This window comes from Rhinopithecus roxellana, chromosome 13 (genome assembly GCF_007565055.1).
Source record: "Rhinopithecus roxellana isolate Shanxi Qingling chromosome 13, ASM756505v1, whole genome shotgun sequence".
Lineage (NCBI taxonomy): Eukaryota > Metazoa > Chordata > Mammalia > Primates > Cercopithecidae > Rhinopithecus > Rhinopithecus roxellana.
Genome location: NC_044561.1, coordinates 24,796,474 through 25,077,613, shown reverse-complemented (window position 1 = coordinate 25,077,613; position 281,140 = coordinate 24,796,474). Strand labels below are relative to the sequence as shown.

General features: G+C 47.3%; 3 protein-coding genes and 1 non-coding gene across 4 annotated transcripts in view; 2 read left to right on the top strand and 2 right to left on the bottom strand.

Annotated features, from left to right (window-relative positions):
- Positions 1-33,860, bottom strand: part of KIAA1671 (KIAA1671 ortholog) — a 264,890-nt gene extending 231,030 nt beyond the window's left edge. The window contains 1 exon segment of the mRNA XM_010373298.2: positions 33,759-33,860. The gene's annotated coding sequence lies outside the window, so the exon portion shown is untranslated.
- Positions 33,861-39,862: 6,002 nt separating this feature from the next.
- TMEM211 (transmembrane protein 211) lies at positions 39,863-51,030 on the top strand. Its single transcript, XM_010373297.2, has 4 exons — positions 39,863-39,986; positions 46,610-46,726; positions 47,693-47,831; positions 50,399-51,030. Exons 3-4 carry the CDS (start codon positions 47,705-47,707, stop codon positions 50,659-50,661), a joined length of 390 nt encoding a protein of 129 aa, XP_010371599.1. The 5' UTR covers positions 39,863-39,986; positions 46,610-46,726; positions 47,693-47,704; the 3' UTR covers positions 50,662-51,030.
- Positions 51,031-60,815: 9,785 nt separating this feature from the next.
- On the bottom strand, positions 60,816-179,994 carry SGSM1 (small G protein signaling modulator 1). The gene is given in 27 exon segments (XM_030914273.1): positions 60,816-61,968; positions 66,147-66,314; positions 68,969-69,065; positions 73,627-73,736; positions 82,130-82,212; positions 85,904-86,028; positions 90,896-91,483; positions 94,155-94,223; positions 95,830-96,012; positions 101,671-101,799; positions 104,225-104,370; positions 107,872-107,936; positions 110,673-110,811; positions 113,016-113,180; positions 118,065-118,197; positions 118,381-118,544; positions 119,413-119,449; positions 119,451-119,481; positions 126,393-126,517; positions 130,743-130,874; positions 130,993-131,138; positions 131,356-131,423; positions 137,053-137,205; positions 140,238-140,400; positions 143,136-143,211; positions 179,731-179,774; positions 179,871-179,994. Coding segments are annotated over 27 exon segments (3,447 nt in total). The 5' UTR covers positions 179,890-179,994; the 3' UTR covers positions 60,816-61,879.
- On the top strand, positions 86,646-86,716 carry LOC115893045. The gene has a single exon (XR_004053001.1). It is a non-coding gene; the product is annotated as a small nucleolar RNA SNORD56 (small nucleolar RNA).
- Positions 179,995-281,140: the final 101,146 nt, after the last annotated feature.

The following is a 281,140-nucleotide window of genomic DNA, read 5'->3' as shown; positions in this document are numbered from 1 at the left end:
GTGTGGCAATTCCTCAAGGATCTAGAACTAGAAATACCATTTGACCCAGCCATCCCATTACTGGGTATATGCCCAAAGGATTATAAATCATGCTGCTATAAAGGCACATGCACACGTATGTTTATTGCGGCACTATTCACAATAGCAAAGTCTTGGAACCAACTCAAATGTCCATCAATGATAGACTGGATTAAGAAAATGTGGCACATATACACCATGGAATACTATGCAGCCATAAAAAAAGATGAGTTCATGTCCTTTGTAGGGACATGGATGAAGCTGGAAACCATCATTCTCAGCAAACTATTGCAGGGACAAAAAACCAAACATGGCATGTTCTCACTCATAGGTGGGAATTGAACAATGAGAACGCTTGGACACAGGAAAGGGAACATCACACACTGGGGCCTGTTGTGGGGTCGGGGAAGTGGGGAGGGATAGCATTAGGAGATATACCTCATATAAATGACGAGTTGATGGGTGCAGCACACCAACATGGCACATGAATACATATGTAAAAAACCTGCACGTTGTGCACATGTACCCTAGAACTTACAGTATAATAATAATAAAAAAAGAAGAAGGTGAATTTGTAGTACAGAATCTGCAAATACAGAACCTGTGAATACTGAGGATGGACTGTATAAATGGACCCCGAAATTCCCCTGCCTAAGCATTCAGTGCCTTGCCATTGCACCCAGGAAGATGGGCTATGATTTGCCCCACTTTGATCATAGGACTAATTATGCATATTTAACTTGTGAGGTTACATGCTGGTCTCCTTTGTATGTTTTTTTTTTTTTTTTTGAGACGGAGTCTCGCTCTGTCGCCCAGGCTGGAGTACAGTGGCGCGATCTCGGCTCACTGCAAGCTCCTGCCTCCCGGGTTTACGCCATTCTCCTGCCTCAGCCTCCTTTGTATCTTAAGGAGAGGAACTGTTGGTTGGTTTGTATCTCTACCACATAGCACAGTGGCTGGCACATAGTAGATGTTTAATAAATAATAAATTAAAAATTAAAAAAAAAAAAGACCACTTCTGGTTCAAAAACCTGCAGTGAAAGCGGCATTTGTTTAGTGGGAACTAGATGACACTGTTTGGTTTCCTTTGTCTGTACTTCTTTTTTTTTTTTGAGACGGAGTCTCGCTCTGTCGCCCAGGCTGGAGTGCAGTGGCCGGATCTCAGCTCACAGCAAGCTCTGCCTCCCGGGTTTATGCCATTCTCCTGCCTCAGCCTCCCGAGTAGCTGGGACTAAAGGCACCCTGCCACCTCGCCTGGCTAGTTTTTTGTATTTTTTAGTAGAGACTGGGGTTTCACCGTGTTAGCCAGGATGCTCTCAATCTCCTGACCTCGTGATCCGCCCGTCTCGGCCTCCCAAAGTGCTGGGATTACAGGCTTGAGCCACTGCGCCCTGGCTTGTCTGTATTTCTTAAGTAATCTTCTATTTAGGGCCAGCATCACTGGTGTTATTAATTGACAGTAATAATACATAGAATTATTTGAGTACAATGAGGTGGGGTGGTTTTAAATAATCAGAGGAATAATAACATGGGAAGTAAAAAGATATGGAAAAATCACTCAAGTGGTGTGTGGATGACAGAGCTTGGGGGACTCTACACCCATTCATTCGTTCATTTCGCTTACTTTATCCATGATGTACACATATACGCAAGTCTCTCCTCAGCTAATTCAGGCAGAGTCCAGTAATATACAGTTATACCTCCCAGGCCAGGTGCCATAAGAATCACCTGGGGAGTTTTCCTTTTATGTTAGACAGGGTTTTGCTCTGTCACCCACACTGGAGCACAGTGGTGCAATCACAGCTCGCTGCAGCTTCAACCTCGCAGGCTCAAGCAGTCCTCCACCTTGGTCTCCCAAGTAGCTGGAACTAGAGGCGCATGCCACCACACCCAGTTAATTTTCCTATTTTTTGTAGAGATGGGGGTCTCGTCATGTTGCCCAGGCTGATCTTGAACTCCTGGCTCAAGCAATCCTCCCGCCCTGGCCTCCCAAAGTGTTAGGATTACAGGTGTGAGCCAGTGCACCTGGCCTAGTTTTCCTTTTGAATACAAATACCCAGGTCCTGCCCCAGACCAGCTGAGCCTGAGTCTCTAGATGGTGGCCCAGCATCTGTATTTTTATGAAGCTCCCCAGGGAGTTTCTCCTGAGCATCCAGGGCTAAGCGTCATGTCTCAGGCACTCAGGGGCTTCTTCTTCCCTAGTAAGTGTAGAGCACCCTAGAAGAATGAGACACAGGGCTCCAGCCTTTCTCCCACCAAAGACACACAATAGGGTGTGCTCTGGGTCAGTGAGAAGTGGGTTCTTAAGTATTTCTTCAGCATCTCACCCAGGCCAGCTCTCCGTGGGGGCACCAAGGTACATCCCCGGAAAGTTCACAGTCCAGTGAAGGAGAACAAAGTATTTCCAGAAAACACAGCATGATGTGACTGACATTCTAACAGGAACCAGCCCCCGCCCGGCACCTCACCTCACAGAGACACAGAGGCCCAACAAATACAGAGCCTACGAATCCCCCACAAATTAAATCACGTCCCAGCCACACACGTAAGAATGGCCACAGTAAAAAAAAACACATACAAAAATAATGAGTGTTGGCCGGGCGCAGTGGCTCACGCCTGTAATCTCAGCACTTTGGGAGGCCGAGGCGGGCAGATTACCTGAGGTCAGGAGTTCGAGACCAGCATGGCCAACATGGTGAAACCCTGTCTCTACTAAAAATACAAAAATCAGCCATGTATGGTGGCGCATGCCTGTAATCACAGCTACTCAGGAGGCTGAGGCGGGAGAATCACATGAACTCCGGAGGCAGAGGTTGCAGTGAGCTGAGATCACACCACTACACTCCAGCCTAGGTGACAAGAGCAAGACTCCATCTCAAAAAAAAAAAAAAGAAAGAAAATAACAAGTGTTGGCAAGAATGTGAAGAAATTGGAACCCCTGTGCACAGCTGGTGGGAATGTAAAATGGTGCAGCCGCTGTGGAAGACGATATGGTTGCTTCTTAAAACGCTAAAAACAGGATTAGCATATCATCCAGCAATTCCACTTCTGGGTATAAAATCAAAGAGTCTGGGCTGGGTGCGGTGGCTCACGCCTGTAATCCTAGCACTTTGGGAGGCCAAGGCGGGTGGATCACGAGGTTTGGAGTTCGAGACCAGCCTGGCCAAGATGGAGAAACCCCGTCTCTACTAAAACTACAAAAATTAGCCAAACGTGGTGGCGGATGCCTGTAATCCCAGTTACCCAGGAGGCTAAGGCAAGAGAACTGCTTGAACCCGGAAGGTGGAGGTTCCAGTGAGCCAAGATAGCGCCATTGTACTCTAGCCTCGGTGACAGAGCTAGATGCCATCTCACACACACACACAAAAAAAAATCAAAGAAACTGAACGTAGGGACTTGAACTGATATTTGTACACTTACGTTTGTAGCAGCATTTTATTCATACTAGCTAAAGCGTGGAAACAAGCCAAGCATCCGCTGATGAATGAATTAATAAACAATGTGGCCTAGCCATACAATGGAGCATTATCCAGCCTTTAAAAAGGGAATTCTGGCAGGGCGCGGTGGCTCACGTCTGTAATCCCAGCACTTTGGGAGGCCAAGGCGAGCGGATCATGAGGTTAGGAGATCAAGACCACCCTGGCTAACACAGTGAAAACCTGTCTCTACTAAAAATACAAAAACAAAATTAGCCGGGCGTGGTGGCGGGTGCCTGTAGTCCCAGCTACTCAGGAGGCTGAGGCGGGAGAATGGCGTGAACCAGGGAGACGGGACTTGCAGTGAGCCAAGACTGCGCCACTGCACTCCAGCCTGGGCGACAGAGCAAGACTCCGTCTCATAAATAAATAAATAATAAATAAATAAATAAATAAGGAATTCTTCAGCTACTCAGGAGGCTGAGGCAGGAGAATCGCTTGAACCCGGGAGGCAGAGCTTGCAGTGAGCCGAGACCACACTATTGCACTCCAGCCTGGTGACAGAGCAAGACTCAGTCTCAAGAAAAAAAAAAAAAAAAAGAAGAAGGGAATTCTTACATGGTACAACACAGGTGAAATTTGAAGACATTTTGCTAAGCAAAATATGCCAATCACAAAAGGCCAAATACTATATGGTTCACTTATATCAGATGCCTAAAGTAGTCAAATTTGTGGAGAAAGAAAATAGAACAGTGGTTGCTAGGGGTTGTGGGGAGGGGGTATAGGATGGGGCATTGCTCATGGGTAGAAGAGTTTCAGTCTGGGAAGACAAAGAGAGTTCTGGAGATGGATGTTGGTAACGGTTGCACAACAATGTGAATGTACTTATGCCACCAAACGGTAAACTTAAAAATTATTAAGATGGTTGGCCGGGTGTAGTGGCTCATACCTGTAATCCCAGCACTTTGGGAGACTGAGGCGGGCAGATCACCTGAAGTCAGGAGTTCAAGACCAGCCTGGCCAAACATGGTGAAACCCCATCTCTACTAAAAAAAAAAAAAAAATTAGCCAGGTGCAGTGACATGCGCCTGTAATCCCAGCTACTCGGGAGGCTGAGGAAGGAGAATCACTTGAACCTGGGAGGCAGAGGTTGCAGTGAGGCAAGATTGCACCACTTCACTCAAGCCTGGGCAACAGAGCAAGACTCTGTCTCAAAAAATAAATAAATAAATAAATAAATAAATAAATAAATAAATAAATAAATGATTAAGATGGTTGGCTGGGTGTGGTGGCTCATGCCTATAATCCCAGCACTGTGGGAGGCCAAGGCAGGAGCATCACCTGAGGTCAGGAGTTCGAGACCAGCCTAGCCAACATGGTGAAAAACCCATCTCTACTAAAACTACAAAAATTAGCTGGGCATGGTGGCACATGCCTATAGTCACAGCTATTCGGGAGGCTGAAGCAGGAGAATCGCTTGAACCCAGGAGGCGGAGGTTATAGTGAGTCAAGATTGCACCACTGCACTCCAGGCTGGATGACAGAGTGAGACTCTCAAAAAAAAAAAAAAAAAATTAAGATGGTAAACTGGGGCTGGGCGCGGTGGCTCACGCCTGTAATCCCAGCACTTTGGGAGGCTAAGGTGGGTGGATCACAAGGTCAGGAGATCAAGACCATGGTGAAACCCCATCTCGACTAAAAATACAAAAAAAAAAAAAAAAAGCACCAGGCGCGGTGGCAGGCACCTGTAGTCCCAGCTACTCAGGAGGCTGAGGCAGGAGAATGGAGCTTGCAGTGAGCTGAGATAGCGCCACTGCACTCCAGCCTGGGGGACAGAGCGAGACTTCGTCTGAAAAAAAAAAAAAAAAAGATGGTAAACTGGATCCATATTTCACAATTTTTAAAAGTGGGATTTTTTAAACAAGTCAGGCACCAGGGCACAGGCATGGCATCCAGCTGCCTGGGTTCAAAACCTAGTTCTATGACATGCTAGATAGGTAGCCCTGAAGTTACTTTGCTTCTGTGCCTCAGTTTCCTCATCTGTAAAATGGGTATAAAAGTAATAATGCCTGCTGTACTAGTCCATTTTCATGCTGCTGGAAAAAACATACCTGAGACTGGGAAGAAAAAGAGGTTTAATTGGACTTACATTTCCATATGGCTGGGGAGGCCTCAGAATCATGGCAGGAGGCAAAAGGCATTTCTTACATTGTGGCGGCAAGAGAAAATGAGGAAGAGCTAAAAGCAGAAACCCCTGATAAAACCATCAGATCTCGTGAGACTTAATCACTACCACAAGAACAGCATGGGGGGAAACAGCCCCCATGATTCCAATTATCTCCCACCTGGTCCCTCTCACAACACATGGGAATTATGGGAGTACAGTTCAAGATGAGATTTGGGTGGGGACACAGAGTCAAACCATATCACCTGCCTCCTGGGGCTGTTGAGGGGATGAAAGGAGTTAATCAGTACAAAGCGACAAGCAGAGTGCCCAGTTCGCAGCATGTGTTCAGTAGGTTAACTGCTATGATTACGGTGGTGGTGGCCATGATCACTTCCTGCTCCACACCCTGCTGGAGCCCTAAGGTTCTGAAAGACACTCACAAGAAGTGATGCAGGTCCAGGGAGATTTTTGGCCTTTTGGTTTGGTTTGTTTAGGACAAGAAGCCACTTATAAGTATGGAATAAGGACTACGGTGCCGAATGTGGGGAAGCTGAGAAATTAAACTCTGTGAGGACAGAGGCCAACTCAGCAATAAATAAAATGTCCCTGCCCAGAGCCCAGAGCCAAGAATCCTCTGTCTCCACTTGCAGGGTGATGCAGGCCAAGGCCCTGCCCTTTCTAGGCTTCAGCAGGCCCCGCCCCTCAAACCCCCACCCTGGGAATCTAAGGGCGAGAAGCCAGTCCAAGGTCCTGGCGTGTCAGCACATCGGAACCTTGGGGCCCTCCGGAGCCCCAGGGTGCGCCAGGGGAGGTGGATTCCCCAGGAGATCAGAGTTAGAGGGTCTCAGACACATTCAGGCCTTTCTGTTTAGACTCACAGGCTCTATGAGGCCAGACCTGGCCGCTGCTCCCAGGAGGCAGCTGGGAGGTAAGAGGCCTCCTACCATCCCCGCTGAGCCTCACCCAGGCCTCCAGCCCTGTTTATCAAGGCTCTGGCAGGGCAGACAACAGCGCATGGTCCCAGGTGTGGACCAAACATTTTATCCAAAAGTCTTGGACACAAAGGGTCTTTAAAGGGTCACATTATCCATCTCCTGCCTCCATTGAGCTGTCAGTTTCCCTTTTCTCAAAGACACACAATTCCGATGTTACAAGGTCACCAGGAAACACCATAGATATGTTTGATGCTGATTATGGAAACGTGAGTATAATTAGCCCATTAACAGTAATAGTAATAACAGCTGCCAACAACATGCCCGGCACTGGGCGCAGAACTTCACAGGCAGCCTCTCAGTCAATCCTCATGACAGTTCGCTGAGGTGGTTCTACGATTAATATCATTCCCATTGTACAGACAGGGAAACTGAGGCCAGGGATTGAACTTTCCCAGAGTCTCATAGGCAGCAAGTGGTGAAGCAGAGGACTTGAACCCAGGCTTATGGGGCAGGGGAGCCTACCTGCTTTGCTGTATCCTCCCCTAACCAATAAGGGAGCCTACCTGCTTTGCTGTATCCTCCCTGACCAATAACATGGTCCGAATCCTGACTGGCAGGTCCCACTCATGACTGGCAGGTCCCTGGGAAGCCAGAGTCTCCATCCTTGCATTTCCCACCCCAGGTACCCCAGCCTGGCAGTGTGTCTCTTGTGCGAGGCCCCTGCAGTCTCAGGCCCAGCCAGAGGCAGGTCCCCCATGGGCTGACCTAGGGGTGAGCCCCAGCATGTGGGGAGCAGGCGGGCAAAGGGCCCAAACCTGTTCCTCCACCCACTGGGGTGCTGGGTGCTGAAAGCATCTTCATGTCGCGACCAGCCCGGTGGGCTCTCTGCGTCACAGGTGGGAGCGTCCAAGACTGGCAGGCGGCCAGTGGGTGTTCGAACCTCACCCAGACGGCTCCTGGGCGTCCGCACCCCTGAGCAGTTCATACCCACTGGAGTGTTGGGGGCAGCATGGACAGACCCCCACACACAACAGGGGGGCCCAGGAAGGGTTGGGGGAGGCAGAGACGGATGTGGGATGGAAAGAAACAGGAACTGGGAAGCAAAATCCTAGCATCTTGTCCCTGCTCAGCTCCTGGCTGGCTGAATGACCTTGAGCAAAATACTCATCCTCTCTAAGCCTTTTGTTCCCTCTCTAAGAAGGAAAGCTTCCAAAAGAAAGGCACGAAAATCCAGACAGCCTTGTCAGGGCTGCGTTCCAATGCCCACCCCTGGGGGTTCTGCTGTCTTTGCTCCATAAACAGGGAACTGCCGAATGTGGAGCAGTCCTTCCCAGGGGGATGTGCCCGGCTCAGTGTTCCCAGCTGCCGCAGGGCCAAGAGTCTGCAGTCGCTGGCTCCGGGTGGGGAGTGGGAGGACCAGGCTGTCTGAGGCCCTCGAGACCAGAAATCCACAAACTCACTCAGTTCCCAGTCCCATCCCAATGCCCGCCTCTTCCCACAAGGCATACAGTAGCCACACAGGAAGCCCACGCTGAATAGTGGCGGGGAGTATGGATGGTGCAGGGAAACCCATCCCTGCTGCTGGACAAATTAACCAAGGCTCTCATCCCTTGCTGGTGAGTCAGCAGCAGCATCCCCAAGTGCCAAGGGAGGCCAGGGGTACAGAATGCAATCGGCAGGGAATTTGGATCCCAGCTCTGCACCATCCTTGGCTGTGTTTCCTTGGTGGAGTCAATTCCCTCTCTGAGCCTCAGTTTTCTCATCTGGAAAAAGAGATCGATACTGCCTAGCTGATGGGGTCATCCTGAGGTTGAAGCCTATGAAATTTTGATATCTGCCATTCTTGAGCTACGAAAATGGCAGTTTCATATATTTCAATATGTGCAAGGGTACAGCACATATGTGAGAGCAATAAGCACTGGTCACAGTTGGTGCAGTGGCTCACAGCTGTAATCCCAGCACTTGCACTCAGAAGTTCAAGACAACACAGCAACAGAGAGAAACTCCATCTCTACTGAAAATCAAAAAAAAATTAGCCAGGCATGGTGGCACACACCTGTATCCCAGCTACTTAGGAGGCTGAAGCTGGAGGATTGTTTGAGCACAGGAGGTCGAAGGTACAGTGAGCTATGATTGCACCACTGCACTCAAGCCTGGGTGACACAGTGGGATCCTGTCTCAAAAAGGTATTTTTAAAAAAATGAATCACTGGCCGGAAGCAGGTGGCTCACGCCTGTAATCCCAGCACTTGGGGAGGCCAAGGCGGGCGGATTACGAGGTCAGGAGATCAAGACCATCCTGGCTAACAGGGTGAAACCCCATCTCTACTAAAAATACAAAAAATTAGCCGGGCGAGGTGGCGGGTGCCTGTAGTCCCAGCTACTCGGGAGGCTGAAGCAGGAGAACGGCGTGAACCCGGGAGGCGGAGCTTGCAGTGAGCCAAGATCGCGCCACCGCACTCCAGCCTGGGAGATACAGCAAGACTCCGTCTCAAAAAAAAAAAAAAAAAAGAATCACTGATACTTGTTATGACATGAATGAACTCAAAAACATTCTGCTAAGTTAAATACATCAGTCACAAAAGGTCACATATTATATGATCCCATCTATATGAAATATCCAGAATGGGCAAATCCATACAGAAAGTAGATTAGTGGCTGTGTAAGGCCGGGGAGGAAACTGGTGAAGGGGCACCACTAATGGGTATGGGGTTTCCTTTTGCAGGTGATGAAAATGTTCCATAATCAGGCCGGGCGCGGTGGCTCAAGCCTGTAATCCCAGCACTTTGGGAGGCCGAGGCGGGCGGATCACGAGGTCAGGAGATCCAGACCATCCTGGCTAACACGGTGAAACCGCGTCTCTACTAAAAATACAAAAACTAGCCGGGCGAGGTGGCGGGCGCCTGCAGTCCCAGCTACTCAGGAGGCTGAGGCAGGAGAATGGCGTAAACCCGGGAGGCGGAGCTTGCAGTGAGCTGAGATCCGGCCACTGCACTCCAGTCCGGGCGACAGAGCCAGACTCCGCCTCAAAAAAAAAAAAAAAAAAAAAAATGTTCCATAATCAGTCATGGTGAGAACTGCACATATCTATGAATATACTAAAAACCACTGAACTGTGCACTTTAAAGAGGTAGGCTGGGCTGGGCTGGGCTGGATGTGGTGGCTCATGCCTGTAATCCTAGCACTTTGGGAGGCCGAGGTGGGTAGATCACCTTAAGTCAGGAGTTCGAGACCAGCCCGACCAGTATGGTGAAACTCCATCTCTACTAAAAATAGAAAACTTAGCCAGGCAAGGATGGAGTGCCTTTTAGTCCCAGCTACTCGGGAGGCTGAGACAGGAGAACTGCTTGAACCTGGAAAGTGGAGGATGCAGTGAGCTGAGATCACGCCATTACACTCCAGCCTGGGAGACAGAGCAAGACACCCATCTCAAAAAAAAAAAAAAAAGATGAGTTGGATGTTAAGTGAATTATATCTCAATAAGGCTATACTGGAAAAGAGACAAGTTCAAGAAAAATGTTAACTGGAAAACAGCCCGGGTGGTATACACATATCCAGAAAATCCCGAAGTGATACAAGAATGACTGGAGTTTGGAGTTCAAACACGGAGCTCATGCATTAGCTTTACCTGGGTTTAAATCCCAGCTCCACCACCTTCTAGCCGACTGACCATGGGCTAATGACTTAAGCTCTCTCCACCTCACTTTCCTCATCTGGAAAATGGGAATAAGAATAGTTCCTGCCTCATGGTGTCACCATGAGAACTAAAAGACCTAACACAGTACCCAGCACATCCTAGGGGGTTAACAAATGGTAGCACTGGTACCTGTCACCATCTATCACATCACACACTAAAGCTCATGGACGGGGTGGGAGCTGCCCAAGGTCACAAGGCCGGGAAAAGCCAGCCTGGAAAGCTGAACTTCAGTCCTCAGCTTACGCAGAAGTTCTACCTCCCACACAGCTGAGAGGCCTCACCCAACCTGCCCCACCCAGACCCAAGTCCGGCTGATAAATCCTTTCCTGAAAGGGAGCACAGCATGCAAATAAGCCAGTCATTTGCTGAGGGCCTGCCAGGTGATAGGGCCTCCCAGAGCTGGTGAAAGTCCCATCGTGCAAACCACCAAAAGAGGTGCAGCTGGGTAGAGGATGGGCAGGGCCAGGCCCAGGTCTACACAGCACATTCAGCACCGGCTTGCTACCATCATTATTAATATATAGTCATCACTATTATTCAGTATCATTATTATTTTCACCCAGATTTTTGGGAGGACCTCACTAGTCATTCAGTTGACAAATATTTATTAAGTGTCCCTACCATGTGACAGAAACTGTACTTGGGACATGGCAGGGAGCAAAGTCCCTGCCCTCCTGGACCTTCATAGTTCCATAGGAGAGACAGACATTATTAGAGAAACAAATATATAAATAATCATATGCAATAGCCAGGCATGGTGGCTCATGCCTGTAATTCTAGCACTTTGGGAGGCCGAGGCAGGCAGGTTACTTGAGGTCAGGACTTAGAGACCACCCTGGCCATCATGGTGAAATCCCATCTCTACTAAAAATACAAAAAAAAAAAAAATTAGCCGGGCATGGTGGCGCACATCTATAATCCCAGCTACTTGGAAGGCCAAGGCAGGAGAATTGTTTGAACCGGGAGGTGGAGGTTGCAGTGAGCCGAGATCACGCCACTGCACTCCAGGTTGGGCGACAGGGTGAGACTCCGTCTCAAAAAAAAAAAAAAAAAAAAAACACCTCATATGCAGTTTGGGGTCTGTACTGAGAGGGGCAAGAACAGGGAATGGGAGGGTCATGAGAAGGACAGTCCTTTCCTGTATGCCACCATCCTCCCCACCTGCACAGATGCAGCCTCCTCACTGCCCTCCGGGACTCCACTTCTGCCCCTGAGCACAAGTCCATTCCCTTTCCAGCAGTCAGGGTTTTTAAAAAGCCCAAACCAAGTCCTGTCATGAAGGGCAACTGCAGTTACAATGAACCCCAAATTGCCCTGCACTAGCCCGGCCTCCTGAACCTCTCCCCCTTGCTCCCTGTGCCTTCCGGTCTTCCAGCAGGATGCCCAGCTTGCTCCTGGCGGGGGCCTTTGCACTTGCCAGTCCTGCTACCTACAACACTTTCCCCCCGGGCTCTTCAGATGGCCCCTTTGTCTCCTTCAGGTCTCAGCACATAGGTCATTTCCTCCCAGAGCCCTTCCCTAGCCACCCCATTGAAAGCAGAAACCGTCTTCCACATTACCTTCTTTTATTTTCACCATCGCTCTTAAGAGTATTGGTTTATGCACGGACTTTTGTACCTGCTTCTCCCCACCAGAATGTCAGGACTACAAAGGCACTGAACCCTGCTGCATCCTTGGTGCCCAGAACAGTGCCTGGCACAGGGTAGGTGCTTAATATTGTTAGATGAGATGGATGGATGAAAGAAAGAGAAGGAAGGAAGGAAGAAAGGAAGGAAGGGAGGGAGGGAGGGAGGGAGGGAGGAGAGGGAAAGAGAGAAATAAAGAATAAGTGGATGGGCCGGGCGCGGTGGCTCAAGCCTGTAATCCCAGCACTTTGGGAGGCCGAGACGGGCGGATCACGAGGTCAGGAGATCGAGACCATCCTGGCTAACATGGTGAAACCCCGTCTCTACTAAAAACTACAGAAAACTAGCCGGGCGACGTGGCGGCGCCTGTAGTCCCAGCTACCCGGGAGGCTGAGACAGGAGAATGGCGTGAACCCGGGAGGCGGAGCTTGCAGTGAGCTGAGATCCGGCCACAGCACTCCAGCCTGGGTGACAGAGCGAGACTCCGTCTCAAAAAAAAAAAAAAAAAAAAAAAAAAAAAAAAAAAGAATAAGTGGATGGAATGGAAGGTAGGTAGGTATATAGATAGATGGAAAGAAGGAAGGACAGGTAAGTAGATAGAAGGAAAGATGAATGAAATGATAGATGAATACACACATGGATGCATGGATTGTATATGGATGGATGGGTGGATGGATGGATGGATAGATGGATGGATGGATGCATGAGTGGATGAATGGGTAGGTGGATGGATGAATGCAAAATGGAGGAATGGATGGAAGAATGCATGGAAAGCAGCTAGATGGTAGAAGACTGAATGGGTGGTTCTGACCATATGCTTATGAGCACAGGTTCCTGAATGCAGATCTCTCATGAGCACTGTTTTCTGAGCAGTGAAATAAGGTAAACCATATAGAACATGTAGCAACTCTTCAATAATCATTAACCATGTTTATGATCATTATTTTAGTTGTTGTTAACCACTGTAATATCTGCTGGGTGGTAACATTTTGCATGTTTGTCTGCCTGCCTACTACCTATTTTTCCGCCACGTTCTGCAATGATCCTATATTGTTTTTAGGAATAAACACCGCAGAAAGAGTTACATTTACAGGTTCCCATCTCTCTCAAGCATGATCTTGGACTTCAAAGCCCTGACCAGCTAGAAGGGAAACTGAGTCACCAGCTGGGACCCTAGCCTGTTCCAGGCACCTACTCTCCCTCAGTCCCCTCCCACTAGACACACCCTGGAATATGAAATCCCCCAGGTTCATGCTTCCTTTGGAAGCACTGCTAAAGAAACCTCTCTGGAAACAGTGGCACGTTAAGAATTCCAGCCTTTTTGAGAGGGCACTCAGGCCACAACCCAGGCCAGCAGCACAGGGGAAGCCCAGGTGCCCCCCCAACCCTCTACCTAAAAGCCACCAAACTCTTTCCTTCATGATCCACAAAAAAAAAACCAATACCTCTCCAAAAAAATACCAATTTCTGGGTGCAAATTCAGGACCACATCCCACAGCAGCCAGATGGATCACCCCAAATTTGAGAGACACTGGGAATGTACCATGTTGTGGGTACAACATTCACACTGGGGGACCCAGGCGATAACCCCAAGATTCAGCAGCCATCCTTCAGGGAAACGAAAACAGACAAACCGGGCTCAGAGGATCACAAACTAAAGGCATCCTGGCATGGCACTGAAGCGTCATGAACAAGAAAAACAAGGAGTTTTTCTCAAGAACAGCCCCAGTAGAAGACTCCCTTCCACAGAAGGGGTAGATGCCCCAATTTGTGGATATTGGGTTGGCAAGGCAGCTACGTCTCACACAGACAGCTCTGGGTGGCACCAGCAGAAACAGGAATAGCCACTATGGCTGTCCTTCATTGATTACTTCCCCATGGGGAATCTGACAGCTAGATAGTAGTAGTAATGACAGCGGCTGGCTGGGCGTGGTGGCTCACGCCAGCACTAAGGGAGGCCAAGGCGGGTGGATCACATGAGGTCAGGAGTTCGAGACCAGCCTGACCAACATGGTGAAACCCCATCTCTACTAAAAATACAAAATTAGCCGAGCGTGGTGGCACATGCCTGTAGTCCCAGCTACTCAGGAGGCTGAAGCAGGAGAATCGCTTGAATCCGGGAGGCAGAGGATGCAGTGAGCCAAGATCCCACCATTGCACTCCAGCCTGGGCAACAAGAGTGAGACTCCGTCTCAAGATAAATAAATAAATAAATAAATAAATAAATAAATAAATAACAAATAAATAACAGTGGCTACAGTTGATTACGATGATTGAGTGAGATAGTGCATAGCAAATGGTTAGCACAGGGTCTGGCTCAGTCTGTATGGTTGGTGTTGTAATAAATATACTAGATCAAGTTTGTCTAAACCATGGCCCTCGGGCTGCAGGACGGCTTTAAATGCAGCCCAACACAAATTCATAAACTTTCTTAAAATGTTAGGAGATTTTTTTAATTTTTTTTTTTTAGTTTATCATCAACTATTGATAGTGTTAGTGTACTTTATGTGTGGCCCAAGACAATTTTTCTTCTTCCAATGTGGCCCAGGGAAGCCAAAAGATTAGCCTCCTATACTAGATGATGAGGAGGAGGAGGAGGAAGAGGCACCAACCCTGTGCCTGGCTGTGCTAGGAGCCTTTACATGATAAAGGCACATCTACCCTATTAGGTAAGCCCTACCATTAGCCTCATTTTATAGAGATGGAAACCAAGGATGGACCAGGTTGTATAATGTATTGATTCAAATTCACAAAGCTAGTACAGTGCAGCTTCACTTCCCTACAGATGTCTCCAACCCCAAACTCCCCTCTGAAAACCAGGCTCCATGACCTGCCCTGCCCTATGGCTCCCCCAGCCCTTTCCTCTCTGTGGCCTTCTGGGATCCTGCAGTGTCCAGGTGACATCACGGCTTTCAGACCTTCTTGGAAGTAGCACTCCAACCTTATCCTTCTCCCCTGGTGTCTCGAGCCTGTCCTCCAGAAGCCACTGCTGGAGTCAGCGGGGGAGGCGGAAGGGTTCTCAGTGAGCTCATTTTACAGGGGCCACCTCCCAGCCTGCTGGGACCGTCCAGTAGCTTTAACTTGGACAATGCCCAGGCCTCAGCAGGGACAGGAAGCATCCCGGAGTGATAAAGATCAGGACTGGTTTGAGAGTTTGCCGAGAGTGCTTTGTGTGAGTCAAACTCCCTGGCCCAAGCCCCGTTCTGAGCAGCTCCCACCTCGGGAGCTAAAGAAAGCACCCCTGGGCCGTGCCTGGGGGAGGGGGTCTTCTCTGAAGCCTGTTCTCTAAATCCACTAGTTATCAATTACAGCATCCATAGAAGGGGCCCCTCTCTGAAGAGTGCACAGACCTTAACTCATTTAATCCTCACAGCAACCGAGTTTTACAGAGCAGAAACCGAAGTTCATATTGGGTAGTGATCTCCCTTCTGTCACACAGCCAAGCGGTTACAGAGCCAGGGCTGGAATATAAGCCACCTCAGTATAAAGCCCACATTCTACATGTGCCCCAAGACACGGAGCTGAAATCTCAATCAATATGTATGTATGCAGGGTATGATGAACGAGTCTAAATCAAGAGCCCAGAATATTAGCACCAGTTATCTTTAGAATGTGGGATTATGAGTTTTATCTCCTTTTTGTTTATCTGTACAGCCAGCCCTCGGTATCTCTGCGTTTCACATCCATGGATTCAACCAAGCTTGGATGAAAAATATTGTTTTTAAAATATAGATGGCTGTGTCTGTAATGAACACGTACAGAGGTTTTTATTGTCATTATTCCATAAATAATACAGTATAATATTTCTTTTTTTTTTTTTTTTTTTTTTTTTTTTTTTTTTTTTTTTTCAGAGACGGAGTCTCGCTCTGCCGCCCAGGCTGGAGTGCAGTGGCCGGATCTCAGCTCACTGCAAGCTCCGCCTCCTGGGTTTACGCCATTCTCCTGCCTCAGCCTCCCGAGTAGCTGGGACTACAGGCGCCCGCCACGTCGCCCGGCTAGTTTTTTGTATTTTTTAGTAGAGACGGGGTTTCACCGTGTTAGCCAGGATGGTCTCGATCTCCTGACCTTGTGATCCGCCCGTCTCGGCCTCCCAAAGTGCTGGGATTACAGGCTTGAGCCACCGCGCCCGGCCAGTATAATATTTCTTACATTGGATTAGGTATCATAAGTAATCTAGAGATGATTTAAAGTATTCAGGAAGATATGTGTAGGTTACATGCAAATACTACACCATTTTATAGAAAGGACTTGAGCATGCTCAGATCTGGGTATCCGAGGGAGATCTGGAACCAATCCCCTGAGTATACCAAGGGACAACTACATTTTGAAATGTTCGACAATAAAAATGAGGCCGGGCACGGTGGCTCACACTTGTAGTGCCAGCACTTTGGGAGGCTGAAGTGGGCAGATCTCTTGAGTCCAGGAGTTCATGACCAACCTGGGCAACAATGGGAGAGTCTGTCTCTGCAAAAAAAAGTTTAAAAATTAGCCGGCATGGTGGCATACACCTGTAGTCCCAGCTACTCGGGAGGCTGAGGTGGGAGAATCGCCTGAGTCTGGGAGCTCAAGGCTGCAGTGAGCCATGATTGCACCACTGCACTCCTGCCTGGGTGACAGGGCAAGGCCCTGTCTCAACAAAACAAAACAAAACAACACAAAGCAAAACAATAAAACAATAAAAAGGTATTGCTGCATAATAAGGATAAAAAGAGCATAAAAATTATCAATTTGGAAAATAAGAAGAGAGTCATCTCATGCTAATACATGCATGGTGTGGAGGGGAGGCCAAGTAAACAGACGGGTCCCCTAAATGGTAAGACTATGTAATCAGTAAAAGTCTGGGAATGTATCAGTACTCCAGACAGCTCCATGCACACAGTAGGGGCTTTACTTAACATCACCACCTACCCAAATAGAATCGCATGGACACTCCATTTGTCCCACTGTTCACCATGTGACCCTGCTAAGAGCTCCCAGCCAGGCTGAAAGACAGACATCAGCAGCCCCATTCCATGGGTGCGGATGCTGGGGTGGACACGGGAAACCATTCCCATGGCTGGGGAGAAAACAGAGCCAGGACATGACTGCAGGCTGCATGGCTCCGGACCCAGGCGGCATCTTCTACTACAGGCTGCAGCTGGAGTCACAGGAGAGCCACCTTCCCCGGGTGACTCGGGCCTCAAGGACAGGAACTGGATGGCACCCAGAGAGCCTCCAGGCATGCCCAACAGACTCCAACCAAAGCCAGGGGAGATGGCTCACACCTGCTCTGCTAGGTCAGCCAGCATTCTGGGCATTCCAAAAATTCCTCCATGCTTTTTGCTGCCTTCTCCCCTGCCCCGCCACCCCCTTTCCCTACCTTTTAATGAATCAAAGGAAAGGAAGCCAGAGGGGCTGAGATTAAGACATCTGCATCAAGACAGGACTTGGAAGCATTGCCACTGCCTTTTTCAAGTTAAATCTGACAGTAACCAGGCACCTCGCCTCTCCAAGAAGAAGGTGGTCTGCTGGTTGCCAAAGCGACCTGTCTCATCCAAGTCTTAAGCGTGTCAAGGAAAACGGTTTTGCTTCAAGCCTGGAGGACAATGGGGCCGAGGCTGGGATCACAGCCCTAGGCCTGCTGCTCTCTGCCTCATCTTCTCTGTCCTCCTTGAGGGAGGAGGCCAGGCCCCAGGCAGCTCTGAGGCCCAAGGCCCAGCCCAGGCCTTGGTAAACAGTAGGTGCTCAACAAATAACAAAGAAGAAAATGATCAACTATCCCAAGAGAAGAAAGGACACCTGGCACTGGAACTTCTGATGGGAGAAAAGGTGTTTCTGATGGAGTCAGAGCTTTGCAGGAGGAAGACCTGAGTTCTAACACAGGCTCTGCCGCCTCTTACCCCAAGCTTATGACATTGAGGAGGCCTTTACCTCTCTGAGCCTCCTTTTCCTCAACAGGAAAGGGGGCTGGTGATACCAACTGCCTGAGTCATTCCAAGGATTTGACAAGAAGGCATCTAACATAGTACCTCCCTAACAAGGGACTTGGCACACAGTAGGCCCTGTCAGCAAATTGTGGTTTTTCTAGGTCCTGTCTTTGAAAAGGCTGATTTTAATTCTTCCCAGAATGTATGGCAGAAATAAGAGGCTCTAGAATCTACCTATCCAGTTCCTTGTCCTCCAGAGAGGGGAAGGGGTATACCCAGGAACACACAGCAGAGAAGCTGGACTAAAACTCAGGAGGCCTGACTTCAGGCCTAGAACCCATTCATTCATTCATTCATTCATTCATTTGCAATAGGCTTTTGCTCTGTCATCCAGGCTGAAGTGCAGTGGCACTGTCACAGCACACTGCAGCCTCAACCTCCCTGGCTCAAGCTATCCTCATGCCTCAGCCTCCTGAGCAGTTGAGACTACAGGTGTGCACCACCACACCTGGTTAATTAATTTTTTGTAGAGTCAGGGTCTCACTCTGTTGCCCAGGCTGGTCTCAAACTCCTGGGCTCAAGCAATCCTCCCACCTTGGCCTCCCAAAACACTAAGATTACAGGCATGAGCCACCATACCCAGTCTAGGACTCATTTTAATACATTCTATACTCTCTCTCATGGCCTAGAACCTCTTCACGTGGTAAGCACAGTCCCAGGTATGCAGGTAAGCAATCATTCGAAAAAAAAAAGACAAGCGCTTTCCAGTGCTGGGGCCTAAAATGAAAGGGAAAGACAAACTTGGGCAGCTTCCCAGGCCAAAGGGCACTGGGAGTTCCCTAACCAAGTTACTCCTCAGCCCTGCCCAGAGCACTGGGCAAGGCTGAGCAGGCAGTGCCCGCCAAGACCCAGGCTTCAAGTCCAGACAGGCCAGGCGGTGTGAGTGCACAGTGACCTCGGTGCACCCAATGCACCCGCTGGGCTCCCCTTCTGCAGGGAGGCCCTGCAGACCCAAAGTTTCCTTCCCTCGGCAGTGCTCGCTAAGCCATCAGTAAACAGAACTCCCCAGAAAAGGTTTCCCCCGCTGAGGAAGCAAAACAAAAAGAAAAGAAATATCAACACAAAGTCAGCTGGGAGCCTCAGCCCTGACCTGGTGCCTATGAAAATACAGCTGTTTCTCCAACAGGAAGGGGTATTGCACTGGAATGAGATTCTCATGTATTAATAACAAGGCTCTAGTCCTCCCTGCCTGCCACTAGCTGGAAAGCAAGGCATTTCACTTCTTGGAGCCTCAGTTTCCTCATCTGTAAAATGGGAATAACACTACTATCTTTCTTCACAGGTTATTATGAAAATCCTATAAAATAACACACAGAGTCTATGTCAGAGGAACTGGCTTATAAGAAGCAATGAATCAAAGTTAGTTTTTACTTTTATTACTACCATTGTTGCTACTTCTGCTACTACAACAAACAAGGAAGATTTACATTATGATTTATAAAATAATTCTTTGGGACAACTTACACACATTTTTTAAAACCTTAAGCTCATCCTTTTTTTTTTCTGAGATGGAGTTTCACTCTTGTTGCCCAAGTCAGAGAGCAATGGCATGATCTTGGCTCACTGCAACCTCCACCTCGCGGATTCAAGCAATTCTCCTGCCTCAGCCTCCCGAGTAGCTGGGATTACAGGCACCTGCCACCACGCCCGGCTAATTTTTTGTATTTTTAGCAGAGATAGGGTTTCACCATGTTGGCCATGCTGGTCTCAAACTCCTGATCTCGTGATCCGCCTGCCTTGGCCTCCCAAAGTGCTGGGATTACAAGTGTGAGCTAATGTGCCTGGCCTAAGCTCATCTTTTTATGGGGGAGGTCTCCCTTTTTTTTTTTTTTGAAAAGGAGTTTCACTCTTGTCACCCAGGCTGGTGTGCATTGGCGTGATCTCAACGACCTCCCGGATTCAAGCAATTCTTCCGCTTCAACCTCCCAAGTAGCTGGTATTACAAGTGTGTGCCACCATGCCTGGCTAATTTTTGTATTTTTAGTAGATACAGGGTTTCACCACATTGGCCAGGCTAGTCTCAAACTCCTGACCTTAGGTGATCTGTCTGCCTCAGCTTCCCAAAGTGCTGGGATTACAGGTGTGAGCCACCGTGCCCAGCTGAGGTCTCCCATTTTTTTTTTTAGAGCCTACTATGTGCCAGAGACTTTATAAATGGTTGCTGTATCTAATCTTACAATGATCTCACGGAAGAAATTTTGTCATCTTCTTTCTGCAGAAGAACTGAGGCTCAGGGAGGTGAAATCACAAGTGCAAAGCCACATAGCATCAACATGTGGGAACAGGATCTAACACTAGGATTTTTTGGCTCTGCCCATCCTGCTTCACCACCAGAGGGGCACCAGCAGGAGGGATTCAGAGCATGGTGGCTGGCCAGTAGTATGGCCCTGGGCAAATGACTCCTTCTCCGAGCCTCAGTTTCCTCACCTGTAAAATGGAGTCACAAGAATCAAATACAACAATGTATAGGGGTAGGGCATGGTGGCTCACACCTGTAATCTCAGCACTTTGGGAGGCTGAGGTGGAAGAATCACTTGAGACTAAGAGTTCAAGACTAGCCCGGGCAATATAGCAAGATCCTGTCTCTACAAAAAAAAATTTTAATTAGTTTAACATGGTGGCACATTCCTGTGGTCCCAGCTACTCAGAAGGCTGAGGAGAGAGAATCACTTGAGCCTGGGAAATGGAAGCTGCAGTGAGCTGTGATAGCGCCACTGGACTCCAGCCTGGGTGACAGAATACCCTGTTTCAAGAATAATAAATTAAAAAAAAGAAAAGTACATAGGAAAATGATGAGCACAGAGCCTAGGACAGACTTATTATTCACTTGTCATTTTTGGGTTTTGCGGGAGGTTTTTTTTTTGCTGTTTTTTGTTTTTTGTCGAGACAGAGTCTCCCTCTGTCTCCCAGGCTGGAGTGCAGTGGCACTATCTCGGTTCACTGCAATCTCTGTCTCCCAGGTTCAAGCAATTCTCCTGCTTCAGCCTCCCAAGTAGCTAGGACTATAGGCATGCACCACCATGCCTAGCTAATTTTTGTATTTTTAGTAGAGACAGAGTTTTACCATGTTGGCCAGGCTGGTCTCAAAATCCTGACCTCAAGTGATCCGCCTGCCTAGGCCTCCCAAAGTGCTGGGATTACAGGTGTGAGCCACCGTGTCCAGTCCTATTTTTGTTTTACTACAGATAACATTATTATTCTCAAAAGCAAGATCTGCATAAAGATGAGAGACAGCCTCAGTTATCTCCTGCAAACTTCTTTTTTCTTTTCTTTTTGAGACGGAGTCTCGCTCTGTCACCCAGGCTGAAGTGCAGTGGCAAGATCTCGGCTCACGCAAGCTCCGCCTCCCGGGTTCACGCCATTCTCCTGCCTCAGCCTCCGGAGTAGCTGGGACCACAGGCGCCCGCCGGTCTAATTTTTTGTATTTTTAGTAGAGACAGGGTTTCACCGTGTTAGCCAGGATGGTCTCGATTTCCTGACCTCGTGATCCACCCGCCTCGGCCTCCCAAAGTGCGGGGATTACAGGTGTGAGCCACTGCGCCCGCTCCTTTTTTTTTTTTTAATTTAATTTAATTTTTTTATTTTTGAGATGGAGTTTCACTCCTGTTGCCCAGGAGTTGGGCACTCCTGTTGCCCAACTCCTGTTGGAGTGCAGTGGCACGATCTCGGCTCACGGCAAGCTTCGCCTCCCAGGTTCAAGTGATTCTCCTACGACCTCAGCTTTCCAAGTAGCTGGGATTACAGGTGGCCGCCACCAAGCCCGGCTAATTTTTTGTATGTTTAATAGAGATCAGGTTTCGCTATGTTGGGCAGGCTGGTCTCAAACTCCTGACCTCAGGTGATCCGCCCGCCTTGGCCTCCCAATACATGATACATTTTTATGGAGTGAACAACTGAAGGAGAGAGTGAGTGGCCTGTAACCCTGCAGCTATCTCAGTGAGCCCTGCAGATACTCATAAACCTGGGCTCCCGGAAGCCTGCTGTGTGCATCCATAGTGGTGCCATGTGAGTAGTTCTTAGATCAGAGCGCCCCATGACTCTTCCCTGGCTGGGTCAGGGCTGCTTCAGGACTCAGGAGGGCTGCGTGGTTGGTAAAGGCACTTTGACCAACCTCAAGAGGTGACCCATATTAGCTACAGTAGAAGGGGAAAAGCCCACCGCCTCAGAAGCAGGGCCCCAAAACGCATCCACTTCTCATCACTCCTTTCCCCAAGGCCCTGGTGGCTCCCAGGAAGGGAGGCAACCTCTCTGGGCCTCCACAGACTAATAATAATACTAGTAATCCTAACAATACTAGCTAAGGTGCATGTGAATTCATTAGCAGGTGGTATGTGTTAACACATTTAATGCTTGTCAACCTCATGAGGCAGGTTCTATTATTACTCCCAGCTTACAGATGAGAAAACTGAGGCCCAGAGTGGTTAACTGCCTTGCATAAAGCCACACAGCTGGTAAGTGGTGGGGCTAGAATTTGAATCCAAGCAGTCTGGCTCCAGGTTCCCTGCAATATTTCCAAGGGAATGGGTGGCAGAATTCCTCATTCTGCCCCTATCAGGACCCCCTCAGCTCCATGCCAATGCTCACAGCCACCATCTGGTTATCATCTACCTCATGCCAAGCATTTCACAGTCCTTATTAATGGGTACAAGCACACTGTGTCCCTTTTACAGACAGGCAAACTGAGGCTGAGGGATGTGAGAAGGCTGATCAAAGGTCACGTGCCCATAATGGGCAGAGCTGGGATTCAAACCCAGACCTATCCCTCCCAGTCTCACCTTGGTGTTGCTGTATTCTCTCACTCTACCGGCTACAGGTATCACAGCTCAGGGAATTGTAAGCCAGCTCCAGCACAAAAATCATCATCAAGACAATCATCCCTGATTTCTCACCTCCCCACCTCACCTCATAGGTATAAAGCACCTCCTTATGCAGTAATATCTCTGAGCTTCCCAGCAGCTCGCCAGAGAAGACAATATTCCCATTTTCCAGATAAGGAATCTGAGACTCAGTTGGTGAACTGCCTGTCTCTAGTTATAAACTCAAACCAGGTCTCCTTACCCAGAGCCTCTGCTGTGTGACCGCTTGTCCACAAATCATGAGCCATGATTCTTACCCATGTCCTCCAGGCAGACCCTCTACTCCTGCAAGGACTGGTCCTACCCCATCAGAAAATAATTGTGGCAGGTTCTATTATTGTTCAGCAAATACTCATTCAGCATCCATGAGAGGAGTAGACTTCAACTCATTGATGTCAGGCTTGCCATGTGACTTGCTTCAGCCTATAGCATGAGAGCAGAAGTGACAGCTTCTCAATTCAGAATGGAGGCTTCTGTTGTCTACCACAGAAGAGCAAGCCCTGGCTGGCTGCCACCCTTAAGATTCACAAGGCAGACCTGAACCCAATCCAAAGCCTAGGGCCAGCCTTGCTGGCGAAGCCTAGCTAACGTCAGCCAAGCTACCTGCAGACTTGTGAGCATGAAACAAATGTTTGCTGTTAAAGGCCACTGTGATGTAGGAGACGTTTGTCACACAGTATGATCACAGAAAACCCTGACTAATACAGGGACCATGTATGTCCAGAATGACTTGTGCATACGTGGGCAAATATCTTCCGAGACACAGTCACCAGCAGTTTGTATTAAAACCCAAGGGCCAGGCTGGGTGTGGTGGCTCCCATCTGTAATCCTAGCACTTTGGGAGGCTGAGGTGGGAGGATCGCTTGAGGAGTTTGAAACCAGCCTGGGTAACATGGCAAAATCTCGTCTCTACAAAAATACAAAAAATTAGCCAGGCATGGTGGTGCATGCCTGTAATCCCAGCTACTTGGGAGGCTGCGGTGGGAGGACCATCTGAGCCCAGGAGGTCAAGGCTGCAGTGAACTGAGATCGCACCGCTGCATTCCAGCCTGGATGAAAGAGCGTCTTGCTAAAGACCCTGTCTCAAAACAAAAACAGTAACAACAAAAAGAACCCCAAGGGCCACAAAATATTGTGTCACTTATAAGAACTCTCACCTTCCCTCAGGCCAGAGGCCATGTCCTATGGCCACAGACAAGAGAGAGCCAAACACTGTTCCTTCTCTCTGAAATATACAAACAGGCTCTCTCTCACACAGCTGTGGTAAGAGTGTGAAAGGTATAACCACTCTGCTGGGAAAATGGGCAGGGCAGGTCAATGTTCTAAACACCCTCCATCCCCAAAACTTCACATCCTGGAATCTGTCCTCCAGCCTACTGCAACAAGTACACAAAGACACGTCAACAGGGATGTTTACTGCGGCACTGTGTCATAACAAAAAAAAAAAAGAAGAACCTGAAAAACAACTCCATGTCCATCAAGGGGGGATCGGTTAAATAAGTTCATAGCACCTTCATGCACTGGAAATTATTCGGCTATTTTTTACTTTTTTTTTTTTTTTGGAGACGGAGTCTTGCCCTGTCACCCAGGCTGGAGTACAGTCGTGTGATCTCAGCTCACTGCAACATCCGCCTCCCAGGTTCAAGCAATTCTCCTGCCTCGCGCCTCCCAAGTAGCTGGGATTAGAGGTGCGTGCCACCATGCCCGGCTAATTTTTGTATTTTTAGTAGACATGGGGTTTCACCATGTTGACCAGGCTGGTCTTGAAACCCTGACCTCAAGTGATCCGCCTGGCCTCCCAACGTGGTGGGATTACAGGCATGAGCCACCACAGCTGGCCTTATTCAGCTTTTAAAAAGAACGAGGTAAATCAACACATTCTGAAATGGGAAAGTACCCAAATATATTTTTAATTCACGTGTGAAATTATTTGTTTTATTTATTTATGTATTTTTTTTTTGAGACGGAGTCTCACTCTTGTCGCCAGGCTGGAATGCAGTGGTGTGATCTTGGCTCACTTAAACCTCTGCCTCCCGGGTTCAAGTGATCCTCCCGCCTCAGCCCCCGTGAGTAGCTGGGACTACATGCGCGCACCACCACACCCAGCTAATTTTTGTATTTTTAGTAGAGACGGGGTTTCACCATGTTGGGCAGGATGGTCTCGATCTCTTGACCTTGTGATCCGCCCATCTTGGCCTCCCAAAGTGCTGGGATTACAGGCGTGAGCAACTGCACCCGGCCTCTTTATTATTGTTACTGTTGTTGCTGCTGTTGTTCAAAGAATATGTTTACATATATGGATTCATTAGTTTACTCCAAGGCTATGTCCTGAGCACCAACTCTGTGTCTGGCAGTACCAGTTAGGAACACTACAGACAGCAATGAAGGTTAAGTAGGGTTTCTGCCTTCTAGGAGCTGAGAGTAGAGGGGAAAGTCATTAATAATACCAACTCCACAATGACCACTACTAGTAATAATGAGGATAATAATAACAGCATCTACACATATTGAGCACATACCATCTGCCTCCCCACTTACTGACAAGAAAATGGGCTCAGAGAAGTTAAGTCACCTGCCCAAGGTCATACAGCCAGTAAGTGGCAGAGCTAGGATTCAACTCCTTCCATCTGGCTCCAAAGTGGATGTAAAGATAACTTTGATCATTTGCACAGTGTGATAGGAGTGTGGAAGGAAGTAAACAGAGCATGTGTGTGTGCAAAGTTTGTAGATTGTCAGGAGAAGCTGCTGGCTCTCTCAGAAGTAGGATTGGGAATCTGGCATAGGAGACTCACTTTTTACTTTCTAGAATATTATTTTGCCATCTCGGAAGTGTTTGGTGTATTATACATTATTTTCATAATAAAAAATTTTGATGTGTTTATCATTTCTGACTCAGTGATGTAAACATCCAAAGATCATGCTTTCGAAATGTATTTCATATTCTTTTTTTTATTTTGAGACAGGGTCGCACTCTGTCACCCGGATTGTAGTGCAGTGGCACAATCTTGGCTCACTGCAACCTCCCCCTCCCAGGTTCAAGTGATTCTCCTGCCCCAGCCTCCTGAGTAGATGGGATTATGGACGCCCACCACCACACCCAGCTAATTTTTGTATTTTTAGTAGAGACAGGTTTCACCATGTTGGTCAGGCTGGTTTCGAACTCCTGACCTCAAATGATCCACCTGCCTCGGGGCCCCATAGTGCTGGGATTACAGGCGTCAGCCACCGCGCCCGGCTGTATTTCATGTTCTTAATGGAGACAAGGCTATAGAACATTTCAAAGGTCACTTAACTAAGCAATTAACAAATGTAGCTGTGATAGCTTCTGCTCAGAAGTCAAGTCCATAATTATTTGCTTGTTTGTCTCATCTTGCCTTGCCCCCTTCCTTCTTCTCGTACAGCTGACCAGAGTATTCCTAAGGGCAGGTGATCTTTTGAATTTTTCACAAGTAGAGTGCCTTGCCCACATAAGATGGTCATTAAATATTCATTGCATTGAAGGAAAAAAAATATGGGTATGTGTGTGTATGTGTGTGTATGTGTGTGTGTGTGTGTGTATATATATATGTATATATATGCCTCGATTGTTTGTTAGCTTCCTTTTATTTTTACTTTTTGAGACACAGTCTCACTCTGTCGTCCAGGCTGGAGTGCGGTGTCACGATCTAGCTCACTGCAACCTCCACTTCCCAGGTTCAAGGGATTCTCATGCCTCAGCCTCCCAAATAGCTGGGATTACAGGCACCCGCCATTACGCCTGGCTGATTTTTATTTCTTTTAATTTTTTATTTTATTTTATTTTTCCAGTAGAGATGGGGTTTCACCATGTTGGCCATGCTGGTCTCAAACTCGTGACCTCAAGTGATCCTCCCACCTCAGCCTCCCAAAGTGCTGAGATTACAGGTGTGAGTCACTGCACTTGACCAGTTTCCTTTGATTTTTAATTTCTATTTTTTAAATTTTTTTATGTATTTATGTATTTATTTATTTGAGACAAGATCTCACTCTGTCTCAGGCTAAAGTGCAGTGGCGCAATCAAAGCTCACTGCAGCATCGAAGTCCCGAGAGCTCAAGCAACCCTCCTGTCTCAGCCTCTGAATGAGCTGGGCCAGGCTAATTTGTTTTTCTTTTCTTTTCTTTTTTTTTTTTTTTTTTTGAGACAGAGTCTCGCTCTCTCGCCCAGGCTGGAGTGCAGTGGCGCAATCTTGGCTCACTGCAAGCTCCGCTTCCCGGGTTCACGCCATTCTCCTGCCTCAGCCTCCCAAGTAGCTGGAACTACAGGTGCCTGCCACCACGCCTGGCTAATTTTTTTTTTTTTTTTTTTTTGTATTTTTAGTAGAGATGGGGTTTCACCGTGGTCTCGATCTCCTGACTTCGTGATCCACCCAGCTAGGCCTCCCAAAGATTTTCGTTGTTTTTGTTTTTGTTTTTTTTTTTGAGATGAAGTTTTGTTCTATTGCCCTGGCTGGAGTGCAGTGGCACAATCTCGGCTCACTGCAACCTCTGCCTCCCAGGTTTAAGTGATTCTGCTGCCTCAGCCTCCCAAGTAGCTGGGATTACAGTCGTGTGCTACCATACCTGGCTTTTTTTTTTTTTTTTTTTTTTTGTATTTTTAGTAGAGACAGGGTTTTTCTTTTTTTTTTTTTTTTTTTTTTTTTTTTTGTTGAGACGGAGTCTCGCTCTGTCGCCCAGGCTGGAGTGCAGTGACCTGATCTCAGCTCACTGCAAGCTCCGCCTCCCGGGTTTACGCCATTCTCCTGCCTCAGCCTCCCGAGTAGCTGGGACTACAGGCGCCCGCCACCTCGCCCGGCTAGTTTTTTCTTTGTATTTTTAGTAGAGACGGGGGTTTCACCATGTTAGCCAGGATGGTCTCGATCTCCTGACCTCGTGATCCGCCCGTCTCGGCCTCCCAAAGTGCTGGGATTACAGGCTTGAGCCACCGCGCCCGGCCGAGACAGGGTTTTTCCATGTTGATCAGGCTAGTCTTGAACTCCTGACCTCAGGTGGTTCGCCTGCCTCTGCCTCTCAAAGTGCTGGGATTACAGGCATGAGCCACTGCACCTGACCGCCAGGCTAATTTTTTTTTTTTTTTTTTTTTTTTGTATTTTTTAGTAGAGACGGGGTTTCACCGTGTTAGCCAGGATGGTCTTGATCTCCTGACCTCGTGATCCGCCCGTCTCGGCCTCCCAAAGCGCTGGGATTACAGGCTTGAGCCACCGCGCCCGGCCCAGGCTAATTTTTAAAGTTTGGTTTTTTTTTTTTTGAGACAGAGTCTTTCTCTGTCACCCAGGCTGGATTGCAATGGCATGATCTCAGGTCACCACAACCTCCAACTCCCAGGTTCAAGCGATTCTCCTGCCTCAGGCTTCCGAGTAGCTGGGATTACAGGTGCCTGCCACCACGCCTGGCTGGTTTTTGCATTTTTAGTAGAGACGGGGTTTCACCATGTTGGCCAGGCTGGTCTCGAACTCCTGACCTCAGGTGATCCGCCCACCCCGGCCTCCCAAAGTGCTGAGATTACAGGCATAAGCCACCGCACCCGGCCTTAAATTGTTTTTTCAGAGACAGAGTCTCGCTATGTTGCCCAGGCTGGTCTCAAACTCCTGGGCTCAAGTAATCCTCCCATCTCAGCCTCCCAAAGCGCTGGGCTTACAGACGGAAGCCATTGCACTTGGCCTTAGCTTCTTTTTAAACGGCAGCAGTTTGAGTAGTGAGAATAGGCAGAAGCACCCCTCCTTGTGTTGGGAGCCACGGAAGTGGGAAGGGCATGGCTTTGAGGCAGACAGCTTTGGGTTCAAATCCCAGCTCTTCCACTTTCCAGCTGCGTGACCTCGCAGCAAATCAATAACCTCTTGAAGCCTCAGTTTCATGAACTGCAAAGTCGAGGGTCTCGAAAACAAGCACCACCTGGGTTTGTTGTACAATATATATATTAAAAAAAAAAAAAAAGGGCCGGGTGCCTGTAATCCCAGCACTTTGGGAGGCCGAGTTGGGTGGATCACATTAGGTCGGGAGTTGAGACCAGCCTGACCAACATGGAGAAACCCCATCTCTACTAAAAATAACAAAATTAGCCGGGCATGGTGGTACATGCCTGTAATCCTAGCTACTTGGGAGGCTGAGACAGGAGAATCACTTGAACCCGGGAGGCGGAGGCTGCAGTGAGCGGAGATCGTGCCATTGCACTTCAGCCTGGGCAGTAAGAGCAAAATTCCGTCTCAAAAAAAAAAAAAGTGGGGGGGAACAAAAGAGCTTAGCCCAGATTCTGGCTTAACGGCGCTGCTCTGATGCACCATGTGCTTTACCTACATTCTCCCCAGTACTCCCATTTTACAGAGGAAGAAAATGAGGTCCCAGGGGGACACGGCTTGTGTAGGTTCACACTCCTATAATCTGGATAGGTGAGTGGAAGAAGGAGTGTGAACTCCTGGACAGGGATGCTCCTGCCCTCCTCTCTGCCCCAAACCTGCCAAAGCCTTCAGGTTTAGAAATCCAGGGACTGTCTGGGGTAAAAAAGGAATTTTTGCTGCCTATAGTCTAACTTTTATTCATTCAGCACACCCTGAATTCTAGGTATATCAATTAGCTTGCAGTTCTCCAGGCGATCTATGCCTTTGCCAGTGCTGTTGCTTCTGCCTGGAATGTCCCCAGCCCTCCCTCCTACTCATCCTTTAAGACTCAAGTGTCACCTGTGGGTCACTCCCTCTCTCCCCCTAACACACACATGCACACACCAGGTTAAGCAAAGCACCACACACCTGGAACTTATCCTGGTGACAGGCTATAGTGATAATAATCACACCACCCCTTACAGAGCATAGACACTGGGCATAGCCCTGTCCATGCACTGCTTCGTCAAACTCACATAACAGCCCTTTGAGAATGGGAATACCCTATCATGAGCCCTTTTTACAGATAGGGAAGTCGAGTCTCAAAACCACAACCATGCCCAAGGCCACAGCCAGGAGACAGCAGGGCCAGGGTTTGCCTGGAGTATCTCTGGATGACTCACTCCCTCCCTTCTTTTTTTATTTTTATTTATTTATTTATTTATTTATTTATTTATTTATTTATTTATTTATTTTTGAGATGGAGCCTCGCTCTGTCACCCAGGCTGGAGTGCGGTGGCGCGATCTTGGCTCACTGCAAGCTCCGCCTCCCGGGTTCACGCCATTCTCCTGCCTCAGCCTCCCAAATAGCTGGGACTAGAGGTGCCCAACACCACACCCAGCTAATTTTTTGTTTTCATATTTTTAGTAGAGACAGGGTTTCACCTTGTTAGCCAGGATGGTCTCTATTTCTTGATCTTGTGATCCGCCCGCCTCAGCCTCCCAAAGTGCTGGAATTACGGGCATGAGCCACTGCGCCTGGCTGGCTGGCTCCCTCCCTTCCATCCCTGCCTCCTCCTGGAAGGCTCCTTCGATTTACCCCTTCTACACCCAACTCAAACCCACCTTCCTCTGTTGCTTCCCTACTGCTTAACCTGAACCCAAATATCCACTAGTTGCAAGTTGGAAGTGAGTTCAAATTCCTGCTTTGCCACTGCAGCCTGGCAAAGACCTCACTATGCGACAGAGGCCTGCATCAGTGAAATGGGAATAATATGCCCCACGTCTCCCCACAGGAAGTCCTTGAGGACTGGCATGGTTTATGGCTACCCCTGAACAGGCAGACAGAGGGTTCTAAAGAAGGTTTGCTAAACTGAATTCAGTACTGAGGGGTTTCCTTCCCCCAGGTAGATTGTTACACTCACCTTGAGGAAAGGATCTTCAAAGTGAGTGGCTCTCTAAATGTAACACTGATCAGTGTCAAAGTTGTCAGTGAGCACCCTTGCACACCATTGGTCTTTACGTCCAGTCCACCATAGTCTCTCACCTGGATTTTTTTTTTTTTTTTTTTGAGACAGAGTTTCGCTCTTGTGGCCCAGGCTGGAGTGCAGTGGCGTGATCTCAGCTCACTGCAAGCTCCGCCTCCCGGGTTCACGCCATTCTCCTGCCTCAGTCTCCCAAGTAACTGGAACTACAGGCACCCGCCACCATGCCTGGCTAATTTTTTGTTTCTGTATTTTTAGTGGAGATGGGGTTTCACTATGTTAGCCAGGATGGTCTTGATCTTCTGACCTCGTGATCTGCCCACCTTGGCCTCCCAAGGTGTTGGGATTACAGGCGTGAGCCACCGTGCCTGGCCTCTCACCTGGATTTTTTTTGCAGCCTGCTTACTGGCCCCCAGCCTCCTGGCATGATCCTCCAATCATCCAGCCTCCCCACACCAGCCAGGGCAAGCTTCCCAAAACACACATCTGACCCTGCCTCTCACCTGCAGAGACCCTTTCACTGTGATCCACAGCACTCCACACCCCAGGAATAAAGTCCAAACCACTAAGCATGGCTGGCCTGGCCCCAGTCAACACCCTAGGCACTCCCCTACCTCCAGGCTTCTGCACAAGCTATTCCACTTCTGCAGTCCATAACACCAACCTCTTCCCACTGACTGTAGAGAAAACTAAACTCTCTGACCCCCATCCCTCCTCACAGCCAAAGGCATCAGCCCCTCCTCCTATGATCATGGTTCTCCCCTTCCAGACAAGTGCCTATGTTCACAAAGACTTTCAGGGCATAAAGTATCCCCTTAAGGATGTGGCTGCTAGCCTCATCTTTGATACAGTGTCTTGAAATATTTGTTGAAGGAACAAATGATAAATAAATGAATGAATGCACATATAAAACATCCCTGTGAGGCTGGGTGCGGTGGCTCACGCCTGTAATCCCAGCACTTTGGGAGGCTGAGGCGGGAGGATCACCTGAGGTCAGGAGTTTGAGACCAGCCTGGCCAACATGGTGAAACCATGTCTCTACTAAAAATACAAAAATTAGCCAGGCAGAATGGCAGGCCTCTGTAATCCCAGCTGCTCCAGAGGCTGAGGCAGGAGAATCGCTTGAACCCGGGAGGCGGAGGTTACAGTGAGCCGAGATCACGCCATTGCACTCTAGCCTGGGCTACAGAGCGAGACTCCATCTCAAAAAAAAAAAAAACAAAACAAAACAAACAAACAAACAAACAAAACAGCCCGTAGGACCTCCATGGGGGTAGGGGCAGCTTCCAGCCTCTGAACCTAGGGTGAGAACTGTATCCCCAACATCAAGAATCAGTACTAGACTGCAGGGCAAGCTGACTGCTCTATAGCTGGAAAAGAACTCTAACAGGACAGATCCTGAGTTGCCCTAGGCCACACCATTTCTACAGTGCTCCTGACATAGGTGCTCAATACATGCTGGTTAATGGAGCCAGCCAGTTCATATGCCCAGCTGAAATATATGCCCAGACACTGCATTGAAACTCTGCACTTCTCTTGGTTAATTGCACCCTTGACAAGCATGCAAATCCTTTAAAAGGATCCCCCTGGCAGAACCACCAAGATCTGGGCTTGTGTCTGTACAAATTCCTCGGGAACTGTCCCTGGCTGCAACAGGAAGGAAGGGAGGCGCCAGAGTCTGGGGGTACACACACATGTTTGTCCAGAAACCTTGATGGATTCGCAGAGGGAAAGCCAGGCCAAGGGAGAAGCCTTGTCCAAATGTCCTGGTTACTCATTAGCCAAACCTCAGAGCTTCTCTCTGCAAGGGGGGATCAGAGGGGCAATTAACCCATTTGGAAGAAAGGTCAAGCTAAATAGCTCTCTAATCCTGCAGTTTCAAAGACAGCAAGTAGGGTTTCTGGAATCTTTAGATACTGTTAAGGCAAGCACAGGGGATGGGGCATGGGAAAGGAGAGGCCATAGACTGAGGGAGGCACTGATACTTATAGAGCCCCTACCTGTTTCATACCCTTCATTCCGATCCATCCTGCCAGCCTCCTAGAAGAGGGAGGATGCAGACCCTCCTAGGCCAAGCTCATTTTGCCCAGAAGGTCCCTATCTGGACTCAGATAAGTGTTTTGCCCAAGGTCACAAAGAAGGTGCAAAGAAAGTGTTTTTCTTTGTGCAACAGGTACAGTCTTTTCCCTTCCAAAAAATAATGGCTGCTCCTGGCTACAGAAAGTTCAGTCCCGGTAGGCAGGAAGCCCTGGCCACCTAGGCATCGCGCGGCGGAGGTTACACGCCTGCTCCGGGACTGGACGAAGATCAGGGTATTAAGGCGCGGCGCCCCCACTCCCAGGCAAGTGTGTGCCAGGAGGGCGTGAAAAGCTCTGGCTCTGGTGGGGGTCAACGAGCCGCTTCCCATCCCGGGGGCCCCACCCGTGAGACCGGGTGGGCCTCGCACCCATCGGGGTGGGGATCACGCGGGCCTGCCTGGGAACAGGGGGACTGAGGCTTAATCTCATCAGGGCGCCTCCGCCCTGGAAAGACGAGCGGAGCGGGGCGCAGGCCAGGCCGGGAGGACGCGTCCAGAGCCTCCGCGTCCGAGGGGCCCCGCGCGCCGCCCTTCTCACGCCCCCCGAACCACCCCGGGGTCCTCCGGGCTCCCCTCGACCCGGACTCCGGCTCCCTCGCCGCCCTAGCTTCCCACTGTCCACCTCCGGGGCCTCCAACCCGCACAGATGTCCAGACCCTAGCAGCTTCAGGCTGAGTAACCCAGATCTCCAGCGATCCCTCAGCTCCCGGCCACCGGATCTCTCTGAATCCATTCCCAAGGCTCAGGCTGGCGTGGGAGGAGATTGATCCTCTCGCTCCCAGTTCTGAATCACCCTCCGCCGTCACCCCTGACTGGGGATCCGGTGGGACCCCAGGCCTCCAGCGCCCGATCCCCTGCAGGGATCGACTCCCAAGTCGCCAACCGGGTGGCACGTGATCCATTGGTTGCCCTGTGCGGGATCTTCCCGCGGGATCCACTCTCAAGTCTCGGGAGACGGATTCCCCGTCTCCCAAACCGGGATCCTCCCTCCCCGCAGACCCGGAGTCTGGGGAAATCCTCCCGGTCCCCGCCTCTTCCCCAGTCAACTTTGCCAACTTTTCTCTCGGGGACTCGGCCGGGCAGAAACTTGGCGGCCCTCGCCCGCCGCCGTCACCCCCAGCTACCTCGCCGGCCGGGTACAGGAGGCGACCAGCCGGCCCCCACTCCCCACAGCCGCTGCGCAACCTACCGTGGAGCTACTGCCAGCCCGCGCCGCGCCGCCACCTGCCCGCAGCCCGCGGCACCTGCCCGCTGAGCCCGCAGACCCGCGCAGCCTAGCCTGCTGGGGGCGGGGCCTCGGGCGGGGACGCGCCCCCGTCACCATGGGAACTGCGGCCGGCCGCGCCTGCGCGGAGGGGAGCAGAGCCAGCAGGACCCGAGTCGGCAGTGGCGCCTGGGCCTGGGACCTCTCCGGCGGGTCAGAGGTCACGACTCGCTTGGACACCTCTGCCGGAAGCGCTCCCGCCCCTCGAGGCCCGACCCCGCTCTGTCCAACTGGGAACTTTGCTCCCGGTCCCCTCCCGCGTCCTCTGGATGTTCCCCAGTCACCAGCCAGGATTCCCCGCCACCGGCACCGACCCGCTGCCCAGCCGGCGACCGCGAGAGCCTAATGCAACCCAGAAATTCAGGAGGTGCTCCATAAATGTGGGCGCATTGACTTGCCTGGGCTGCTGATGCCGGCCCGGGGGCGGGCAAGGTCTGTGTGCGGTGCTGGCGGCTCCTCGCGCCAAGCAAGGGGACTGCACCCGAGAATTCGCTGGGGCGCCTACTGTGTGCGAATCCTCCTGCCATTGTGTTGTGGGGTAACGGGTATAGGAACTTGTGGACAAGTTGAGAGAATCGTAGGAAGTCGCCTCTGAAAGAAAACACCTGTTCTGTTATCCTTTACTCATTTCATTCAGCAGATCTTTATTAAGCACCTATTGCATGCCAGGTGCTGGAGACCCAGTGGTGGGCAGCTGGCAAAATCCAGGCTGTTGTGCAGCTTACAGATGTTGAAACAAATAATTTCACGAGTATATCAAGTTGAATCTGTGACATGTGCTTCTATGGGAAATGTACAGAGCATAAATAACTGGAGGACCTAAAATCAATGTGCCTTTATTATAAGCAAGATAGACCTCAATAAAGCTGAGAAAGAAAAGGATATCACAGGCTGTGCGCGGTGGCTTGTAATCCCAGCATTTTGGGAGACCGAGGCGGGTGGATCACCTGAGGTCATGAGTTTGAGACCAGCATGGCCAAAATGGTGAAACCCCGTCACTACTAAAAATTACAAACATTAGCTGGGCGTGGTGGCGGATGCCTGTGATCCCAGCTACTCGGGAGGCTGAGGCAGGAGAATGGCTTGAACCCGGGAGGTGGAGATTGCAGTGAGCCAAGATCGCGCCACTGCACTCCAGCCTGGGCGGCAGAGCAAGACTCCGTCTCAAAATAAAAAAAGAGAAAGAAAGAAAAAGAGAAAAGAAAGGGACATCACGTTGTGTGGCTTCAGGAGGATTGGTGGGGAGACTTCTTGCCTCATTTTGCTCTTAAGTTGTTGGGTGTGTGTAAAAAACAAGGGCAGCTCCTGTTCCACACCATTTGCACTACAACCCTTTTGAAGGTCTGATCATCACCCTCAGACCCAGACAGGGTAAACCCTGTTTACCAAACAGCAGCCTGAGAACCCCCAACTGACTTGTGTACAGTGCTGGAACCCAGGAATTGGGGGGCAGAGGTCCCATGAGGTCTCATGTCTCAGGACATTCTCCTTATCATCTGTGTATCTTGAGTACAGTCATCAAAATGATCAAACCCAGTCGCTTTTACAGATGACTACCACTTCCAGAGAGAAGTCTGTGAGTAGGAGACCAGGAACGGCTGGATTGAAACTTAAAATCCTTCAAAATCCACTTAAGTCAGGCTTTTACATGACGTGTATGTTACACCAGCAAAGGCAAATCATTGTTGATTGTCTGCTCTTCTCTCTAGACCTCCTGGGGGAAGGGACTTCTGTCTCTCTGGGCACCTCCGATTGCCAGTGCCTAGAACAGGGCTTGGCACACAGCAGGTGCTCAAAGAATATATGCTAAGTGCGTGAATGACCAACAGCTAATGACATGCATCTGCTGCCCCTCCTCCCTAACCTTATGGGAACTTCCTGTCTCTCCTGGGCAAATCTCCATGAACAGAATGTGTAGGCTGGGGGTTCTGATTAACAGAATGTTCCATGTTTCTCAGCTCCTCAGCCAATGCAGGCTTCCACCTTGGCATCTCCTCTCCATTCCAGAACATAAGGATGGGAGGGGACAAGACAGTCATCCTCCTGCCACCCCCCATGGAGACTCAGACCCAGACACGTCCCCAGCCCTGACGATCAACCCTACTCTCCGCCTCAAGAGATGCCCAGCCCAGGCCTGGTGTCAGCTCTTCCACCCCTGTCAAGCTTTAAGGGGATTGCAGAAGTGCTGAACTACAACTCCCAGAGTCCTCCTGAACCTGGACCCAGAAGGGGCAGGACTTCCTGGTTCAGCCCCCGCCTTAGCTGGTTCCCCTTGCATTCCTTTGTCTTCCCGCCTAGGTGAGAGATGCCAGCTCGCACATACCCAGAGGTGGACCCTGACCAAAGAGGTGTCAGGTTGTACACTGTTTCCAGAAGCAACACTTCTCCCTCCCCCGACGTCACCACTCCCAGCCCTGGCTTTTCTTTTTCTAAGAATAGAGCACAGTGCTTCCCAGGGATTTTCCCAGAACCCTTTCTTTGCAGTCTTCTGTCCCCTCCTCCAGGAAGTCTGTCCTGATTAGTCTCTGTCAGCCCTGCCAGTAGAACTTGCTGCAACGGTGGAGATGTTCTATATCTGCACTGTCCAACATTAGCCACAGATGACTACTGAGTACTTAAAATGAGGTCAGGGAGACTGAGGAACTAAATTTTACATTTTATTTAATTTTAATTAGTATAAATTTTAAAATTGGCCGGGCGCGGTGGCTCAAGCCTGTAATCCCAGCACTTTGGGAGGCCGAGACGGGTGGATCACGAGGTCAGGAGATCGAGACCATCCTGGCTAACATGGTGAAACCCCGTCTCTACTAAAAATACAAAAAACTAGCCGGGCGAGGTGGCGGGCGCCTGTAGTCCCAGCTACTTGGGAGGCTGAGGCAGGAGAATGGCGTGAACCCGGGAGGCGGAGCTTGAAGTGAGCTGAGATCCGGCCACTGTACTCCAGCCTGGGCGGCAGAGCGAGACTCCGTCTCAAAAAAAAAAAAAAAAAAAAAAAAAAAAAAATTTTAAAATCTACATGTGTCCCTGGCTACCATATTGAACAGTATAGCCCTACACACCACACACTCCTTGCAAAGACCATGTTCGTGCATTTTCGTTGGTGCATATTTATCCATTTTGTTTTTCCTAAAATTTATCTGCATCTTCAGTGTAAGAGCCAATATGTTCTTTGAAATGTTTTCCCTCAACACTAGTCCTATGCCCATGCCATTACCCCCACCAGGAAGTCTTTGCCTTCTGCCTCCCCATCATCTGGTTAACAACTAAATGTCCCTGAGATCTTAGCTTCCACATCAGTTCCTCCAAGAAGCCATCCCTAACCACCAAAACTGATTAGATGTTGCAGAATCTGGGGCTGGTGCCCTCACCCATTAAAGTTCTGATCACACTGTAGTATCATTGCCCAATTACTTTCCACTCACTTTCTAGACTGTGAGGTCCTTGTGGAAAGAGACTAGCGTAGTACCTGAAACAGAGCTGACACCCAATAAATATTCATGAAGTTCAACGTTGCATAAATGTTTTCACATGCTGGAATCCAGCGTTTGGTTCATGGTAATGATACTAATGAAGGTTATCATTTATTCAGCCAAATATTTTGCCTGTGCTATCTCGTTAAACCTCACAACAACCTATAAGATGTGCTCTATTATTATTATTATTACTTAATTTTTTTCAAGACAGAGTCCCGCTCTGTCGTCCAGGCTGGAGTGCAATAGCACAATCTTGGCTCACTACACAGCCTCGCCCTCCTGGGCTCAAGCCATACCCCCGCCTCAGGCTCCCGAGCAGCTGGGACTACAGGTGTGCACTACCATGCTTGGCTAATTTTTGTATTTTTGTAGAGATGGGATTTTGCTGTGTTGCCCAGGCTGGTTTTGAACTCCTGGTTCAAGCTATTCACCCGCCTCAATCCCCCAAAGTATTGGGGTTATAAGTATGAGCCACTGTGCCCTGCTGAGATGCTCTATTATTATCTACCTTTTACAGATGAAGGATCTGAAGCTCAGAGAAGTTAAGTAAGTTGCCCAAGGTCACACAGCTAGTATTTCAGCCTGGCTCCCTGGAAAACAGAGCCCAAGGCAAATTTTATGCGCTAATACTTTATTAGGGATAAAATCCAACTCAGTAAGGGTGAAGGGAAGGGGATTTCAAGGCAGGGGAAGAGGAAGAGCAAATATAAGAGATGCCTTACTAGGCTGGCTACAGAAGCCGCATGAAACAGACCATGGAAAGGATGAAGGAAGGGCAAAGACTTTGTTGGCTGGCACCTCCCATCCCCTGTCCATGATTAGTCACCGTTGGCCCAACTGTGTTATCTGTGCCTGCAGACAGCCCCAAGGGAAGCTAATTCCATACACAGGGCTTCACCTGAGCCTAGAAGAGGAGGGTCCAGGGCTCCCTCCCTTAAAGTGGGTCAAGTCTGCTTGAATGAGAGCGGGAGATGCCGGCCTAGGTGGCCCAGTAGCTGCAGCAACTGACCCAAGCCACCTGCAGGCGGAAGTGAGAGGAGGCTTGATCTTGTCCAGAGCTGCTGGCTGGCCGGGAAGGACGCAGCTGAGCACACCTGAGAAGGTGCATCAGTCGAGCCTGATACAGCAAGTGAACACCAGAACTGAAATCCAAATCCAGTTTAGGCTAATTCCAGTGCCCTTCAACACATACTGATTGAAAGGGGAAAAATGAATACATGAATAATTGAATGAGTGACTGGGGGTTTGAAAACCCTGGCAACCACCACTCCAGACGCCCTCATTTTACAGGTAGAGAAACTGAGACCAAGGAGGCAGAGATGCCCCAACTCAGGTCACACTGACTGAGGTGGCAGAGCTGGGACTTGAGTAAAGCCTGAGACACAGGCCTCACTGAGATTTTCTGCCTCTAACTGGCTGGGAACCTCCTGCTTCCGACAGTACCAACTGCCATGTGCTCATTTGTTAAGCTACAGGGAAAAGCTAGCATTTCCTGCATACTGAGGCGATGTCTCGTGTTCTCACCTTCCTAGCAGCCATCTCCCCTCTGCCAGCAGCATCTCCGTTTTCCTCCAGAGAAGAACCCCATCCTCTACACTCAATCCATGGAGTTTCAAGGGGGGTGAGGCCTTGCAACACCCTTACTTGATCCTCACTTTCCAAACCTCAACCCCCAACCCTAGGACACAGGGTGTAGGTCTGGCCAATCAGAGCATCCCATTTGCCTGGCCACAATGATTGACTGGTGGTGGGAATGGGATTCATGTTTGTCCGTTGAGTGTTAAGCACAACACTAGCTGCAATAGTGTGCAAAGAGAAGCTTTCTTTTCTCTGGGGTTGCTGAGTCTGGGAATGTCAGCCTGGAGCCACCAAAGGACAATATTGTTAGAGAGAATCCGCCTAGAGAGTGAAGCCAACTGAGCAGAAAACAGAACTGAGAGATGGAGAGAGAGAGAGGTTCTGAAGACATTGCTTATTTACCTGGATCCCGCTGTGCCTGAAGCCCATCCCAGAGAATTTTCAGTTATGTGAACCAATACATTTCTCACGTCTATTTGAGTGGTGCTTCTATCACTTATAGCAAAAGAATACCAGCACCTACTCTGTGCTAAGGATAAAGATATTTAAGACACAGTGCCTGACATTGAGAAGTTCACAGCTCACAGGGAAGGTCCTATGAGAAATACAGAGAAATATGCATATCAGTTGCCTGGGCTAGAATTATGAGGGCAGAAAGGTAGAGAACACAGTGGCAGCCACTTCTAAACTCCCAATCCCATTTCTCCTCCTGAGATTCTATCTGTGGTTTCCTACACCTGGCGTTTAATCATAGATCAGTTAATCCCTGTTGGTGCCTTGTCCTACCCAGAAAACACTATACCCTCCCCTTGTGCCCCACTTGGGGCTGGCTTTCCCCTCTTTGCTCAGCCTACCCAGCAGCTTGGAGTGAAAACTATTGATTTAAGGAAGTGGGAAGGAAAAACCACACACACACACACACACACACACACACACACACACACACACCCTCAGACCAGTTTATCAGGCGTGCCCGGGCATTGTTCTACAAGCTAAATTCTTGCTCCAAAGGAAAGGAGAATTTTACAAGGTCACAGACGTGGATCCAAAGCCGGAGCCTGAGCAGAGCTGGCCACGTTGGAGGGTCTTGACCTAAAGTGTGGTGAGTCTGGAGGGAAAAGTGACCTGAGGTGAGTAGTGGGGAGGCAAGGAAACTGGGATAGCATGAAGCACTGCTCAGGGGCAGTTAGGGGCTTCGGGGAGACCATGAGCCTCTGAAACGACATACAACTGTGTGTGCGTGTTTGTGTGTGTGTAAGCGCATGCATGCTATTGTGCATGCTTGCTCGTGTGAGAGTGCATGTGGAAACATCCATAGTTTTGTTTTTTTGTGGTTTTGGGGTTTTTTTTTTTTGAGTTTTTTTTGAGACAATCTTGCTCTGTCGCCCAGGCTGGAGTGCAATGGTGTGATCTTGGCTCACTACAAACTCCGCCTCCCAGGTTCAAGTGATTCTCTTGCCTCAGCCTCCTGAATAGCTGAGATTACAGGCGCCCACCACCATGCCCAGCTAATTTTTGTATTTTTAGTAGAGACAGGGTTTTGCCATATTGACCAAGCTGGTCTCGAACTCCTGACCTCAGGTGACCTGCCTGCCTTGGCCTCCCAAAGTGCTGGGATTATAGGCGTGAGCCACCGCACTGGGGCAACATCCACAGTTTTAAATCATAATCTTCAAAGGAATGCATCACCCTCCAAAGGGTTAAGTCCCACTGCCTTCCTTTTGTAGATGGGGAACCTGAGGCTCAGAGCCAGTACGTAATTCGTCCTAGGTTTGCTTACACAACCTCACACTCAGACACCACCTCCACCTGCCCTAGTAAACCTGTTCCTTCTGCAAGTTCTCTGTTCGAGGTCAAAAGCCCTAGAGGCATTCTTGCCTCTTCACTTTGCCTCACACCCCAGACCTTCTCTATTAGCAAATCTGATCAGCTTGACCTTTGCCCTTCAAAATCGATCCAGAATCTGCCCACTCTTTGTCCTCCTCCCCTGCCCCTACCTTAACGTCCATCCACATCCACCTTTGTCTCTTGTCTGACTGATGAGTCACATTCTGAAGGCTTCTCCCTCTGCTTCCCTTCTGCCTGTTCTCCACCCAGGAGCCAGAGTGGTCTTTTGAAAACCTAGGATGGTTCGGCCAGGCGCGGTGGCTCATGCCTGTAATCCCAGCACTTTGGGAGGCCGAGGAGGGCAGATCAGGAGGTCAGGAGATCGAAACCATCCTGGCTAACACAGTGAAACCCCGTCTCTACTAAAAATACAAAAAATTAGCCGGGCGTGGTGGTGGGCGCCTGTAGTCCCAGCTACTCGGGAGACTGAGGCAGGAGAATGACGTGAACCTGGGAGGCGGTGCTTGCAGTGAGCCAAGATTGTGCCACTGCACTCCAGCCTGGGCGACAGAGCGAGACTCTGTCTCAAAAAAAAAAAAAAAAAGAGATCGACACCAGCCTGGCCAACATGGAGAAACCCGTCTCTACTAAAAATACAAAATTAGCCGGGTATGGTGGCACATAGGTTACTCGGGAGGCTGAGGCAGGAGAATCGCTTGAACCCAAGAGGCAGAGGTTGGAGTGAGCCAAGATGGCGCCACTGTACTCCAGCCTGGCGATAGATCTCTAAAAAAAAAAAAAAAAAAAAAAATTAGCCAGGCGTGGTGGTGCATACCTGCTGTAGCCCCAGCTACTTGGGAGGCTGAGGTGGGAGGATTGCTTGAGCCCCAGGAGGTTGAGACTGCAGTGAGCTGTGACTGCGCCACTGCACTCCAGCCTGGGCAACAGAATAAGACCTTATCTCTACTGCAAGTTCCACCGCTCTTTCCTATCCTCATTTCTTCTAGTCACATGGGCCTCTTTGCATCCTCAAATGTGCCAAGAGCACACTCACCTCAGGGCCTTTGCACCTGCTCCCCACTCTGCTTGGAATATTCCTCTGACACCTCTCCATGTGGCTCCCTCCATCACCTTCTTCAGGCCCAGCTCAAAGGTCACCTTCTCATGGGGCTTTCCATGACCATCCCCCAATTACCCAATCACTTGCTATCTCCCTCCAACGCTTCATTTTTCTTTAGGGCACTTATTGACATCTAGCATATTACATATTGACTTGCTTATTTCCTCCCTGTCTCTCTCCCTCCAGAGTCTATGTTCCATAAGGAGGGGCTTTGTCTGTTTTCCTCACTGCTGAATCCCCAGGACCCAGAACAGTTCCTGCAACATTGTAGACACGCAATAAATACTTGTTGAATGGATGAGCACATGGACATATTGCTGTATCTTGTGGGTCTGTCTTGCCCACAAAACTCTAAGCTCCTTGAAGGTGGGGACTACTTTCTGTTCAACGCTGTATCCTGGGGGTAGGGGGTTAAGGAGTCACACTGAGCTGGGCACATTAAAGTTGAATGAATGATTGATCAACCCCTCCAGTTTATAGAGAAAGACACAGAAGCCAGAAGAAGGAAACTTGGCTTGACATATCAAGTCCCTAGCAACCACTGCTAAACTCCCAATCCCATTGCTCCTCCTGAGATTCTGCCTTCGTGTGGCTTCTCTGGAATCATCCGTGCCCCTTGGGCAGGGCTGTCAGGAGAGTTGACCATGCCCTAACTCTGGGCAGCTCTAGTAAGCCACTGGGTTCGTTGGCCTTTAAATTAAATCCTTAATATCGCTTTGGGCTTAGGGCCCAGAACCCGAGCTTGATTCCCTAAGTATGAGTCTCAGTTCTATGGCTTGCTTCCTGAGCCTCAGTTTTGCCATCTGTAAAATGGGAACAGTGATAATAGTATCTACCTCATCAGGTGGCCACAAGGCTTATAGGTAATGAGTGCTTACCTATGCAATTGCTTAGACTGAAGCCTAGTGAGCGCCCAGAAACTGTTGACTGCTATTAAAAGTTAAGCACTGAACCAGAGGAGAAAATATTCAGTCCCTTTCAAACTTCCCTTAGGTGGATTCCAGCTAATTGCAGCCTGGTCGGATGTGGTTTCGGGTTATAATGCCTCATTTAGGTTTCTGGGCACCTGGACGGTTGGCATGATTTTCCCAGGTGACATTGAGCATTATCTGGAGAACAAAACTCCTTTCAAGGTGAGAAACGCCTGGACAGCCACTAGCGCAGCCAGAGAGAGGCACAATCATAGGCCTCAGTGGATTCAGCTCTCCCAGGCTTCCTGGCTGGAATTACACCCCTCAGGATCTTGCCAACCCAAAGGAGAGGCTGATTTTGGTGTAGGGAAAACAGCAACAACACACACACCAAAAAAAAAAACCAAAAAAAAAACAAAAAAAACAAAAAAATACCATCTCCTCTCACTCAAGGGAGCACGTTTCACTTGCTGGCGAGCAGCCACGAGGTTTTTCTCATCTCAGGGTAAAAAACCCATGCAACTTGACCCAGACGCACTTGCCCAGGTTTATCTCTGCCTCTCCCCCTGCAACACACACACACACACACACACGCACACACACACATGCACACACACTGTATCCCCTTGAAGCTTCACAACAACCCTCACTCCCATTTTCCAGAGAGGTGAGGCCATCTGCCCAAACTCCTATAGATGGGAAGGGGAGGATCTGGGCTTCTCTGCCTTTTTCCATCATATCACCCTGTCCACTGACTGATCCCAACACTACCCCTAGTCCAGATTAAGGGATTCATAATCTTGTACAGATGCAGAAACTGAGGCCCAGAGCAATGGAGCCACTTGCCCCAGGTACCGCACCAGGGATATGGTGGAGTGGTTGGTTGGCCTCCAACCCCAGAATTCCCGCCATGTTTAGTGGGTGGCTGGGCTTAGTTGGCCAAGGTGAAACCCAAGGTTGTACGGCAGGGGCCTGGCAAAGCTGCCCAGGTGCCCTTGGCCTGGTTGGCAGCTCAGCTGCTTTTGACCCTGAGTGCTCTTGGGCAGGCTCACCCTTTCAGGCTTCCTTTCTGGCCATCAAGGGCGGGATTGGCTGTTTGTTAGCAAATCACCTTCCAGCCTCAACCATGCCATGAAACCATGTCTATTATTATTTAAGTAAGACTTGACTTTACACTGACTTGCTTTTTTGTTAAAATACATTTGAATTTTGGCCAGGCATGGTGGCTCACGCCTGTAATCCCAGCACTTTGGGAGGCCGAGGCAGGCAGATCGCGAGGTCGGGAGATTGAGACCATCCTGGCCAACATGGTGAAACCCCATCTCTGCTGAAAATACAAAAATTAGCTGGGCGTGGTGGCTTGTGCCTGTAATCCCAGCTACTCGGGAGGCTGAGGCAGGAGAATCCCTTGAACCAGGGAGTCGGAGGTTGCAGTGAGCCGAGATCGTGCCACTGCACTCCAGCCTGGAGACAGAGCAAGACTCCATCTCAAAACAAAACAAACAGAAAACCAACATTTGAATTTCCATTGGAAAAGCAGTATCATGCCAAAAAAAAAAAAAAAAGAACAAATATATGCAAAATCAAACCACATTCACAGATTCTCACTAGAGTCTTGCTATGGACTGAATATTTGTGTCCGCTCAGAATTTATATTTTGAAACCCTAACCTCCAAGGTTGATATTAGGAGGTGAGGCCCTTAGGATCTGCTTCAAGGGAACCCAAAAAAAGATAAGCAGAACAGGTGTACACATGACAACATGAATGCATCCTAAACCCATGTTGTTTCAGTCCAAAAGTAAAAGGCAGAATGCAAAACATGAGATAATATCACCTGGCAGCCTGGCCAACATGGTGAAACCCCGTCTCTACTAAAAATACAAAAATTAGCCAGGTGTGGTGGCATGTGCCTTTAGTCCCAGCTACTCGGGAGGCTGAGGCAGGAGAATCGCTTGAAACTGGGAGGCAGAGATTGCAATGAGCTGACGTGGCACCACTGCATTTCAGCCTGGGTGATAGAGCAAGAATCTGTCTCAAAAAAAAAAAAAAAAAAAAGATAGGCCGGGCGCAGTGGCTCACCCCTGTAATCCCAGCACTTTGGGAGGCCGAGGCGGGCGAATCACGAGGTCAGGAGATCGAGACCATCCTGGCTAACACGGTGAAACCCCGTCTCTACTAAAAATGCAAAAAATTAGCCGGGCGTGGCGGCAGGCGCCTGTACTCCCAGCTACTTGGGAGGCTGAGGCAGGAGAATGGTGGGAACCCGGGACGCGGAGCTTGCAGTGAGCCGAGATCGCGCCACTGCACTCCAGACTGGGCGACTGAGCAAGACTCTGTCTCAAAAAAAAAAAAAAAAAAAAAAAGTAGCCGGGCCTGATGGCGGGCTCCTGTAGTCCCAGCTACTCGGGAGGCTGAGGCAGGAGAATGGCGTGACCCTGGGAGGCAGAGCTTGCAGTGAGCCGAGAGCGCGCCACTGCACTCCAGCCTGGGCGACAGAGCGAGACTCCGTCTCAAAAAAAAAAAAAAAGATAATACCATCTACAGCAATGAGAAATGCATGCATACAGCACCACACCAATTTTGCAAACCTAACTCCACACAAAATGACACACATTAAATGATTAAAATAAAAAAACAAGGTGGCTGCTATAAACAGCATCTGTGCTGCTTGAAACCAGCTTGACCAATATAAGGAGACCCTGTTTCCACAAAAAAAGAAAAAAAGGTTTCTAATTAGCCACATGTGACGGAATGTCTCTGCAAAAAATTAAAATAAATAAAAATTAGCTGGACATGGTGGTGTGCCCCAGTACTCCCAGCTATTTAACAGACTGTGGTGGGAGGATCGCTTCAGCTCAGGAGTTTGAGGTGGTGGTGAGCTATGATCATGCCACTGCACTCCAGCTTTTTTTCTCTGAAAGAAAGAGAAAGAAAAGAAAGAAGAGAGGGGGTGGGGAGGGAGGGAGAGAGAGAGGACAGAGAGAGAGAGCAAGCAAGCAAGCATATGCGTGTGAATTTTTTTTTTTTTTTTTTTGAGATGGAGTCTCGCTCTGTTGCCCAGGCTGGAGTACAGTGGCACAATCTCGGCTCCCTGCAGGCTCCGCCTCCTGGGTTCATGCCAGTCTCCTGCCTCAGCCTCCTGAGTAGTTGGGACTACAGATAACCGCTACCTCGCCTGGCTAATTTTTTGTATTTTTAGTAGAGATGGGGTTTCACCGTGTTAGCCAGGATGGTCTCGATCTCCTGACCTCGTGATCCGCCCGCCTCGGCCTCCCAAAGTGCTGGGATTACAGGCTTGAGCCACCGCGCCCGGCCTATATCTGTGTGAATTTTTAAAAAGTGCCCTGTCTGGGTAGAAGCAGCCCTTTTGAACAGGGGAGGCTTGATGGGCTGAAAGAATGGATAAATGAATGAATGAACAAACACATGAATAAATGAAAGTATGGACAGAATATGAGAAGATCCTTGCATGGACCACTGAAGATGATGCACCATGCAGAAGGTGGAGGGGCAAATGTTCAAAGGTCTTTAAGGGCTAACATCTATTCTAGGACTTGGGGGTTGTACTTCTAGAATTTGTTAGGACAAAGTAACCCCTACTCCCAGACCACAGTTATTAGCACCTCCCATTTACATCTCCAGGCTCAAGGGGGGGCTGATGATCTGATCACAACACCAGGTCCTTGGCTAGGGAGCACCTCTGCCAGCCCGTTTCTCTCCTTGTCCCTGCAGTCTCCATCAGTCATCTTCCCTGTTGACCCCTAGGTCAGCGATACTTCCTAATGTTCAGCAGCATGTGGGTAGCTCTGGGGCTCTCTCTGACCTGCACCTCAGCCCTCAGCCTCATCTCCCCTGCCTGGTTCCAGACCCCAACCTTCTCCTTTGGCATCCTCACCTACTGCTCCTGGCCTCAGGGCAACAGCTGGAACCAGAGCTGCACGACCTTCAGTTCCCTGGAGGATATTCCTGACTTTGCCTGGAAGGTGAGAGCTGGTTCACCAAGTCACTGGTCTTCAGGGGCTCGGTTAAACTCATCAGGGTAGGAAAGCTGGCTGAGCGGAATTCGAGGAGGCTTTCCTCGCTGCCTGGGTGTCCCAGTGGCTATGAATTTGCCATTACTCTCCTTAGAACTGAGCACAGAGGTTCTTCAACCTGACAGCCCTTCAGAAACACCTGTGCAACTTTGCAAAAACGTCAAGTTCTGTACTCCACCCGGAGCCCATCTCTGTAGGCGTGGAGTGGGGTCTGGCTATTGATAATTTAGCAAACTTGCAGGATGATTCCAAAGGCAGCTGCCAGCCAATATAGCACCTTCGCGCAAATTAGGAAAAGGTGTCCCTTCTTTAGGATACTCTACTGCCATCTGCTGGAACGTCACTGTAATCAGTTTGCAAATCTATGATGGCCCGCAATGCGCCTCTGAGAGTTGTGCAGTGTACAGCCTGCACACTCCTACCTGGCCACCCTCTAAACACTGTTAGGTTTAAAAGTGAAAGCTAAAGTGTTAAAGTCCCTGTTATGATGCACGTTGCCAAAATCAACAATGGGGAGAATGGGAAAGGACTCCTAGTCCAGCACGTCTAAGGAAGAATATACAGTCTTCAAAATTGATCATTACAAGGGTGACGTAATGGCAGCTACCAGGTGCCTCTCCTGATGATCCTGACATGTAGCAAGTGCTTAATAAAGGTACTATATGCTGGTCAGTCAATGTGGATCTTAATTCTGGCTCTACCACTTAATTACCCATGTATTCTGAGGCAAATGACTTCAATTTCTTGGACTTATTGGACAGTTTATTTACTTGGACAGTTTCTTTCTATGTAAAATGGAAATCGTAATAGCACAGACCACATGCTGCGAGGGCTCAGAAGCTGGTCAATGAGCAGAGGGAGCATCCACCTGCCCCTGTCCCAGCCAACACCCTTCCTTCTGTCTCTTCCCTGCAGGTCTCAGCTGTGATGCTCCTCGGAGGCTGGCTCCTGCTGGCCTTCAATGCAATTTTCCTCCTGTCCTGGGCTGTGGCCCCCAAAGGGCTGTGCCCAAGAAGAAACAGTGTTCCAATGCCGAGGGTGCAGGCAGTGGCAGGTAAATCCAATGCACAGGCACATAGTCAGTGCTCTAGACATATTTATGGAATGAATGAATGAATGAATGAATGAATGAATGAATGAATGAGTCTGTGAGCAGAGCCTGGCCTCTTGGGTCAGATCTCAGAGATAAACCCTAAGATTGTTGACTATTCCTGGTCCTTTGGCAAGCCAGAAATCAGGGGGAGGGAGAGATGGCATCCTTAGTGTCACCCATTCCCGCTGTTAGCTGACCCAGTCTTAACAATCTATCCCCCTTTGTTTCTCTCTCATCCATCCACTTCGTGTCATCCTTACCAGGACCACCATACACAGTTGGGGATGTTGTGCACTGTGCAAGCATGCCCAGCTGAGAACTGAGGAGATGCTGAAATCTAGCCCATACTTCACTTGCTAAACTGTGAACCTGCAAGACTGCATCTCTCGAGAAGAGTCACTTTTCTGTAATTTATACATAGCTTTTGAATGTACTAGCCAGGTCTTCATTGCAATCCTCATTCAATTAATGCTCCACCATCTCTTGCCTGGATTATAGCAATAAGCACCTCACAGGTCTCACTGCTCTCACTCCTCCCCCTTAGGTCTATTTGGCCACACACTGGACAAACGAGTCCTGTTCAGTTGACATCAGATCGTGCCACTCAGACTGGCTTATCCACCCTCCAATCACTTCCCATCATACTCCGATTAAAATCCGAACTTCTTACTATAGCCTATGAGGCTCCACCTAACCCAGTCCCCAGTCTTTCACCAACCTCATCTCTTCCTTCCTCCGCCAGCCTCAGTGTGCTCTGGCTATTCTGATTTGCCATCTGTTGCTCATATATACCATGCTTGCACCCTCTGCTGGACTCCTCTTTCCCCAGATTTTTGCAGGTCTTGCTACTCACTTCATTACGGGCTCTGCTCAGATATCACTGCCTCCATGAGGTCTTCCATGACTTCTAGCTAAGGGAGCTTCCCTCTCCTTAGATTCTCCATCTTCTTACTTTGCTTTGTACTTTTCATAGTATATACTTACCTGAAATATCGAATCTGCCTACTTGATTATTGTCCCTCTTTCTCCAAAGAACATCAGTTCCATGAGGACAAGGACATGTCTGTCTGCCTTGTTATCACCAGCCCCTAGCACAGTGCTTCATACATAATAGGTGCCCAATAAACATTTGCTGAGTCAATTGATGGAGACATGACCCTTGTCCTAGGCTTGCTTGCAGTGTCTAGTTGGTTGGGGGGTTGGAGGGCATCAGTCAATGGATATTTCACATGATGGGGATGAGCAACGGATGCTAGAAAAAACTCTAGGAAGCACCTGACCCAGTGTATGGATGGGCCCAGTGTATGGATGGGTTAAGGCAAGCTTCTTGGAGGAGGTCCCACCTGAGCCAAGTCTGGAAGGATGAGTAGAAGTTAGCCAAGAGTACAAGCAAGGGCATTTCTGGTAATGGGAACACGAAGAACAAAGGCATGGAGACAAGGGAGCAAGGCATGTTCAGGGAACTGAAAGTAGACAAGGGTGGCTGGAGAGCAGCAAGGGAGGCCAGGGATCTTCTGATTTCTGTTATGAGTGCCTTGGAAGCAAGAAGGTGTCCAGTCATTTCATTAGTATCATTAATGTCCACTGCAACACCTCCAACAGTTTTGATGAATGAACATGTGGTTGGATGGGTAAGCTGGTGAATGAATGAATGAGTGTGTTGACAAGTGGATGGATGAACTGATGGACGGATAGATGGATACATTAGTGGATGGATGGATGGATGGATGGATGGACTGGTGGATGGATGGATTGGTGGATGGATGAATGGACAGATGGAAGGATAGGAAAAATGGATAGAATGGAATATAGTTGGATGGATGTAGGATGAGGGATGGGTGGATGGGTGGATGGATGGATGAGTGGGAGGAAGGTGTCTAAGCAGGCAGATGGACAGATGAATGGATGAGTGAATAAATAGATGGATAGAGGGATGGAGAGAATAAGTGGAGTTGAACATGGTTGAGTGGATGGATGAGCAGATGGACAGAAGGGTGGGAGTGTAGTTGAGAGAGTGGGTAGATAAAAGGAGAGATGAGCCAATAAATAAGTGAATAGATGGATGGGTGGGGTAGGGAATTGCATACATGAGTGGGTTGATAAGTGGATGGATGAACAATGAATGAATGGGCGGATATCTTAGTAGATAAGGAAAATGGGCAGACTGGATGGATGAATGGAAGATGAGGGTGGATGATGGGTGGGCAGATGGATGGGTGGGAGGCAGGTGGTTAAGTAGGAATATGGATAGAAGGATGGATGTGTGAATGGATATGTAGATAGAAGGACAGAGAAAATAAGTGGGTAAGAGTATGTTTGAATGGATGGGTTAGTGAATGGACAGATAGTTGGAAACATGGTTGAATGAGTGGGTGGATAAAAGGAGAGATGAGCCAATAAATAAGCAAATGAATGAATGGGTGGGTGGATAGATGGATGGGTGGATATAGGGTGGATGAGTCGTGGGATGGAAAGTTAGTGAGGTTTCCCTTGGCCAACACATTGGCTTTCCTTCCTGCTATCTCCAGCTACCGCCATGATTATGGGTCTGCTGGTTTTCCCAATCGGCCTTGCCTCCCCATTCGTCAAGGAAGTCTGCGAAGCCTCCTCCATGTATCATGGTGGGAAGTGCCGTCTGGGTTGGGGTTACACGACCGCTATCCTCAATGCAGTCCTGGCCAGCCTCCTGCCCATCATCAGCTGGCCCCACAGGACCAAGGTCCAAGGGAGGACCATCATCTTCTCCAGGGCCACCGAGAGAATCATCCTTGTGCCAGAAATGAACAAATAAAAATCTCCTGGGAGGAGCACAAAGAGCACACTCCAGAGTTTTATGAAATCATCATTCAAATCCCACCTCTGCTCCTTCTTGCTGTGTGACTTCAGGCAAGCCACTTTACCTCTCTGGAACGGTTTTTTCTTCTGGAAAATGAAAGTTGAAATCATACCTACCTCATAAGGTTGTTCTGAGAATTCACTGGAGATACTCTATGTAAATAAAGCACTTTGCACCATGTCTGGCACATAGTGTTTAATAAACATTGGCTACTGTTATTATAATCCTTACCTCAAGGACTGTGCTGAGAATTCAACATCTTTATGAAAACTGCCCAGGCTAATTCTGAGCTCATGGCTATCACTCAAAAACTAAATTGTTCAATTGGCATGCGCATATTCTCTGTCCCTTCTGTTTTTATAATTCTTCCTTGTTTTAGAGAATTTGAAAATTATTTATTTTCTCATCAAATATTTAGTGAGTGTCTCTTATGTACAAGATTTTGAGCCAATGGGCTGGGTGTGGTGGCTCACACCTGTAATCCCAGCACTTTGGGAGGCTGAGGTGGGTGGATCACGAGGTCAGGAGTTCAAGACCAGTCTGGCCAATGCGGTGAAACCCCATCTCTACTAAAAATACAAATATTAGCTGAGTGTAGTGGTGCATGCCTGTAGTCCCAGCTACTCAGGAGGCTCAGGCAGGAGAATTGCTTGAACCCAGGAGGCGGAGGTTGCAGTGAGCTGAGATTACACCACTGCTCTCCAACCTGGGCGACACAGCGAGAGTCCATCTCAAAAAAAAAAAAATTTTTTTTTCAAGCCAATGTTGGGTTGGGGAGAAGGAGTTAAGGACCTGACTCACCCCTTATGCAAACAATCCCATTGATGTGGAAACTACACTGTTACTTGGGGGCCTTCAGAATCAATTTCCAACCTCTCTCTTCAGGCTCTTTCTTGTCACCCACCCAACACCTGTGCCTCTCCTTCTGGCCACAGTGAACTTCTAAGCCCACAGAAGTCCTCTTCCTGTGGCAGGCCAGGTCTCACCAAATACAGGCCTCCATAACAACTATTTCAGTACTGACTGAGTGGTTAAGTTTAATATTAAAAGCCAGTGCCCTTATACAAAGGCTGGAATAGAACAAAAGCCCACCAAGAGTTTTGCCTAGACCTTTCCTGGGCCTCAAAGCATGACAAAATAACAAAGGAATTCTTAACAGCACCCATTTTAGGATTAAACAAGTTTTACTGGGGGTCTGAAGAAACTCCCCAGGCCTACACAAGCAAGTGTACTGGAGGTCTGAAGGAACTCCCCAAATCCCCGTGATTTAGCAGGAGACAAGATAAGGGTAATTGCCCCATTACTTGGACCCATTTAGATTAAGTAAATTTACTGAGGCTCCAGAGGAAGGTCTTCAAGACTCAGACCTTAGTTATAGATTAAAAGAAATTATTTATTTATTTATTTATTTATTTATTTATTTATTTATTTTTGAGATGGAGTTTTGCTCTTGTTGCCCAGGCTGGAGTCCAATGGCATGATCTCAGCTCACTGCAACCTCTGTCTCCTGGGATCAAGCGATTCTCCTCCCTCAACCTCCCGATTAGCTGAGGTTACAGGCATGCGCCACTGCAGCCAGCTAACTTTTTTGTATTTTTAGTAGAGATGGGGTTCCACCGTGTTGGCCAGGCTGGTCTTGAGCCTCTGACCTCAGGTGATCTGCTCACCACAGGCTCCCAAAATGCTGGGATTACAGGCATGAGCCACTGCGCCTGGCCCACTTATGTCTTCAGATGAATGCACACTTACACGTAGACGTATAACTTAGAAGGTATATAAGCTCTAGAAAACTTTGTAATTTTGAGTTGGTCTGGCAATAATTTCCAGGCCTTCTCCCTGTAAAGGTTACAGAAGTAGAAACTCTCTTTCTCCCCAGTTCATCTGCATCTCATTATTGGGCCATGAGAAATAGCAGCCTGACCCTCAGTTTGGTCCAGGAACATTCCCACCTCTACAGCTTGGCATGTGCTGCTTTCTCTGCCAGGAGTCAATCTGTTGATTTCTCCTGTGTTGACGCATTGCTCTTCTTTGGGAGCAGTACCCTAATCTTCCTATAAAAAATGACCCACAGTTGGCAAGGCACCGTGGCTCATGCCTGTAATCCCAGCACTTTGGGAGGCCAAGGCTGGTGGATCATGAGGTCAGGAGATCGAGACCATCCTGACCAACATGGTGAAACCCCGTCTCTACTAAAAATACAAAAATTAGCTGGGCATGGTGGCGTACACCTGTAGTTGCAGCTACTTGGGAGGCTGAGGCAGGAGAATCACTTGAACCTTGGAGGCAGAGGTTGTAGTGAGCCGAGATCGTGCCGCTGTACTCCAGCCTGGCGACAGAGTGAGCCACTGTCTCAAAAAAAAAAAAAAAAAAAAAAAAAAAAAAAAAAAAGAAGACCCACAGCCACTCTGTGGCCACCTTGGGCTTTAAGATGGATAAATGAGCCCTTCTGGCAAATCCAGCCTGGTCAGAATGATTGATACGGAGTTGGGCATGGGCTCTGTGGAAGCCAGCATGGAGGAGAACAGAAGCACGAGATGGAGAGAGGTGGAGCTCTAAGAACTTCATTTGAACATCTGGACCCAGCCATACCTGACTCCTATCTGCAGGAGACAAGGTCATAGGCAGCTCTAGGCTGGCATCCCCTAGTACAGTTGCTCCAGAGGAAACAGTGAACTTCTCTTTCCTCTCTTGGTATATATAAATCCCAGGGAAGGAGTCTGATCAGCCTGCAGTGGGTCATGTGCTTACCCCCTGGGCAGGGAGGGCCATGTCAGGAGTCTCATTAGAAGGTCACTGTCACAGTTCCCCAAAGTTGAGGGGGTGCTGGTACCAGAAGGAGGGAAGGATGCTGAGTAGGCAGAAACATTCAATGGTCAGTTCTCTCTTTAACGGAGTCTTTCTTATTCCAGTTTCACAGAAGTGAAAATCGAGGCTCAGAGAGGTGAAATTACTTGCCCAAGGCTACACAGCTGATCAGCAGCAGAGCTGGGATTTGAATCCAGGTCTGTCGGACTCTGTAGTAGATGCAAAATAACACTTGGATTTGTTCCCTCTGCTCCCCCATCCATCCAGCTCATCATAATCAAACTCTTCTGGCTTCAAACACCCACCCAAGAATATACACGAACAACCCCCAGGAGTGATACCATTGTTCTGAAGACACATAGATCACAGAGAACGCAGCTTGTTATTTATCTTGCAGTACGAACAATAAGAAGAACTTGACAGCTTTTTAAAACAGAATAGAACAATAGAAAAAAATTAATAGAAAATCTAGGAAGATACCACAAGGGGTTCAAATGGACTGAAGGACAGTGATTCATTTCAAGTGGTTCATTTCAAGCACTTCAATGCAAATCAGTCTCATGTGGGAAGATTCCTTAAGCCTCAGGCAGATCTCAGTATAAGGAGGGGCAAGTGGAAGCCAGCAAGTAGAAACTCAAACTCAGTCTGCACATCACCTACTGGTGCTTGGAACATGCTGCCTCTTCTCTGTAATAACCTCACTATGGCCCCCAAGTTTCTTAATTTTCTCTTTGAACTGTTTCAGCAATGCCAAAGGTAACGATTCTCCAGCCGGTAAAGCGAAATCAGTTATCGAGAGAGACTGTCTTTATTTGGCAATAGAGGGAGTGCTGTAATTTTCTCTTCATCAAAACAAGAGGCATCCATTGTTTGCAAGGAGCCCTGCACCTACAAAGCCTGGAAATGACTGTGCCCACAAATCTGAAAAAAGAAAGCCAGGAAGACACTGGAGGGTCCCTGTACCACATCCTCATGTAATGGAAAGTCTCCACAATCCCGTTGGTTATTTGAATTCTGCTGGAGTTGACCTAGAAATGGATTGGCAAGCTGGCACTTCAAAAAGTGTCAAATTGTGCTCCTCTAGAGTTTATACCTGTCCTGGGCTCAAGCTCTCAATATGCACAGTAACTTGGAAGCCAAGAAGATGGGAAGCTGGGAGCCCTTTCCTGACAGCAGAATCAGATGCAGACTGCAGTGTCAGTGTAGACGCTGCTCCTGCTAAGAACCGATGGCTTCATCATACCTAATTTTGGGGTTTCTCCAAGACACAGTCCAGGAGGGTACCAGGCTCACCCTTTCTAGAGTTCTCCTCCTACGGCCGCATTCTCTTAAGTTTCAAAGTCGCACGTGAGAACCTAAGAAAGGTAGATGATGGGAACTCAAGACAAATGGGTTCCCAGCCCCATCCTCAGTGATGCTGAGGGGCAGAGAGTTCCAGTAAATGAGGGTGGAGGGGCCAAGACTGAGTCCAGAACCAAAGGAGGCATTATTATCTCCATTTTGCAGAAGTGGAAACTGAGGCTAAGAGGTGTGAAAGGAAACTACCCCAAATCACTAAGGAAAACTCAAGCTGGAAACTGCTTAGGGCAAACATGCTTCTCATTCCATTCAAAGTTAGCCCTCTGATCACTGAGATAGATGTATATCTGATTGTCACCTTTGGAAAGACTAATTAGAAACTAAAAAGAATGCAACCGTTTGTGTCTCACCCATCTGTGACCTGCAAGCTCCTTCCCCACTTCAAGTCTTCCTGTCTTTGCTTCAAGTTGTTCCACCTTTCCAGACTGAACCAATGTACTTCTTAAATATATTGATAGATGTCTCATTTCTCCTTAAGATGTATAAAACCAAGCTGTGTCCCAACCACCTTGGGCACATGTTGTCAGGATTTCCTGAGTCTGTGTCACATGCATGTCCTCAACCTTGACAAAACAAACTTTCTAAATTAACTGAGACCTGCCTCAGATATTCTGGGTTCACAGAGGTAAAGGCACTTGCCCAAAGCCACATGGCCATAGTACCAGATCTGGGATCCTACATTATTGTTCCCTGAATATGTGGACAGAGCTATATGACATGATTTTAGTTGGTATGGTGAGAAAATCTTTTTTTTTTTTTCTAGACAGAGTCTCGCTCTGTCACCAGGCTGGGGTGCAGTTGTATGATCTCTGCTGACTGCAACCTCCGCCCAAGCGATTCTCCTGCCTCAGCCTCCTGAGTAGCTGGGACTACAGGCGGGCGCCACTGAGCCCAGCTAATTTTTTGTATTTTTAGTAGAGACGGGGTTTCACCATGTTAGCCAGGATGGTCTGGATCTCCTGACCTCGTGATCCGCCCGCCTCGGCCTCCCAAAGTGCTGGGATTACAGGCGTGAGCCACCGCACCCGGCTTTTTTCTTTTTCTTTTTTTTTTTTGATGGAGTTTCACTCTTGTCACTCAGGCTGGAGTGCAGATCTTGGCTCACTGCAACCTCCACCTCCTGGGTTCAAGTGACTCTCCTGACTCAGCTTCACAAGTAACTGGGATTACAGGCGCTTGCCACCATGCCTAGCTAATTTTTGTATTTTTAGTAGAGACAGGGTTTCACCATGTTGGCCAGGATGGTCTCAAACTCCTGACCTCAGGTGATCCACTTGCTTTGGTATCCCAAAGTGGTGGGATTACAGGCGTGAGCCACCACGGCCACCCAAGACAGCAAAATTCTATTCTAAGAGCATCTGATGAAAAGAAAAAAAATGAGAGAGAGAGAAATCTTAATCATGTCCCATCACAGTCCCTGAATACACCCTTACCTCCCTTCCCCCTGGGCTACTGAGATCTCAGGCCTTGGAGGGAAGGACAGAGGGGAAGAAGGAATATAAAATAAAATGGCGTAACATGGCTGCCAGCTGTTCTGAAATGGGAAGACGAGGGTCTCCCAAATTCTTGGCATGAAAGGTGCTTCTCAACTGCCCCAAGTTCTCTCCTGTAAGCCAAAAGGAAATTCTAGGAGAAAAGGAAATGGCAGATGGTTTAAGAAGAAATTGGAGCATCCAGAAAGGCCTTCACACTGCAGTCTTGCTCTGTGTAAGACCAACATCATTCAGGTAGAAAATGTGAGCACAGATACTATCCAAGCGCTCTTTGATGTAAGGAGAGGAGGCAAAAGAAGGGGAGAGAGAAGGGGGAGGAGGAGAGAAATATGATGAAGGGGAAGGAAAAGAGAAAGAGGTGGAGGAAAGGGGGATGAAGAGGAGAAGAGCGGGGGCCACAATGCCAACTATAGGTGCCCATGGAAACCAAGACCACTTCTTCAGCCCCACCGAGTCGTGAAAATGTGCCTTATGATCCAAGACCCATCTTTTCGTGTCTATGCAAAGTTCAAGTGCATTTATTTATTTATCTATTTATTTATTGAGATGGAGTTTCACTCGTTGTCCAGGCTGAGTGCAGTGGCGCGATCTCCGCTCACTGCAACCTCTGCCTCCCAGGTTCAAGTGGTTCTCCTGCCTCAGCCCCCTGAGCAGCTGGGATTATAGGCGCCCGCCACCACGCCCAGCTAATTTTTTTGCATTTTTAGTAGAGATGGGGTTTCACTATATTAGCCAGGATGGTCTTGAACTCCTGACCTTCCTTGGGTGATCTGCCCACCTTGGCCTCCTAAAGTGCTGGGATTACAGGTGTTAGCCACTGTGCATGGGTCAAGTGCATGTGTTTAGAAAAGCCTTTACAAAAGCAAAAATGTCATCTTAGGATTTTTTTCCCTGTGAAATATATTGCCAATGATCAAAGGCCTATAGTGCATACGACCAGGCATCTGTGCACACACAACAGGTGCCCAGCACTCCCCAGGTCTGGCCATGCCAGGCAGCTGCAAATGAGTGGCACCCTCCAGGAGGAGAGCCCATGGACAGAGTTCAGGTTGAAGTCAGAGAAAGGAGACTGGAGGCTTCAAGGGACAGTGGCAACATCAGGACCATTATTTGCTCTGAGACGTTTCCCCCAGGAGGAAGCATATGTTCCAACTAAAAGAGCCCCCACCTGCCGGCTGCTGTGGGTTTCATTCTTGCCTCTGCTGGGAGTATTCCAAGGAAGTGATGATGTGGCACACCCAGGCAGCCAATGCCACCTGCAAACTCCTCCTCTACTTTGCTGGCTTAGTTGGAAATCTTTTTCTATTTAAAACCTGAAGTTTTGGCCAGGTGTGGTGGCTCACGCCTGTAATCCCAGCACTTTGGGAGGCTGAGGCAGGTGGATCACGAGGTCAGGAGATCGAGACCATCCTGGCTAACACGGTGAAACCTTGTCTCTACTAAAAATGCAAAAAATTAGCCGGGCGTGGTGGCAGGCGCCTGTAGTCCTAGCTACACGGGAGGCTGAGGCAGGAGAATGGCGTGAACTCGGGAGGCGGAGCTTGCAGTGAGCCGAGATTGCACCACTACACTCCAGCCTGGGCGACAGTGAGACTCTGTCTCAAAAAAAAAAAAAAAAAAAAAAAAAAACCCTGAAGTTCTGATGGTGCTCATTATATTAAATCAGGCTGTGCTTCCGTAGCTGAAAACTAGTTTTCCTCCGTCCATGTTTAGAGACTGATGGAGGTGGAGATCTGTGCACGGTGCTCACTGCCTGATGACTATTGTTCTGAATGGCAGCCATGAGTGAGAACCAGCGATGTTGGGGGAATGAACTCATTGTCTTTGGGAGCACTGGAGGTGAGAAATGAGCTAGCTCGGCAGTCAGGATTCAGGGTAGTGTGAATTTAGAGCTATGCTCTCAGGTCAAATGGCTGACTGGGAACCCCTCTTGTGCACTGGGCCTTTGGGAATGTGGCAGACTCTTTGCAAAAATGGCCTCAATTATCTCTCAGCCTGGATCCATGCTCCTTTTCTTTTTTCAAGACAGAATTTTGCATTGTCACCCAGGCTGAGGCACAGTGGCATGACCATGTCTCACTGCAGCCTCTATCTCCTGGGCTCAAGTGATCCTCCCACTTCAGCCTCCTGAGTAGCTGGGACCAGAGACACACGCTACCACATCCAGCTAATTTTAATTTTTTATTTTTGGAGAGATGGAGTCTCATTACGTTGCTCAGGCTGATCTTGAACTTTTGGCTTCAAGTGATCCTCCTGCGTTGGCCTCCCAAGTGCTGGGATTACATGGGTGAGCCACTGTGCCTGGCCCATGCTCCTTTTCAGTATCACTTTCCAAAGACTCTCATCAGGAAGTACAATCTATTTGCCTACCCTTTGAAGCTGGGCTTAGTCATATGACTTACTCTGACCAACAGAATGTGGCAGAAATGACTATGCCAGGGAAGTTGAGACCAAGAGGCAGTGCATGTTTCTGCTTATCTTCTAGGATCTGCCATCATAGCCATGTAAACAAGCCTAAGTTAGCCTGTTGAAGGATAGGAGATGGAGAACCTAGTTTCCCCCACTGCCCTAGTCAACAGCCAGACAACCATGAGAAGCAGAGTTGCCTATCTGGACATTAGCTGACCACAGACACATGAAGAAGTCTGTCTGAGAACAGAAGAACCTCCCAGCTGAACCTAGCCTGGACTGCTGATCCACAGAATTATGAGCTAAATACATGGCTGTTTTAAACCACCACATTTTGGGTCATTTGTAATGCAGCATTAATTGTGGTAAAAGCCAACTCATACAAGAGGTCAGAAGTGATTCACCTTTTCTGGGAAAAGTCCAGGTAGATATTACAAAAATCTGACCCCGTATAGGGTTACTGGGGTGTGAGTGGGAAGACACAGTATTCAGAAGCAAGCATTTCTTTCTTTTAAAGTAAAAAAAAAAAAGAAAAAAAAACCCAGATTCACATATTTCTCTGTTTATATATATTTTCTCTATATATAGACACAACTCTTCAGCAAACATTTACAAGATATGTGATTCACATTGAAAAAAAAGAGTGCACTCCGTGGACAGAACGACTCCCACGCATCCAATTCCAGGACACAGAAACACACACGACATACAGAGATCTGAATAGGCACAGTAAACCAAATAAATATGACTTATTCCAAATCACAACCACAGATGCTCTCTGGAACATCATGAGAGAAGGCAGAGAAGAGATTTTGTGCTGTACTTTGAGACTAGTCTTAAAAAAATAAATAGGAATCAGAAGGTCTGGGACCTGGGTCTCACCAAAATAACACCCTCTGTAAAGAACAGCTGAATGGCAAAATACAGTTTTCTCTGGAGGAGCCTTTTGCACATTTCTTCCTGTCTTGGAAGCTGGGGTACATAGGGCAGGGAGACGCAAGTCTAATGGCAGCCAGAACGTTGCCGTCTCCCGTTTCTGCTTTGGTGGGGTGGGGTAGGAGCTGGGAGCCATGAAGGCTACCGTAGTCTCAAGTCTCCCACAGAGCTCTCTTCAGAAAGTAAGGGTTGACTAGACCTCTATCTACCCTGCACCAGAGGCTGGGCAGAGGTTGGAGGTTCAGGTCAGTTGAAGTTGCTGTACCGAGGGAAAGAAGCCTTCACAAGCACACAAGGCAAGGATGCATCCCAATCCCGATGTGCTCAGGATGGGAGGACTAATACGCCCCTTTGCAAATGCTTCAATACGCTGCTTCACCTATCCTCTCCCCTCTCCAAAATCCCAGCTGCCATTCTTTGACCACCCTAGAGGTGGCAGGTCTCCCGGGAAGAGACTTTCTCTCTGATGCTTGCTGGGTTTCCCCCATTCTGGGTACATTCTCAGAACAGAAGAGCGGGCAAGACGGCTCTATCAAAAGGACAGGTAGGCAGAGTACACTAGCTCAGTTCGGGTCTGTTTGTGGATTGGTGACACTGTGTGTGAAGACCTCGGGGGGGACTGTTCCCAGACCTAGCATGGTCCTGGACCCAGTTCATCAGCTGATCTTCCCCAAGGAAAACACACACCACGCTCTATCCTGGCCGACCTCTGCCTTCCTTTTCCTCCTTTGTCCTGAGTAACTGCGCTTAGAGAAAAGCTGCATGCCACCACCATTAAGTAGCTTTCACCAAACACACACATTTCCAAGACCCAATACTTGGAAGGAAAGGCAGTTTTCCCTTGCAAGATGGCAGCAGGATACAGACTCTGCCCTGCCTGGGGGGCTCTGAGCAGGACCCCAAAGAGCTCTGACCGTCTCACGCCTACAGACACTTTTTGGGTCCACTCCCTATGTGGGGAGATGCTTTTCTTGAAAAGAAGAAAACGAGTATCTTCTGGCATCACACAGAGGAGAAAAAAAGGAGAAAATACAACAGATGGAATCCCAGACTCCAAGAGAAATGTGTGAGGGACTCCTGTGTGCCTTTCCTTTTTTTATTTTTTTTGAGACAGAGTCTCGCACTGTCGCCCGGACTGGAGTGCAGTGGCGCAATCTCAGCTCACTGCAACCTCCACTTCCCAGGTTCAAGCGATTCTCCTGCCTCAGCCTCCCAAGTAGCTGGGATTACAGGCGCCCGCCACCACGCTCAGCTAATTTTTTGTATTTTTAGTAGAGACAGGGTTTCACTGTGTTGGCCAGGCTGGTCTCAGAACTCCTGACCTTGTGATCCACCTGCCTCGGCCTCCCAAAGCGCTGGGATTACAGGCGTGAGCCACCGCGCCGGGCCTCCTGTGTGCCTTTTCTAAGTCGGGGGAGGCCTTAGGACCAGGACGGTTTAGCATCAAAAGAATGGGGGAGGAAGTCATTTGTAGTCCCTCCTCCAAGCCAAGTGGTTCTCAAATGGGGGCAATTTTGCCCTGCAGGGAACATTTGGCAATGTCTAGAGACATTTTTGGGGGTTGTCACAACTGGGGTGTGAGTGGGGGATGGTGCTACTGGCATCTGGTGAGGCCAGGGATGCTGCTCAGCATCCTACAATGCAGAAGACAGTCCCCTCAAAAAGAATCACCTGGCTGCAAATGTCAGTAATGTCGACGTGGAGGGTCAATCTCTAGCCATGTCCAGAATATCATCAAAGGCCCCTTGCAGAGGAGCACAGAGGTAGCCCCACACACCTCTTCTACACCAATTTCCAAAAAGAAATTCCCTTCTCAGGTCTCATCTTACAAGACAGGTTGGAGTGATAGGGAAAGAAGAGGAGACCATTCTGGACACCAGCAAACAACGATGGCTCCTCATCCACCAACAACCCCTACCTCCTGCAAGGGAGGAACGCCAGACTTGGGCAATCTTTGGTCAAACAGGAAAACGTAAGGCTAAATTGAAGGGGTACTCCCTCCACCCCATCTGCCCAGAAGTGAAAGTCAGGGTAGTTTCTTTTTGCACTGAACTCCATGCTTGTGAACAGATACCAGGACCCGCTCCTGGGGTGACCGTCCAGCCAGGAGGAAAAATAAGCAGAGGAACAGGTGGGGCAGCTTGGCTGAGGCTGCCTGGGTGAGGTGCCCCTCACTTGTTCTCAATCAGAGTCTGCACCTTGTACACGAGGTCCCGCGCCAGCTTCAGGACTTGCTTGGTGTTGTGTCGCTCAGCCATTTCTGAAAGAGCAGAAAAAAATCTCATGAGCCTCCTTCTGTGTCCAGTTTTAGGGCACACTTCCAGCCCCTGGAGGCTTCTCTGGGGGTGTCTCCATCACAGATTGGTTCAGGAAGCAGAGGCCCTGGAGAAGCCCTCTAACTCTGGACCTCAGTTTCCTCATCTGTAAAATGGGGATTGGAACAGCAGCTGCCTCACCAAGTTACTGTGGGGTTTGAATGGGATAATGCTGGTTCACAGGATGTGCTATAAAAAGGTGAGGTCAGTCGGGTGCGGTGGCTCACACCCGTAATCCCAGCATTTTGGGAGGCTGAGGCGGGCAGATCACCTGAAGTCGGGAGTTTGAGACCAGCCTGACCAACATGGAGAAACCCTGTCTCTACTAAAAATACAAATTAGTCGGGCGTGGTGGCGCATGCCTATAATCCCAGCTGCTCAGGAGGCTGAGGCAGAAGAATTGCTTGAACCTGAGAGGCAGAGCTTGTGATGAGCCAAGATTGCACCACTGCACTCCAGCCTGGGCCACAAGAGCGAAACTCCATCTCAAAAAATAATAATAATAAAAATGAAAAGTTGAAGTCCTTCCACTCCTCTCCTATACACAGAATGACTGAAAGCAGTGCTGGGCACACAGTAGATGCTGAAAGATATGAGAAGGAGGAAGCAACAGAGGGAGGAAAGATGGAGAGGGAAGAGGAGAAAGGGACAAAAAAAAGCAAAGAAAAAATAATTTTATCAAGAGCCATACAATGTGGTCAGACTTCCAAACCAAATAATCCTAAACTTAGACATTTATCATAAATAAACCATTTAGTAGAAAGAAAAGAAGAAACAAAACAACACTAAAACTAAGACATGGTTCCCAAACTGGGTACCAAGTTGCCCCAGCATGTTACAGTGAACTTACAGGGACACTGCGGAGTATTTGGATATTTCGAGGGAAGCGTGGCAATATTTCATCTAAGTTGAGCGCCACGTCAACTGTTAGCTGGAGTGAGTTCATGAATTTCACTACACTCTCATCAATAACTTCCTTTTTTTCTTTTGAGACAAGGTCTCACTCTGTCGCCCAGGGTAGAGTGCAGTGTGGTGTGATCTCAGCTCACTAGAACCTCTGCCTCCCAACCTCAAGTGATTCTCATGCCTCCTGTAATCCCAGCCTCCTGAGTAGCTGGGATTACAGGTGTGCACCACCATGCTGGGCTAATTTTTGTATTTTTATTAGAGACAGAGTTTTGCCACATTGGCCAGGCTGGTCTGGAACTCCTAGCCTCAAGTAATCCACCCACCTTGGCCTCCCAAAGTGCTTACAGGCATAAGCCACCATACCCAGCGTCCCATCAATGACTGTCTTTGCAAAACTAGGTTTTCAGCAGCTGCTGAAATAGAAAGTAAGTGCCATGGGCCGGGCGCAGTGACTCACGCCTGTATCCCAGCACTTTGGGAGGCCGAGGAGGGCAGATGACGAGGCCAGGAGATCGAGACCGTCCTGGCTAACACGGTGAAACCCCGTCTCTACTAAAAATACAAAAAATTAGCCAGGCGTGATGGCGGGCGCCTGTAGTCCCAGCTACTCGGGAGGCTGAGGCAGGAGAATGGCGTGAACCCGGGAGGTGGAGCTTGCAGTGAGCCGAGATCGCACTACAGCCTGGGTGACAGAGCGAGACTCCATCTCAAAAAAAGAAAAAAAAAGAAAGTAAGTGCCATGTGAAAATCAATATGGAACAGAAAATGAAAGAGGTGGTGTCCAATCTGATTCCAAGGCTTGAGAAGGTGTGCAAAGCCCAACAGGTGCACACACCCCATTAGCAATTGTGCTTATTTAGGAATGAAGTAAAAATGTTATTTTCTTTAGATATGTATGTATTATTGGCTGGGCACGGTTGTTCACACCTATAATCCCGGCACTTTGGGAGGCTGAGGTGGGCGGATCACCTGAGGTTGGGAGTCTGAGATCAGCCTGACCAACATGGAGAAACCCCGTCTCTACTAAAAAAAAATATAAAATTTGCTGGCTGTGGTTGTGCATGCCTGTAATCCCAGCTACTCAGGAGGCTGAGGCAGGAGAATCACTTGAACCCGGGAGGTGGAGGTTGCAGTGAGCCAAGATTGTGCCATTCCAGCCTGGGCAACAAGAGCGAAACTCTGTCTCAAAAAAAAAAAAAAAAAAAAAAAGGCTGTAATCCCAGCACTTTGGGAGGCCGAGGCGGGCGGATCACGAGGTCAGGAGATTGAGACCATCCTGGCTAACACGGTGAAACCCTGTCTCTACTAAAAAATACAAAAAACTAGCCGGGCAAGGTGGCGGGCGCCTGTAGTCCCAGCTACTCGGGAGGCTGAGGCGAGAGAATGGCTTAAACCCAGGAGGCAGAGCTTGCAGTGAGCTGAGCTCTGGCCACTGCACTCCAGCCTGGGTGACAGAGCGAGACTTCGTCTCAAAAAAAAAAAAAAAAAAAAAGATATAATGTATGTGTTATTTTTTTAACGGCTTCTAAGTTGTTAGGATATAAATATTTATGAAGTGGTTTGGACCTAACTACTTACTAAATGAAACTTTTGGCCTGAGGTGCTGTTATAATTTTACAGAGACACTAGCAGTGCATGAATTGAGAAAATTGAGGAATCTGTATGCTAACAGATGAATTGCTTTGGACTCTCAATCACACCTTCAAACTGAAAATAAACCTACATGCTAATGATAAGAAATGGTTCAGTAAGTTATGGAACAGTCACTTGAGATATATTTTGTAGTTTAAAAAAATGACTGTCTGGGCACAGTGGCTCACACCTGTAATCCCAGCACTTTGGGAGGCCAAGACAGGCGGATCGCCTGAGGTCAGGAGTTCTAGACCACCCTGGCCAACATGGCAAAACCCTGTCTCTACTAAAAATACAAAAATTAGCCGGGTGTGGTGGCACACATCTGTAGTCCCAGGTACTCAGGAGGCTGAGGTGGGAGAATCGCTTGAACCTGGGAGGCAGAGGTTGCAGTGAGCTGAGGTTGTACCACTTCACTCCAGTGTTGGTAACAGAGCAAGACTCCATCTCAAAAAAAAAAAATAATAAAAAAAAAAAAAAAAAAAGAATATATGAAAGACAATGTTTGAAATATTAAGTGAAAAAAGATATATACAACTGGATTCTGAAATTGTAAAAACATAAAAATAAACATGACTGTGGTTTCCTGGATTAGACCCTAGAAGAGAAAAAGGATACTGGTGAAAAAACAGGTGAAATCCAAATAAAGCCTGTAGTTTAGTAGATGGTAATGTGCCAATGATAATTTCTTAGTTTTGGCAAATGTACCAGGGTCATGTAAATGCTAACAGTAGGCAAAGCTAGGCCAAGGTATCATGCATTTTCTGTGCATCTAAATCTAAAACAGTTCTCAATCTACAATTTTAGTAGACAACTAAAATGCAAAAGTATTCCCCCCAAAAGTTTACTTAAATTAAGAACCCTAATAATGTTTTAAAAGTGAGGTCACAGTTGGCTTTTTTCTTCGTTTTTTCCAGAACTTTTTCATTAAAAAAATTTTTTAATAGTGATAACAGTGGCAATAGCTTTCATTTATTGGGTTCCCTCCAGGTACCACGTGCTGGGATTTAACCATGTTTTCTCCTGTAATCCTCTGGACCTCCCTGTGAGGGAGGGAGTGTTAGTACCAATTTACCCCTGAAGAATCCGAGGCCTAGAGACGTGAAGTCACTTGGACAAGGTCACACAGCTCCCAGGAGCCGGGATCAGAATTCACACCTGTCTGATTTCAAAGGCTGTGTCTTTTTCGTGTTACTTAAATTGCTGCCCTGGGCCTGCTTTTGCTACACACATCAACCAAAGCAGACCACTGCTAGCCCATTTCACAGATGAGGAAGTAGATGTTTAGAGAGAGGGGAAGTGACTTGACCATGGGCACAGCTGGTCAGTGGTAGAACCAGGCTTTGCCCCTGAGCTGATTTCAACACCCGTAGTCCCTTTGCCAGATCCCTGAGAAAAATGCACCCTCAGCATTACAAGATGTGAACTTGTCCTTTTGGAAATAGCCATAAGAAGTGTGCAGAGCCCTCTTTATCCCCTTCACCATGCATCCATCTCAGTCCATCTTCATTCCTCCTGAGATCCCCAGAAGCGGCCTCCAGAAGCCTGCACCCCTCTCATGAGGCCCCAATCATATGGGTACCATTGAAGAATTTGATGATGTCTGTGAAATCCATGTTGTTCTCCAAAATGATGTCGCGGTAGACTTCCACCAGAGCCAGCGCAATGAACAAGACGTAGTGCGCCGAGGAGACATGTTTGGCTGCCCAGATGGTCTCCCAGACCAAGAAGACGTCATCATAGACGAGTTCTGCCAAGACACCAACACACATGGGGAGAGAATTGGTGACAGGGGTCACAATGTTGCCTTCCCTTGGGAAATCCCCAAAGCTGGGAAAATCCCGGGCAAGTTTTGCCTTATGCCTCTGCCCTGGTGCAGTGGATAGAACTCAGAAGACAGGAGAGGACTCTGTCATTTGACCACCAGAAACCTCAGTTTCCCCATCTGTAGGATGGGCTGTGTAAACCAGGTAAGTTCTAAGTTCCTTCCAGCTCTGACATCCTGTAAGTGGAGGAACCAGGCATGTGCGGGTTTGAATTACACGGATCTGTCCTTGCCCTGCCCCTCGACCAGCAACACCTGCTATCCCTGCACCCACATCTTCATCAGCACCCATGGAGGCCTCTCTCCTTTCCCCCCACACACAAGCAGAGCCGGCTGTGGCCTCTGAGTCTAGTGAAGAGGTAGAATAGAGCAATGGTTAAAAGTAAGCCTTTGGCTGGGCACGGTGGCTCATGACTGCAGTTCCAGCACTTTGGGAGGCTGAGGCGGGTAGATCACGAGGTAAGGAGTTTAAGACCAGCCTGGCCAACGTGGTGAAACCCCTATCTCTACAAAAAATACAAAAAAAAACTAGCCAGGCGTGGTGGCGGGCGCCTGTAATCCCAGTTACTCAGGAGGCTGAGGCAGAGAATTGCTTGAACCCAGGAGGTGGAGATTGCAGTAAACTGAGATCGCGCCACTGCACTCCAGCCTGGGCGATAGAACCAGACTTCGTCTAAAAAAAAAAAAAAAAAAAAAGGCCGGGTGTGGTGGCTCACACCTATAATCCCAACATCATTTTGGGAGACTGAGGCGGGTGGATCACCTGAGGTCAGGAGTTTGAGACCAGCCTGGCCAAATATGGTGAAATCCTGCCTCTACTACAAATACTAAAAAATTAGCTAGGTGTGGAAGCAGGTGCCTGTAATCCCAGCTACTCAGAAGGATGAGGCAGAAGAATCGCTTGAAGCTGGGAGGCGGAGGTTTCAGTGAGCAGAGATCATGCCATTGCACTCCAGCCTGGGCAAAAAGAATTAAGACTCCATCTCAAAAAAAAAAAAAAAGCAAGCCTTCCTATGTCTGATAAACTTGGTGTGAATCCTTCCTCCATCATTTGCTGGCAAGGGGAGCCTGGGATAGTTACTTCTCCATGAGCCTGTCTCTTTCCTCATCTGAAGGGGGGTGAAGCTGATAATAGAAAAAGGCTAAAGAGATAATACACATAAATGACTCAGCACAGTGCGTGGCACTGAAACACTCCATACATGTCCGATTTTTTTTTTTTTGAGATGGAGTCTTGCTCTGTCACCCAGGCTAGAGTGCAGTGGTGTGATCTCAGCTCACTGCAACCTCCGCCTCCCAGGATCAAGCAATTCTCCTGCCTCAGCCTCCTGAGTAGCTGGGCCTATAGGCGTGTACCACCACGCCCAGCTAATTTTTTGTATTTTTAGTAGAGACAAGGTTTCACCATGTTAGGTCTCGATCTCCTGACCTCGTGATCTGACCTCCTCGGCCTCCTAAAGTACTGGGATTACAGGCGTGAGCCACTGCACCCGGCCCATGTCAGATATTATTATAATTATTAACATCATCCCATATCTATACAATAGCAACAAAGTACTGTGTTATACGACACTTTTATGTCATGTTGGAATATGCATGAAATAGCCCCTGCCTCATGGGCTTTAGAGTTCTTGGGCTCTGAAAAGCAGCACAGCAGAATGAAAGAGGTGGGTTCAAATCCTGGCTGTACTCACCCCAGCCCTGAAGTTCTCTCTCCCTAGCTCTGAATTTAATCCTTCTCAGCCTTGGTTTCCTCATTGATTGGTAAGATGAAGATCTTTTTTTTTTTTTTTTTTTTGACACGGAGTCTCACTGTGTCGCCCAGGCTGGAGTGCGGTGGCGCGATCTCCGCTCACTGCTAGCTCCGCCTTTCCGGTTCACGCCATTCTCCCGCCTCAGCCTCCCAAGTAGCTGGGACTACAGGCGCCCGCCACCGCGCCCGGCTAGTTTTTTTTTTTTTTTTTTTTTGACGGAGTCTCGCTCTGTCGCCCAGGTTGGAGTGCAGTGGTGCGATCTCGGCTCACTGCAAGCTCCGCCTCCTGGGTTCACGCCATTCTCCTGCCTCAGCCTCCCGAGTAGCTGGGACTACAGGCGCCCGCCACCGCGCCCGGCTAATTTTTTGTATTTTTAGTAGAGACAGGGTTTCACTGTGGTCTCGATCTCCTGACCTTGTGATCCGCCCGCCTCGGCCTCCCAAAGTTCTGGGATTACAGGCGTGAGCCACCGCGCCCGGCGTTTTTTTTTTTGTATTTTTTTAGTAGAGACGGGGTTTCACCATGTTAGCCAGGATTGTTTCGATCTCCTGACCTCGTGATCCACCCGCCTCGGCCTCCCAAAGTGCTGGGATTACAGGCTTGAGCCACCGCGCCCGGCCAAGATGAAGATCTTAACAGCGCCTACTGCGGACTGTCAATGCAAGATAAGGCAGGTAAAACGATAGTCCCAACTCCATAAACGTGTGCTTCTCTCCCCTGCTGCCTCTGCTGCCAAGCCTTCAACCTCACCTCCACAGGATCGTTTCCCCTGAAATTTCTGTTACAAAGAGTTCTGGACACAGGTCCCCCGTTTAAAGTCTGTACCTCGCTTGAAATCCAGCAGGAACCAGCGGTAGCAGAAGTAGAAGTGAGTATAGTCCCCATTCTGATGCATCAGCTCAAACAGTTCCGAGTCCAGGATCTGTCAAGGAAGGAAAGGCAGCATCAGCTCCTTGGGAAAAGGCTGGAGCAGAGGAGACAGCTGAATAAATGGTGGTATATCCACACACCAGACACCATATAGCCCTTAACAGCCAGGTTTAGTTTAAAAAATGGGAAAGGGGCCAGGCCGCGGTGGCTCAAGCCTGTAATCCCAGCACTCTGGGAGGCCGAGACAGGCGGATCATGAGGTCAGGAGATCGAGACCATCCTGGCTAACATGGTGAAACCCCGTCTCCACTAAAAAATACAAAAAACTAGCTGGGCGAGGTGGCGGGCGCCTGTAGTCCCAGCTACTCGGGAGGCTGAGGCAGCACAATGGCATAAACCCGGGAGGTGGAGCTTGCAGTGAGCTAGGATCTGGCCACTGCACTCCAGCCTGGGCGACAGAGCGAGATTCCATCTCAAAAAAAAAAAAAAAAAAAAAAAAAAGGAAAGGATCTGAATAGACGTTTCTCCAAAGGAAATTCACAAATAGTCAAGAGGCATATGAAAGATGCTCAGCATCCTTAATCCTTAGGAAAATGCAATTCAAAACCACAAGATACCAATTCACATTCACTAGGATAGTGAAAAATGACAGACAATAACAAGTGTTGGCAAGGATGCAGAGAAACTGGAACCCCCTCTACACTGCTCCTGAGAATGTAAAATGGTGTGTCTGCTGTGGAAAACAGTTTGGTAGTTCCTCAAAAACCTAAACACAGAATTTCCATATGATGCAGCAATTCCACTCTTAGGTTTATCCCCAAGAAGAATGAAAACATCGATCGGTCAGGTGTGGTGGCTCAGCACTTTGGGAGGCCAAGGCAAGAGAATCACTTGAAGCCAGGAGTTTGACACCAGCCTGGGCAACATAGCAAGACCCTGTCTCTAAAAAAAAAAAAAAAAGGAAAGAAAGAAAAGAATTTATTATTAGCCTGGCATGGTGTCCTGGGCATGTAGTCCCAGCTACTCAGGATGCTAAAGTGGGAGGATCACTTGAGCCCAGTTCAAGGCTGCAATGAACTATGATTACACCACTGGACTCCAGCCTGGGTAACAGAGTGAGACCCCGTCTAAAAAAACAAAATGAAAACAAAAACATATCCACATAAAAATCTGTACATGAATGAATGTGTGTAATAGTGTTATTCACAATAGCCAACAACTGGGAAACAACTCAAATGTCCATCAAGACATGAATGGATAAATATAAGTAGCATATCCATACCATCTATTTTAATATTATCTGGTAATAAAAACAAACTAAGTTTTGTTTCTATTTTTTTGAGACTGAGTCTTGCTCTATTGCCCAGGCTGGAGTGCAGTGGCATGATTTCAGCTCACTGCAACCTCCACCTCCCAGGTTCAAGTGATTCTCATGCCTCAGCCTCCCAAGTAGCTGGGATTACAGGCACCTACCACCATGCCTGGCTAATTTCTGTTATTTTTAGTAGAGATGGGAGTTTCACCATGTTGGTCAGGCTGGTCTTGAACTCCTGACCTCAGGTGATTCCACCTGCCTTGGCCTCCCAAAGTCCTGGGATTACAGGCATGAGCCACTACACCTGGCCTCGAACTAAGTTTTGATACATGCTACAATGCATCATACATACACAAACCTCGACATCATTATGCTAGGTAAAAGAAGCCAGTCACAAAAGGCCACATATTATATGATTCCATTTATATGAAATGTTTAGAAAAGGCAAATCCATGGAAACAGAAAGCAGCTCCTTGGTTTTCAGGGGCTGGGGAGACGGAGGGGATGGGGAGTGGCTGTTAATGAAGAGTTTCTTTCTAGGGTAATGAAAATGTTCTGAAACTGGTGATGATCGCATAACTCTGTGAATAAATGAAAAGCCACTGACTGAATCGTACACTTCAAAAGGGTAAATTTTACGTATCTAAATTATATTTTAACAAAATGTTATAAAAAAAACAGGTGGTGGAAGAATACCTCCAGCTATTGGATACGCTAGTCAGTGGGGAAAAAAAAACCTTGTTTGAAAAATAATGTACAGAAAGAAAAGTATGTACAAAATGACTCTATGGAAAAAATGTACATAGAAAATGGGCAAAGTTGGCCAGGTGTGGTGGTTCACGCCTGTAATCCCAGCACTTTGGGAGGCCGAGGTGGGTGGATCACGAGGTCAGGAGATTGAGACCATCCTGGCCAACACGGTGAAACACTGTCTCTACTAAAAAGAAAAAAGTACAAAAAATTAGCCAGGCATGGTGGCAGGAGCCTGTAGTCCCAGCTACTCAGGAAGCTGAGACAGGAGAATGGCGTGAGCCTGGGAGGCGGAGCTTGCAGTAAGCCAAGACCACTGCCCTCCAGCCTGGACCACAGAGAGAGACTCTGTCTCAAAAAAAAAAAAAAAAAGAAAAGAAAAAGAAAATAGGCAAAGCATATGAACAGGCACTTCACAATCCAAATGAACCAAAAATAAAAAATAAAAAAAAGAGAAGATATTCAATTTCACTGTCAATCAAGACAACGCAAATAAAATAAAATCACAATGAAAAAAACTGAATGAAGAAGACATACTATTTGAGCACAGCAGGGTAACTATGGTCAACAATAACTTCACTGTACATTTAAAAATAACCAAAAGCATATAATTGGATTATTTGGAACACAAAGGATATCAATGCTTGAGGGACCGGATACTCTATTTTCCATGATGTGCTTATTTCACATTGCATTCCTGTCTCAAAACAACTCATGTACTCCACATATATATATATGCCTATTACGTACCCACAAAAATTAAAAATAAAAAAAATTAAAAAACACAATGGGATGCTCGAATCATATCCAAGAGATTGACAAAAATATGTAAGTGTGACAATATCACGTGAGGATGGTGTGTTGAAACCCTTACCATACTGCCCTGGAGCATTAAGAAACTGGTACAATCACTTTGAGAGTGATTCGGTCATGCCTGATAAAACTGAGGACGTGCATTCTCTCTGCCCCAGCAATTCCATTCTGAGAAGATGCCCAAGCAAAGCTGTTGCATGCATGCAGCAGGGATGCACACAAGAATTTCAATGCAGCATTGTTTATGAAGGCCAAAAGCAAAACCCCAAGTTCCCCAAGCAAAAGCAAAACCAAACCAAATAAAAACAACCTAAATGACCACCAACAGGAAAATGGATCCAAATCAAATGTGATAGAATGCGCTGTGCTCCTAACGCAGAAGACTGTACTTCCGGGAAAGAGTAATCAACTGCCCCCTTGTTGATGAGCCTCTCAAACTTGTTGCTGAGTATAAAAACAAACTGCACAAGAGTTCATACCATTTAAAACTATTTATGTAAAGTAGGGAGTAAAGAAACAGAGTTATATGATGTTTAGGAATATATGCATATATTGTAATAGAATTTTAAAAAGTACATTATAATGGTGAACACAGGAATCTGCAAAGTGCTTACCACTGGGAGGACAGGAGTGGTGGGGAAATGCCATCAAGAAGGGGTACACGAATAATGAAAAATCTATGGTTAACTTTTTTTTGGGACAGAGTCTTGCTCTGTCACCCAGGCTGGAGTACAATGGTGCGATCTCAGCCCACTGCAATCGCCACCTACCGGGTTTAAGAGATTCTCCTGCCTCAGCCTCCTGAGTAGCTGGGATTACAGGTGTGTGCCACCACGCCTGGCTAATTTTTGTATTTTTAGTTAGAGATGGGGTTTCACCATGTTGGCCAGGCTGGTTTCAAACTCCTGGCCTCAAGTGATCCGCCTGCCTTGGCCTCCCAAAGTGCTGGGATTACAGGCGTGAGCTACCACGCCCAGCCTATGGTTAATATTTTATTTCTTGGGGAGGTGGGAGTGGAAACATGGGTGTTCGTTATATTACTCTTTTACCTTCCTTATGTCCAAAATATTTTCTAGTATTTTAAAGTTCCACTAAAGAAGAAATCAGAGCTAACTGTAGCTCCACTGCCAGTGTGTAGATAACAAAGCATCCCTACCATTTACTCAAGTTAAAACATTTGCATTCCTTCTACTCAAAGGGTTGAGTGTCTTAACTCCTCTGGGGAGTAGATATACTAATCGCTATGAATGCTGAAGAGCTAGCATTTATTACAATACTTCTCAAACTTGAGCTTGCACCAGAATTACCTGGAGAACTTCATATGGCACAGACTCCTGGGCCCAACTCAGAGAGTTTTATTTGGTGGAGGAAAGGTGCCCACTTCTAACAAGTTGCCCACTTTTGCACTTCTAACAAGTTGCCAGTGAGGCTGATGTTGCCAGCCCATGGACTATGCTCTGAGAGGCACTCAGGCACTGTGCTGAGCACTATAACATCATTAGTTTATTTCATTTCCATGATAATTCTAATAACTTATTGGGACTCATAAAAATGAGAAAACCTATTTCACAGATGAGAAAACTGAGGCCCAGAGAGATAAGAGCATATGCCGAGTTTGTACAGCAGAAATAGGATTCCAATCCAGGTGGGCTCTAAATAGCTCAGTCTGGAGCCACTAAGCTTTACTTACTGTTTCCCAAAAAAGTCCAAAGCAGGACTGGACGCGGAGTCATACCTGGATCAACGACCTCATGTTTGCAAAGTGCGTGTCCATGGCGCCTCCGTGGGGGAAGTTCTGGTTCATCCTCTTCATGAGCTCTGTGAAGCAGCTGAAGGCAAGCGCCTCTGAGAAAGCAGCACAGAACAGTCAGCTGCCCCGTTGCCCAAGTGATATGGTTTGGATGTTTGTCCTCTCCAAATCTCATGTTGAAATATGACCTTCAATGTTGGGGGTGGACCTTTTGTGTATTTTTAGTAGAGATGGGGTTTCACATGTTATTCAGGGGGGTTTCACCATGGTCTCGATCTCCTGACCTCGTGATCCGCCCACCTCAGCCTCCCAAAGTGCTGGGATTACAGGCGTGAGTCAACGTGTCCGGCCTAAAAGGCTTTATTTTTATTTTATTTTATTTTTGAGACAGTGTCTCACTCTGTCACCCAGGCTGGAGTACAGTGGCGCCATCTCGGCTCACTTCAAGCTCCGTCTCCCGGGTTCACGCCATTTTCCTGCCTCAGCCTCCCAAGTAGCTGGGACAACAGGCGCCCCCCACCATGCCTGGCTAGTTTTTTGTATTTTTTAGTAGAGATGCGGTTTCACCATGTTAGCAAGGATGGTCTCGATCTCCTGATCTCGTGATCCGCCTGCCTTGGCCTCCCAAAGTGCTGGGATTACAGGTGTGAGCCACCGCGCCCGGACAAAAGGCTTCATATTTTAGAAAAGTTTACATTTACAGAAAAACTGCAAAGGCAGTAAAGACTTCTCATATACCCCACACACGGTTTCCTCTATTATTAGTATCTGGACATCAGCATGATACATTTGTTGAACCAATACGGACACATTATGAACTAAAGTCCATACTGTATTCAGATTTTCTTAGTGTGTACTGAATGTCATTTTTCTGTTCCAAGCTGTCATCCAGAACAGCAGATTACATCGATTGGTCATGTTCCCTTAAGCTCCTCTTAGTTGTGACAGTTTCTCAGGCTTTTCTTGTTTTTGATGACCTTGATAGTTTTTTTTTTTTTTTTTGAAATGGAGTCTTGCTCTGTCGCCCAGGCTGGAGTGCAGTGGCACAATCTTGGCTCACTGCAAGCTCCACCTTCTGGGTTCACTCCATTTCCCTGCCTCAGCCTCCTAGGACTATAGGTGCCCACCACCACACTCGGCTAATTTTTTTTGTATTTTTAGTAGAGACGGGGTTTCACCGAGTTAGCCAGGATGGTCTCAATCTCCTGACCTCGTGATCCACCCGCCTTGGCCTCCCGAAGTGCTGGGATTACAGGCATGAGCCACTGTGCCCAGCGACCTTGATAGTTTTGAGGTGTAGTGGTCGGTATTTTTGTAGGATGCTGCACTACTAGCAATGGAATTTATCTGATGCCTTTCTCATGGTAAGACTGGGTTATGGGTTATCGAGAGGAAAACCACAGAGGTAAAGGGCCATTTTAATCACATCATAAGGGCATATACTATCAGCATGATTTATGACTGCTGATGTTGGCCATGGTCACCTGGCTGAGGTCGTGTTTGTCAGGTTTCTCTGCTGTAGTTTCTTTCTCATCCCGTCACTGCCTTCCATACTGCACTTTTTGGAAACAAGTCACTATGTGCAGTCCGTGTCTAAAGAGTAGGTAGTTGGCTGGGTGTGGTGGCTCACGTCTGTAATCCCAGCACTTTGGGAGGCCAAGGCAGGTGGATCACCTAAAGTCAGGAGTTCAAGACCAGCCTGAACAACATGGTGTAACCCTGTCTCTACTAAAATTACAAAAATTAGCCAGGCATGATGGCGGGTGCCTGTAATCCCAGCTACTCGGGAGGCTGAGGCAGGAGAATTGCCTTAACCTTGGAGGCGGAGGTTGCCGTGAGCTGAGATCGCACTATTGCACTCCAGCCTGGGCAACAAGAGTGAAATGTGTCAAAAAAAAAAAAAAAAAAAAAAAAAGAGTGTAGAATTATGCTCCCCATTTATTATGTATGTATGTATGTATGTATGTATGTATGTATGTATGCATGTATTTTTTTTGAGACGGAGTCTCGCTCTGTCGCCCAGGCTGGAGTGCAGTGGCCGGATCTCAGCTCACTACAAGCTCTGCCTCCCGGGTTCACGCCATTCTCCTGCCTCAGCCTCCCGAGTAGCTGGGACTATAGGCGCCCGCCACCTCGGCCGGCTAGTTTTTTGTATTTTTTAGTAGAGATGGGGTTTCACCGTGTTAGCCAGGATGGTCTCCATCTCCTGACCTCGTGATCTGCCCGTCTTGGCCTCCCAAAGTGCTGGGATTATAGGCTTGAGCCACCACGCCCGGCTGTATTTATTTATTTTTGAGATAAGGTCTCATTCTGTCACCCAGGTTGGAGAGCAGTGGCACAGTCACGGCTCACTGCATCTCGACCTTGGCAGCCTCAAGTGATCCTCCTGCCTCAGGCTCCCAAGTAGCTGGGAACACAGGTGTGTGCCAACACACCTGGCTAATTTTTCTATTTTTTGTAGAGACAAGGTTTCACCATGTTGCCCAGGCTAGTCACAATCTGCCCACCTCGGCCTCCCAAAGTGCTGAGGTTACAGGCATGAGCTACTATGCCTGGCCTGTTTTATTTTATTTTATTTATTTTGAGATGGAGTCTCGCTCTGTCACCAAGGCTGGAGTGCAGTGGCACGATCTTGGCTCACCGCAACCTGTGTCTCCCAAGTTCAAGTGCTTCTTCTGCCACAGCCTCCCGTGTAGCTGGAATTACAAGTGCCCACCACAGTGCCAGGCTAAATTTTGTATTTTTAGTAGAAATTTTTCACCATGTTGGCCAGGCTGGTTTTGAACTCCTGACTTCAAGTGATCCACCTGCCTCAGTCTCCCAAAGTGTATGCAATTACAGGCTTCAGCCACTGGGCCTGGACCTAGTTGTTGTATTTTAGACATAAATGTTTATATATTTAGCCCAGGGGCTTGGAATTCAGTAGCATGATCACAGCTCACCACAACCTCCGACTTCTTGGCTCAAGCAATCCTCTTGTCTTAGCCTTCTGAGTAGCTGGGACTACAGGTATGCATGACCATGCCCGGCAAATTTTTAAATTTTTGGCCGGGCGCGGTGGCTCAAGCCTGTAATCCCAGCACTTTGGGAGGCCGAGACGGGCGGATCACGAGGTCAGGAGATCGAGACCATCCTGGCTAACACAGTGAAACCCCGTCTCTACTAAAAAAATACAAAAACTAGCCGGGCGAGGTGGCGGGCGCCTGTAGTCCCAGCTACTCGGGAGGCTGAGGCGGGAGAATGGCGCAAACCCGGGAGGCGGAGCTTGCAGTGAGCTGAGATCGGGCCACTGCACTCCAGTCCGGGCGACAGAGCGAGACTCCGCCTCAAAAAAAAAAAAAAAAAAAAAAAAAAAAAAAAAAAAAAAAAAATTTTTAAATTTTTGTGTAGAGATGGAGTCTCACTATGTTGCTCAGGCTGGTCTCAAACTCCTGATCTCAAGCAATCCTCCTGCCTTAGCCTCCTGAGTAGCTGGGACTACAGGTGTGCACCACCATGCCCGGCTAATTTTTAATTATTGTTGTAGAGATGGAGTCTCACTATGTTGCTCAGGCTTGTCTTGAACTCCTGATCTCAAGCAATCCTCCTGCCTCGGCCTCCCAAAGTGCTAGGATTACAGGTGTGAGCCATTGCACCCAATCCCATTTTTTAACAGGCTTATTGAGATTCTCATATAAAATTCACCCTTTAAATGTACCATTTAGTGGTTTTAGTACATTCACAATGTTGTGCAATCACCACTATTAGTTCCAGAACATTTCTTCACCCCCGCAACCCCAAAATCCCTGTATCAATGAAGCAGCAACTTCACATTTCTCTCTCCCCCAAGTCCCTGTCAATGACTAGTCTTTCTGTCTCTATGGATTTGTCTACTCTGGACATTTTATATAAATGGAATCATACCATTTATGATATTTTGTGTCTGGCTTCTTTCACTTAGCATGTTTTCAAGGTTCATCCACATTGTAGTTTGGATCAGAACATCATTCTTTTTTTTGCCAAATAATATTCCATTGTATGGATATACCACATTTTGTTTATGCATTCATCATTTGATGGACATTGGGACTATTTCCACTTTTTTGAGTATTATGAATAATGCTATCATGAACATATATGTACAGGTATTTGCATGAACATATATTTTCAATTCTCTTAGGCATATATCTATGGATGAAATTGCTGGGTCATATGATAACTCTATGTTCATTACTATGAGAAACTGCCAGACTGTTTTTTAAAGTGGCCAAACCGGCCAGGCATGCTGGCTCATGCCTGTAATCCCAGCACTTTGGGAGGCCAAGATGGGCGGATCACCTGAGGTCTGGAGTTCGAGACCTGCATAGCCAGCATGGTGAAACCCCATCTTTACTAAAAATACAAAAATTAGCTAGATGTGGTGGTGGGTGCCTGTAATCTCAGCTACTTGGGAGGCTGAGGCAGGAGAATCACTTGAACCCAGGAGGCAGAGGTTGCAGTGAGCTGAGATTGCGCCACTGCACTCCAGCCTGGGCGACAGGATGAGACTCCATCTCAAAATAATAAATAAATAAATAAATAAATAAATAAATAAATAAATAAATAAAGTGGCCAAACCATTTTGCAATTCCACCAGCAATGTATGAAGCTTCCAATTTCTTCATATTCTTATCAACACATGATTTTCTATTGTTGTGATTCCAGCCATCCCAGTGTATATGAAGTGGTATCTCACTGTGGTTTTTATTTCCATTTTCCTAATGACTAATGATGTAGAACAGCAGTGCTCAACCTTTTTGTCACCAGACACCAGTTTCCTGGAAGACAATTTTTCCATGGACATGGAGTGGAGTGGGGGGTATAGTTTCTGGATGAAACTGTTCCACCTCAGATCATCAGGCATTAGATTCTCAGAAGGAGTGCACAACCTAGACCCCTCATATGCACAATTCACAATAGGGTTCGCACTCCTAGGAGAATCTAATGCCACTGCTGATCTGACAGGAGGTGGGAGGTGGAGCTCAGGTTGTAATGCTCACTAGCCTACTGCTCACCTCCTGCTGTGTGGCAAGGTTCCTGTCTGTGGCATAGGGCTTGGGGACCCTTGATGTAGAGCATCCTTTAACTTGCTTATTGGCCATTTGCATATCTTCAATTCTATTGAGAAATGTCTATTCAAATCCTTCAGCCACTTTAATCAGGTTGTCTTTTTATTGTTGAATTGTAAGAGTTTTTTATATATTTTAGCTACAAGTCCCTTATCACACATACGACTTGCAAATATTTTCTTCTAGTCTTTGGGTTCTTTTCACTTTCTTGATGGTGTTCTTTGAAGTACAAAAGTTTTTAATTTCGATGAAGTCTAATTTGCCTACTTTTTCTTTATGTTTTTGGTGTCATATCTAAAAAAACATTCCCTAGCCTAAGGTGACAAAGATTTACTCCTGTTTTTAAGTTTTATAGTTTTAGTTCTTGTATTTAGGTCTATGATCCATTTTGAGTTAGTTTGTTGTATGTGGTGTGAGATAAGGGTTCAACTTCAATTTTTTGCATATGCATGTCCAGTAGTTCTTGCACTATATGTTGAGAAGACTGTTTTTCCTCACTGAGTTGAATTTTCTTAGTACCTCTGTCAAAATCAATTGACCATCAATGTAAGGGCTTACTTCTGGACTCTCAATTCTATTCCATTGATCTACATGTTGATCCTTATAGAAATACCACTATTTTAAGACCTTTGTGGTAGGTTTTGAAATCAGGTACTATGAGTCCTGCAACATCTCCTTTTAAAAATTGTTTTGGCTGCCGGGCGCAGTGGCTCACGCCTGTAATCCCAGCACTTTGGGAGGCCGAGGTGGGTGGATCACAAGGTCAGGAGATCGAGACCATCCTGGCTAACACGGTGAAACCCTGTCTCTACTAAAAATGCAAATTAGCTGGGCGTGGCGGCAGGCGCCTATAGTCCCAGCTACTTGGGAGGCTGAGGCAGGAGAATGGCGTGAATCCAGAAGGCGGAGCTTGCAGTGAGCCGAGATCGTGCCACTGCACTCCAGCCTGGGTGACTAAGCAAGACTCCGTCTCAAAAAAAAAAACAAACAACAAAAAACAAACAAACAAAAAATTGTTTTGGCTATTCTAAATCCCTTGAATTTCCAATTTTAGGGTCAGCTTGTCAATTTTTGAAAAAACAAAAAACAAAAAACAAAAAAACAAAGGCAGCTGGGATTTTTGACAGAAATTGCACTGACTTTACAGATCATTGGAGAACACTGCTACCTGAACAACACTAAGTCTTCCAGTCCATGAACATGAGATATCTTTCCATTTATTTTGGTTTTTAAAATTTACTTCAACAATGCCTTGTAGTTTTCAATATACAAATCTTGCATTTCTGTTAAGTTTATTCATAAGTATTGTATTTTATTTATGCATTTATTTATTTGACATGGAGTTTCGCTCTTGTCACCCAGGCTGGAGTATAATGGCACAATCTCAGTTCACTGCAACCTCCGCCTCCTGGGTTCAAGTGATTCTCCTGCCCAAACCTCCCAAGTAGCTGGGATTACAGGTGCCCGCCACCACATCTGGCTAATTTTTGTATTTTTTGTAGAGATGGGGTTTCACCATGCTGGCTATGCCAGTCTCGAACTCCAGACCTCAGGTGATCCACCCACCTTGGCCTCCCAAAGTGCTGGGATTACAGGCATGAGTCAACATGCCCAGACTATTTATTTTTTATTTTTTTATCTTTTAGACGGAGTCTCACTCTATCACCCAGGCTGGAGTACAGTGGTGCAATCTCGGCCCAATGCAACCTCTGCCTCCCAGGTTCAAGCGATTCTCCTGCCTCAGCCTCCCAAGTAACTGGAATTAGAGGCATGCACCACCACGCCTGGCTATTTGTGTGTGTGTGTGTGTGTGTGTGTGTTTAGTAGAGACTGGGTTTCACCACGTTGGCCAGGATGGTCTCTAACTCCTGACCTCGGGTGATCCGCCTGCCTTGGCCTCCCAAAGTGCTGAGATTACAGGCATGAGCCACTGCACCCAGCCAGTATTGTATTCTTCTAGATGTTATTGCAAATAAAATTGTTTTCCTAATTTCATTTTGGGATTGCTCATTTCTTTTTTTTTTTTTTTTTTTTTTGGAGACGGAGTCTCGCTCTGTCACCCAGGCTGGAGTGCAGTGGCCGGATCTCAGCTCACTGCAAGCTCTGCCTCCCGGGTTTACACCATTCTCCTGCCTCAGCCTCCTGAGTAGCTGGGACTACAGGCGCCCGCCACCTCGCCCGGCTAGTTTTTTGTATTTTTTAGTAGAGACGGGGTTTCACCGTGTTAGCCAGGATGGTCTCAATCTCCTGACCTCGTGATCTGCCCGTCTCGGCCTCCCAAAGTGCTGGGATTACAGGCTTGAGCCACTGCACCCGGCCTGGGATTGCTCATTTCAAGTGTATAGAAATACAAGAGACTTTTGTTTATTGATCTTGTATCCTGCAAACTTGATAAACTTGTTTATCAGTTCTAATTTTTTTATTCCTTAAGATCTTCTATATGCAAAATCACATCTGTGAACAAAGATAGTTTTACTTTCTTTCCAATCTGAAATATTTTTATTTCTTTGTCTTTCTTAATTGCCCTGGCTAGAACCTATGGTGGCAAAAGTAGACATACTTGTCCTGTTCCTGCTCTTAGAGAGGAAGTGTTCAGATTTTCACCACTGAGTCTGACGATATTTGTGAGGTTTTCATAGATGCCCTCTATCGTGTTTAGTTCCCTTCTATTCCTAGTTTGTTGAATGTTTTTATTATGAAAAGGTGTTGGATTTTCTTGTGTTTTTCTGTGTCAATTGATATGACTGTGTGGGTTTTTCCCTTTATTTTAGTAATGTGGTGAATTAAATTGATTGATTTTTGCATGTCAAACCACCCTTGCATTCTGGAGATAAGCCCTAGTTGGTCATAGTGTATCATCTTTTTTATATCTTGGTGAATTAAGTTTATTGGTATTTTGTTGAGGATTTCTGCATTTGTATTCATAAAGGATATTGGTCTGTAGTTTTCTTGTTATGTCTTTGTCTGTTACTGGTATCTGGTTGCCAGTGAGACACCCAGTCCTCATACGAGGTCTGGCTTTATTGAATGAGTGAAGAAGCATTCCTTCCTTTTCTACGTTTTTGAAGAGCTCGTGAAGAATTGGTGTTAATTCTTCTTTAAATGTTTCATAGAACTCACCGGTGAAACTGTCTGGGTTTTTCATTTATATTTGTTTGTTTGTTCTCATTCACATTCATACAATCAGTGGCTAGCAAAGGCCTATCTGGGTGTTGAGTATTGGGCACCATGGAATATAAGGACTTTTTATTTCACTAGGATACTGATGTGTTCACCAGACAGGCCTTCGGAGCACCTGGCTGGAGCCACATTCCATAGAGTCACAAAGTGAGATTAACCCCTCTGCCATGCAGTGGAAAGGAAATGCACCCCCAGCCCTGGGGCAGTAAAGACACACTCACCATCATCCAGAATGACCAGCAGAGGAGCCAGAAGATCACACATGCCCTGGACATAGCCGATCTCAATGTGCTGCCAGATGTAGCTAGAAGAGACACAAGGGGCCAATTATGGCAGCCACGGCCTGCCTCTCCAACCCACTCCAACTTCCGCTCCTCCCGCTTTGGTCCCCAATCCCTCACCTGGACCTCTCCCTCAGCCTCCTGCCTGCATCTCTGTTCCCAGTGTCTCTCTTTAAACATCCTATGTGCAGTACCAGAATGACCTCCCTAAAGGCCAACTCAGGAGGCCCCTTCAGGCTCAAAACTTGTACAAGCACCCTGCTGTCTGATGGGATGTTATCCAAACTCCTTTACTGGGGGTACAAGGAGTAATGGCCTCCTCCCAACGCATCTTCACAGCCTCAAACATCGTTTCCACACTGTCCTCCTCTCCAGCTACATTGACGTATTCACTTTGCACAAAAAGATCACAAATTTATGTTTCTGTATCTTTGCCCTACAGCTCCCTTTGTCAGGAATTCTAATCTGTCCCTTACTAGTAACAGCTTATATTTACTGAGCACTTACTGTATACTCAACCCACTATTTTCTTTTCTTTTCTTTTTTTTTTTTTTGAGATGGAGTCTCGCTCTGTTGCCCAGGCTGGAGTGCAGTAGCGTGATCTCTGCTCACTGCAAGCTCCGCCGCCAGGGTTCACGCCATTCTCCTGCCTCAGCCTCCCGAGTAGCTGGGACTACAGGCGCCTGTCCCCACGCCCAGCTTTTTTTTTTTTTTGTATTTTTAGTAGAGACGGGGTTTCACTGTGTTAGCCAGGATGGTCTCGATCTCCTGACCTCGTGATCTGCCCGTCTCGGCCTCCCAAAGTGCTGGGATTACAGGCGTGAGCCACCGCTCCTGGTCCCTCAACCCACTATTTTCAAAATAGTCATGTGAAACATGGACCATTATCCCATTTCACAGATGAGGGGACTGAAGCACAGACAGGTAAATGACATGCCCCAAATCATACACCTAATAAGTGGCAGAGGCAGTACTTGAACCTAGGAGGCCTTACTCAAGGATATATGATCTTAGCCTCTATGTTAAATGGTTTCATTAGCTTTCCTTTTTTTTTTTAAGACAGAGTTTCACTCTTGTTGCCCACACTGGAGTGCAATGGCACAATCTCAGCTCACTGCAACCTCCACTTCCCTGGTTCAAGCGATTCCCCTGCCTCAGCCTCCCAAGTAGCTGGGATTACAGGCGCGTGCTGCCACGCCTGGCTAATTTTTATATTTTTAGTAGAGACAGGGTTTCGCCATGTTGGCCGGGCTGGTCTCAAACTCCTGACCTCAGGTGATCCGCCCGCCTTGACCTCCCAAAGTGCTGGGATTACACGTGTGAGCTGCCATGTCTGGACTATGGTTTCTTTAGTTTTCTTAACTTTGTCAAAATCCATCTCAAAAGATCACCATTTCTGTGAAGTCTTCCGTGATTTCTCCCTATGCCTTAACCAGGGAGAAGTCAGTTCATTTTTACTTCTTCCCAGCATGTTTTTCATTTTAATGTAACACTTATCAGACTATATCACAGTTTAAAACATTTTAGAAAATGTACATTCAGGCTGGGTGCGATGGCTCGTGCCTGTAATCCTAGCACTTGAGAGGCCAAGGCAGGTGGATTGCCTGAGCTCAGGAGTTCAAGACCAGCCTGGGCAACATGGTGAAACCCCATCTCTATTCCAGTGCAAAAAATTAGCTGGGTCTGGCAGCCTGCGCCTATAGTCCCAGCTACTCAGGAGGCTGAGGTAGGAGAATCGCTTGAACCCAGGAGGCAGAGGTTGCAGTGAGCTGAGATCTCACCACCGCACTCCATCCTGGGCCACAGAGCGAGATTCCATCTCCATTAAAAAAAAAAAAGTACATTCATATTATGTTATACAATATATAATCAATTATATATTACTAAATTGTTAGTAGTCATTAATTCTGGGTGAGTGGCACTGATGGGCAGAGATGAAGGGAGAAGTTTCTCTTTCTATCTTACAAATTTCTAATTTATTTGATTTAGGTTTTTGTTTTTTTTTTTTTTTTTTTTTTTTTTTTGAGACGGAGTCTCGCTCTGTCACCCAAGCTGGAGTGCAGTGGCCGGATCTCAGCTCACTGCAAGCTCTGCCTCCCGGATTCACGCCATTCTCCTGCCTCAGCCTCCCGAGTAGCTGGGACTACAGGCGCCCGCCACCTCGCCCGGCTAGTTTTATGTATTTTTTAGTAGAGACGGGGTTTCACCGTGTTAGCCAGGATGGTCTCGATCTCCAGACCTCGTGATCCACCCGTCTCGGCCTCCCAAAGTGCTGGGATTACAGGCTTGAGCCACCGCGCCCGGCCTTTTGTTTTGTTTTGAGACAGGGTGTCATTCTGTTGCCCAGACTGGAGTGCAGTGGTGCGATCACAGTTCATTGCTGCCTCAACCTCCCAGGTTCAAGCCATCCTGCTGCCTCAGCTTCCCAAAGTAGCTATGACTATAGGTGCACACCATCATGCCTGGCTAATTTATTAAAACTTTTGTAGAGATGGGATCTTGTTATGTTGCCCAGACTGGTCTCAAACTCTTGGCCTCAAGCGATTCTTCCGCCTTGGCCTCCCAAAGTGCTGGGATTAGAGTTGTCAATGATTTAGATTTTTTTTTTTTTTTTGAGACAGAGTCTCGCTGTATTGCCCAGGCTGGAGTGCAGTGGCGCGATTTCGGCTCACTGCAAGCTCCGCCTCCCGGGTTCCCGCCATTCTCCCGCCCCAGCCTCCGAGTAGCTGGGACTACAGGCGCCCGCCACCGTGCCCGGCTAGTTTTTTGTATTTTTAGTAGAGACGGGGTTTCACCGTGTTAGCCAGGAGGGTCTCGATCTCCTGACCTCGTGATCCACCCGCCTCGGCCTCCCAAAGTGCTGGGATTACAGGCTTCAGCCACCGCGCCCGGCCAGTGATTTAGATTTTTAACAAGCATGGGTTACTTTCATATTTTAAGAAATACCAATAATAATTTTTTATTATTTTTATTACTTTTCAAGAGATGGGGTCTCACTCTGTCACCCAGGCTGGAGTACAATGATGCAATCATAGCTCACTGCAACCCTCTAACCTCTGGGCTCAAGCTACCCTCCTGCCTCCACCTCCCAAGCATCTAGGACTACAAGTGCATACCACTATGTCCAGCTAAATGTTAAGTTAAAAAAAATTATTTTGTAGTGACAGGGTCTCACTATGTTGCCAGGCCAGTCTCTACTTTTTTGAAGTCTGTGAAGAACTCAAGTGGCCTCAAGTGATCCTCCCACGTCAGCTTCCCAAAGCACTGGGATTACAGGAATAATATCTTTTTAGTGAACAGTAATAAACAGTCTTAGATCTTGGCTTCAAGAAAAACAGAAGAAGAACAGATTCTACAGCCAGAGAGGCGTGGCTATGAGTTTCTGCTCAGCCACTGCCCGAAGCCCACTCAGCAATGAGGCTCTTCGTGGAGCCTCCACATCGTCACCTATAAAAGGGGTTAATACCTCGTAGGGTTGAGGAATAAGTGAGCGATGATAGTATAGGCCTCAGGACAGTGGCTGGTATACAGTAAGTGCTTAATACATGTTCTATATTATTGTTGTTAAATTGTCACTGTGTGCTAAGTAAGATTCCAGGTGAGTACGATGCCAGCTTCAGAAGCTGAAATAACTTCTAGGTGGGCCCCCTATGTCTCCCATTTCACCCATCCCTCCCCCCCAATCCCCTAGATCCCCTCACTGCCCCCAGCCACCTGCACATGATGTTACGCAGCTTCTCCAAGTTGGCGGGAGTGAAGTACCAGTAGTTGCGGTCACACCTCTGCACATCCTTCTCGATGCGGTGCAGGTTCACCGTGTACAGGTCCAGCAGCTCTGGCTATAGGCCACCGGGGCGGAGGGTAGGGGGGAAGAGATGAAAAATTACATCTGAATCCCCACTGGGAGGCAGCAATCCTATCTCCTCCTCCTAAACCTCTCCTGTTGTCACTGAAAATACATCTCCTACCTGGACCAGCCAGGTGTTTGATCTTGTTTTTGTTTTCTGGGAGGGTGTCTTTAGTTTGCAGGATGAACATTCTCCCTCAGAGAGTTACAACTATAGCTGGAAGTGAACCTCTCCCTGCTGAAAGCTGGACAAGGAGAATGAAGAACTGAACAGAGGTCAAATTCTGGTAACGAACCAGCCTGGCTGCTTGAACAATTACCTTAATTTCAAAATGGCTCAATGATACGGCAAGAAAATAAGAAACATTTAGGGACCAAAAACAAACCCAGAAATGTGAGAAAACACTAAAGCTGGCCTTTGCCTTAAGGAAAGCTAGTAAAGTGGGAAAATTTAAACTTAGATTTAATTGTTTTATGCTCTCCCACCCAAGTTGAAGATCTAATAAGAGACCTTCCTACAGGAAGGTAGGACCCCAAAGAGTCACACTCTCAGAAAGGAAAAACTAGAAAAACTCACTAATATTTTGGGATCTGAAAACAATTGCCTGTCCACAGTGACAGCAATATTTTTCATCCACAGTAGTTCACCTCACGAATGTTGACACTTTGGGTCTAAGTGAAACAGCAACAATACCTGACTGCTTGTACCTTGAATATAGTTATTAAATTAAATGTAAATGTTATCTCCCTGGATAATTAAGAGCCACAAATCAGGTTTGCAACTCATGCGGTTTATAACCCAAACTCCCATTACCTGGGTGGTCTGAAAGATCAGAGAATGTAGTTGTCATCTCAAATTTGTTATTTCCCTAGTACTAGAAAGAAGCAAAAGAATCCCCCTCTCTTGAGGAATCTACCTTCCACCTGGGTCTTAAATAGTGCAGCAGATAATATCCCAAGAAATACGAGCTCGTGTTCAAAAAATCACAAAACACTCAGGGAAAGAAGGTGCCCAGAGTGACGGTCGGCATAAATACAAGACAACAGAATCAGAGCCATCAGGGCCTCAGTTGTTAGAGGTATCAGAAACAGATCATGAAATAAGTATGTTTACTGTATTTAAAGAAATAAGGCAGAGCGCCATGGCTCACGCCGGTAATCCCAGCACTTCGGGAGGCTGAGGTGGGCGGATCACTTGAGGTTGAGAGTTTGAGACCAGCCTGACCAACATGGTGAAAACCCATCTCTACTAAAAACACAAAATTAGCCGGGCATGGGTGTGCGCTTGTAATCCCAGCTACTCGGGAGGCTGAGGCAGGAGAATCGCTTGAACCCGGGAGGCGGAGGTTGCAGTGAGCCGAGATCATGCCATTGCACTCCAGCTTGGGCAACAAGAGAGAAACTCTGTCTCAAAAATAAATAAATAAATAAATAAATAAATAAATAAATAAATAAATAAATAAAAGAAGAGGTGAACAGTAAGAACAAAAGCTGGGGTGCACTGGTTCATGCCTGTCATCCCAACACTCTGGGAGGTCACAGCAGGTAGATCACTTGAGGCCAGTTCAAGACCAGCCTGAGCAACATGGCAAAACCCCATCTCTATAAAAAATACAAAAAATGGTCGAGCGCGGCGGCTCATGCCTGTAATCCCAGCACTTCGGTAGGCCGAGATGGGCGGATCACAAGGTCAGATCGAGACCATGTGGCTAACGCGGTGAAACCCCATCTCTACTAAAAATACAAAAAACTAGCCGGGCGAGGTGGCAGTCGCCTGTAGTCCCAGCTGCTCGGGAGGCTGAGGCAGGAGAATGGTGTGAACCCGGGAGGTGGAGCTTGCAGTGAGCCGAGATCGCGCCACTGCACTCCAGCCTGGGCGACAGAGCGAGACTCTGTCTCAGAAAAAAAATAAAAATAAAAAAATTAGCCAGGCGTGATGGTACATCCCTGTAGTCCCAGCTACTTGTGGGGCTGAGGTGGGAGGAAGGATTGCTTGAGTCCAGGAGGTGAAGGCTGCAGTGAGCCATGATTGCGCCACTGCCCTCCAACCGACGCGACAGAAGGAGACTGTCTAAAAAAAAAAAAAAAGAGCAAGAGACTATATAAAATAATCAAGTAGGTCATTTTATAGCATATTTGAAGAAAGGTCAAATAAAATGTTAAAAAAAATATTAAATACTAGAGACAGGTGACAGAAAATAAAACATTCTGGAAGAGAGAATTACTCAATTGAAAGGACATCTGAAGAAACGATCCAGAATTCAGCACAGAAGGACAAAGAAATGATAAAAAAGAGAAGCAAGCCAAGCGTGGTGGCTCATGCCTGCAATCCCACCCAGCACTTTGGGAGGCCCAGACAGGCAGATCATGAGGTCAGGAGATCGAGACCACCCTGGCTAACCCGGTGAAACGCTATCTTTACTAAAAATACAAAAAAATTAGCTGGGCATAGTGGCGGGTGCCTGTAGTCCCAGCTACTTGGGAGGCTGAGGCAAGAGAATGGCGTGAACTCGGGGGGCATAGGTTGCAGTGAGCCGAGATCGTGCCACTGCACTCCAGCCTGGGAGACAGAGTGAGATTCTGTCTCAATCTAAAAAAAAAAAAAAAAAAAAAAAAAGCGAAAAATGTGGAAGTCACTGAGGTACATGCTTCATCTAAGTAAGAGAGTAGACTAAGAGAGAAAACATGAGTGACACAAAAGAAAGCTCAAAATCAGGATGGAGGAAGATCGTGAATGATAACGACACATCAGGTGCAGTGGAGTGGAGGGCGTCAGTAGGCTTTTGGGGAGAAGTCCTTGGACGCACAGAATAAATGAAAAATCTGATATGTTTGAATGTTTGAAAATAGATTTAGGAAAGTGGCAAAGACTTCTGGGGGTGAACTGACTTTAAATATACAGCAAACTAAGAAAAAGAAAACAGGAAAATGAAAACACATCTAGGAAAAACAAATTTTTTTTACAGGAAAGACAAAAATTAGGACAGTTTACTACACGGCTTACATATTACTCTGTTAAAATAATGCAAGCACTGACATTTACAGTAGATGCATAAGATATTATAACACTGTACACAACTTTTTTTTTTTTTTCCGAGACAGAGTCTCGCTCTGTTGCCCAGGCTGGAGTGCAGTGGCATGATCTCGGCTCACTGCAAGCTCCGCCTCCCGGGTTCACACCATTCTCCTGCTTCAGCCTCCTGAGTAGCTGGGAGTACAGGGACCTACCACCATCCCCAGTTAATTTTTTGTATTTTTAGTAGAGACGGGGTTTCACCGTGTTAGCCAGGACGGTCTCGATCTCCTGACCTCGTGATCCGCCCGTCTCGGCCTCCCAAAGTGCTGGGATTACAGGCGTGAGCCACTGCACCGGGCCAACAGTGTACACATTTAACTAAATCATTATATAACTATATTAGAAGGACAGGGATGAGAAGGTATCACGTGTGGTGAGAGCTGGAAGTTGGGAGGAAATGGGAACTGAACCATCCTCTTTCATAGTGGGAAGTCACTAGAAAATGTCTGAAACTGAAAGAAAAAGAGATCAAGAAGCAGCAATGCCAGTGTGTTAGAGACCTGGGGGCAAACACCAAATAATTTGGGCAGAATAAGTAAAATGACTGCCTCTGTGGAGGGTTAAATAGGGTGAGATGGGGCAGGTATCTTCTGGGTTTTATATCCACCTTTTCTGTGTTTCACTCTTTATGGGCTTGCCTATCTTTGAAAGAAATAACAAGTTCTTTAAAAAATAATCATAAATATGACCCTCCCTTTCAGCTGATGGCCTTTGGCTTGGGCTTTCTGGTAAGAAACCAAACTTGAATATTCACAGGGTATTGGACCTAACTCTAAATCACGATGCTCATGACCAAGGCTGCTGTTAATTGAGTGCTTACTATGTGCCAGGCACACAGGACTTTAAAAACTCATTCATTTTGAAAACAACTCAGGAAGAGAAGTCAGACACACATAGAAAAACTCAGGCTCAGAAGAATAAAATGACTTGCTGAAGCTGGGATTTGAACCCAGGGCTGTTGACGACAAAGCCTGCCTTTTTTCTTCTTTTTTTCTTTCTTTATTTTTTTTTGAGACGGAGTCTCGCTCTATCACCCAGGCTGGAGTGCAGTGGCCGGATCTCAGCTCACTGCAAGCTCCGCCTCCCGGATTTACGCCATTCTCCTGCCTCAGGCTCCCGAGTAGCTGGGACTACAGGCGCCGCCACCACACCCGGCTAGTCTTTTGTATTTTTTTAGTAGAGATGGGGTTTCACCGTGTTAGCCAGGATGGTCTCGATCTCCTGACCTCGTGATGCACCCATCTCGGCCTCCCAAAGTGCTGGGATTACAGGCTTGAGCCACTGCGCCCGGCCTTTTCTTTTTGTCTTTTTTTTTGGAGGAAGAGACTCACTCTGTCACCCAGGCTGGTGTGCAGTGGCATGATCTCGGCTCACTGCAAGCTCTGCCTCCCGGGTTCACCCCATTCTCCTGCCTCAGCCTCCCAAGTAGCTGGGACTACAGGCACCCGTCACCACGCCCAGCTAATTTTTTGTATTTTTAGTGGAGATGGGGTTTCACTGTGTTAGTCAGGATGGTCTCAATCTCCTGACCTCATGATCCGCCCATCTCAGCCTCCCAAAGTGCTGGGATTACAGGTGTGAGCCACCGTGCCCGGCCCCCGTTTTAAAATACTGTATTATCTTCTCTCCCAAATGGGTTTCTACAGTGAATCCTCCATGATGGAAAAAATGCAACGAACCAGAGGTCTGACTCTGGGGTCATTCTGGATAACGGGCTTGTAGTACATCTCACCCTCCTGCAGCTGGAAAGAAGGAAATGGAACGGAGGGTCCTGGTGACTTACAGAGTAGGTGACGCCGCTTGAAGACACAGGGGACACCTCGTTGGCAGAAGTAGTCACAGCCAGAGAAGCCAGGGCAGGGAAGAGACTTTCCATCTCAGGCTCCTCCGAGAGGTTGTCCTCGCTGTCTGCCTGGCCACGTTTCTCTGCCTCGCTGCTCCTCCAGCCCTCCATCACGACATCGTCCTTTTCAGGCAGGGCCACGTCCAGGCTGCCCGTGATGGACATGAACTCGTCCACGCTCTCGTTGGCCAGGAGGTCGCTCTCCAGGCTGTCCTGCACGGCCAGCTCCTCCCGGGGAGCCTCATCCTGGGATGTGGTGGCCTCGCTGCTCTGCCTGTCATCCACACTGCCATCCCTAGGTCGCAGCACCGGGGGAGTGTTCCGCTGGGCGTCCAAGACACTGTCTTCTGTGCTCAGACTGGGCTCCGAGTGCTCTGAGAGGCCCGAGGAGAAGTTATGGGAGGAAGGATGACCCGAGTCTGGGGAACAAGTGCCATTTACTAGGTTCCCATTGGGGATCTTGGGCTGTTTCTCCTCCAGTCTGCCTTCAGCCTCCACCTGCTCCACCTCATCCACAGACTCAAACACCTAAGGACAAAGTGCACAAAAACAGATGGACCAGCATGTCCACTGCAGCACTACTTACAGCAGCAGCCTAAATGTCCAACAACAGATGGTCGGCTTAAATATGGATCAAGCATGCAGTGGAATACCATACAGTCAGTGAAAAGAGTGAGGCAAAGTAAGGTGTAATATATGCTCCCATTTGTGACGAATAAGAAAGTGGTCTAGGCTGGGCATGGTGGCTCACGCCTGCAATCCCAGCACTTTGGGAGGCCGAGGCAGGCAGACTGCTTGAACCTAGGAGTTTGACACCAGCCTGGAAAACATGATGAAACCCAGTCTCTGCAAAAAATACAAAAAATTAGCCTGGTATGGTGGTGCACACATGTGGTCTCAGCTACTTGGGGGGCTGAGGTGGGAGAATCACCCAAGCCCAGTGAGTCAAGGCTTCAGTGAGCTGTGATCATGCCACTGCACTCCAGCCTGGGTGATGGGAGTGAGGCCCTGTCTCAAACAACAATAAAAATGTATTCTATGCATAGAATAACCCAGAAAGAAACAAGTAATGCAGTTGAGTCTGTTTGGTTTTGTTTTTTGAGATGCAGTTTCTCTCTTGTTGCCCAGGCTGGAGTGCAGCAGCACAATCTCGACTCACTGCAACCTTCGCCTCCCCGGTTCAAGCGATTCTCCTGCCTCAGCCTCCCAAGTAGCTGGGATTACAGGTGCCCACCACCACACCTGGCTGATTTTTGTATTTTTAGTAGAGACGGGCTTTCACCATGTTGGCCAGGCTGGTCTCGAACTCCTGACCTCAGATGATCCGCCCACCTCGGCCTCCCAAAGTGTTGGCATTACAGGTGTGAGCCACTGTGCCCCACCTGCAGTTGACTCTGAGAAGGGGATACTGGGGAATCAAAATAAGGTGAGACAATAGCTTTTCGTCATATAGACTTTTACCATGTGTGCATAATTTTATTTTTATGTATGTATTTATTTATTTAAGATGAAGTCTTGCTCTGTTGCCCAGGCTGGAGTGAAGTGGCATGATCTTGGCTCACTGCAACCTCTGCCTCCTGGGTTCAAGTGATTCTCCTCCTCAGCCTCCCAGTAGCCGGGATTACAGGCAAGTGCCACCATGCCCAGCTAGTTTTTGTATTTTTAGTACAGTCAGGGTTTCACCATGTTGGCGAGGCTGGTCTCGAACTGCTAATCTCAGGTTATTCACCTGCCTCAGCCTCCCAAAGTGCTGGGATTACAGGTGTGAGCCACCACGCCCAGCCTCATGTATACACAATTTTTCTCATTCAAAAAATTAGTTAACACATGGAAAAGGCGAAAAACAAAACAAAACAAAAAAAGAAACAAAAAAAACCCTATTACTTTTACACCATGTGGTTGACTATTATGAATCAATTTTTAAAGTTAGATATATATTAAATACTATGAAAAAAATCTCCAGAACACATTTTAGAGATTTTTTTGTGATTCTTTGTGTCCTTAGGTCATATCAAGGGTACGCAGTTAAAGATCATTTTCCAAAGTCACTTGAAATATTTCTTCCCTGTGTGTTTATGTCACCAACTTGATTTATGGTTAGCTTCACGTGTTTCTGTGTTTTCAAAAACTTCTTTTTGATTCAATTGATTTAAATTATGTAAAAAATTTACCTAGCTTCAGAGCCAAAACCAGAGGTTTTTTTTTCACTCCAAAATCAAAACTAGGAAACAAGGCATATTCAAGGAAATGTAACTTGTCTCTGGCCCCTCCTCTCTTGGTAACCATTCTGATTCGTTTCTGGTTTCTCCTTACACTGTTCTCCAAAATGGAGGCAAATATATACAGATATTAATATTGCCTCTTCTTACATAAAAGGTGACAACACACTGTGCATGTTTTAGCACTTGGCTTTGTGTGTGCATGTGTGTGAGACAGGACCTCAGTCTGTCGCGCAGGCTGGGGTGCAGTGGCGTGCTCATGGCTCACTGCAGCCTCAACCTCCTGGGCCCTGGTGATTCTCCCAGCTTAGTCTCCAGAGTAGCTGGGACTACAGGCACGCACCTCCATGCCCAACTAATGTTTTTTTTGTGTTTTTTGTAGAGACAGGGTTTGCCATGTTGCCCAGACTGGTCTTGAGCTCCTGGGCTTAAGCTGTCTGCCTACCCTGGCCTCCCAAAGTGCTGGGATTACAAGTGTGAACTACTGTGCCAAGCCAGCATTTTTCTTTAAAAATGGAGTGAGATTGAGTCATCTCTTTTCACTGACTGAAATGGAAAGTTGTTGAACAACATATATGATGGCACTTAAGTACACATTTTTTAAAAAACTACCAAACATTGCTATAGATTATCTACATATTTCTGTGTATGTACAGGCATGCAGAAGGTTTTGAAAGGAACACAGCAAACTGATGATAGCGGTGTTATTTCAAAGGAGGGCAGCCAGAGATTAAGGATGATCAAAACAGACTTTGACTTTCTCTGCAATGTTTTAGTTTTTTGCAGGGGTGATAGATTCATATATTTCTTGCATTACTAAAACAAAACCAAAAAACAAATAAACCATGTTTAATGCTAATATAAAAAGCTAAAACAAGTAAAGCAAAAAGTGACCTACAGATGACGGACACCCAATCCCCATGACCCCAGGGGGAAGGGAGAGGCGTGGGTGGGAGGGGGCGGGGCCTCCACAAGGTCACCTGTGTGCTGCTGCTGGAGTCGCTGTGCAGGCGGATGTTCTGGTGGCCCGAACTGCAGCTCTGGGAGGACTGGGAGAAGAAAGAGTGGGAGGGAGGGAGGGTGAGGCTGCACCCTGGCCCAGAGCAGGAAGGACTGCTGGGTTGGGAGCCAGGAAGTCTTGTTTCATCTCTATTCCTAACTTGCACAAGTCCTCCCTCAGAGCATCAGTTTCCCAGCTGTAAAATGAAAAGGGGGACCACTCCCTGCTTCCTGGAGCCTCTTCAGAGACCACTTTGACCTCTGGGTTCCCACCTCTCACCTCTGCAACTAGAGCAACCTGCCTTTAACTGCTCTGTAATTGAGACTTCTGGCTAATATTTCAGTTCAACTCACAGAGTAACTGGTTCTATTAATGGTTCCACATTTTTTTAACCTGATCCCTGTATACATGCTTCTGCCCTATAAACTCATAGTCCTTGCCTATTCTAACACTAGACGTGGCTGTGTTGTTTGCTTTTGTCAATGGGATGTTAACAAACTTGATTCAGCAGAAGCTCAGAACACCCTTGTGCATTTCTGCTTTCTCTCTGTGGCATCTGCTTTCACCGTGAGAGCATGTCCAGGTTCACTTGCTGGGCAGTGAGGCACATGGAACACAGTTGAGTCACCCCAGACAAATAAGAGAGCCCAACCAAGATAAACAAATGTTTTAGTTGACCAGCTGCGGACAGCCAGTGCTGGAATAAGCCTCACCCAGCCCAGTTAAGAACAGAAGTTCCCAGCTGACCCACAGAGTTGCGAGCAAAAATAAACGCTGACTGTTGGAAGTCACTGATTTTTGGTGGTTGTTTGTTACATACGGTTATTATGGCAATTGATGACTGATACAATCACTGGTGAAGAGAATTAACTTTTTTTTTTTGAGAGGGAGTTTCACACTTGTTGCCCAGGCTGGAGTGCAGTGACGCAATCTCGGCTCACTGCAACCTCCGCCTCCCGGGTTTAAGTGATTCTCCTGCCTCGGCCTCCCAAGTAGCAGGGATTACAGATGCTTGGCTAATTTTTTTGTATTTTTAGCAGAGATGGGGTTTCACCATGTTGCCCAAGGCTGGTCTCGAACTCCTGACCTCAGGTGATCCACCTGCTTTGGCCTCCCAAAGTACTGGGATTACAGGAGTGAGCCACCACCCCTAGCCAAGAATTAATTTTTTTCTGAGCTCCTACTTTGGGCTATTAAACTGGAGGTTCTGGGAGGACAGACCAGTCTGTCTGGGTCACTGGAACATTCCTGATATCCCAGGATATTCCTGATAGTACCTGCACATAGTAGATACTCAATAAGCATTTGTTGAATCAATGAAAGTCAGGCAGTGTGCCAGGCACTTTATATACATCATCTTGTTTGGACTCTACACAAACCTCCTCTACACCTGATTATTCCCATTTTACAGATGCAGAAAACTGAGGCCCAGAAGAAAAGTTACTGGTAGGGAACCCTAGAACTACTAAATGGTGGGACTAGAGTTTGAACTCAGGTTTGATTCCAAAGTCACCCCACACTCTTAAAGAAAAAGCCAGGGGTGAGACTATCACCAGGCCCCAGATACCCAGCCTTCATCACTCTTAGAACAGCCCAGTGAAGCAGACCCTGACCTTCCCCAGTCCCTACACTCCCCGAGGCTAGCCGCCCATTACCTCGTTGCTGATGGTTGAGTCCCTATGCAACATCCGGTGCAGGTGGCCGTCCAGGCTGGCCCCAGATGAGCATTTGGCCAGGGCGGCCGCATGGGACTCCCGCTCCCTCTGCCGCACGATCGCCTCGCAGCCCAGCCACTCGGCCATGGTCTGTGCATAGCAGGCATGAATCTGCTCGTCCACCTGCCAGGGCAGACGCAATGTCACCTGAGGTGTCAACAAAGGGGCCCATGGGGAGGGCCAGAGAAACCTGGAAGAAAGTGGCTCTCACTCATCCAACATTCATGCAGTTAACATCCAGCACGTATTAACTGAGCACCTACTATGCTACTCCTAGCACTGGTTAGGCTCTGAAGACACAGAGAGAGCAAGGCTACTTCTTTCTTTATTTCCCTCCTTCCTTTATTCATTCATGTATACATATATACATTTCAACTATTGAGTCCCTACTATGTGCTAGACAGTACACAGGCCCTGGGGATATAAAAGTGAGAAGACTGTTGCCTTTTTCCTCTTTTTTTCTTTTTCTCATTTTTGAGATAGAGTATTGCTCTGTCACCAGGCTGGAGCGCAGTGGCGCGATCTCGACTCACTGCAGCCTCCCAGATTCAAGGGATTCTCCTGACTCAGCCTCCCACGTAGCTGGGACTACAGGCATGTGCCACCACGCCCAGCTAATTTTTGTATTTTTTTTTTTTTAGTAGAGACGGGGTTTCACCATGTTGGCCAGGATGGTCTTGACCTCTTGACCTCATGATCTGGCCCCCTCAGCCTCCCTAAGTGCTGGATTACAGGTGTAAGCCACCGCGCCCAGCCAAAAGTGAGAAGACTGTTTCATTCTTTACTACCTTCCCTCTCTCTTTCCTCATTCATTCATCCATTCATTCACTCATTCATTTAATTCGATAAGTACCTATTACATGCCAGGCACCACTAGCCATATGGAATACAAGATAAGCAAGATGCTGACCTTCCTCCACCCATCCTCTCAATCAACGCATGACCTGACGTCCTCCCATGTGCCCCACACGGGCTACAGGTGCTGAGGATACAATGCGAATAAAACCAACCCTCTTCCTTTCCTTACAGCAATGGCCTTACAGAAGGGCCACAGATTTCCAGCTTTTTCCTTGCGGGATTCAACCAAGAGGTGGGGAGCTTCCACTGTCCCTGAGTGACACAGCCCAGGTAACAGGCTCTGCATATGCCAGACTTCTGGGCACCATGGGGACAGATAGGCTGACCTAGGTAAGGAGAGGCAGGAGGGGAAAAGAGAGGGTGGGGAGCTCGACCCTCTCCTATGGTTACTCAGGACTTCGGGAGGGGGACTCAGGGTCCATCCTGCCCAAGGGCCTCGCCTGAGGTGCTCCCTCCTGCCCACCTCCCTCAGACTCCTCCAAGCCCTACCCACCTCCCAATTCCCACTGCCATCCTAGGCCAGGGTTACACCACTTTCACCTAATGCATGGCCCCAGCAGCCTCCATCCAGGTCTCTGTTGCAGCCGGGCCCCTCCGATTCATGTACCACTTAGCAGTCATGATCCTTGTTTCCTCTCCAGCCTCCCCTGTCACTGCTGCCTCCACCATCCTAGTCCTGGATGTCTCAGCAACTCACGCCCATCATGCCCTTCCTGCCCCTCTCTAAACCCACGCGGACACACACCACGTCACGCTGTTCTCCCCTCCAGACCTCTGCCTGTGCTGTCTTCTCTTCCCTTCTTCACCTTCTTGGCCTGAAAAGCAATTCCTTCTGATAATATAGGAACAACCAGCTTCTCCAGGAGTCTTCTCTGACCGCTTTCCCACCTGCCCGGCCTAGGTGCTTCCCATGTGCTCCTGCAGTCCTTGGGGTTGCCTCAATGCCACCAGGGACCGCCACAACCCCCACAAAACTGGGATGGACCTCACCTAATGCGCTTCTGCGTTCCCCAGCTCTGAGCACGGGGCTCTGCACATCAGAGTTATCAGTTACTCACTGCCCAGGAAGCCATCAGGCATGGGTGAAGTGTGGAGGGGCCTCACACAAGTACTGAGATGAACAGACATTTCACTGGCATGGGTCCTTATAACACAGAACTACAGAAACTTTCTGCTTTCAACTCTCCTTCAACTCTTCTGATTACTCCAGGGAGAAAGGGCCAGTCTGGGGCTCCTGTGCTTCCCACACTTCTCGATACTTGATAATCTCCCCTCCATCCTTTATTTATTTATTTTTTTTAGATAGGGTCTTACTTTGTCACCCAGGCTGAAGTGCAGTGGCGCAATCATAGCTCACTGCAGCCTCCAACTCTTGGGCTCAAGCAATCCTCCCATCTCAGCCTCCTGAGTAGCTAGGACTATAAGCACATGCTACCACGCCCAGCTAGCTTTTAAATTTTTTGTAGAGATGGGGGTCGCGCCATGTTGCTTCAGGCTGGTCTTGAACTCCTGGTCTCAAGCAATCCTCTTGCCTTGGCCTCCCAAACATAATCTCCCTTTTTAACAAAGAGAGGGCAGGCCTTAGGCAGGCTATAACATCTACTTAGAACAGAATTGCACCATTTAGTCTTACTCTATTTTTATAGTTTCCTTCTATTCACGGTCAGTTATACTGGCTTCCTGTTTATGGCAGGGATATAAAATATCTTTTAAAGTAAGCTGTATAAATCTTAAGTGAGGCCATTTAAAGACAAATGCTAAGTAAATAATAGTACAAGTGATACAAGAATATAGAGTGTAAAATACCACCAGATTTTAGGCTGGGTGCGGTTGGCTCACTCCTGTAATCCCAGTACTTTGGGAGTCCCAGGTGGGTGGATCACAAGGTCAGGAGTTCAAGACCAGCCTGGCCAACCTAGGGAAACCCCACCTCTACTAAAAATGCAAAAAAAACCTAGCCGGGCATGGTGGCAGGCACCTGTAGTACCAGCTACTTGGGAGGCTGAGGCAGGAGAATCGCTTGAATGAACCCAGGAGACGGAAGTTGCAGTGAGCTGAGGTTGCACCACTGCACTCCAGCCTGGGCAACAGAGCGAGCCTCCGTCTCAAAAAAAAAAAAAAAAAAAAAAAAAAAAACGCAAGCAGATGCAAAATCTGGTGAAATTCTAGTAAGGCCTGTAGTCTAGCTACTTGTATTGTGTCAGTGTTAACGCTCCGCTTTTGACAGTGTACTTTAGTTACATAAACTGTTACCACTGGGAAAAGCTGGGTGATGGGTACCAGGGACCTCTGTTACTATTTTTGCAGCTTCTTGTGAACTTATAATTATAGATGCTTCTCGACTTATGATGGAGTTATGTCCCAATAAATGCATTATAAGTTGAAAATATCTTAAGTCAAAAATCCATTTAAGGCTATAATTCCAGCATTTTCGGAGGCTGAGGCGGGCGGATAACGAGGTCAGCAGTTCGGGGCCAGCCTGGCCAACATGGTGAAACTCTGTTTCTACTAAAAATACAAAAAGTAGCTGGGCGTGGTGGTGGGCACCTGTAATCCCAGCTACTTGGGAGGCTGAGGCAGGACAATCACTTGAACCCGGGAGGCGGAGGTTGCAGTGAACCAAGATTGTGCCACTGCACTCCAGCCTGGGCGACAGAGCAAGACTCTGACAGACAGAGACTCTACCTCAAAAAAAAAAAAAAAAAAAAAAAAGAGAATATGAAAACATTTAAAATTACACGTGTTATAATAATCAAGACAGAGTGGTACTGGCAGAAGGACAGATTCACAGATCACCAGAACAGAAGGGATAATCCAGAAACAGACCTACAAGTATGTTCCCAACTGTTTTTTTGTCATTTTGTTTTTTTGAGACGGAGTCTTTCTCTATTACCCAGGCTGCAGTGCAGTGGCGTGCCTTCGGCTCACTGCACCCTCCACCTCCCAGGTTCAAGCAATTCTCCTGCCTCAGCCTCCTGAGTAGCTGGGACTACAGGCGCCTGCCACCCTGCCCAGCTGATTTTTTTTTTTTTTTTTGTATTTTTAGTAGAGACGGGGTTTCGCTATGTTGGTCAGGCTGGTCTTGAATTCCTGACCTCAGGTGATCCATCCGCCTCAGCCTCCCAAAGTGCTGGGATTACAGGCGTGAGCCACCACAGCCAGCCCCAGCTGTTTTTGAGCAGTGCAAGAGCAATTCAATGGAGGAAGGACATCTTTTCAACAAATGATGCTGGAGCAACTGAAGACTCAAAAGCGAAAAATGAACTTTGACCTAAATGACACACTGTATATATATATAAAAAAAACCTCAAAAGATTTTATGTCAAATGTAAAATAGAAAATTTTTAGGATAAATCGTAGGAGAAGATCTTCAGGACCTAGGGCTAGGCAAAATTTTCTTAGACTTGACACCAAAAGCATAATTCACAAAAGGAAAAATTGATAAACTGAGTTTCATTAAAAATTTAAAGATCTGTTTTGCAGAAGACCCTGCTTACAAGATGAAAAGTTACAGACTGGGAGGAAATATTTGCCAATCACATATCTGAACAAAGGACTGTTATCAGAGTATATAAAGGACTCTCCAACTCCACAGGAAAAAAACCAAACAATCCAATTAGAAGGTAGGCAAAAGACGTCAGCAGACGTTTCACCAAAGAAGATACACAATGGCAAATAAACACATGAAAAGACCTTCAACTTCACTAGCCGTTTGGGAAGTGCAAATTAAAAACAATGAAATATCAATTATCCGTGTCAGGTGGCTGAAATAAAAAATAGTGACAAGACAAAACTCTGGTCAAGATGCAAGTGTGGATCATTCCTATTTTGCTGGTGGACACAGAAAACAGTATAGCCACTGCAGAGGTGTGAAAGTTTTTTTTCTCCCCTTAGAGACAGGGTCTCCCCATGTTGCCCAGGCTGCACTAGAACTCCTGAGCTCAAGCAAACCTCTTGCTGGGACTAAAGGCAAGTGCTACAGTGAAAGTTTGTCAGTTTCATATAAACATATAAAACTGAACATGCAACTACTATATGACCCAGCAATTACATTCTTACTCATTTATCCCAGAGAAATGACAATTTATGCTCATACAAAAACTGTACACGAATGTTCATTACAGCTTGATTTGTAATAGTCAAAAAACTAGAAACAACTCAGCTGCCTAGCAACAGGTAGTATTCCTATCATGGAATACTACTCAGCCATCAAAAGGAATTCACTCTTGATACTCTCAATGACTTGGATGAGGTTCTATGCTGAGTGAAAAAAAGTCAATCCCAAAACGTTACACACTGTATCATTCCATTTATATAATATTCTTGAAATGATAAAATTATAGAAATGAAGAATATATTATTAGTGGTTGCCAGGGATTGGGGCCAGGGTGTGGGTATGGGGGAGGTGAGTCTGGCTATAAAAGGACAACGTGGGGTTCCTTACAGCATCAAAAATGTTCTGCATGTGCGCTGTGGTGATGGACACAGATCTACACATGTGAGAAAACTGTAGGAAAACACACACACACACACACACACACAAATGAGTACAAGTAAAACTGGGAAAGTCTGATTAAGATGAGTATATTATACCATGTCAATACTCTGGTTCTGATATTTTACTACCTTACAGTTTTGCAAGATGTTACCATCAGAAAAAAATTGGGTAAAAGACGCACAATATTTCTCTGCATTAATTTCTCACAACTACGTGTGAATCTACACTTAGTCCAAAATTTAAAAACCTAAAAATTGCATATGTGGCTTGTGTTGTGCTTCCATTGGACAGCGCTGCCTTCAGGTTCCCATCTTTCCCGTATCTCCCTCCCCTTCCTTCGTCCAGCATGAAACCAGAGCTCCCCAGCCCCACAGTATCTGGCTCCTTTTGTTGCGAAAGACCCCAGTGCCTGGCAGGTAACCAACCTCTTTCCTTTCTGTTTCCGTCATCCCGAACTGGTAGTGGCCCAGGAGGAAGGGCCACACGGCCTTGCGGATCTCAGGCTGGATGCCCCCGTAGTAGATGAGGCGCAGCAGCTCCCGCTCCTCGTAACTCTGTGGTGGGTGGGGAGGAGCAAAGAGTTCGGTCAACAGAAAACCAGGGGGTGGCTTTAGTAGAGATAGAGTTTCACCATCTTGGCCAGATTGGTCTTGAACTCCTGACTTCCAGTGATCTGCCTGCCTCAGCCTCCCAAAGTGCTGGGATTACAGGTGTGAGACACTGCACCCAGTCACCCTGAGCTATCTTTTTTGGGGACAGAGTCGCTCTGTCACCCAGGCTGGAGTGCAGTGGTGTGATCTTGGCTCACTGCAACCTCCGCCTCCCGGGTTCAAGTGATTCTCCTGCCTCAGCTTCCCGAGAAGCTGGGATTACCAGTATTTGCCACCACATCCAGCTAATTTTTGTACTTTTAGTAGAGATGGGGTTTCACCTTGTTGGCCAGGTTGGTCTCGAACTCCTGACCTCACATGATCCACCCTCCTTGGCCTCCCAAAGTGCTAGGATTACAGGTGTGAGCCACCACACCTGGCCACCCTGAGCTATCTTCTCACCAATATTCCTCAACTCCTGTGCACCTATCCTTCTAGAATACTAATTGGCAACGCCCTAACTGTATCATTATGATCTACTTCCATGATCTACCTGGGGGTATGATCTACTTCTATGATCTACTTCTGTGGTCCAGCAGTCCTGCTTCTTCGACCTAGCCCTCAGATATCCTGGCGTGAATAAGCAAAGTCATAGGTACTTGGATATTTGTCGTGGCATCGTATGAAACAGTCAAACCCAGGCAACTCTCCAGCTGCCCATCAATGGGTGAACATGTGTCCCTACACGGGTACGCAACACAGAGATGTAAAAGAGCGAGGGATACATCTATGGGAACCCACATAAAAAGGTGTTCAGCTGGGCGCGGTGGCTCACGCCTGTAATCCCAGCACTTTGGGAGACCGAGGCGGGCAGATCATGAGGTTAGGAGTTCCAGACCAGCCTGGCCAATATGGTGAAACCCCGTCTCTAAAAATACAAAAATTAGCTGGGCGTAGTGGTGCCCAACTACTTGGAAGGCTTAGGCAGAAGAATCGCTTGAACCTGGGAAGTGGAGCTTGCAGTGAGCCGAGATCAGCGCCACTACACTCCAGCCTAGGCGACAGAGTGAGACTCGGTCTCAAAACAAAACAAAACAAAACAAAAAAGATGTTCAATGTGTATCGTTAAGTGGAAAAAAAAAATAAGTTCTAAAACATATGTAGAATTGTTCGCTTTGGATTAATTTGCTTTAAATCATTTTTTTTTTTTTTTTTGAGATGGAGTTTTGCTCTTGTTGCCCAGGCTGGATAGCAGGCTACCATGAATTAATATTTTAATTAATTTTCAGCCCATTTTTGCTGTGTGCTTATTTGAAAATATTATCTGGCAATTATTAATCTTGACTCAGCTCTAGGAAAATTTCTTGGCTGGGTGCAGTGGCTCACACCTGTAATCCCAGCACTTTGGGAGGCTGAGGTGGGCAGACTACCTGAGGTCGGGAGTTTGAGACCAGCCTGACCAACATGGAGAAACCCCGTCTCTACTTAAAATACCGAGCATGATGGCACATGCCTGTAATCCCAGCTACTTGGGAGGCTGAGGCAGGAGAATTGCTTCAACCCAGGAAGGGGAGGTTGCGGTGAGCCAAGATTGTGCCATTGCACTCCAGCCTGGGCAACAAGAGCAAAACTCCATCTCAAAAAAAAAAAAAAAAAAATTACTTAAAGCAAATTAATCCAAAGTGAACAATTCTAGCTGCTACATCATACACTAATATCTTTTGTGCACACTAGGATGACTTTAACAGGTATGTGATGCATTGTGGGGTAGAGTTCGTCTGTTTTCTTTCTAAAATTTCATTTTCAGGCAAAGGTTTTGCAGTTACAATGAGTCAAGCTGCGGGGCCAGCAGGTCCTAACTGTACATGCACGGTGGGAAGGCTGCCCTGAAGGGCCCCGGGGCCTGTTCCCTCTCACCTATTCACATTCCAATATTAGAAGACTATTTCACTTTAGTCTTAGGTGTACTCAACCATAATGGCAAGCTCATTTTTGTATTTTTAGTAGAGATGGGGTTTTACCATGTTGGCCAGGCCGGTCTCAAACTCCTGACCTCAAGTGATCCACCTGCCTCAGCCTCCCAAAGTGCTGGGATTACAGGCGTGAGCCACCATGCCCGGCCCAGCTGATGCTTAATAATAAATGCTTACAGACCAATTTGTTCTTTACTCCTTCCAGGTGAGCATATGTTTTACCTCCCATTCAATCTTCCAACTCATGGGCAGAAGTGAGCTGTACGTCTTGGAACTCTCAAGAAGAGAAGGGGAACTCTAATTTGCATATGCAGAATCCAAGCACATCAGCTCAAGTCCTGGGCTTATTTGTCAGATAATAAGATGACCCCCTGGAGCCTCTGCATCAATGCAGACCAAGCCTGGCTAAGCCTTACTGTGCTGTCCTGAAGGTACTGCTCCCAGATCCCAGCTGTCAGTCCCTGTCCAGCATCGCAGGGCAAGTCTGGAGACACGATCATGTGATTGACCAGGGCTGACAGGTGGGTCCTCACGGTGGACAGGTGTCTGCAGTAGGCCAGCCCTGTTGAGGGAGGGAGGGCAAGTATCATCATCCACCACCTGAAGCCCCTCACCTTGTCTCATGGGGCCTCCCAAATGCTGTCCCACCCCCCATTTTAAAAAATTTTTGTGGGCCGGGCGCGGTGGCTCAAGCCTGTAATCCCAGCACTTTGGGAGGCCGAGACGGGTGGATCAGGAGGTCAGGAGATCGAGACCACCCTGGCTAAAACGGTGAAACCCCGTCTCTACTAAAAAATACAAAAAACTAGCCTGGGCGAGGTGGCGGGCGCCTGTAGTCCCAGCTACTCCGGAGGCTGAGGCAGGAGAATGGCTTGAACCCAGGAGGCGGAGCTTGCAGTGAGCCGAGATCGTGCCACTGCACTCCAGCCTGGGCGACAGAGCAAGACTCCGTCTCAAAAAAAAAAAAAAAAAAAAAAAAAAATTTGTTTTGAGACAGGGTCTTGCTCTATTATTTATTATTATCACAGCTCACTGCAGCCTCAACCTCCCAGGCTGATGCGATCCTTTCACCACAGCCTCCTGAGTAGCTGGGACTGGAGGCACGTGCCAGCATGTCTGGCTAATTTTTTACTTTTTGTAGAGACGAGGTTTCACCATCTTGCCCAGGCTGGCCTCGAACTCCTGGACTCAAGTGATCCTCCTGCTTCAGCCTCCCAAAGTGCTGGGATTACAAGCACAAACCACTGTACCTGGCCCACTCCTGTTCTTACTAAACACCATGACTCAGTGAATTCTCGTCAATGTCCCCTTTTCCAGACAAGGAAGATGGAGCTTGATGCACTTGCTGGCTGGACTGCTAAATAGCTCTATAACCATAGGGAAGTCTTATCACCTTCCTCAGCCTCAGTCAGGGTGATGGCACCCTTCTCTGCTCTAAGCCAAAGCATTTAATTCATAGGCTAGAGGCAGAGAAGGGACAGAAAGGAAGGTGGCCAGTGACTCTGTGGGCTTGCTGTGCCTCTGTCTGCCTCTAATCCATACAGCAAGAAAGAGAATGTGAAACGTGGACAACTCCTGTTCAAAATTGGACCTGAATGAGTATTTATCCAAAAGAAAGGAAATCAAAGAGATATCTGCACCCCCATGTTTACTGCAGCACCATTCACAATAGCCAAGATACAGAATGAACCTAAGTGTCCATCAATGAATGAATGGATAAAGAAACCGTGGTATACTAATGCAATGGAATATTATTCAGCCATAAAAAGAATGAAATCCTGTCATGTGCAGTAACATGGATAGAACTGGAGGTTATGTTAAGCAAAAAACACGAGGCACAGAAAGACAAATATCATATGTTCTTACTTATAATGGAATCTAAAAAAGTAGTTTTCATGGAGGTAGAGAGTAGACTGGTGAGGAGGAGGAGGATGATGACGATGATATAATAGCTAACACTTACACAACACACACTGCATGGCAAGGAGCTGTTCCCAGAGTTGCGTAACTTAACTCATCCCATTCTCCCCACAACCCTAGAAATTAGTTACTACTATTATCTCCATCTTTTTTTTTTTTTTTTTTTTGAGATGGAGTCTGGCTCTGTCGCCCAGGCTGGAGTGCGGTGGTGCGATCTTGACTCACTGCAACCTCCGCCTCTCGGGTTGAAGCGATGCTCCTGCCTCAGCCTCCCGAGTAGCTGAGACTGCAGACGTGCGCCACCACACCCGGCTAATTTTTTTGTATGTTTAGTAGAGATGGGGTTTCACCATGTTAGCCCAGCTGATCTCGAACTCCTGACCTCAGGTGATCCGCCCACCTCGGCCTTCAGAAGTGCTGGGATTACAGGCATGAGCCACCATGCCCGCCCATTATCTCCATATTATAGATGGAGTAAACTGAGGTACAAACTGGTTGTTATCACTTGCCCAAGTCACATCGCTGGGATCTGAAACCAGGCCATCTCGCTCCAGAACTCGGGTTCTCAGTCACCATCAGGGATGAGCCACATCGACCAACAACATTGTTCCAGACCCATCTCAACCCCCCACCCCTTCCTGCAGGAAGAGCTTCCATTTGGGTCTAATAAATACTTGCCCAAAGCCTGCTTCATGCCAGGCCCTGCATTAGGCACTGCGGATGGGTGGGAACAGAACAGATAAAACCCCTGTCCTAGTGGAGTCACACTCTCCCTGCCTCTCCAGGCACTCAGGGTGTGAGCTCCACTGCTGTTTCACAGGCCCATGCAGGTTGTATTAAGGTATTTCTAGAATCCCTGAATATACACACACATTTTATCTTCCCCATATAGGCTGTGAGCCTGGGGAAATAAAACCGAAAAATCAAGACAGTGGGGATGGGCATGGTGGCGCACGCCTATAATCCCAGCACTTTGTGAGGTTGAGGTGGGTAGATCACCTGAGGTCAGGAGTTTGAGACCAGCCTGGCCAACATGGTGAAACCCCATCTCTACCAAAACAGAAAAATTAGCTGGCCGTGGTGGCAGGTGCCTGTAATCCCAGCTACTCGGGAGGCTAAGGCAGGAGAACGGCATGAACCTGGGAGGCGGAGCTTGCAGTGAGCTGAGATCACGCCACTGCATTCCAGCCTAGGCAACAGAGTGAGACTCTCCCTCAAAAAAAAAAAAAAAAAAAAAAGGCTGGGTGTGGTAGCTCACGCCTATAATCCCAGCACTTTGGGAGGACAAGGCAAGTGGATCACAAGGTCAGGAGATCGAGACCATCCTGGCTAACACAGTGAAACCCCATCTCTACTAAAAATACATAAAATTAGCCGGGTGTGGTGGCGGGCACCTGTAATCCCGGCTACTCAGGAGGCTGAGGCGGGAGAATGGCATGAACCCGGGAGGCGGAGGCTGCAGTGAGCCGAGATCACGCCACTGCACTCCAGTCTGGGCGACCGAGCGAGACTCTGTCTCAAAAAAAAAGAAAGAAATAAAAGACAGCAGAGAGGAAAACACAAAGCTTTTGGAGTCAGACAGGCCAGGGTCTGAGTCCCAGCTCTGCTGCTTGTTAGCTGTGTGACCTTAGACAAGTCATTTTGCCTCTCTGTGCCTTAGTGTCTTCATCTGTTAAATGGAAATAATCAGAACACAAGTATTATGAATTTAATATTTAAGTTTTGGGGGAGGGATAAGGTCACCTTACTCGTTCTGCAGCTTCTGCTCATGAGAGAAGGAAACTGACATTCACTGAGCACCTACAGCATACAATACTAGGCGCTAGGGGCTTTCTACGTGGTCCTCATTCAATCCTGAAAACAAGTCCTCCGCTGCAGCACCTGGGGATGCAGTGGTGATTAAACCAAATCTCTGCCCCCAGGGGACCCTACTGTCAGGACCCAGGGATAAAATTTCTCCCGTCAGTAGACAAGGAAACTGAGGCTCAGAGAGGTTCAAGTAATGTTACTAAAACCAGACATTTAGGGAATAGAGGAGGAGAGGTCCAAATTCCAGAGCCAGTATCTCTTGATGTTGCTGGCATACAGCAGGCACCAATAGCTGCTCCACGGAGACACACTGGCAATGAAGCCCTATACGTACATCCATAGAAGGCTCTGGAGAGGATCTGGTACTTCATATTGTCACAGAGAAGTTTCAGGGGAGCCCTGCAGGTGGAGAAAGAGGGAGATGCTTAGAACAGATCCAAACACAGCCCAGATTTTCTGGAGAGGGTAACTATGTGTTATCTCTAGAGGGCAGATTAAAATCAACCAGTCAGGGATTTTAGTAGGGAGGGCTGCTATTATCTCCACTTGTACAGCATTATTGCCTCTTCTGCTACCAGTCCCAATATTCCCCTGAGAAATCACGCTCTCCACAACTCTCTGTCTGTGTGGTTTGCATGGGGATGACTCTGCCCACTACAGGACTCAGGTTGGAGTCATAGTGATCGGGGCAGAGATGGTCATGTGACCCAACCTGAGCCAGTGAGAATTAGCCCTGGGACTTTTGTTGGAATTACTAGGTAACAGACACTTTTCTGCTTGGGTTTCTAAGCCAGTGGGATATCGGGCAGTGGCTGCTGGGAGCCATCTTTGCCACTGCATAGGAAGTGCCTGTCTGAGAATGGAACCATCATAGAGGCAAGCAGAACCAAGAGCTGAAGAAACAGAGATTCCTATCTTGATCATCTGTATCCAGCCATGCCTGAAGCCACTGTGTCTCTGAACTTCTCAGTTATGCCAACACATTTCCTTTTTTACTTGAACCAGTTCGAAGTGGGTTTCTATCCCTTGCAGAAAGCGTTCTGATTTCTAAAGTGATCCAGTTGAATCAAGCTGAACCAAATTGGGATTCAGAATCTGGCTGATTGCTAAGTAGGTGATGTCTCAAAGCTTCTCTTTGTGTGGGAATTTTTGGGAATTTTTTGGCTAAAAGAGGTGAGAAGAGTCAGATTCTAGCATTGTTGGAGAAATCCAGGACACTGAAGGGATTGTTGTACACTCTCGTAGAGTATAGAATGGAAGAATATCTGCATATTTGTTCTCAGGACATCCCAGGAGACATCCAGAAAAACAGGTAGACTGGGGCAGGGCAGGAGGAGCATAGCTGAAGTCCTCCACTTAGGCATACGGAGGCAGGTAGGAACATTAAGCAGGAAAGAGTCCCCCTTTGTGCCCTCAGGTTGGCGAGGCTCAGACTTGCTCAGGTTACGCGAGAATAGGATCGCATCAACAGCTTTCCCACTGTAGACTTCGCTTTCTGCAAGGTAGTGAGTTCTGCATCACTCAAGGTGTGTAAGCAGATGCTACAACAGGAGAGGGGGCAATGGGTTATAGCAGCCTTTCTCACTGGTCCATGGACCATCAGCCCAAGAGTTACTTGGAGTTTCTCCAACATGTGGATTACTGGGTCCCGCACATACCTACTCAGTCAGGACCTCTAGGAAGTAGTCCAGGAACTGGTATGTCTTGCCACCTAGCCCAGGTGATTCTGATGCACAATAAGAGAATCTCCAGGCCGGGTGCAGTGGCTCACGCCTGTAATCCCAGCACTTTGGGAGGCCGGGACAGGCAGATCACTTGAGGTCAGAAGTTCGAGACCAACCTGGACAACATAGTGAAACCCCATCTCTACTAAAAACACAAAAATTAGCCAGGAATGGTGGTGTGTGCCTGTAGTCCCAGCTACTTGGGAGGCTAAGTCAGGAGAATTGCTTAAACATGGGAGGTGGAGGTTGCAGTGAGCCGAGATCACCCCATTGCACTCTAGCCTGGGCGACAGAGAGAGACTCTGTCTCAAAAAAAAAAAAAAAAAAAAAAAAAAAGAATCTCCAGTAATATTAGCACTTCTCAAACTTTAAAGTATACACATGGTCTTGAAACCGTGTTAAATACAGGTTCTGATTCAGGAAGTTTGGGATGAGAGACTCAGAATTTGCCCAGGTGCTGATGTTGGTTCCCGGACCACACCCTGAGGAACCAGGGGGTTGGATGACTTCAAAAATTTGATGCCGACTCCCACCCCTTACATCCTATGGCTGATGACTGGACCATCCACTGGGACAGAAGCCCCGCAAGGACAAAAGGGTTCCATTCTCTCAGGCCAGGCCAGGTCGGACCAGGTGAAAACAAAACCAGTCTCATGAACTGGCTGAATAGTTTCAAAGAGACAAAACTATGGGCAAACGGGAGATGAGTTGAGATTTAACTTTATACAACAAAACAGGAAGTGTCATTTACTGAACAGTACCATGTGCAGGTGCCACATTCTGGCCACTTTAAACCATTACCTGAGCTGGTCCTTACCACAGCCATATAAAGCAAGAACTGGAATTTCCACTCTGTGGAGGCGCAAACTGAGATGTGGTTGTCATTAAATTATACCTCTGGGATTATTCTGCCTTCTAGGTGTATGGTAGGGCTGCACTTGCTGTCCCCTTGTGGATGGGGCCAATGGGCTGTGAGTGGATATGACAAGTGCTGCTTTTGGGCAGAGCCTTTTTAATTGTGGGTTCCAACCTCTGCAGAGTTACCTTTCCCTGTCACTGTGACTGGCAACATTCAAGATGGTAGCTGCTCCATCACCCAGGCCCTTTAGTGTGGGAAAAATAGCACCAGATGACCCATGATAGAAACACAGCATGCATGATAAATAAACTTTTGTTATAAAAAAGCCACTGAGATTTTAGGACTGTTTGTTACTGCACCATAACCTTGTTTATCCTGACTAATACAAGTGACCCTCTAACAGCTAGGATTTCATGGCCAGGATTTAACCTCTATCTGCCTGAGTCCACAGGTTATGTTCATTCTGAATTCAGTGCAGGGTAAGATATGGGCATCTACAGATCTCTGGTACATCCTTCAGCTCCCTCCACCTGCAGCTCAGGATCCTCATACCTCTCGTGGTTGCAGCCATCGGTTGAGCCACCATCAGCCAAGCCACTCTGTGAACAGGAGGAACAGGAGGACTTCCGGGGACTGGGCTGCCACAGGGATGGGAGGTTGCTCACGGAGACATCCATCAGATCCTGGGGCACTGTGGTGGATAGAAGGAGGGGCAGAAGAATCACTCTGTTTAAGCCTATGTGGGTCACAGAAATCTCACCCCAGAGCAAGCAGTTCACCCGCCCCAGCCAGCACAGAGACAGGAAAAGACCCTGAAGGTGACAGTAGGAAACAGCAGCCCCGAACATCCTTGAGTCTGCCTGACCCAATGAAAGCCACAACCAAAATATGGTGGCCCTGAGAGATGGGCAGAGCTGATGACAGCCAAAGAGAGAAGAAGAGGACACAGAGAGCCAAGAGCCAAGAAAACAGGCCCAATCCCAGAGCAGGAAGCCAAACCTCACCATGTTGTCACTTAGTCATACTAACAGGATGCTGCAGGAGGGGAGGGGAGCCTGCTGGGTGATTCTGGAGAAGAGACAGGCCTCACGGGTGAGATGGAAGAGAGCCTGACTCAACAGATGAGGCAGGGCACCCAAGTGCCAGAGACCCAGTGAAGCCCCTGCTGATGAAGAGGGCACCTGCGCTGTCCATGGTTCTGAGGCTAAAGCTGCTCCACCAAGTGGGTCTTAAATATATTAGCGACTCCCTAAAATAATGTGGGAGGCTTGTTAAAAAGCAATATGACTGCCTCACACTCTGGCCTACTCAACTAAATCCTGGAGACAGAGCTCTCAAATCTGTATTTCTAAAGCAATTTTGATACAGCAAGTACATTCGACAGACTCTGATTTCCCAACTTGTGGACACTGGTGATTCCTGACCAGTCATTCTCAGGATACAGCACTTATAGCTTCCTTTATTTTTCTTTCTCAGCTTCGTAAAAACTGCAGTGTCTACAAAGCCACATAACAAACATACTGGGGACCTATGCATTACAATTTCTATAGTCAATTTCCTGGCCTCTTGGTACTCCTAGACAGACGCAAAAGCTTTACTTTCCTTAAAACAGGGATCCATAAACTTTTCCTGCAAAAGGACAGCTAGTAAATATTTTAGCGTTTGCAAGCCATTTGGTCTCTGTCATAAGCACTTGACTCTGTTGTTGTAGTCCAAAAGTAGCCATAAACAAAATGTTAAAAAAAGAAGCATGGGCACATTCTAATAAAATAAATAAAACTTTATTTACAAATAGTGAAATGTGAATGTCATATCATTTTCATGTCACAAAATATTACTCTCCTTTTGGCTTTTTTGGATCATTTAAAAATTGAAAAACCATTCTTAGCTCATAGGCTGGTACAGAATGGGGCTGAATTTAGCTCATGAGTCTTAGTTTTCTTTTTTTTTCTTTTTTTTTTTTTTTTCTGAGACGGAGTCTCACTCTGTCGCCCAGGCTGGAGTGCAGTGGCCGGATCTCAGCTCACTGCCAGCTCCGCCTCCCGGGTTTACGCCATTCTCCTGCCTCAGCCTCCCGAGTAGCTGGGACTACAGGCGCCCGCCACCTCGCCCGGCTAGTTTTTTTGTATTTTTTAGTAGAGATGGGATTTCACTGTGTTAGCCAGGATGGTCTCGATCTCCTGACCTTGTGATCCGCCCATCTCGGCCTCCCAAAGTGCTGGGATTACAGGCTTGAGCCACCGCGCCCAGCCAAGTCTTAGTTTTCTAATCCCTGTTGTAGGAAGTGAAGAGAGTGGCACACTTTTTCTCCCATATGTCATGGTCCCCACAGGACAGCTGGTAATACCCTGACTCTTCCCTTGGGCCCCAAGGTAAGGGAGAGTTGTGGAACTCGTCCTCTTGCCATCAGAACTCCGTAGCGGACAAGGTCAGCCCCTACCCACTAACAGAAGAGGAAGCTGCCTATATGATGTAGTTCTCGCAGCCACCAAATGTGGCTTGTTACACTATTCTTCCCCATGTAGACTCACCCATGAGCTAGCCAAGAAAGACCAGTAAGCCCCTGTAAAATGTTCTAGAAAAATAGCCCCAGTTCTTAGCCAATCTCAGGAGTGCACTGACCAGTTTAGCCCAAGCATGCAACCGTGCCTTCCTCCATCCCAGCCTCTCACACTCGCATCCACACAGATAACACCAATTGATCCCTTTGCTACTGAACCTACAATACTGCAAGCTGCCTTCCATAGGGTGGAGGCTAGACAGCAGGAGGGCATCAATCTCTCTGCCTCCATCTCCCTTCCTGCCTCCATCTCCCTTGGGACCAGGACTCAAATGACAACATGGCAGAGGTGGCTGGCACCCAGCCCCCAGGGAAGGGGAGATCCCAGACATTACTGGGGGGCTGCTCCTTCAGGCTCGGCGTGGGGAGAGTAGCGTCCCATCTGGCTCGCTCCCACTGACTCCCTCTGGCCACCACCAGCATGGACTGGCCTGCAGGAACCATCATCCAGGCAGGGCCCACAGAGATGGAGGAAGTGCTGCCCAAGAGGTCGGGGGCAACTTGAGATATAAAACAGAAAGAACCAGTGAGGTGGGGGTTCGGAGCCACCTCAGGACACTGAGACAGCTGGAAGAGTCAGTTTCTGGGGGCTCCAAACCTCCCCCTCCCTGGCTCCACACAGCTCCCACATATACTGTGTTCAATTAGAAGAAAGAATGGGCCAGGCGCGGTGGCTCAAGCCTGTAATCCCAGCACTTTGGGAGGCCGAGACGGGCGGATCACGAGGTCAGGAGATCGAGACCATCCTGGCTAACACGGTGAAACCCTGTCTCTACTAAAAGCTACAAAAAACTAGCCGGGCAAGGTGGCGGCCGCCTGTAGTCCCAGCTACTCGGGAGGCTGAGGCAGGAGAATGGCATGAACCCGGGAGGCGGAGGTTGCAATGAGCTGAGATCCGGCCACAGCACTCCAGCCTGGGTGACAGAGCGAGACTTTGTCTCAAAAAAAAAAAAAAAAAGAAGAAAGAATGTTGATTTTTATATCGTGCCTACTATGTGCTGAGTGTCAGACAGGCAGTTTGCGACCTGAGCAAACCTAAAGAAACCAGTTATTGTCCTTCACGATCCTGTGAGGGATGCATCCTCCCTCTTCCACTTTGCAGAAGAAGAAACTGAGGCTCAGAATGATGGCACAACTTAATCACCCAACGCCCTGCCAGGCAGTAGCAGACATATCTAGTCTTTTTGACTGAATGAAGTCCCTCTCCTCTTTCCCCTAACAACAGCTGTCCCTACTGAGTATAGTACTATCATTATCCCCTTTTACAGATTGCTTTTACAGATTGGAAAACTGCGTCATGGAGAGTTTAAGCAACACGCCCAAGACCACCCAGCTAATAAGCAGAGGAGCCAAGACCCCAACTCAGGGGATTTGACCTTTTTTTTTTTTTTTATTGTGAGGCAGGGTCTTGTTTTGTCATCCAGGCTGATGTACAGTGGCACAAACGTGGCTTACTGCAGCCCTGATCTCCCAGGCTCAAGTGATCCTCCATCCTCAGTCTCCTGAGTAGCTGGGACTACAGGCACGTGCCAGCATGGCCAGCTAATGTTTTTAAAATTTTTTGTAGAGATGGAGTTTCGCCATGTTGCCCAGGCTGGTCTCGAATTCCTGGGCTCAAGCCATCCTCCCACCTCAGCCTCCCAAAGTGCTGGGATTACAGGCATGAGCCACTGTGCCTGGCCTGAGGACTTGACTGTCATCCTACTCTTTCTACCTCAGCTGGTTTCTCATAGGCACTTCTCTCCACACCATCTGTTCTCAACCTGGGCAATCCTGTCGATGTTTGGAGACACTTTGGGTTTTCACGCCTTGGGGATTAATTAGGTGCTACTGTTGTCCAGTAGCTGGAGGTCAGGGATGCTGCTCAACATCGTACACAAGGCAATCCCCACACAAGGAATTATTCAACCCTAAATGTCAACAGTGCTGAGGCTGAGAAACCCCACGCTAGACCAGCACTATCCAATAGAAACACAATCAAGGGGCTGGGAGGTGGCTCACTCCTGCAATCCCAGGACTTTGGGAGCCCAAGGCGGATGAGTCGCTTGGGCCCAGGAGTTCCAAGCCCAGCCTGGGCAACATGGCAAAACCCCATCTCTACAAAAAATCAAAAAAAATGTAGCCAGGTATGGTGGCTTGTGCCTGTGATTCCAGCTACCCAGGAGGCTGAGGTGGGAGGATCAATTGAGCCCAGGAGGTCGAGGCTGCAGTGAGCCATGATTGCACCACTGTACTCCAGCCTGGGCAACAGAGCGAGATTATATATAATCTTTATTTACAAAAACAGGTGAGTGGGCCGAATTTGGCCCATGAAAAGGGGTTTGTTGACTTCTGATTTAGGCCCTCTTTCAGAAAGAACTTCATACCTCTCACAGACAGAAACCCGTCACAGATGGAAACTGTAAGATGACTGTTTTTGTTAAGCCTGTGAGGCTCAAGCCCCAGAAAATCAACCAAGGATGCGGTTGCCATTTCCATGTGGGTTGAAGCTGACCTTGAGAATGAAGGCAGTGAAACCACAATGCCTGCCCCCTGCCAGTCAAAACGATGTGCATGGAGTGGTGGTTAGAGGCACAGGCTCTGGAGCGAGACCTCCTGCGTTCAAATCCCAGCCATGACAAGAATTAGCTATGTGATCCTGGACTGGTCGCTTAACCCTTCTGGGAATCAGTTTCCTCCTTGCAAAATGGGGGATGGTGATGACAACCTGGGAGGGCTATGGTGAGGATGGAATGAATTAAGATAAGCGGGACAACGGACAGAAGTGGGCCTGGCACACAGTGGCACTCAAGACATGATACCTGCTATTGCTTACTGAGCATCTGCCAAGCGTCAGGCCCCAGGTCAGGTCACCAGGTGTTTTAGGAATGATCTTGCTGATTCCTCAGAATATGATGCTGGTGGGGAGTGCTGTTACCCCACTCTACAGAGAAGGAAGTGAGGTCTGCGGAGGACAGGTCACTTAACCACACTGCAGTGGCAGAGCTGAATACAGTGATGCATTCTTTTCTCTAAACCAATGGTTCTCAACCAGGGGCAATTTTGCCACCCTTCAGAGGACACCTGGCAATGCCTAGAGACATATCTGGTTGTCACAACTTAGAGCAAAGTAAGTTTGCTACTTGGCATCTAGTGGGTGCTCAACATTCCACAATGCACAGGACCACCTCCTATAACAAAGAATTTTTCCATCCCAAATGACAGTAATGCTAAGGCTCAGATGTCCAATTCTAGATAAACTGAATTAGTTGGGTGTTTCCTCAAGGGCAGACAAGGATCCAAGTGCAAGTTCCAAAGGCACATCAGTAAGGGAGGGGCAAACTGAGACAAAGGAAGAAAAGGGGAGGGAGTAAAGGGTTAGTCGCCAAGCAAGTTACCAATAGAGGTAACTACGCTTAATCTCCCATGGAAGTTCTAGGAGTCTATGCAGAACATGTATGTCAGAGTTTGCCTCACAAAGGGAGAGGGAGCTGGGACATTGATACACTAACTCCTATCAGCCATGAGCTGAGGGCTGCTCCAGGGAGGCACTGGTTCTCTGATGCTTCCAATATGCCCCATCCCTGGCCAGAAGGGACTCTTGTGGTCAGAGAAAATCCTCAGGCAAAGAGATACTGAGACAGAGAGCTGCGGCTGGTAGCTGAACAGCATGCACAGAATGGGAAATGCTGAGGTTGTGGGTGAGCACAGCCAGTGTCTGTTCCACTGGCCTTTATCAAGCCACAGGAGGATGACATGGAGAATCTCCAAATAAACTAAACACCCAGCACTCTGCCTAGCTCCCAGCGGGAGTGTGCACATTGCCTGTTGGATGAGAAGCTGTGGAGTTTCCTGGGAAGGCAACTACAGGGGATCTAGCCCTCTCTGATAACTGGCTCTCGAGTGGAACTCTTAATGAATGTTGGTCTTCACAGGGGTGGGAAGCCCAGGTTCTCAGGCAACAGGACAGAAGCTGGCTCAGCATCCCAGGGGATTTCACCCTCATACATGGAGCCTTTTCAGTCTTGGGGCCCACAAGAGCCTTGGTGTCTGGTCAGGATTTTGAGTGCCTGGTTCCATGGAGTAGCTGGGAGGCCCTGATCCAGGGCAGGAACAGACATGGTCATGAACACTTTAGGACACTCTGTAGCGCTTAAGGGATTCCAGCCTTGTCCAGGAGGACATCTGCTCTCACAAGAGCCTCTCACTGCCCAGCACGTGGCTGCTTCAGCAAAGGGAGGCTCAGAGCCATCATCCTCGGATGGGAACATCAGGGCCGCTGCATGTTAAATAAAATGAAGTGAACAGAAAGAGCCTACCACTCAATACTGATTTGTTTAACAGACACCCATACCATGCTTCATAAATGCCAGGCCCTCTTCTAAGTACTTTTCAAATCTTAATTCACTGAATCCTCCCAATAGCCCCGCAATGATGACGCTCTTAGCAGTAAGAACTTCCATTTGCTACGCATCTGTGTCACGAAGGCACCGTGCAACCTGCTTGCCATTCACCATCATCTCATGTGCTTCGCCTCTATTGGTGTCAAGTTTGACTACAACTTACTGAGGGCCTACTGTGTGCAAGGCCTTACTCCATGGGCTCTACAATGAATATTTCATCATCTCATTGACTCTTTATAATAAGGGGAAGTAGAATATTAACTACAACAACATTTGAGTGTTTTGTATATGTGTGAAATGCCTTATCTCATTTTAAAAATATTTTAATTTTCATTTATTTTGAGACAGGGCCTCACTTTGTTGTCCAGGCTGGAGTGCAATAACACAACCACGGCTTATTGCAGCCTCAACCTCCCCAGGCTCAGGTGATCCTCCCACCTCAGTCTCCCAAATAGCTGGGACCACAGATGCACGCCACCACACCTGGCTAATTTTTGTATTTTTTGTAGAGACAGGGTTTCGCCATGTTGCCCAGGCTGGTCTTAAACTCCTGGGCTCGGGCAATCCAAAGTGCTCCCTCCCAAATTTTGGCCTCCCAAAGTGCCAGGATTATGGGTGTGAGCCACCATACCCAGCCGCCTTGCCTCGTTTAATCCCCAGAATGACTTATGTAACTGGTGCTATGAACATGCCCATTTTACAGATGAGGAAACTGAGGCACAGAGGGCTGAGATGACTTGCCCAAGTTCAGCCAGGATTCCAGAACCTATGCCGTTGCCATTACCCCAGGCCACCTCTCCTAATGTCTTTATTAGACAAGTAGAGGGTGGTTATTGTTCTTATTTGGGGGGAAACTGAGGCTACCAAGAAACCAACTTTGTTTCCAGATCCTCCTGTTAGCCCCAGAATCCAGACCTGTCATCTTCTAGTTTCAAACACCTGGAATCATTTTCAGCATCAGTTAGCAGGTGACTCCCTGGGGCCCGGGACAGAGCAGCTCACCGAATTCCGACTGCATGCCAGGGTAGATGATCCTGAACACATAATCTGTGGCCTCGTCATCGTCTTTGTCTGAAGATGTGGACTCGGCAGAACCCTGAGGGCTTCGCTTGCGCAGTTTAGGAAACACTTTGCCCTGCAAGAACATGTCCCAAAGCAAGATCCTTGGGACACACCTGTCCCCACAACATGCTTAGGCTGAAGGTATCAGTGGGGAGCGCATGAGGCCACACAGTCACATAAAGGCACACAGGGAAAAACAACCACCCTCTGTGACCAGTCTCCACCCCAGCCTCCCTGGGTCCCCATGATCACTCACCTTACCCCGCTGGGACCACAGGGGTGGGTCCAACTGCCCATGCGGGAGCAGCCCATTCTCCAGGCACGAGAGGAACTGCAGGAGGTGCCCACCCTTGGGGAAGCGGAAGGGCGGCCTCTGGATCCCGTCCTGGCTGACCAATACCACTGTCCCGCCGCTGTCCACTGCCGCCACCAGCAGCCAGAGAAGACCCAGTGGGAAGTCACTATGAGGCACGGGGACAGCCCCTTCCTGCAAACACATCCCCCAGGGGTGCCAAGCCAGACCCAGGGATCCTGCTCTGAGGCTCTGGGAAAGGCCTGGGCAAAGGTCAGGAGCAGTTTTTACCTCCCGAGTCTCTCTCATCTCACCCACCATCCACCTCTGACGGGACTACAGGACAAAGTCAAGAAGAACCAAGTTGACCTTCCTGACATTAACCACCAAAAGAAAAAGATGCCCCCTAGCACCCTACGCTCCTCAGGAATCCTTTACAAATCTACGTGACCTATTTTTGTATGGAAGCCTTCAACTTCCCCTGCCTCGGGGCAGTCGCTGACTCTGGCTAGCATGTATTGAGCACTTACTGAGTACAAGCACAGCCATATTAGAGGCACTGTCTTATTGAAATACAATATCCCTAAGAGTCCTATCTGTTATTGCCTATGTTACAATTGATGAAACCAAAGCTCAGAGAGGTTAAGTAACTTCCCCCAAGGTCACACAGCTGGTCGATGGCAGAGTCATCTAAGCATTATCAGTGCTTAGTGTCAGCAACTAATGCCATAGCCATAGGTGGATTTCATGCTGAGCCCTTAACATCCATCATTTCATCCTCATAACTACCCCATGAGAGGGTCCTGTTGTAATTCCCATGTTACAGATGGGGAAACGGAGGCACAGAGAGGCGCGGTCCCTTGCCCAAGGTTGCACAGGTAATATGGGGTGTCCACCATATCACTATCATACAATGCTAATGCATAGGCAGGGGTGGAGACAGGCAGGGGATCCAAGAGGAACACAAAGCCCCCTTCCTGTCCCCACAGTCCCTACCTTGCTGGTGGCAGTGCAGGTAGACAATCTCCTCCAAGCAGGATGGTCATGGCATAGTCCCAGTAGACGCTGGAAGTGGAGGGAGGGTCAGGCTTGCAAGACTTCTGCTTACCCCATTGTGCAGAGGGGCTGAGACACCAGCAGACCACACCCAGGAGCTCCTCCACCCTTCCCACTAGGTCCCCAGCATCTGTGTCCCATCCTGCCCAGACTCTATCTCCCGTTTTTCTGGTCTCAGAACCCCAATTTTCCGAGGTTACCATCCTCCCTACCCCCAGTCCATATGGGAGGTGAGGTAGACCCCACTCACTCTCCACCCTGGGACTCCAGGAATGCCCACCTGACCCTGGTCAATCAACTTGTCCCACTGTTCCAGCCAGTGTTCAGTGCAGGACTGACTCCTGACTCTGGCAGAACCAATGAGACTCAATTATTAGGTTTCCATTTGAATGACTGGGAAAGAGATGCCTCGTTCTGCCTGGAGAGTAGTGGTAAGGGCAGAAGTCTGAAGATGGAAGCGACTATGCCTGAGAATGGCGTCAAAAGACAGGAAGACAGAGCAAAGAGATGGAAAGAGTGCAGGTCCCCGTCATTCAAGTCCCTGGATCCATCCATGCCTGAAGCTACTGCCCCTGGAGTTTTCAGTTCGTGTGGGCCAGTGCTTAAGTCAGCTTGAATCTGGTTTTCTCTAACTGGCGTCTAGGAGTCTTGACTAAAACACATCCTAACTCCAGGCCACTATGTATCCATGTGCAGGAGTTAGAATGCCACTCAGTAGCTTCACAGGTCCCCAGCAGTGTGACTTGAGGGTTTCTCTGAGCCTCAGTTTCCTCATCTATAAAATGGGGACTAGAATAACACCCATCCCATTGTGTTGCTGTGAGGATTAAATAGAATCACGTATTTGAAGGGCTCAGCACAGAAATGATACATTAACAAGTGCATACCTGGGAAGTTGTCCCTATGATTATGTATTTAAGTGTTTCCATTTCCAGCTCAAAACCTTGCTGCTGTCCTGAAACAAATAGCTTTTCTCATCAGAACACACTGGGAGGTGGAGGTCACAGGAACTTGGGTTTTGTGGTGGCCATGGAAATGCACCACTCAGATCTCCTTCAGAAGACCTTGCTGAGGGGAGCAGAGCTGATTAACTTCAGAAGGCACCCCCTGGATCTATCACCACATTTGCATCGAAGCCATGCTTCCCTTAGGCTGCTCCCAGCCAGGACCTAGCATGCCGGAGTACTAGTGCCACTCGTTCCTGCGAGACAAGGAACTCCTCCAACAGTCAACAGTCCACTGGAGACTTCCAACTGACCTGGCCAAACGTTCTTAGAGCCGTGCTGTGTCTCAGATTCCTTCTGCCTGACCTTCCTTCCTTCTTCCTCTTCCTCCCTGCATGGCGGTCTAAAGGCTCTCCCTGTCTGCTCCTGCCCCTCCCTTAACCTGCACAGGTGTGTCCCCAATAAATCTCTGCTGGTCCAATACTGTCTTGGTGCCCGCTTCTTGGAGGACCCAAACTAACACAGGCTTCAAAGTCAGCAGCGTTCAAATCCCACTTCCACCAGAGACCTTAGCCAGTTCCTACCTCCGTTTCTGGCCCTCAGTTTCCCTAGCTGTGAAATGAAAAAAGTGGAATAGGCTCAGAAAAACCCTCAAGTCACACTGCTGGGGACCTTTTCTCTTTGAAAGCCCTTCTTGCCCTGGCCTGTACCAGAATCAGCCTTACCAGAGTTCACGGAAGTAAATGTCCTTCGAAGACTGGAGGACACAAGGGTAGCAGCCTCTGTTGAGCCCCTCCCATACCCAGTCTAGTCAGGGTGTCCTTCCTGGGCTCCTACAGCCCTGTGTGTCCATCACGCTGGGTTGCAACCACCTGTCCTCTCCTCTGATTCCCCAAAGGGTGCTGAACACCTGCAGAAGGGCTCTGTTTTGTTTGCTTCTCTGTGATGCTCAGAGAATGTGCACAGTGCATAGTGAATGCTGAGCACTGGAAATGCCCAGTGAACAAAGCCACCACCAGCCATCAGCAAGGAGGAGCTCTGTGGCCATAGTCTCTTTGGATCCATGAAAATGACACCAACAGCCCCCATGACTGAGAGCCCTATCCAGGTGCCAGGCTCCCAGCTAAGGGTTTTCCATGCACTTCTGTTACATAAATTCTCCCTATATGCTTATTCAGAGGTTCCCTTACTACATTCCCATCTTACAGATAAATAATCTGAGGCTCAAAGAAGTGGAGCTGATTGTCCCAGGCCGCATAGCTAGGAAGGAGCAAGGGCTGTTTCTGGTTTTCTTTTGCATGTTTTAGCAGCTTTACTGAGGTATAATTCACACACCATAGAATTTACTCACTGTAAGTGTACAGTTTGATGAGTAAATATACAGATTTGGGCAACCATCATCACAAGCCAGTTTTAGAACATTTTTACCACCCCCAAAAGGTTCCTGTTGCCTGTTTGTGGTCAATCTTCCTTCCTGCCCACAGCCCTAGGCAACCAACAGTCTGCTTTCTGACTCCACAGATGTGCCTTTTTCTGGACATTCCATCTAAATGGAATCCTACAACATGTGCCCTTCATGGCTGGCTTCTTTCACGTGATATAAGGCTTTTGAGGTTTGTCCATGTTGTAATGTCCACTGGTGATTTATCCCTTTTTATAGACAAGTAATATCCTGTTGCATGGACGGACCACAGATGTCTACATCCATTCTTCAGTTGATGGGCATTTGGCTTGCTTTCAGTCTGGGGTTATTATGAATAATGCTGTTATAAGCATTTGTGTGTAAGTTTTTGTGTGGGTCTAAGTTTTCATTTCTCTTGGGTAGATCCCTATGAGCGGAATTGCTGGGTCACATGATAAGGGGATGTTACAAGAAACTGCCAAACTGGTCTGCAAATTGGTTGTCCTACCAGCAGCACAGGAAAGTTCCACTGCTGCTCCACACAGTAGGGCTGAGATCGGAGGCAAGTCCAGCCTGACTCCAGAACCCCAATATCCAGCTTTTTGGTGACATTTTCCCTGTAATACTGGGATACCCAGCTAGTGAGTGAGGATCGTGGCTGTGCAGGAGTGAGGTTGACTGTGAAAAGAAAAAAGAGCTCCGGCTAGGCACGGTGGCTCACGCCTGTAATCCCAACACTTTGGGAGGCCAAGGATGGATGGATCACCTGAGGTCAGGGGTTCGAGACCAGCTTGACCAACATGGAGAAACCCCTGTCTCTACTAAAAATACAAAATTAGCCAGGCGTGGTGGCACATGCCTGTAATCCCAGTTACTCGGGAGGCTGAGGCAGGAGAATTGTTGAACCTGGGAGGCAGAGGTTGCAGTGAGCTGAGATCACGCCATTGCACTCCAGCCTGGGCCACAAGACCAAAACTCCGTCTCAAAAAAAAAAAAAAAGAGGCTCCTGCATAAGCTCAGACAAAAACCACCCCAGTTCATTGCTTCTTGGTCCCCCAAGGGATGCTGGAGCTCCTGGGGCAAACCCCTTCCCCATACACCAACCTTCATATTTCTGACTCCTGCCATTTATTTTCCATTGAGCCTCAGGTTCTGGCGAGAATAACAAGGACAGACAGGAGTTCACAGAGACACCCCAGCTCCTAGGCAGAGACACCCCAGCTCCTAGGCAGTGACCTTAGAAGTTCTGATTCAGCCAGAACTCAGTATCAAGTGCCTACGAGGTCCCTGTTCACCAACACGGAAAGATGATGCAGAAACACGGGTCCCCGATGATCTGCGCTGGGGTGGGGCTTGGCAATCATCGGAGCCAATGCTTTTCCCAAAACACTAGCATCAGGTTTCTGGCCCACACAACCCTGGGCTCAAGTACAAGCAACAAACAGGGTCCTCGTGCAGTTAAAGCTTTGATGTTGGGTGCAAGATGCTTCAAGGTTTGAGAAGCCCCTGAAGATCCTCTGGGAATGCCTTCAATTCTAAGGAGACTGTCTCATCCTACTTCTCCACTTGATAAAAAGGGAACCCTGAGGCTCACTGAGGTGAAGTGAGGTACCCCAGGTCATCCAGCAAGGTGAGAGTGGAGCAAAGGCTTGGTACCATAGCATATGTCCATCCATCTCCTTGCCCATTCATTGACTTCCAGTAGAATGTAAGCTCTGAGAAGGTAAAGATTTTCCCCTCCTTTTCTACAACTGCTGTCTCCCTTGCATCTAGTACAGTGGCTGGCACAGAGTAGGTGCTCAGTAAACATCCAGTGTATGAATCCAGGTCCCCTGACTTCCCTGGTTCATTTCACAAGGCTGATGTGAGCACCTACTATGTGCTACAAGCTGTGGTAGGTGCTTGGGATAATATGCGAACAAGACAGGACTCTTGCCTTTAAGGCACTGAACTCTTGAGGGCAAGATGGTAGGTATACAGCCACAGATCAACTGTGTAGTCACAGTCTTCTAAATGCTACAAAGGAGATTCAGGGCTTGTGTGATCTGGACTCAGCGGGAAAAAAGAAAGTTTTAGACCAAGGTTTAAGATAAACAGGCTAAGACGAGGTTCCGAGCCCAGAGCACCCTGGGACCCCTCCCCTATTCTTCCTTGATGGTCTTCTGATTAGAAACTCTAGAGTCTGGGAGGCCGAGGTGGGAGGCTTGCTTGAAGCCAGAAGTTCAAGACCAGCCTGGGCGACAAAATGAGACACCATCTCTATATAAAATAAAATAGAAATTAAAAAAATAAATTAAAATAACCTTGTGAGGTGGCCGAGACGGGCAGATCACTTAAGATAAGATTGAGACCAGCCTGGCCAACACGATGAAAACCCGTCTCTACTGAAAATACAAAAATTAGCTGGGTGTGGTGGCAAGTCCTTGTAATCCCAGCTACTTGGGAGGCTGAGGTGGGAGAATCGCTTGAACCCAGGAGGCGGAGGTTGCAGTGAGCCAAGATCGTATCACTGCATTCCAGCCTGGGCAACAGAGCGAGACAGTGTCTCAAAAAAACGAATAAATAAATAAGATAAAATACGAATAAATAAAATTAAAGTGTTTAAAAAGAGAGAGTGAGAGACTGCAGGGTCTGGCTGGAGCTGAATTATTGTGCCTAGCACAGGACCAATTGTCCTGTCCACTGACCAGCTCTGAGGACAGATGGTGACTCCTACACAATAAACGACCAGCTTACCAGCTTAGAAAACATTCTTTTTTTTTTTTTTTTTTTTTTTTTGAGACGGAGTCTCGCTTTGTCATCCAGGTTGGAGTGCAGTGGCGCGATCTCGGCTCATTGCAACCTCTGCCTCCCGGGTTCAAGCAATTTTCTGCCTCAGTCCCCCGAGTAACTGGGATTACAGGTGCCTGCCACCATGCCCAGCTAAGTTTTGTATTTTTAGTAGATACAGGGTTTCACGCTGTTGGCCAGGCTGGTCTTGAACTCCTGACCTCATGATATATCCACCTCAGCCTCCCAAAATGCTGGGATTACAGACATGAGCCACCACGTCCGGCCTAGAGAACACTTTTCATCAGTACAAGGCCTGATGTTTCTTGAAGAGTCCTTATTTTTTGAGATATACATTAAAATATTTCAGATGAAATCATATCATGTCTGCATGTTGCTTCAGAATAATATATATATATTTTATTTATTTATTTATTTTGAGATGGAGTCTTGCTCTGTCGCCCAGGCTGGAGTGCAGTGGCATGATCTCGGCTCACTGCAAGCTCCGCCTCCCAGGTTCATGACATTCTCCTGTCTCAGCCTCTGGAGTAGCTAGGACTACAGGCGTCTGTCACCACGCCTGGCTAATTTTTTGTATTTTTGGTAGAGACAGGGTTTCACTGTGTTAGCCAGGATGGTCTTGATCTCCTGACCTCGTGATCCGTCCGCCTCCACCTCCCAAAGTGCTGAGTTTACAGGTGTGAGCCACCATGCCAGGCGCATATATATATATTTTTTAAGACAGAGTCTCGCTCTGTTGCACAGGCTGGAGTGCAATGATGCGATCTCAGCTCACTGCAACCTCTGCCTCCTGGTTTCAAACAATTCTCCTGCCTCACCCTCCTCTGAGTAGCTGGGATTACAGGCATGCGCCACCATGCCCAGCTAATTTTTGTATTTTTAGTAGAGATGGGGTTTCACCATGTTGGCCAGGCTGCTCTTGAACTCCTGACCTCATGATCTACCTGCCTCAGCCTCCCGAAGTGTTGGGATTACAGGTGTGAGCCACCGCACCTGGCCCAGAATAATATTATTCTGGAAGGAGGAAATGGGCTCATGGCCATGAGGGCAGGGTGATGAGTACCTGAGTTCTGTCTATCTTTAGGTTAAAAATTCTTAATTGTAAAATATTTTTTTAGGAAAGCAATAAAATGTAACATAAAAATAAGATTCGACTGGACTTGGAGCAGGAAAAACCACTGCTTCTCCTCCTCACCAGCAGCCAAGCCTCCTCAAGCTGAAATATTTGAACCAGCCACACCTCTGCACCATGGCTTTATTTGTTCCTCCTAAAGTCTTCCCTAATTGGGCTGAAATCCAGGCACTGCAGCAGGAAATCCCCTGTCCCTGCATTCCTTTCAAGTGTGACTTGAAAGCCTTTGCTGGGCCTTATAAATCACAGGATTTCATGGCAGATGTAGCCCTGGACCAGATGCCTACTAGTACCTCCTGCCTTCCCTTTTTATTGAGTGATCGAGAAGAAGGACAGAGACTGAAGAATATTTGCCATTTGTAGGCTTAGGAGATCTCTGTAAAGATTTCTCCCTCTGGATGGTTTTGTCCAGGGCATTGCCAACTCCCATGCCCTAAGACTCTTCCAGTTGGTTTCCAGATCCTCTCGAGCCTTTGAGTTTCCCAGGAGGCCACAGCTGCAGGGAGGCTGAGCCAAGTGACCCTAACAAGAAGGCAGAAGAGTGGGCAGAAGCAGGGGCTGGATACAAGCCTCCCCTCTCCCGGGGAGGAACTTCCTTGTGCCAAGGGGAGTGGAAGGACCCAAGGGACACACAGCAGACGCAGTGCCCTACCTCTTCTCATAGTCCAGGTCCCCCACAGACCCGTTCATCAGCTGGTTGGGGGTCCACTTCAAGGTCATGACGTCAGCCGTCTGGTGCAGGGACAGGTACCCTGGCACAGCCTCCATGTCGTCCCTCTGCAGAGAGAGGAGGACTCAGGTCTGGCCGTGGTGCTGGAGTCACTGTGGACATAGGCCCTGGCCCATTTGACTCAAGAACACATAATCGGAACTAAGAGGTTGGGTTAATCCCTTCAAGGCCCTGGCCACGTGGAAGACTCTAAAGCCTCCTTCCAGGTGGCCTTGCTAAGTAAAGCCATTTGCAGCCAACCTCCCAGGATGGGTTCTACATCATCCAGCTGTAAAAGCCTCCCACTCCCATCACTTTCACACTCTGACTTCCTTCTGATCTCGAGGGTCCCTGACCCCAGGTTCCTTCAGAGCCAGGAAGGAGGCCCTGCCCCACTGAAAATCATGCTTTTCAAAACAGAAGGCATTTATCTTGGCCAGGCTTAAGGGAGAAACAGATGGCAGCTGGGCTCTAGGGCCCTTCCCAGAGACAATACTCAGAAACCTCCTCCCAAAGACCCCCGCTACACTCCCGCCCAGTAGCCGGTCCCTTTTCTCCCCTAGATTTACCTACAGGAATTCTCACCGGCTTTGTTTTATCCCAGGTGGGTGTGTGGGGAGGGCGATGTCACCATCCCCCCACCAAATTCACCCCAACATTTACTGAGCACCAAATGTGTCCTGAGCACGGCTCAGCCTTCACACACACTGTCTTGATTTAACCCACGCACTTACAACCCCAAGGGAGGAGCAGTGCAGTATTTCATCAATCCAAAGACACGCATCTTGATTGTTCACGTTTTCATGTACCTGAAATGGGGGTGGGTCTTCTAATCATAACTGTGACGTGGCTGTCCTGCCTGACTGAACAGCCGTTCAAAGCGTCGTCATTTCAATTAAGTTTTGGACACGGTTGTTATTGCACATGTGGAATGTAGGTGCTATTTTAAATGTCTTCAAAAAGATTTGACTGCGATTCATCTTTGAATGGAAAACCTACTGTGCACATGTGAAGGCTAGGAATGGAGCAGTAGAGTGCCTGCGTGATGCTGGCAAGGCAGGCACGTATTCATCCCTGCAGGGAAGCCCACAAGTCCAGATTGTCTTTCTTCTTCTTTTTTTTTTTTTTTTTGAGATGGAGTCTTGCTCTGTTGCCAAGACTGGAGGGCAGTGGTGCGATTTCGGCTCACTGCAACATCTGCTTCCCAGGTTCAAGTGATTCTTTTGCCTCAACCTCCCAAGTAGCTGGGATTACAGGCACCTGCCACCACGCCCGGCCAATTTTTGTATTTTTTTTTAGTAGAGATGGGGTTTCACCATGTTGGCCAGGCTGGTCTCAATCTCCTGATCTCAGGTGATCCACCTGCCTTGACCTCCCAAAGTCCTAGGATTACAGGCATGAGCCACTGCGCCCAGCCAAGATTTTCTTGTAAAGCAACAACCAAACACTTTACAGGACTTAAGAACCATCACAGCCTGGGTGCAGTGGCTCACGCCTGCAATCCCAGAGGTTTGGGAGGCTGAGGTGGGACAATTACCTGAGCCCAGGAGTTTTACATTAGCCTGGACAATGTAGCAAGACCCCATCTCTACAAAAAAAACTTAAAAATTAGCCAGGCATGGTGGTACACACCTATAGTCCCAGCTGCTCAGGAGGCTGAGGTGGGAGGCTTGCTTGAGCCCAGGAGTTTGAGGCTACAGTGAGCCATGATCACACCACTGCACTCCAGCCTGGGTGACAGTGAGACCTTGTCTCAAAAAAAAAAACAAAAAACAAAAAAGACAAAAAACAAAAAACATCCCCGAGATGAGAGTGGACATTCTTGTAAGAAATGCTGCACTTCCTGTGCTCCTGGATCAGGGACCACCAAACTTTTTGTGTAAAGGGACAAATAGGAAATATTTTTTGGATTTGTAAGCTATACAAGCTCAGCTGCAACCACTCAACTCTGCCAGCAAGGCCTGAAAGCAGTCATAGGCTGTAGCTGTATCCCAATAAAACTTTATTTGCAAAAACAAGTAGAGGCGCAGATGATTGTTAACTCCTCCTCTTGATGGAACAGAAAACAATGTGTGGAAAAATGAGGGCACTGATGACTAAGTCGAAAAGTGATACAGAGGATGGAACTCTGAACTGGAAGAAGTTTGAAGAATATCTTATTTCAATGGCATTTTCCCTGTGTGTTACTTATAAAAGTGATATAGATTAAAAAACAAAACTACATCCATGTAAGTTTCAAAGACCTCTTTCAAAAAGCATAAGCTAAATTTTTTAAGTAGCAAAACAAAACAAAACAAAACAAAAACACTGTATATAATAATCTAAATAGCTTTTTTTTTTTTTTTTTTTTGAGACAGAGTCTCGCTCTGTTTCCCAGTCTGGAGTGCAATGGTGCAATCTCGACTCACTGCAACCTCCACCTCCTGGGTTCAAGCAATTCTGCCTCAGTCTCCCAAGTAGCTGGGACTACAGGCACGTGCCACCACACCCAGCTATTTTTTTCTATTTTTAGTAGAGACAGGGTTTCACCACATTGGCCAAGCTGGTCTTGGACTCCTGAACTTGTGATCCTCCTGCCTCAGCCTTCCAAAGTGCTGGGATTACTGGCATGAGCCACCACACTCGGCCCTCTAAATAACATTTTTAATTTGTTTAGATTACGTTAAGAAACGGTGTATCTTAGGCTGGGCCCAGTGGCTCACACCTGTAATCCCAGCACTTTGGGAGGTGAAGGTGGGCGGATCACGAGGTCAGGAGATGGATACCATCCCGGCTAACACGGTGAAACCCCGTCTCTACTAAAAATATAACAAATTAGCCGGGCGTGGTGGCGGGTGCCTGTAGTCCCAGTTACGTGGGAGGCTGAGGCAGGAGAAAGGCGTGAACCCGGGAGGTGGAGCTTGCAGTCAGCCGAGATCGTGCCATTACACTCCAGCCTGGGCGACAGAGTGAGACTCCGTCTGAAAACAAAAAAAAAAGAAAACGGTGTATCTTAAATTAGTGGCTTCTTAGATTTGCAGCAATGGGATTTTATACCCATTGTGATGCAGATATGGAGGCTCAGAGGGAAAAGTGACTTGCTCAAGGTCACTCAGTGATTAAAACTGACTACAGAGAATGGAGTGGCTGATGGTTTTCCCTTTGCTTCCTCCTGCTGAGAGCCCAAACACCACAATGACCATGCAACCAAATGGCCCTAGGGAGGATACAGCCAAAGGGGACGCTGCATGAAGGCAGGAACTATATATGCCTCATCTACCACCCATCCCTGCAGCCTAGCCTTGTGATGGGGCAGAGAAGGTGACTGAGTGATGGTACTGACTCTGGCACCAGCTGGCCTGAATTCACATAATAACTGTCTGCACCTTACTTCACCTGTATAGCCCTCAGTATTACCATCTGATAATACTGAGGCCTGAAATAATGGTACATGCCTCAAAGGGTCGTTGGGAGGTTTAAGAGTTAATACAGTTGAAAACATTTTGCACAGTGCCTGACACATAGGGAAGCATCAAGAAATATTGGTCATGAGAATGAAGATCTTGACACCATATGCACCTAGCACATAGCAGGTCCATGGAAATGTTTGCTGAATCAATGAGTGAGAACAAGAGTGAACAGATGGATAGAAGCCTGAGTATGCAGGTGAGTGAAGAGATGGACGGGAAAATAAATGGACAAATGGATGAATGGATGGATGGATGGATGTAAGATGGGTGGATAAATGAATGTAAAGATGGGTGGATTGGCCGGGCGTGGTGGCTCATGCCTGTAATCCCAGCACTTTGGGAGGCCGAGGCGGGTGGATCACGAGGTCAGGAGATCGAGACCATCCTGGGTAATATGGTGAAACCCCGTCTCCACTAAATATACAAAAAATTAGCTGGGCGAGGTGGCAGGCGCCTGTAGTCCCAGCTACTCGGGAGGCTGAGGCAGGAAAATGGCGTGAACTCGGGAGGCAGAGCTTGCAGTGAGCTGAGATCGTGCCACTGCACTCCAGACTGGGCGACAGAGCGAGACTCTATCTCAAAAATAAAAAAGATGGGTGTATGGATGGATGTGACAATGGGTGGATGGATGGATGTAACAATGGGTGGATGGATGGATGGATGTAAGGATGGGGGGATGTACGTATAGACTGACGCATGAATGAATGTTGGGCGGATGGATATGTGCATGGGTGAGTGGATAAATGGATGAATGGATTGGCAACCTGGAGCCAGAGAGGCCTCTTCCTCCATAACCTGGAGTGAGACCCTCAGTGCAAGATCTGGGCCCAAGATAACCTCTCACCGGCTGAACCAGAACGTTGTTTTTGCCATAGAGCAGGGTGGCACGGGAGTTCTGATGCAGGGACTCCACATAATCGCGGGCAGAGAGGGATGGCCGGTCGTCCATACTGCCACTGGAATGCCTCTTCTGGATCTGGCAGAGCATGAAGGGAGACAGAGGGATGAGGCCTGAGGTGACCTTGAGGGCTCCTACCCTGTTTCCTACCCCCATGCAAGGTCCCTCCCACAGCCCCACTGTCCACCCCACTCACACAGAGCGCGGGACGCTTGGTGGGCGAGTCCTGCCGCACATGGGAGCTGTGGATGCGGTGCCTCTGGACAAGTTCGTCAGCCGAGGGATCGGTCCAGAAGTGATCTGCAGTCTTCATCTTGGTGTACTCTAGGGCACAGGGCCCCACTGAGGGGCATGTGGGAGCTGGGAACCCACTGCCCCGGAAAGTCCTCCCGCTCATTTACCACCTCACTACCCTCTTCCAGCCTGCCAGGACAGCGTGCATTTTGATGGGCGAGGCTGGACGGGGTAAGAGAGTCCCAGAGGAGTTGCCCCTGAGACTCAAGACCAGGGGTCTAGATGAAGCTCAGCTACATCTAGAAGTGGTCACAGGACCACTTACCCAACAAAGACGCAAGGATGGGGCCGTCCACAGGGTCCATCAGGAGAGCTTCCTTCTCATAGTATTTACTAGCAAGAGGAGAGAATATGCAGGTTTGGATGGAGACCAGCAGAGGACGCACTATCCACAGACGAGAGTTCAATCCCGTGTCACTCGGTTACCACCCAAAGCCTCAGCTGCCCCATCTGTAAAATGGGGATAATAATAATGTAGCTCATAGGGCTGACAGAAGGACTCTTTTTTTTGTTTTTAAAGATAAGGTCCTTCTCTGTCACCCAGGCTGGAATGCAGTGGCACAATCAAAGTGCACTGTAACCTCCAACTCCTGGGCTCAAGCGATCCTTCCACTTCAGCCTCCCGATTAGCTGGGGCTAGAGGCATGTGCCACCAGACCTGGCTAATTTTTTAATTTTTTGTAGAGACAGGGTCTTATTATGTTGCCCAGGCTGGTCTTGAATTCCTGGCCTCAAGTGATCCCACCACCTTGGCCTCCAAAGCACTGAGATTACAGGCATAAGCCACTATGCCCAGCCTATTGGAAGGACTTTCAAGAGAAACAAAAAATTAAAAGCATTTAGCAGAGTGCTCAGCATGTACCTCCTTAACACATGGTCATGATAGAGCCTTTATAACAGTAACAGAAATAATAATTAATAGGTTGCGGAGGCCTGGTTGACTCTATCTGCCTCTACCACATCTTCCATTTGAGACAGGAAGTGACTTAGAGGCTCAGATGATGTCTGCCCTTCTATTACTGGGGCAACCAAATGCTGCTTTAGCAGCAGTGGGTACTGAAAAGCTGTATAACAAGCTTTCCTGCCTTGATAACTAATATTGAGAGCACTGGCCTGAGATGCTCAAAAATGCCCCCTGGGATTTGGCTGTGAAGAATAACAAGTGATGTCATCTGATATGGTTTGGCCGTGTCCCCACCCAAATCCCAAATTGAATTGTATCTCCCAGACTTCCCACATATTGTGGGAGCGACCCAGAGGAAGGTAATTGAATCATGGGGGCCGGTCTTTCCCATGCTATTCTTGTGATCGTGAATAAGTCTCACGAGATATGATGGGTTTATTAGAGGTTTCTGCTTTTGCTTCTTCCTCATTTTTCTCTTGCCACCACCATGTAAGAAGTGCCTTTTGCCTCCTGCCATGATTCTGAGGCCTCCCCAGCCATGTGAAACTTTAAATCCAATTAAACCTCTTTTTGTTCCCAGTTTCAGGCATAGCTTTATCAGCAGCATCAAAATGAACTAATACACCATCAATACAATGTTTGTGTTGAATGTTTCCACAACTGAGTTATTGTGTAGCGGTTTCTAATTCCTTGAAAAATCATACAGTCTAGAAACAAACAATTTCAGGATTGGAAAGGACCTTGTTCTGACCTCCCAAGGGATCTCAGGCCCAGAGAGGGTGTTGTGGGAAGTCAGGGACCCCAAACGAAGGGACCGGCTGAAGCCGCGGCAGAAGAACATACATTGTGAAGATTTCATGGACATTTATTAGTTCCCCAAATTAATACTTTTATAATTTCTTACACCTGTCTTTATTGTCATCTCTGAACATAAATTGTGACGATTTCATGGACAATTATCACTTCCCCAATCAATACCCTTGTGATTTCCTATGCCTGTCTTTAATCTCTTAATCCTGTCATCTTCTTTGTAAGCTGAGGAGGATGAATGTTGCCTCAGGACCCTGTGATTGTATCAACTGCACAAATTGTTTGTAGAGCATGTGTGTTTGAACAATATGAAATCTGGGCATCTTAAAAAAAGAACAGGGTAACAGTGATGTTCAGGGAACGAGAGAGGCAACTTTGAACTGGCCGCCGGTGAGCCGGATGGAACAGAGCTATATTTCTCCTCTTTCATAAGCAAATAAGAGAAATATCGCTGAATTCTTTTTCTCAGCAAGGAACAGCCCTGAGAAAGAGAATGCGCCCTGAAGGTAGGCTTATAGACGGCCCCTTTCAAGGCGTCCCATCTTTGATGGTTGAAGCCGAAGGGATGAAATAAGCCCCGGTCTCCTGTAGCGCTCCCAGGCTTATTAGGTGGAGGAAAATTCCCGCCTAATAAATTTTGGTCAGATGGGTCGCCTGCTCTCAAACCCTGTTTCCTGATAAGATGTTATCAACGACATTGCCTGCCGAAACTTCATTAGCAATTTTAATTTCACCTCATCCGGTGGTCCTGTGATCTCGCCCTGCCTCCATTTGCTTTGTGATATTTTATTGCTTTGTAAAATTTTATTGCTTTGTAAAGTATGTGATCTCTGTGACCCACACCCTATTCGTGCACTCCCTCCCCTTTTGAAAATCGCTAATAGAAACTTGCTGCTTTTACGGCTCAGGGAACATCACGGATCCTGCCGACATGTGATGTCTCCCCCAGACACCCAGCTTTAATTTCTCTCTCTTGTGCTCTTTCCCTTTATTTCTCAACCCAGCCGAGACACTTAGGAAATAGAAAAGAACCCACGTTAAACATCGGGAGTGGGTTCTCCCAATAGAGGGTAAGTGATTTAGTTGCTGGAGGCCACACGGCAGGCAGATACAGGCTTGGGCTGAGCCCACCTGCCTCAACTCTTGCCAGCATACAGCAGAAAGTACAGGACATGGGATCTGGAGTGACACAGAGTGGGTGGGAGCCCAGCTATGCCACTCCCTGTCTTGCTTTGTGTCGCTGGGCAAGTGAGACCCCTCTCTGAGCTTTGGTCCTCAGCTGTAAAATGGGAGGAAGTAGAGAACTCAAATGCCTGGGCTGTTGGAAGGATTCAATGACAACTTGCTTATATAGCACAGCACAGAGCCCAACATCAGGAAATTCTCACGAAATGGTGGCAACATCATTGTAATCTTACCCCCTAAGAGTCTTCCATCAACTAGAATATTGTATGAGCCAGAATTGACATGCTCTGGACTTATTCAATATCAAGGTTGTGCATTTTGGCATCAACTCTGAAGATAACACATCAAGAAACTTTTCACTTTGCCACCACTCAGTTTCTAAAAATCAGCAGAATTATATGATCAAAACCCTTGAACATGCTGCCTCAAAAATTAGTAGGTAGGGGTCTCAAAATAAATAAAAAGGCCGGGCGCGGTGGCTCAAACCTGTAATCCCAGCACTTTGGGAGGCCGAGAAGGGCGGATCACGAGGTCAGGAGATCGAGACCATCCTGGCTAACACGGTGAAACCCTGTCTCCACTAAAAAAATACAAAAAACTAGCTGGGCGAGGTGGCGGGCGCCTGTAGTCCCAGCTACTCGGGAGGCTGAGGCAGGAGAATGGCGTAAACCTGGGAGGTGGAGCTTGCAGTGAGCTGAGATCCGGCCACTGCACTCGAGCCTGGGCGGCAGAGCCAGACTCCGTCTCAAAAAATAAATAAATAAATAAATAAATAAATAAATAAATAAATAAATAAATAAAAAATAACCAGGCACACTGGCTCATGCCTGTAATCCCAGCACTTTGGGACGCCAAGGTGGGAGGATCACCTGAGGCCAGGAGTTTGAGACCAGTCTGCCCAATATGGTGAAACCCTGTCTCTACTAAAAGCACTAAATTAGTCAGGAGTGGTGGTGCATGCCTATAAAACCAGCTACTTGGGAGGCTGAGGCATGAGAATCACTTGACCATGGGAGACTGAGGTTGCAGTGAGTCAAGACTGCGCCACTGCACTCCAGCCTTGGCAACAGAGTCAGACTCCGTCTCAAAAAATAAAAATAAATTTAAAAACTAGCAGGTAGCGTTGGAACCGAGGTGTGACTGTAAAAAGTAGCTGAAGGGGGCGGGCGTGGTGGCTCAAGCCTGTAATCTCAGCACTTTGGGAGGCTGAGGCAGGCGGATCACGAGGTCAGGAGATCAAGACCATCCTGACTAATATGGTTAAACTCCGTCTCTACTAAAAATACAAAAAAAAAAAAAAATTAGCCGGGCGTGGTGGTGGGCCCCTGTAGTCCCAGCTACTCGGGAGGCTGAGGCAGGAAAATGGCAGGGACCCAGGAGGCAGAGCTTGCAGTGAGCCGAGATCACGTCACTGCACTCCAGCCTGAGCTACAGAGCAAGACTCCATCTTAAAAAAAAAAAAAAAAAAAAGAAGCTGAAGGGAGTTTCTTTGGGGTGATGAGGTTTATTTTGGAATAATTCTGTATCCTGATGGTGGTGTGGGTTATGTGAAACTATACATGTGTTAAAGTGTCATAGAACTGTATAAAAAAATTGAGTACGTATAAAAATTGATGAAATCCAAAAAAGTTTTGCGGTTAGTTAATAGTATTGTATCAATGTCAATTTCCTGGTTTTGATCATGGCACTATGGGTATGTAAAACGTTATCATTGAGGTTAGGCAATTAGTACTCTCTGTACTAATTTTGCAACTTCTATGTAAATCTAAATTAAAAATAAAAAGTTGAAATGAAAAGAAAGCAGGTTGACATTGCTTCTCAAATAAATTACTAATTCCCTTTGACCAACTTAATCAGCAGGTCATATGCTCAAGGTCATATGCCAAAAGCAATAATTAAAGAGGCCCAGAAACCTTCATGGGGCAGGAGGCAGAGACATGTTATTACTGCAAGGTAAATAGTGAACTGGAGATCCAGAGCTTGGATTTCTTGTATTTTCTCTCCTGTCTCTAGGCCTCTGCACCTGCTATTCCCTCCACCAGAAACACTTTGTTCCCCATCCCATCACCTGGCTAATGCCTCCGTGCTCTTCAAATGTTGCGCCATCCAGGACACTTTCCCTAACCACCAGGAGAACATTATCAACACCACCACGCCCCCTTGGAACATCCATCACGTATTATCACCATGACTGTTTGCTGGTTTTCCTTGCAAGCACCTGAACTTCGTGAGAAGAGGGACTTTTCTCTCCACTTTCATGCATATTTTCCTTGCAAAGGGGCAAAGAATGATAACAAAAACATCCACTGTGTGAAGATGTGGTTAAGCCAGCACTTTTATATTCTGAAAGATGGGGAGATTCTGAGATATTACTCTCTCTCTCTCTCTCCCCTCCCCCGACCCTTCCTGCCACCTCTTGGGGGCTGGAGAGGCATGCTGGCCATGAGGAGTGTCAGGTGATAAATTCTTCCATGGCTCTTGAGATGATGTACAAACTCTGTAACATAACAGGCAACACCACTGTATCCCTGATGTCTCAGTTAGTACCAGTACACAGCAGGTCCTCATTAAATATTTGCTGGATGAATGAATGCATGGATGAATGGTTACCCAAGAGGGTTCATACTATAAAACTTTCACATCAGATTAATCTAAGCTAGTGGAGAAAATGTAGAAAGGCTCAACATGCATTTTCAAAATGCTGCGTATTCACCAAATTCCCTTCTCACTTCTCTGGAGTATCAGAATCCCCATGTCATTTACCAAAAGAGATTAACAGGCACAGAGAGGCTAAGCAACTTTCTACGGCCACACAGTGATTGAGTGGAGTAATCCACAGGAGAAGGAAGAAACTCAGGATCCCCATACTCCACCCTAAATCCGAAGACCTTGCACTGCCATTAAGCTCTTGAATCTACCCAAGGTTCCAAGCATTTAATCACTTTCAAACTTAGTGGCTGTCAAAGAGAAAAAGAAAGCAGCTTTGTGTGAGGGGATGCAATTCCCACGACGGCCAGCAGGTGGGGGCACAGCATGGCCAGGTGTTGGGTCTTTCCCTCTCACCTGCTGTTTTCCACAAGGTAATGCACAATTTTGTCCAGGACCTTCTCAAACAAGGCCGTGCGAATCCACAGATGCTTGATGGCAAGTGGGGACAAGCTGGGCAGCTTCGGCAACTTCCGCACATTCTCCTGGAGGCCCTGGATCTGGTTTCTCCTTCAAGACCAATAAAAGAGAGGAATAAATACTCACAAGAACAAATCCACACAGGACTAATTGGCAAATGGGAGAACGTTCAATCTCTCGGGAAAATGAAGGAATGGCAGCTAAATCACAAGAGCCCATATTGCTGCTAGCAAGTTGGTCAGGAGTTTAAAAAAATAATAATATCCAATGAGTGTGCAGATGTGGTTAAACAGACACTTTCCTACACTGCCAAAGGGTAAGCCAGATTCTCATACTGATATCCCCCCGTCTCTCTCTCCTGGAAAGGAGTGCTGGCCAAAAAGAGTCCTGGAGTGTAGATCCTTCATTGGGTCTCCAGTGCACTTGGGAAGCAAGCTCTTCAACATGACCGCAGAGAGCTCCAAGACCTTGCCCCACTCATCTCTCCAGCAATCTCCTTACCACTAACCCTTATCACTCCATGATCCAGCCAGACAGAGGTATGTGCAGATGCCTGAGGGCACCAGAGTCTCATCTGAAGCCTTTCCCTGGGCTGCCGCTTCTTCCAGGTTCCCTCCCCACCCATTCCCAGGCTAATCCCTCTCACTGTTTAGGTCTCAGCAAGGGCTTCGCCTCTTACATACAGGAAGCTCTCCTGGACCAATCAAAGCTGGTCTGTGCTCTGTCAGCCTCTGGAGCTGAGCTCCCTGCTCACTTTTCTGTCTTCCCCTCCATGCTGTGATCTTGAGGATATGAAATTGACAACTTATTTTTTTGTTGTTTTTTGAGATAGAGTTTCACTCTTGTTGTCCAGGCTGGAGTGCAATGGCACAATTTCGGCTCACCGCAACCTCTGCCTTCCAGGTTCAAGCGATTCTCCTGCCTCAGCCTCCTGAGTAGCTGGGATTACAGGCATGCACCACCATGCCCAGCTAATTTTGTACTTTTAGTAGAGATGGGGTTTCTCCATGTTGGTCAGGCTGGTCTCCAACTCCCGACCGCAACTCATTTTTTTTTTTTTTAATAAAATACTTACTGAGAGTCTACCATGTGGCAAGCATGGGCCCTCTTCGTGTCTATATCTCCAGGGTCCAGCACAGTAGCTGACATATAGAGGAGGCTTAGTAAATGTTTATGAATGAGGCCGGGCACGGTGGCTTAAGCCTGTAATCCCAGCACTCTGGGAGGCCGAGGCGGGCGGATCACGAGGTCAGGAGATCGAGACCATCTTGGCTAACACGGTGAAACCCTGTCTCTACTAAAAAATACAAAAAACTAGCCGGGCAAGGTGGCGGGCGCCTGTGGTCCCGGCTACTTGGGAGGCTGAGGCAGGAGAATGACATAAACCTGGGAGGCAGAGCTTGCAGTGAGCTGAGATCTGGCCACTGCACTCCAGCCTGGGCAACAGAGCGAGACTCCATCTCAAAAAAAAAAAACAAAAAAAAACAAGTTTATGAATGAGTGATTGTATATATGAATAAATGCTTCTCCCTTACCACTTGCACAGGCATCTCTAATTCCTCCATTAGGAGGATGACAAATCTAATCCTTTAAGAAGTTATCTGCAAACACCTGGGAACTTAGCAGATGGACTGGAAGGTACTCAAAGACCAGTTGGCTGAGAAGTCATTCCAAATGGGAGTTGACAGAGCCAAATCCTGAGCTCTGACCACCATACCGTTCTGGCCAGCAGCCCTGGGCAGGCAGGGCCTGAAACGCAAGGAAAGGGCCATTCTCATCCAGTGAAGTGGAGTGACCACCCACAGTAGAGACTGCAAACATAGGACATGCTTATGTCTTCCCTGCCTTTGCCCTTGACAGACATGACCAATCAATCAATGTGCTTTTCCCCAGAACACCCAATCACAGCTTCAGAACCACAGCATATTCCTCTGGGAAGCCACTAGCACCAAATTTGTTGCTAAGAGTTGAAACCAAATTTGTCATCCCTGACCAGGCTGTAGTGTAGACTGGGGATTTGGCTGTGCAGACAAGACCTCCCATGGAGTGGCTCTGGCTGAAGGTGCTCACATGCACACATTCCGTCCATGAGCCTCCCCCAACACATACCACCAGCCACCAAGATGAGGGAGGAAAGCCACCTCTCCCCTTCAAAGTATATATATATAATTCAATATAAGGTTTTGTTTTTTTTTTAACTTCTTTTTTGAAAAGGAGTCTCACCTGTTGCCCAGGCTGGAGTGCAATGGCACGATCTCAGCTTACTGCAACCTCCGTCTCCCAGGTTCAAGCAATTCTCCTGCCTCAGCCTCCCAAGTAGCTGGGATTATGGGCGCCTGCCACCATGCCTGGCTAACTTATATATTTTTAGTAGAGATGGGGTTTCACCATGTTGGCCAGGCTGGTCTCAAACTCCTGACCTCAGGTGATCCACCTGCCTCGGCCTCCCAAAGTGCTGGGATTACAGGCGTGAGCCACCACACCCAGCCGGGTTTTTTTAAACTTCTAATCAGTGTATTTGAATGTGTTACAATATGCCTATTGATATGAGGCCCTTGCGTCTGGTCCACGCAGAGACCATATTGGTTCTATCAAACTTTGGCTGCCTTGCATTTAGAATGGGCCATGGCTCCCAGTAGGCTCTCACTCAACAGTTGTTTCTTGGGTATCTACCAGGTGCTAGACACTGGCCCAGATGCTTGAGACATAATGAGAGAAAACAGATCTAGTTGCCTGCTCTCATGGAGTTCAGCATCAAGTGAGATAGACAACAATCAAACAAACCTGATGGGAATAACTACAGATGGCCAATCAACAACAACTGGGAGGAAAATAAACAGGGTGATATGGAAGAGAACATGGAGTGAGGGGTGGAATTTTCTGAGCTAACGGAAGGTCTGAATGATGGCAAGAAAGCAGCTACGGATGATCAGATGGGTGAGCCTGGTGGAGGGTGAGGCACGTGCAAAGACCCTGGGGTGAGAAAGAGTCTGGTGGGTTTGAGGAGCAGGATGGGGAGTGAAGGGAGTGCCCGGGGGTGCAGGTTCTCTTGGGGCCCAGGGAGGACGGTGGACTATTCTCTGGGGAGCTGCTCCCACCTGTGCCCCACACTTTGCACTCACGTGCTCTCAATCAGCTGCTCCAGGTCTTGCACCTTGCGGCTCAGATCCTCAGCCGGCGGGAAACTCTTGCCCACTTTCATAAAGAGGGCTGCGATCTTGTTGCTGCGTAGAAAGCCGGCTGCCCGCCGCCGAAGCCCGTGCAGGACGCAGGCCTCCACAGCCGCTGTGGGGACATGGCAGTCAGCAGGCCCTGCCCTGCCCATGCTCCCCAGCACCCAGCATGTCCCAGAGCTTCTGTCAAGACACAGGAACCTTGGAGAGCCCTCTCAATCTTCTTACCCTCTGTCTTAGCCCAGAGATGGGGAGCTCACACTTGTATAGGTGCACAATCAACATTTATTGAAAAAGTGATTATATAAGAAGTACTCCTTATTAGGCATCTGCTGAGTGTCGGATAATTGTTAAGATTTACCTTTCCAGGCCGGGCGCGGTGGCTCAAGCCTGTAATCCCAGCACTTTGGGGGGCCGAGACGGGCGGATCATGAGGTCAGGAGATTGAGACCATCCTGGCTAACACGGTGAAACCCCGTCTCTACTAAAAATACAAAAAACTAGCCGGGCGAGGTGGCGGGCGCCTGTAGTCCCAGCTACTCCGGAGGCTGAGGCAGGAGAATGGCGTAAACCCAGGAGGCGGAGCTTGCAGTGAGCTGAGATCCAGCCACTGTACTCCAGCCTGGGCAACAGAGCAAGACTCCGTCTCAAAAAAAAAAAGATTTACCTTTCCTAATTCTTCTGACAAAACCCATGAAGTAAGAGCTCTAAAGAGCAAACCAGCGCTCTCAGGGGGCAGAGCTTGACCAAGGTTATGCTATGTGCAAGGAGAAACATTGACAAGTTTGGGTCTCATCATTTTGGGTTTTTTTTTTTGTTGTTTTGTTTTTTTGCGTTAGAAAACAGTCTGTTTTGAATGAATGATCAAATATTGCCTACTCTGCCCACAGATTTAAAACATTCCAGGAGACGATCTCTTAGATATCTTACTTTTAACTTACATATGCAGTACTTTTCATTTGCTTATGGTGATGTAAGTGAGCTGTCTATTCAGGCTTTGTAGACATTGTTTAATCCTTCCTGGCAATGGCTTATAAGAAACAACGGACAAAAGAAACCTCAAGGAGATTCTTCGGGTTCATTTAGTGCCATCAAATTTCTCCCACCCAAATACTTTTGAGTAGAGCTACCGAATTATTATACTATTTTTATCACTTTTATTCCTCTAAGTTAATTGGTAAGTATGCTAGCAAGTCTTAAGATGGACATGCATACAATTTTATTTGGAAATAAAAATATTTGGGAACACATAAAAAGCTGGGAATACAAATATATGTATATATACACATACATACATGTATCTAATTATGTGTGTGTGTATGCGTGTACAGCTATATGTTTACATAAAGACATCCCACTTATAAAAATAAGATCTTCATTTTGGGAGGCCAAGGAGAGAGGAATGTTTGAACCTAGGAATTCAAGACCAGCCCTGACAACATGGTAAGACTCCGTCTTTACAGAAAATTTAAAAATTTGCCAGGTGTAGTGGCACATACTTGTGGTCCCAGCTACTCGGGAAGCTGAGGTGGGAGGAACGCTTGAGCCTAGGAGGTTGAAGCTGCAGTGAGCTGTGATTGCGCCACTGCACTCCAGCCTGGGTGACAGAATAAGATCCTGTCTCAAAAAAAGAAAAAATAGAAAGATCTTGCTCAAAGTCAATGCAAGAAAGTGGCAGAGGTGGATCCAGGTCTGCCTGGCTGAAAAGGGGGTGAACTGAGGTCCGTGGCCTCCCGGGACACGGTGTGTGCTCAGCATGTTGTGGGCCCCGTGGGGTGGTGCCCCCAGCCATTTGGACGGCAGCTAATGGGCTGGCCAGCTGTCCTAGCTCAGGCCTCTCCACAGGACCAAGATCACGGGAGGGGAATTCGAACATGTACTTCATTATGAGACACTCCAATTATTAAATTAAGACATTTTCAGGGAGATAGAAAGACTCCCCCCTTTTTTTTTTTTTTTTTTTTGAGACGGAGTCTTGCTCTGTCGCCCAGGCTGGAGTACAGTGGCCGGATCTCAGCTCACTGCAAGCTCCGCCTCCCGGGTTTATGCCATTCTCCTGCCTCAGCCTCCCGAGCAGCTGGGACTACAGGCGCCCGCCACCTCGCCTGGCTAGTTTTTTGTATTTTTAGTAGAGACGGGGTTTCACCATGTTAGCCAGGATGGTCTTGATCTCCTGACCTCATGATCCACCCGTCTCGGCCTCCCAAAGTGCTGGGAGTACAGGCTTGAGCCACCGCGCCCGGCCGACTCCCACTTCTATGTACACACTGATTATCCTGACCTCAGAGACATTCAGAACCCATCTCTAGCCATTCTTAAAGTACAGCAAGAGCCTGGCCATGGGGTTATTTCTGGAAGCTTGTGAGCAGAGCTGGTTCAAAGAGATATGTCTGAGCCACGCTGCCCTGGGCCTGCCTGCTTTGCTGAGCTAGATGGACATGATCCTTCAGGCTATGTCACGGGCTCTTAGTTCCCTTTTTAAGAAAGTCCCCATCTACCCTCTCCCTTTACCTAGCAATAGCCACAGGCAGAATGATGGACAGGGAGCCCATTCCTCAGACGCAAGATCGTGTGTCACTGGAGGCATGGTCAGTGTGAACGGTGCCCACGGGGAGGGGAAGACAATCAACTCCTCCAGTGTTAACCATACTGACCTCTTCATGGGGTACAGAAGTCACTTTTAATTATTTATCTACACTGTTCTGTATTTTCAGATTCTCTAGTGGAGTCCCCCTTTGGAATCCAAAACTAACTTCAGAGTCATAAAGCAAAACAGTGGCTCAAAGATGCCACTTCCCTGAGGCAGCCCACAGAGAAAGAAGCCACTTTCCCAGGCCACAGACTCACCACAGAAGGAGATGATGTGGCTGCTGTCTTCGTGGACAAACTTGCGTGTCACAGCCTCCTCCATGATCTGCTTCACCTGGAAGGCAGAGGCGACCAGAGGGGAAGAGGTCCAAGGTGACCAAGGTGACCTGGGTGTAGGTGCCCCAAAAGGGCTGCATTGCTCCCCACAAGGCCTTTCGGGCTGTTTGGGATGTTTTGATACCTACTTTCCTTCCCCCTCCTCACCTTGTCTTTTGGAGGTCTGAGGCCTGCTTCCCATTTTATCTGAGCTCCATGCTTCCCATTTTATCAATTATTTGTTCAGGTCCTTTGCAAAGCAGGCTGCTGCTTCTCTTAGGGTTCACATAAAATGTCATCTCCTTTCCTGACCATACTGTCTAAGGCAGACCCCTCCCCAATCCCATCCCCTATCTTAGTTCCTGTAGGGCATTCACCACTATTCCCATACTTTTTTTTTTTTAGACAGAGTTTTGCTCTTGTGGCCCCAGTTGGAGTGCAATGGCACAATCTCGGCTCACCACAACCTCCGCCTCCCGGGTTCAAGCCATTCTCCTGCCTCTGCCTTCCAAGTAGCTGGGATTACAGGCGCCCGCCACCACGTCTGATTAATTTTTCTATTTTTAGTAGAGAAGGGGTTTCACTATGTTGTCTTGAACTTCTGACCTCAAGTGATCTGCCCGCCTCGGCCTCCAAAAGTGCTGGGATTACAGGGGTGAGCCGCCGCACCCAGTCTACCACTATTCCCATTTTATTTGTTGATTTGTTGGCCATCTGTTTCTCTCTTCGAGAATTTAAGTTCCGCAAGGGCAGAAACTTCATCTGCCTCATTCACTGCTGAATTTGCACAGCCTAGAACAGTGCCTGGCACAGGGCAGATGCTCAATCAACATTTTCTAAATGACTGGATGAATGAATGAATCAGTGTATGAATGAAAGAATAAGATATATAAAGGAATCGAGAAAGTGCAGGGTAAAAAACTGCCCTGGAATCAGGTAAACCTGAGTTCAAATCCCTGCTTGGAGACCTCCCAAACGGGTTTCTGATCTTATTTTGGGAAATGGATGCTCAGCGAGATAAAGGCACTTACCCAGGTAGGCAGAGCTGGCTGTCAGAGACAGGTTCCAGCTCGAGACAGACACCCAGGCTGTGTGCTCTTCCCAGAGCACTCGCTCCCTTAAGAATTCTCACCTGAGTGCCTCTAATGTGCCAGGCACGGGGACACAGTGCCAAAGGGCAGCTGTGCCTCTGCTCGTGGTGTTGATCCTCTGGCAGCCTGAACACCCTTCTGCTCCACTGGATTCTGGGCCCAATTCTGCCCAGAGTCACTGTGAGATTTAAGCAAAGTCCGTCTCCTCTCTGGGCCTCAGTTACCCCACTTTGAGGTTGAGGAGGTTGGAAAACACAATCCCAAAGGCCTGTTTCAGCTCTTCATCACCCTGAGGGTTCTGATGCTGGGGTAAATAAAGCAAAGTTCTGAGTTACCCCCACCCAGTGGGTTCCCATGCCCTTTCCCACTGTCCTGTGGCCCATCCAGACTCCACCAGGCCAGCACATCCATGCATCCATCTGAGAGCTGTCCCAGGCCCTCCCTGCCCGCTCTCCCTGCCTTCTGGTTACCTCCTGGAGATGAACACAGAGTTCGGTGCATCCCTGTCCACCTTCTCTGCAGAAACACATGGTGGTGTCCCCCCAGAACTGGCTCACCACCCACACCCCACACAACCAAGTCAGCACCAGCTCTGTGAACAGCTCCCAATCTCAGCACTCCACCAACTCCAAGCTGGGCATTGCCTGCAGCATTTTTTTCTTTTTTTTTTTGAGACAGAGTCTCGCTCTGTCGCCCAGGCTGGAGTGCAATGGCGCGATCTCGGCTCACTGCAAGCTCCGCCTCCCAGGTTCACGCCATTCTCCTGCCTCAGCCTCCGGAGTAGCTGGCACTACAGATGCCTGCCACCACGCCTGGCTAATTTTTTGTGTATTTTTAGTAGAGTCGGGGTTTCACTGTGTTAGCCAGGATGGTCTCAATGTCCCGACCTTGTGATCCTTCCGCCTCAGCCTCCCAAAGTGCTGGGATTACAGGCTTGAGCCACTGTGCCCGGCCGCCTGCAGCATTTCTAACCCTGAAAACTATCTAAGGAGGCCCATGAAGTTGGTTCATTTTGCAGATGTGGAAACTGAGTCTCATGGAGGCAAAGTGGCCCACCCAAGGTCACAGAGTAGGAAGGAGCACAGTAGAAATTCAAACTTACCACTTATTTTTTCTCCCTGTACAGGCTCCTGCTGCTGTATCTTGGCTCTTCTCACTATTAGCTGTGTTTCCTCAGGCAAATCATGTCACTTCTCTGAACCTTAGTTTTCTCCTTGGTTTAAAAGGTTATAGAAATAGCACCAGCTTCAAGGCGCTTGGGAAGGCTGAACAAGATAATGATCATCGTGTACTGAGCATAGAGCCTGGCACTCAATGAATGTCTGCAAAGTGTGCTGCAAATAAATTTCAGCTGCATGCAGGTCATCAGCTCCACCTGAAACTTTACCTGGCCTCCCACCACCATTATTTTGGACCTGGCTGGAATGTCACGGTTCAGGACATCAAATTCCCCTGCTTGGGTTACTAGAGAAGCTGCTTTTGAAACACCCATCAGGCTGGGCGCGGTGGCTCACACTTGTAATCCTAGCACTTCGGGAGGCAGAGGCGGGTGGATCACGAGGTCAGGAGACCGAGACCATCCTGGCTAACACGGTGAAACCCCATCTCTACTAAAAATACAAAAAAAATTTAGCTGGGCTTGGTGGCAGGCCTGTAATCCCAGCACTTTGGGAGGCTGAGACGGGCATATCACGAGGTCAGGAGATCGAGACCATCCTAGCTAACACGGTGAAATCCCGTCTCTACTAAAAAATACAAAAAAATTTAGCTGGGCGTGGTGGCGGGCGCCCGTAGTCCCAGCTACTCAGGAGGCTGAGGCAGGAGAATAGCGTGAACCTGGGAGGCGGAGCTTGCAGTGAGCCAAGATCACGCCACTGCACTCCAGCCTGGGTGACAGGGCGAGACTCCGTCTTGAAAAAAAAAAAAGAAAATAAACACCCATCAGACTGTAACTTTGGTTAGCACTTGTTTTCCCTACCAGGCTCTGATCCCCATGAGGGCAAGCACTCTGTGTTTCCTTGCTTTGTGGCTATGGTGCCAACAACTACCTCGAGTTCCAGCACATGGTATGTGCTCAATAAAGTTCTCTTTGCAAATGAATGGCTCAAAGAATCATGACTGACCTCAGGCTTTGGTAGAGTATTTCATTTGAAAAAAAAAATATTTTCTTGTGGCCGGGTGCGGTGGCTCAAGCCTGTAATCCCAGCACTTTGGGAGGCCGGGACGGGTGGATCACGAGGTCAGGAGATCGAGACCATCCTGGCTAACACGGTGAAACCCCGTCTCTACTAAAAATACAAAAAGCTAGCCGGGCGAGGTGGCGGGCGCCTGTAGTCCCAGCTACTCCGGAGGCTGAGGCAGGAGAATGGCGTAAACCCAGGAGGCGGAGCTTGCAGTGAGCTGAGATCCGGCCACTGCACTCCAGCCTGGGAGACAGAGCCAGACTCCGTCTCAAAAAAAAAAAAAAAAAAAAAAAATTTTCTTGTAAACATAATTGGGGGTGATAGAGCAGTAACATTATTATCTCTATTTGTCAGGGGAGGAAACAGAGGCCCAGAGAGGTGGCGTAATCTGTTTGGGGTCACACAGCAGATGAGGACTGGATTTGGAGTTTGAACCCAGGTTTGTCTGACTCCAGGGGCTGAGCTCCTTCTGCAACATGTCATGAAGCCCACGTGGTCTCAGGGCATTTGCACACCTCTCTCCTCTCTGCAGGAATCTGCCTCCTTCTTTCCTTTGCTCCTCTACGGCAGGACACGTTGATGCTGAGAAACTGCCAGAAGGCAGTTGCCAAGCACCCAAACCCTGATGACATTTGGGAATATAGCAGCAGAGGGAGTGAGTTCAGGCTCAGTCATAGATGGTAGAGGACTTCCAGGGAGGCACTGGGGGTGGGAATTCCAGGCAGCTGGGTCAGGTGCACTTTCATGAATGCACATGGTTAATTAAGAACTGAGAATTTGGGGACAGACAGACCTGGGTTCAAATCTTGGATGAGCCACTTATCACAACTTGGACAAATTCCTTTACCCCCTTAGGAAACAGTACTCGGGAGGCAGAAGGTGCAGTGAGCTGAGATCGCGCCATTGCACTCCAGCCTGGTGACAGAGCAAGACTCCATCTCAGGAAAAATAAATAAATAAATAAATAAAATAAAAATAAAAAACAAAAAAATAAAGCACCAACTTCTAAAAATTCAGTCAAATATGTTGGCTATACCTTCAAAATGTCTTCAGATTCCAACTGCTTCTCAGCCCCTCCACCACCACTTCCCAGTCCAAGTCACCATCACCTCTCCGCTGAATCAATGCTGTAGACTCTTACCGGTCTCCCTGCAACCACTTCTAAGAAGCTTATTTTAATGCAGCCAGAAGGATCTCGTTAAAAGGTAAGTCAATAGAACAACCAGACAGAATATCAATAAGAAAACAAAGGCCTTGAGCAACACTGTAAACCAACAATTGGACTTAACAGACATGTACAGAACACTCCACCCAACGATGGCAGGACGCACACTCTTCTCAGGTGCACATGGGACACTCTCCAGGAGAGAGAATATCTTTCATAAATTTTTTTTAAAAAAATGCAATTATACAAAGCATCTTTCTCATTAACAATGGAACGAAACAAGAAATCAACAGCAGAAGGAAAACTACGAAATCCACAAATAAGAGTCATAAATAACGTACTCTTAAATAACAAATGGGTCAAAGAAGAAATCTCAAGGGAAATTAGAAAATACATTGAGATAAACACAAAAACACAACATGCCCAAACCTATGGGCTGCTATAAAAGCAGTGCTAAGAAGGAACTCACAGCTGGAAATGCTTACATTAAAATAAAAAAGATCTCAAAGAAACAAGTTACCTGCACACCTTAAGGAACAAGAAAAAGAAGAACAAACTAAATCCAAAGCTAGCAGAAAGAAGGAAATAATAAAGATTAGGCTGGGCATGGTGGCTCACACCTGTAATCCCAGCACTTTGGGAGTTTGACGTGGGCGGATTACCTGAAGTCAGCAGTTCAAGACCAGCCTGGTCAACATGGTGAAACCCCGTCTCTACTAAAATACAAAAATCAGCCAGGCACGATGGTGGATGTCTGTAATTCCAGCTACTTGGGAGACTGAGGCAGGACAATCACTTGAACCCAGGAGGTGGAGGTTGCAGTGAACTGAGATCGCACCATTGCACTTTAGCCTTGGTGACAGAGTGAGACTCCATCTCAAAATATATACATAAAAATTAAAAATTCAAAAATAAAGATTAGGGCAGCCATAAATGAAAGAGAATTTAACAACAGAGAAAACTAACAAAGTCAAGAGATGGTTTGTCCAAAAGATCCAACAAAACTGACAAACCATTAACTGGATTGACTAAGAACAAAAAAGAATTCTCAAAATTAAAATCAGAAATGAAAACGAGGACATTACAACTGATGCCGTAGAAAAAAGCATTATAAGAGAATACTAAATGTGTGTCAACAAATTGGATAACTTAGATAAGATGAATAAATTCTTAGAAATACACAATATACAAACTAAATCATGAAGAAATAGAAAATCTTAACAGACCTATCATAGCAGGGAGATGCTGTCAGTAAGCTAAAACCTTCCAATAATGAAAAGCCCGGGACCACACAGCTTCACTGCTGAATTCTACCAAACACTGAAAGAATTAAACTAATTCTCAAATTCTTCCAAAAATATTAATGAGGCAGGAACACTTCCAAACTCATTTTATAAGGTCAGGATTACCTTGAAACCAAAGCCAGTCGCGAAAAAACTACAGACCAATATCTATGATAAATATGCATGCAAGAATCCTCAACAAAATACTAAAAACAGAATTCAACAGCATATTAAAAGAATATGGTCAGGCACTGTGCAGTGGCTCATGCCTATAGTCCCAGCACTTTGGGAGGCTGAGGCAAAAGGATCACTTGGGCCCAGGAGTTTGAAACCAGCCTGGGCAACATAGTGAAGCCTCGCTTCTACAAAAAAATACAAAAATACAAAAACTAGCCAGGCATGGTGGCATGTGCCTGCAATCCAGCTACTTGAGAGACTGAGGTGGCAGGATAACTTGAGCCATGATCACACCACTGCACTCCAGCTTGAGCAAATGAATAAGACTCTATCTCAAAATAAAAACAGGACAAATAAATGGAAAGGCATCCTCTGTTTATGGTTTACAAGACTTAATACTGCTAAAATGATATTACCAAAGTAATAGGCAGATTTAATAAAATTTATATCAAAATCCCAATGGTGCTTTTCTTTTTTGCAGAAACATAAATATCTATCCTAAAATTAATATCAAGGAATGTCTCATGGAACCCTGACTACCAAACAGTTTTGAAAAATAATCTCGAAAAATCTTCAGCAAGAATGAAGTTCAAGATCTCATACTTCCTGATTTAAAAACTTTTAACAACACTACAGAAATCAAAACAGTATGGTACTGGCATTAAAACACACACACACATTTAGACAAATGGAATAGAGAGCCCAGAACTAAAACCTCACATATATAATCAAATTATTTTTGTCAAGGGTGCCATGCCCATTCAAAGAAGAAAGTGAAACCGATCCAATTGCCCCATAAACTGTTCTTTTTGATAAACATAGAAATTGACCCTTGTGGTCTTAAAAAGCTTGAAACTTGTATTTATCTGAGTTCCTTCCTCAGAAAAGGTCCTTCAGGCCTCTCAAAAAAAGTATCAAAGAACTGAAACTCACCAGATCACAGATGGTGGGGGACCCCCTCATTCACCATGATTGCTTCCTTGTCACTCCCTACTTCTTGTTTTCTTACACATTGTGGCATTTCTTCCTGGCTATATAAACACCTAGTTTTAGTCAGTCAGGGAGATGGATCTGAGGCTGAGCTCCCATCTCTTCAGCTGCAGCACCTGATTAAAGCCTTCTTCCTTGGCAATACTTGTCATCTCAGCGATTGACTTTCTGTGCAAAGAGCAGCAGGACCTAGACCAAACCCCTGGTGTTTTGGTAACAAAAGGATAGTCTTTTCAACAAATAGTGTTGGGAAAACTGGATAGCTACACACAAAAGAATAAAATTGGACCCTCACCTTATACTGCATACAGAAATTAAAGTAAAATGGACCAAAGACTTCAATACAAGCTAAAACTATAAAAATCCTACAAGAAAACAGGGGAAAAGCTTCATGACATTGGATTTGACAATGATTTCTTGGATATGACACCAAATGCATGAGCAACAAAACTAAAAATAGATAAACTGGACAGCAAAGTTAAAACCTTTTGTGGATCAAAGGACACAACAAACAGTGAAAAAGGCAACCCATGAAATAGAAGAAAATATTTGCAAATCATATATGTGATAAAGGGTTAATGTACAGTATATATGAAGAACTGCAACTCAACAACAATGAACAACCAAATTCAAAAATGGACAAAGGACTTGAATAGGCATTTCTCTGAAGAAGATATGCCAATAGCGAACAAGTACATGGAAAGATGCTCCATGTCATTAATCATTAGGGAAATGCAAATCAAAACCACTCACACCTATTAGGATGGCTGCTATGAAAAAACAGAAAGTAAGTGTTGGTGGGGATGTGGAGAAACTGGAGCCCTTGTGCAATGATCAGGTGAAATGGTGCAGCTGCTATCGTAGACAGGATGGTGGTTCTTCAAAAGATTAACCATACGATTAGCATATGATCCAGTCATTCCACTTATGGGCATACACCCAAAAGAACTGAAGGCAAAGTCTCCAAGTCCTATTTGTATATCCATGTTCACAGCAGTATTATTCACAGTAGCCAAAAGCTGGAAGCAACCCAAGTGTCCATCAATGGCTGAACGGTAGGCAAAGTGTGGTCTACGCACACGATGCAATACTATCCAGCCTTCACAAGGAAGGAAATTCTGACACATGCCAAAATGTTAATGAACCTTGAGGACACTGTGCTAAGTGAAATAATCTAGACGCAAAAGAACAAATGCCGCAGGATTCCACTTATAAGAGGTACTTAGTCAAATTGAAAGAGAAAGAAAGGAGAATGACAGTTGCCAGGGGCTGGGGAGAGGAGAAATGGGGAGGTATTATTTAATGGGTATAGAGTTGATCTTTTGAAAAGAGATCTGGAGGTTGGCACACAAGAATGTAAATGTACTCAAGACTGAACAGTACACTTAAACATGGTTAAGAAGGCAAATTTTATATTATGTATATTTTACCATTTTAAAATGTGCATATGGTATGTATTCACATAGTATAAATAAACGAATATTTTTCAGTTTTCTACCCAGAACTCTTCTGTGACTCCCATCTCACCCAGAGTGACAACTCAGGTCCTCACCACCTCACACAAGGAGGCCCCTCTGCTGACCTCCCAAGTCCCTTTCCCCCATCCCAACACCTGCTCTACACACACAGGCTTCCTTGCTGCTTGCCCACCTCCACAGGCAGAGCCCATCTCATGCCCTTTGCAATTCCTGTTCCCTCTGACTGGAATGCTCTTTCTCCAGCAATCTCAACTCTTTCTTCAAATGTCACCTTCCCTGATCATCCTATTTAGAACTGCAACTCCCCCACCTGCACCCCACTTGATACCCAACATACCCCTTTTTCTACCTTTTCTCTCTCCATAGTCCTTCACGTGTCCACCACGCTACATGATTTTGCTGATTTACCTTATTCCCTAACTCTCTGCTTTAGTGGCCTCTACCCTCTATGAGGTCAGGAATTCATCTCTGCCATCTGGTGGTGCTCTACTCCCAAGACCCAGCACAGTGCCTGGCACAGAGCAGGCACTCAGTATCTATCTGTTGAATGAATGGGGAGTTTAGACGAGGCGATGCGGGTAAAGCGTTTAGCAGAGGGCTTGATACACGGTGTGTGCTCAACACTCAGTAGCATTTGAATAATGATCATAGAGACACCCCTGCTGCCCTGGAACAAGTTACATCTGGTCTGTGCATCCCACCTCCCTGCATCAGGCATGTTTATGCAGGTAAAAATCAAGTTAAGAAGAAACAGTAAAATTAACTTTGCAGGGGAAACACTGCCACTATTGGCAGTATGGAGCAGGTATGAAAAGAGCTTTGCCTAGGAGGAAAGGAGGGGGAGGAGGCGATAGGCAGGTTGAACGCAGGGAACAACTAGTATATCCTGAGTGAGTCACAGTTTGCAAAGCTCTCTCCTGCCTACCTTGCCTCACAACATCAGGCGAATACAACCCCCGCTGGCAGAGGAGGCAACTGAGACTCAAGAGGGCAGGGGACATTCCTCTAAATCAGCATAACCAGGAAGATCCAGGGCCAGGCCTGACATCCAAGACTTTAGACTCCAAAACAGAGGACCAGCCTGGGCAACAAGAGTGAAACTCCATCTCAAAAAAAAAAAAAAAAAAAAAGGAAATTTGATGTAGATACAAAGGGAAGATCATGTGAAGATCAGGGAGAAGATGGCCACCTATGAAGCCAAGGAGGGAGGCTTGGATCAGATCCTTCCCTCACGGAGCTCAGAAGGAACCAGTCCTGCAGACACCTTGATCTTGAATTTCCATCTACAGAGCTGTGAGAAAATCAGTTTATGGCATTCAAGTTGCCCATTCCATGTACCCAGCAAAATTTTTCTGTAAAGGTCTACAGAGCAAATAATTTCCGCTCTGTGGTTAATATGATCTCTATGTCAACTATCAAACTCTACCCTTGTAGCATGAAAGCAGCCATAGATAATACATAATGGGCATGGCTGTGTCCCAATAAAACTATTCACAAAACCAGTGGAGGGCTGGATTGGCTCCAGCAGGCCGGTCTACTTCGCAGCTCCAGCCAAGGAAACCGCTCCTCTATCCTGAGTCACGGCCCAGACGGCCTACTTAGGTGGTCTGCAGTCTGGGACAGCTCTTGGGATCAGTGCTGACATGACTGACAACTCCCGTACACAGTGGCTGGCCCTCTCTGAAGGTTGTAGCCATCCTGCCAACGTCCTCCTGTTCCTTGGAGTCAACCATCTGCTGTCACCTCCAGAGAGGCTCTGATGCAGGCATGCAGCCACCTGCCTGTGTCTTCCCTCATGGTGAGCACAGAGGCTACGGAGCCCCATCTGTTCCCTCCACAAAAGGAAGCTATGAGCTTGCTCAGGACATGTGGCAAACCCCTAGCTTTCTCCAGAGCACATGGTGGGAGGGTGGTAGGGGGAGGTGCCAGCCTTGGAAAGTTCTAGCTCTGTCACCAACTAGCAGACACCCTCAAGTGAGCACCACCACTCAGGGTCTCCCCACTTATTCCTCTGGCCTCAAAGACATGCCCACCTCCCACTGTCTGGGATGCCTTCATCCTCCATTCCTTTCCTTTGTTGTGCCTCTTCCACCCTCGGGAATCTGATCACGCAAAATGTCACCTCCCCCACTGCTATGGGCTTAACTGTGTTCCCTTCACCTCCATTCCATATGTGGAAATCTTTTTTTTTTTTTTTTTTTTTTTTTTGAGACGGAGTCTTGCTCTGTTGCCACGTTGGAGTGCAGTGGCGCAATCTCGGCTCACTGCAAGCTCCGCTTCCTGGGTTCAAGTGATTCTCCTGCCTCAGCCTCCCGAATAGCTGTGACGACAGGCACCCACCATTATGCCCGACTAATTTTTGTATTTTTAGCAGAGACGGGGTTTCATCATGTTGGCCAGGATGGTCTCAATCTCTTGACCTCATGATCCACCCGCCTCAGCCTCCCAAAGTGCTGGGATTACAGGCGTGAGTCACCACGCCGGCCCACATATGGAAATCTTAACGGTACTATCTCAGAATGTGCTGTCTTTGGAGATTAGATCTTGACAGAGGTGACTAAGTTAAAATGAGGTCATTAGGGTGGGTCCTAATCCAATATGATTATAAGTGTCCTTATAAGAAGAGGAAATTGGCCAGGCACAGTGGCTCATGTCTGTAATCCCAGCACTTTGGGAGACCGAGGTGGGTAGATCACCTGAGGTCAGGAGTTCCAGACCAGCCTGGCCAACATAGTGAAACCCCATCTCTACTAAAAATACAAAAATTAGCCCGGTGTGGTGGTGGATGCCTGTAATCCCAGCTACTTGGGAGGTTGACGCAGGAGAATTGCTTGAACCCAGGAGTCGGAGGTTGCCATGAGCCAAGATCACGCCACTGCACTCCAGCCTGGGCAACAAGAGTGAAACTCCACCTGAGAAGAAGAAGAAGAGGAAATTTAGACAGACACAAAGGGAAGATCATCTGAAGATCAGGGAGAAGATGGCCACCTAGGAGCCAAGGAGTGGGGCTTGGATCAGATCCTTCCCTCACGGAGCTCAGAAGGAACCAGTCCTGTAGACACCTTGATCTTGGACTTCCATCTCCAGAACTGTGAGAAAATCAGTTTATGTCATTCAAGCTGCCCATTCCGTGTACTGTTAGGGCAGCCTTAGTGAAGTAACAGATCTACTGAGAGCACCACCATTACCATCATCTTCATCATTCTCATCATCTTCATCACCTCTCCCTCTGACCAAGCCCTTCTCATGTGCCAGACTCAGCTAACAGATGGCGTCTAGGTTTGATCTGTATTATTCGCTCATTATGCCCTCTCCACGGTGCTGTGAGGACAGATTCTATTTCATACATAGTTCTCAGATGATGAGATCGAGGGGCAGAAAGACTAAGGAAAGATGAAGTAACATGCCCAAAGTCATATAGTGAATAGTGGGCAGAAACGGAAGTGAATAGTGGGCAGAAACGGAAGTGAATAGTGGGCAGAAACGGAAGTGAATAGTAGGCAGAAACGGAAGCTAAACCCACGCTCCTGACTGCACCTCTAGAAGCTTCACCCAATGACTATCTCTGAAAATAACACTAACCCTCTTATTTATATGTAGCTGGCACTTGCCACACATACCCTGTGAGTGCACAGAATCCTGATAACATATGCCCCAGGGAGTCAGTATCACTAAAGCTCAGGGACCCTGGTTACTACGTGCCCAAAATCATCAACAAATCTGAGGTTTAAACTCTGGTCAATCTGACTCTAAGGGAAGCCTCTTCCCACCACACACTGCCCCACATCTAGGAGTCAGATGAGCTAATTCATCAAATCTCCAAACCCCAGGACTGTGTTGGATAGCTGCGGGAGTGCCTGCACTAACACAGCCATGGGCTGAGTCAGGGAGCCGGGAATCCGGGAGGCCTCCCCGCAGACGGCTGTTGCCCTGACACTCTGCGCGGGATGAACGATGCACCCAGACAACCTGGGCCTCCTCTCCAGGACTCAGTGATACAACACAGAACAAACAGTCTCTTCCCCTTCCTCTTTCTAACCACTGCACCTGGAGGTTAACAACACTGATGTGTTTATTCTTCATTTCAGTGCACGCTAGGTTGGGGCGTTGGGGACTTTTGCTTCTCTGTATTACAGGATGGCCTGGTCAAGAAAAATTGAGGTGCAGAGGCTGGCTGTTGGCAAAGCCACAGGCAGGTGTCTCCGCTGGGGGCCTGTGTGCTCAAAGGATATCAAGAAGGCTTTTTGGTTTGGAGTTGAGGGAAGAAGGAGTATGGGGTACAGGGGCCATGGAAACCAAGGATGGGAAGAGAGGGCAGTGGAGGGGCATGAGAAGGCCCTGACTGCCTCCCAGGTCCTTGGCCAAGTTTGGCTGATGAGGTAGTTGCTGCCTTGCACCACCCAGATCCCATCAGAACTGTCAAAGACCCTCAGCTGTCAGCCCCACGGGGGACAGGATTTGCCTCAGGTGTCCAGAGAGCCTCTTCCAAGGTCTCGCTTCTTCCCACGAGGCACACATCCAATGACTGCTGCATGTGGGGTATAAACCTCCAGCCACTTTGCCCCAACTCAGGACAACTCGGAAGGGCCATCCCAGCTCCCCTTGGAACTCCCTGCAGGGCTGGCCAAGGCTTCCCCTGAGGCTGCATCATGGCCTGACTTCTCCCTCTGCTTCTCCTGCTTGCTTCGCTCCACCTCCTGGTGTTGATCCTAAGAGCACCTCCTCCTAACCCACCTGCACGCTGACGTCCATCTCCACCAAGGACCACTAACAGCATGAACCCATCTGGGCCAAGTCAATAGAGACAAGCCGCAAATGGTGCAATGCCCGCAAATTCAGCCACAGAGGATGCAAAAGCCTAGCCCCTGTAATCAGGGCTGTGATACTGGGTGCAAGGTATGGAAAGCCTCAGGGAAGGAATCACAGCCCTGTCCAGGAGGGGCTTTTAGTGCAGTAAGCCAGAGAGTCAGATGAGATAAGAGGTTCAGGGAAAGTGCTATGCAGTAGTAGCACAGCTGCTCACTCATGAGCCAGCAGCATCAGCATCACCTAGGACTGGCTGGAAATGCAAATGCTAACCCTAACCCCCTTCCCCAACTGCTGGAGGCGTTTCCCAAGCCGGCCCAGGGATTCTCATGTGCGCTCAAATTTCACTCGAGTTCAAGCGAAAGGAAAAGGAGAGAGGGAGAGTGAAACAACACTGAGAAAAGGAGGGTGGGAGTGGATAGAAAACCAGCTACCTCAAGCTTCCTTAAGGAAGGGACTTGGCAGCCACAGCTCTTGTTTGGGGACCCTCTCCATACACCTAGCCCTCTTCTGGTAACCTCTCCCTCCTGCCCCTTCAGACCCAGGAGTGGTGATGGTTCCTGGTTCCCACTGTTAACAGCCACGGGGCGCTATATCCTTCCTTGTGGACTCCCAGCATCCTTCCTCCCACCACCTTAGTCAACAGCCTCTTTATTAAATTTGCCTTAATGTACTCGGTTTGGGGGAGCCATCTGTTTCCTGTTGCCACCATGACGGTTTTCACACACTGTCTCAAGTCCAAACGCTGTAGAGTGGAAAAGGTTGTCCACTTACAGCTGTGGATCTTGAAATTCAGAGAGGTTAAGCTCCTCTCCTGAGGTCACACAGCCAGGAAGCTGGCTGCAAACCTCTTACCTTGGGAATGGATCTGGAGCTGCTGATAAGGGTGCATGTAGTTCTCAGCCTGAGGGACGGGCTGGGGTAAGTGAGGACCTCTCCCACCTTTGCTACCCAGTACTGGTTATATCTCCCCAGAAGTCTGATATCCCAGCTACCTGCTAGAATATCTCCCCAGGAGTTAATGACAAGCTGACAACCTGAGGCCAGGAGATGAAATTGAAAAGGCTGGTAATTAGCAAGGAGGGTAACAGGTTATTACCCTTGAACACTGCAGAAAAGGGCACTGTCTCCATGCAGGAAGACAGGAGGCTGCACACTCCTCCGAACCCATCCTGGGGCACAGACCAGACTGTGGACAGGGGAAGAGGGCCAGGCAGCCCTGGAAGGAAGAGCTGGAATTCAGCTCACTCTTTCCCCATTCCAGGCTCTTAGACGTGGGCTTGGGCTTGATCCACTTTGAAGGCTGACAGATGCCAGGGAGTCTGGGCTGGTCCTGAGGCAGTGGTGGTCAGGGATCACTGTGGCCTGTGTGCTGGAACTTTATGGTGGTGAAGCTCACTATTGACTTTTTTTAGGCACTCACTATGCTCCAGGAACTGTGTGTAACCACAACAACCCTGATGATGTAAGTCCCCAAATTATTCCATTTTAGAGCTGGGGAAACTAAGGCACAGATTTTTTTTCCCCCCACATAAGCTGCCCTAGGTTACTCAAAGGTGGCAGGAGTCAGACCCAGGGCCCTTGTTCTAATGAACACCTTGTCTCACAGCAGAAGCTGGAGGAGGCTGTTTTGAATCAAATGATAAAGAGAATATTTACTTGAACACGTTCCTTTAAAAAAAAAATTTAAGTTCAAGGGTACATGTGCAGGTTTGTTATACAGGTAAACATGTCACGTGGGTTTGTTGTACAGATTATTTCATCACCCAGGTACTAAGCCTATTAGCCAAGTTATTTTTTCTGCTCCTCCCACCTTCCATCCTCCGATAGGCCCGTGTCTGCTGCTCCCCTCTTCGTGTCCATGTGTTCTCATCACTTAGCTCCCATTTATAAGTGAAAACGTCATATTTGTTTTTCTGTTTTGCAGTAGTTAGATAAGGATAATGGCCTCCACCTCCGTTCACGTTCCTGAGAAGGATATGATCTCATTTTTTTTTTTTTTTTTTTTTTTTTGAGATGGAGTCTTGCTTTGTCGCCCAGGCTGGAGTGCAGTGGTGCGAACTCAGTTCACTGCAAGCTCCACCTCCCGGGTTCATGCCATTTTCCTGCCTCAGTTTCCTAAGTAGCTGGGACTACAGGCGCCCGCCACCACGCCCGGCTACTTTTTTTGTATTTTTAGTAGAGACAGGGTTTCATCGTGTTAGCCAGCATGGTCTCGATCTCCTGACCTCGTGATCCGCCTGCCTCAGCCTCCTAAAGTGCTGGGATTAGAGGCGTGAGCCACTGCGCCCGACTGATCTCATTCTTTTTTGTGGCTGCATAGTATTCCATGGTGCATATGTACCACATTTTCTTTATCCAGTCTACCATTGATGGGCATTTAAGTTGATTCCATGCCTTTGCTATTGTGAATAGTGCTGCAGTGAACATTGGCATGCATGTGTCTTTATGACAGAATGATTTCTACTCCTTTGGGTATATACCCAGTAACTGGGATTGCTGGATCGAATGGTATTTCTGTCGTGAGGTCTTTGAGGAACTGTTGCTGTCTTCCACAATGACTGAACTAATTTACACTCCCACCGGAAGTGTATAAACATTCCCTTGTCTCTGCAACCTTGGCCATTCTGACTGATGTGAGATGGCAGCTCACTGTGGTTTGATTTCCATTTCTCTAATGATCAGGGATGTTGAGCTTTTTTCATGTGGTTGTTGGCCGCATGTATATCTTCTTTTGAGAAGTATCTGTTCATGTCATTTGCTCCCTTTTTAATGAGGTTTTTTCCCTTGCAAATTTAAGTTCCTTACTTGAACATACTTTATGTGCCAGGTGCTTTTATAGAATTCTTATTTAATCCTCTAAAGAGCATTATTGCTCCATTTTAAAGGTATATAAACTGAGGCTCAAGGAGTTTATGCAATTTTCCCAAGGGTCACACAGCCAGGAAAGGGCACTGCTGGAACTCTAACTAGGCCTCTCTGATGGCCTGCCTTATAGCCCTGCCTCCAGTCCCGCCCAGAACTGGGTCATCTGAAAATCAAGGTGCTAGGAAACCCGTGAGAAGGGATTCCTCGGCTTCTCCGAACTTGAGGACCAAAAGAAACACCGCATTGGGAGTTAGCAGACCTGGGGTGCCTGATGAGACTGCACCAATCACACCCAAAGGGGGTCTTTCAGGAGATGCTGGTCCACAAATGTCCAGGTGGTCAGGAGGCTTTTATCCCTCCACAGCATCCATTCTAAGGGGTGCTCCAACATTTGCTTGCATTCCTCCAATGATGGGGAGCTCATTCCTTTTGGAACCAGCAAATTAGCATAATAGGACAGGGTGCAGGAGGCAGCTGAGAGAGGCTGAGAGCCCAGTATGTGGAGTCACTGACTTGGGGTCGAATCCTCGGCTACTCACTCTATGTGTGATGTTGGGCAAGTTTCCAACCTCATGTGGATGCCTGTAAAGTGAGGTGGGTGGTAACCAGCACCCCTCCCTCTTAGGGGTAAGGTGAGAGGCCTGAATGAGATCCTGGAGATGGTGCCTGACACACAGCAGGGATTCTTCAAATGATAAGGGAGCCTGAGACGACACGGACTACCCAGGAGATGCCCATGGGCGTCAGGTGAACGGCCGGCTGCTGAGGCATCCTTCAGCTCAGTGCCGCCTTCCCTGAGCTTCCCACCTCCTGGCTAGTCGGGACCTAGCTGGCCTCTGAGGCTGTAGCCCAGCCCCGTCCCTCCACGTCATGCCTCTGAGCACCTGCCCAACCACCTCCAGCCCCACCCTGCAACCATTCAGAAACCAGCCCCGCCTTCCCTCCCTCTCTCCACCTGCAAATATTTAAACAGCATAAAAACAGGATTAATCTCAGGAGGGACTCAGGGCAAGTGAGTGCTAATTCCAGGCAGGGAAACCCAGGGCAATCTGTGAGGCAGGAAGGGAGACTTCTGGGTCTCCTGGGCCTGCCCTGTCTTCTCCAGTCCTCTCACCTGCCACCTGCCCACACCCAGGTACCCTCTGCTGCCCACCTTGAGTCCTGCCAGGTTCCACATTAACTTTGCTACTCGTCCCTGCCTCCCCACACTGGGCTGACTTTACTCCTCTGAACCCCAGATGAGACTCACATGCCCCAGGGTGCAGAGCTGTCATAAAGATTGCAGAAAATAGAGGCAGAGCCTCAAACAGGACCCAGCACACAGCCGGTACCAGATCAAGGGAGACACTCTAGGCAGGGGGGAGGGGGGACTGGGGGGGAGCAGGGAGGGGGTAAAAATAAAAACAGGTCAGTCTCCAGCTCTGCCATTTGCTGGGTGACCTCGGGCCTCAGTTTCCTCATCTGTGAAATGGGGATGGTACCTGCATCACCTCATAGGACTGCTGTGCAAGGATGCCATGAGCAAAACATACACAGCACTTGAACAGGGCTGGGCACACCATGAGGGCTGGAGACGGGGTAGCCCCCAGAAAGCCACATCCTCACTCCATTCTGTAGTCGGCTCCAATATCTCCCCCTTGGAGAGCCTCCCTGATCACCTTGTCTAAAACAGGGCCTCACACCTGCCATCGCTACCCTTTTCCTCTGCTGCATACTCTTACTTAGGACTCATGCACTTGACTTCTCTTTATACATCTCTGGGCTCATTCATTTAGCCTCCATCTCTCCCATGAAGAGCTTCAGCCCCTAGGACAGTGTCCGGCCACACATGCAGGAGATCAGGAAATGCTGATGATTGGATCAATCGGGCTACGTTAGCAACACTAACACCAGCAGCTAATGCTTACAGCTAGGTTCCAGGCAGTGTCCTAAGCCCCCTTGGCTCTAGATCCCACTGATACGTGTTTAAAGCTGGGATCAATAAACTTTTCCTGTAAAGGGTTGGGTAGCAAATGTTTTAAGGTTTGGGGTAGGACTGCCTGATACATTACAGGATGCCCAGTTAAATGTCAATTTCAGATAAACAAGGAATAATCTTCTGAGTATAGGTATGCGCCAAATATTATATGGATTATTGATTCTCTGAAATTCAAATTTAAACAAGGCATTCTGAATTTTTATTTGCCACATCTGGCAAATTATTTTTATTTGCTAAATTTCTATTTGCCAAAACTGGCAAACCTATTTTCAGGCCACATACAATCTATCCCATGGTATCTTTTGTTTCTACAACCTTTAAAAATGTAAAGGGTGGGTACAAACAGGTGGGATTTGGCCCACAGACACCCCTGGTTTAAAGCACCCAGCACAGAGCTTGTGGCACACAGTAGGTCTAAATAAAAATCACCCAGGCCAGCTGTCCCATGCTCCTCCAAGGCCTGCTGACTCAGAGTGTCCCACCTTTACTCCCCACCTGGGGTCTCTGGTGGTTGAGGTGGGGTACCACGCAGGTGGGGTGAGGACCACTGAGCTAGCACCCACTTATGACACGGGCTTCCTGACGCTCACCTCCGGAGGAAACTGGCAGTGGAGAGGATGGTTAAATTGGGATACCTGGAGGGCCCTGCAGGGTGGCTTTAAAAATAACTCACAGGCTGGCCACGGTGCCTCACGCCTGTAATTCCAACACTTTGGGAGGCTGAGGTGGGTGGATCACCTGAACTCAGGAGTTCAAGACCAGCCTGGCCAATATGGTAAAACCCCGTCTCTACTAAAAATACAAAAATTAGCCAGGTGTGGTGGCACGCACCTGTAATCCCAGCTACTAGGGAGACTGAGACAGGAGAATCGCTTGAACCCAGGAGGCAGAGGTTGGGGTGAGCTGAGATCACCCTACTGCACTCCGGCCTGGGTGACAGAGCGAGATTCTGTCTCAAAAAAAAAAAAAAAAAAAAAAAAAAAAAAACCCATAAATAATAAAAATAACTCAGTATATGGGCAAAGTGGGGAGAAGAGGGGGTGACTCACAGGTCCCTCAACAACCACTGGAGCAATGGAGCGAGCGGAGGACAGGCTGTGCCACTCTGCCACTCTCACAGGCACCTGGGACTCTCAGGACAAGAATCATGAACCAGCATCTCCAGCCCTGCCTGGACCACTGACCCTCAGCCCTGGTCCCCAAAGGTGGCACTAAGTGCTCACTTCCATACCATTGCTCACGTGCTGCCTTCTGCCAGATGCCCCTCCCCAAATGCTCCAGCTGGCTAGCTGCAACTCAGGCTTCAAGCTTCTGCCAAGGTGTCGCCTCCTCCTGGAAGCCTTCCCCCCTAAGCCACACTCCCCATCCCCTAAGCTGGGACAAGTGTGCCTCCTCCACGTCCCATTAACGTCTCCTGCAAATATCACAGGAACCAAAACTGTCGTTCATGCACTCAATTTCTCGAGTGCTCCTGTGAGTCAGCCTCCGGGGAGCAAGCAGATGTGGTCCCTGTCCTCGCAGGCCTTACAGTCCAGGGAGATGGAAAGATATAAACGGAATCACAAAATGGGCAAATCGTTACAAAGTGAGACCAGTTCTTTGCACCTTGGTTCTAGGAGAATAACAAAGAAACCAGACCTGACAGGGTGATGGGGAAGGTCAGGGAGGGCTTCCTGAAGGTGGTGATGGCTCAAGATGTGAAGAACAAATATGAATTAACTCTCTGGGTCTCAGTTTCTCCCACTGTAAAGGAGAGAAAAAAATCGCCTGTGACTGCTCCCACATAGCCACCGTGGAGCTCAAAGGAAGGAACAGATGTAAGGACATTGTATCAGGGAGAAACAGTCTACGGAAAGAGCTGGCGGCTTTTAATTTTTAAATCTATCAGGGTGAGGTACACAGAAGGTGACAGTTGGGAGGGGCTGGAATGGGGCTGGTGATGGTGATGGGGTGGAGACAGGAGTATTTTGGGAAGCTCCAAAGCACAGACACAAACAGACTTCAGGTGTGGGGAGGGGGAGAGACGGTGCCGCAGCCCTGCAAGCTGTGCCTGGTTCTATGCTGTGGCCAAACTTTCCTTCCCTGCTGAATCCTGTCTCCTTCCCTCCCCACACCCTGGGCTCCGGACACACATGCCATTCCTTCTGTGTGACCCAGATGACTCCCACCTCCTGGTCCTTGCCCATGCAGTGCCCTCCACTTGATATCCTCACCCATTCCTAGCTCTGTTTCCAGCTCTGGAAAAATCCCGCAATCCTCCAGGGCCAAGTCACGTGCCCCTCTCCACATCCCTTTCTGAGCCCAGCAGTCCACGCAGGTTGCCCTCTTCTGAGCTCCTAGAGTAACACCTGCTGCATCAGGCTCTGGAATCAGACTCCCAGAATTCCAATCCCAGCTTATCCATGCATGATCTTGGGTAAATCCTGTCCCTTCTCTGAGCCTCAGCTTTCCCATCTGTGAAATGGGTGATATCAGCACCTGCCTCACCGGCGTTAAGATAATACATTTATTTATTTAAGTATATTTTTAGGGATAGTGTGTTGCCCAGGCTGGAGTACAGTTATGCGATCATGGCTCGCGGTAGTCTCGAACTCCTGGGCTCAAACAATCCTCCTGTGTCAGCCTCCTGAATAGCTGGGACTACAGGTACACACCATCATGCCTACCTAATTTTTTTTAATGTTGCCCAGGCTGGTTTTGAACTCCTGACCTCAAGTGATCCACCCGCCTCAGCCTCCCAAAGTGCTGGGATTACAGGCATGAGCCACTGTGTCCAGCCAAGACAATACATTTAAAACATTTGGCATAATAGCTGCTGCATGTTCAGTGTTTTATACATTTGTTTTAAGTCGTCACGGCCAGCATTTATTTATAAAATGTTGTTTACTGATTGCCTGGCGCCATGCCTTGGAGTATGATCTCATCTAATCTCCATAGTATTTCTGTGAAATGGGTACAATTACCCTCTTTACTTTACAGATGAGGAAACTGAGTTCTGGTCAGATGAAATGGCTTGCCCGAGAGCACAAGGCTTGGAAATGGCAGGGCAAGATTCAAATCCAGGACTGTCCTTCCTGCACTGAGCCTGGCACACAGTAGGTTTGTTCATTCATTCAAGAGACACCTATGGGTGTTTTTCACAACTGGGTGCTTTACACATTTGAGCCCAGAGATTCACGAGCATTGTAGGTGTCATTGTTATCATCCCCATTTTCCCAATAACGCAGCCATCCTGGGAGGGGCAAACACCATCAGACCTGTGAGGAGGCTGGGACTGAAATCAAAGTCTCGTGTTCTGGAGCCCCACATTGCAATGAAGACCACAGTAGCAGGGCGACCAATGCACCTGCTCCCTTAGCCCTCTGAAGCCGAACATCACAGTCACAGTCAACTTGCTGCTCCCAGAGCCAGGGGACAGCGGCACCTGCCAGCTCCACCTCTGCCTTTGGCTATCATTTTTCACAGTACACCTCTCCCTGCATGCCCAGCACCACCTGGCACCCTCTCTGCTCCACATCAGCTCCCCAAGAGGAATCATGGTGACAAAAAGAAATGTTCTATCTTAAATGCCTTTTACTAAGTGAAAGAAGCCAATCTGAAAAGGCTATGTACCATGCAATTCCAATAAGATGACATCCTGGAAGAGGTAAAACTACGGAGATGTGAAAAGATCGGGGGCTGCCAGGGGTTGGGAAGAAAAGAGAGATGAACAGGTAGAGCATGGGAGGTCTGCAAGGCAGTGGAAACATTCTCCACATGACACTGTGGTGGTGGATGCATGCCATCAGACATTTGTCCAAACCCACAGAACGCACAGCACCAAGAGTGAACCCCAATGTCAACTGCAGACTCTGGGGGATAAGTGTCCATGTGGGTTCATTAACCCTAACAAAAGTACCACTCTGGCTGAGGACGTTGACAGTGTGGGAGGCTACACGTTTGGAAGGGTTGAGGATATATGGGAAATCTCTGCACCTTCTGCTCAACTTTTCTGAGAACCTAAAACTGGTCTAATAAGACTTTAATAAGTCTTAAATACAGACTTCGTGGAGGGGGAAATAAGAAAGCAATGTCCTTTCCTCACACTGTCAAGTCATGGAAGATGTTAGCAGGGATCTCGACTTTCAGCAGACAGGCTAAGCGCCTCCTTCGCAAAGGGATCCCCTGTGCCTGCAGTCCACCACGACCTGCAATGGGCTTTGGAGCTTTTGTAGAGAAGGTGTCTTGTGGTGTCAGCTCAGAAATCTTCCCTGCCACCTCCCCAGGGGGACATTCAGGGGAACACTCTGTCTCTGGCCTGTCTCCCATCTCTCTCCTCCTCACTTCCTGCTCCCTTGCCTTCCTCCAATGCTGCACGTTCCTCCCTGCCTCAGTGCCTCTGCTCCTGCCATTCCCTCTGCCATTCCTAGTTCTCTACACAGCCTCTTCTTTTCGTCATCAAGATATTAACTCAGGCTGGGAGTGGTGGCTCATGCCTGTAATCCCAGAACTTCAGGAGGCCAAGGAGGGTGGATCACCTGAGGTCACGAGTTCGAGACCAGCCTGACTAACATGGTCAAACCCCATCTCTACTAAAAATACAAAAATTAGCTGGGCATGATGGCAGGTACCTGTAATCCCGGCTACTCGGGAGGCTGAGGCAGGAGAATCGCTTGAACCCAGGAGGTGGAGATTGCAGTGAATCGAGATCACGCCATTCCACTCCAGCCTGGGTGATAAAGTGAAACTCCATCAAGAAAGGAAGAAGGAAAACAGAAAGGAAAGGAAAGAAAAGAAAGAAAAGGATATGAGATCAAATGCCACCTTCTCAGAGAGGCCTACCATGACTGCCCAGGTAAGCTGCTGCCTACCCAACTCACCCCAGCCTTTCTCCCCACTGCATTGCTGTTTTCTCATCCATTTCTGAATTCATCGCATTTCTTCATCTGTTTGCATGGTCATTATCCACCTCTGCCCTCTAGGTTGAAGGTAGGGATCTCACCTGTTGTGCTCACTGCTGTCTCCCCCGTGCCCAGCAGAGAGCCTGGCATACAGTAGGTGCCTAGCAAATGCGGGTGAATGCATCAAAGTTTCCTGGCCTGGACCCCTCTCACAGGCAGTTTCAGGACAGATGTGCCCCTGCCATTCCTGCCCACACCCTTCCATCTTTCCTGTCACTTCCCACACAGCATAGATAACAAAAACAAAGCCACACAGGGGTGGCCTACAGCCCTGGTCATGGGAGAAGTGGGAATAGGGAGGGCGGAATGAAAAACGATAGAGCCTGTGGAGCTTTAGAGTATTAGAAAAATTCTTCCTCCAATTCCTCGCCACATAACCTGCCCTAAATGTAGTTATTGAGGCTTACAGAAGAAACAAACACCACTAACTTGGCTGCTGCCAGCCTGGCCCGTTAATCGTTTACTGGCTTGCTATAAATAGGCACCAGCATTGTTCTGTGACAGTGTGAGGGCCGGCCAACCTGGCTGGGGTTCCTACAAATGAGCCTCCCCTTATCACCCTGCCCAGGTTCCTCAGACTCTCCTTGACCAGAAGGCTCCCCCTGGGCCTGATTCCAAGGCATTCTCCCGAGGACATCCTTGTATAAAGGTCCTTCAGGCTGCCACGCCCATGCACAGGAGAGGATGGAGCTGTGAAGATGCTCCCCGGCCTCCTTCCATCCCCAGAGAAGACTGCCTGCACGTTTTCCATTCCCAGCCCACACCCTGGAGACTGGCCAACCTCCTCCTGGGTGCCTGCCCACTGCTTGCGTCTGGTTTCCCTGGCAGCACCCCCATCTCCACAGACCCAGGGGCCTCATGGATGAGGAAGATACACGCAGACTCGAAGCCCACCCAAGATCCTTGGAAGACGGCCAAACTTGGGGGCGTGGAGGGGAAGGTGGTTTGGGCAGCTGCAGAAAATGGAAAAGGAAATTCCCAAATGGTTGCTTAAAACACACACGGGTACATCAGACAGTACTTATTATCTTTCTGGAGAAGAACTAACCACCTCCACCTGACCTTAGAAGGAGGAGCAATCCAATAAGTGTGTCTAACACACTGGTTTCAAAACCTGTCTCCACCTCTTACCAGCTGTGTGACCTTGGGCAAGTCACTTCACTTCTCTGTGCTGCAATTTACAGTATTTATCTGTAAAATGGGATAATGAATAGAGGCAGAGGGCCTCAAACAGGACCCAGCACACAGCCGATGCCAGATCAAGGGAGGCACTCTGGGTAAGTAAAACCACGAACAGGTCAATCTCTGCTATTTCCTGGATGACCTCGGGTCTCAGTTCCCTCATCTGTTCCCTCTGATGGTTTTCTGGGTTTGCTTTCTTTATTTTATTTTATTTTTATTTTATTTTATTTTTTTGAGACAGAGTCTCGCTCTATTGCCCAGGCTGGGGTGCAGCGGCGTGATCTCGGCTCACTGCAACCTCCGTCTCCCGGGTTCATGCCATTCTCCTGCCTCGGCCTCCCGAGTAGCTGGGATTACAGGTGCCTGCCACGACGCCCGGCTAATTTTTTGTATTTTTAGTAGAGACGGGGTTTCACCGTGTTAACCAGGATGGTCTTGATCTCCTGACCTTGTGATCCACCCGCCTCGGCCTCCTAAGGTGCTGGGATTACAGGCGTGAGCCACCGCGCCCGGCCTGGTTTGCTTTCTTTTGACATTACATACACTAATCCATACAAAGTGCATAGAATACTGTCTGGAACAGGATAGGCTTTTTGGGAAACCCTCTATACCTGTGCTGTCCCACATGTTATCATCAGCCATACGTGGCTATTGAGTACTTGAAATGTGGCTAGTGTGACTGAGGAATTGCATTTTAAATTAAATTTAAATTTCACTTGATTGAAATGTAGATAAGCACTTATGACTCATGGCTAACATACTGGGACAAGGCAGGCCTGGACAAAGTAGGTGCCCAATAAATGCTAATTATATTTATTACTGGGGTTGTGATTATTATTCTATTTTATTTTATTTTTGAGATGGAGTCTCACTGTCACCCAGGCTGGAGTGCAGTGGCAAGATCTCCGCTCACTGCAAGCTCCACCTCCCAGGTTCACACCATTCTCCTGCCTCAGCCTCCTGAGTAGCTGGGCCTACAGGCACCTGCCACCACGCCCGGCTAAGTTTTTGCATTTTTTAATAGAGACAGGGTTTCACCGTGTTAGCCAGGATGGTCTCGATCTCCTGACCTCATGATCCTCCCGCCTCAGCGTCCCAAAATGCTTGGATTACAGGCGTGTGCCACTGTGCCAGGCTGATTATTGTTATTTTTATCAGAAAGTTATTATTATTGGAACTGGTGTAGAAACTAAGAGGTACGAGTTCATTTCTAGGCACAGTGAGGACAGGAAACTGTATTGCAATAATCTCTATATCACACTAGGACAGTTCCTGCAGGGGGTTACAGACGTTTTGGCATATCCCTCTAAAATTCATATTTCAAAATCCTAATCCCCGGGCCCGGCGTGGTGGCTCACACCTGTAATCCCAGCACTCTGGGAGGCCAAGGCAGGTGGATCACCTGAGGTCAGAAGTTCGAGACCAGCCTGACCAACAAAGTGAAACCCCATCTCTACTAAAAATACAAAAATCAGCTGGGCGTGGTGGCAGGCACCTGTAGTCCCAGCTACTCACAAGGCTAAGGCAGGAGAATTGCTTGAACCCAGGAGGCGGAGGTTGCCGTGAGCCAAGATCACACCACTGCACTCCAGCCTGGGCAATGGAGCAAGACTCCATCTCTAAATAAATAAACAAATAAAATCCTAATCCCCAAAGTGGTGGTATTAGGAGGAAGAGCTTTTGGGAGGTAATTAAGTCATGAGGGTGACTCTTGGATGAGATTAGTGCTGTTTTGTTTTTTCTTTTCTTTTTTTTTTTTTTTGAGACAGTCTTGCTCTGTCGCCCAAGCTGGAGTGCAATGGCATGATCTCGGCTCACTGCTACCTCTGCCTCCCGGGTTCAAGCGATTCTCCTGCCTCAGCCTCCTGAGTAGCTGGGATTAAAGCCCTCCACCACACCTGGCTAATTTTTGTATTTTTAGCAGACACAGGGTTTCACCATGTTGGCCAGGCTGGTCTCCAACTCCTGACCTCGGATGATCCACCTGCCTCAGCCTCCCAAAGTGCTGGGATTATAGGCGTGAGCCATTGCGCCCAGCCGGGATTTGTGCTCTTATAAAAGAGAACCCAAAGACTTCTCTCACCCCTTTCCGCCATGAGGACATGATAAGTCTGCAGTGAAAGAGGGCCCTCACCAGATACCAACCACGCTGCCACCCTGATCTCAGACTTCTAGCCACTAGAACTGTGACAATTCCTGTTGTTTAGAAGCTACCCAGTCACGGTACTTCATTATACCAGCACCAACCAAGATATAGGGTGATGCTGAACTGTATTTGGGTATTTGGATTGTGGATTCCTTAGAGGGCCTGACAAAAGCTGAGGATACTCACGGCCAGGCGCGGTGGCTCACGCTTATAATCCCAGCATTTTGGGAGGCTGAGGCGGCCAGATCACGACGTCAGTAGTTCGAGACAATCCTGAACAACATGGTGAAACCCTGTTTCTACTAAAAACACAAAAATTAACCAGGTGTGGTGGCATGCGCCTGTAACTCCAGCTACTCAGAAGGTTGAGGCAGGAGAATCGTTTGAACCCGGGAGGCAGAGGTTGCAATGAGCTGAGATTGTGCCACTGCACTCCAGCCTGAGCAAGAGCGAGACTCCCTCTCAAAAAAAAAAAAAAATAAATAAATAAATCAATTTTTTATCTTCACTTTCTCTTTTCATTTTATTTTTATATGTTTATTATCATTCTAGCTAGTTTTATCAGGGTTTATCTGACTTGAAATGGATGGAGGATGGAGCTGGCTAACAAACCCTGCTCTGCTGTTTCTCAGCTCTGTAGTCCTGGTTCAGTTTCTTAGCCTCTCTGAGTATCAATTTCCTTGTCAGTAAAGAGCAGTTGCTACTTGTACTTCTCTGTAGGAAGGTTGTTTTGTGGATTAAATGAGAGACAGCAAAGCACTTACAGCAATATTTGGTAAATGGTAGTTGCTACAATTCTAATTTACCAAGTAAGCATAATTTACCAAATAATAATAATTAAAGAGGAATTCATTTAATGCCCCAAGTATCACTGAAACTGGCCCAACTATCCCATAGAACTAATGTTTATGGTTTCTTTTGAATAAACATAGAAACTGATCCTCCCAGTTTTAAAACTTTAGAAAGTTACATTTGTCTTATCTGAGTTCCTTTCTCAGGAAACCAAACATCGGGCCTCCCCCAAGGAATTGAAACTTACCAGATCATTGCATCTGAACAAACAGATCAACACCCCTCACTCACCATGACTGCCTAAGCCACCACCTGCTTCCTGTTGACCAACTCCTTTTCCTTACCCCTCTCTAATTCCAGTTTTCTTGCATGCACTTACATTTCCTCCCTACTATATAAACCTCTGAGTTTAGTTGGTCAGAAGATAGATGTGAGCCTGACCTCCCATCTCCTCTGCTGCAGCACCCTATTAAAAGACTTCTTCTTGGGCAATACTTATCTCAGTGATTGGCCTTCTGTGTGGCCAGCAGCAGGACCTAGGCCGAAACCCTGGCATTTTGGTAACATCACCAAGTCTCTTGAATTCTCAGGGCTTCAGCTATCCATTTTCTCAATGAGGCCTTACTGCAAAAGGAACTGTTACTGTTCTTTGTAAATAACCTACAATCTGAGTTCCTGCAAAATTGTGCAAAGAGAAAACATAGAAATATATTCATCTCATCTTCTATATCACTAAGTGAAAGAAAAATACACTGCCCCACATTTGAGTTTAGCATTCTTAGCCCCTTTCCCAGGGGTGCACAGCAACTAAGTACAGGGCCAGGAAAGTCACCAGGGACTCTGAGCTCCTTAGGCTGAGGGACTGTCTCCAGGAACTGATGGGCAGCCAGCCCCAGAGGGAAGACCCAGCTGCCCTCCCCAGGATGGTGATGCAGCCAGCCAAGACTCAGCCCACTAGAGGTCTTGTCCTTTTGGATTGCAAGAGAGATCTCTTCTGACTCATTCCATAGCACTGCCCTGGGGGCTGCAGCACCCCCACGTCCGGGCTTACCTAGAGACAGCAAGATCCTGCGCTGAGGGCATCTGTAAGTTCAGATGCGACCAGAAAGGGCAGCAAAGTGTCCTTCTGGGACTGAGTCCATCTTACTCCCAAAAGGGTGAGCCATGCAGTGTGCCTGGCCCCTCCATAAATAGTGCCAACTGCCTGACAGTGACAGCATAGTGGTAGCTGAGGCCCTTGCTGTTTGACACACGAGGAAATGAATGTCAAAGAGGTTCATGCAGCTACTAAATGGCAGGGCCACAATTTGAACATAGGGCTGTCTGGTTCCAAAATGTGGCCTTCTCCCTGACCCCACGCTCTCAGTGGAGCTTGGAACCCTGTGTGGGTTTTGCTGGTTTTAGCTTCAGAGTGATACAGAGGAGGACGGTGCAGCCAGACCCCTTGCTGTACCAATGACAATCTCTGTGACCTTAGGGCGAATTCCTTGTCATCTCTGTGCCTCGAGTTCCTCATCCATAAAAGAGGGGGTGTTATCTATTTTGTGGGGGATCAATAATTAAATGAAGTCATTGATATAAAATGCTCAGTATATGCTAGTTTTGTGTGTGTGGTTTTTTGTTTGTTTGTTTTTTAAATCTTTATCCCATTAGAATGGTGTTAGTTAAGCCCTGGTTTTCCTTGAGTGAACCGAAGGCACTCCAAAAGTCTTACCAGCTACTTAGTTTTAATTAGTCTTAAATAAATACTTGGCAAATTCAGAATGGAAAAAACAAAGATTTGGCTCTCAGGGAGTGACGCTGGCCAAATTAGATGAGTTGAGGTTCTTGGAATCCTGGAGCTGTCCAACCTCGTCCACTTAGAAAGCAGGAAAATGAGATCTTGAGAAGGGACCTGTGAGAAACCACACCCATTGTTGGGGTCAGAACTGGAACAAGGACAGGTCGTCTCCTCACTTCCCATCCTGGGCTCTGCAGACAGCAACTGGGGGCCCTTAAGGGTGACCAAAATGCCCTTCCCTACCGGCCAGCCAGCAACAAATGCTACCACCAGCTCCTGGAGCACCTCATGAGGTGGCTGGGGGAGGCGCAGCCATATGGTACAAGCGTCACGGCCAAGCAAGCCAGGGGCCCTCCTGCCAGCCTCACCACGTCGAACCAAGGTGCCTAAGCTGCCACAGATGCTCATCACTAGCAAAAGCTCCCAGAAGCCAGGTTGCCAGACCTGAAAAAGCATCATAATGCTTCAGGTGGATATGGCTGCATTATTCATGAAGAGCGCTTCTGCCCTCTTAAGCCAGCAAACACGACATACGCAAGCTGATGTGAGTCAATCCTGCCAGCATCAGAGAGCCCCAAAATAGCCCACCTGGCATTCCTGCATTCATTCAAGCACACGCATTTTTGGAGTCTCTCCTTGGCACAGTGGGGCGAGTAGTGGGTGGGGGGCTGTGATTCCAGCCCAAGAATGGAAAGCTCAGCAAAGGCAGACATTTCCTGTCTTATCTGATGATCTAGTGTCTTTGCTTCCTCTCGACTTGTCCCCAAAACTTGCCTGTTCCTTTCCTGCTCAAAATATTCCCATGGCTCCTATCTCACCCAGAGTCAAAGCCAAAGCCTTCGACGGACAAGGTCTTGAACAATCAGCCCTCCCGCTCTCTCAAACCTCATCTCTACTCTTGTTTTCTTCACTCCAAGCCTCACTGGCCTCCCAGCTGGTCTGTTCCCACCTCACAGCCTCTGCATAAGCTGTTCCCTCTGCCAGGCACACATTTCCTACAGATGTCGACACTGCTCCCCTTCCTTCCTTCAGGTCTCACTCAAATGCCATCCCATCAGTGAGGCCATCCCTGACCACCTCCTCTGGCCTTTCCCATCCCTCTCCAGCTGTTATTTTCCTTGGAGCCCTTGTTACCTTTAATATATATTTATCGTTTTCTCTATATGCTCTTCTGCCACTATACTGTACACTGAATGAGGGCATATGAGCAGCGACTTTGCTTTACTCACTTCTCAGTCTGCAGCTTCTAGAACAGGGCCTGGCACATAGTGGATGCTCAACTAATATTTGTGTAAGGAAGAAAGAAGGAAGGAAGGAGGGAGGCAGGGAAAGAGGGAGGGAAGGAGGGAGGCAGGGAGGGAGGCAGGGAGGGAAGGAAGTGGGGGAGAAAGAAAATAACAGAGGGAGGGAGAAAGTTTTCTTCTTAAGAGCTGGCAGAAACCGTCTATCCTGGTCCCTGCTATTAGATGAAACTTCCTGAAGTACAATCCTAAGCAAAACCCTCCCTTGCTCATAAATCTTCTATAGCTCCCCATTATCCATTGTGGGAAGTTCAAATGTCACAGCCTGGCACGTACAGCCCTGCACAAGCTGGAACTAATGGACCTTTCCTGTCCCATTTCCTTCCCCAGCATTTGCCTGAAGCCAAGCTGTGTTTTCAGGGACTTTTCTGAAGCTCATAGCTCCCCACCACTGCTCACTGTAAGCCAAGGTCATGAGGCCACCCCTCCAGATCTCGGCAATGTGAGGTTTGAACCCTGACTTCCCCACGGACTGACTGTGGGACCTCAAAGCGAGCTGCATAACACCTCTCTGCCTCCAGTTCATCGATCATGGAAAGAGATGATGATTCTCTCCTTTATGAGGAGTGAAGGGGATAATGCTCAGAAAGTTCACGGCACAGTGCCCAGCACAGAGGAAGCTGGAAGCCCCCAGCAAACAGCTAGGAAATTAGGAATGCCTTTTTTTTTTTTTTTTTTTTTTGAGCCTGAGTCTCACTCTGTCGCCCAGGCTGGAGGTGCATTTACGCCATCTCAGCTCCCTGCAACCGCACTCCACCTCCTGGGTTCAAGTGATTCTCCAGCCTCAGCATCCTGAGTAGCTGGGATTACAGGCGCATGCTACCACACCCGGCTAATTTTTGTATTTTTAGTAGAGGTGAGGTTTCACCATGTTGGCCAGGCTGGTCTTAAACTCCTGATCTCAAGTGATCCACTTGGCTTGGCCTCCCAAAGTGCTGTTACAGGCGTGAGCCACCACACCCAGTCATAATTTTTCTTTTTTCTTTTTCTTTTTTTTTGAGACAGGGTCTTCCTGTTGCCTTGGCTGGGGTGCAGTGATGTGATCACAGCTCACTGCAGCCTCAACTTCCTGGGCTCAAGGGATCCTCCTGCCTCAGCCTCTTAAATAGCTGCGACTACAGCATGCACTACAATGCTCGGCTATTTTTATTTTCTGTAGAGATGTGGATCTTGCTATGTTGCCCAGGCTGGTCCCAAATTCCAAGCCCAAAGTGATCATCCCATCTTGGCCTCTCAAAGTGCTGGGATTGCAGGCATGAGCCACCGTGCCCGGCCAGGAATTACTAGTGTTATTACATAGTGTGCATTCTCTCTCCTATGGCCTAAGTCCATTTTACAGGCGAGAAACTGAGGCATTCTGAGGACGTTTTCCCAAAATGACATGGCTAGGGAGCCAAGACTTCGTTCACTGCCCCTGCCCACCCCTGCCCCAGCTTTGGACTCCAAGTATGCATCCAAGACAATCTAAAAGCAGTGAGAATGAGTTGTTCAAGAATAGGACATTCGTATCAGACCGGCCTAGAGAAGGGAAGGGCGTGGTGGGTGCAGGATGGGTAGGGTCAGCAGGGAGCAAGTTTTCTTGCTCTAACAGCGTTGTCATTCTGGGCTGGCCACTTCTTTGTGCTGCTAGTGGTGGTGGGCTGAGGGGGTGTCTTGTGTACTGCAGGAATGTGAGTAGCATCCCTGGCCTCTTCCCACTAGATGCCGGTAGCACCCCCAACTGTGACAACCAAAAATGTTTCCAGACATTGCCAAATGGTCCCCTGGAGTAGGGTTGCCAGATTTAGCAATACACACTCATACTGAAAACTTACTCACTGTTTATCTGAAAGTCAGATTTAACTGGACGACCTGGTAGTTATCTGGGAACCCAACCTAGGGACGGGAGAGAAAACCGCTCCCCTTCATTAAGAACCACTGGGTCCCAGTAAAACTGCGGAGTTCCCATGGTAACATCAATTGCTTCTCTCGCTTTCCTCCAACCTTCTTAGCAAGTCCTGCCTTCCTGTCCCATCTCATCGCCCCTAACCCAGAGGCTGGAAGGCTCAGTTCTCCAAACAGGCTCTGTTCAGCAGCTGTGATGAGGGCTCCACAATTACAGCCCTTCCACCAGCTCCAGTCTGCAGAGCTAAATGTAGCTTCCCCTCCAGGACCTGCCTCATCTCCCTGTCTCCTTCCTGGGGTCTCATCTGCCTGCCACCAGCCCCTGCATTCTCCCCTCCAATTAAGAGGCTTTCTAGCCCCAGCTCAGAGGCAGGAAAACAAGGCAGTTAGTCACTTTGCTTCCATTATCAACTGGCATCACATGGCTGGCTCCTTTAATGGCAGTTGTCATGGCAACGGGAAGCCAGTCCCTGCTTGCGCCGGGAACCAAAACAAAATTAAGGGTTGGCAGGGAGGGTAAAGGAAGTCAGGAAGGAGCCAAGATAGAGCTGGTGAGATTTAACTGGAGGAAATCATGCTGAGGCCACCCTGTTTGCAGCTGAGGCCACCTTGTTTCCAGCTTTCTCTTGGTGGCACTGAGGACAGAGGGAAAAAAAAAAGGATGCTTACCCTGGAGCAGCTCAGGCTAACGTGATGGGTGTTCTCGCAGGGTTTATCCTGCCAGCTGAATCATTTTCATCCCCATTATGAATAAACGGAAACCCACACACTGATAAAGGTAAAGACAGATCTTGTCCAAGATCGTCCAGTGAGCAGGCCATCAATTTCAGCTCCATCACCTTCTTTCCCTGTTCTCCATGTCCTCCCCATTCCTTTCCCCTTGCTTTTGCGATAAGACCATATGTTCTGCCTTCTCTGCATCTGCACCTTTCTCCTTTCTGTTTGCTCTGGTCACTTCGGTTCCTTCAAATTCAGTGTTCCCTGCAGCCACAAAGCTTCTGCATGTACAAAACCCTCTGCCAGGAATGGTTTTTCTTAGTGTCTCTCAACCCCCTCCCCATCTTCAATGGAAAGTCCTACTCATCTTACACCTGTCTTCTGAAACATCACATCCTGGGCCCCTGCACATGGTCAGTTGTCCGTTTTGGATTCTTGCAGCCCCGGGTGCCTCTTCTTCACATCTCTGTGCAGAGCCTGTCATTATCCTTGTAATTGTGATAAATTATCTGTGGGAGTGTGTTTCCTCCACTGCAAGCAAGGTCAGCCCCAGGAGGACAGGGACAGGGCCTATCTACAAGGGGCCTGTCCTTGCTATATCCACAGAACCTAGCCCAGGGTCTGACACACAGCCCTTAGTAAATAAACGCATCTGGAATTGGATTCCAGCTCTAGTTGAGCCCGAAGTTCCTTCTTGACCTGTCTGATGGGTGCTGGGTCCTACTGGTTCTCCAGGCCTGCACTGGACAGTTTCCAGCTCCCAGCCTCTGCTGGCCCCTTGGTGGCTGCAGTGGCTCTGGCAAACCTTGCAGAGCTGCCCAGAGATGTCAATTATTAAGGCACCCCTTCTAGAAAGAAGGCTGGAAAATCAGATATACACACAGAAGACAGATACACACACGACACATGTAGATATGTGTACACACAATGCAGTCTCTGGGTGAGGCTGTGACAGGCAGAGATGTGGCTCCTCTGAACCCAGAGAGTGGGGAGGAGGACCTGATTTGACTCTCAGATTTCTAGGCAAAGAGCTTTCCCTTCTATTCCACTGGAGACTGGTTCTCTGACACTGAGAGAGATGCCCCCGCAAAGAGGTAAGCAAAGGAAGGAAAGGACAGGAGAGACATGCTTTGGGGGGAACCGAGTTGTTGCCATGTTCTTAGGGTACCTATGCTAAATAGGAACTCAAAGACAGAAGACCAGAGCCTGTTCCCCCACACTGGTTTTGTGTCCTTGAAATGCCATTTATTGTCTCTGGGCCACAGTGTTCTCATCTGTACCGCAGAAACTGTACTACCCACACATTCTGTCCAAGGTGTGGTACCATGTAGATTTGGATGAGCATGTTTGTGGGATGGGAGGGTCAGAGTGTGGCTCTGACATCAAAAAGACCTGGGGGGTAAGTCCCAACTCAGTCCCATCTTGGCTGGGTGCTCTTGGGCAAGTTATTCCCCGTCTCTGAGCCCAAGACCCAAACTAGACTGACACGGATCGGACCTTAAAGGACACTGATACTAATGCATCCTTCTGCAGATGGAGAAACTGAGTCCTAGAGAGGAGAAGGGACCTGTGCAGTAAACTGGGGAAGATGGTAGCTGAGCTTGGACCTGGGCCTCAGCCAGAGCCTTCCCTAGATGTTTTACTGGTGTTCTCTTCTGCCTGCAGCCCCTTCCCCAATTCAACCAAATATTGCCTTAAAAACAAAGCTACCTCAGGCAAAAACATCTTGGGGGCACATATTACATGTAAGTCTGGTTAAACCATGAACAAAAAGACAGCAGGTGCTTTGTAAGGTACATGCCCCTTCCCTGAAATAGTCACAAGAATGTTGTTGGTCTGAGTTCTGTTGAAAAGAGGTTCTAAGCCAGACACAGTGGCTCACGCCTGTAATCCCAGCACTTTGGGAGGCCAAGGCAGGCGGATCACGAGGTCAGGAGATTGAGACCATCCTGGCTAACACAGTGCAACCCAGACTCCACTAAAAAAAAAAAAAAAAAAAAATAGTAAAATTAGCCAGGCGTGGTGGTGGGCACCTGTAGTCCCAGCTACTCGGGAGGCTGAGGCAGAAGAATGGCGTGAACCCGGGAGGCAGAGTTTGCAGTAAGTGGAGACTGCACCACTGCACTCCATCCTGGGCCACAGAGCGAGATGCTGTCTCAGGAAAAAAAAAAAAAGAGGTTCTAGACAGACCTCCCTTGGAGTACCCACAGGAGTCTATACAAAGGCTGAGCTGAAAACTTCTGGACCTTTCTGAGGGATCCAATGTATTCTGCATGTCTCATTCGAAAATGCTAGAATGTGCCAACCAGCCCTGGAGCTCATTCTTTAAACAAAATAGGACATGCTACACACAGACACACACACACACACAGACACATACTCATGCTCCCCGAGGAGGGAGGGGCAGCAACAGGTCCAAGCCTCCAGGCTGCCCTTGGTGGCTGTCTGCCACTGTGCAGGGAAGGAGGGGTCATCAGTGATGCTTGATGCTGCCACCTCAGCCGACACCCCCAACACACATTCACATGCACACGCATGCGCGCACACACACACAGACGCACTGAAAGCCAGGCCCAGAAACCAGGCCAGCCCACAAGGTCTGCTGCCATGCAAGGCCTTGGGCTAAGTGCTCATAAGGTTAAAAAGTGACAAAGACACAGCAGCAATGGGGTCTGAGGCTGAAGAATGGGGAGGGCAACACACAGACACACGCACACACACGGCGTCACAGCCCTAGTTATTCACACAGACTCATACATCACATGCCACACACCCACTCAAGATACACACGCACAGTCACAGCATCACTCATTCACACAGACTCATGCACCACACAATACACACACATAGACCCACTCTCACAAAAACAGATACAGACACACATAGATATGTGTACACACAATGCAAAGAGATACACTTAGGTATCTCCAGACAGACACACAGACATTCTCATATGCACATACTCACAGCCACAGGTCCTCAACCACGCAGGCGTACACACCAGAGCACACAGTCCAGGCATGGAAATGCTACCCCAGGCCCCAAGGACTACAAATTCTCCCTGTCTACGGGGTTCTGGGAGGTCTTTGGTCATGAGCCCTAAAGATTAGACTGGACCCCCGCGCTGACCCCAGGGAGAGTGGAGGGGCAGAGAAATGGCAGAACCTCTCTGATTCTCACCCTCTGTGTGGGGTGGGGAGTGAAGGGACCCCTACTTCCAGGTGAGTAGCTCACTGACCCGGGACTCTCAGGGAGGGAGTCCCCTGGCTCCTGGAGGTGGCTCCAAGGACTGAGAATTTGGGGGCTGGGGAGGGAGGCTTTATTTTCCCTCTCCCTTTTCCCGAAGGGTGCCCCACCTTCAGCAGCCCCCTCAGGGCCCCTCCCCCAGCACCCCCTGTGGGGGTTCCCCCCAGCAGCTTGTCTCTCTTGGAAGATCCCCTTCCTGAACCGCACCCACCTGCTTGCTCCTCCACAAGCGGAGGTTCTACTGGGACACATCCAGGTGGGCCCCACACCTGGAGGGGCCTCACGCTGCATCCGCCCCCGCACAAAGCCTCAAATGGGCCAAAGCCTCCCCATGCCTATGCCGACCCCCAAACTCCCTCGCTGCGCCTCCTGCCCTGCGGGAGGTCAATGCCTACCCAGGTGAGTCCCACACCTGGTCTGGCCGCCCCCCCACCGCCAGAGGCCACCCTTCCACGGAGGCTCTTTTCTCGTTTGGCTGTGCTGCCCTCTGCCTTGGGGTATCCTGCCCAGCGCCCCCACCCCGGCACCCACCTCCTTCTTGACGGTGCGTAGAAGCCTCTGTCGGGTCTCCGCCTCTGTGGGACAAGACGCGAGAGCCGCGGGTCAGCCAAGGGTGGGTGCGGGGGCCGGGCGCTGCCCTCCCGCCGCCCCCGTGTCCTGCAGCCCCTTACCCGCGGGGACCGAGGCCATGGCTCCGAGCGCTGGGTTCCGAGTCCCGGGAGGCGGTGGCGGTGGCGACGGTGGTGGCGGCGGTGGCTCCTCGGGCCTCGGCGCTGCTGCTGCAGCCGCGGCGGGGCGGGGCCGAGCGCTGAGTGACGGCCGGAGGGCGCCCGACGTCAGGACCCGAGGCGGCCGCCCCACCCCTTCGGAAAGCCACTGCGCGGCTGGGCGGTCGGGTCGCCTGCGCCAGGAGCCTTCGCGCCAAGCACGCACGCTCGCTCCCGCGCACCCAGCGCCCAAGCCTCTCAGACTCCCCCACTTTCAACGCCAGCGCTCTTGTCCCTCCCTGTTCCCTGGGGCGAGGAAGGAAAGCGTCCTTCCTGAACCCTCCTCTGTGGGCCAGGCTCCAGGAAGTCGCAGGAAATGGTGGGACTACTACGGATATTCTCCAAGCCTCAGTTTTCTCATCTTTAAAAATGGGTATAATGTGGTATAAAACGGATATCATGGGTCTCAAAACGATCTGAGACTTAAGTGAGATATTGGATGTGAAGCCTTTAATACAGACCCAAGGGGAAAGGCCAGCGAGCATAAATGCTTGCCATTGTTACTGTTATTATTATTTATTATTATTGAGAGTCTTTCAGCCGGGCGCGGTGGCTCACACCTGTAATCCCAACACTTCGGGAGGCCGAGGCGGGCGGATCACTTGAGGTCAGGAGTTCGAGGCCAGCCTGGCCAACATAATGAAACCCCATCTCTACCAAAAATACAAAAATTAGGCTGGGCATGTGGCTCATGCCTGTAATCCCAGTACTTTGGGAGGCCGAGGTGGGCGGATCACCTGAGGTCAGGAGTTGGAGACCAACCTGGCCAACATGGTGAAACCCCGTTTCTACAAAAATACAAAAATTAGCCGTACATGATGGCGGGGTGCCTGTAAACCCAGCTATTGGGGAGGCTAAGGCAGGAGAATCACTTGAACCTGGGAAGCAGAGGTTACAGGGATCCAACATGGCGCCATTGCACTCCAGCCTGAGCGACAGAGTGAGACTCAGTCTCAAAAAATAAAAAATTCAAATACAAAAATTAGCCAGGCATGGTGGCATGCTCCTGTAATCCCAGCTACTCAGGAGGCTGAGGCATGAGAATTGCTTGAACCCTGGAGGCGGAGGTGGCAGTGAGCCAAGATTGCGCCATGGCACTCCAACCTGAGCAACAAGAGTGAAACTCCATCTCCAAAAAAAAAAAGAGTCTTCCAAGATACACTGGTTCTCCATCCAGGAGAGGCCGGGACTTAAGTGGCTCCCTCCTGGACATGCAGTTTGCTGGAAGAGGGGGGTTTTCTCAGGAGTCTGGCCCCAACAGGAGGCACTTGTCAGCCAGGATCTCCGGGGCTGAGCAGGCAGTGGGCTCTGTGGGAAAAGGCTTGTTCCATCGAGAGCCCCTGGTCACCCCAAGTCCCTAACTGTATCCACCCAGAATGCAAGTCAAGTCAATATTTATTGAGCACCTATTCTGTGCCAAGTGACTGTGCTAGAGATTTCTAAGTGAGCAAGACAGACAAAGAGCTCTACCTTCATGGAGTTTAAGAGGCAGACAACAAAATACATAAGCAAAGGACAGACCATGCTGGAAAGTTCTGGAGAAAAATTAAGTAGGCAAAGGGAATAGGGAGGGCCCAGACACCTGGGGATTATATTCTGAAGTAAGGTAGTTGAGGGAGGCCCCACTGAGCAGGTGACATTTGAGCAAAGAGGAAAAGGAGTAGGCCATGGGGATTTCTGGAGGAAGAGCAGTTGAGTCAAGGGAATGCAAATGCAAAGGTCCTGAGGAGGGAGTGTGTCCAGTTAAACAGTGACAAATGGCAGAGATGCCTGTGGGGCTGGAGTGTTGTGAACAACGGGGACAGTGGTGGGATGTTGGCCCGAGAGGTGCAGGACCAAGATCCTGTATGACTTTGATGGTGACGTTAAGGATTTACAATGCCTTTTAGGGTCCCCCAGTATTCAGGCCTTCCTTCAGAAGGACTAGGGGCAGCTTAGAGTGCCTCTCCCTGCAGTAGTGGATCCAGAGCCCCCTTTTTCCCATTGGTCAGTGTCAGGGGTCTCTGATCGCAAGCCACAGAAGCTGATTTCGGCTTCCTTAGGCAAAAGGAAATAAACTGGAAAGATAATGTGTGATCCCAGAGCCCATGGGAGCCTGGAGAACTGGGAAATGGGATGAAATCAAGGCAGCTCTGGAAGGCCAGAAAGGGGATCTCTTGGGAAGATTTGCCCGGCAAGGACAGTGTGGTTAGGGCACTGCTGCTCTGGTAAAGAGAATGCCATTCGTTTAAGGTTTTCATCCTACGGAGGGAGCACCTGATTGTTCTGACCTGGGACACGAGCCTGCCCCTTGGCTCAGGGAGAGGTGTCTCAATCACAACCCCTGCTCCACAATCTCCAGCAAGTCCCCCAGGAGAATGGGAAATGGCTGCTTGGCAGCAAAAATAATCATATATTGTGCACCTACTATGTGCCAGGCACTGCACTAAGGGCTTTGGGTTTTGCTCACATGATCTTATTTACCCTCTTTCCACCCCACCCTAACCCTACGATCCTTATGTCATGGACAAAGCCAAACCCGGAGGGGGTTTCATCCCAGTTCGTTTAAGAAGTGAGTGGCAGCCAGCATTCTGACCTGAGGGCCAAAGTGATTGATCCATTTGTTCCTCTCCTTGGCTTCACCCCTAAGTTAACTGGGGTACTTTAGGAAGGTGGTAGGGTGCCTAAGCCTCACTCTAGGGAATCATTTTTCAAAACCCACATTTTTCCTTTTTCTGCCAAGCACGAAGCCTGGGAAGTTGACCTGTGCTGGTCCTTAAAAACCTGGAGCTTTTCCTCCAAGATAAAGGACTCCATGGTGTTCGGTGCAATCGCAACGGGCAGGAAGGCATGGTTGACCTGCATGCAACTCAGGTCAACAGATATTTATTGAACATCTACTGTGGGCCAGGTAACTGTGCTAGACACTTCTAAGTGAACAAGACAGGCAAAAAGCTTTGCCCTGGTGGAGCTTAGGAGGCAGGCAATAAAATAAGCAAATAATAAATAGAGTATGTTGGAAAGTTCTGGAGGAAAACAAAGTAGGCAGGGGAGACAGGGAGGGCCCAGACAAGTGGGGATTTTATTATGAAACAGAGTGGTTGAGGGAGGCCCCATTGAGCAGGTGACAATGGAGCCCTAAATTCCACGGGACCAGGGATTGCTCCCTGCTGCAGTTGGAACACTCACCACTAGGGGCACCATCACCTAAGATCAGCTTGGGAAGAATTGCACTCTCTCTGTGGCCAGAATGGGAGAACTTAACCTGGGTTCCAAAGCCTCCCCCAGTGTCTGAGAATCCCATTACCTGGCCCATGACACCTCACACCCTTAGCGCTGACCAGTGGTGCAGCAGCTGGAACCAGTAAGAGAAGCCTCTTTCTCCTGCAATGTTTCTTCAGCGCCCTCAACTGGGAAAGCTCAGCTCTGTGATCAGTGTAAATGAGAAATGGTAAAATCCCAGCGCTTTGGGAGGCCGAGGTGGTTGGATCGCCTGAAGTCAGGAGTTCAAGACCAACCTGGCCAACATGGTGAAACCCCATGTCTACTAAAAATACAAAAATTAGCTGGGCGTGGTGGCAGGCACCTGTAGTCCCACCTACTCAGGAGACTGAGGCAGGAGAATCGCTTGAACCCAGGAGGGGGAGGTTGCAGTGAGCTAAGATCACACCATTGCACTCCAGCCTGGGTGACAAGAGCAAGACTTCGTCTAAAAAAAAAAAAAAAAAAAAAAAAGTCCAGGCTACTGGGGAGGAGCAAACATCTAAGAATGAATTTGGAGCCGAGAAGCAATAAACACATTGATAGCTGGCACAATGCATAACGTCACAGTTCATAATAAAATGATCATGACAATAATAGCTACAATGTGTTGAGCACTTAATGTGTCTGACACTGTGCTGTGAACTTTACTCATTAAATCACCCTCAACTCATGAAGTAGGTTCCTCCCATTATCTGCATTTTGTGTTTTGTTTTTTGAGACAGAATCTCGCTCTGTTGCCCAGGCTGGAATGCAGTGGCACGATCTCAGCTCACTGCAGCCTCCGCCTCCTGGGTTCAAGCAATTCTCCACCTCAGCCTCCCGAGTAGCTGGGATTACAGGCACCCACCCAACCACGACTGACTAATTTTTGTATTTTTAGTAGAGACAGGGTTTCACCATGTTGGCCAGGCTGGTCTTGAACTACTGACCTCTGGTGATCCGTCCACCTCGGCCTCCCAAAGTGCTGGGATTACAGGCGTGCACTACCGCGCCTGGCCCATTTTTCTGCATTTTATAGTGGAGGCTTAGAGAAGTTAAACAGCTTAACCAAGACATGCAACTGGAAAGTAAGAGAGGCTAGATTCAAGCCGAGGCACTCTTGACCCTCTTATTGTACAGAGAAATCCTGATTAATGTTGTGTCACGTGCCCCATGCAACAGATACTCCTTGTTGCTGCGATGGTTAATTTTATCCGTCAACTTGGTTGGACCACAGGGTGCTCAGACATTTGCTCAAAGGTTATTCTGGGGGTGACTGTGAGGGAGTTTGTAGATAAGATTAATGTTTGAAGATTGCCGTCTCTGATGTGGGCAAGCCTCATTCAGTCAATTGAAGATCTGAATGGAACAAAAAGGCAGAGCAAGAGGAAACTCCTCCTGCCTGACTTCTTGAGCTAGGACATCTTTTCCCACCTTCTGACTCAAATTGAAACCTCAGCTCTTCCTGGGCCTCGGGCCTTCGGACTCAGACTAAAAGTGCACCATCAGCTCTCCTGGGCCTCCAGCTTGCTGATTGCAAATCTTGGGACTTCTCAGCTTTCATAATTGTATAAGCCAAGTTCTTATAATAAATCTCCTTATATATGTATGTATACATGTATGTACATCTTGTTGGTTCTGTTTCTCTGGAGAATACTGACTAATACAGTCCTTACCTCAATATTCATTTACCTCCCCCTCTTTTTAATGAAACTGAATTTGCCCAGGTCTCCACCTCTACATGTTGGCCACTGCCCTGGAAGACTTCTTTCCTCTTCCCATCTAGGTAGGTCCTGACTGGACTAGGTCAATCACGGTGCTCCTGCAATTCACAATTGCAAAAATGTGGAACCAGCCCAAATGTCCATCAATCAATGAGTGGATAAAGAAAATAAGATATATATACCATAGAATACTACTCAGCCATAAAAAGGAATGAAATAATGGCATTGCAGCAACCTGGATGGAGTTGGAGACCATTATTCTAAGAGAAGTAACTCAGGAATAGGAAAGTAAACATTGTTTTTTTTTTTTTTTTTTTTTTTTTTTTTTTTTTTTTTTTTTTTTTTGAGATGGAATCTCGCTTTGTCACCCAGGCTGGAGTGCAGTGGTGCGATCTCGGCTCACCACAGCCTCCACCTCCTGGGTTCAAGTGATTCTCCTATCTGAGCCTCCCAAGTACCTATTTTTTTTTTTTTTTTTGTATTTTTAGTAGAGACGGGGTTTCACCATGTTGGCCAGGCTGGTCTCGAACTCCTGACCTCAGGTGATCCACCCACCCTGGCCTCCCAAAATACTGGGATTACAGACGTGAGCCACCATGCCCAGCCTTTTTTTCTTTTCTTTTCTTTTCTTTTCTTTTCTTTTCTTTTTTTTTTTTTTTTTTTTTTGAGATGGAGTCTCACTCTGTCACCAGGCTGGAGTGCAGTGGTGCAATCTCGGCTCATTGCAACTTCTGCCTCCCGGGTTCAAGCAATTCTCCTGCCTCAGCCTCCCAAGTATCTGGGAATGCAGGTGTGCGCCATCACACTCAGCTAATTTTTGTATTTTTAGTAGGGACGGGATTTCACCATTTTGGCCAGGATGGTCTCGATCTCTTGACATCGTGATCTGCCTGCCTCATCCTCCCAAAGTGCTGGGATTACAGGTGTAAGCCACTGCACCCGGTCGGGAAACTATACATTCTATGTTCTCACTTGTAAGTGGGAGCTAAGCTATAAGGACACAAAGGTATAAAAATGATACAATGGGCTGGGTGTGGTGGCTCATGTCTGTAATCCCAGCACTTTGAGAAGCCGAGGTGGGTGGATCACCTGCGGTTAGAAGTTGGAGACCAGCCTGACCAACATGGAGAAACCCTGTCTCTACTAAAAATACAACATTAACTGGGTGTTGTGGTGCATGCCTGTAATCCCAGCTACTCGGGAGGCTGAGGCAGGAGAATCGCTTGAACCCATGAGGCAGAGGTTGCAGTTAGCCGAGATCCTGCCGTTACACTCCAGCTGGGGCCACAAGAGGAAAATTCCATCTCACACACACAAAAAATAAGTAAATAAATAAAAGATACAATGGACGTTGGGGACTCTGGGGGAAGCATGGAGTGGGGAGGGATAAAAGACTATGCAGTGGATACAGTGTACACTGCTCAGGTGGTGAGTGCACTGAAATCTCAGAAATCACCACTGAAGAACTTATTCATGTAACCAAACACTACTTGTTCCCCCAAAAACTATTGAAATAAAAACAAATAAGTACGTAAATAAAAATCATGATGCTCCTGTTTCCTTTTTCAGTAGTTGGTTTAATGTGAGTAAGTGACACAGTTCTGGCCAACGAGACACAGGCGAAGTCAGGTGCCTTCTGGGAATGATCTCTCCACTCTTGAGAGCTCCACATCTGGGCATTAGCACTTTATGTGCCGTTGCCTGATAGCCTGAGGGCACAGCCAATACAAGGAGGTGGGCAGAGCCAGGAGGATTACAGAGAGCTGGAGCCAGAACACCCCCAACCATTCGGAATTTCCTGTTATTTTGGAAAATACATTTTCCTCATTGTGAAGTCATTGAGTTAGGGTTTTCTCTTACTTGCAGTTGAAATCATCTTACTGATAAAATTATTCTGTGTAATGTATTTGTCTATGTTCATGCATGTGAACAAGAAAAACAGGTCAGGCGTGGTGACTCCCTCCTGTAACTCCAGCACTTTGGGAGACTGAGGTGGACGGCTCACGAGGTCGAGATCAAGACCAGCCTGGCCAACATGGTGAAACCCCGACTCTACTAAAAATACAAAAAAATAGTTGGGCATGGTGATGCGCACCTGTAGTCCCAGCTACTCAGGAGGTTGAAGCAGGAGAATTGCTTGAACTTCGTAGGCGGAGGTTGCGGTGAGCCGAGATTGCACCACTGCACTCCAGCCTGGGGCGACAGAGAGAGACTTCATCTCAAAAAAAAAGAAAAAAAAATATTGACCTAGTTTTTCACTTAAAAATGGACATTTGGCCGGGTGTGGTGTCTCACGCCTGTAATCCGAGAACTTTGGGAGGGTGAGGAGGGTGGATCACGAGGTCAGGAGATCGAGACCATCCTGGCTAACATGGTGAAATCCCGTCTCTATTAAAAATACAAAAAACAAATTAGCCAGTCGTGGCGGCAGGCGCCTGTAGTCCTAGCTACTGGGGAGGCTGAGGCAGGAGAATGGTGTGAACCCGGGAGGCGGAGCTTGCAGTGAGCTGAGATCACGCCACTGCACTCCAGCCTGGGAGACAGATCAAGACTCCGTCTCCAAAAAAAAAAAAAAAAAATTAAATAAATAAAATTTTTTAAAAAGGCAGAGCTTGGTGGCTCACACCTGTAATTCCAGCACTTTGGGAGGTCGAGGCGGGTGAATCACGAGGCCAGGAGATTGTGAGAACATCCTGGCTAACACGGTGAAATCCCGTCTCTACTAAAAATACAAAAAAATTAGCCAGGCGTGGTGGCGGGCGCCTGTAGACCCAGCTACTCGGGAGGCTGAGGCAGTAGGAGAATCGCTTGAACCCGAGAGACAGAGCTTGCGGTAAGCCGAGATTGTACCACTGCACTGCAGCCTGGGCAACAGAGTGAAACTCCATCTCAAAAAAAAAAAAAAAAAAAAAAAGGAACATTTATGTTGGCTGGGTGCGGTGGCTCATGCCTGTAATCCCAACACTTTGGGAGGCTGAGACAGGTGGATCACCTAAGGTCAGGAGTTGGAGACCAGCCTGGCCAACATGGTGAAATCTCGTCTCTACTAAAAATACAAAAATTAGCCGGGCGTGGTGGCAGGCACCTGTATCCCAGCTACTCGAGAGGCTGAGGCAGGAGAATCACTTGAACCTGGGAGGCGGAGGTTTCAGTGAGCTGAGATCACCCCACTGCATCCCAGCCTGGGTGACAGAGTGAGGCTTTGTCTCAAAAAAAAAAAAAAAAAAAGAATTTATATCAATAAATATAGATCTAAAGCATTCATTTTCACATCTGAAAAAGGATTTTGTAAGTATGGATGCTTCACAATTCTATTTCTATAATTGAGCATTTTAATTGATTCCACTTTTGCTATCATGAACGCTTTTGTAATTGAAGAGAACCCTTAATTACTTCCATAGGATATAATTTCAAAAGTTGAAACTGTTTAAAACTGTAACAGTTAGAGTAAATGGTGATGCAGTGAAGTATGTTATTGGTTCCTTTGGGGCTCAGACATCACTACAAATGTGAATAGAGATGCCTCGTTTTGAAATTGCACACCACTATCCACTAACATCCATGGACATGGCTGGGAGACAATGGAGGGGCATGGGTGGTGAGGGCCTGAAGGAGGGCAGATGTGTCCACCTCCCTGTATTGGCTGTGCTGTTTATCCTTCCGATTTCCAAAGATATTAAAACATTTTCATGGGCCCTTGAAATTATTGTGGGCCCCAGGCATACTGTGTCTAATGACTAAGTCACCCCATGAATTGTTTGCTGGCTGATTGAGGGCATCACCGACCCGGGCTCTTTGTGTTTTACTCCATCATTCTTGGTTTGTGGCTTGATGCCATATGGCCTCAAAATGGCTGCCCCAAGTTCAGATCTCAAACCGAGTATCAGTGCATAAAGAAAAGGATGGTATTAGTTGCATCTGTTTCTTTTACCAGAAAGCAAGATCACTCCCAAAGCCCATTCACAGATTTCCTTTTCAGTCTCATTGGCCTTGATCGCTTTTATTGCAAAAGATGCTGGATAATTGAGCATCTGCTAAAGAAACAAGATGACCCTTAGCCGGGCGCGGTGGCTCAAGCCTGTAATCCCAGCACTTTGGGGGCCGAGGCAGGCAGATCACAAGGTCAGGAGATCGAGATCATCCTGGCTAACATGGTGAAACCCCGTCTTTACTAAAAATACAAAAAATTAGCCGAGCATGGTGGCGGGTGTCTGTAGTCCCAGCTACTCGGGAGACTGAGGCTGAGGCAGGAAAATGGCGTGAACTTGAGAGGTGGAGCTTGCGGTGAGCCGAGATGGCGCCACTGCGCTCCAGCCTGGGCTACAGAGCCAGACTCCCTCTCAAAAAAAAAAAAACCAAGATGACCCTGACTAGATTTAACCAGTGATGGTTGAGCAGGTGGGGTGAGCCACCTCTGCATAAAACACAGAAATGGAAGTTTAGAGAGTATGCCAGGCCCAGAACTTCATCCATTAGCCTTGGCTCTCATGGGGCTCTTGCTGGTGATGTAAAAGCATAAGACATCGCCTGGTGGGAGCCAGGACAGAAAAAAGTCAACATTGCAGATGCTGAGTGGTGAGTGACACCAAAGTAGGTTTATGAATTTCTTTTTCAGGGCCTCCTAGGTATGGAGTAAGGAGCATTTTGCAGGATGGGATGGTGATGCTGTGTGAGCATGTGAAGGAAACAACTCAGTGGTAGGTGAATGATGTGAATATGATTTCACAGATTGCCAAGACCTGATCATATCCAGTCATGGTGAGTAGAATCTGTGGGTCCTAAGAGTGTGGGAATCCTGGAGCCAAGGAATGAAGGTGGGAGGCTCCAGGGAAATTTTTAGAGAAAGACTGGTAGTTCTTTTTGATGAGCAGCCCTGGTGGACAGCAGGTTGATGAATGAAGTGATTTCACTATGACACATTTCCAAGTCTAAAATCAAGGATAAAAAGGAACCCTGCTTCTCCCCATAAATAGACAATCTCAACTTTTCTCTGCTTGATTTTCACTTAAGTCTAGATTTTTTTTCTGCTTTCTCCCAGATGAGCTTCATTCATTCATTCATTCATTTTTTTCAGTGTTTTGTTCGAGAGCCCACAATGTGCCCAGCATGGGGGACAGAGTGTGGAGAAGTCACATGATATTGTTTCTTGCATGGAGCTCACATTTGAGCCACGGGGAAGAGACAGGCAATGATCAAGCGATCACATCAGCAAAATACCAGATTGTGGTCAATGTGATAAATAAAGCATGTGAGCTGGGTGATGTGACAGTGAGTGTCCACGGGGTGAGGATACTGAGAAGGTAACGTTAGGCCTGAGATATAGCAGATGGGAAGAAGCCAGTCAGGCTTGTGGAGCTATTTGGGGAGGTGAGAGCATGAATGAGTCATGAATGGAGAGGGCAGCAGTGAGGCTGAGAGTTGGAGGAAGATCATTTTAGGTGCACGCAAGGGAGAACAGGTACGAAGTCCCCAAGGTGAGGACGAGCATGCCTAGACAAAGAAGGGAAAGGGTGCAGTTATGACCGAAGTGAAGTGAGCACTTAAGGCCCTTTCAGCCCTTAACTCCCTAAAGGTAGCCAGGAGAGTCTTGATTTCCTTCCTGCACTCTTAGCCCGCATCTATCCATCAGCAGCCCTTTTTAATTTATTACAGCAAGATTCACAGATTCACATAAAATTCACCGTTTTAAGCATTTTGAAGTGGACAAATCAGTGACATTCAGTACATTCAAGTGTTGTGCAACTATCACCACTACATAGTTCCGGAACACTTTCACTTCCCCAGAAGGAAACCTCGTACCCATTAAACAGTCACTCTTGTTTCCCTGATTGCCATTAATCTGCTTTCCGTCTCTACGAGTTTACCTAGTCTGGACTTTCCATATAAGGGAAGCCATACAATACAACCTTTTGGATCTGGCTTCTTTCACTTAGCATTATGTCTTTGAGGTTCATACGTGTTGTACCATGTATCAGTACTTCACTCCTTTTTATGGCTGAATAATGTTCCATTGTATGGCTAGATCACTTTTTTTTTTTTTTTTGAGATGGAGTCTCTCTCTGTCACCCAGGCTGGAGTGCAGTGGTATGATGTTGTCTCACTGCAAGCTCCACCTCTTGGGTTCAAGCCATTCTCCTGCCACAGCCTCCCAAGTAGCTGGGACTACAGGCGCCTGCCACCACGCCTGGTTAATTTTTTGTATTTTTAGTAGAGACGGGGGCTTCACCGTGTTAGCCAGGATGGTCTCAATCCCCTGACCTCGTGATCTGCCCACCTTGGCCTCCCAAAGTGCTGGGATTACAGGCGTGAGCCACCGCGCCTGGCCTAGATCACATTTTCTTTATCCATTCCTTAGCTCATGGACATTTGGATAGTTTCCACGTTTTGGCTGATGTGAATGGTGTAGCCATGAATATTTGTGTACCAATTTTTGTGTCTAGAAATATTTTCATTTTCATTCTAGTGGGTATAGACCCAGAAGTGGAATTGCTGGGTAATATAGTAAATTTATTTATTTATTTATTGAGATGGAGTCTCGCTGTCGCCCAGGCTGCAGTGCAGTGGTGTGATCTCAGCTCACTGCAACTTTCACTTCCTAGCTTCAAGTGATTCTCCTGCCTCAGCCTCCTGAGTAGCTGGGATTACAGGTGCCGCCACCACACCCAGCTAATTTTTGTATTTTTAGTAGAGACAGGGTTTCACCATGTTGACTAGGGTGGTCTCAAACTCCTGATCTCAGGTGATCCACCCACCTTGCCCTCCCAAAGTGCTGGGATTATAGGCGTGAGTCATTGCGCCCGGCCTGTAACTTTATGTTTAACATTTTAGGAACTTCAAACTCCCATAGCGACTACACCATTTTGCACTCCTAGCAGCAGTGTACGAGTATTTCAATTTTTCCACATCCTTGCCAAAACTTTTAAAATTTATTATTATTACAGTCATCCTAGTGGGTGTGAAGTGATATCTCATTGTCATTTTGGTTTGCATTTCCCTATGAGTAATGTGTTGAACATAGATTTTCATATGCTGCAAGCCATTTTGTGTATCTTCTTTAGAGAAACATCTATGTAAGTCCTTTGCCCATTTTTTAATTGGGTTGTTTGTCTTTTTGCCATTGAGTTATACAAATTCCTTATGTGTTCTGGATACTAAACCCTTATTACATATGTGATTCATAAATATTATTTCTTTCATTCTGTGAATTGCTTTTTTCTCTTTATTGAAAAAGAAAGTGGCCTGTTAAGATGGTACACAAATGTTTTAAATTTTCCTGAGGTCCAATTTATCTATTTTTTCTTTTTTGGGGGCGGGGGGACGGAGTCTTGCTCTGTTGCCCAGGCTGGAGTGTGGTGGCACAATCTCGGCTCACTGCAAGCTCCGCCTCCCGGGTTCACACCGTTCTCCTGCCTCAGCCTCCCGAGTAGCTGGGACTACAGGCGCCCGCCACCTCGCCCGGCTAGTTTTTTGTATTGTTTTTTTTAGTAGAGACGGGGTTTCACCGTGTTAGCCAGGATGGTCTCAAACTCCTGTCCTCGTGATCCGCCCGTCTCGGCCTCCCAAAGTGCTGGGATTACAGGCTTGAGCCACCCTATTCCTAATCATTTTATTCTTTTTGATGCCTTTGTAAATGGAGTTTTGGTTTTTTTTTTTTTTTTGCAGATTGCCCATTGCTACTGTGTAACAATACTACTGATTTTTTTTATGTTGATCCTGTAGCCTGTAACTTTGCTAAATGTGATTATTAAGAAATTAATAAATTGTTACAATTAATAAATTAATAAAACTATTAGCTTTAATAGTTTTATTTTGTGCTGTGGATTATTTAAGATTTTTTATATTTAAGGTTGTATTTCAGTCTGGGTGCAGTGGCTCATGCCTGTAATCCCAGCACTTTGGGAGGCTGAGGCGGGTCGATCACCTGAGGTCAGGAGTTCAAGACCAGCCTGGCCAACATGGTCTCTGCTAAAAATACAAAAATTAGCCGGGTGTGGTGGCAGGTACCTGTAATCCCAGCTACTCTGGAGGCTGAGGTGGAGAATTGCTTGATTGGTTCCTGCTCTTAGGAGAGAGCACTGAATTTTCCACCATTGAGTATGAGCGAGAATCCATCTCAAAACAAAACAAAACCAAAAGAAAAAAAGAAAAAAGAAAAAAAACCAACAGCAACAACAACAAAAAAATAAGGTCGTATTTCTTTTTTCTTTTTTCTTTTTTTTGAGACAGAGTCTCTCTCTGTCGCCCAGGCTGGAGTGCAGTGGCGCGATCTCGGCTCACTGCAAGCTCCGCCTCCCGGGTTCACGCCATTCTCCTGCCTCAGCCTCTCGAGTAGCTGGGACTACAGGCGTCGGCCACCATGCCTGACTAATTTTTTGTATTTTTGGTAGAGATTGGGTTTCACCATGTTGGCCGGGGTGGTCTCTATCTCCTGACCTCATGATCCGCCTGCCTCAGCCTCCCAAAGTGCTGGGATTACAGGCGTGAGCCACCGCGCCCGGCTGGTCATACTTCTATATATGCGTATCTATATCGTTTTACTTCTCTCTTTTAAACTTGGATGCCTTTTGCTTCTTCTTTTTTTTTTTTTTTTTTTTTTTTTTTGAGACGGAGTCTTGCTCTGTTGCCCGGGCTAGAGTGCAGTGGCCGGATCTCAGCTCACTGCAAGCTCCGCCTCCCGGGTTTACGCCATTCTCCTGCCTCAGCCTCCGGAGTAGCTGGGACTACAGGCACCCGCCACCTCGCCTGGCTAGTATTTTTGTATTTTTTTTTAGTAGAGAAGGGGTTTCACCGTGTTAGCCAGGATGGTCTCGATCTCCTGACCTCGTGATCCGCCCGTCTCGGCCTCCCAAAGTGCTGGGATTACAGGCTTGAGCCACCGCCCCCGGCCGCTTCTTTTTAATATAATATGATGTTGCCTGATTGGCATGCCTGAAACTTCCAGGACAATGTTGAATGGAAGTGGTGACAGTGAGCATTCTTGTTTGGTCCCTGCTCTTAGGGGAGAGCGTTGAATTTTCCGCCGTTGAGTATGATTCAGCAAGCCTTTGGGCCTTGAACCTCTCTATTTTCCTCTATTCCCACTCCCACTCGCCAGCCCCGTACCTGGACGACTACCACAGCCTTGTAAAGTGGATCTCCACTCTTCCCCCTGTTCTGAACCCCTCCTGTCAGTTCTCACACACGTCAATCTCTTTTTTGCCTCTGGGGTTCAGAGGATCCAGCTCCCTGCAGGCTCCCGCTTCCCATTTTGCTTCTTTCATAGCCCTTATCATGATTTTATTCTGGTTTTTTTTTTTTTTTTTTTTTTTTGAGACGGAGTCTCACTCTGTCACCCAGGATGGAGTGCAGTGGCAGGATCTCAACTCACTGCAAGCTCCGCCTCCTGGGTTCACGCCATTCTCCTGCCTCAGCCTCCCGAGTCACTGGGACTACAGGCGCTTGCCACCTCGACCCAGCTAATTTTTTTGTATTTTTAGTAGAGACAGGGGTTTCATTGTGTTAGCCAGGATGGTCTCGATCTCCTGACCAGCCCGCCTGGGCCTCCCAAAGTATTGGGATTACAGGGGTGAGCCACCACGCCTGGCCTTAATTTTTGTATTTTTAGTAGAGATGGGGTTTCACCATTTTGGCCAGGATGGTCTTGATCTCTTGACGTCATGACCATCTCTTGACCACCCGTCTAGGACTCCCAGAGTGCTGGGATTACAGGTGTGAGCCACTGCACCTGGCTGTAATAAAAAAATGTTAACAGGCTGCTGAAGCAGATCTTAGTGAAAGTTCTTGGAATAGAAAAGACACCTGCTCCAAGTCACTTAATGAGTATCTACTTGCTCAATTTAAGTTGATAAAAAGACATAGGGGAAGTTTGGGCTGGGCACGGTGGCTCACACCTGTAATCCCATCACTTTGGGAGGCTGAGGAGGGCGGACTGCCTGAGGTCAGGAGTTCGAGACCAACCTGGCTAACACGGTGAAACCCTGTCTCTGTTAAAAATATAAAAAATAGCTGGGCATGGTGGCAGGCACCTGTAATCCCAGCTACTTGGGAGCTACTCGGGAGGCTGAGGCAGGAGAATCACTTGAAGACTGTCTCAAAAAAAAGAAAAGATACAAAGGAAATTTGCTAGAAAAAAAAGAGGCAGGCCAGACAGCATCCTGCAGCTTCTCCCTCTGGGCTGTGTAACGGTGTAATGGGTATCAATTTCCTTTGCTAACATATGGAAGGGAGAATTACCTTCAGCTGGGCACCCTCTTCAACAGTTGCTTGCTTTTTTTTTTTTTTTTTTTTTTTGACAGAGTCTCGCTCTATCGCCCAGGCTGGAGTGCAATGGCGCGATCTTGGCTCACTGCAACCTCCGCCTCCTGGGTTCAAGCCATTCTCCTGCCTCAGCCTCCCGAGTAGCTGGGATTACAGGCGCCCGCCACCACGCCCGGCTCATTTTTTGTATTTTTAGTAGATACGGGGTTTTACTGTTGGCCAGGCTATTCTCAAACTCCTGACCTCATGATTCACCCGCCTCAGCCTCCCAAAGTTCTGAGACTACAGACGTGAGCCACCGTGCCCGTCCTTTCATTTTTATTATTAAAAACATGTTACCTTTTCACAAAATATAAAATAATAAATAATAAGAACTATAGGGCAGAGTCTCAGCAGGAGTTGGAAGCGCTGGCCTGTTTTATGAATCTTCCTCCCAGTTGCCCCCTGATTAGCCAGACATTATCAGACAAGGAGCTGGGGTTGTTGTCTTCTGTGGAGCCTCATGCCCCTTCCATATCATTTTTGTCTATATCTGTAGAATTTTTATTTATTTATTTATTTGTTTGTTTGTTTATTTTATTTTTTTTTGAGACGGAGTCTCACTCTGTCACCCAGGCTGGAGTACAGAGGCGCAATCTTGACTCACTGCAAGCTCTGCCTCCCGGGTTCACTGCCTCATTGTCCTGCCTCAGCCTCCCGAGTAGCTGGGACTACAGGTGCCTGCCACCACACCCAGCTAATTTTTTTGTATTTTTAGTAGAGACAGGATTTCACTGTGTTAGCCAGGATGGTCTCGATCTCCTGACCTCATGATCTGCCCGCCTTGGCCTCCCAAAGTGCTGGGATTACAGGCGTGAGCCACCACGCCTGGCCAGAATTTTTATTTCAATAGTGTGTGATAAAGGATCAACCTTACTCAAAGGGAAGTCTGAACTTTGTCCTTGGCTCATGGGGTGTGATCTCTAAGCTCTTAGAATGTTCTGCCTGATAAGAGTGTCTTGTGTACCCGGGGGCTTTGGGTCACAACAGGGAGTTCATGCTAACAGTGGATGTATGGTAGGGGCTTTGAGCCGCATGGTATCATTCACCCTCACCAGGCACTAAGGTCAGCCATGTAGATGGTCAATGACATCTATGTGAATGAGCCTCAGATAGTCTCAACATGACAGCTCAGGTGATCTTCTCTGATTGGCAGTACTCAGTGTGTACTGTCACACACTATTGCTGGGAAGATTGGCTCTGTCCAGGACTCCAGGGAGTAGACAACTGGAAGCTCCATCCTTGGAACAATCCTGAATTCTGCCCCATGCACCTCCTGTCGGGTTTTGTTGTCATTTCTATCCTTTCACTGCTGTAGAGGTAACTGGGCACATAACAGCTTTCAGTGAGTTTAGTGGGTCCTCACACTGAAATGTCAAACCTGAGGGTGGTCTTGGGAACCTCCAAATTCTGTAAATAGCAAGAAGTTGAGCTTTTGACAATCCACACAACACAATACATCTTGTGGGGTGAAAAGTTATCCTAACAGAATATGTATGTGAATAGTAATTGACTAGATCACAGTGGGAGGAAGATCACAGAATAAGCGCCATTTGTTCATATCATGTCAAGGGTACACGCATGGTTTTTATTTTATTTATTTATTTATTTTTATTTTTATTTTTATTTTTTTCGAGACGGAGTCTCGCTCTGTTGCCCAGGCTGGAGTGGAGTGGCATGATCTCGGCTCACTGCAAGCTCCGCCTCCTGGGTTCACTCCATTCTCCTGCCTCAGCCTCCCGAGTAGCTGTGATTACAGGTGCCCGCCACCATGCCTGGCTAATTTTTTTGTATTTTTGGTAGAGATGGGGTTTCACCGTGTTCGCCAGGATGGTGTCGATCTCCTGACCTCTTGATCTGCCTGCCGTGGCCTCCCAAAGTGCTGGGATTATAGGCGTGAGCCACCGTGCCCAGCCACAATTGAACAATTTTTCAAGTCAAAAATTGTTACAAGACAAAGAAGGACATTACATATTGTTACAAGGGTCAACTTCTTGAGAATATATAACAATCATAAACAAATATATACCCAACAACAAATACGTGAAGAAAATGACAGAATTGCAGAGAGGAGCACACCATTAAACAATTAGAGTTGTCAATGCCACATTTTCCATAATACATATCATAACCAGAAAAATAAACATCAATTTAAAAAAAAGAAAACGTGAACAACACTACGAGCCAACTAGACCTAAGGAACATCCAAAGAACACACCACATAAGAGCAACAAAACATACATTCTTCTCAATTGCACATGAAATATTCTCCAGGATGGACCATACGTTAGGCAACATAACAAGTCTCGGTACATTCAAAAGAACTGAAATCATACAAACTATCTTCTATGCCCAGAATGGAATGAAACCTAGAAATTAAGAACAGAAGGAAAACTGAAAATTTCAGAAATATGTGGAAATTAAACACCATACCTTAAACCATCAATAGATCAAAGAATAAATCACAGGAAAAACCAGAAAATACTTTGTGATAAACAGCAGCAAAAACATGACTTCCCTAAATTTCAAGGAGTCATAGAAGTTGTGCTTAGAGTGAAAGTTATAGTTATAAATGTCCCCCTTTGAAAAAGAAGAAAAATCTTATTAAAAAATCTAAACACAGGCCGGGCGCGGTGGCTCAAGCCTGTAATCCCAGCACTTTGGGAGGCCGAGACGGGCGGATCACGAGGTCAGGAGATCGAGACCATCCTGGCTAACACGGTGAAACCTCGTCTCTACCAAAAAATACAAAAAACTAGCCGGGCGAGGTGGCGGGCGTCTGTAGTCCCAGCTACTGGGGAGGCTGAGGCAGGTGTGAACCTGGGAGGCAGAGCTTGCAGTGAGCTGAGATCGTGCGACTGCACTCCAGCCTGGGCAACAGAACGAGACTCCGTCTCAAAAAAAAAAAATAAAGAAAACAACAAAACCAGAAGTTGATACTTTGAAAACATCAACAATCGTAAAAGACTGAAAGCTTTCCCCTAAATCAGAACTCAGATGTGGGTGCTCACTTTCTTCTTTTTTCTTTTTTTTTTTTTTTGAGACAGTTTCACTCTTGTTGCCCAGGCTGGAGTGCAATGGTGCCATCTCAGCTCACTGCAACCTCCGCCTCCCAGGTTCAAGCAATTCTCCTGCCTGAGCCTCCTGAGTAGCTGGCATTACAGGCATGTGCCACCATGCCCAGCTAATTTTTGTATTTTTAGTAGAGACGGGGTTTCTCCATGTTGGTCAGGCTGATCTCGAACTCCCGACCTCTGGTGATCCACCCGTCTCAGCCTCTCAAAGTGCTAGGATTACAGGCGTGAGCCACCATGTTTGACTTTTTTTTTTTTTTTTGAAACAGTCTTGCCCTGTCGCTCAAGCTGGAGTGCAGTCGTGCAATCTCGGCTCACTGCAAGCTCCGCCTCCTGGGTTCACGCCATTCTCCTGCCTCAGCCTCCCCAGTAGCTGGGACTAGAGGTGCCCGTCACCACACCTGGCTGATTTTTCATATTTTTAGTAGAGATGGGGTTTCACCGTGTTAGCCAGGATGGTCTTGATCTCCTGACCTTGTGATCTGCCCACCTCGGCCTCCCAAAGTGCTGGGGTTACAGGCGTGAGCCACCGTGCCCAGCCCCTGTTAAAATTTTTGTATTTTTAGTAGAGACAGGGTTTCTGCATGTTGGTCAGGGTGGTCTCGAACTCCCAACCTCAGGTGATCCGCCTGCCTTGGCCTCCCAAAGTGCTGGGATTACTGGCGTGAGCCACCACACCCGGCCAATTTTTGTATTTTTAAGTAGAGACAGGGTTTCACCATGTTGGCCAGGCCAGTCTCGATCTCTTGACCTCGTGATCTGCCCACCCCAGCCTCCCAAAGTGCTGGGATTACAGGAGTGAGGTACCGCAACCGGCCTAGGGATCCTACTTTCAGCCAAAACCCCGGGAGCTCTGATAGCATCCCCTTATTGCAAGTGGGAGGCCCAACACCACCCAAAGCAAAGCAGCACTTAGATGCATGCACAGTCTTGCCTTTTCTCCTAGCAACCTTGCCTCTGGTGTGGACAGAGCAAGAAGCAGCTTTGCCTTCAGGCCTCCCTCATTGCCTGCCCAGGGCTTTGTTTGGCATAGAAGTATTGGGCCACCAACTAGCTCATTCTCCTCTGGTTCAAGATGCACAAGCGGCCGGGCGCGGTGGCTCAAGCCTGTAATCCCAGCACTTTGGGAGGCCGAGACGGGTGGATCACGAGGTCAGGAGATCGAGACCATCCTGGCTAACACCGTGAAACCCCGTCTCTACTAAAAAATACAAAAAACTAGCCGGGCGAGGTGGCGGGCGCCTGTAGTCCCAGCTACTCGGGAGGCTGAGGCAGAAGAATGGCGTAAACCCGGGAGGCGGAGCTTGCAGTGAGCTGAGATCCGGCCACTGCACTCCAGCCCGGGAGACAGAGCGAGACTCCGTCTCAAAAAAGAAAAGATGCACAAGCATGGGGTCTAAGACGCAGAAGTTGACCAGAAAGAATAGCTTGCTTGAGAAGTAGCCAGTGTTATGTTCCCCCCATCCTGCACCTTGTTTCTACTCTGTCTGTGTTTCCAACACAAATTCATCTCTGATTGCTGCATGCCTGTAATAAACTAGAGAACCAAGACCTCTAAGGAGCTCTGAGGGGAAGGAAGCAGAATGAGACCAGAAAAAATCTACCTTTTGCAGTGAGAGTTCCACTGTGGAGCCAGGAGACAGATGTGTTCATATTGTCAACCTGGTCTGTCCTGCTCCTGCTCCTGTATCCTGGGGGATCCCAGTGAGAGCATCCCTTCCTGGTTTCCACTGGAAGTTGACCTGGCTGGAGGGTGGAGGGGATAGGATTCTCTTCCTTACATCATTGCAAGGGGCCATAAGTCTGCCTAAACTTCTACCTTGTTTGTCCTGGCTATAAGAAGAGGTTCCCTTCCTCTGGACCCCAGGGCCTGTTTGCCCAGGCTTTGCTGCATGTTCCTCATGGATGAGCACTGGGGTGGATGCCCACAGATCCAGCCTAGCCCTAAGGAACAGCTCCTGAGGGAGCCCAGGGCACTGCTCCTATGGACCCTGCCCCACCAAGTATGCCAACTCTCTCCAGAGATACCCATTCCATTCCCACTACCTTCCCTGCAACCTGCAAACTTTTTCTCCTATAACTCTTTTTTTTCAATGTATTTTCTAAATAAAGTCTTGTCATTGTTTCTTTATATAATTGCAATGCATCTTTGCTCTGTAAATCAAGTATGGAGAAATATTGACTTATGTTAAGTAAATGTGTGGCAGGTGGGCAGAGACAGGTTTCTCGGTGTTAGAGTAAGGGGAGATTGGAATGATCCATGTGGTAATGGATTAGAGTCGGGGACATCAGTGTAAACTCATGTTTAGCTTCATAAAGATACAGATGGTTATATATACAGTATATATGCAGGTTAATATATGTAGGTTAGCATACACTATTTTTACATTTTTAACTAATGTATTTATTTATGTAAAACCTGATCTTGCTGTCACCCAGGCTGCAGTCCAGTGGTGTGATCATAGCTCACTGCAGCCTCCAACTCCTGGGCTCAAGTGATCCTCCTGCTTTAACCTCCCGAGTAGCTAGGATTACAGGGATACACCACCACACCCACGCAGCTATTTCTTTTTTTAAATGTTTTTGTAGAGACAGGGACTCACTTTGCTGCCCAGGCTGGTATCAAACTCCTGGCTTCAAGTGGTCCTCCCATTTCAGCCTCCCAAAGAGCTGGGATTTTGTGCCTGAGCCACGGCATGCAGCCATATTTATTTCCTGGCTCTATCATCTGACACAGCCTGGAAGCAACAACATCCCATAGCAACAACCACACCCAGCACCCAGATCCTGGTTTCTTTCCTTTCTTTTTCCTGTCTTTCCTTTCTTTCTCTTTCTTTCTTTTCTTTCTTTTTCTTTCTTCTTTCCTTCCTCCCTCCCTCCCTCCCTCCCTTTCTTTTTCCTTCCTTCCTTCCTTCCTTCCTTCCTTCCTTCCTTCCTTCCTTCCTTCCTTCCTTCCTTCCTTCCTTCCTTCCTTTTCTTTCTTTCTTTTCTTTCTTTCTTTTCTTTCTTTCTTTCTTGACGGAGTCTTGCTCTGTCACCCAGGCTGGAGTGCAGTGGCCGGATCTCAGCTCACTGCAAGCTCCGTCACCCGGGTTTACACCATTCTCCTGCCTCAGCCTCCTGAGTAGCTGGGACTACAGGCGCCCACCACCTCGCCCGGCTAGTTTTTTGTATTTTTTAGTAGAGACGGGGTTTCACCATGTTAGCCAGGTTAGTCTCGATCTCCTGACCTCGTGATCTGCCCGTCTCGGCCTCCCAAAGTGCTGGGATTACAGGTGTGAGCCACCGCGCCCGGCCTTTTTTTTTTTTCTTAGACAGAGTCTGGCTCTGTCGCCCAGGCTGGAGTGCAGTGGCACAACCTTGGCTCACTGCAACTTCCGCCTCCTGAGTTCAAGTGATTCTCTTGCCTCAGCTTCCCCAATAGGTGGAATTACAGGTGCCTGGCACCAAACCCAGCTAATTTTTTTGGTTTTGTATTTTTAGTAGAGATGGAGTTTCACCATGTTGACCAGGCTGGTGTCAAACTCCTGACCTCATGATTTGCCTGCCTCGGCCTCCCACAGTGCTGGGATTACAGACAAGAGCCACCATACCTGACCAGATTTTGGTTTCTAACACCATTCTCCAAATTAAGAAACCAAGGCACCCTGGAGAACTAGTTGATCCTATGACAAGTGCAGCAAATACACAAGATGAACCTGGAGTATTATATATAGTACCAGAAAGTCAGGAAGTACAAAGAGAGAGACAGAGAGCGAGTGAGCGAGCGAGAGAGAATACCCACAATGAGAGGGTATCACAGGGAATCCTGCAGTCAACGAAGAGGGCCCAATAGTCAAAGCTAAAACAATTTGAGCCACAAAATAAAGTAGTATTTGATTATAACCCAAAGTATAAAACAAATATCCATGAGTCCAGGTTGATGTAAAAAATATATTGAGGCCAGGCACAGTGGCTCACGCCTGTCATTCCAGCACTTTGGGAGGTCCTCAGGATCACCTGAGGTCAGGAGTTTGAGAGCTGCCTGGCCAACATGGTGAAATCCCATCTTTACTAAAAATACAAAAAATTGGCCAGGCGTGGTGGCGAGCACCTGTAATCTCAGCTACTCAGGAGGCTGAGGCAGAAGAATTGCTTGAACCCAGGAAGTGGAGGTTGCAGTGAGTTGAGATCCTGCCATTGCGCTGCAGCCTGGGCAACAAGAGTGAAACTCCATGTCAAAAAATATATATATATTGAATAAATTAACAAACAGTAGAGAAGACACAAATGTACCATGCAGAAGAATTTTCTTTTTTTTTTTTTTTTGAGACGGAGTCTCGCTCTATCGCCCAGGCTGGAGTGCAGTGGCCGCATCTCAGCTCACTGCAAGCTCCGCCTCCCGGGTTTACGCGATTCTCCTGCCTCAGCCTCCCGAGTAGCTGGGACTAAAGGCGCCCACCACCTCGCCCAGCTAGTGTTTTGTATTTTTTAGTAGAGACGGGGTTTCACCGTGTTAGCCAGGATGGTTTCGATCTCCTGACCTCGTGATCCACCCGTCTCGGCCTCCCAAAGTGCTGGGATTACAGGCTTGAGCCACCGCGCCTGGCCAAATTTTGAGTAACTTAAGTAGATACTTCACCCTTAATTACATGGAGGATAACTCCCCACTCAGTAAGTGCAGGCTGCATGCAGTCACTTCCTTCATTAGACTACAGTACGGAGGCGCAAAGGAAAAGAGAAACATTACAGTAGAGAAACCTGACAAAGACTACATCAAGACAGGTGATCAAAGTCAATATCCACGGTGATAAACCATGCATGGCCGGGCGCAGTGGCTCAAGCCTGTAATCCCAGCACTTTGGGAGGCCGAGACGGGCGGATCACGAGGTCAGGAGATCGAGACCATCCTGGCTAACACGGTGAAATCCCGTCTCTACTAAAAAAATTTCAATAGTGTCCCACACATCTCTGAGGTTCAGAGAATTACTGCTCAATATTTATTTCTTTGTTCTTCATATTGTATCATTTCTATTTATCTGTCTTCAATTTCACTGATTATTTTTTCTCTAGTCTGTAACTGAGTACAATCAGTACATTTTTCATTTTAGATGTTGCATATGCATTTAAGATTTCCATTTGCTTTTTTTAAAAAAATAATTTCTTCTCTTCTGATGAGGACTTGAATCTTTCCATTAATTTTAAGAGTACTTACCTTTATTTTATAGTTTTGAGAATGGTTATAATAGATGCTTTCTCTCTAAATTTTAAATCTCATTATAACTTTAACCAGAATTAAATTTTTTTTCTTTTTTTTTGGAGATGGAGTCTTGCTCTGTTGCCCAGGCTGGAGTGCAGTGGCACAATCTCGGCTCACTGCAAGCTCCTCCTCCCGGGTTCACACCATTCTCCTGCCTCAGCCTCCTGAATAGTTAGGACTACAGGCACCCACCACCATGCCCAGCTAATTTTTGTATTTTTGGTAGAGACGGGGTTTCACCTTCTTAGCCAGGATGGTCTCAATCTCCTGACCTCATGATCCGCCCGCCTCGGCCTCCCAAAGTGCTGGGATTACAGGCGTGAGTCACCGCACCTGGCCAACTAGAATTAAATTTTAACCAAACTTCTAATTAAAGCATAAATTGTTCCTTCATGTGGGTCATTTCAAGGCTGGATTGTTGCTTATCTTTTCCCTTGAGAGTTTGTCAGAGTTGTCTTACGTTCTACTGCATAATTGTGGAGAGTATCCTGGACAGTTTGCTTATTATGTTGTGAGATTCTGGTTCTTACTAAAATTTGCCAGAGAATGTTCATGTTGTTGTTATTGTTGTTGTATTAAGCATTCAACATAGTTTAGGTTAAACCACGTTTTGTCTTCTTTTCTTTCTTTTTTTTTTTTTTTTTTTCCTGAGACGGAGTCTCATACTGTCGCGTAGGCTGGAGTGCAATGGCGCAATCTCAGCTCACTGCAGCCTCCACCTCCCGGGTTCAAGCGATTCACTTGCCTCAGCCTCCCAAGTAGCTGGGATTACAGGCACCACCACCATGCCTGGCTAATTTTTTGTATTTTTAGTAGAGATGGGGTTTCACTATGTTGGCCAGGCTGGTCTTGAACTCCTGACCTTGTGATCCGCCCACCTTGGCCTCCCAAAGTGCTGGGATTACAGGTGTGAGCCACTGCACCCGGCCCTGTCTTGTTTTCTTTGGCAGTTGTTCCAATCTCAGTGCAGTTTTCAAGCCATTGTTATGCTGGTGTGTCCACATGGCTCATGTACCACTTGGGTAAATCTGGGAGTTGAGCCGTGGTTTATATTATAGTTCAGTTCTCAAAGCCCTTGCTCTGCTTCTGTGCATGCATAGCTCAGGGTGATCGTAAGTCCATTCTGTGCATGCATAGCTGAGGGTGATCCTAGGAGTTACGTTAGTTCATACATCCATTTAAGTGATCCCGTTTAGCTTTCTCCTCTGCGGGATTTTGCAGGGTTCCATTTTCATGCATCTATCAATGTCGCAGCCCCCTGTGCTGCTGTGCAGTTACACGCGTCTAGGTCAGCCTTTCAAGTGAAGTACGGGAAGAAACAAAAAGAGGTATTTCCCATACTTTTCAGACACAGGAGCCTGTTTCCTCTTCCTCTGCCCAGTGAGCCAAGTGATTTCTCAGGGCTTTAGGTCCCTCTGCCACTGTTGAGGCTGCAGGACAGCTTTGCAACTGGGGGGAGAAAAACAGAACAAACCAAGGATGATCCCCTTACTCCTTGATGTGCAGGAGACACCTTTCCCACTAGCCTAGCTAGACATTTAGGTGGTTTATCACAGCCTTTTTACTTTCAGTGCCTGCTAGACAGTTCTGACTCCACCTGCCCCTGGGTAAACCAGAAGAAAGAGGAGGAAAATTAACTTGCTATAGTCACCCCATTGAAACGGCCTTTGCAAAAATCATAACTGAGAAAATTATGACAGTGAAACAGATCAGACCTAGCCGACCACACCTTGCTTCTAATCCTCTAAGGTGTCTTTGTTCATTCCTGGCCATAGGTCAAACTAGCCTTGGGGAAGAATTGTTTATAGTTTAAATTCTGAAATAAAACTGATAACAGTCTTTTCCTGAAAAAAAAAAAAAAAAACCTTCTTGCCTAGGGGCTGTCCTGCCTTTGTAGGACTAACAAATTAGCTACAAGAGGAGAGATTACAGTTTAGGGGCCAAGAATCTGAACCTCCCCAAGGTGCTTCTGGGAATAAAATCACTGTTGCAAAACTTAAGATCAGTGCTTGAGATATTTTGCAGACCCTGAATTCCGATGCAGCAGATGACACCACCCAGACTGATAATCTGGCCCAACCAGTCCTGTGATCCCATCCAGGAAGAGAAATCAGCACGAACTCACTTCCACCCCCATGGTTCCATGTCCAACCCAACCAATAAGCACTCCCTACTTCCTGAGCCCATAACCACCAAATCATTCTTAAAAACTGTGATCCCCGGCCGGGCATGGTGGCTCACGCCTGTAATCCCAACACTTTGGGAGGCTGAGGCGGGTGGATCACTTGAGGTCAGGAGTTTGAGATCAGCCTGGTCAACACCGTGAAATCCCATCACTACTAAAAATACAAAAATTACCCTGGCGTGGTGGCATGTGCCTGTAATCCCAGCTACTTGGGAGGCTGAGTCAGGAGAATTGCCTGAACCTGGGAGGCGAAGGCTGCAGTGAGCCGAGATCGCACCACTGCACTCTAGCCTGGATGACAGAGCGAGACTCCATCTCAATAGATAGATAGATAGATAGAATAAAATAAAATAAAGCTTCTTAAAAACAATAGGAAACCTCCTGAAAACCTCTTCAGAAAAATAGCCACAGGTGCATGTTTGGCTCATGTTTTTCCCAGAAACAACCTAAATCTGGCTTCATAAACCTCAATTGATGTATTTGCCCCAGTCACTCATGTTGTAACTAGCAAAAGGGCCCAGCTGCTCACCGCTTGTAGAAAGAAGTCAAAATAATAATGACACGTGATTTTAAAAAGCAAGAATTTTATAATCTATGCTAGCAAGAGCAAGAGCAGAGAGCAATTCCACTTTTCCATGTGAGGAAAACCAGGTTTTTCGTTGTTATTTTTTGTTTTTTGAGACGGTGTCTTGCTCTGTTGCCCAATCTGGCTGGAGTTTAGTGGCGCAATCTCAGCTCACTGCAACCTCCACCTTCTGAGTTCAAGCAATTCTCCTGCTTCAGCCTCCAGAGTAGCTGGGACTACAGGCACATGCCACCATGCCCGGCTAATTTTTTGTATTTTTAGTAGAGATGGGGTTTCACTGTGTTAGTCAGGATAGTCTCCATCTCCTGACCTCGTGATCCTCCTCCGGCCTCGACCTCCCAAAGTGCTGCAATTACAGACGTGAGCCACTGCACTTGCCTGAACGCAGGGTTTTTTTGGTTGTTGTTTTTGTTTTTTGGCATATGAAAGAGAGGATATGGAAGGCAAAAAAGGCAGGGGGGCTGGGAGGTGTCAGGTGGTTTGACCAGTGGCTTGTCTTGAATTATTTTTCCAACTGTGGAAGTGGCCGGCGCTATCATGGCTGGAGGAGGTGCATGGTTCACATCAGGATCTGACTACTGAAGCTTCTAAGGAAATATGTGACCAGATAAGTGAGTATGGTGTGTGCCTACCAAACAGCTAGGTAAATAAATGTGCATAAGGCATGGGGGCATAGAATAGGAAAAGAAAGCGGGTGGAGGTTCACAGCGCATTCCAAGGCTGAATTTTTGTTGTTGTCGATTTCAAGAGGCCAGGAAACACTTCAGCATTTTGTCTCAAAGTTACATCTTCAGATTAGCAGGGGAGAGGAAAGGGGAAAGGAAAAAAAGTTTTAAAATGCGGTTTGAGGTTAGGCTGCTAAGCTGCTGGATTACAGGTTCAGTTTATATTTGAACATGTGGGGTATGGATATCTATTTTAAAAATCTAGAGTATCTTGGTCAGACACAGTGACTCATGCCTGTAATTCCAGCTCTCCGGGAGGCTGACGTGCCTGGATCATGAGGTCAGAAGTTCAAGACCAGCCTGGCCAAGATGGTGAAACCCTGTCTCTACGGAAAATAAAAAAATTAACTGAGTGCAGTGGCGAGCGCCTGTAGTCCCAGCTACTTGGGAGGCTGAGGCAGGAGAATTGCTTGAACCCAGAAGTGAGGTTGCAAGTGAGCCGAGATTGCACTACAGCCTGGCGACAGAGTGAGTGAGACTCCATCTCAAAAAAAAGAAAAAAGAAAAAAAAATCTAGAGTGTCTTGTACATATCCTTTAATAACCTACTTTTCAAAACTTAATATATTTTAGATACATATGTATATATGTATATACTTGCATCCTTTTTTTTTTTTTTTTTTTTTTGAGACGGAGTCTCACTCTGTCACCCAGGCTGGAGTGCTGTGTCCGGATCTCAGCTCACTACAAGCTCCGCCTCCCAGGTTCACGCCATTCTCCTGCCTCAGCCTCCCGGGTAGCTGGGACTACAGGCGCCGCCACCTCGCCCGGCTAGTTTTTTGTAGTTTTTTTTAGTAGAGACGGGGTTTCACCGTGTTTAGCCAGGATGGTCTCGATCTCCTGACCTCGTGATCCGCCCCTCTCGGCCTCCCAAAGTGCTGGGATTACAGGCTTGAGCCACCGCGCCCGGCCTATACTTGCATCCTTAAAATCGACTGGCGATGATAAATAAAACCAAGGAATTTCTATCAATATATAAACGTTCTTCTCAGAAAAGGCGGGCTCTTTGCTCCTCAGGTTGATAGAGATGATGCAGATGGTGGCAGAGGCTTCCATTTTTTGATCATTTGTTGTGGGACCTGCCTGTGTTTCAAGCTCGATACAACTTCTCCCACTTAACCGTCACAGCTCATGTGGGGGTCCTGCCGGGACCTCCACTGCAGACAGCAAAAGAGGAGAAAACTGGTATCTTCTGAATTCTTTTGGCAGAAGGAGAAGGGAAGAGGGCTCCTGTGCAGGGCATGCAGGAAGGCAGAAGGAGTATGGAGAAGGGGAAGGGACAGTGTGTAATGCCCCTCTCTGCTGAGCCACATGGTTGGAATGAAGCCTCAGAGCAGAGGTGGCAGAGCCAGAAATCCTAGGATCTGGTGTCAGAGGGACACAGGGCCCAGCTGCTAATGTGTGACCCAGAGCAGTGGAGGACACCTAGGTTGTGCCCTGGCACAGAGCTTTCTACTATCCTGGCATCTGAGCCCTGGGGACTAGGGCAGTGCGGTCAGTGCCCTCAGCTGGACACAGACCCGTGGAGCAGAGCTTGAAAAAGAAGGGCCCCTGAGCCCATAGGATCCGGAGACCCAACAACCAGGGAGGCCTGGGAGAGGGAGAAGGACGCCCTCAGCTAGCACATGGGGGCTTGAGGTCCTGATGACTGTTAAGGGACCTCCTCTGATCTCCCCACTGGTGACACCCAGCACGTGCAGGCCTCCTTCCTGACTTCTCTGCCAACCTTTTCCCCAGCCTTAAAACTTCCTCGGCCGGGCACAGTGGCTCACGCCTGCAATCCCAGCACTTTGGGAGGCTGAGACGGGCGGATCACGAGGTCAGGAGCTCGAGACCATCCTGGCTAACACAGTGAAACCCTGTCTCTACTAAAGATACAAATATTAGCCGGTCATGAGGCAGGAGCATTGCTTGAAACAGGGAGGTGGAGGTTGCAGTGAGCCAAAATCATGCCATTGCACTCCAGCCTGGGTGACAGGGCAAGGTTCTGTCTAAAAAAAAAAAAAAGAGAGAGAGAGAGAAAGAGAGAACAGTCTTCAATCCTGAATCTTTTGGGCCTGTAAATTGGAAATAAAAAATTATAGAATAGTAAATTTTAAAATGTTGGTTATGAAGGACAAGAAAACCTCACACATCCACTGTCTCAATTATTTTCTAAAAGAAAGGCCATCTCTTGGGAGGCCGAGACGGGCAGATCATGAGGTCAGGAGATTGAGACCATCCTGACTAACATGGTGAAACCCCGTCTCCACTAAAAATACAAAAAAAAAAAATTAGCCAGGCGTGGTGGGAGGCACCTGTAGTCCCAGCTACTCGGGAGGCTGAGGCAGGAAAATGGCAGGAACCCGGGAGGTGGAGCTTGCAATGAGCTGAGATCACGCCACTGCACTCCAGCCTGGGCGACAGAGAGAGACTCCATCTCAAAAAAAAAAAAAAAAAAAAAAAGAAAGAAAGAGAAAGGCCATCTTAACGTAACCGAACACAAGTCTGGCTGCTCACCAGTCAGGAGCCAAAATGCAAGAAGTGAAGGTGGTGAAAGGAAAGTAACTTTCTTTACATGTTAGCAGTTAGGAAATGACTAGGCTCATGCCTCCCAGAGACCATGTTAAGTTTTAGGGCTGAGTGAAGGGGTTTAAAAAGGGAAACTTGGCATGGGGAGCACGCAGGGGTGGTGAAGGGTACAGAGTCTATATGTCTTCTCCCAGTGGCTATTTTGAGTTATTGTCCCCTGGAGCACAGGTGGGGGCCATCATGTCTGGCTGAGGTGTAGCTTATTCTCCATGAGACTATCCCCCTAGAGAGGGGAGAATTCTGTAGCTGGATCTTCATGCCTGGTTTATCTTCCTTCCTTCCTTCCTTCCTTCCTTCCTTCCTTCCTTCCTTCCTTCCTTCCTTCCTTCCTTCCTTCCTTCCTTCCTTCCTTCCTCCCTCCCTCCCTCCCTCCTTCCTTCCCTCCTTCCTTCCCTCCTTCCCTCCTTCCCTCCCTCCTTCCTTCTTTCCTCCCTCCCTCCCTCCTTCCTTCTTTCCTCCCTCCCTCCCTCCCTCCCTTCCTTCCTTCCTTTTTATTTATTTGAGATGGAGTCTCTCTCTGTCACCCAGGCTGGAGTGCAGTGGTGCGATCTCAGCTCACTGCAACCTCCGCCCCATGGGTTCAAGCAATTCTTCTGCCTCAGCCTCCCTAGTAGCTGGGATTACAGGTGCCTGCCACCATGCCTGGCTAATTTTTGTATATATATATATGTATGTGTATATATATATATATATATATATATATATTTTCTTGTAGAGATAGGGTTTTGCATGTTGGCCAGGCTGGTCTCGAACTCCTGACCTCAGGTGATTAACCTGCCTCGGCCTCCCAAAGTGCTGAGATTACAGGCATGAGCCACCACGCCGGGCCATGCTTGGTTTATTTTCAAATTAGCCCCCCCTGGAGTTTCTAAACAGGCACATAATTAGAAAAACTAGCATGGTACAAGGAGTATCTGGGAGGAAGAGAGTGAAACAAAGGGTTTCAAAGTACATTTCAAGGCTAAGGCTAGAAAATTTTTTTTAAAAAGTTTAAAATGTATTTTAAAGCTGAGCTACTTAGTCATATTAACACCAAAAGAGTAAGAAGGACATACTTCAGAAAAACCTATGGCTCTGTCCAGGCAGGGACAGTTGATGTCCTCACACTGACACTTTTACTGCGGAAAACTTCGGACGGATGGGAGTCTTGTCTTCAATACTTGCTAGCTGTGTGACCCTGGGCAAGCAGCTTCATCCCTTGGTGCTTCACTGCCCCCTTCACAAAGCTGTTACGATGAAATGCTTTGATCTACATAAAGCACTTAGCAGAGTGGCTCGGCAAGCCACAGTGGTTAGTATACAGTCGGTTCTCTGTATCCGTGGGTTCTGTATCTGTGGATTCAAACAACCAACTGAACATGTACAAATACTTTTTTTTTGTCATTATCCTTTAAACCAAGCTTGTCCAACCCACACCCCTGTGGGTCTCATGTGGCCCAGGACAGCTTAGAATGTGGCTTTGAATCTCATAAACTTTCTTAAAACATTATGAGATATTTTGGGGATTTTTTTTTTCTTTTAGCTCATCAGCTATCATTAGTGTTGGTGTATGTTATTATTATCTTTGAGACAGAGTTTTGCTCTTGTTGCCCAGGCCAGAGTGTGGTGGCACAATCTCAACTCACTGCAACCTCCCTTTCCAGGATTCAAGTGATTCTCCTGCCTCAGCCTCCCAAGTAGCTGGGATTACAGGCGTGTGCCACCACGCCCAGTTAATTTTTTGTTGTTGTTTGTTTTTTAGACGGAGTCTCGCTCTGTCGCCCAGGCTGGAGTGCAGGGGTGCGATCTCGGCTCACTGCAAGCTCCACCTCCCGGGTCCCTGTCATTCTCCTGCCTCAGCCACCGTGCCCGGCTAATTTTTTGTAGTTTAGTAGACACAGGGTTTCACCATGTTAGCTAGGATGGTCTCGATCTCCTGACCTCATGATCCGCCCGCCTCGGCCTCCCAAGCTGCTGGGATTATAGGCGTGAGCTACGGCGCCTGGCCGTGTTAGTGTATTTTATGTGTGGCCCAAGATTCAGTGTGGCCCAGGGAAGTCAAAAGATGGGACATTCCTGCTTTAAACAACACAATATAACAAGTACTTACAAAGTATTTACATAGTATTAGGTATCACAACTAATCTAGTGATGATTTAAAGGCATACAGGAGGATGGGCATAGGATGTATGCAAATACAACACTACTTTATATCAGGGACTTGAGCATCCACAGATTTTGGTATCCGTGGGAGACTGCGGAACCAATCCCTGTGGATACCTAAGGACTGTATGTTTGACCTCGTTTTTATTAACCTGAGACAATAGCACCACCTCGTGGTTCTTTGTCCCAGGCACAGACAAGCTGAGCCCGTGGAACAAAAATGAGCCTTCCACAGATGGCAAAGGGGAAACCTTGTCTCATGGCCAAGGCTGAGGCTGGAGCAGAGAGAAAGAAAAGTCCTATTTGTTCATGTAAACACTCCAGGCTCAGACAGGGCCATCTCCTTGAGAATAAAGTTTGTTTCTGGGGAACTACTGTCCAAGCTGTTAACCCCTAGAAGAGGGACAAAAAATGAAATCTCTCTCCTTGGGCCTCCTCTACCTGCAGAGCTCCGTTCTTGGGGCGGGTAACGCTGTCTGTTCACAGTGGCTGGCAGGACAGTGGGGCTTTGGCCCCGTCGCCCATAGAGGTAAGGGCTGAGGGAGACACTGCTGTCAGCCACAGCCCTTCCTGCCTCTTGTTTTCCTTTGATGTCTGCAGAATGAAAAAGGCAAAACAGGCCAGGCATGGTGGGCTGTAATCCCAGCATTTTGGGAGGCTGAGGCGGGTGGATCACGAGGTCAGGAGTTCAAGACCATCCTGGCCAAGATGGTGAAATCCTGTCTCTACTAAAAATACAAAAATTAGCCAGGCATGGTGGTGTGCACCTGTAATCCCAGCTACTTGGGAGGCTGAGGCAGGAGAATCACTTGAACCCGGGAGGTGGAGGTTGCAGTGAGCCGAGATTGTGCCACTGCACTCACTCAAGCCGGGTGACAGAGCAAGACTCCATCTCAAAAAAACAAACAACAACAACAAAAAAAAAAAAAAAATGAAAGAAAAAGGGAAAACAGACAGAATACGGGACTCTCTGTGATGGTCACAAAACAGTGGCAAATGTCAGCTCTCTGCGGTCCTCAATAAGAGTTTTGCACTGATGAAGGCATCAGCCATTGGAAACAGCAATTTGTCCTTCAAAAAGTAGTTGCAGGAGTCTATCAGACCTGAAAGTGAATGTGAGCACTCCTTTTACCTTCCTTCCCCAGAGTGAGAGATGGACAGGGATTTTTCTTTCCTGACTCAGTTTGCAGGCTTTCGGCCTGTAAGCTTGGGAAGGAACCCAGGTAAGGGATAAAGGAGGTTGGCTCTGGGGATAGGGTAGGCTTGCCTTCTAATCCCACTTCTGTCACCTGCTGACTGTGTGACCTTGGGCAAGTCACTGTCCTTTCAGTTTGAATATTATGCCTAGACTATAATTTTTGGTATTTATCTTGCTTAGTGTTCTATGAACTTCCTGGATCTGTGATTTAATTTCTGTTTTTAATTTTGGAAAATTTTCTGTCGTTATTATTTCAAATACTTCTGTTCCTTTCTCTCTTTCTTTCCTTATGATATTCCCATTATGCACGTTACACTTTTTATAGTTATCCCAGTTCTCGGGATATATTTTGCTTTGTCTTTTTATTCCTTTTTCTCTTTGCACTTTTTTTTTAAAAACAGAGTTTTGCCTTTGTTGCCCAGGCTGGAGTGCAATGGCTCGATCTCAGCTCACTACAACCTCTGCCTCCCAGGTTCAAGCAATTCTCCTGCCTCAGACTCCCAAGCAGCTGGTATTACAGGCACGCATCACCACACCTGGCTAATTTTTTTTTTTTTTTTTTTTTAGTAAAGATGGGGTTTCAGCATGCTGGCCAGGCTGGTCTCGAACTCCTGACCTCAGGTGATCCGCCCACCTCAGTCTCCCAAAGTGCTGGGAATGCAGGCCTGAGCCACCCCAGCCAGCTGGCCAGGAATGTTCAAGTGCTTAGCAGGTTCAGGCTTTTCAAATATTTAGAATATTTTCAAGATACAGTAAGCAAATATGTTACTGCTGCCCTACAGACAGTGCAGAATTTTTTGAGACAGAGTCTCACTCTGTCACCCAGGCTGGAGTGCAGTGGTGTGATCATAGTTCACTGCAGCCTTGAGCTCCCAGGCTCCTCCTGTCCTCCTGCCTCAGCCTCCCAAGCACCTGGGACTACAGGTGTGCACCACCATCCTAGTTAATTTTTAATTTTTAATTTTTTTTAGAGATGGTGTCTTGATATGTTGCCCTGGCTCGTCTTGAACTACTGGGCTCAAACAATCCTCCTGCCTCAGCCTCCCAAAGTGCTGGGATTACAGGCATGAAACACTGTGCCTGGCCAACAGTGCACATCTGAGTCTGGAATTCAAGCTGAGAACGCATGCAGATTTCTATAGGATAATGGTGCAATTTCAAAGCAACAAGACAAAGATTAGTTAAGAAACAGTGCAAGATAACTATTTCTCTCATGATTAACAGGTATTCAGTGTGTACATCAAGGATCTGAATGTAACTGTGATAAAATATTAAAGAATTGGTGATTTAAAAAATGTGTCTAGGCTAGGCCAGGCGTGGTGGCTCATGCCTGTAACCCCAGCTCTTTGGGAGGCTGAGGCAGGTGGATCACAAGGTCAGGAGATCGAGACCATCCTAGATAACACGGTGAAACCCCATCTGTACTAAAAACATACAAAAAAATTAGCCAGACCTGGTGGCGGGCGCCTGTAGTCCCAGCTACTCAGGAGGCTGAGGCAGGAGAATGGCGTGAACCCGGCAGGCAGAGCTTGCAGTGAGTGGAGATCGCACAGCTGCACTCCAACCTGGGCAACAGAGCGAAACTCCGTCTCAAAAACCAAAAAAAAATCCTGGCTTGGCATGATGGCTCACACCTGTAATCCCAGAAATTCGGGAGGCTGAGGTGGGATGATCACTTGAGCTCAGGAGCTCAAGACGAGCCCAGGCAACATGGCGATACCCCGTCTCCACAAAAAATACTAAAAAATTAGCCAGGGGTAGTGGCAGCGCCTGCAGTTCCAGCTACTCTGGAGGCCAAAGTGGGAGGATTTCTTGAGCCCGAGAGGTTGAAGTGGGAGGGTTGTTTTTTTCCCCCATTAAGTTGTAGGAATTTATTTTAAATAACCGACAGTTGATTAAAAAGGAATTCATGATAAAAATAGAAGATACTTGAGGAAAGACGTAGGAAATGGACTCTGCACACACACTAAACTAACAATGCCTCTAAAACTAGTGATTATAGCAAAAAAGTCTTCACATTAAAATTCTGCTTTTTATGTTTTTTTTCCCATTTTTTACACAATTATGAAAGAAAAAATAAAAGCCCTAAAATCGTGATTATTTTTCCTTTTTTTTTTTGGACCAAATACTCATTTTCCTCTAAATTTATTGACCTGTGGAACTTTTTATATAATAAAATCTTTCAAGTGAAAGATTAGGGTTAAAAAGAAAAAGATGGATATCTTAAAGCACAGCAAATGCTCAGAAAAAAGGATGATGGGAAAATGGTTTCAGTCACTGATTATTTCATTATCCTTAGGCTCACTCACCCTTCATCCCTCCCCAAACCCAATCTACACGATCTTTAAGATCAAGAAAAAGATATATATATATATATTTTTTTTTTTTTTTTTTTTGAGACGGAGTCTTGCTCTGTCACCCAGGCTGGAGTGCAGTGGCCGGATCTCAACTCACTGCAAGCTCCGCCTCCCGGGTTTACGCCATTCTCCTGCCTCAGCCTCCCGAGTAGCTGGGACTACAGGTGCCCGCCACCTCGCCCGGCTAGTTTTTTGTATTTTTTAGTAGAGATGGGGTTTCACCGTGTTAGCCAGGATAGTCTCGATCTCCTGACCTCGTGATCCGCCCCTCTCGGCCTCCCAAAGTGCTGGGATTACAGGCTTGAGCCACCGCGCCCGGCCTAAAGTGATCACTTTGTCGGCCTTTAGTTTGCAACTGAAAACATAGTTCTGGGTCCTCAGGGGGCTCATGTCCATGTCCATCGAATCTTCCATCAGGAGTCAGCACACACTTAGGTGGGAGAGAAAGCAGACGGAGATAAACCGACGCTGCTCCAGAGAACAGCTGCGCAGGACTGCATCACACCAGGGCTAAATATTTTTAAATAATTAAAAAGAAATAAAAATTTGCATTTAAAAAGGAAGACTCAAGTCAGGAAATAATTTCCCATCATGCTTTTCTGTGAACAGGTGTCTGAACCAAAACACTGTCAAAGCCATGACTGCTTCAAGTTTAATGAAAATTGATCCTCATGATAATAGAGTGATGACTCTAACAGATGCGCTGGGGTTTTTGTTGTACTTAATTTTAAATTCCTGAAATGGGGGAGAGGGGAGGGAATTTAGGAATTTATTTATATTAAAATACAGAAGTTATTGCAAAACCCTAACTGTAAAAACGTACCAATATAATCAGACTTTGCATACAGTAGCTAAGAAAATTCAAACATTTCAGTGAAACAGTGAATTTGCCTGGAAGAATGCTGACAAATTCCTATCCACTTGCCCTCTTGAAAATGAAAACCAAATTCAAAACAAATCATACAGCTAGAATTTTGATATCTGAAATATTTTTAAATAAGTTGTCCATAGGACAACTGGCTCAGCTCTCCCTTATATTTATTATCTCCAGGTTTATCTTTTCTCAAAGATGTTGGTTTGTTAAGACTTGCTGCCTCTCTCCCCCAGGCACGAGGGCAAGCGAGGCTCAATTTATCTATTTTTCCAAACCACACTGTTCCTTCTCACAGAACTCTGTCCTTTGAGACTGGCTAAAACTCGTAGTCTTCATCGACTATGTCAATGGCAGGCAAACTTTTCCCGCTGGGTTTTGTTGTAAATCTTCTCAACTGGGACGCCTGGAAGTGGGAGGATTTCTTGAGCCTAGGAGGTTGAGGTGGCAGTGAGTGGAGATTGCATTGTTGCACTCCAGCCTGGGCAAAAGAGACAGACCCTGTCTCAAAACACACACACACACACACACACACACACACACACACACACACACACACACACACACGGCAAGGCCAAAAAGAATGACAGAAACCTGGAATAGGTCCGGCGCGGTGGCTCACGCCTGTAATTCCAGCACTTTAGGAGGCAGAGGCGGGTGAGGTCAGGAGTTCGAGACCAGTGTGGCCAATGTGGTGAAACCCTGTCTCTACAAAAAATACAAAATTTAGCCAGGTGTGGTGATGCGCACCTGTAGTCCCAGCTACTCAGGAGGCTGAGGCAGGAGAATGGTGTGAACCCAGGAGGTGGTGCTTGCAGTGAGCGGAGATCAGGCCACTGCACCACTCCAGCCTGGGCGACAGAGTGAGACTCCGTCTCAAAATAAAAAAAGAAAAGAAAAGAAAAGAAAAACCTGGAATAAATAGATGAAAAAACGGATACAAGAGATAAGGTTTTTAAAATTTTATTTATATTTTTATTTTTAAGAAATACTGGAAAGCTTACCCATGACAGCGGATCCACTTGTAGAGATCTGTGCTTATGAGATGAGTAAGGGTGCATCCAGGTTTGAGTCCATGGACGGTCATAGCAGCTGCATTTAGTTACACAGGCCACACCAGGGAGTTGGTTAAAGCTACTAAGTGGTAATGGCTGCATCCTGGGGCTCCAAGTGCACATCGTTTTATAAGGGCACCTGGCAGGTAAATCCGGGAATGGTTAATGGGTGAGACATGGTGAGGCAGGAAGGCAGGGCAAGCTGGCCCCACTCCCATCCCTGGGAGACTTGGCGGCATCTCTGAGCCCGCCAGGTGCAGCTCATCGTGGCCTCTTTGGGCCGGATGGAGGCGGCGCCCGAAGAGGCCGGGACCCCAGGGTTGAAATTGAATTGTGGCGGGGGCGATGCCTGCCTTCCTGAGGGTGCGGCACGTCTTGCGGGAGGCTGGGCTGGTCAGTCTGTTTCCCCGGGCCCTTTTGGTGACCGGTGCGGCGCACGGGGCTGTGTGCCCAGAAAGGCAGGAGGATCTCCCTCTTGGAAAGGGGCTTTGCGCCTCTGACCCCGCGGAAATCAGCGCCGGGACGCTGCGGGGTTGGGACCAGGGACCCGAAGCCACAGAGCGCCAGTGTGTAGCGCACCGATCTCCCTCATTCTTGTGGAAGGAGGGCAGGTGAGCTGTGGGAGCAGAGTCCAAAGGGCCCAGGCCAGAGATGGGTGGGCGGAGGACCCCCTCAGGATGCGGAAGCTCAGGTTTAAGTGTAGGGTGGGAGGGCCTGGGGGCACTTGGGCTCCTTGCTGTGCTTGTGGTGGTGCCTTGGAGATGAGAAGATCCCAGTACTCACCTGACTCATACAGACAAGACTCATACAGACAAATGTAGTAACCCCCAGTGTCTTGTGAGTCTCTGTGTGGAAGATAACCATAGTTTCCTTAAATTTCTAGAAAAGTTTGGCCGGGCGCGGTGGTTCACACCTGTAATCCCAGCACTTTGAGAGGCTGAGGCGGGTGGATCACCTGAGGTCAGGAGATCGCGACCAGCCTGGCCAACATGGTGAAACCCCCTCCCTACTAAAAATACAAACATTAGGCCAGGCGTGGTGACGTGAGCCTGTAATCCCAGCTACTCAGGAGGCTGAGGCAGGAGAATCGCTTGAGCCTGGGAGGTGGAGATTGCAATGAGCAGAGATTTCACCACTGCACTCCAGCCTGGGCAACAGAGTGAGACTGTGTCTTAAACAAAAACCTAGCTGGGTGCGGTGGCGTGTGCCTGTAATCCCAGCTACTCAGGAGGCTGAGGCAGGAGAATTTCTTGAGCCAGGGAGGCAGAGGTTGCAGTGAGCCAAGATTGCACCATTACACTTCAGCCTGGGCGACACAGCAAGACCCTGTCTCAAAAAGTTTTACTAGGTCTCCTGTCTTTTATTACAGGATGCTTCTCTGCTGACTCGGAGCAGTCAGTCTTTTTGGTGTCATAGGAGAATGTGTGTTGTTAGTAATCAGATGCTTTATTGGAAGTAATAGTCACACAGGAAGAAAAATATTACCAGTTGCTATGGTTTGGATATGGCTTGTCCCCACCAAAATTCAGGCTGAAATTTGATCTCCAATGTGGCATTAGAAAGTGGGGCCTACTGGGAGGTGTGTGGGTCCTGGGGGTGGAATCCTTATGAATAGGTTAATTCCCTGCCTTGGAGGTGAGTTGGATTAGTGCCTGCCTGAGCTGGTTGTTAGAGTCCAACTTCCTCAGTTTTTCTTGTTTCACTTCTTGCCATGTGGTCTTTGTCCACACCTCTCCCCAACTTTCACTTTCTACCATGAGTTGAAGCAGCGAGACCCTCACTAGATGGGGTGCCCAGTCTTGGACTTTCCAGCCACCAGAATGATGAGCCAAACACACCTCTTCCTTTATAAATTACCCAGCCTCAGATATTCTGTTGTAGCAACACTGAAAAGAGTAAGACACCAGGCAACTCCACAGAGATGTCTAATATAACTGTGTTCTTCAGAGTCATCACCTTCAGGACCACAATGCCTGGTAGGGCCAGGACTCGCGCCCAAGGCAGAGCCCGCTGCAGGGAGAGCGACCAACAAGAGGCACCTGGGGGACCCGGAGCACCTGGATCAGCTACAGTGAGCCCTGTAACGTTCGTTGTTTTCTTTCTGCAAGAGATACGTGCCTGTACTGAAAAGAACAGAATTGGTTGTTGAGCCAGGCTAGTTCAGGTATAGTGCTAAGTGAGGACTAAAAAAGTTCGTAAGTCAGGCTCTATAGATGGCAGCATGGGGAGGCTTTACTAGGATGTACTCTCTACTGCTTCCTTCTCACATTTTCACATGTGCAAGCAGACTGACTTTCAGCCAAAAGTGGATGCAAAGGTTTCTAGATCTCTTGGCTTCTGCCAGGGTCTCCTCTTTGGAAGTGACCCAGAATGAGCAACTTCCTGAATGTCCTGGCACAGCCTGAGTTAGACAGAATTTCCAGTCGTGTTGAAAACTTGTTATGCCTGCTCTGTTTTGTCTTCTCTTATTGCATATCCACTTTGCCTTCACACAATAGGATCCATAGTGGTGCTGAGGGGCCCCACCTGACATCCTCCAGGGCGACCCTATACTGCATGGAAGCAGCATGCCACCCTCCAGGTCCACTTATTGTGCGGTGTGATTGTTGCTCCTCTCTCCTTCTCCTAAGCCCTCCAACCTCAATTCCTTCTCCTGGTCCTAATTCTCAGTTTTCAACATCGACTTCTGTGTCACTGAGATAAAGCATCCAGTGAGAGTGTCAGTGGCTCCCCGTCTTGTCTCCTCACTCATGAGCCATAGTCCAACCCCTCACTGGAGATCCTAGGGCACCATCTTTGTTCCTACCTAAAGCAAATATCTCTACTTAGCCCCTTAGCCAGTCCTCTGTCTAGGGCATGTCTCCTGCAACTTTCCTTTCTGTCTCCCAAGTCAGCAGGTGTGTTCTCCTAAATCATTCCCATCGTCTATAGACTCACTGAGTTCACTCCCATTCATCAGGAAACCTTCCCTGGGCCCTTCCACTCTGCCAGATTCACAGGGCAGCTTTCCTCAGACTTGCCCCTTCACATTTCCTCGGCACATTTGCGACCTCTTTTCTCCTGATCAACTCGCTCCACTTGGCGTTTAGGTTACCTCCTTCATCACTGACCACCCGTACTTGCTCTCCTTTGTGGAGTTCTCCTCTATGGCCTCTTGATATTGCCAAGCCCCAGCCTTGAGCGACATCTTTTTTCTCCATATTCTCACTCCCTTGGTGAAGTTATCCAGTGTCCAAATGCTATCTGGTGTGTGGACAGATCCCCATATTTATCTCCTTGGCCAGAACCTCTCCTGCACCACCCAACACCCCCACGGGTGTTCACGGACACCTCACACTCCCAATCTGCCCTATCATGCCATATCCACCTCATCAGAAGGACTTCCATTCTTGTTTGCTCAGGCCAAAAATCTATGGTTTCATCCTATCTTTATGACCTCAAGCCCTTCTCAAAAACAATCACAGGGTTTTTCTCTCCAATTTTTTCTTTTCTTTTCTTTTCTTTTTTTGAGATTGAGTCTCGCTCTGTCATCCAGGTTGGAGTTCAGTGGCGTGATTTCGGCTCGCTGCAATCTCCGCCTCCTGGGTTCACACCATTCTCCTGCTTCAGCCTCCCAAGTAGCTGGGACTGCAGGCACCCGCCACCATGCCCGGCTAATTTTTTGTATTTTTAGTAGAGACAGGGTTTCACTGTTAGCCAGGATGGTCTTGATCTCCTGACCTCATGATCCACCCGCCTCAGCCTCCCAAAGTGCTGAGATTACAGGTGTGAGTCACCATGCCAAACCTCTAGTTTTTTTTCTCAAAAACTAATCCAGTATCAGACAATTTCTCACCACCCCTATCCCTGCCTTCTGGCCTGAACAGCTTACATCCCTTGCTATTTCCTTGTCTCTCACTCAGCCTGTTCCCAACACCAAACCTGACAAATCAGTTCATGTCATTCCTCTGCCTGGCATCCTGTCACAGCTGCTTTTTTTTTTTTTTTTTTTTTTTTTAAAGACAGAGTTTCGCTCTTGTTGCCCAGGCTGGAATGCAATGGTGTAATCTCGGCTCACTGCAACTTCTGCCTCCTGGGTTCAAGTGATTCTCCTGCCTCAGCCTCCCGAGTAGCTGGGATTACAGGCATGCGCCACCATGCCCAGTTAATTTTGTATTTTTAGTAGAGATGGGGTTTCTCCATGTTGGCCAGGCTGGTCTCGAACTCCTGACCTCAGGTGATCCGCCCACCTCAGCCTCCCAAAGTGCTGGGTTATAGGTGTGAACCACCGCACCTGGGCTCTGTCACAGGTCTCATTTTATCAGCCAGAAGCAATTTCCTTAAAATGACCTTCCCTTCATCTCACTGACATCTCTCTCCCTTTCCTTCTTCCAGCCATACTGGCTGCCTCATTCTTCCTTGAACATTCCCAGCTGCAGAACTCTGCTCTTTTTCCTTCACCTTTGGCTTGGGTAACTTTGCTAATTCAACTCAGCACCTCCAAGTCTTGGGTTCAATGGCACTTTCTCACTGAGGCCTTCCTTTGCCCCCATTGGCTAGTGAAACCTGCCCCTTCACACCCCACCTTCCCAATCATTTTTCTCCTTGGTTTGTTTTGTTCTTTGTTTGTTTCCTTAGCAATTACCACGCAAGGTGCTATGTATGTTGCTTATTACAACTTAGTTTCTGTCACTGGAATGTGAGCTTTGCAGAGGAAGTTCCTCTGCCTTGTGCCCTGAAAGTGCCATTTGGAGGGAGAATGAACACAGTGGGGCACTGCTCGTTATTTCTATTTCCAAAATCATGCAGACCCAGGAACCCACTCAGTTGCAGCGGACACCCCGGCCACTGAGGGAGGAAGTCCCAGTGGTTAGACCTCTGCAGCCAAGAGGAGCAGCACAGTCTCAAGGTGAAAGGAGGCAAGGACATGAGGGGCAGGGGATGCTTCATGTGTGAAGGGCCACCACAGCGGTAGAAGGTTCTAGACAGAGCCTCAGGACCCCTGTGAGGTTTGCTGGGATGGGAAGTGTGTGCAGCTTGCAACTGTCTCTCCTCGTGCAGTGAATTATCTGATAGTGTTTTCTTCACCTATGTCTTGTGGAAGAGAAATGGAAGTCACTGTTTATTGGCCAGATCAACATAATTGCTTTTCAAATTTAGATGACACATTTGCAGATGATAACTCTAAGTTAACTTAATGGAATTCTAAGAACATCATTTTCGGCCGGGCGCGGTGGCTCAAGCCTGTAATCCCAGCACTTTGGGAGGCCGAGACGGGTGGATCACAAGGTCAGGAGATCGAGACCATCCTGGCTAACACGGTGAAACCCCGTCTCTACTAAAAAAATACAAAAAACTAGCCGGGCGCGGTGGCGGGCGCCTGTAGTCCCAGCTACTCGGGAGACTGAGGCAGGAGAATGGCGTAAACCCGGGAGGCGGAGTTTGCAGTGAGCTGAGATCCGGCCACTGCACTCCAGCCTGGGTGACAGAGCGAGACTCCTTCTCAAAAAAAAAAAAAAAAAAAAAAAAACATCATTTTCTTGCCTTTTTAAATTGTGGCATTAACAGGTTGAACCTGTTACCTACATTGCAGGCTGACAGGTTATCCTCATTTATACAAGTGCTCATGCACACAGGCTCAGATATTGTCATTTGCTTAGGATTTGGCTAATGTGATTCAACTTTAGTCTGGATTCTCCACTTTGCTTTCTATAGCAAAATAGCTTGTGATGAGTCAAAACTTGAAACACTAAAAAATTGTATTATAAATATTAGACCAAAACAAAATCCAGAACCTATAAAATGAGCTTATATATTTGAATACATAAAATTAAAACATTTTTAATCAGATCCCATCTGAAGGGTTGTTATTAAATAGTGTGTATAAATTACATGGACTGGGTGTGGTGGCTCACACCAGCACTTTGGGCGGCCCAGGTGGGTGGATCACTTGAGGCCAGAAGTTTGAGACCAGCCTGGCCAACAGGCAAAATCCTATCTCTACTAAAAACAGACAAGTTAGCCAGGCATGGTAGCATGTGCCTGTAATCCCAACTACTCAGGAGGCTGAGGCAGGAGAATCGCTTGAACCCAGGAGGCAGAGGTACCAGTGAGCTGAGATGGTGCCACTGCAGTCCAGCCTGGGTGAGAGTGAGATTCCGTCTCAAAAAATAAAACTACGTGGTTTGTAACGAGTGCCAAGGTGCCAAGCTAGGATAACCTGTTTTCTTTTGCTGACATTTTAATATGATGAATTTGATTGCTGGATGTGTCAGGAACTAGTTGGGAGTTTGATAAAATTGTTTCAAATTTTATGTGTAAAATGTAGTTAGTCTGTCATAGAAATGGAGACACTTTGTAAGATCATCATAAAACTAAAAGCCTCCAGAAGTAAAATTTTGAGGAAAAACCATTGTTGTAACCCAAGGCACAGACGTCCTGGCCATTCAGGGGTACAGGATTTACAACAATGTGCGCATATTCCTTCAAGATGCCTCTCTTGTCACTGAAAGACTGCATTGTGCTGTCATTTAAATATTAACTTTGTAGAATACCTACATCACTATGAACCTTAGAATGGAAGTTAAAATAGTGTCATCCTTTCCTAGTTGCTCTTAATATAAAGGATAGATCAGTTTTGTGTTAAAAGCCAATTTTATAGATTTTTTAAATGATTGGCTTATTTGGCATTTTATGATGCCCACTAGGGGGCAGTGTAGTGCCAGGAGATAGGCTTAAGAGAGTCAGAACCAAGGTTTCTAGAATCTTGTACCATGAACAAATACACAAAGGAATGGGGCAAATATGTAGCAGGAATGAACAAAGTGCTGAGGCAACCATGGATGTGAACTGGGGACTCCTTGGGAAAGGTTTCTGGGTAAGGTTATGCTTTTGTGGCAACATGTCACCGAAATGTGTTTTGGAACGTTGGGTGGCATCTTTTTTACCTCCAGCAAACTTATGCTGGGTGTTAATACTGGCTTTTCTATTCTTCCCTTTTTATTGTTTAAACTTCTGGCATTTACATTTACGCAGGAGTGAAGGAACCTGGACCTGAGGCTGGGTTGCATACAGCGCCCTTGCAGGAGAGGAGGATTGGTGGAGTTTTTCAGGACCTGGTGGTGAACAGGCGATATATGATGCATGTTAAAGACTCAAAAACAGGTATGTTGGCCTAGAAATCAATGTTTATGGAGCTGTTGGTTTTTAACTTTTTTTTTTTTTTTTTTTCTGTTGAGAGATAAGGTCCTGCTCTGTCGCCCAGGCCGGAGTACAGTGATGTTCACTTCAGCCTTGAACTCCTGGGCTCAGCTGTTCCTCCCACCTTGAGTAGCTGGGACTACAGGTGGGCACCACCATGCCCAAATAGACGTGTATCTTTTTTAATTTTGTAGAGACAGGGTCTTACTGGTCTAGAACTCCTGGCCCAAGCCATCCTCTCACCTGGGCCCTCCAAACTGCTGAGATTACAGGAATGAGCCACCACACCTGACCCATTTTAAACTTTTGATAAAAGCTTTGTTTAATAAATTCTGGAAAGCTTTCTGTCATCACTTCTACAAGTGCCTCCCACCTGGCCCAGGCTGGCCTGGAACTCCTGGCCCAAACCATCCTCCCACCTGGGCCTCCCAAAGGGCTAGGATTATAGGTGTAAGCCACCATGCCCTGGCCTGTGCTGAGACTTTTTTTAAAATCACATAAGGTGGCACTTTTTCTCCTTTTGTAAACCACAAATGTTCTAATTTTTAATCTATTGTTCAATATCTTAAACTTCCTAAATGTATGCTTGCATAAGGGCTCACTGAAATTGATAGGCATTCTGCAAATCAGGTGCATTACAAATGTTATTTATCTCCTTGTCTGACCTAACTTTGGCTTGGCTTTTTTTTGATGGAGTTTAGCTCTTCTTGCCCAGGCTGGAGGGCAGTGGTGTGATCTCAGCTCACTACAGCCTCTGCCTCATAGGTTCAAGTGATTCTCCTGCCTCAGCCTCCCGAGAAGCTTGGATTATAGGCACCCGCCACTGTGCCCAGCTAATTTTTTCTATTTTTAATAGAGACAGGGTCACCATGTTGGCCAGACTGGTCTGGAACTCCTGATCTCAGGTGATCCCCCTGCCTCCGCCTCTGAGTGTTGGGATTATAGGCATGAGCCACTGTGCCCAGCCCTAACTTTGGCTTTTAATATTGTAGTGTCCAAACTGTTTGGGCCCAATCAGTTTCTTTATAGTCACATGGCTCAATTTTTCAGGTTCAGAGAGTACAGTGGTAGAGCTACTCGCCAACCACTTCCGAGTGATTTCTCGTCCTCAGTGGGTTGCATATAAATACAACGTTGACTACAGATATAGAAGATGGAAATCTCTGTACAATTTTACTTGATCAACATAGAAGGAAATTTGGAGAGTGCCATATATTTGATGGAAACTCTTTATTATTATCTCGGCCACTAAAAGAGCGGGTTAAGTAATGTTATTTCACATTTTCCTGTGTTCTTTCTCTTGTTTTTACTTTATTATAATAAAATACCTATTTTTGTGCAGTTGTTTGTTGAGACGCCCCAAAGATCTCTTGCCCATATGAATTGTAGTGAAACCTACGTGCCATGTTTGGTTATCACTGATATTCAATAATGCCTCTAATTTTAATGCTTAAATGAAATTTAACAGCACAACGTGGCTCACAAATGTTGACAAAGTTTTAGATACTTTTTTTTTATTCTATTTGTTACCTTCGAAACTTCAGCCCCCAACTCCTAGCAGAAAAAAAAATTAGAGAACTTATTTTCTTCCATAAATTTCTATATTAACTGAACAATTAAATTGTTTTCAGGAGCTTAAGTAAAATATTTCAACTTAAGTATTTAATTCCAACTCTTCACTCTTGTGAATCATGTTTTCTACATGCACGTGCTTCTGTGGGAAAGACTGCTCCATCACGATGGTGTGTTGGATAGCCAGGTGACATGGTGATTTGCCGTGCAGTGAAGCTGAGTTTTTTGGAAGAATATCTGGACTTCTTGTTTTTAATCTCAGAGAGTGGAATGGTTGACCATGACCAAAGACAAAAAATTTGTGAAGATTACAGTTGAGTTTTCCAAAGAAATCAGGCCCACGTTGCCAGATTGCCTATGCTATTACAACATTCTCTTTAGAAGGTATGTGACTGGGTTGAGTTTCTTAGCTATTCATTCGGTTGTTTCACTGTGTAGTGGTGTGGAACACAGCCATTTGCTTCCAGCACTTTGTGTTCTTCATAGTCCTCGTGTATTAAGAGAGTGAAGGGTCTTGGAGATGAAATGATACTTGAGGCTCAACTAGAATATGCAAGTTCAGTGGCTTATCCTCAATGTTCTTCTCCTGGCCTATCCCTGCTCTTTGTCTCATACCTGCCTAGAAAGAGTAATAGACATCAGCTATGCACATCTGTGTATGTCTCTGTAGGAAATACATGTTCTATTCTGTGGTCACTACAATGACTAAATATTGAAAGTTAAAATTTGAAAGGCAGAGTTTGAGGCCGGGCATGGTGGCTCACGCCTGTAATCCCAGCACTTTGGGAGGCTGAGGCGGCTGGATCATTTGAGGTCAGGAGTCCCAGACCAGCCTGGCCAACATGATGAAACCCTGCCACTACTAAAAATACAAAAACTAGCCAGGCATGGTGGTGGGTGCTTCCGAGAGGAAGCTACTTAGGAGGCTGAGGCAGGAGGATCACTTGGTCCCAGGAGGTGGAGGTTGCGGTGAGCAGAGATTGTGCCACTGCACTCCAGCCTGGGTGACAGAGCAAGACTCTGTCTCAAAAAAAAAAAAAAAAAAGGCACAGTTTGAAAAAGAGGCCTTAGTTCAGTTTTGAGAATGAAGAACATTTTGATAACCTTTCTATAATATTGTGTTTATAAGGAGATGGAACAATTGAGGTTAAATGAACCTTAATATCCACCTCATAATGTAACTTAGTTATCAGGTACTTTTGTGTTCATTGATAATATAAACAGTCACTGGAAGATTTTTTTCTTTCCCTTATATGTCTTACCAAATGCTTAATGATATACCTGCCACTGTCAACAAAATCTATTCTTTCCATTTCTAGAACTTTCAAGCTGCTGGATTTTGAGCAAGTTGGTCGCAACTATTATACCAAAAAGAAGGCAATTCAGTTGTACTGTCATGGGTTTGTATAAATAAGAAAATTTCATATTCTGTAGACTTAAACATAGGATTTTTTGAGAAAGTTATTCATTTCACATTTGAAGTGGTATGCCTTAAAAGTGATGGCCTTTTAAATGATATCCACTAACCATGAAAAATTTAGTATAATGTCAACTCAAAGTAAGAGTCACTTTAAAAATCTTAGTATGATAAATATAAACCTTGAGGTATTCAGTTGTTGCATACACATTGTTAAGCCTAAACAATCATCCACAATGGGTAATTTGTCTTTGAAAATATCTTCAACCATAGCAACTATATCTCTCTATATCACTCACTGGTATATGTATATATTACATGTAAGTTATGTTACAGATAAATATGGATGTAATACTTTAAGCCTGTGGGTGATAAAAAAGTTTAACAAAAATGGTATAAATAGCACATCCAATAAATGTTTATCTGAAGGTCCTTCAAAAGACTAAGAACAAATACTTAAAACTGACTCTTAAGTACCAATTTTTAGACCCAGAGCTTAGGCCCAGAAGCCCTTGACTTTATGTGAAGAGATCGGACTTAATACTCTCATGTAATTTATTCTAGTACCAGTTTGGAAATCTGGCTTGGTTATGTTACTTCTATTCTTAAATATGAAAACGGCATTACCCTCTGTGCCGATGTGAGCCACAGACTGCTCCAAATAGAAACTGCTTATGATTTCATAAAGAGAACATCTGCGGAGGCCCAGACAGGAAACATCCGAGAGGAAATAACTAATAAATTAATTGGATCAATTGTTCTGACAAAGTTAAGTCTGTCTTTTAAAAACCTATCCAATCACTTTAACTCCCCCCCCAACCCCTCCCAAGAGATGGTCCTATAGTTTTCTGATCACTAAATGTTGAAGTTCAGGAGTAGAAATGGCAAGAACAACTGGTCCCATCTCTCCTCTGGTTATACAACTTGGGAGAAGAATGTGTCAATTGTAGACCTCACTCTCTTGTAATCCCTAATGCCAGTCCATTTGTTCTGAACCCTACCTTGCACATAACACTAAGCTGTTTCTGAATTTCTTTCCTTTTCCTCTTTGTTATAGGCATTTAGCTAGTTTAAAAACCAGTGCTTAGTTATAATCCATCAGCCATTTCCCATTTGAAGGAAGTTTTAAAATCTTTCTACAACAGAAATCTTAAATTGATGAGAGAATGGATTTAAAGAACCAGTTAGTTAGCCAACACAATCTTACATGGATGCAATTGGAGGACTCGCACTTCTCAGTTTTAAAACTTACCAGAAAGCTCTAGTAATCAAGACAGTGTGATGTTGGCCTAACGATAGATAGAGACCAATGAAGTAAGTCCAGAAGGTTAACCCTCCACTTAGTTGACTTCTGACAAGTATGTCAAGGCAATTCAAAAGGGGAAAGAATAATCTTTTCAATAATGTTGCTGGGATAACTGAATATCCACCTTCCTCATGCAGTTCACACAATTCCAATGTAATTCAAAAACCAACTTAATAGACCTACATTTAAGAACTGAAAGCATAACATTCTTAGAAAAAAGATTCAGTCTTTTTGACTTTGAGCTAGGCAAAACCTTAGATAAGCCACTCAAAGCAGAAGTGATAACAAAAGAAACAAACACATTGGGTTTCACCAAATTAAAAAGTTACTCAAACTATACTATCAAGATTGTGAAAACACAACTGGAAAAAGTGGGGAAAATGTTTGCAAATCACATAAGTAACCTGTATCTAGAATATACAAACAATACTTGAGAGACAACGTATTTTTTTAAATGGACAAAAGATTAGATACTTCTGCAGATATATTTAAACAAAATGTACAAGTGGCCAATGCATGAAAATGTACATCATCAGTAGCCATCATAGAAATGCAAGTGAAAACCACAATGAGGTATCATTTCATACCTACTACGATGGTTAAAATTAGACAGATGTTGACAAGTATCGGCAAGGATGTGGAATGCTCAGAAGCAACCCTAGTATGCTGCTTGTAGGAATATTAAATGGTTTGGCTTCTTTGGAAAACAGTCTGGCACTTTCTTAAAATGCTAAAGATGTGCATTGCTGAAGCGGCCTTGTTGGAGGAAATTTACTAGGTTTGTTGTCTCACACTAAGGAAAGCGGAGATGCCGACGCAGGAGGTGTGGGTTTAGGAGCAGAAAGCTGAGTAGGTTAAAGAAGAGAAAATCCCCCCTTGCAGGGGGAGGGGCATTCCAAATGGGTCTCTCCCTTTGCAGAGGGATGGGTTGGTTTCATAGAGGGGCTTGAGGAGGTGGCGTCTGATTTACATAGAGCCCAGAGGATTGGCTGGACCAGGTGTGCCATTTACATAGCCTGCAAAGAGGCTGGCTATCCCGCTCTAATCTTTAATGTAGATGTGGTCTCCACCTGGCCGGCACCGTAACACCTGCACACGTGGCAACAAGGAGAAGGGAAGAGAACTTCCATGTTGGATATACTGGCTTCTGGCATAACTGCTGGCATTCAACTATGCAAGCTTCCAGCTTGCTTACCTATGCTTGCAGCTTGATTTTTCAGGCTGCGTTTTGTTAGAAAACAAATGGTTTGGGGGCTGCTTTCTTAAGAGAAAATTCCACCGAGAACTTTTACTAACCACCTAAATTCCTTTTTAACTCCTATATCATCACCATATGAACTAGTAATTTTATTCCTACTTAAATACACAAGATAAATGAGAACATGTTTACTAAAATTGGCACACAAATGTTCGTAACGTTATGGTAACCAAAGTACGTAACAACCATAATGTCCAGCTGGTGAATGGATAAACAAAAGGTGGGATATCATACAATAGAATATTATTTGGAAATGAAAAGGAATTAAGTGCTAAGACTTCAGCGTGGATGAACCTTAAACATGATGCTAAGTGAAAGAAGCCAGTCGGGAAAGAACACACGTTGTATGATTCAGTTTATATGAAGTGAATGAGCAAATGTGTTGAGACAGGAAGTAGACTAGTGGTTGCCTGAAGGCTGGTGAATTAGGCTAAAATGGGAAGTGACTGCTTATGTTTCTTCTTTGTCTTGATGATTGCATAACTCTGGCTATAGAAAAAAACAGGTGATCGTATGCTCAGGTGGGTGAGTTGTGCAGTATGTGAATTACATCATAGTAAATCTAATATATCCTGCAATTCCTTGCAGGATTAAAAATATCTTATTTTCGGCCGGGCGTGGTGGCTCACACCTGTAATCCCAGCACTTTGGGAGGCCGAGGTGGGCGGATCACAAGGTCAGGAGATCGAGACCATCTTGACCAACACAGTGAAACCCCATCTCTACTAAAATACAAAAAATTAGCCGGGCGTGGTGGCATGCGCCTGTAGTCCCAGCTACTCAGGAGGCTGAGGCAGGAGAATGGCGTGAACCCGGGAGGTGGAGCTTGCAGTGATCCGAGATCATGCCACTGCGCTGCAGCCTGGGCAACAGAGTGAGACTCTGTCTCAAAAAAAAAAAAGTCTTATTTCCTGTGTGGATGGTTCCATGCAATGAGTAAGCTGGAAATGATACCATGTTGTAATTATTCCACAGATACAACAACAAAACCTACAGAGTGGATGATATTGATTGGAAGCAGAATCCTGAAGAAACATTTAACAGATCAGATGGTAGCAAAATCACCTATATAGACTACTACAGGCAGGTATGAAACTGTATTTCTTTAAATATATTTAAATTGTAAACCTTCATGTATTTCAGTTTATCTTATTTAGATACTTGAACATATTTGTCATATAAACATACGTATTTTCCTTTTAGAGGATTATAGCTTGACTGATCTATTATCCATGCATCCAAGTGCCTTGTATATAGGATAATGTCACATAACTAGAATGGTGCCAGTGTGACCCCTTCTTTCCCTTCTTTCGGTCTTAAAAGTGGCTACTATCATACTCTTTTTTTTATTTTTTATTTTTTGAGTTGTAGCCTTGTTCCGTCTCCCAGGATGGAGTGCAGTGGCATGATCTCTGCCCACTGCCACCTCCACCTCCCAGGTTCAAGCAATTTTCCTGCCTCAGCCTCCCAAGTAGCTGGGACTACAGGCGCCTGCCACCACACCTGGCTAATTTTTGTATTTTTAGTAGAGATGGGATTTCACCATATCAGTCAGGCTGGCCTTTAACTCCTGACCTCAGGTGATCCATCTGCCTTGGCCTCCCAAATTGGGTCAAATAAAGAGTAATGCAAAAAAGAACTGAGTCTCAGTAATGACTACGATTGCTGTTCCCTTTCCAGACTGCTCATTCTTTCTCTATTGAGAGAATAAGAAACACCAAGAATGCATGTAAGGTGCTTGGCACATAGTAAGCTCTATATTATGTCTAGCTAATTAATATTCTGGACACTTGCTCATGGCATTTGTGGGTACACAACGTGAACGTATCCTGCCGATTCCTCAGTTGTGCTACATGACAGGTACTGATGGCTTACAGCCACTCTTCAAACTGTCCTCTTGACAGTTTTCAGTATGCTTTGGGAGTTTTCAAGGCAAGCCTGGTGAGACCCACTACAGATCCTGTCTCACCCACTCTCATATACAATGTTAGAGTAGCTTGACGATTCCAGTGTCATGTTTCGTGGGAGTCCCGTCTTTGGCCAAGTATGCTCACAAGGAAAGGTCCCTGGCATATCAAAGGTAAGAGAATTTTGAGAGTATTCATAGTACACTATTAAACTTGGGGAAGCTATGTCACCAGCATGCCTGTGGCCCTTCATTTGTAGTCTCACATATGCACTTGTGAACCTGTGTGTGATGTTTCTAAGGTCTCACTGGTGGTCATGCTGGTCTCTTGTTTGTTGAGCAGCAACATAAAGAAATTGTCACTGTGAAGAAACAGCCACTTTTGGTCAGCCAGGGCAGATGGAAAAGGGCCTAACGGGTACACAATGTGAACCTATCCTGCTGATTCCTCAGCTGTGCTCCATGACAGGTACTGATGGCTTACAGCCCCTCTTTAAAGTCAGGCATAACTATGACTTAGTGCAGGCTTTTCAGGGAATTCGAAGTGTGTCTCCTTGGTAAGGTAGTAGGTTCCTCCAGCTATTATAATTTAGTCCTCACACAAATTCATGCTTGTTTAGATGTTATCTCGTGGGATTTTGACTTCAAGTACATGCACTGAAACCTAGAGGAAGAAACAAGATTGGCACATTTGATCTGATATGGCCGTAGATAATTCCATTCAGAGATCCTGGGATGAAGGCCTGCTGCCTCGCTGAGAATCACTGGACTATATTTAAACTTCTTAATACAACCCGTAAGATTGATCTGTGTGTGTTATAAATATTGAATTTACTTTTATGTTTACAATCTTATGTTGTACTTTATGTTTATGATACTTTTTATTTGCTCCTTCCTTTAATCCTTTCCTGCCTTGTACTAGATTCATCAAATGTTTCTGCCTTTCCTTCATTTTACTTCATTTCTTCCTAACTCTTGGTATGAATGTCATGATTTCCACTGTGGTTTCACGTTAAGTCTTTCATTAATATAACTGCTTTAAGTATAAAGCACCAGAAGCTTTATCATTTTCCCTAATAACTGAAGAATCTTAGTATGCTTTAACCTCATAACTCCTTTTCTATGTAAGTGTTATATCCAGTATTTTAGGGGGTTTTTTTTGGAGACAGTCTCGCTCTGTTGTCCAGGCTGGAGTGCAGTGATGCAATCTCAGCTCACTGCAACTTCTACCTCCTGGGTTAAAACAATTCTCCTGCCTCAGCCTCCCGAGTAGCTGGGATTACAGGTGCCCACCAGCATGCCCAGCTAATTTTTGTATTTTTAGTAGAGACAGGGTTTCACCATGTTGGTCAGGCTGGTCTCGAACTCCTGACCTCACGATTCACCCGCCTTGGCCTCCCAAAGTGCTGGGATTACAGGTGTGAGCCACCACGCCCGGCCAGGTCTTGTTTTAATATACCCTATAAATTGTCATTTATGAAATCAAGGCTTTTTTATGCTCCATCGTAATTCATCAGCATTGCTTTTTGCATTTCATTCTCCCTTCACTGTTCGATTTCCTTCTTCCTAAAATATAGTCTTTTTGGGTAGTTCTCTCAGTGAGGGTCTGGTGGATCTGCTAATGTATATACTGTATGTGCCCTAACTGAGCATGTTTGTATTTCACTGTCACCCTTGATAAGTTAGCTGGGTATCAACTTCTAGCTTGATGGCTATTTTTAAGCCTTTTAAAGATACTTCATAGTATTCTGGTTTCTACTCTTGCTGAATGTGATTTTTATTGTTTGTAAATATATTATTCCTGTGGTTGTTTTTACATTTTCTTACGCCTGCTGAAGTTTTGCTATAACATTTCTAAGTGTGAACTTCTACTGATCTTTGCCCAAATCTTGTTATTCTTCAATCTGAGGATTCAGAATCTCAGACTTTCTCTTTGAATATTGCTCCACCCCACCACACCCCCATCATATCTTATCTACTACTGAAACTTCTATTAGATATAGAGCAAATCTTATTTTACCTTACATTTTTCTAAACATTTTTTCATATCTTCCACATCTTTATGGCTCTCCACTGCATTATGGGGATTTTGGGAACATATGTTCCAGTTAACAATTTGTTTTCTTTTATGTCTAACCTACTCTTTAACCCTTCCACTGATTTTTCTTCATTTTGACTATATTCATGTTTGTTAGATATTCAAATACAAATTGACCTTTTCATTAGACATTCTTATGGCCTTTATTCCTTTTTATATCTTTTCTTTTTTCAGTACATTGTTATATAGAATGTTTCTAACCATTTCATCTTCTGGAAGTTGTGTCTAATCTTAATGTCTTAAAGGCTGGCTCTCACTCATAATGACTTACATCCTCATAACAAGAAAAAGACTTCTAAATCACTGTTTGGAATTACTTTCCTTGGGTCCATGAACAACAGGGCTGACTATATGAAACTATTTTGTAGCCTATTCAGTATTACTTTCTGAACACATCATTTCTCTGTTCAGGATAACAAAGAATTAGTGTCATACAAAATGTTTCACATGAAAGAAACTGGTCTCTTTTTTCACACTGCTGTTTATTTTTTTATTTTTTTATGTTTTGAGACAGAGTCTCGCTCTGTCGCCCAGGCTGGAGTGCAGTGGTGCGATCTTTGCTCACTGCAAGCTCCGCCTCCCAGGTTCACACCATTCTCCTGCCTCTGCCTCCTGAGTAGCTGAGACTACAGGCACCCACCACCACGCCCGGCTCATGTTTTGTATTTTTAGTAGAGATGGAGTTTCACCATGTTAGCCAGGATGGTCTTGATCTCTGGACCTCGTGATCTGCCCGCCTTGGCCTCCCAGAGTGCTGAGATTACAGGCATGAGCCACCACGCCCAGCCCCGCACTGCTGTTTTACAGCAGAAAGACATTTTAAAAATAGAAACGTCTGGCTGGACGTGGTGGCTCACGCCTGTAATCCCAGGCGTGGGACTTTGGGTCACCAAGATGGGTGGATCACTTGAGGTCAAGAGTTCGAGACCAGCTTGGCCAACACGGTGAAACCCCGTCTCTACTAAAAACACAAAAAATTAGCTGGGCGTGGTGACAGGCACCTGTAATCCCAGCTACGCAGGAGGCTGAGGCAGGAGAATTGCTTGAACCTGGGAGGCAGAGGTTGCAGTGTGCTGAGATTGTGCCACTGCACTCCAGCCTGGGCGACAACAAGACTCCATCAGATAGACAGACAGACAGACAGACAGATAGATAGATAACCTCTTAGGCTACTGCATAAACATTTTGATGGTCATGATATATTCAATATAATTCAATTTGTGACGACTCCAAATTGTCAATATAAACATCACTTGCTATCTTTTGTATTCATAATTTAAAGAGTTTTAGAGCCACACTGAACTTAACTCTTATGTGGTCACAGACATTTACAAATATTTGATGAAGGAACTTCGACAACCAGAAGACTAATCGCAATTTCTAGATCCAAATGAGGAATCTCTACCCAATAGTAAAAAAACAGACCAAATTAGTTCTAAAGAATCAGAAATGCTTTAAGGTAAATTTATTGGAATTAAGTGATTGTGCTGAACTGAAGCAAATTGAGAAAATTACAGATTCAAAAAATACAGATGACTTACCATTCATTCCTAGTCAACTCTATGTCAATAACTGTCCCTGGAGGTGCATTTTGAAAATCGCTTCCATGCTTAAGAAAAAATCTACTGTTTATTCGTTTCTTCACCACAACGAAAGCTAGAGTGAAACTTAAAAAAATTAGGGTAAGTGTCTCTAGGTTTACTCAGCCTTACCTCAGAAGTATACAGTGTATTAAAACATCTGTTTTACATTTAGGACCCATTAAGAAGAATGGACAGCAGCCCTCCTTACACCCTAATTTTACCAATTTCAATTGGGCTCCATGTGCCCAACTGAAGCAGTAAATCAGGAGGTATTTATTCATGGCCACCCACATCCCAGGGGAAGGGTCCCTTCCTCACAACTTTAGGATCAGTCCTACAATCTCAGCTGGGCAGCGGGCCCTCAGGAAACGGGAGTTTTACAAAAGTGGAGTTTTCCAGGTTTTGTAAGTCTTAGGGCTGGAGATTCCCTCCAGCTGGCTCCTCCAGTCTGGAGACACACAGAAGTCCAGGATAAGTGTGAACTGTTCGCAGGCTACGTTCATGGATTTCTTCTTTTTTTGAGATGGAGTATGACTCTGTCCCTGAGGCTGTAGTGCAGTGGCATGATCTCGGCCCACTACAACCTCCCTCTCCCAGGTTCAAGAGATTCCATGGCTCAGCCTCCCAAGTAGCTGGTATTACAGGTGTGCGCCACCACGCCTGGCTAATTTTTGTGTTTGTATTAGTAGAGATGGGGTTTTGCTATGGTGGCCAGGCTGGTCTCAAACTCCTGACCTCAAGTGATCCACCCGCCTCTGCCTCTCAAAGTGCTGGGATTACAGGCGTGAGCCACCACGCCAGGCCGTTCATGGATTTCTATGATTATCTGAGGTTAACCAGCCCTCCCACAGCAAGACTTGAAATAAAGTAGGAAGATTCAACTGGAGCTTCATGGTGGAAGCAGTCTGCTACTGCCAGGTCCAATTCTGCTTTGCATTCTGACTTGGGTGTGGAACGCAAGATCAAAGCAGAAGGGTCTGCCCCGCGCTCCCCCCACCCATCCACAGAAGCCACTATTTATATCAAGAGCCTACTCTCATTCACAGAAGCCACTATTTATATCAAGTGCCTACTCTCATCACACATTGTATTGGTGTTTTCCTCTAAAAAAACATCAGATTTTTTTTCAAAGACTAAACTGTCAAGCTAAAATCTTCACAGTACGATTTTTTTGAGACAAGGTCTCACTGTGTCACCCAGGTGTGAGTGCAGTGCTCCTAGGCTCAAGTGACCTGCCCACCTCAGCTTTCTGAGTAGCTGGGACTGCAGGCACACACCACCGGGCTCAGCTAATTTTTTTATTTTTTGTAGAGACAGGGTCTCTCTATGTTTCCTAAGCTGGTCTTGAACTCCTGGGCTTAAGTGATCTGCCCACCTTGACCTCCCAAAGTGCTGGGATTACAGGGATGAGTCACTACACTTTACAATTAATACAACCTACTTGTTAGGAGAGAGGGTTTTTAAGTAGGTCGACATCTTTTTCGCTTCATGGTCAAGCAATGCTTGAAGCTGACCATCTCTCACTCCGTCCGAATGTGGCATCGATGATTCGTTTTTACACCAGACATTCAGGGCAGCTGAGAGGAAATCAGAAGCTTATGTAAATAAACCATAACTTGGAACAAACTAGCCCTTGCTGCTTTTGACAAATTCTAAGTCCATCTTTTAACACTGCAGCTTTCAGGGTAATTTTACTGCTTAAATCCTGTTTATTCCCAACACTGTAGCTTTCAGGGCAGTTTTACTGCATGAGTCCTGTCTATTCCGGGGCTCCTCAGCAACAGCACTATGGAAGTTTTGATCCCGAGAATTCGTGGTGGAGGTGGTGGAGATGGGGTCAACCTATGCATGCTAGGATGTTTAGCGGCATCTTTGTTTTCTACCCACTAGACTCAATGGCAGTACCTACCACCTCCACCCCAGTTGAGATCCCAAACACTAAAGGTTCAGCCATTACCAAGTGTCCTCTGGAGGCAACAGGTCCACTGGTGGAGAACTATTTGTATAGTGTCGGGTTCCCCAACTGCTACAAGACACTGACCTTTCAAGCAGGTCTGCAGCTCTTTCACAAGCTCTTCTCCTGTTTTCTGGATGACACATTGAGAGTACCACCTGTTCACAGGAAAAACAAACCACCAGTTTGGAAACCAAGATTCTTAAAATCTCATTTTGAGTCTGCATTAATCTATGAGCAAAAAAATATTACTATCAGTAGTTGAGGACATTTTAGCATCAATTCATATTGCCACAGAGATCAAAGTCTTGGTTGGTCTCTTTGATCTTAGGCATTTTAGAAAATTCTGAGTGCATACAAATAGTCAAATAGAACGGAAGCATTTATTCACATTACTACAAATTAATCATGCTTTATTGTATAAGACGACTGCACTTTCACCTATGGGGGAATGCAGTAAAATGAAAACCCTGTGCTCCCCATGGCTCCTGCTTTGGGATCAATGCTCTCAATAGTGGCTCCTACATGCTCCCCCTCACTAAGGAAGGGGTTTGCTTTGGAATGGTGGCAGCTGTTGTGACAACTTCAACATATCCAGTAAAATGGTATGCTGTCTCAAGTTTCTATCCCCTTACTGCATTCTTGTTTACTTCAGAGTAACCCCATCTGACCACCTGACATATTGTGATGTATCTGTCTGCCTCTTGTCACTAGGATTTAATTCATAGGGTATGACCAGGCGTCTTGGCTCCACATTTTCACTGCCAGTGTCAGCTTCGGAACATGGCAGCCACTCAGAAAAATCTGTTGACAGTTCCAAGAATGATTTGGTTCGTGATGGTCTCTGCTTTCTTGGGTTTGGAGTACATAATTGTAATATTTACTTAGCTATGTGTGTTTCTCTTTGTTCAAGGTATTGGCTATTTTCATAATTTTTCTGGAAGTTTTTCTTTCATTGCAAAGCAGATTTTACACTATTAAAATAAGTTTATTACTTGAAAAAGCATCTGTTGAATAATTGAAAGTGTAATTTTTCCCTATGATTGTTATTTTCAAACAAAAAGTAGAACAAAACAGTGTTATCATATTGAAGCAGACTATGATTGGAAAAAAAGTAATCATCTATGGAAATAAAGATGGATCTTCCTTAGAAGATATTCCTGAATTATACCTAGTGGGCCACGATCATTGTTAAACATAGAGGTAATTTGCAATGGTCACACATCAAGTAATATGCAAAGGACGGCAAACTTAAGACTGCAAACTTATTTCAAGGTACAGCGTGGTTTCTACTCTGAGAACAGAAAATAAAAGGGCCCTGGGAGAAAACAAGAGCATGGGATATAGACACATATCTCCTCTCAGAAGTACATCACATGCAAGTATATGAAGACAAGATCTTATACTTACAGATCTCTGGCCACTTATGTTTCAATGTCTCTTTACCCATGCACATCTCAAATATTTCACTATGTGTTAATGATATCCATTTAAGGCATTTACTGATCAGAGCCTATGGTAGACAGAACTCTACCTGTTCTAATCCCTGGAGCCTGTGATCACGGCAGGATACCACCCCTGTGATTATGTTATGCTATATGGCTCCATTGACTTTATGATAAAGGTTTTCCAAATGGGTCATTTGTAATTACATGAGCTCCTTTAAAAGCAGGGATTTTTTTTCTGGCTGATGGCAGAATAGGTGGTCAGATTCAACACAGAACAAGGGCTCAATGTGCCCTGGCTGGTTGGAAGATGGAGAAGGGTTTGCTATGTGAGAGAAATCAAGACTGGCCTGCAGCTGACAGCCAACAACAAAAACAAAACAGAAAAAAACAAGGACCTCTGTCATCCAACCACAAAGAAATGGATTCAGCCACAATGACATGAGCGTGGAAGGGGAGGGCTGCCCAGTCTCCAGATGATAATGTGGCTTGGCTGATACCTTCATTTATGCCTTGTAAGGTCCTGAGAGCTGTGAACTACCAGGTGTCTGGTGAGAAGAACTGTGCAGATAGAGACGGGCATTTGTCATCAACTGCCACGTTTGTGGTATGTTAGGCAGCAACGGAAAATGATGTAGAGCAGCCAACCGTGCAAAATGTTCTGGGAACATAACTTTGCCAGCAAAATCAGGAGAGCACATGACTAAGAATAACTCATCTGTCAAATTCCCAACCTCTTGAGTTAACAAATATTACATTAGGTTCATCTTTTCTGTTTGGTCCACAGCTACCAACTAAACAATATCTACCAGAGCTTACTTACTTCGTTAATTCAGCATTGGTACTTGCCACAAATCCTGCTATTGATTTCTGTCGATTTACGATATCGTGGAAACAATCAATGCCAATGAACATTGTTCTTTGTACCTTAAGTTTTTTTTGAAAAGGCAGTGGAGTTAGAATGTGAGCAAATTTAAGTATTAACAATTAAGAGAATCTTACGTTTTATTAGATATAAGTTAAATGGGCCGGGCGCGGTGGCTCAAGCCTGTAATCCCAGCACTTTGGGAGGCCGAGACGGGCGAATCACGAGGTCAGGAGATCGAAACCATCCTGGCTAACACAGTGAAACCCCGTCTCTACTAAAAATACAAAAAAATTAGCTGGGCGAGGTGGCGGGCGCCTGTAGTCCCAGCTACTCGGGAGGCTGAGGCAGGAGAATGGCGTGAACCCGGGAGGTGGAGCTTGCAGTGAGCTGAGATCCGGCCACTGCACTCCAGCCTGGGGGCAGAGCGAGACTCTGTCTCAAAAAAAAAAAAAAAATAAGTTAAATGAAGTCAATGAAATACAACGTACATCAGTCTCCACCTTCCAGAGGGCTCCTCCCATCTTGCAATTCATCTGCTGGGCAATCTTGGTGACAATGGTTCTTGCCTGGACTTTTTCTAAGGTCTTTTTCACTATACATTGGCTTGGAATCGGGCATTTGGTACAGAGGTACCTTTTTATGCTGTCATATCTGTGTTTGTCATCATTGGGCAGGATACAAATCACCTTGAAAACCAGCCAACATGACATTCCATAAGATACAACAACAGTGATACAGGAAAGAAAAACCATCTGGAGCAGGCAACTGAGGTGGAAGACTGACAAGCTAGAGTCAATTTATTAAAATATTTGAACCCAAGAGGGTGAAGGGTCTAGAGCCATGTTACTAATTATAACATAATTATATCAATTTATGATATATTGTAGTTATTAGAAAATTATAATTATATTAGTTATAATTATTAGTTACATTAAACAATTGGAAGGGCGAATGTGTGGAAGAAACAAATTATAATTAACTTACAAACTATAATTAACATTAAATTGTTAAGTGTTTATAGTGTTGTAAATTATAGTTAATATTGATGTTGTAAATCATAGTTAACATTAATGTTATAAATTATAATTATAAATTACAGCAATTGCTGCAAGAGGCAATTTGGCAATATACATCAATTGCTTAAGCCTGCAATATCATTTCCATCCTATTCAGTTTCCAGGAACTTATCACCATGTTGACAAGGATGGGTTAAAAACAGGCTCAAGGGGCCGGGCACAGTGGCTCATGCCTGTAATCCCAGTACTTTGGGAGGCCAAGGCGGGTGGATCACGAGGTCAGGAGATCGAGACCATCCTGGCTAACACAGTGAAACCCCGTCTCTACTAAAAATACAAAAAAATTAGCCGGGCGTGGTTGTGGGCACCTGCAGTCCCAGCTACTTGGGAGGCTGAGGCAGGAGAATGGCGTGAACCCGGGAGGCGGAGCTTGCAGTGAACTGAGATCACGCCACTGCACTCCAGCCTGGGCGACAGAGCGAGACTCTCTCGTGAGACTCTGTCTCCAAACAAACAAACAAACAAACAAAACAGGCTGAAGGATACAATGGTCAGGACAGTCACCATTTACAGGACTATCATGAGAGAGGAGAAAGAAAAAAAAAAAACAGTTAAGGCAGGTCCTTAGTAAAATTCTTTTAAACAGTCTGAAAAATCAAGCTGCAGAACAGATAAGGGAACAAGGCTCAATGTAGAAATGCCTTTGTTCTTTGTGTAATCAGCAGGCTCCCAGGAAAGTTTCCTCCTCATCTACAGACATGTATACAGTGTGGGCTCCGTGGGCACTTGCATAAGGGGGAGGCTTGGCTGAGACATGCCTGCAGCTGCACAGATGAGGACAGTTACACAGACAGCTACACAGATAAACACAAAAGCTTTTATAAGAAATTTCCCTTCACTGTAAAATGGCAGCCCTCTCAGGCCCCCTTCTCTGCTGCAGAGAGCTTTCTTCTTTTGCTCCAACCTTATGCTTGGTGTCCACACTCCTAAATTTTCTTGGTCATGTGAGACAAAGAACTCCGATAACGCCTCAGACGAGATGGTTTCATTGACCCTAGACAGCTTCATCATGATGTATGTGTAGGGCACTTGCCGAGTGGTTCGCTTGGCAAAGTTAATACTTTCAGCAACCCACTGAAATAAGTAGTAGTATCCCCATTTTACTGCTGAGTAAGCAAACTTAGGAGTTATAGAAACTGCCTGATTTCCAAGATTTCAAATATTGGGTTGGATCTCCAGTGGGAAACTAAGCAGTTAGGAAGACTGGTTACTAATTGGCCTGTTCCTGACTTTCTTGGGAACATAATTATTAAATTATTTCTAAGATGATGACGCTTATAGGAAGTTTTTGGTGGTCATCTTTTATCAGATTAAGGAAATTCTCATTCTATACTGTTATTCTTCATCTGAAAGCATGTAGAATTTCAAATGCATTGCTTGCATTGAGAAATATTTGTCCCACAGTTCAGACTAAACAGTTAGTCATTTACATTTTTTCTAAAGGTGACCTATTTGAAATTTTCAAATGACTGGCATATAGTAGCTTTTGGTGTTTTAGTATTGTATTAATCTCCGGTGAATCTATACTAATGAATTCTACTTGTTTCTATTTTTAGCTTTAGTCTTCAGTCTTGACAATATCAAATTTTGATATTTTCAAAGGACTAGCTTTAAATTTTTTGATTTTGGTTCAGAGATGAGTGGTGAAATTATAATTATGTGTACAGATTAGAAAACAGCATTACCGGCTGGGTGCCGTGGCTCATGCCTGTAATCCCAGTACTTTGGGAGGCCAAGGCGGGCACATCACAAGGTCATGAGTTCGAGACCAGCCTGCCCAATATGGTGAAACCCCGTCTCTACTAAAAATACAAAAATTAGCCAGGCATGGTGGTGGGCACATGTAGTCAGTCACGGCTACTTGGGAGGCTGAGGCAGGAGAATTGCTTGAACCGTGAGGCGGAGGTTGCAGTGAGCCGAGATTACACCACTACACTCTAGCCTGGGTGACAGAGTGAGACTCTGTCTCAAAAAAAAGAAAGAAAAGAAAAAGGAAAACAGCATTACCTCAATATTAATTTTCTTAAATGGGTAATATGTTGTGTTTAAGTATGTTCCTTTGTTTTCAAAATACCCATTGAAGTATTTAGAGATTAATGGAGCAGCATATCGCACACACATACACATACACAGTAACTGCCATGAATTATAATCACATGCATATGGAAAAGGAGAAAAAGAAAAAGAATAATTATACAAATGTGGTCAAATATTTGGGTAATCTGGATGATGGGTATAGAGGGGGCATTTGTATTATTTTTCCGATTCTTCCTGTAAGTCTGAAATTCACTAAAATATTATATTAAAAGAAATAAAAGTTTCTGAATATCTAAAAATGAAAGGTTTAGATTGGATTAATGCATAATAATTTTAAATAGAACATCTGTAGGATTTTCTGTTTAAAATAAGGACTATGTTCCCAACTGGCATTTTACTGCAAATGTCTGATTTTCAGGAATGAATTAATATTAAATGCAAAGTGACTTTTTAAAATTCTTGTAGCCTTAATACTAGATTTGTTTCAGTTCCTATAAAGAAAGCTGTAACCTGAATGTAGTTTTGTGGCAGGCCAGTTTTCACTAATGCAGGCCTCCATCACAATTCTTTCAGTACTGAGTGGTTAAGTTAAATATTAAAAGCTAAAAAACTCAGTGCCCTTATACAAAGGCTGGAATGTAACACAAGTCCAACAAGAGTTTTGCCTAGGCCTTTCCTGGACCTCAAAGCATGACAAAATAATGAAGGAATTCTTAACAGGACCCATTTAGGATAAACAAGTTTTACTAGGGGTCGGAAGAAAATTCCCAGGCCTCCACAAACAAGTTTATTGGAAGTCTGAAGGAATGCCCCAAACCTCCATAACTTAGCAGGAGACAAGATAAGGGTAATCACCATAGCACCTAGACCCATTTAGATTAAGTAAATTTACTGAGTCTCCAGAAGAAGGTCTTCAGGACTCAGACTTTAGTTATAGATGAAAAGTTAATCACTCATGGCCGGACATACGCCTGTTGGGATAACATCACGCCTGTTATCCCAGCACTTTTGGAGGCTGAGGCAGGTGGATCACAAGGTCAGGAGATCAAGACCATCCTAGCTAACATGGTGAAACCCTGTCTCTACTAAAAATATCAAAAATTAGCCGGGCATGGTGTTGGACGCCTGTAGTCTCAGCTACTCGGGAGGCTGAGGCAGGAGAATGGCGTGAACCTGGGAGGTAGAGGTTACAGTGAGCCGAGATTGCACCATTGCATTTCAGCCTGGGTGACAAAGAGAAACAGTCCAAAAAAAAAAAAAAAGAAAAAATTAATCACTTATGTCTTTAGATAAATGCACACTTACACATAAACATACAGCTTAGAAGGTATATAAGCTCTGAAAAATTTTGTAATTTTGAGTTGGTCTGGTGATAATTTCCAGGCCTTCTCCCTGTAACTGGTTACAGAAATAAAAACTCTCTTCCATCCCAGTCTTCATCTCACTATTGGGCAGTGAGAAATAGCAGCCCAGCCCCTTAGTTTGCTCCGGGAACACTTTCATCTCCTCTATTTCTGCCTTACGTATTTCAACTCACATTTATAGGATTTTAATTCTTTATTATTCACATACACATGTTTCCTCATCATGACTCATTTAAAATAGTGATCTGCAAGCTGTCTGTACCCGCCATAAAGAAAACAAACACATCCCAAACATCCAGTACTTGTGAACGCCTGGTCGTGTTATTACCAGTTACGTTTGTGAAGTTCACATTTTATTTTAGGTACAACATAAATATGTGGCCTGCAATCTTCTTATTACATCAACGTATTATCTTACACAGCCTTGTTCTGCCCTTGCCTGATGCCACAGACTTTGAAATCTGAGCCACGTGGCTTGATTCCTACTTACATACATGAATCCCCTTCTATTGCTGGTCTATGGAGATGTCCATTCGTACTTGGACAGTTTTGTAAGTGATTTTTAGTCCCTATTTTATGGATCATTTCCAACTATTTGGGGCACACAAGATTGTGGACATGCTTCCCCCCATGCCATCTGACATAATGCCTTAAAATATTTAAGGGGATACCTTAAGAAATTGTTTCAAAAGGCAAATCTAGGATGAATAAATGAGTAAATGAGTAAAAGTGGGACAAGTTCTTCAAGAGGTAAAAGATCTTTAAAGAAAGTCCCACATTTGAAAAGGTAATCTTGAGCTTTTCAGGCAGATGCCAAATGAGCAAAGAAATTCCTGTTATGAGAATAAGCTGGAATTCAAACAGCTGCCAAAGCCGCTTTTACTCTGATTCTAATCCTAGAATAGGACGCTTTGCTGGTTCCCAGTGCAGGCTTCTCTTACTGAGAGGGGGCCAGGAAAGAGAAGAATAAAACAATGCTCAAGTAACAGGAAGCAACACATAAAACTTAAGTCCAATAGGATTTCAAAACCCAGACATTACATTTCAGAATGCCTATGGTTCATATAAGGTATTCTTCAGGGTATCCTGCAAGGGTTCCCTAAGAGCAATTAAAAGAAGAAAGTCTAGGCTTTATGTAAAACACAATAGGAAAACATATTCTGGTTTCATGGTCAAGAAACAGACATCTTCCCATCTCTACCCCTCAAGATCATCCTGGGGGAAGAAAGAAGATGAACTAGTGTAATGAATCCAAGAAAGAAAAATATTTTGCTGTAGTGGCTGGGTGTGGTGGCTCACGCCTGTAATCCCAGTACTTTGGGAGGCCAAGGTGGACAGATCACAAGGTCAGGAGATCGAGACCATCCTGGCTAATACAGTGAAACCCCGTCTCTACTAAAAAAATACAAAAAAGTAGCTGGGCGTGGTAGCAGGCACCTGTAGTCCAGCTACTTGGGAGGCTGAGGCAGGAGAATGGTGTGAACCCAGGAGGCGGAGCTTGCAGTGAGCGGAGATCGCACCACTGCACTCCAGTCTGGGTGACAGAGCAAGAGTCTGTCTCAAAAAATAATAAGAAGAAGAATTTGCTGTAATAATTCAGATAAAACATAATGACAACTTGGTCTAAGACACTGAATGGAAGAAAGGAAAGAACAGGCTTCCTAGAAAAATACCAGGCAAGAATTGCCAGGCACGGTGGTTCATGCCTGTAATCCTAGTACTTTGGGAGGCCAAGTCGGGTGGATCACTTGAAGTCAGGAGTTCGAGACCAGTCTGGCCAACATGGTGAAACCCCATCTCTACTAAAAATACAAAAATTAGCAGGGTGTGATAGTAGGCACCTGTAATCCCTACTTAGGAGGCTGAGGCAGGAGAATTGCTTGAACCGGGAGGTAGAGGTTACAGTGAGCTGAGATCATACCACTGCACTCCAGCCTGGGCCACGGAGCAAGACTCTGTCTCAGACAAAAAAAAAAAAAAAGAAAAAAAAAAAGAAAGAAAAAGAAAAAGAAAAATACCAGCCAAGAAGAATAACACAGGCTAGAAGATAGTGATCACAGACTGGGCAGGTTATACCTGGGGATGAAAGTAATGAATGTGGTGCTTGTTAATACCCACACTACTTTACATTTCTATGGTGTGTTTTTTCAAGTTAGGAGATTTTAAAATTGATTACAAGTCCCCAAGCCTGAGAAAATTAGCTTAAGATTGTGATATTCAGGAATAGCTAAACCATGAGTTTGTATTCAGCTATATTATGCAGGTTACTGTGCTTTCATTGGCAAGTTCAGGAAGCCAACAACAACATTTTGAATTCTAAAATACTTATCAAAGTGGTTTAGAACAATAACTAAAGACTGTACATGTATCAACTAGACACTTACCATCTGCAGTGTTGGTCTGGTATATTTCCGTAATGTGTCTATATAAGAGTTAGCATCCCCATCTACTTCAATCCTAAAAAATATAGCATTCATATTCAAAAGGTACTGACCAGTGAAACATGATAAACATCTCAGATAGCTAATTAAATATAAAGTAAGAGACGATAAAAAGGCAAGATATGCATTTCACTAGAAAGTACGTTTAAAAGAAAAAAGACAGCCGGGCGCGGTGGCTCAAGCCTGTAATCCCAGCACTTTGGGAGGCCGAGACGGGCGGACACCGAGGTCAGAAGATCGAGACCATCCTGGCTAACACGGTGAAACCCCGTCTCTACTAAAAAAAACACAAAAAACTAGCCGGGCAAGGTGGTGGGCGCCTGTAGTCCCAGCTACTAGGGAAGCTGTGGCACGAGAATGGCGTAAACCCAGGAGGTGGAGCTTGCAGTGAGCTGAGATCTGGCCACTGCACTCCAGCCTGGGCGACAGAATGAGACTCTGTCTCAAAAAAAAAAAAAAAAGACAGTAGACTTTCAGTTTCCGATTCTACTTGTAAGGAGCTTTGAGGTCACTACTCTGTCCTAACAAGTCAAACGCTAAACAGACTGAAAAAAATGAACAGTTCTCCTAGGATTTTCAAGAGTGGTGAGGACACAGGGCAAATCACTGCCTCCTATATTGAAGAGACAAATAAGCAAAACAGGGGGTCCTGGCTAGCTGGAGCAAAGACTCAAGAAACTTCCCAGGATAACAGTTCCTGTGTCAGGTGACCTGAACTGTAACTGATGAATTACTCCAGGCTCCGCATGGACAACTGTGAAGGTTAAAAACTCCAGGTATACCCAGTCATAGGAGGTGCCCTACAATTTTGAGAGTTTTACCTCTAGGAGCTTGACCAGGTCCTCGCAATAAATACCAGAGGAAAATTGTTTAGTGCTTCCAGCAGGGAGAGGAGAAAATAAACTATTGTGAAATACACCAGGGCCCTGTGTTCCTAACAGGCCCTGCCCTCAGGAGATGCTACTTAACCAGAACCTAACCCTTTTTTTAAAAAAAGAAAATGTTTAGGTTCAGGGGTACACATGCAGGTTTGTTATACAGGTAACCTTGTGCCCTGAGGGTTTGGTCTATAGATTTTATCATCTAAGTAGGAAGCAAAAGAAGCCAAGGCTGAGAAGACTGCATACGGTGTGAGTCTAACTAGATGACATTCTAAAAAGGCAAAATCGTGGAGATGGTTAAAAAAAAAAAAAAAAAAAAAAAAATGTGGTCCTCAGAGGTTGTGGTGCAAGTGGTAGGAGGTGGTAGAAAGGGATAATTAGGTGACGCACAGAAGACTTTTAGGGCAGTGACAAATACTCTGCATGAAACCAATGGTGGATGCAAGTCATATACATTTGTCCAAACCAGTAGAATGTACAACTCCAAGAGTGAACCCTGCTGTAAACTATGGACTTTGGGTGATTATCATATTTCAATGTAGGCTCATCAGTTGCAACAAATGTACCAACTGGTAGGGGATGTTGATGGGGGAGGCTATGCATTATTGGGGGCAGGATATATATATATGAGAAGTCTCTGTAACTTCCTCTTAATTTTGCTGTAAACCTAAAACTGCTCTAGAAAGTTTAAGTTCAGTTTTTGGAAACATGACTGAGAATTCTTAATATTCTCCATCCATTCACATCAAGTTCTTAATTCTCATACCTTCTACAACATGTATCTTAATAGCCGTAAACCATATATTACAAAGTCTGTTTTAATATTTTTTGACTAGAGATTAGACTTTACAAACTTTTAAGGTTTTGATACAGTGACCAATTCCTACAATATTTTAGTTGTTACACTTTAAGATTGTTAACTGATTTTCAAATTGGAAGTAATTTCTGCTCTACTTACATTTCTGCTGGTTTCACAGTTATGCCCATGGGGGCTGTGACACTCTGTAGATGACTCTTTAAGGACATGGCTTCCCTGTGACTGCTTCTACTATGGAGTATGAGCCAACTATGTAGCAGCATTGCATTAAGTAACGGTAATTCTCTTATTTCTCTTGACCCGTATCCTTGTGAATTGGCTTTAACCTGGAAAAGAATTAGAAGACCTAGCATAAAACTTTAAAGATCAACTTATGTAAATCTGTGCTATCTCCTACTGAAATGTTACAATTATAAACTTGAACGGCCAATTTAGGTATTTTTTTCAGTAAGATACAGGTTAACAGAACTGAATTCTATCCTAGGTGCAAAAAATTTTTAATGGAGAGGCCATTGTGGGGGAGATGGCTCCAGAGCTTTAGGTTCTTATGTAGGCAAAGCAAAGCCCAATGTAAACAGTAAAGCAAAGCCAGAGACTTTACCAATCAGAAACTACCAGTTACCAACTAGGGTTCTTCCACTTAAATAGAGCAAATGTATTTTGTCCTATTTCGCATCAGCCTATAAAAGCTCACTGCTCACACTGCTGCAGCAGAGCTCTCTGAACCCCTTCTGATTGAGTGCTGCACAATTTGTGAATCAGTCTTAGTGCAAATAAACTTAACTGTATTTGATGTGAAGTTTCTTTTGGAGCTTTTCGATGCTGTTAGACTCAGATTGGCTCGTGATACTGTTCTATCACAGCAAGTGCTCCCTAAAAATTTAGTCTTTTGGTGGGAACTTTATTCCAAGGAATGACACTTGAAACATTTAACCAAGGATAGAGTAAGATGGCCAAATAGAGGCCTCCACTGATCGATCATCCCTACAAGAGGAACACTATGTTTGACAAGTATCTGTACAAAGGAAGCACCTTCATAGGAACCAAACATCAGGTGAGCACTCAGTGTCTGGTTTTTACTTTCTATTGCTGAAAGAGGCACTGAAGGTGGGAAAAACAGTCTTGAATTGCTGACATCACCCTTCTCCCACCCCTGCATGGCACGGAGAATCTGTGCAGTTGGGAAAGGGAGAGCACAGCAACTGTGAGACTTTGCGTTAAAATCAGCACTGCCCTGTCACAGCAGAAAGCAGACCTGCGCTGTACTCAGCTGATGGCCACCCATAGGGGAAACATTTGATTCTGGCCCTAGACAGAGGGGAATTGCCCATCCCAGTGGTCAGAGTTCGAGTTCTGGAAAGCCTCACCACCATGGGCTGGAGTGCTCTGTGGCCCTAAGTGAACCTGAGAAACAGTCTAGGCCACAAAAACTGCAATCCCTAGGCAAGTCCTAATGCTGATCTGAGCTCAGAGCTTGTAAACTGGGGGTGGAGGGGTAGGGGACGTGATCTACTGAGGCATCAGTCAGGGTAGCTAAGAGAGTGCTTACATCACCCCAACCCAAGGCAGCACAGCTCAAAGCTCCAAAAGAGACCCCTTCTTTCTGCTTCAGGAGAAAAGAAGGAAGAGTGAAGACTTTGTCTTTTATCTTGGATACCAGCTCAGCTACAGTAGGATAGGACAAGAGTCAGGGTTGTGAGGCCCCCATTCTGGGCCCTAGCTCTTGGATGACATTTCTAGACATACCCTGGGCCAGAAGGGAAACCTGATACTTTGAAGGGAAGGACCCAGCCCAGGCAGGATTCATCACCTACTGACTAAAGAGCCCTTGGGCTCTGAAGAACCAGCAATAATACCCAGGTAGAGTGTCGAGGGCCTTGAGTGGACTCAGAGATGCTGGTTTCAGATGAGAACCAGCATATTCCCAGCTGTTGTGGCTATGGGGAGAGACTCCTGCTTGAGAAAAGTACAGGGAAAAGTAAAGGGGACTTTGCCTTGCACCTTAGGTACCAGCTCAGCCACAGTGGGGTAGAGCACCAAGCAGGCTTTTGGGGTCCCCAATCCCAGGACTTGGCTCATGGATGGCATTTCTGAACCTGCCTTGGGCCAAGGCAGAGCACGCTGCCCTGAAGGGTAATTCCTAGGCTTGGCAGCATTCACCGCAAGCTGACTGAAGAGTCCATGGACGTTAAGGAAACATTGGTAGTAGCCTAGCAGTACTCCCTATGAGCCTGTGGTGGTGGTGGCCATGGGGTGAGGCTCCTCTATGTGTAGAAAGAGAAGGGGGCCGGGTGCAGTGGCTCACGCCGGGAATCCCAAGACTTTGGGAGGCCAAGGCGGGTGGATCGCTTGAGATCAGAAGATCTGGCCAACCTGGTGAAATCCCGTCTCTACTAGAAATTAGCTGGGGTGTGGTGATGGGTGCCTGCAATCTCAGCTACTTGGGAGGCTGAGGCACGAGAATCGCTTGAACCCAGGAGGTGGAGGTTGCAGTGAGCCGAGATTGCACCACTGCACTCCAGCCTAGGCGACAGAGCAAGACTATCTCAAAAAATAAATAAATAAAAAGAAAAAAGAAAGGGAAGAATGAGAAAGGTCTGCATCATGTGGTTTGAGTGCCAGCTCAGCCACAGTATAACAGAATACCAGGTAGGTTTCTATGATTTTTGACTCCAGTCCCTGACCCCTGAATGGCATCTCTGTGTTTGGACAAAGGGAGGCAAGATGGCGCAGTTCCGGGTTCTTCACTGTCAACTTTCCCGCGCCCGGGAAAGACACGGGTCAACTGCGCAGGCGCAACCCGACCTCCGACGGAGAGAAACCGGAACCCGCCTAGCCACGCCTATCGACCCGCCCCCGACCCGCCTATGTCCCGCCCACTGCCCTCCCACTCCCGGGCCCAGGACATAAAAGCCGCTCCCGGCGGGCTCGCGGAGCGAACTTCCTCGGCCCCTCCTCCTGCGCGGGACCTGGGAACGTCGCCCGAGAGCGCCGGAGCGAACTTCCTCGGCCCCTCCTCCTGCGTGGGACCCGGGAACCACGCTCGAGAGCGCTGGAGCGGGCTTCCTCGGCCCCTGCTCCTGCGCGGGACCTAGGAACCTCGTCCGAGAACGCCGGAGTGAACTTCCTTGGCCCCTGCTCCTGTGCGGACCTAGGAACCTCGCCCGAGAACGCCGGAGCGACCTTGTCGGCCTCCATCGCCGGAGGTGGTGAACCTCGCCCCTCCCTCACATTTGGTTTGTAAATAAAGTTTTTTTTTTGCCTTGCCTACTTGCCTTTTCTCTGGCATTTGCTCTGGGGGTCGCATTAAAGCAAATCACTCTGCACCTGCCCAGGGCCTGGGGGAACTTACTGCCCCTGAAGGGAAGGACACTAGTCTGGCTGCTTTACCACTTGATTGCAGAGCCTTAGGACCTTGATCCAACATAGGTGGTAGCCTGGTAGTAGTCACAGTGGGCCTTGGGAAAGACCCAGTGCTGTGCTGGCTTCAGGTCTGATCCAGTGCAGTCCCATTGGTCGTCACCACAGGGGTGCTTGTGTCACCCCAAACCCAGATCCAGGTGGCTCAGCACAGAGAGAGACAGAAAATAAGTGAACAAGACTCTCTGCTTGGTAATCCAGAAGTCTTCTGGATCATACCGAGATCACCAAAGTGATATCACTATGAATCTGCAAGAACCATGGTATTACTGTGCTTGGGATGTTCCTTGATGCAGATGTGACTTAGATCATAATACCCAAGTCCTTCTGAATACTGGACAGCCTTCCCAAGGAAGATGAATACAAACAAGTCTGGATGGCGAAGACAATAATGAAAACCTAACTTTCAATGCCCAAACACTCATGAACTTCCCCAAGCATCAAGACCATCCAGGATAACACGGACCTCAGCAAATGAACTCAGTAAGGCACAAGGCACCAGGCACCAATCCTGGAGAAATAGATATGTGACCTTTCAGACAATTCAAAATAGCTATTTTGAGGAAACTCAAATTCAAGATAACAGAGAATTGAGAATTCTAGTAGATGAATTCTACAAAGAGATAGAAATAATTAAAAATATTCAAGTAGAAATTCTGGAGTTGAAACATACAATTGACATATTGAAGAATACATCAGTCTCTTAAGAGCAGAATTAAATCAAGCAGAAGAATTGCTGAGCTCAAAGGCAGGCTGTTTGAAAATACATAGAGGAGATAAAAGAAAACACATAGACCTAATTTAAATGACGAGTTAACAGGGGCAGCACACCAACATGGCACATGTGTACACATGTAACAAACCTGCATGTTGTGCACATGTACGCTAGAACTTAAAGTATCATAAAGAAAGAAAACACAGAAGCATGCCTCCAAAATCTAGAAAATAGCCTCACAAGGGCAAATCTAAGAGTTACTGTCCTTATAGACGAGGTAAAGAAAGAGATAATGGTATAAAATTCACTCAAAGAGATAGCAAAACTTCCCAAACCTCAAGAAAGGTATCAATATCTAAGTATAAGGTGGTTACAGCAGATTTAGCCCAAAGACAACCACATCAAGGCATTTGATAATCAAACTCCCAAAGATCAAGGATAAAGAAAGGATCCTAAAAGCAGCAAGAGAAAAATAACACAGAATGGAGCTCCAATACATCTGGCAGCAGACTTTTCAATGGAAACCATACAGGCCAGGAGAGAGAATTTGAAGTGCTGCAGGAAAAAAAAAAATTACCCTAGAATAATATACCCAGTAAAAATATCCTTCAAACACGAAGGAGAAAGACTTTTCCAGAAAAACAAAAGCTGAGGGATTTCAATACCAGATCTGCCCTATAAGAAATGCTAAAAGGGGTGCTTCAGTCAGAAAGAAAGGGATGTTGAGGAGCAATAGGAATTCATCTGAAGGTACAAAACTTACTGGTAATAGGAAGTGCACAGAAAAACGCAGTATTATAACACTAATGGTGGTGTGTAAACTACTCTTAAGTATAAATACTAAAAGGTGAACCAATCAAAAATAGCAACAACGTTAAGACATACAATAAGATATAAATAGAAACATAAGTTAAAAAGCAAAAAGACATAAACAGGTCTCAAATTTAAGAAAACCAAAATTATATCAAGTACTCTCTCAGACCACAGTGGAGTAAAACTGGAAATCAACTTCAAAAGGAATACCCAAAAACCATGCAAATACATGGAAATTAGATAACCTGTTCTTGAATGATCACTGGGTTAACAATGAAATCAAGATGGAAATTTTAAAGATTTGAACTGAATGATAATAGTGACACAACCCATCAAAACCTTCAGGATACAGCAAAAGCAGTACTAAGAGGAAAGCTCATAGCATTACATGCCTACATCAACAAGTCTGAAAGATCACAAATAGACAATCCAAAGGTTACACCTCAAGGAACAAGACAAACAAGAAGAAACCAACCCCAAGCCCAGCAGAGGAAAAGAAATAATCAGCATCAGAATAGAACTAAACGAAATTGAAACAAAAAACCCACAATAGAGAAATGAAACAAAAAGCTGATTCTTTTAAAAGTTAAGCTGGGCGTGGTGGCTTATGCCTGTAATCCCAACACTTTGGGAGGCCGAGGCCGGTGAATCACACAGTCAGGAGTTCAAGACCAGCCTGGCCAAGATGGTGAAACCCCATCTCTACTTAAAATACAAAAATTAGCCAGGCATGGCCGGGCGTGGTGGCTCACACCTGTAATCCCAGCACTTTGGGAGGCTGAGGCGGGCTGATCACGAGGTCAGGAGATGGAGACCATCTTGGCTAACACAGTGAAACCCCGTGTCTACTAAAAGTACAAAAAAATTAGCCGGGTGTGGTGGCGGGCACCTGTAGTCCCAGCTACTCGGGAGGCTGAAGCAGGAGAATGGTGTGAACCTGGGAGACAGCTTGCAGTGAGCTGAGATCGCGCCACTGCATTCCAGCCTATGGAACAGAGGGAGATTCCGTCTAAAAAAAAAAAAAGGAGTGTTGGCAGGTGCCTGGGAGGGAGATTCCGTCTAAAAAAAAAAAAAGGAGTGGTGGCAGGTGCCTGTAATCCCAGCTACTCAGGAGGCTAAGGCAGAGAATTGGTTGAACCGGAGAGGCAGAGTTCGCAGTGAGCCGAGATCATGCGACCACTGCATTCCAACCTGGGTGACAGAGGGAGACTGTCTCAAAAAAAAATTCTAAAAGCTCAATTAGAAATGAAACTGGAGGCCAGGCGCAGTGGCTCATGCCTTTAATCCCAGCACTTTGGGAGACCAAGGCAGGCGGATCATGAGGTCAGGAGATCAAGACCATCCTGGCTAACACGGTGAAACCCCATCTCTACTAAAAACACAAAAAATTAACTGGATGTAGTGGCGGGTGCCTGTAGTCCCAGTTACTCAGGAGGCTGAGTTAGAATGGCATGAATCTGGGAGGCAGAGCTTGCAGTGAACTGAGATCATGCCACTGCACTCCAGCCTGGGTAACAGAGTGAAACTCCATCTCAAAAAAAAAAAAAAAAAAAAAAAAAAAGAAATCACACTGGAGATATTACAACTGATACCACAAAAATACAATAGATCATTCAAGGCTACTATGAACACCTTTACACACATAAACTGGAAAACCTAGAGGAGATGGATAAATTCCTGGAACTGGAAACATACAGCCCTCCTAGATTAAACCAAGAAGAAACCGAAACTCTGAATAGGCCAATAACAAGCAGTGAGATTGAAATGGTAATATAAGATGCCACCAAAAAAGATCCAGGACCAAATGGATTCACAGCTGAATTCTATCAGATACTCAAAGAAGAGTTGGTATCAGTCCTACTGAAACTATTCCAAAAGACAGAGAAAGAAGGAATCCTCCCTAAATCATTCTATGAAGCCAGTATCACCCTAATACCAAAACCAAGAAAGAAGAAAATAAAACAAAACTACAGATCAATATCCCTGGTGAACATAGATGTAAATATTCTCACAAAATACTAGCTAAATGAATCCATCAGCATATCAAAAAGATAATCCACCATGATCAAGTGGGCTTCATACCAGGGATACAGGGATGGTTTACAACATGCAAGTCAGTAAGTGTGATACACCACACAAACAGGATTAAAAACAAAAATCACATGATTATCTCAATAGATGCAGAAAAAGCATTTGATAAAATCCAGCATCACTTTATGATTAAAAATCTCATGGCCGGGCACGGTGACTCACGCCTGTAATCCCAGCACTTTGGGAGGCTGAGGTGGGCCAATCACGAAGTCAGGGGATCAAGACCATCCTGGCTAACACAGTGAAACCCAGTCTCTACTAAAAATTAGCCAGGCTTGGTGGCATGCACCTGTAGTCCCAGCTATTTGGGAGGCTGAGGCAGGAGAATCACTTGAACCTGGCAGGCAAAGGTTGTAGTGTGCTGAGATCCTGTCACTGCACTCCGGCCTGGGTGACAGAGTGACACTTTGTCTCAAAAAAAAAAAAAAAAAAAAAACCCTCAGCAAAATCGGCATAGAAGGGACATACCTTAAGGTAATAAAAGCCAAATGATATAAATAGAAACATAAGTTAAAAAGCAAAGGACACAAACAAGTCTCAAATTTAAGAAAAATCAAAATTATATCAAGTACTCTCTCAGACCACAGTGGAGTGAAACTGGAAATCAGCTCCAAAAGAACACCCAAAACCATGTAAATACATGGAAATTAGATAACCTGCTTCTGAATGATCACTGGGTTAACAATGAAAAATTGAAAGCACTCCCCCACAAGAACTGGAAAAAGACACTGATGCCCCCTTTCACCACTTCTATGAAACACAGTACTGGAAGTCCTAGCCAGGGCAATCAGACAGGAGAAAGAAATAAAGGACATCCAAATCAGCAAAGAGGAAGTCAACCTGTCACTGTTTGCTGATGTTATCATTGTATACCTAGAAAACCCTAAAGACTCATCCAACAAAGCTCCTAGATCTGAGAAGTTAATTCAGTGAACTTTCAGGATAAGAAATTAATGTACACAAATCAGTAGCACTGCTATACAACAACAGCAACCAAGCTGAGAATCAAATCAAGAACTCCACCCCTTTTACAATAGCTGCCAAAAAAAAAAAAAAAAAGGAATATACCTAACCAAGGAGGTGAAAGACCTCTCTATAAGGAAAACTACAACACACTGCTGAAAGAAATCATAGGTGACACAAATGAAAACATGTCCCATGCTCATGGACGGGTAGAATCAATATTGTGAAAATGACCATACTGCCAAAAGCAATCTACAAATTCAGTGCAATTCCCATCAAAATACCATCATCAATTCTTCATAGAACCCTACAATTCATATGGAACCAAAAAAGAGCCCACATAGCCAAAGGAAGACTAAGCAATAACAAATCTGGAGGCATTACATTACTTGACTTCACACTATAGTACAAGGCTATAGTCACCCAAACAACATGGTACTGGTATAAAAATAGACACATAGACCAATGGAACAGAATAGAGAACTCAGAAATAAAGCCAAATACTAGTAGCTAACTGGTCTTTGACAAAGCAAACAAAAACAAAGTGGGGAAAGGACAGCCTATTCAACAAATGGTGCTGGGATAATTGGAAAGCCACATGTAGCAGAAAGAAACTGGATCTCATCTCTCACCTTATACAAACATCAACTCAAGATAGATCAAAGAGTTAAATCTAAGACCTGAAGCCATAAGAATTCTAGAAGATCACATCAGAAAAACTCTTCTAGATATTGGCTTATGCAAAGACTTTATGACCAAGAACCCAAAAGCAAACGCAACACAAAGATAAATCAATGGGACTTAATTAAACTAAAACACTTATGCACAGCAAAAGAAATAATCAGCAAATAGACAACCCACAGAATGGGAGAAAATACTCCCAAACTATGCATATGACAAAAGACTGATATCCAGAATCTACAAGGAACTCAAATCAGCAAGAAAATAATCCCATACAAAAATGGGCAAGGACATGAATAGACAATTCTCAAAAGAAATACAAATGGCCAACAAACATGAACAAATGTTCTAATGACCAGGGAAAGGCAAATTAAAACCACAGTGCAATACCGCCTTACTCCTCCAACAATGGCAATAAAAAAAACAAAAGAGATGTTGACATGGATGTGGCAAGAAGAGAACACTTTTATACTGCTGGTGGGAATGTAAACTAGTACAACCACTCTGGAAAACAGTGTAGAGATTTCTTAAAGGACTAAAAGATCTACCATTTGATCTAGCAATCCCACTACTAGGTATCTACCCAGAGGAAAAATCATTATATGAAAAAGATACTTGCACATGCAAGTTTATAGCAGCACAGTTTGCAATCACAAAAATATAGAACCATCCCAAATGTCCAGTTAATGAGTAGATAAAGAAAATGTGGTGTACATTCACACCGTGGAATACTACTCAACCATAAAAAGGGTTTGCAGCAATCTGGATGGAGTTGGAGGCCATTATTCTAAATGAAGTAACTCAGGAATGGAAAAATCAAACATTGTTATCTTCTCACTCATAAGTGGGAGCTAAACTATGAGGATGCAAAGGCGTAAGAATGATGCAATGGACTTTGGGGACTGCAGGGAAGGGTGGGAGGGGTAATGGATAAAACACTACATGTTGGGTACCGTGTATGCTGCTCAGGTGATGGGTGCACCAAAAGTACAAATACCACTAGAACTTATCCATGTAACTACCTGTTCCACAAAAACCTATTGAAATAAAATTAAAATAAAGAAAAGAAAAATATTTTAAAAAGCAAAGGACAAATTTAAAACAGAGTTTATTCATTTTCTTTTTGCTTGTTTGCTTATGCAAGCAGTGTTGTTGGCACCTTAAAAGAAGGGGTTATAAGACAGGATTTGCAAGCCTTGTGGGAACTTCAAAAATATGCAATGGATATACAAAACAAACATGCCATATCAAACAAGAGAAAATCACCTTCACTAAAAGGAAGGCAGGAAAGAAAGGAGGAAGAGACCAGAAAACCAGAAAACACGTAACAAAATGGCAGGAGTAAATCCTTACTTCTCAATAATAACATTGAATGTAAATGGACTAAACTCTAATTGAAAGAGTGACTGAATGAATTAAAAAAATAGATCTGCCTGCAAAAAACACTTAACCTATGAAGACTCACATAGACTGAAAATAAAGGCATGAAAAAGCACACAAAAAAGGAAAAACAGGAATAGCTATACTTAGACAAAATAGATTTCAAGACAAAAACTATGACACAAAGAATGTCACTGTGTAACAATAAAAGGGTCAAATCAGCAAGAGGATATGACAATTGTGAATATATATGCACCGAACCCTGGAGAACCCAGATATATAAAACAAGTATTAGAGCTAAAGAGAGATAGGCCCCAATATGATAATAGTTGGGAGACTTCAACACCCCACTTTCAGCACTGGACAGATCTTTCAGACAGAAAAAAAGGAAACATGGCTGGGCGCGGTGGCTCAAGCCTGTAATCCCAGCACTTTGGGAGGCCGAGATGGGTGGATCACGAGGTCAGGAGATCGAGACCATCCTGGCTAACACGGTGAAACCCCGTCTCTACTAAAAATACAAAAACTAGCCGGGCGAGGTGGCAGGCGCCTGTAGTCCCAGCTACTCGGGAGGCTGAGGCAGGAGAATGGCGTAAACCCGGGAGGCGGAGCTTGCAGTGAGCTGAGATCTGGCCACTGCACTCCAGTCCGGGCGACAGAGCGAGACTCCGCCTCAAAAAAAAAAAAAAAAGAAAAAAGGAAACATTGACCTTAATCTGCACTACACACTAGAGGGACATCATAGTTATAGAACATTTCAGCCAACAGCCGCATGATGAACATTCTTTTCGTCAGTACATGGATCATTCAAAGATAGACTATATATTAGGTTACAAAAGAAGTCTTAAAACATTCAAAAGACAAACATAAAGCATCTTCTCTGATCACAATGAAATAAAACTAGAAATCAAAAACAAGAGGCATTTTGGAAACTATACAAACACATGGAAACTAAACTATATGCTCCTGAATGACCACCGGTCATGGGTCATAAGGAAATTAAGACTTTTCTTGAAACAAATGATAATGAAACCATGACATACCAAAACCTATGGGATACAGTGAAAGCAGTAGTAAGAGGGAAGTTTATAGCTATAAGTGCCTACATCAAAAGAGCAAAACTTCAAACCACCCAATGATGCATCTTAAAGAATTAGAAATGCAAGGTCAGATGTGATGTCTCACATCTGTAATCCCAACACTTTGGGAGGCCGAGACAGGCAGATTACTTGAGGTCATAAGTTCAAGACCAACCTGGCCAACATGGCAAAATCCCAGGTGCTGGGACTCAGGAGACTGATGCACAAGAATTGTTTGAACCAGGGAGGTGGAGGCTGCAGTGAGCCAGAATCACCCCCACTACACTCCAGCCTGGGCAACAGAGTGAGACTCAGTCTCAAAAAAAAAAAAAAAAAAAAAAAAAAGAAAAGGGAGACATTACAACCAACCAATATTGCAGAAATGTAAAGGATCACTCCTGGCTACTATGAGCAACTGTATGTCAGTAAATTGGAAAATCTAGAAGAAATGGAAAAATTCCTAGACATATACAACCTACTAAGATCAAACCATGAAGAAATTCAAAACCTGAACAGACCAATAACAAGTAGTAAGATCAAAGACATAGTAAGTCTCCCAAAGAAAAGCCCAGGACATGATGGCTTCACTGCTGAATTCTGCAGAACATTTAAAGAACTAATACCAATCCTACTCCTATGCCGAAAAATAGAGGAGGAGGGAAAGCTTCCACGTCATTTCATGAAGTATTACTAAAACCAAAGACACATCAAAAAAAGAAAACTACAGGCCAATAGCCCCGATGAACACAGATACAAAAAATCCTCAACAAAATACTAGCAAACCAAATTTACTAACACACTAAAAATGTTCATCATGACCAAGTGGGATTTATCCCAGGGATTCAAGGATGGTTCTATGTAGGCAAATCACTGTGATACATCCACAGAATGAAGGACAAACTCATATGATCATTTCAACTGATGCTGAGCAGCATTTATTAATATTCAATATCCCTTCATGATTAAAAACTCTCAAAAACTGGGTATACAATGAACATATTTCAACATAATCAAAGGCATATACATCAGACCCGCAGCTAGTATCATACTGAATGGGAAAAAACTGAAAGCCTTTTCTCCAAGATCTGGAGCACAACAAGGATGCCCCGTCAACCATTGTTATTCAACATAGTACTGAAGTCCTAGAGCCATCAGACAAAAGTATTAAGGTAATTCAAATTGCAAAGATATGATCTTATATTTGGAAAAATCTAAAGATTCAAAAAAAAAAAAACACACAGAACTGATAAATTTAGTAAAGTTGCAGGATACAAAAATCAACATACAAAATCAGTAGCATTTCTACATGCTAGCAGTGAACAATCTGAAAAGGAATCCCATTTACAATAGATATAAATAAAATACCTAGGAATTAACCTAACCAAATTAGTGAAAGAGCTCTACAATGAAAACTACAAAACACTGATGCAAGAAATTGAAGAGACCACACACAAAAATGAAAGTATTCCATGTTCGTGAATTAGAAGAATCAATATCATTAAGATGACCATACTATCCAAAGCAATCCCTATCAAAATACCAAGGACATTCTTTATAGAAACAAAAACTATCCTAAAACTTATTTTAAAACCAAAAGACCCAGAATTGCATAAGCTATCCTAAGCAAAAAGAACAAAACTGGAAGAATCACATTACCTGACTTCAAATTATACTACAGAGCTATAGTAACCAAAATGGCCTGGTACTGGCATAAAAACAGACATAGACCAGTGGATCAGAAATAGAGAACCCAAAAATAAATCCATACATCTAATGTGAACTCATTTTTGACGAAGGAGCCAAGAACATACACTGGGGAAAGGACAGTCTCTTCTGTATATCCATATGCAGAAGAATGAAACTAGATCCCTATCTCTCACCATATATTAAAAAAATTAAAATGGCTTGAAGACATAAATCCAAGACCTCAAACTATGAAACCACTACAAGAAAACATTGGGGAAACTCTCCAGGACATTAGAGTGAGCAAAGATTTCTTGAGCAATACCGCACAAGCACAGGCACCTAAAGCAAAAACCGGATACGTGGGATCACATCAAGTTAAAAAGCTTCTATGTAGCAAAGGAAACAAAGTAAAGAGACAAGTCCCAGAATGGGAGAAAATATTTGCAAACTACCTGTCTGACAAGGGATTAATAACCAAAATCTAAGGAAAGCAAATGACTTTATAGGGGAAAAATAATCCAATTAAGAATGGACAAAAGATTTGAATAGACATTTCTGAAGACATACAAATAGCAAACAGGCATATTAAAAAGTGCTGGTATCAATGATCACAGAAATGCAAATCAAAACTACAATGAGGTATCATCTCACCCCAGTTAAAATGGCTTTTATGCAGGACACGCAGTAACAAATGTTGGCAAGGATGTGGAGAAAAGGGAGCCCTCATACGCAGTTGGTAGAAATGTCAATTACTATAACCACTGTGGAGAACAGTTTGGAGGTTCCTCAAAACACTAAAAATAGAGCTAACATATGATCCAGCAATCCTACTCTTAAGCATATAGCCAAAATAAAGGAAATTAGGATATTGAAGGATATCTGTACTTCCATGTTTATTGCAGAACTGTTCACAATAACCCAGATTTGGAAGCAACCTGCATGTCTAACAGATAAATGGATAAGAAAAATGTGATACATATACACAATGGAGTACTATGGAGCCACAAAAAACAATGAGACCCTCAACATCCCCCTCCCCGCCACCAACAGTGACCCTAACCCGTCCCCCTCCACCAGCATTGCAGCCCCAGATAGTGTCCCCAACACACTCCGAGTTATGGGCAGTGCAGCCCTCGATAGTTAGCGCCCCCATCCAGCTCCCAGATGCAGGCAATGATGCCCTGGATATCATACCCCCTGCCCACTGCAAGCAGTGAAGCACCCAATAGCGCCCCCAACCGGGCACCTCACCTCTGGCAGTGTTGCACCCAACAGTGCACCCGACCCATCCCCGACCAGAACATTGCAGCACCCCATAGTTCCCCAATTCGCCCCCACCCAGCCATGGGCAGTATATCCCCAAATAGTGCCCCCAAACCTACCCACTGCAGCAGTACTGCCCCAACCCACCCCGAGCCACGTGCAGTGCAACCCCGGATACCGCCCCCAACCCACTCCCCTCCGGAGGCAGCCCCCCAACACGGGCAGTAACGCCCTGGATAGGGCCCCCACCCTCACCCCACGGGGTCCCTGGAACCCTAGACCCTGTCCCCGACTCCTGGGGAAATTCTTGCCACTTTGGGGCACTCCCGTTTGCAGAGACACGCACCCTGGAAGGGAGCCAGGGACTCACGAACCCCCACCCCCACGTCGGGCTCAGGAGCTGCGGGTCAGGCACTGACCTCCATCAGGGCAACCCAGCCTCTTCTTCGGCCTCGCCGCTTCTTCTCCGCAGCCTGCTTCAAACTCTCCCTGGAACCCTGGGCGCCTGACCCCGTTCCCTGGGAACTTCTTGACGCTTTGAGGTACCCCCGGCGGGAGAAACACGCACTCTGGGTGGGAGCCAGGAACTTCATGACCCCTCCGGGTCGGGTGCGGGGGCTGCAGGGAAGAAATCTGATCTCTGTCCGGGGACCCCAACCTCTTCTTCGACCTCGCTACTTTTCTTTCACAACCCGCCTCAACCTCCCCCTGGAACCCTGGACGCCTGTCTCTGTCCCCCGAGGAACTTCTTCTCACTTTGGGGTGCCCCCTGGAAGAGAGACACGCACCCTGAGAACCAGGGACTCCAAGAGCCGTCGGCCACGGGGGCTGCGGGAAAGGCACTGACCTCCGCCTGGGGACCCCAGCCTTTTCTTCAGCCTCGCCGCTTTTCTTCTGCGGCCTGCCTCGACCTCTCCCTAGAACCTCGGGCGCCTGTCCCTGTTCCCCGGGAATCTTCCTGCCACTTTGGGGTGCCCTGTGGGGAGAGACACTCACCCTAGGTGGAAACCAGGGACTCCATGACCCGCCAAGGTCAGGAGCGGGGGCTACCTACAAGGCACTGACCTCCGCTGTGGGAACCCAGCCACTTCTTCGGCTTCGCCGCTTTTTCTCCGCGGCCTACCTCAACTTCCCTCCGGAACCCTGGGCATCTGTCCCCATCTCCCAGGAAACTTCTTGATGCTTTGGGGTGCCCCCGTGGGGAGAGACACGCACCCTGGATGGAATCCAGGGACTCCAAGACCCCCCCAGGTTCGGGCGAGGGGTCGCCCCAGAAAGCACTGATGTCTGGTGTGGGAACCCAGTCTTTTTGGCCTCGCCGCTTTTTTTCCACGACCTGCCTCAACCTCCTCCTGGAACCCTGGGTGCCTGTCCTTGTCCCCCGGGAGACTTCTTGCCGCTTTGGGGTGTCCCCGTGGGAAGACACACACACCCTGGGTGAGAGTCAGGGACTCCACAACCCCCGCCCCCCACACACCGGGTCGGGCGCGGTCTTTACCGGGAAAGCACTGACAGTACATCCCGGGATAATGAACCTATTCCGCCAGCTTTTTACCATTCTGGCTGTGCTGTATCCTCCCTCACCACCAGGAACCGCAGCAGCGAGGCGAGCCAACTCAAACTCCAGCCTCCAGCATGCGCTGCGACTGCCTCCCCCTTCTTCTCCTCTAAACCAGGAATAGAGCAGCTACGGGTGCCGATGCAGAAAAACCTGTACTCGCAAGCCTCCCCACTTGGCATCCCTTATATATAAGGTTTAATGCAAATGTAGTTCCTGGACTACATGTTCTGATTGGATGAGGGAAACCTCTAGGCCTATTCTGATTGGACTTTGTTGTCATGTTCTGATTGGTTAGTAGAAGACTTCCTCTTATCCAATCAGAACATGAAAATAAAGCCCAATCAAAATAGACCTACAGCTTTAGCTCTCATCCAATCAGAACATGTAGTACAAGAACCTCTGTAATATAACCCGGGTAAGTGGCAATCGTGTTCCTTTGTGCTCTACTGCGTTTGCAAGCCCGTGTGTTCCGCGCCCGGCTTAGAAAAGCAGGCGTCACCGGTGGTATGCTGGAGGCTTGAGTCTGCAGCAGCGTGGCTCGCCTGGCTGCGGTTGGTCGCCGTGAGGGAGAGTACAGCGCAGCCAGTGTGGTAGAAAGGTGGCAGAGCAGGTGAGCTATCCCAGGCTGCACTACCTGCGGCGGCGGAGTGAGGGGCTGGGCGGGTGGAGACTGGTTGGATGCAGTATCAGGAGCTACACTGCCCAAGGCGAAGGGTGGATTGGGGCGCCATCTTGGGCTAGACCGCCTGTGGTCGGGGGCGTGTTAGGGGCAGTATTGGGTGTTGCACTGGCCTCGGCCGGGGAGGTTTGGGTGCGTTATTCCGGGCGTCATTTTCCACAGTGGCGGGGGCGGGGGGGGGGGGCTTGTTGGGGATGCTGTCTGTGGCTGCACTCGTCACGGCGGGGCAGGGGTTGGGGGCGCTATCTGGGCCCTCAGTGCCGATGACGGGGAACTTGTTGGGTGTGATATCTGAGGTGTCATTGCCCGTGGCTGGGGGCTCGTTGGGGGCGCTATCCATGGCCTGTACTGCCCACAGCCAGGAGCGTGTTGTGGGCGTTACCGGGGCGGATTGGCAGTGGCGGGGGTGGGGGGATGGGTTTGGTGCTGTGGCACGGTGGGGGGCTGCAGTGCCCGGAAGGGAGTGGTTGGGTGCACTCTCCGGCGGGGCACTGCCGGTGGTGGGTGGCAGATTGGGTGCACTATCGGGGCTACACTGCCACTGCGAGAGGGATGTTGGCGAGAGGGGAGCTGGCGGCGCTATCCTGGGCTACACCGCCGGTGGCGGGGGGCGTGTTAGGGGCGCTATCCAGTGCTGCATTGCCTCCGGCGGGGGTCAAGGGGCGTGTGGAATGGGTTGGATACGCTATTGCGGCTGTACTGCCCGAGGCGGGGGTGGGATTGGGGGCGCCATCGTTTGCTGCACCGCCGGTGGTGGGGGTCGTGTTAGGGGCAGTATTGGGTGTTGCACTGATCTTGGCGGGGGAGTTTTGGGTGCGTTATTCCAGGCATCATTTCCCGCAGCGGCGGGTCTTACTGGGGGCGCTATCCGTGGCTGCGCTGGTTGCGGAGGGTCACGGGTTGGGGGTGCTATGTGGGCCCTCAGTGCCCATGGCGGGGAACTTGTTGAGTGTGATATCCGAGGCGTCACTGCCCATGGCTGGGGACTGGTTGGGGGCGCTATGCATAGGCTGCCCTGCCTACAGCCAGGAGCGTGTATGGGACATTATCGGGGGCGGACGGCCAGTGGCGGGGGTGTGGGGGCGGGTTGTATGCTATGGGGGGACTGCACTGCCCGGTAGGGAGTAGGCTGGGTGCGCTATCGGGTTTGCACTACTGGCGGTGGGTGACACACAGGGTGCACTATCAGGGGCTATGCCGCCGCGGTGAGAGGCGTGTTGGCGGCGCCATCGTGGGCTATTGCGCTGGTGGCGGGGGGCTTGTAAGGGGAGCTATCTGGTGCTACACCGCCTGTGGCAGGGGGCGTTACTGCTAAAGGCTGTGGTCTAGTTGGCAGTGCTATCCCAGAACTCATTCACCATGGCGGGGGGCAGGGGAATGGGGGGATGTGGGGGCTGGTTGGCGGCGCTGTCCGTGGCTGCACTGCCCATGGCAGGGAGCGGTTTGGGGGTGTTATCCCGGGCTGCGCTGCCCGTGGCAGGGGGCAGGTTGCGGGCGCCATTGGGTGCTGCAGTGTCCCAGGCGGGTCGAGTTAGGGATGTTCTTGGGGGCTGCACTGCTGGTGGCGGGCAGTGGAGGCGTCAGTGACAGCGGTGGCCTCCAAGAGAGGAGCAGTCCTCCTCTCTCCAGATGCCAGACTCTAGCCAGTCACATCTTTTTGTGCTTAAGTGTGGCGGGCACACAGCGTTTCCGCGGGAATCCTGAGCGCCGCAGTGGCCCCAGACCACCGTGGTTCCCGGACCCGCGTCCTTTTTGCTCTGTGTTGTGGGAACTGCCTGGGTCCCCCGGGCACGCAGTAGCAAACACAACGAGGCTACAGGGCCCTGTGGATGGAGGCATCAGGGACGGGAACCGACACATGGGTGGAGCGGGCTGGCTGGGGTTGAGTTTCTGCTGCTCGTGCTTTCCGAGGAGCGCAGCCAGGGTGGGCCCAGCAGTTTCTGTGGAGTGGGAAGCTCAGTAACTGGTGTGTTCAGGCTCCACCCCTGTCCCCAGTTCCTGGCCAACTTGGGCCAAAAGGAGAGGCTAGGTGTGAGTGCTTTCGCTGAAACCGGCCCCTGCCACCCATTGACCAGCATGACAAAAGGAAGCTCTAACGCTGCTACTCTTTGGATCCTTTTCTAGGATTTTCTGGCTTTGCCCGCCCAGTTGCTTCAAACCTGGAAGAGAAGTCACCTGCCGCTTGCTGGAGGGCAGACCGCGGGCACTGTGGCGCCCACATTGGGAGGCAGCCGCGCGCCATGCCACAGAAGGTCAGCCACGAGGCTGGGATTCTGCAGCCAGCCGGGATCCAGACGTGCTTCCTGGTGTGACTGAAGGAGAGTCGGGCCGTGTGTGGAGTGTGAATGCCTGTGTATTTGCAGACAGACAGCAATAGGTATGGATGGTATGAGCCGGTACTGCGATCTCGCAGAGCCATACAGCGTCCCGGGTTGTGCTGGAGAGGTGGAGTGACCGTCCTCAGAAACGCCCGCGGGTAGGCGCTGCACACACTTCCACCCATAGGGTGTATGTGCACGCGTGAGTTGTTCAGCCCCTGTCAGAGTCTGGTGAGGGAAGCTGTCAGGGATGGAAGTCAGAGATGATGGGCTGTTTACAGGTGGTGGTGGAAGGAAAACAGCCAGGAGCTCCAGTGGACCATGTAGCTAGGCCAGGTTTGCAGTTTTTCCCGAAAGGGCTGGAACCCCAACCACTCTTCACTCCAGCCTGTGCTTGTTGCAGGGAGAGGAGCTAGGTTGGTGGAGTGCTGACTGAGAGACTTTGAGGGATCTTTGGGAGTGGGACCCCCTTCCAGCCTGATGCTCCTTTCCAAAGGCTTGGATGGGTGTGGGGGTGCCAGTCCAGGACAGGCGAGTGTTCAGGAGACCAGACCTCAGGAGTCCCTGCAGACTGTCGTGTTCAGGAGACCTCAGGAGTCCCTGCAGACTATCCTCCGGCTTTGCCAGCTCCAGGTACTGTGCATCTGGACCTGGGAGCTGGCTGAGGGGCACCCTTCTTTCCTCTCATTTGTTTCTGTGATTCTCCCTACATCCTTGTTAACAAACCTGAAGGGCACTTTATATGGCATCGGGGTTTGCTGGGATGTGCCCCTGTTGAGTGGCTCTCATCAGAGAAGCCTCCATAGGGAATAAGAGTTGTCCTGAGCCAGGTGCCAGGGCTCTGGGGTTCTTTGCATGCGTTGAGACCCTGAGGCTGTCCCTCAAGGCCCATAGGCCCCAGTTTCCCATGGTGCACTGCCCTCCCCATTCTTCCTGCTGCAGGGTGGGGAGTAAACAGCTGGCAGAGCTGCCTGAGCCTGGGAGGCAAAGAGTGACTCAGGGCCTGTGAGGTCTTGGGCAGTGATTTTTCAGGAGGAAGTCCCAGCACATCTTCTCGACTTGGGCAGGAGTTGGGGGAGGCTCTGTGCTCACCTCCAAGCTGTGGTGCTGGGTTTTCTGAGTCCAGGGGTGATGTGGAGTGGGCGTCTGTTGGGTCTGGCTGTTCTTCTAAAAGTTGCCTCAGGTCCCTCTTCCCTTCCCAGATGTCGAGGAGTTGGAGAGGGATGGGATCAGGGGGCCTGCCACAGTGGGGTGGGATGGGGGACTGGAGCTGAAGAGCTACAGCAGCCACTCTTGACCCCTGTGGTTGATGTTTCTGGGCAGAGACAGATGCTAAGCTCGGGTAGTGTCAGGCAGGTCTAAGTGGGACTGCTCAGCTCAGCATGTTGAGGCGATTTAGTGGGAGGTGGTCTCAGTCCCAGAGAAGAGGACCCTGCTGCCGGAGGCACACTTGCAGCCCTCCTCACCCTCTTTCCCATGACCCTGTCTGATCAACTTTGGCTGAGCCACCATGGCTCAGAATGACGAGCCTTGAGGGAAAGGGACCTTGGCATGGTTGGGGGTAGTGGCAGGGTCGCATAGTGGTTAAGCATGTAGGCTCTGCTGTCACTCAGACCTGGGTGTGAGTCCCAGCTCCAGCACCTGCTGGTCTGCCTCCACCTGCATTCCTCTCCATGGGAGCCTGAGAGAAAGGCTTGCAGGCCATGGCTTATTTAGGAAGTGATCTCAGGAAGCAAGGGCCAGGACAGGGGGTTTGAAGGAGAGGAAGGGAAAGCAACTATGTGATTATTCCCACCACTCTTCTGGGTGGTCTCTTGAGGAGCCTTAGAGATTGATAACGGTTCTGTTGGGGAGAGAAAAAGAAAAGCGTTTATCCATTAGCCTGATCCCCTGCCAACAAGTCTGGCTCCGTGGACATTGACTCCCGTGTGTACTTCCAGATTGCACATGTATGGGGCTCTAGTGGTTTCCTGTGTGCCCTCCACACTGCAGCTTCCAAGAAGGCCCAGGATGGCCTGACATGAAGCACTCTCCCGTTGTACCAGTAAGATGCTGTTAGAGCCTGCAGGGATCTGGTCATTGCAGAAATGGTTGGAGTGAGAGGTGGGGCCGGGAGGGCTTGAACAGCACCCTGAGGTGTCTAACACTGCATGACCTCGGGCGAATTACCTGATTTCTCTGAGCCTCGGTTTCCTTGGCTGGGTGTTTTAATTGTTAACACGGTATTTTTGTTTTCTTTTTTTTAGACGGGGTCTCACTCTGTCGCCTGTGCTGGAATGCAGTGGTGTGATCTCGGTTCACTACAGTCTCTTTCAGTGCTTTGGTGCCGGTCCAGTAGGAAGTTCTGCCTCTTGGCTGATCTCACCCTGACATGCTGCACTTTTCTGGGTATGTTTTGTGTTTTTGCTTCTCTATTTGTTGCAACCCTTCAGGGCTTCCAGATGGTTATAAGGGCATTCCTGTTCACCTGCTCACAATCCGAAGCAGACACAGGGTCACCCAAGGCAGGTGTGATGCCAAGGCAAGATTCTGCTTTGGGGGAATTGGCCCTAGACAAGGTGGTGCTGAGCCCCTGGCCCTGCCCACACTCTGGTTCTGGACTTGTGGCTTGCTCTCAAGGCCAGCTTGTATCCACTCGTTTCCCTGGTTCAGATCCATGATTACTGGTCTCCTCCTTGGACCATGCTGGGGCTGCTGGTTGGCCTCTCCCAGGCCTGAATCAGCAGGTGGGAGCAGGACTGGGCACCTGGGAGGACCTTGGCACAACCAGGGCCCTGCCGATCAGATGGCTGGTGGTGAGCAAGAGCAAGAGGGGAGAGACAGGGAGTGACAGGCAGCTGGGAACATTGAGGTGTGCCTGTGCCTATGTACACATCTGTGCATGGCATGTGTGCGTGGCCCCGGGTGGCTTCTTGTTGGATTGCTGTGTCTGGATGTCTCTGGGTAGCTACGTGTGGTTGTCCTGAGCACGTGTGTGCACTGTTGGGTGCTGTAGCTTGTTCATGGGTACTTTTCTCTGGATATGTGTGCCAGCCCCCTACTGAGTGCTCTTCAGGGTTCTTGAGAGTGTGCCCATCTGGATGGCAGGTGATACTTTTTCCTGCCTCCACTGAGGTTCTCTTGTGTCTTCTGCCATGCCCTGTTCTGCCCTCTCTCCAGGCTTCCTTACCCTGTTCCTTCCTCTGCCTGAGGAAGTTGCTTCTCCCCATCTGGCTGTGGGTGCCCACTGCCTTCTGGGCAGGGTCTGAAGAGGGACGGCATATCCAGCCTCCAGCCCCATCCTCCCGAGTCTGAGCTGAGGGTGATGGGCTCAAGCTCAGGGTTGAGGAGATGAGTCAGGGATGGCTGAAGGGGTTGGGCAGAAGTGGCGTGTGTGTCACCATGCTGCAGAGAAGTGTGTTTTCCTGCCTCCCTCCACCTGACCTGCCCTCAGTGGCTTGGGCACCAGTGCAGCTATGAGAAGTCTCCCTTACTTAGCTGTTCTTATTCTCTTCCCAGTAGCCTTGGGTGGCACAGTTTCTGATGGAGAGCAGAGTGATCTCTGGGGCTCTGTGCATCCACTGGGGGACCTTGGCCTTAGGATAATTAATCTCACCATAATCATTGGTATTTATGGAACTCTTCCCGCACCAGGCCACACTTGTACATGTAATCAGCTCATTTGCTCCTCAGGACAATCCCATTTCAGGGGATAGTAGTCCTATCAGGTGGGTTCGAAAAGCATCCCTGGCCAGACATAGTGGCTCATGCCTGTAATCGCAGCACTTTGGGAGACTGAGGTGGGCAGATCACCTGAGGTCAGGAGTTCGAGACCAGCCTGGCCAACATGGTGAAACCTCATCTCTACTAAAAATACTAAAAATTAGCCAGGCAAGGCCGGGCGCGGTGGCTCAAGCCTGTAATCCCAGCAGTTTGGGAGGCCGAGACGGGCGGATCACGAGGTCAGGAGATCGAAACCATCCTGGCTAACACGGTGAAACCCCGTCTCTACTAAAAATACAAAAAACTAGCCGGGCGAGGTGGCGGGCGCCTGTAGTCCCAGCTACTCGGGAGCCTGAGGCAGGAGAATGGCGTGAACCCGGGAGGCGGAGCTTGAAGTGAGCTGAGATCTGGCCACTGCACTCCAGCCTGGGTGACAGAGCGAGACTCCGTCTCAAAAAAAAAGAACTGGGGCTGGAATCCGTTTGTCCTGACACCAGGTGGTGGTTGCTTATCTGTTGCAACAAGGAAGATTTCTCCCTTCCCTCGAACCCTATTGCCAGAGGGCAACATGGCTGTCATCTTAGATATAAGCCCAAGAAAGATGCTTCCTTTCATCCTCGCACCACCCAAGCTTACCCGCATAGAGCATGAATGCCCGCCTTCTGGCCTGTCCTGTGAGGTGCCAGGTGCTCTACCTTAGTAGGGGAGGGCTGGAGTGACCCAGCTGCAGAGATATGGGCGAAGAGTTGGCTCTGTGAGCTCCTTTAGTGAGAAGCGCCTTCAGACAGCCCCCAGCGTCCAAGCCTTTCTCTCTTTTTTTTTAAAGTTTTATTTTTTTTTATTTTTTGAGACAGAGCCTCACTCTGTCGCCCAGGCTGGAGTGCAGTGGCACGATCTCTGCTCACTGCAACCTCTGCCTCCCAGGTTCAAGCTGTTCTCCATCCGCAGCCTCCTGAGTAACTGGCATTTGCAGGCACCTGCCACCACGCCAGGCTAATTTTTGTAGTTTTTAGTGGAAAACGGGGTTTCCATGTCTTCCAGGCTGGTCTCGAACTCCTGACCTCAGGTGATCCTCCTGCCTTGGCATCCGAAAATGTTGGGATTCCAGATGTGAGCCACCCCCCCCGGCCTCTCCTTTATCCTCCCGGCCTCTCCGTCATCCTTTATCTTCATGTGATTTATGAAGGAAACAGAAAGCAATCTAAGTCTCCCCTTGGAAGAATAGTAGACTGAAGCCTCAAAAGAGCAGGTGGCCTGCCCCGGTGACTTAGAGGTGGAGCTGAGATGAGAGCCGAGCTCCAAAATTAGCCAGGTGTGGTGGTGAGTGCCTGTAATCCCAGCTACTCTGGAGGCTGAGGTAGGAGAATCACTTGAACCTGGGAGGCGGAGGTTGCAGTGAGCAGAGATCGTGCCACTTCAGCCTGGATGACAGATCGAGACTCTGTCTCTAAAAAAGAAGAAAAAACAGTTCATCAAACTGGGTGGATTTCCTGGAGCTCTGTCCTGGGGTTGGGACTCTGGCTGGGACTTACCCCTAGGCTGGCCCCCCAGGAACACCTACAGCCCTTGTGACCTGTGACCCACAGCAGGCTCTGGGAAGCGTTTTGAGTCTCAGAGAGAAGGAGCCCTTCCAGCCAGGCGTTGGGGGGACCTGGGTACTTGCTCTTTCCCTCTTCATTATTCTCTCCCCTGTGATGAGCTGAGCTTTGCTTTAGCACCTCAGTTTTCCTTTCTGTAACATGGACACTGATGAACTGTGTATTTCTGTAGGTTCCAGAATTAGTGGGGCCAATAATCATCAAGCTGGGTTAATTTGGTTGGATTCCTTCACTTCCCTGAGGCTCAGTGTCCCTATCTGTAAAATGGGATAATAGGGCACCTTCTCAGAGGGGGTTGTGAGGCTGAAAAGCTAAGTGGTTCTGTCCGTGCTGGCCCACCGGAGACTCGCAGATGCAGGTGCTGCCCTAGCTCTCTTGTGCCCACAGCTCAGCCTCCTCTCCCAGCTGGCTGCATGGCTGGTGAGTCAGTGGAGCTATGGGAGGAACCTGGGCTGTGCTTGGTGGGACCAGGAGGGCTGGGCCTGCCTCACAGAGTGCTTCCCTTTTCTTTTTCTTTTCTTTGAGACTTTTGCTCTTGTGGCCCAGGCTGGTGTGCAATGTCACTGTCTTGGTTCATTGCAGCTTCTGCCTCCCGGGTTCAAATGATTCTCCTGCCTCAACTTCCCGAGGAGCTGGGATTACAGGCACCCACCACCACACCCAGCTAATTTTTGTATCTTTAGTAGAGAAAATTTCGCTATGTTGGCCAGGCTGGTCTCCAACTCCTGACCTCAGGTGATCTGCCTGCCTCGGCCTCCCAAAGTGTTGGGATTACAAGCGTGAGCCACCACACCCAGCCAATTTTTTTTTTTTTTTGACTGCTGCTTTCAAGATTTTTTGTCACTTGTCAGTTTGATTATAATGTGTCTTGGTGTGGATCTTTTTTTGGTTAATTCTATTGGAGTTCATTGAGTTGCTTTGATTTGTAGTTTCATGTCTTTCTCCAATTTGGGATAGTTTTTGGCCATTTTTGCAAATAATCTCTGTCCCTTTCTCTTTCTCTTCTCCTTTGCTGAATTGCATAATGTTTATCTTGGTCCTCTTGATGGTGTCACCTTTGTTTGCTCTTTTTTTTTTTTTGAAACGGAGTCTTGCTCTGTTGCCCAGGCTGAGTGCAGTGGCGACATCTCGGCTTACTGCAACCTCTGCCTACTGGGTTCAAGCGATTCTCCTGCCTCAGCCTCCAGAGTAGCTGGGATTATAGGCATGCGCCACCACGCCTGGCTAATTTTTTTTGTTTTTGTTTTTGAGATGGAGTCTTGCTCTGTTGCCAAGCTGGAGTGCAGTGGTACAATCTCGGCTCACTGCAACCTCCGCCTCCTGGGTTCAAGCAGTTCTCCTGCCTCACCCTCCCGGGTGGCTGGGACTACAGGCATGTGCCACCATGTCCAGCTAATTTTTATATTTTTAGTAGAGATGGGGTTTTACCATGTTTGCCAGGATGGTCTCGATCTCTTGACCTTGTGATCCACCTGCCTTGGCCTCCCAAAGTACCGGGATTACAGGCGTGGGCCACCACGCCTGGCCTAATTTTTGTATTAGGCTGGTCTTGAACTCCTGAGTTCAAGAGATCTGCCCACCTCGGCCTCCCAAAGTGCTGGGATTATAGGTCTGAGCCACCTTGCCTGGCTGGTAACCTATTTTGATATCTAAGTTACAGAATATCAAAGGTGTGTGTCTGGTGTGGTGCAGTGTCTATGTATGTGTGTGTGTGTGTGTGTGTGTGAATCAACTGGGAGAATAATAAACGTCACCTGAAGATGGATGAAGTGATCTGTAGACCTGAGTCCTTCTGTGGGAGGGTTAGCCTGTTTGAGTTATGTGAGCGTAGTTGCATCATGTTCGGCAGAAGCATGGTGTTGCTATTGGCTTTATTTGGAGGTTAATCTGGTTAGAGGAAGTGTGCAGAAATGCCACAGTGACAAAGGTAGGCTGGAGTGGTTTTGCCCTGTGTCAACCTGGCTAAACCAGGACTAAGTTTCCCACACACCCCTTCTCCATATGATTTGGGGTCAGAATTGGCTTAAAAAAATTTGTGAGATACCTGGGTGGCAGAAAGGAGTGACAGCCATCATTCATTACAGCCTGCTCAGTTGGAGGCTATAAGGCAGATGCAGAGGTGCTGGGCCTGCCCAGGACCAGGGTGAGGGGAGCAGGCACCTGTGTGAGTACAGGGTCAGCACCTGAGACTGAGCACCCTCCTAAATGGTGGCCCTAGGCACCTGCTGGGCACACAGTAGGGCCCCTGTCTGGAAGCTCTCTCTGTTCTCAGGAGGAGGGCGGCTCAGGTGTGACCTGCAAGAAGGAAGAGATTCTGAATAGACTTCTCTGTTGTGGGCTGAACCCTGCCACTGAGCACTTTCCCAACTTGTTACAGAAAACCAGAGCTGGGGCCGGGTGCGGTGGCTCACGCCTGTAATCCCAGCACTTTGGGAAGCCAAGGCAGGTGGATTACCTGAGGCCAGGAGTTCGAGACCAGCCTGGCCAACATGGCAAAACTGCGTCTCTACTAAAAATACAAAAAAATTAGCCGGGTGTGGCCATGGGTACCTGTAATCCCAGCTACTTGGGAAACTGAGGCCTGAGAATTGCCTGAACCTGGGAGGCGGAGGTTGCAGTGAGCTGAGATTGTGCCACTGCACTCCAGCCTAGGTGACAGAGCAGGACTCTGTCTCAAAAAAAAAAAAAGAAAATAAAAAAGAAAACCACAACTGGACAGTAGCAAAACGGTCAAAACAGATTTTATCAGGAACTACTGCAGTGGGGAAGAGGCCTCAGTATGAGATGGGGCTCCGTGCAAATACAGCATGGGCAAGTGGGGAAGAGGCCTCAGTATGAGATGGATTCCATGCAAATACAGCATGGGCAAGTGGGGATTTATAGCCCTGGAGTAGGGTTGGGGGAGTGAGTGGAAAACGGCTGAGAGGAAGCATCTCAGGGCTAAGGGGGGTTCTGGCTAAACCGACCTCCCAGGATTCCTCTGAAGGCAGTCCAGGGTGATCAGACATCACCTGGGAGATTGGAAATTTGATCAGATAGGGAAGGTGATCAGATGTTGAGGGTAGGTGACCATGGCTAAACCCACTTAGCAGGAATCTTGCTAAAACTGTGCAGTGCAGATGCAATTAAGGTGGGCACTGAAGCTCAAGGTCAAAGCCAGATGAGAAGTCTTAGAGGAGCCTAACTCAAGTTTATTCAAGGAGAGAGTCTTTGTCACACTGCATGCATGGTGGGTAGACCTCTGGGTTTCTGTGAGTCCTGACATCAGAGGCTGTGAGCCTGGTTCCTGCTGTACCTTCCAGGGTTCTACCGAATGTGTCCCATTGCTGGATTGCTAGTTGGTTCTCAGATTGTCTGTGGCCTGGATGGTGGGGAGGGGAGGGTGGTGGTCAGCTGCCTGTCCTAGGCCTGAGGGCTTCACCACTCCCTCCCTGTGCCCCAAGGAAGGCAGTCAGACCCGGGCCCTGGTCCTGGTCACCAGGGATGGGCCCCTCTGCCTGGAAGATGGAGAAGTCCTCTCTGTGTCCCCTTGGATTTTGGTCTGATAAGGCTTCCCATGAGTAAAGCCAGCCAAATGGGGGGAAAGGGCAGGGAGAAACCCACAGAAATGGAAGCAGGGCTCTGGGATCAGGTGACCCTAGGTGCCCCACGTCAAGATTCCCAGGTATGCCAGGCAGTAGTAACTCCCTCCTTGTCTGAGGCCATTTGAGTTAGGTTTCTGGGACCCAAGGATGGCTCTCTGACATAGTCTGTAACAGACATTGCACATGTGCTCTGCAAGCATGTGGGGAGGGGCACCCAGCACTGCTATCCCAGCCCCAGATACTGCACAGAAAAGGTCTAGAAATCCCATCATAGAGATGCGACTGAACTGCTGGAAATGCAAGGAGAACAGACATGACTCTTGCACAGTAAGGGCACATGTAAGTCTTTTGGAGAAGAGCTCCCGTGTACAGGAATGGTGGGCTAGGGTAGAGAATGTCCGTGAAAGTAAACAGATGGAAAAAGATACCATGAAATTCCCACTTAAAAGAAAACTGGTATGGTTCTATAGATATCAGACAAAAGCAACTTTAAGGTAAAAGGTATCATCTGGAATAAATAGGGCTATTTTATGGTAATAAAAGTTCTATTTTGGCTGAACACGGTGGCTCATGTCTGTAATCCCAGCACTCTGGGAGGCCAAGGCAAGTGGATCACCTGAGGTCAGGAGTTTAAGAACAGCTTGGCCAACATGGTGAAACCCTGTCTCTACTAAAAATACAATAATTAGCCAGGCATGGTGGTGCGCGCCTGTAATCCCAGCTACTCTGGAGGCTGAGGCAGGAGAATCACTTGAACCTGGGAGGAGGAGGTTGCAGTGAGCTGAGATTGTGCCATTGCACTCCAGCCTGGGCAACAAGAGTAAAAACAAAAACAAAAACAAAACAAAACAAAAACCTCATCAGGGAGCATCAGGGAGGTAATGGTGTTTTTTGGTTTTCTTTTGAAACAGGGTCTCACTCTGTTGCCCAGGCTGGAGTGCAGTGGTGTGATCACAGTTCATTGCAGCCTAGACCTCCTGGGCTCAGATGATCCTTACACCTCAGCCTCCCAAGTAGCTGTGACTACAGGTGCAAGCCACCATGCCCAGCTAGTTTTTAACTTTTTTGTAGATATGGGGTTTCACCATGTTCCCCAGGCTGGTTTCAAACTCCTGGGCTCAAGTGATCCTTCTGCCTTGGCCTCCCGTAGTGATAGGATGACAGGCGTAAGCCACCAGCCGGACCAGCAGTTTTAAATTTGTATATATCTAATAATGTAGTCTCAAAAAATATCAAACCAAAAACTGCTGAGCTACAGGGATAAATACATTGACAGTCCCTGAGGGAGATGATTCCTTCTCAACAGACGAAACAAACAAACCCTAAAAAGCAAAAATAAATGGAAGGTTGAAAGACAATAATGAGTACCTAATGGACTTGTATACAGAGCACGGCATTCAAGGGCTGCAGAGCACAAGTTCTTTTCAAAGACAAAGACAGACAAGAATCATTGACAAAAAGTAACTATATATAGAGTTTTAAACAAGTCTCCATAAGGCAAATTTCAAAGAATTGAAATTATTCAGAGTATGCACCCTAAACACATACAATTAAACTAGAAATCAATAACAAAGATATGGCCGGGCACACAGTGACTCATCCCTGCAATCCCAGAGCTTTAGGAGGCCAAAGCGAGAGGATCATTTGAAGCCAGAAGTTTGAGTCCAGCCTGGGCAACAGAGTGAGACCCTGTCTTTATAAAAATAAAAAAGAAAGTAACTGGGTCATGGTGGCATGTGCCTGTAGTCCTAGCTACTCCGGAGGATGAGGCAGGAGGATCACTTGAGTCTAGGAGTTGGAGACAGCAGTGAGCCATGATCACACTACTGCACTCCAGCCTGGGTGACAGCGAGACTGTCTCAAAAAAAAAAAAAAAAAAAAAAAAAAAAACCCACAAAATATCCCCTAAAACCAAATATATAACTAGAACATCCTCATATATTTGGAAATTAAGAAATATGCCGCTAGGCAGGCATGGTGGCTCACGCCTGTAATCCCACACTTCAGGAGGCCAAGTCGGGAGGATCACTTGAGTTCAGGAGCCTTGAGACCAGCCCGAGCAACATAGCAAGACCCTCGCTCTTAACAAAACATTTATAAAATTTAGCCAGGTGCGGGGGCATGTGCCTCTACTTCCGGCTACTTGGGAGGCTGAAGTGGGAAGATCGCTTGAGCCTGAGAGTTGGAGGCTGCAGTCAACTCTGATTGTACCACTGCACTCCAGCTTGGCTGACAGAGCAAGACCCTGTCTCTAAAACAGAAAGAAAGAGGGAAGGAAGAAGAGAACGAAGGGAAAGGAAGGAGAGAGAGAGAGAGGGAAAAAAAGAAAGAAAGAAAAAGAGAAAATAAAGAAACTGCTAAATAAGCCAACAGTTGGAGAACTCAAAAATTAGGTGACATTTTAAACTGAACAATGAGTCTACCGCATAAAACTGAACAATGAGACCACCGAATAAAAATTCATAGGATATGGATAAATCACATAGAGGGAAATTGGTAACTTAAATTCCAACCCTTTGGGAGGCTGAGGTGGGAGGCATTCCTTGAGCCCTGGAGGGTGAGGCTGCAGTGAGCTACGATTGCACCATTACATTCCAACCTGGGCAACAGAGTGAGACCGTCTCAAAAAAAAAAAAAAAAAGACTGTTGTTCAATTTTCACAGATTTGTGAAATGTAAAATTTAAATGTTAATCCCACCCACAGAATAATGCCACAGAAACATCAGAATAATGTTTGACCAAATCGCTGGCACTGTGGCCCTGCCAAGTTGACACATAAAATTAAACATCAGCCTGGCGGCCATAAATAATGGTAGCTACATCATCATCCTCGTGTCCAAGGAAACCTCAAGATTTCTTGGCTTTGAAGAATATTTTGAAGCTGCCAAAATAGCAGAGACCACTTCCAGTGACCCTGAGAACCTGAGAGTTTCTAGAACCTTCACTTCTGGGTCCTGGGGAAAGTGGTTCTGTATTTCCTCTGGAGACAGCCTGGAAGAGAGGGATCCTTGGTGGTGCAGGCAGAGTCTCTGAGGCCTGGGGCATAGAGAGTGGTCAGGGGACTGACCAGCAGGATGCCAGAATGGGGGGCACCCACGAACATGGGAGCAGGGCAGAGGTGACCGGATGGGACGTTCTCCTGTGCTCTGATGGAGGAGAGCCAGGCGGGACCCAGAGGGCTCTGCGGAGGCACCAGAGACCCTAAAAAGAGAGGGCACTGAGCAGGACAGCAGGACCCAGCCTCCTCTGCTCAGGCCTGGACACATCTCAGTCCAGGAAGGGGTGAGGTGAGCCTGGGTGGTCAGAGCCGCAGCTGCACCTGCTGGAGAGGCCCGGCCCAGCCCAGTCCCATAGGGTCCCCAGGATCCAGCCAGACCCAGATTTCCCACAACAGAAAGATGTGGTCTGAGGCTGCCTCTGTTTAGAGGCCATGGCAGGTGCAGGATCAGGCAGGGCCTGAAAGGGAGTGGCTGGGGACACTATATTTAAAGAGATTTCATTCCTCTCCCAAGACCTGGGGCTGTCCTTGGGGGAACCACAGTTTCTGAGTTCCAGGCAATGATGAGTGTCACACTCAAGGGGGGTACTGGGGAGGGAGCAGCTTCAGCCCAGACCCCTAGAGCAGATGCTGCTCCAGCCCTGAAGGTGAGAGGAGCCAGGGTCAGGGGCAGCAGTGGACAAAGCCTCCCAACAGGGGAGAAGCTGCACTGGATTGGAGCCTCCCAGGGGCTTCCTCTGTACCTGCATCAATGTTTCTTAGGGTGTCCACATCCCATTACTGCTCAGCACCTTGCCCGTCTCCCCGAGGATCAGGAGCTGTCTGGAATGCAGCCTTTGGCACTTAGGGGACTCTCAGTGTTTGTGGGACACTGGGATCTGAGCATCAGTCCATGGAGCCTGAGCTCACTATGGCTCTTGTGATCTCCATGAGATAACGTGAAGTCTTCTGTTTGTCTCTCTGTCTGTTGTAGTATCCCACAACCATGACTGGCAGATGCCAAGGGGATGTGTCAGATGGCCCAGCTCCAGGACAGGCATGTGGCACCCATGAAACTCAACTGGAGGGAAGCTGGGGAGAGCCTCACAGCGCTGGACAAACCATCGGATGGCACCGCCCCCAGGGACACACCTGGTGGCGGGGACTGGGATATGGAGGACCTAAGGCAAAGGGTGGCTTAAAACGTGACAGTGGATCAGCCGCTGGGGAAATGCAAGAGGGGATTTGACAGCTAGGCCAGGTGTTCCAGGAGAGCACTTTCCAAAAGATTTTCCATCCAAACTTCCAGCAGGAAGTAGATCTTCCATTGTTATCCAGAGCATGTCTGCGCATTCAGGTAACTGAAGCAACATTCCGGGAACCCTCACCATCCCTCCCGTGGAACAGCTCGCTCTCCAGCTGGAGTTAGCGCTAGGCTGCCTCACTTTAACAAAATGTTAGCTGCAGCCATTGGAATGAATTTCACACCCTCTATGAGTTGGAGTGCAAAATTCGAAGAGTGGCAGTTGAAGCTCAGTATCATCAAGGATTCATTTACTTTATGATGGTTAACATTTTCCAAGCCACACTAACTGGGCCAGCTGGTAATAATAGTAATGATAACCGGCCGGGCGCGATGGCCCATGCCTGTAATCCCCAGTCTTTGGGAGGCTGAGGTGGGCTGATCACCTGAGATCAGGAGTTCGGGACCAGCCTGGTCAACATGGTGAAATGCCTTCTCTATTAGAAACACGAAAATGTAGCATGATGGCGGGCACCTATAGACCAGCTATCTGGGAGGCTGAAGCAGGAGAATTGCTCAAACCCAGGAGGCAGAGGCCACAGTGAGCTTAGATAGCGCCACTGGACTCCAGCCTGGGCAGCAGAGTGAAATTCCATCTCAGAAAAAAAAAAAAAAAAAAAAAGATAATACTAATAAGCCCCTGAAGGTATTATACATGCAGCACTTTCCAGTTTAAAAAGTACTTTCAAAGGACAAGTAGAGTATGGTCCCACCCATAGGAGGTACCCAGGGTAGCCAAATGGAGAGACGGGAACTAGCATGGTGGGTGCTGGGGGCTGGGGGAGGGAGAAATGGGAAGTTAGTGTTGAATGGGGACAGAATTTGAGGTTTGCAAGATGGAAAAGATCTAGATGTGCCATTGCACTCCAGCCTGGGCGACAGAGTGAGACTTCATCTCAAAAAAACAGAAAAAGC

What these genes read in the sequence shown, in the direction of transcription:
- TMEM211 (XM_010373297.2), top strand. Translation starts at nt 47,705, where the DNA reads ATGCTCCTCGGAGGCTGGCTCCTGCTGGCCTTCAATGCAATTTTCCTC. An exon ending in GAGGGTGCAGGCAGTGGCAG is followed by an intron (nt 47,832 to 50,398) that starts GTAAATCCAATG and finishes TGCTATCTCCAG; the next exon opens with CTACCGCCATGATTATGGGT.